The sequence below is a fragment of the Arachis ipaensis genome, chromosome B2 (genome assembly GCF_059453495.1).
Source record: "Arachis ipaensis isolate K30076 ecotype BB chromosome B2, ASM5945349v1, whole genome shotgun sequence".
NCBI lineage: Eukaryota > Viridiplantae > Streptophyta > Magnoliopsida > Fabales > Fabaceae > Arachis > Arachis ipaensis.
Window position 1 is genome coordinate 22,878,906 of NC_142437.1, and position 281,894 is coordinate 23,160,799.

The following is a 281,894-nucleotide window of genomic DNA, read 5'->3' on the forward strand; positions in this document are numbered from 1 at the left end:
TAAGGATCAATCCCATTAAATCATCCTCTAACTAGTAAAGGAAAGTCAAATGAGCTATATCAATCCAAGTCCATAAGTCCTAGCTATCCACTAAATCAATTAGTGATGGCTAGAGTCAATGGCTCCCAATCATCAATTACTTGGACATTAGTGACTCAAGAATTCCTAAGTTACCTTCCCAAGCCAAGAACACAAAAATCTACTCTAACATCCTTCCAAGCATTTCATCAAACACTTGGAAGGCATAAAAGGAAAGTAAAATCAAATTGCAAGAAAAATAAATCTACACTACTCAATTGCAAGGAATTAAACAACAACAACTCAAATCAACAATAAAGGAACATGAAACATGAATTGCATTGAAAGAGAAATAGAAGAACAAAAGTGCATCAACATAAAAGTAGAGAATTACAAGAATTAAATGCTAAACTAGAGAGAGCAAGGGTAGAAGAAGAAGAAATTGCAAAGGAAAAGTAGATCAAACGATGAATTAAACCTAGATCTAAGAGATTCTAATCTAGATCTAACCTAATCCTAATTCTAGAGAGAAGAGAGAGCTTCTCACTCTAGAAACTAACTTTCTCTCCAAAACTAAACTAAAACTAAAATATGAAGTAGTGTCTTGATTCCCCTTCAATCATTGGGTTAAATAGCATCAGAGATGAGTTGGATTTGGGCCTGGGAATCCCAGAATTCGCCCCCAGCGTTTTACCTTTAAGTGAGTCACGTGCGAGCATCGACGCGTACGCGCCATGTACGCATACGCGTCGCTTGGCATTTTGCTATCCACGCGTACCCGTCATGTGCGCGTACGCGTCGCCATGCGACTCCACAATCCATGCGTGCGCGTCTGCTGCGCGTGCGCGTCGATCTCAGCATCCCAAATTCTTGTTTCTTCATGAGTTCTCCACTTGCATGCTTTTCCTCTCCATCCCTTTGATCCATTCCTAGCCTTTCCAATCTGAATTCACTAACAAACATATCAAGGCATCTAGTGGAATCAAAGGTGAATCAAAACTAGCAATTAAGGGCTTGAAAAACATGTTTTCACACTTAAGCACAAATTAGGAGACAATCATGAAACCATGCTATTTCCTTGGCTAAATGTGGGTGAAAGGTCATGAAATCCCCTAAATTAAGCACAAGATAAACCCTGAAAATGGGGTTTATCACTTCTCTCTCCTCTCTCTTTGCTTTTCGGTCATATCAATCAACAGAGAAGAAGATAGAAGTTATCAGAAGAAAAGTAAAATTACAGAGAAGCCTAATGGAAGAAAAGGCTAGGATGAAGAAAGGCTATAAAGAAGGGCTAGGATGAAGAAAGGCTATGAAGAAGGAAGATCTGAAGTAAGGCATAGCAAGATCTTTGCCATTGAAAGCAAGATTTGAAGAAGAGCTTCAAGATTTTCCTTACCAAGAAAAGAAAGGATCCGCCTCTGCCAGAGAAGAAGATCTCAGTTGCAAAAGTTTATTTCCTTTTTTGTTCATCAAAGAAAGAAGATAATCTCTGGAGCTACGCATAGGAAGAAGCAAAAATGGAAAGCAAGGAGCTGTCCTGGGTTAGAAGATCATCAAGGGTCCGAAACTTTTCTTGGAGCCAAAGTCAAGATCAAGGGCTCAGATGGAAGGAACTTGATGAAAAGGGTTGAGAGAGGTACATGCATGTTGGTTTTTGTTTTTCCCTCTCTTTTCTCTCTGTCCGAATCGCGGCTGTTTGTTAGAGAAGATGTTGCTGGGTTGGTTGAACCGGTTTTAACCTTGGAAGCTTCCCCTTCTATATTAAGGGTGAACGGCCAAGGGTTGAGATCAAGGAGAGTAAGTGAAAGCACAGAGTTCTCATAGCTACCCAAGCTTCTTGAGTTCTTCTCCTTTAAAGATATTCATTTTGTTTTCTTTTTCTTAGTATTGTCTGTCTGAGTCTCATGGTAAAAGGCAAACATTGTGAGGTTTGTAAGAAAAAGCCAGTGAGAGGAAAAAAGCAGTGATCAATATTAGAGAAAAAGTCATAGATGTCTCAGAGTTTTTTTGTACATCTGTATGTTGTATTTCATGATCATGTGGGAATTCCCTTACAAGTTGGGGTAGCACTTTGCAGTTAAAAGCTAGGTTTTGAGTCCTAGTCAAATTCAGATTGGGTGTAGGATCTGGGTTTGTCCCAGATAGGAATGGGTAGTTTCTAGAGAGAAATTAGTGTTTGTAATGTTGTAAAAACATAGTGAAATTCCATCGTTGTGGTGATGGAGACTGGATGTAGGCCACATTGCACCTAATGGCTGAACTAGAATATATTTTATGTTAATTCTTCTTTCCTACTCTTTTCTCTGTTTATGTTCATCAGGAGACAAAAACAAAAATATCTCTCAACTCAGCATGAGACAAAACAAAAGTGTCTCTTAACTCAACACGAGACAACAAATAAAAATATCTCCTTAAGTTCATCTAAAAGTAAAAAATTAATATTCAGCAAAAAGGGGTTAAGATTCAACCCTTCTCTTAGCCACTAATTACCATCAGTATTTTAAAGAGATACATAATATATTATAATCTAAAATTTGTTATTTTAGAAATACAAAAATTGGCCAATTAAAAATTCTTTATTTATTTTTCTAGAGAGTATGTATTCACTTTCTATTCTTAATATAGAAAAAATATTTGTATTTAAATTGTATAAAATATTTTACAAAGTATAAGTTATTTATAAGTAATGAATAAATTAAAATAATAAATGCATGATATTCTATATTAATTAATAATAGTATACTAATAAATATATGGATATACTAATTTTTTTTTGTGACTATATGAATATACTAATTAATCTTATGGTATCATTATTTGAGTTAAAACAAAACTCTTTTTCTATCAAAAATGCAATTAGCCTTGTGTGTACATTATTGGTTATATAAAAAACTCTGCCTTGCTCCCACTGATTCTCTCTCGCTTTGAATCCGCCGCTGCTTCCTTACTCCTTCCGGTCTCCATCCTTGAGCTGTCACGCCTTCATCAGCCTCCCACCCTCCGCCGTGGCATTTCTTCTGCTCCACTGCCCATCGTCTCTTCTCATCTTCTCCACCGCCCTCGCTCCTGGTGCGCTCCGCTACTGGCGCATCACGCGTCCTCTGCCTCCCTCGCTTCCATCTTGTGTGTGAAGCTGCTCTGCCGATCTTTGCGAGTCTAGGTATTTTCCCACTTCTCTCATCTATTTCTGATTTGTTGTTACGCTATTTCATAGATAGTTTAATTTGCTGTATATATGTTTCCAATCTTGCAAAATGGTTTTTCTAATATTTTTGTTAGGTAAGATTGTGATGGTCTTAATGAATCTGTTTGTGCCTTGCTTATTTGATTGTGATGAATGACTTGATAATGCTGTATGTTAATTAATTCTTGAATTCAGGAATTGAAATGATGAGATTGTAGATTTAGATTATGAAATTGGTGTGCAAAGTTAGGCGTAGATTTTCTAAACTCAACATTGGGGTTTAATTCTTTGATTGGCTTTGCAAATTGCAAGTGACATACTCCCGTAACAAAGATTAAGTAATGTTCTCTCCTAAAGTTTCTTTATAGTTATGTTATGTGTCATGAGCCTTTGAAACGAAAGCTTCTGAAAAAGAGGAATAGATTAAGAGTGGGGAGAGAGTTGTGTAAGCGTATCTTTGTTTGATGAAGGCCATGGAGAGGGATGGCATGCATCACCTTTACCAGTGGGCTTCAACTGAATGTTGCACTTCAAGGTGTAAAGTCACTGCCAAAAATGCCTCCGGCAACTTCTTAAATTGGGAAGTGATGGTGACAACTCAGAAGGACCTCCTGGGATGAGTTATTGGCGGCACCATACAGTGGCAATGCCCTTGGATAATGTGGGAAAATGACACCCAAGTATACTTATACTCAGTTATTTACATTTAGCTCCCAAACTTTTTTGGTATTAGGAGATGGTATACTCAAACACATATTGTGCTATATTTTTAGACATTTTCTAATTTTATAGTAAGATTAATTTTTTTTTAAGTAAAAAGAATAAATAGGAGACGGAAGAAATGAAGATTGAAGAATATAATTAAATTACATTACATTGTGTTGAATTCAAATGTTAAGGGTAAGAAAAAAGGGTTAGGAATCTAGATTGATTTGTATGGTTTTTGGAATTTTGACAATAGAGGGCCTCTAGTTTGATTTTAAATTTTGTGGACCAGGCTAATAAATATCAAATTGATTCAGTCCATAACCAATTAATGTAAGCAGGTTCATCGGTTGCTGGAAGCAGGAGAAGGAGGGGGGATGACTGGAAAGCTGCAACTATGGCGATGCATATGGCAACAAGTTGCTGTAAATCGCACATCTTTGTTCCGCACGGAGCGATTCTTGCACGATGGGCCTGACAATGTAGAGGAGCTTCTAGATAGGCATCTAGTGAAGAAGGAGAAGTCCCTTGACGACGATGAACAGGAGCTCTTGAATCGGAGGAAACTCACCTCCACCCGCCGGGAAGCCCTCAGCCTCTACAGGGACATCCTCCGCGCCAGCCGGTTTTTCATGTGGCCTGATTCCAGGGGCGTCTTGTGGCGTGACGTGCTCAGAGACAACGCACGAAAGGAGTTTGAAGAGGCAAAATTTGAGACCGATCCGGAAATAGTTATCAAATTGATTGTTGGAGGCCGTGAGGCTGTTCAGTCTGCCCTGGATAAGCTTGCTAATAAGCAAAGGGAGCAGATTGACAAGGAACGCGGCGGCGGTGGTTGAGCAACTGCTCCTTTATGTGTTTGTTCGACCATTCTTGTATTGTAGTTGCTTTCCATATAGTGTATTTATTCCTCTGTTTTCTTCCTTGGGTGTTTATATCAGTTGTTACAGATCATTTATAGTTCCAAGATATGTTTATTTAAAACTAATTAATAATTGAACAGCAACTGGAGCAACGGCACTGGCTTATGCTAATATTGTTTTATAAGAAAACTTCCATCTGATCACTCATTCAATTCTATTGGCCAATAATACTAATATATTGTTGCTTACTTCTATTTCTTTGCAAGTATTGAAATATTAACAACATTTGTTTAAATATTTGCAATAGGGATACTTCGTAAATTCTTACAGTATTTTTGTCTCTTGTAAAGTTTAGGCCTCAGTTAACCTTGATTATTTATGCTGAAAACATCTCATTAATACTCCTAACTTTAATGTTTCCTTCATTGAATTTAATTGTAAAATTTGGAGATTATATAAACATTTTTTAATTGTTTTTAGCTTATCTTGCATGCAAGATCTTGAAAATCGTGAAAGATTTAAGAATTTAGCAGTGAAATTTTTTAAGAAATTACACCAATTTTTTAAGATTAATTATACTAGTTGCAGAATTTCAGCAATTTGAAATGAAAATAGTCTCGAGTAGAAATGTAGGTATGGTATTATCATTGTCAGCGAGTAAACTCTAAACCACAAAATTCAAAACATGTCAAACTAAATTCCAATTTCCAAATAGTTTGTCCAATTTTTTGTCCTAAATACCATAATAATGATCATCATAAGATACTTTCTTTACATCATTGTTTCACCATAAAAGATGATAATATTACTTGATATATAACAGCCAATTCATTTTAAAACAAATTAATGCTTCATTTTTTTTGGTACTTATGAATGTTTCATGTTTGGGGAAATGGATTATCTCCAGTTTTTTTAACACTTGACAGAATCCAGTGTGATCACCTTTGATTCTATAAGTGGGACCAGAAATAAATAAGAGAGAGAGAGAATAATGAATGATTAGATTAAACACTGCACACCATCCAGTTTTTTTTTTCACTGGAGAGGATCCACTCGCGTATGGCACCTCTACTTTCTTCTGCTGCACTTTCTTTTTCTTTCCTTAGCTTCCCCAAAAAAAATATAATAATAATAATTCCTCAAACTCAAGTGCTAATAATATGAATCCAATGCAAAAGCATAAACCAAAAACACAAAGGGTAAACAAAAGTGGCACCGCTCAAACTTTAAAGTGGTCAAGTGTTAAAGTGACAGAAACTTGGTTTGTTTGCAGCAGAACTTTTTTTGGAGGAGAGGTTAGGCAAAATTAAAAAGTTTAGCACTTCTTTATTCCAGGTTGTATAGTTAGAAATTGACCCAACATTATAATTTCCTCATGAATCTAAGTCATGATCTTTTATAGAATTCTTAATTTGACTATTGCAAGTAGTTGTAGTTTTATATTAAACTAGCTTAAGTGAGTTTTTATTAGTTCTCCTTGCCAAATTCAATTCTATACTTTTATGTGATTTAAGGTAGTGTTTATTGAACTGGGACTAGGAGATTCCGACTTAGTATTCCGACTTAGTATTGTATTTGATAGCCAGAAACTGAAACTAAAATTTTAATTCTGGACACTTTACATGAAACACAGTATAGCAACTTAGTTTAGTCTTTGTCTTTCATGCTATGTCTCTCATTCTCTCCCCCAAACGCGGCCAAAGAGTGTGATAGGTGATAACCTAATGATATAAATTTCCTTTGCAAGTATGCTTCTTTACAATTGTTGAGAGACCAAGTTGAACATTTACTTGATTCTATTGCTACCACAAAAACAAACCCAATATACTCCAATTTGGGCACAACACTCTGCATCGAAAATATGATAATTCAGGAAATTCATTAATTTCTGGAATATACTTCTTTTCCTCCCTTTTTAACACAACCTACTCTATCATTGAAAGCACTTCACAATTCACAATCCCTGACATGAAACTACCTTAATGTCAAAAATTTTCCCACTTGAATGACACAAGCAAAAGCATTCAAGGGAATAAAATAACACTAACTCTACACAAGCAAAAGAAGCTAATTCAATTCAATTCATGGCTTCACCTAGCAAATAAAAACACCTGAAACATATTACATAAAATTACTTTGTCAGGCAACAACAGTAAAAATGTTCAGTATTAAATATGCAAAATCAAGATCTAACTTCAGAAAATGTGTAAGCTCCGAAATGAAATCTTCATCTGAGCTTTGATATAGGCTTCCTTTTTTCCTATTGCGATCCACGCTGAGGAAAACCGTTGCTTCTTATTCTGTGGTAGTCAGCACCATCGTGATTACTTCCCCTACCCAAGCCCCTACCACCAAAACGCCCCCTCAAAGCATCGGTTGGATAACTGCTTCTGCCCCTTCCCCTTCCTGATTCAGTACAGAGGAAATAGACAACAGAAAATAAGCCTACTCATTTCTAACCATTGCACAAGAAAAAGCGAAATGATGAAACATTGCACAAGACTAAGGGTGCATTTCCTTTATTCTTTATTTTGGGGCAAAATCTCACAGCTTTAATTTAAATAAAAAACATGTATTCGGTTCTTACATACTTAGACAATTTTTTAAAATAAACAGAACCACCCCCAAATTTGTGTAGTTTGTTAGCAAAAGCTAAAGAGTACCTTCTTAAAAAGATATCTGTTTAAGCAACAGGAGGATAACATAAGAAATTTTCCTTAATGAAAAAGCAATACACAGATCAAAAACAAAACAAACAACCTTACTAGTCCACTATGAAGACAGACATAAACAAAGGAGCCAAAAATCATCCTCTTGCATGACATATTTCATTTTACCATTTTTGTTTTCATCAGATATTAGTAGATCATATAACCATGAACTTTTATATATTTAATGTTAACAGTATTATGCATTACTGGGGTTATCAACCAAGTTCAAACTTAAGTATACAACAACAGATCTTGTTAATGGTTTTGTTTATAGTTTTTCTTGGTCATTGATAGAACTGATTCAGAAATCATAAGAATGATCTATTGCTACGGAATTTTTGGTCAATGTGGCCAAGGATCCAAAATATCTATAGAGATTAGGGATCTTTCAAAAGAATATCCCTCTCAAATACCGAAAAACATGATTGCCTTTTCTCCATCTCTTATTCTTATTCATACCAAACTTGTGCCACACAGAAAAGAAACCAACTGTTCTATACTCCTATCAAAGCCTCCAAAGAATTCATTTCTTCATAAACACAATAGATAAAACACACAAAGCAACAATGCTATTGATGCTTTTTATGCTACATATATTAAGCAATAAGCATGGAGACACAATCTAGCTTGTGTTAGATCTTATATCATACGGTGAATATATAACTACACATTCAATTTAAGAAATTATTTTGACTCAAATAAGCCAACCCCAACTAGTCGGATAAGGCTTTGTTGTTGTTTTATTTTGACTCAAATACTGTTAGGGACAAAAAGACGGACAAATTATCAGTAATGAATATCTTACCGTTAGATCTTGAATTATATTTATATACATTTTGTGCCGTAGTCCTTTAGGCTGCGTTTGTTTATAGACACAGGACACCAAAACAAGGACACAGAGATACAAAATCATGTTTGGTAGATGAGACATGGACACATTGTGTCCAGAGATTCTGAATTAGTGTATTTTGTGTCCTTCTCAACAGGAAGAATGCAAAAACACTAACGAGAGACACAACTTATTTTTTCTATCATTATTCTTATTAATTTTTCATAATTATATTTTTTGTTACTATATTTTTCTTTCTAAATTTTTTGTATGGAAAAAAATTAGAATAAATTAGACTTTTATAATTTGTTTTTTCTTATACTTAGTTTATCATCAAACAAGATACAAAAATACTAATTTTTGTGTCTCTGTCCTTTGTGTCTTGTCTGTGTCCTGTCTTGTCTCATTCTCATAACCAAATGCAGCCTTAATTAATAAAATTTGGTATGTCCCTCACGTATCAATGTCCATGCTCATATATATTTAAATAATGCAAGAGAAACTAAAGAAGTGGGACATTACTTCCACCCCGAGCTGCAATGCCATTGTTTGGTCTCCGCTCCTCGATGTATACTTGCCTGCCAGCCAATTGTATAGGAGAAGCCTACAGTGATAGAGTATTAACAGGTAAGATATTTATAAGGGAAATAAATAAATAAATAAAATAATGTAAAATGTCATCTGGACACAAATTATTGCAACACAAAAAGAAAGTTGATGACAGTTAAAAATAATTGAGTTCACGTGCAGTCCAACTTTAATTCCGGGCTAATACTAATGATAAAAAAAATCCACATATTATTTAGAAGCAAGTAAAAGAGAGAGGGTAATAACTAATAGTAAAGCATCAACGGAAATTAATAACTGCGCCTACTTATATAAATACCATAGCTAATATTCAGATATCAGTGTAAAGCAAACAAACAATAAACAGACATCGATGTTTACTTTATTTACGGAATTCAATAATTAGATCAAAAGATATACATCACATCTCACAACAAAACAAATAATAATAATAATAATAATAATAATAATAATAATAATAATAAAAAATTAACTTCCCAACCTGAAGCGAATTCTGAACCCCGACAATGTCTTCAAATTCCACAAAAGCATAACAAACTCCGATTTCCTGCGCACATCAACTCTATTTAGGCTTGTTCTCTTTTCAAGATTGAATATGTGGTTATTCAGTTAACAGCAATGAAGGAAGCTTACCTTCTTGACCCTAACGAATATACCATTAGGCTTAATCCTGCCAAAACTCTTAAATTCATGATCAATCTCAGCTTCAGTAACTGTAGCAGGCAAGTTCCTCACATAGACAGATGTTACTTCACCTGAAAGATTATATATCAAACATAAAAAATGTGGACATGGACAGAAAATGTTATAATGTAGTTTCCAAAATGGTGTAATAGCAAAGCTAGTAAACTATCATGGAATAGTATAATTTAATTTCTCAAGTTCCTTTGGACCCATGGTCTCTGCCTAAGCAACCTCTTACCTAGCAGCATTGATCTGTTTTAAAATATTAGATTTTTTTTTTTGAAAAAAAAAAAAAGAATTTCAATAAGATGAGAAGGATTTATACAAATTTGGGAAAAGGGATCCCCTATACAAAAGCTAAACAAAACAAAAGATTTATCTATAAAGCATAGCTTTCCAATCTCTGAACACGTCTGAGAGGAAAAGGCTTCTATACAGATTATGAGCTTTACACCGAATAGATGCTAGGCATCTAATCCTATCCTATATAACTTGCTTGTCAAAACATCCGTCACTGGAGGTGTGTGCATTCCTAAACCCTTAAAATATTAGATATTAGATAACAACTGTCACTCAATGTTGGTAACAAGATCGCCAACAAAAAACCTCCACTCAGAGTGTGAACACAAATAATTTCCATCTTATATCAGCAAATGAGCGAATAAATATAAACATATAATTCCACCAAATGTGCCAAAAGGAATATAACAACAGTTACCTAAAGTATCCTTACAGTCAGATGCCAAATTGGTGAAAATAAGAAACAGTAAAGCAAACAAAGATATACAAAATTAAACCTTCTTCCTCTGCCCCATAGACTTCTTCTGCTAACTCAAACCGTGAATCAGGAATGTACGCAAATGCAGAGTTTGACTGTTGAACAGGCTGTGCTACATGATTTGACTCTGAAGGAGTTGGGGTACTTTTGAAAGACTGCTGTACAGCAGCAGATGACACAGATCGACCTTTTGCTACTTGTAACTGCATGATTGTTGTAACATAATCAAATTAAGACAAAATATTGAAGAGGAGGTGAAAGGATTCTAATATTCTACAAATATGGAAAATGTGCTTACTTGTAAGAGAATTTTGCAACCATTTGAGGAAACAGAATAGGGAATTTAAATAAGGATAAATGCACTGATAAACACACACTCACTGCATTAATATGCGAGCCTTCCCCCCCCCCCCCCCCCCAAAAAAAAAAAAGGATTTAATCTATATCCACTGATTAAGTAAAGAAATGACATCACATTTGAAATTCAATTTCCTTTTTCTTTTTAAATTACAAGCGGAAAATTTATGTCACTTCTATAACACAATGTAACACTTTGTTTGCTATTAGTGTGCAGTGCTTTATATTTAACAATCAATGAAGGAAAAAGAAGGGGGAGCTAAACAAGAAACATGCTGAAAGAGAAAGTGATACATACAATGGATGCATAAGTCTTCTTAGTAGACTCCTCCAAAGGTTCCTCCCCATAAGCTATAGGGGATTCGCGGGTAGTATGAGCAAAACTCGGGATTGTAGGGGATGCCTTCTCTGCAGGAGTTTCCTCAACCACAATTTCTGTTTCAAGATCATGATGTAGCTGCTGCGGCTGCTCTGGAAGGCTATACTTGTCAACCAGGTCATCTTCTACATGAACTGAATTGATATATTCAGTAGTTTCTTCCACCGAACCATAGTCAGAAGCTGGTAAAAGCAACAAATTCAGGACTCTGAGGCATGCTGTTTCGAAGTTTAACAAAACAGAGGCTTTGCATACTACTTATTATGAAATGGAGGCCATAGTGCTTAAGTGGACAAAAAGAATGAATACCAAGATTTTTCAGATTTTGTCACAGAAAGCATGCAACTTTTAGAATAACAAAGAAGCATGTTCCCTATTAGGTAGAGTGGGATTCGTACACCAACCAGTGGAATTCATCAGAATTTCACTTTTTTAAAATAAAAAATGCTTACACCAAAATTCAAATAATGAAAAGAAAAAAATTGAAGAAGAACCAAAGCTACCCACCACTTTTCATTATAGTTATTGCCAGCAAAGCAAACGTGTTATTATTAGTGCCTAACTATGTGGGAAAAATTCGGTTCAAAATCAAATGTCTTTGGAAAAGGATTCAGCAGTCAAATTACCAGGAGGCTCTCCAAGAGAAGTAAGTGGCTTTGCGTCTATCTTTTCGGATGCTACAGATACTGGATTTGAGTATGATACTGATATTCCGTCATCAATGAAATGAAAAATGTCATTAAGCACAAAGTAACCCTTCTCCTGGGGAGCAAGAAAGAATGTTTGGACAAACTTTCGCCTTTTCTTGACATCCCTAATCTTGACAAACCCTGAGACCATTACAAGCACACCTCCATCCAAAGAATCAAGAGAATTGATAGTCTTGATCTCTATTGTACCAAAATTCAATGATAAAACAAGTTCATGGATTTGCTGTATAGGAAAAAAGTAACTTGATCAACGTTTTGCTAGATAACTTACACCAAGAATCAATTAAGAAAATGGAAATGGAAATTAAGTTCCACTAAGACAACGACAACAACAACAAAAACAACCACCACCACCGTCAACCTTAATCCAATTAGGCATGGTCAGCTACATTATGCCATAATGCGTTATTTCATATTCATTCATTACTCTTTCTCTGTATATAGCTATTGGCTTACACTGCATTTGATCAACTCTCCAGCCTTACTTGGTTTTACATGTCTTCTCCACAATGATCAATCACTTAACGGAAACCGACACTAAATACCAAAAAAAAAAAAAAAAATAAAAACCTTGCTACACTAAATGATTTTGATCTATGCATGGCCTATTGCAACACCAAAGGCAAACTACCAAAAGAGAAACTATTCATGACTACATTAGGAAAGCTCTTTTTTCTCTAGGAAATGTTGAAGACAAATCAATTAAGACTCGAACAAACATAAGATAAGGAACAATCCCTCCATTTTCTGATATCTTGGGGGCCATTAGGATTCTCATTTTCTATTTTTGAAAAAAACAATACAAAAATATCTAAGATATAAATTGAACATGACCACAAACTGTTACAAACACAGCATACAAACATGAATGCAAAGAAAACATGGATTCTTTATCTTAGAACACTTAGGTACCAGCACATTCGAAGCGGTTTCGGTGGAAACTCCATCAACACGGATCATTGTGCTGTTATCTGAGTAGAATTGATGAATCAGATTGGGATGTTGTGGAAGAACCTGATAATACTGTCCAACAAAGTATGAACCCACCTGCATTCACAATTTCACACCAATGCGGTTTAAAACTAAATATAAAAAGATACAGAATCCTTAGAATCAAAGCTGTTTTCAAAAACACAAACAAAAACAATACTAGTAAGTGAATTTAAATTAAAAATTAATAACAATACAATATAAAATATAGTAATAATACCTGGGCAGCACTAACACCCATTCTCAGCTCCCTTAAGTTCACAGCTTCTTTTTTTAATAAGAAAAAAAAAAGATAATGTCGCTTTCTTCGAACTCTTAAACAACACAGTAAACCTCAAATAGAAAAATTGTTACGGGATTCTGAAGAAGAAGAAGAAGTGGGCGCAGAAAAATACAAAAGAACTAAGGTTAGGGCAGAAAGCGAAACAACGGAATCTTCAAAATCTGAACGCAAGTGAATCTAATTCTAAAATCTGTAATCAGATCAGAAGAGAGAGAAGAAAGTACTGTGAAGAGTGAAAGTGTGAAACAGTGAGAGGAATTGAGCGCGCGAATTCTTCGCCTATGGATTAGATATCTGACGAGGAATTTTGACCGTTGATGATATGAACGGTTTGATCATGGTGCCAAACCTAAGAAATAAACGGCTCAACGGATGGGATTACGTAACGTGCAGAATACTGGACAAGGGAGATTTCAAGAGAGAAGTAGGGAGTATGGACTAGGGCATTCATAAGGGTTTTTTACTTAAATAAATAAAACAAGGAATAAATGATCATTTTTGTATCCATAAAAGATGAAAATACTGACATATGTATCCATATTAGATCAAAACTAAACTTGTACCCATGCAAGATGTCCTTCGTGTGACAAAAGTACCTACGTGGTGCTCCAACCCTCCAAAGACAGGGTACTTTTGTCACACGGAAGGCATCTTGCGTGGGTACAAATTTAGTTTCGATTTAGTGTAGGTACATATGTCAGCATTTTTATCTTTCATGGGTACAAATGGTCATTTATTCATAAAACAAGAGTGGAACCAACTAGGGTCCAGCCAACTTCTGCCAACTCTCTAATAAATTGGATCTCGAAGCCCATCTTAATAAAGATAAGTTGATATATATATAGATGTTTTTTTTTGTTAAGCATTATGATGTTTCTTTTTTATACTAAATAGATATTTTTTAATGTATTTTTCGAATTTTTTGTATTACAGATGTGGAAAGAGAAGGTTTTTATAGTTTTTAATTAGATTTACTTAATCAGTTTCTAATTATTTAAATTTTGAATTTAAAAAATTTAAAATTAATTATTAATAATTATAATTAATTGAGTAGTTTAATTCTTGACTGATTACACACTTGGTTACCTATACTTTTCTATAAAACAAAAACCAAATTTACTGGATTCTCCTGAAACAAATTTCGAAACATAATTTACCTTATTCCTAATATTATATAAATCGTCCTAGGGTGATAAGCGTTATATAATACGTTAAACATGGCATCTTAGAACGATTTATGCATGCATGGCCTAGGGAATTTCACGAGTAAATTATCACAGGACTGGCAAGGTTATATATTACGCATAAATTGTCCCACCTTGCCCGGAGTCACCTGATTTTGGGCTGAAGCATAAAGGTCTGCCACGATTCACATGCAATAGCGAAACCTAGGTAGCATGGGCACGATTTATGGTCTTTTTTGATACCCTCAAAGCCCAGGGACAATTTATGCTTTAAGACTTACCTTAAGGAGGCTGCAACGAGTTATTTCTTGAGTAGAACCTCAACACATTGCGGCGACTAACGTTGGTTTAGGAGGAGCCAGCATCTTTAATGTTTAGTATGCCATTGGCCGGAGCCACCCACCGTCTTCCGCAAGTAGGGCAGCCTTGACGGCATTGTGCCGGTCAGAGATCACTAAGAGTCACATGTTGACGAAGGTGACTTAGAAAAAACTTTCACGAATCTGTGTTTTCGCCTTCGACTAACCCGAATGCTACTGGGAGAATGTTCGAGTTTTCATCTTGGGCAATCGCCATTAGCAGAGTACCTCCATACTTTTCATATAAATGAGTACCATTGATGGATATTAGTGGCTTGCAATACTTGAATGCCTCAACACACAAAGAAAACGTCCAAATAATCGATGAAAGAAAACCTTCGTTCCATCCACCGTATTACCTGTCCTCACTGGAAAAGTACGTAACACCGCTATAGTGCCCGGCATATACAACTGAACTCCGATGATCCACCTAGGTATGTGGTTTTAAGACTCCTTCCAATCTCCATATATCTGAGCAATGACCTTCTACTTGGCCATCCAAACCAATGTTCTGAAAATCGGACCGGATCGGCCGGTCGAACTGATTCAACCAAAAATTGGCATAGAAAACAATCCGGTCCTCCTGTTTAAACCGTCGATTACGAAACCGCTGAAAAACTGCTGAACTGGCCGGTTATTAGCCGGTTGGACTAGACCGGGACCCGACCAGTTCATATGAAATGGCGTCGTTTTGGTTATGTTAGAAAAAAACCCACCCCCACGCGAGTTAACCCCCTCCCACCCCGCCAAACACCCCCTCCTTCAAAAGACAAACACACAGCAAGCCCTAGCTCCTTCCCAAACCAAAAACCCAGCTCCCTGAATGAAACCGCCATCGCCGTCTATGGTTGCCGGTGCCTCCGCGGCCTCCTCCTTTCCCTGTCCTAATCCCATACGGCCGGACATTCCATTCTAGCTCGACACATCGTCCATTCCCCAGGTGAAATCACTGTTCGAGGCCTCCAACTGCTGCGCCGTTGTGTCTTCGTCGTCTCGCCGTCGTCTTCCTACTGTCAGTGGAAGGTTATTGGGACTTTGATTTACTAATTTCTGTTGAGTCTGTTACTCTGTTTTAGGGTTTTGAGGTTGATTTTCTGATTTGTGACTTCCATCATCTTTTGTTATGCTGTTGTTGTTGTTACTTGTTATGCTGTTTGTAAAATCTGAGAGATTAGTAAATAATTAGTGAATAAATTAATTATTACTCAAGAAAAATAGAAAATGAAATTTTGTAGTTTAACATGATAGAGAAAATTAAAATAAGAATTTTGACACTAATTTTAAAGAATTTGGCCTAAGATTGGGCCGAACCGGTCGAACCGGGCTCAAATGGGCCAAAGGCCCAACTCATTGGCCCAGTACTTAATGAAGGGAGAGCCCCTTCTTCCCCATTCAGCAAAGAAGGACGCTGAAATAGCCAAGGGGAAGAGAAGGGTTTCAAACCCTAACCTCCATTTTAAACCACCATATCTCTCCACTCTGAGCTCCGATCGCCGCACCGTTTGCAGCCACGTGACCACCGCGTCGAGCTCTACGAATCTATCGGAATAATTTTATTGGTAAGCCTCACTTTCACTCTAGTTGTTCTACCCCTTTTGATTTTCGAAAATTATTGGAGTGGTGGTGAGATTTTGCTTCTTTGATGTTATAGGACCCGATTAGCTTGAGGAAAACATTTACTCTTGCTTATATGACGCTTGGATAAGGTGAGGATCATAGACTCTAGCTAATTCCTTGAATTTGTGTATTGGGTATTAAGTCTTGGATATATGCATGTGTGGTAATGTGAATTTAGGTATATATATATATATATATATATATATATATATATATATATATATATATATATTGGAGTTTGATTTGTGGGCATTGGAAGCTTGATTGGAAGCTTGGGAAGCTGAATTATGGTGAGGAAGGCTTATGAGCTTGCCTTGAAGGTTGCCTTGGTTAATACATAGAAATTGACTAATGTATGGTTTAGGTTTCACGTATTTAATATGTAATATTCTGTGAAAACTTATGCTAGATGACCATAGGATAGGTTGGAATACAAGAATATGTTTGATGCTTAGCACCCTTAATGATGATTTTGATAAAAATTGAGTATTTGTTGGATGATTGTGGTTTATAGGAGGTTAAGTGATGAGTTAATGATGAACAACATGATGATATGAATATATATTGAGTAAGTGGATGGGAATCTTGTTGGTTTAAAAATGAGATATTTATGCGTGAAATTGTGATATATTGAAGCATAAATGAATGTGGTATGAAGTGGGAGTTTTAGTGCTGTGTGGGTGTGTTATAATATGTTGTTAAGCTGAATATATGTATAAGAAGTGGGATTTGAGTTTGGTTTGTAATGAAAATTGAGTTTTAAGGTGTTTGTGAAAAACTGATTTTTAGCCGAACTTCGGTGATCCATAACTTGGCTTCCGGACCTCCAAATTATTTCAAACTTATTTCAAATGAAAATTGGGTCCGTGAAGTTTACGCCTTCGAAGAACGAACGAAAAATATTTTAAAACAAAAAAGTTATGCGTGTCAGAAGTTTGGAGTGCAAAGCTGAAAATTCTGCAGCATTCAGCATTTTTGCTGTTCTGCATAACTCGCATACGCGATCATCTGCACACGACGCAACCAACCTTTTTGGGTTGGATATCTCGTGTATGCGTGACCTTTCAGAAATGCACTCCCACGCGTACGCGTTATCCATGTTTTCAGCAAATGAGATTTTTGCATTTTAAACATGAATTTAAACTTCTAAACCTCTATTTTCACTCTTTTACCCCTATATCTCAGTATTAGGCCTAGTAATAGGATGAAACTAGGAAATGGTGGTAACTTGGAGGTAAAGTAAACTTGGAAAATGAAAATTAAGAATGAAAAGTGCGAAGATGTGATTGAATTAGGATTTAGGAGTGAATGTTGAGACTAGCGATGACTGGAATGGTCGCTTTGGTCGAGATGGCAAGGTTTGGGTGCGAACCCGCTTGCGCGTTAACTTGAAAATGTTTTCGGATGGCAAGTTAAGGACGGAAGTTCCCTCTCTTGTCTTGATGGGGATGTGGGGAAGGTGGAAAGACACTCTCCTTCGTATTGTTTTCCCCACATTCTTCTCTGGTTGCAAGGTAGAAAGGCACACTCCTTCGATGTGGAAAGGCACTCTCATTCGTGAAACCTCCAGGAGAAGGTGAAAAAGAACTCTCCTTCGTTTATGATCCTCCTGGAGATGCGCAACCTAGAGACCAATGTCTAGGTTAGCTACCAGATGTGTCGGGTTCTGGAAAAATAACCGACACGTGAGCTCACAGCCAGTAGGATAGACATTCATCATATGCATATGTGTGCTTTGTTTGATTGTGCATTAATTGGGATTGCCTGAGTGATTATAATATGCTATTTGTTGTATTTGCTATCTGTATTACTTGTATTCTACATGTGTTTAGTATTATCTGCTTGGTTGTCTTTGTAACTTCACTGGAGATGGAGAAATGGAGGAAAGGCGGAGATATTTAGGGTTCTAGTTAAGTTTTAGTTAGATTTAAGGATATGGTTAAGTTTAGAAAGTCTTAGAGAACTACCCTGATTTATGTTTTCTGTCTTAGTTTCTTTAAGCTTTATAATCTGAGTGTCAGTGATCCAGGATTGCCTCCGGCATTCCCAGGACCTTATATCTTATGCGTGGCACCTTTATCATACTGAGAACCTCCGGTTCTCATTCCATACTATGTTGTTGTTTTTCATATGCAGGTCGAGATGCACCTCGCTAGACGTCTGGAGTTCTACAGCGAAGTGGTTTCATTTTGGGGCTTACTTTTGATATTTTGATATGTATATGTATTAGACTCTCCTCATGTGTATATTACTGCTTTACTTTTGTACCTCTTAGAGGTTTATGGAGAAATAGGATTATATGTACGTATTTTTGGGCTTCGGGCTATGTATCTATGTATGTAATTATCCTCTGGCTAGTCTTAACTTCGCAGGCTGAGGTAGGAGCTTGTTATTTTGTACTTTTGACCTCCTATACCTATTTTCTATTTAGTTATATTGATGATGAGCTTTAGATTTCTTCACACGCAAGTAATCTCATTTTCCGAGCGTTGTGTTTTTTTTTTATTTTGCGTTTTTGCTTTATCCATTTTTCAAGGCTCCTTGTATACTGTATCCTTTTCAATATTATTATGTATATATTTTATTTTAGAGGTCGTAATACCACGCTACCTCTGTTTTATGGCTTAAGCGTAAAGCTCTGTGTGGTAGGGTGTTACACTGTTATTGTCGTTATGCTGCTGTTTTGTTATGGCACTGTGATTTTGTGATTTCTAAATCTGAAATTAAGTAATCTGTGATCAGTGTTTTGTATTTGAAATTTGTGATTAGTGATTTGTTATGCTGCTGTTATTGTTATGCTGTTGTTGTGAATTAATTTAGGGGTGATTATTTGTTATGCTACTGTTTTGAATTAATTTAGGGGTGATTATTTGTTATGCTGCTGTTTTGAATTAATTTAGGAGTGATTATTTCTAGTTGTACTGCTAATATTTTTAATGTTGATTATAATTTATTGATTCCAGTTATGGACAAAAGTATTAATCAAGAAGCAGTTGCTAATAACAATGCATCTGTTAGTAATAATTCACCTGCCAATTCTCCTAATTCGAATGATGCTGCTAATCCTAATCCTCCTAGTTCTAACAATAGTCAGTCGCAAGGTTCTTCTAATTTACAAAGAAAAACAGATTTAGCTTGGAAATATGTTGCTTTACAAGTAGTGAATGGAAGACCACAATATCAATGCTTGTTTTGTCTACAAGTTTTTAATGGAGGTGGAATTCTCAGAGTGAAGAAATATTTGGCAAAGATTACTGGAGACATGAAAAAGTATCTTAAAGTTCCGTATGATGTGGAAAAATAGATGGAAAGCTTATTGAAAGAAATTTAGAGCAACAAAAACAAAAGAAAAGTAAGTTTCAGTGAAGAGGGTAGTGATGAGATAAATGATACAATTTATGAAGCAGTAGGTCAAGAAGAACAGCAGCGCACTTCGAGTCAGCAAGTGGTTGGAGGCGATCCAAAAAAGAAAGCCAAAGTGATTCCTCGTATGTTTGCACCAAGAACAACTCCAGATGCTCAACCAAGCCTTAAAAGTGTTTTGCAAAATAAAGAGGCAATACACGAGGTTGATAAACAGTTTGCAAGGTGGCTTTTGGATTGTAGAATTCCCTTTAATGCAGTGATGTCGCCATGTTTTCAAGATTTGTTAGATGGTGTTGCTGGTATTGGACCTAGTTATAAGGGTCCTTCTTATGATAAATTAAGGATTCACTTGTTGGTTGATCATAAAAGAGAATGTCAAATGCTAGTTGGACAGATCAAAGACAAAGAACATTGATTAATTTCTTGGTGTATTGTTCTAGAAGTTTGTGCTTTGTGAAATCTATAGATGCTTCAAGTATGGTAAAAAAAATGTTTCAATGTTGTGTCACTTGTTTTCTGAGGTGATTGAATGGATTCGCCCTAATGATATTGTGTATGTTGTTACTGATAATGCAGCCAATTATGTTGCTGCTGGTAGGCTTATCAATCAGAAATATGAGAATATCTATTGGTCACCATGTGCTGCTCATTGCCTTAATCTTATTCTGAAAGATATAAGCAGTATGGCGTATATTTCTAATCTTGCATCACGTGCTTCAAAGATTACAGTATTTGTCTATAATCATATAGTTTTTTTTATCTTGGCTTAGAAAAAGACCTACTTGAAAAAAAATTGTACGCCCTGGTGCAACTTGTTTTACAACTGTCTTTATCACATTAAAGAGCATCTTTGATCAGAAATCGGATTTGTAAGCATTGGTTGTAGATTCATTTTTTACTGGTCACAAATTAGGAAGCAGTGCTAATGGTAGGACTATGAGTGCTATTATTTTGGATAGCAAGTTTTGGGATATTGTTTTACTGTATGTAAAATTGTGGGCCCTTTGATTAAATTGCTGAAGATTATTGATGCTGATGATAAGCCATCTTTGGGATGTGTATACGACAGAATGCTAAGGGCAGAAGATGCAATTAAAAATATGTTTAAGCAAAAAAAGATTGCATATAAGCCATACACATATATTATCAACTTAAGATGGGACAAGCATTTAAAAAAAGATATTCATGCTTCAGCTTACTTCCTAAATCCTACTTTCTTTTTTGGTGAAAATTATAAAGAATCACCTGATGTTATGTGAGGTTTACTTGATCTTGTTACCTTGTATTGCAAGTGTAACAATTTGGATTCAGTTGAAGCAATGAAAGAAATACATTTATATAGAGACCGGAAGGAAAGCTTCGATAGACCAGAAGTTATTCGAGCTGCAACAAAACTTAAGTCTGGTAAGAATATTTGTTTAATAGCTATTATTTTATGCTTTCACTCTTTTAATTGATATCTACTAATATGTTATGGTTTTATAATTGGTAGATGAATAGTGGAGGTTGTTCGGTAGTTCTGCTCCATGTTTACAAAAGATAGTTGTTCGCATTCTTAGCCAAGCATCTACTTCTTCTGGGTGTGAGAAAAATTGGAGTCTTTTTGAACAGATTCATACAAAAAGAAGAAATAGGTTGGAGCATGACAGACTAAATGACATTGTTTATGTCACTAATAATTTGTGTCTTAAATCTAGGTAATATATGTTTTGTGCAATATCATATTATTTCATATATAATCTTTATGATAATAAATGTATATCAATTTTTCATATATTGTGTTTAATTTTTTAGGAAGAAAAAAGAAAAAAGAAAGGAAAAGATACAATATGATCCAATTGATTATGAAAGCATCAATTTAGTTGACTTTTGGGTGACGGAAGAGGATGTAGAGAAAGAGGCTGATTTTCCTAGTAATGTGGATGACTTATTGCATGAGTATTATAGTTTATTTTCTTATGATTTATTAGAATGTTGTTAGTTTTTAATATAATGAATTCATGATAACATGCATATTTTATTAGGTGATATTGATGCTGATTTATACGGCGGTGGTAGTAGTGGTTTTATGCTGCATCTCTTGATTCATCTGCTCAAGAGGGTGGAAATGAAGGTGAAGATGGCCCCACCGACGCAAATCTGCAACAAGTTCTTGCAGATTTTGATGATTGATAAATCTTTATGATATTTAGATATTTCTTTTCACTATTTAACTTTTGATATTGTATTTTGATAAGATCATATGGATTTGGTTGATGACATTTCATGTAATGTTTTAAATTTGAAAGATATTTAAGATTTATATTAAACTATAATTATATTTTATGGTATTTATTTATAATTTATTTATTATTTTATTCTAAAATGGTTCTTCTGGTTGAACCACCAGTTGGACCAGTGAACCAGTAGCTAGAGCGGTTTGATGACCGGTCCAGCTTTCCGAAACTTGATCCAAACCTTCCTGTAGTTGGGCTTGAAACCAAACTTTAACAATACCGCATTCTGTAATACCTTAATGGAGACTGATGCATCCGCCATGACCAACGATAGAATTGAAGCACAGATAACATGATAATCGAACTGCCTATGATCCGTCGATATCTTAGTTGCTAGATATGTGTGCAGTCCGTTGTACTTTCTAACTTCCCAATAGCCTTTCCTTTGCCTCGTAGTCACGCGTATCAGCCAGTTACATCCATTCCCAAACTGCACACACTTTCCATAATGGTTCAATTGGTCAGACTCAAACACTTTATATTCTACACCACGACGAATATTATAACTCTTGACTGTCAGTACAGCTTCTTCTTTGGTTTCGAACTGTTGTCCAATTTCAAACTCGTCCATGCCAATCATACTAGGCCTGCCTCCTGAATAGTAGGGTGCTGCTGATCTGAAAATGTAGGCTGGTTCACTGCATCAAGGTCCAAAGTTGAAAAGTGTTGAGGGTACTGCTGTGTCTGAGTGCTTGCATGGGTTTGTGCTCCCCTGGCACGTGTGGTGTCTTCCTCGCCATCACTATCATCACCAATAACTGGTGGCTCTGAATTCGACCCATCGTCGCTATAGCCTTCGCAAATGAATCTCTCTCTCTTACCTCCATGAATGTCGGTGCACCATCTACTACAGGTGCTGCTCCCATTGCAACTGCGAGCTGTCCAAAGATACGCCCATCACCCAAGTCATCTGTCAGAATAGACAAATCAGCCACAAATGATGGGGATGAAATAAAAGGAGTCACTGGTTTCCAGCTGGAACTTCCTTCTATGATGCTAGTTAGCATATTCAGAGCGGATCCACCAGAGCTACCCTCTACATCAACCATTCTGGCAAACAACTCCATAGCGCCCAAGTCAGAAAATCTTGCTTAATTGTGGAATATAACTCACATGTCCTCATCGCCAAGCATCTCGTACTTTCCAAACTTAACAATACCTTGCCTTAGTGATATAGAAATACAAAAAGGTAATTGTTTCACATGTTTTTTGCCACACTTTCCTGCCTTCTGTAATATACTACTATGTAATTCCATCAAAGTCATTAATGGAATTAGAAACACACCTATATGCTTTTTTACTAGAGAACACAACACCTTCACTTGTGTTTTCATCAATCTTTTCTCAGTGATGAACTAACAAAAATATACTCTCAGCCATCTCTCCCTAAACTCACTAAACTTCAAGTGTGATTTGTTGATGACATACTCGTTTATTTATAGATTTTTTATCATCATAAATCGTTCTAGCCTCCTCAGGGTTACTACGTTAAAAGTAAATCGTGGCAGGCCTATTAGGTTTAGTAAAGACAAAGTAAATCACGCGAGGGTTGTTAGGGTTCGAAAAGCACATTAATCTTGGCAGGCCTTTGTGTTTCAACCCAAAATCACGTGAATCCTACTAGAGTGGGATGATTTACACTCAACTAGTAACCATGGGTACCCTGGCACGATTTATGGCTATTTCGCCCTAGGCCATGCATACATAAATCGTCTTAAGTTGTCATATTTAACGTATTATATAATCCTTATCACCCTAAGATGATTTATATAATATTAGGAATAGGGTAAATACGTTTCGAAATTTGTTTTAGGGGAATCTAGTAAATTTGGTTTTTGTTTCATTTATTTAAGTAAAAAACCCTATTCATAATTAGTAAATGAGTAAACTAGATCAACCTTTTATTAAAAGCAAAAATACGTTTAAAACATTTTAAAATGTGGTAAATAAAATAACCCCATCATTAAATATATATTCTAAAAAATTATAAATTGAATTTTGATATAATTATTTTGGATATATGACAAGAAAAAAATATTTTTATTATTAAAATTTAAAATTTTATGCTAAATATATATTTTTGCATTTTATTTATAAGTGACTAAAAATATAGAAAGTTTTCTAAAATAAATTAAAAATAATAATAATTTCCTAAAACAAACTTTTTTATCTTTATTTTTTGAAATTCGTTTCTTTTGGAATTGGAGCGAATTCGCCCATTGCATCAGCGAACTTGTAGATTTTGTTGAAGTTCGCCAACTACATCGGCAAACTTCATTGAAATTAACAAGTTTGTCTATTGGTGCAGTGAACTTGCTCCTATTTTCCTAAGATTTGAATCGTATTGGTATATTTTTTTTATTTAATATCACATATTTTTCCCTAAAAATATTGTTTTAAAAAAATTAAAAATCTAATTTTTGTCTTTTTTACATATACTTTGTAGAAAGTTATTCAAATATTACAATAAAATTTTACATTAAATGCACAAATAACTTACTAAATATAAAAATTACATGTAAAAGTATTTTTATAATCAAATTCAATTAACTTGCATAAACCATGTTGGTATATAGTTATTGTATATAGGTCATATAATTATTGTAATTGCGAAATTCTCCGTTCCAATTATAAGTATTGACCGATGATGAAGTTCATTAGGAATTAAATAGTTATTCTATTTTCTATATATTCCATTAGGGAATTATAATATAAATAGCATAATTGGTCATTTTACGCGTGTGCTTTTCTTCATTAAGTGTAACATTGTTTTCTTTCATCATTACTTTCTCATCTCTCGAATTTTGAATTACTCTCTTCTTTATTCTCAAGAGTTCTGCAATTTAGAACAACAAGTTTAACATGGTGCGGTGAAGCGTGGAGAAATTGCATATTGTTGAATCAACAAGTGAATTCAAGAACTTTACTCCTCTCCTTGCAAGCAACAATGGCGGATAGAGAAGAAGGAGTAATTGATCCGATTGATCCCCCAAATTAAAATTCAAATAAGAATTTTTCAGTTCCAGATCTGCAAACTTTAACAAGATTGATGAACCAGTTAATAATGTTTCAATCCCAAATAGCAAGAAAAGCATTGAGTCCAATTTAAGATCCAGCCAACCGATACTATCTCCAACCAAACAAAACTCCAGGTTTAATTCTCACTCAAACTCCATTGACAACTCACAATTATCACTCTTGGGCAACATTTACTTGGTTATCCATCAAATCAAAGAACAAATTGAGGTTCATTGATGGCACTCTCCTAAGTCAAAAAGAACAAATCCAAATTTTGCAGCTTGGGATAGATGCAATACTTTTGTCGTTTCCTCGATTCATTCATCCTTAAGCATGGAGATCTTGCAGAATGTGCTAAGATGCCCTATAGCTTCAGATCTTTGGAATGACCTCAAACACATATTTTATCAAGGTGATCTATTTCGAATAGCAGATCTCCAAGAAGAGATGTTTGCCTTGAACAAGAAGATCTTTCCATCATAGGCTATTACACCAAGCTTAAAGGAATTTAGGAGGAGATAGATGAGTTCAAACCCATCCCAACTTGTAACTGCCAAGACCCATACTCCTGTGGATTGAAGGTTATGTGTGAATATAGAGAACAAGAGCATGCAATTCAACTTCTCAGGGGCATCAATGATCAATACACTACAGTAACATCCCAAATTATGTTAATGACACCCTTCCCAATGTCAATTCAATTTACTGTTTACTCTTGCAACAAGAACGACAACTACAAGGATTGGACAATCAAGAAGAAAAGATCTTAATTAATGCTATCAATGGCAACAGTTCTACTGGATCAAACAAAGACTCCACTCCGACCTTCAACACATCAACTCACGGAGGAAGAGGCACAAGTGGCCGTGGCAATAGAGGAAGAAATGGAGGAGGCAGAGGACCTGTGAGAAGTAGTTCTCATTGTGGCAAAACTGACCACACTATTGACACTTGCTATCATAAATATGGTTTTTTTCCTCACTAATGCAGATTTGCTTCTGCAAATGTCAACAATTTTATAGCTGATGAAAGACCTTGTGAGGACAACCAGAATCCTGTATTACACTAAAACAACAATCAAGAAACTCAAAGTCTTGTGCTTTATTCACTGAAGATAAAAAAAAAGGCTCTCCTTGCTCTCTTCCATCAGCAAGGCAATGATCTTCCTCATACTTCCCTTCAAACTCAAGCAATCAACACTGTAATTGCACCCTCAGCAGGTATACACTACATTTTGTCCATTTATCATATTTTCTTTAATTCCAATGATTGGATCATGGACACAGGTGCCACTGTCCATGTCACTTTTTTCTTAACTGCCTTTCAGTCACATCAAACAATTGATCCAATTTTGATAAAATGCCCAAATGGGACTGAAACCATAACTTCAATTTGTGGCACCATCATTTTATCCAAAAATTGGACCTTAACTAATGTTCTATATGTACCATTCGTTAAATTCAATCTTATTTCTGTTTCTAAGGCAACTAATTTGCTATCTTGTAAATTTCTGTTCAAAAACACATTGTGAGGTCCAAGACATCCATTTTTTTAAGATGATTGGGCATACTTGATAGTGCTACACCAAATAAAACTACCTCCATTACCAACAATTCTAAGGTTGCAGCTGTCACTACTAATTCTACAGATTCTGAAATCTGGCATTATAGGATAGGTCACATATCCGATAATAAATTACAAGAAATGAAAAAATATTATCCTTTCATTGTCTATCCATCTAATGATATTCCATGTAAACCATATCATTATGCCAAACAAAAATGTTTACCTTTTCTTTTGAGTCATTCTCAATCAAAAAAGGTTTTTGACATTGTTCACATGGATATCTGAGGTCCTATTTCTACCCCATCCTTTGCTGGTCACAAATATTTTTTTATCATTGTTAATGATCTAAGTAGGTTCACATGGATTTTCTTCATGGAAAATAAAAGTGAGACTTCTTTGCTTGTCCAACTTGTTGTGCAATTTATTAAAGTGCAATTTCATACTACTGTCAAATGCATTAGGACTGATAATGGGATTGAATTCAGAATACTCTATTTTCATCAAACACATGGGATCCTCCACCAAACCTCATGTGTTGAGACACTTCAAAAAATGGGATGGTGGAGAGAAAATATTAAGACATTCTGAATATGGCTAGAACACTCCTGTTTAAGGCCAATTTGCCAAAGATTTTTTGGAAACATGCCACAGCCCATGCTGTGCACATCTTAAATAGAGTACCAAGCTCCACTAATCATATAAAATTTTCATATCAAATTCTATATAATAAATTACCTGACATTCAACATTTCAAGATTTTTAGTTGCTTAGTTTTAGCTTCTACTCTAGTTGCACATAGAACAAAATTAGAAAAAAGAGCAAAGAAATGCATATTTCTTGGCTTCCATTGTGGAACCAAAGGCTATTTGCTCATGGATATTGAAAGTAAACAATTCTCTATTTCTAGAAATGTTATTTTTTATGAAAATTTTTTTCCATATTCAACATCACATCATATAACTCTCAATAATAACAAGTATGTGCATACATCTCATCATTCATCTTCCTATGACATACAAGAATTTAATGTGCATAACCCTTACATGCTTGACACTACACTTTCACCTCCTATTCCCCTCTCATCTGATTCCACACACACAATTCATTGCACCAGCACTTTTAGATAATGATGAGCGGATAATTTATACGCTTTTGGCATTGTTTTTAGGTAGTTTTCAATATGTTTTAATTACTTTTTAGTATATTTTTATTAGTTTTTATTCAAAATTCACATTTCTGGACTTTACTATGAGTTTGTGTATTTTTCTGTGATTTCAGATATTTTCTGGCTGAAATTGAGGGACCTGAGCAAAAATCTGATTCAGAGGCTGAAAAAGGACTGCAGATGCTGTTGGATTCTGACATCCCTGCACTCGAAGTGGATTTTCTGGAGCTACAGAACTCTAATTGGTGCACTCTCAATTGCGTTGGAAAGTAGACATCCTGGGCTTTCCAGCAATATATAATAGTCCATACTTTGCTCGAGATTTGATGGCCCAAACCGGCGTTCTAAGTCAGCATAAAAATTCTGGCGTCAAAACGCCAGAACTGGCATAAAAGCTGGAGTTAAATGCCCAAACTGGCACCAAATCTGGCGTTTAACTCCAAGAAAAGTTTCTTCATGTGAAAGCTTCAATGCTCAGCCCAAGCACACACCAAGTGGGCCCCGGAAGTGGATTTCTGCATCATTTACTCATTTCTGTAAACCCTAGGTTACTAGTTCTCTATAAATAGGACCTTTTGCTATTGTATTTTAAGGACACAATATATCTTTGATTAGTCTTATGCTATCTTAGACCTTTATGGGGGCTGGCCATTCGGCCATGCCTGGACCTTCGTTACTTTTGTATTTTCAACGGTGGAGTTTCTACACCCCATAGATTAAGGTGTGGAGCTCTGCTGTTCCTCATGAATTAATGCAAAGTACTATTGTTTTTCTATTCAACTCAAGCCTATTTCTTCTCTAAGATATTCATTCACACACAAGAACATGATGAATATGATGATTATGTGACACTCATCACCATTCTCACCTATGAACGCGTGCTTGACAACCACTTCCGTTCTACATGCAAACAAGCTTGAATGTGTATCTCTTGGGTTTTTAATCTAAGATTAAAACCTTCGTGGTATAGGCTAGAATTATTGGCGGCCATTCCTGAGATCTGGAAAGTCTAAACCTTGTCTGTGGTATTCCGAGTAGGATCTGGAAAGGGATGACTGTGACGAGCTTCAAACTCGCGAGTGTTGGGCGTAGTGACAGACGCAAAAGGATCAATGGATCCTATTTCAATATGATCGAGAACCGACAGATGATTAGCCGTGCGGTGAGAGCACATTTGGACCATTTTCACTGAGAGGACGGATGGTAGCCATTGACAACGGTGATCCCCCAATGAATTACATAAGTATCTCTATCTTATTTTCTGTTTTAATTATATTTTACCACATCAAACTCATGAACATTTGAATCCGCCTGACTGAGATTTACAAGATGACCATAGCTTGCTTCAAGCTGACAATCTCCGTGGGATCGACCCTTACTCACGTAAGGTTTATTACTTGGACGATCCAGTGCACTTGCTGGTTAGTTGTGCGAAGTTGTGACAAAGAGTTGAGATTACATTCGTGCGTACCAAGTTGTTGGCGCCGTTTTAGAGATCACAATTTTGTGCACCAGATAACCAACACAATCTTACTTTTAATAACAATGACACACACACCACTAATACACAATCTATCATCGGTAACACCACTTCTCCAAAAAGATCAACAAGAAAACAACATAGACCTCAATACCTCAATGACTATCATTGTATGCATACCAACTCCTCTGCAACACATGACCAATCCCCCTCCTTCAAGAGATATTCCATCTCAGATTATGTCAATTACAGCTCTATATTTGAGAAGCACAAGGCGTTGTCCATCATAATCTCTACTAATCCATAACCAGTAACTTATGAGCATGCAATTATTCATGATTACTGGAGGGAAGCCATTAAATCTGAATTACAAGCCTTCGAAGACAGCAAAACATGGAAGATTACAACTTTGTCTCAAGGAAAGAAAGCGATCGGGTGCAAATGAGTTTTCAAAATAAAATATAAATCAGACAGGACAATTGAGAGGCATAAGGCAAGGCTTGTAGCAAAAAGTTTCACTCAAACATAAGGGTATGATTATTTTAACACATCCAGTCCTGTGATTAAAATGACAATCTTATGTGTTCTTCTAGCAATTGCAGCCAGCAAGCAATGGTATCTACAAGAGTTAGACATTAATACAACATTTTTACATGACGACTTACCTGAAGAGGTCTATATGAAGTTGCCACCAGGATCAATTTGCAAGCTTCAACATTCTTTATATGGTCTCAAGTAAGCAAGTCACCAATGAAACTCTAAGCTATGCTCAGTCCTCATTAGCTATGGATATATTCAATCTAAAGCAGATCACTCGCTGTTTACCAAGACAACCAAAATGGGATTCACATTAATTTTGGTATATGTTGATGATCTAGTCCTCGTGGGAGATGATTTTGAAGAAATTTAGAATGTCAAGAAGATGCTAGATCACTTGTTCAAGATAAAAGACTTAGGAGAATTAAATTTTTTTCTCGAGATGGAAGTCGCATGAAGTAAGAAAGGCATAAATTTATATCAAAGGAAATACACCATTGATTTATTGAAAGAGTATGAACTTTTGGATGCTAAACGAGCAAGTACTCCTATGAATTACTCTATTCAGCTGTCAAAGTCATCTAGCACACCTTTGGAGGATTCAAAACCATATCGAAGACTTATTGGCAGATTAATTTATCTTACTAATACCAGACTAGACATTAGCTTTGCTATTAGCAAGCTAAGCCAATTCCTGGACTGTACTACAGATGAGCACTTCAAGGCAGCACTTCACATACTTAAGTACTTGAAGCAAGCACCAGTAAAAGGGTTGCTGTTTGAAACTCAATGTGCCTTCACCCTTAGAGGTTTTTCGAACTCCGATTGGGGCACTTGTTCAGATAGACGCTGCTCAGTTTTAGGTTATTGTTTCTTTCTCAAAAACTCCTTTATTTCATGGAAAAGCAAAAAACAACACACAGTTGCACGCTCATCCTTTGAAGCTGAATATAGAGCGATGACGTCAGCAACATGTGAAGGAATCTGGATAACTTATGTCCTGGACAGCTTCGATATCAAACAACAATAGCCTATGACCTTATTTTGTGACAGTCAATCAACTCGGCATATAGCTACTAATCCTGTGTTTCATAAAAGAACAAAACACATAGAGATTGACTATCATAAAGTCAGAGAGAAAGTGCAGGATGGAACCTTGAAGTTGCTATCTATTCCATCAAGAGAACAGATTGCAGATTTGCTAACCAAATCCCTCACTCCAAAACTTTTTGAACAGTTATGTGATAAGCTAGGCATGTATAATATGTACACACCTAGCTTCTTTTTTATTTAAATAAATAAAAAATACATTAATTTTCAGAATACGCAAGGATAGAAAGGAAGACGAAAATACGCAGTGCCACTTCAGGGGAGGCACCCATGAAATGGATTAAGCTTTCATTTTAGGGGGAGTGCCTGCGAATTGGATCTGACATGGCAGAACCACTTCTCACTTGGCGCTATCAAAATGGGCAGGAGTGGCCATTTTGTAGCCGGTGCCCACGAAATGACACATCAGGTGGGGCAAACAAGAAATGGTGACCAACTCATTGGTTGCACTTAATTGTTGCTACAGCCTGGTTGCACTGACCTAAATTAATAACCTCTAAATTGAAAGACTGAGATGCTTTTAAGTTTGCACCGAAAGCTGTGCAGGAATAGTTGCTATTTGTATTGGTCAGCTGTCACTTTTTCCCGTGCTGATTCATACCTCAAACAAAAATAAAACAACATCAATTATCGGTTGTGCTCTTTCCAATGTGTTTGCTTTACAAAGTTTATCCTGGTGTGGAATATACACAAACAGAGATGGGAAAAACTGTGAGGCATTTAGGAAGGAAAAAAGATAGGGCAACAATGCCACCAATATAGAATGCAAACAGAAAGATATATTGAGTAGCAAGTAGTAACAATCAAACAGGAATACATATAAGGATCAAATTAAAAGAACCTTTGCACCCACAAATTTTGGTACAAAAGTCAAAATTCAAGTTAACTAGAACTGGAAGCACAACCATATTTGAACCATATGTGAAGTGCCAAAAAGAAGAAGATACAATGGAAAACAAGGGTAATAAACAGAGTTATGAAGGAGAAGTTTATACAATTATACCTAGAATGATTTAAAATATTTATTTTCTTGTTTACGAGTTGCCCAATTCATGGGCACCGCTAATGAGTTGCTCCATTTTGCTGCTGCTGCATCTGAAATAGGCCACTTTGCAAGCGCCATCCATGACTTCCTCCAATTCGTGGTCGCCAGCAATGGATTGGGTGGTCAATCCTTCAGTCTGCCATGTCAGACGCAATTCGCGGGTGCTTCCCCTGAAGTGGCCCTGCACATTTTTGTCTACCTTTCTATCCCTATGTATTTAGGGAATTAATGTATTTCTTTTATTTATTTAAAATAAAAAATCCTTCCACTAGGGAATTAGAATATAAATAGCATCACTAGTCATTGTACGCATGTGCTTTTTTTCATTAAGTATAACATTATTTTCTTTCATCATTACTTTCTCATCTTTCGAATCTTCAATCACTCTTTTCTTTATTCCCAAGAGTTCTGCAGCTTAGAACAACAAGTTTAACAAATCCAACAAAAAAATCGTGCACATACGTCATTATTTCTCCTTTTCTGCAGCACAAAATTTTTTTTTATGGAGAACATCGAAACTAATGATTCAATGGATTCCTCGGAGTATTTGTGTTGGAATGGTGGTAGTTCTAAGTATAGTTCATATAGCTCATATAGTTGTTCTTGAGGCACATAAGGTTGGTGATATGGTGGTGGATATGGATTAGAATCATATGGAGGTGTTTTGTGGTAAAATGGGGCTTGTGAGTGTTGTGTTTGAGGACAACATTGAGGACAACGTTGAGGAGGTAGTTCATAGGCATATGGTGGTTGAGGTTCATTACCATAAGGAGGTCCACCATATCCATAGGATTGGTATGCATTATGGGGTGAATTGTGTTCATAGAGGAGCGGAGGAAGTTGTTGCCATGAAGGTCGTACATAAGGATGAGACTTCTCCCGCAATTGATCTCTGATAAACCACTATTTTATGGTTTATCTTGTGTTTAATTGAGTGGTTTTATCAAGTCCTTTCCCACTTATTCATATAAATTGCATGGTTTTACTTTTTCCTTCCTGATTTTGTGCTATGATTGAAAACATATTTCTTTGACCTTAATTTTATTAATCTTAATCATCTCTTTGTACCATTTGATGCCGTGATATGTGCGTTAAGTGATTTCAGGGATTACAGGACAGGAATGGCTTAGAGGTGGAAAGGAAGCATACAAAAATGGAAGGAATACAAGAAGTTGAAGAAATTGCTAAGCTGTTAGCCTGACCCTCTCGCACTAAAACGGTCATAACTCGAGCTACAGAGGTCCAAATGAGGCGGTTTTAGTTGCGTTGGAAAACTAACATCCGGGAATTCGATTTGATATATAATTTGCTATAGTGGCCATACATCTAGGTGACGTGAACGCATGCTCCACGCGGACGCGTTGCAGTGACGAAAAACTAGCGTGGCAGATTTCTTCTCCAGCAATTTCTGGGCTGTTTTTTACCCAGTTTTCGCCCCAGAAAACACAGATTAGAGGGTATAAAGCGGGAAAATCCATTCATTCATGAATCATTAACTCATATTCACATAATTTTAGGTTTTAGATGTAGTTTTCTAGAGAGAGAGGCTCTCTCCTCTCTCTTAGATTTTAGGATTAGGATTTCTTCTTCTCAATTTCCAGGTTCAATGTTCTTTTAATTTAAGATTCTTATATTCTACATTTATTCCATAATATTTTTCCATTTAAATCTATTATTTGTTTAATTGTTTCCAATTGAATTTTAATTACCATATTCCCTTTTTACTTCTTTTATGATTTATGAAAATGGCATTCATATTAACTGAGTAGACTCCCAACTTGATTTTGGAGTTGATTATTATTTGGAGACCCTTGAGTTGGAATACTCAATAATTAATTGGTAACTGGAAGTTGTTGGCTAGCACTCTAGTTACTACGCTAATCCTTCCCAAGGGAGAGGATTAGGACTTGTGAACAGAAGTTGGCTCCCAACTTAATTTTCCTTTATTTAGTAAAGGATAACCAAGTAGAAACAACAACCTATTACTGTTAATCTTGAGAAATCCAATGAGGATAGAACTTCCGATTAATCTTCTCCGGGTCAAGGCTTTTAATTTAATTATATAAAATCTCTTATTTATTTTTATTGCTTTAATTTATAATTATATCTGTGCCCATTGCCCAAACTCCAAAACCCCCCAATTTACAAGACGCATAACCAATAATAAGAACACCTCCCTGCAATTCCTTGAAAGACGACCCGAGGTTTAAATACTTTAGTTATAAATTTTATTGGGTTTTGTTACTTATGACAACCAAACTTTTGCATGAAAGGATGATTGCTTAGTTTAGAAACTATACTTGCAACGAGAATTTATTGTAAATTCTAAACCATCAATCTTCAGTTCGTCAAAATGGCGCCGTTGCTGGGAAATTGCAAATGTGTGCCTTATTATTGGTTATTGTAAATATTTACTTTTAAATTGATTTTTTTCGAAGAAAAAAAAATCATATTTTTATTTTTAAATTTTTTTATCTTATCTTTTCTTAGTTTTAAATTTCAAAATTCAAATCTTTTTTCAAAAATCATATCTTTTTCAAAATCTTATCTTATCTTATTTCAAAATCAAATTTCAAATTTCAATATTTAAATTCCAAAATTCAAAATTTAAATTTAAAATTTTAAAAATCAAACCTTTTCAAAATTTAAACATTTTTCAAATTTATATCTTATATTGTTGTTAGTGTTTCTAGTTTTAAGAGTTTATTTTCATTAATTTTTATTAATTTTTGTCTTTAATTACTACTATAAATTCTCACCCATCTGGTTTTAAGTTTGGTTCTAATGTTATTGAAAGGAATGGAAGTTATAACAGGAACATGCATTAAGGTCGGAATAATCAAAGATGGAAGGAGCCACGAGGATCTGATCAACCCTTTAGACAACAACACCCTCCAAGATACCATGGACCATGACCATTTCACAATGCATGTCAAGACAATAGTTATGGTGGACCCTTTCGTGACAACCAACACCCACCAAACTACTATGGTCAGGAGCCATTCTGAGGAGCATACCAAGATGATGGATATGGTGGACCCCTTGTAGTTACCAACAAGGCCCACCATATGATTATGAACCGCCTCCTCAACACAATTCTGGACCACCATACTCACAAGCCCCCTACTACCAAACATCATCACATAATTCTAACCTTTATCCACCATATCAACCACCCTATGAGCCATATGATCCATACATAGATCCACCCCAATTCCAACCCAGTTACTCGCAAGAACCACCACCTCCATATACACCACATCCATATCCATCAATCCAAGATCCTTATGATCCTACCTATGATATCCGAGCAGAACAAGAGTCAAGGGATCGTTTCAAGGAAACAATGGATCGATTTCAAGCAACCCTGCGTCAATTGGACCGAGCGATAAACCAAACAGCACCCGAAGCTTTCATGGCTAAGAAATCTCAATTTGAGAGCAAGGAATTGAAGTGTGCTGTGCAACAAGTGGAAAAGATGGAGAGTGATGAACCACCCTCTTATCATGAACATTTCCTCCCAAATAATGAGCCCTCACATCTACCTCAACCTTCAATGCATGATACTATTGGTGTTCTTCTTCAAGGGCAAAGAGAGATGAAACGGGGAGTACTAGAATTCGCAACTGCCTTTACTGAGGTAATAAATCGATTAGCTTCCCAACATCTGAGCACTCAAAGTACTCCCATGGCTACATGTGGAGAATCAAAAGAAGAGCGTAGCATGAAAGAGACACTAGAAACTCTGGTGGACAACGAGGAACATGGCTTTGTATTGGAACAAGTGAAAGAAGCCATAACAGTTGCAGAGGAAGAAGTGGTTGAAGATTTAGAAGATGCTGAACCTCCATGGGAATCTAGAATTGTAAAGTACCCCTCCAATAAAATTGAAATTGATGTCAAGAAGGCCAGTGCACAACCTCCATGGCATATTCCTTATGAAGACTTGGATGGGATAGATCAAGAAGTAAGTTCCCTTGGTGAAGAGAATCATGCATCAAGTCCTCCTAGTGATAAATCTACATCCGCAAACGAACTCCTTGAGTATGAAGACTCTTCTCTGATTGAGTCTGAAATGATGTGGAAGTAGAAGCCCTTCGAAAAGGATGGACGGGAGTTAAGTACGCTTTGTCAAGAACGTTGGAGACTTCTCCACCTAGGTTGTCATCTACTCCTTCACTTGAGTGGGTAAAACTTATCTCTATTCGTCTTTCTATCCCACTTGAGTACGGTATTCTTGAAACGGACAGCCAACTTAGGAACCTTTGTGGCATAAAGCGTAGGAGGAGACTGTTTAGTGGTTGGAGTTGCAAATCAAGGCTCATCAAAGTTGATATTTCAAGGGCTAGATGTAAGGGCTCAACTGGTGATAATTTGGGTAGATCTAAAAGAAAAGTTTGGTACTCCGTAGAGAATTCAGATTGCTTACCATCCGGTTGGAACAAAGATGGTCAACAAGAAGACGGGTGCAAAGGCAAGGTCTGGGACCCCTGAATTCAGTCTAGAAATCAACACTCTTGGGGCCTTGTCACTTGCTTTAACCTACTTAAAGGATTTCTGCGCCTAGTTTGGGATCCCGGAGGCCATTGGAATTACAAATATTGGTGGAGATTCCTGGATGAGTTCAAGCACAAGCCTCCATGACAAGGAGCTCACCAAATTTCCAACTTAAGGACTCTAACTAAAAGTTCTAGGTGGGAGACAACCCACCATGGTATAATCTTTCCTTTTAATCCTAGTTTATTTTATTTTATTTTTACTAGTGTTCATTCATAATTTCTGCATATTCACCTGCATTCTGCATTTGCATCTACATATTGCATATAAAAAAATTGCACGCGACGCGTCAGCGTCACTGACGCGTCCGCGTCATTCTGAAAAAGAGCCTCCCACGCATGCGCGTCACCCACGCGAACGCGTGGCTCTGTGAATTCGATGTAAATGGGTGTATGGAAGAAAGTTGTGAAGGAGTGGGGCTGGAACCATGCTAGAAGCACAAGCCCTACCACGCGAACGCGTGCCCCACGCGTCCGCGTCATTTTTAAAAGAAAGGCCATTCGCGCGATCGCGTCAACCACGTGAACGCGTCACCCAGATTTTTGGCAATATGCATTTAAAACAGAGAGTTGCGCGAACGCAAGGCTGTTCTCGCGCCACTAGCCCAAATCAAGTCACGCGTACGCGTGATCCACGCGTCCGCGTGATCCACGCGTCCGCGTGATCCACGCGTCCGCGTCACCTGCGTCGCACAACTTATCCAAATCAGCGCCAATTATCTTACCTTTTCTTTTCTAATCCTAATTTCTTCTATCTTTTCTTCTTTCTTCTTTCTTCTTTCTTCTTTCTTACTTCATCTCTTAACTTCTCATTCTTCTTCACTTTCATTCTATTTTACTTAATTTATTTGCATACTTTCATTCATTGTATTTTAATTTTGTGCATATTTTTACTTTTTATTTTTCTTTTCTAAATTTATTATTTTCCATTGGTGCAAATTTTCTTTTTCAACTGTTGTATATTTTCTGGTATTATTTTGGGTGCTTAGTGACTTATTTTACACTGTTGGGTAATATTATTTATCTGTCAATGCCAATCTTTTATGATACATGTATCCCTTTTTGCATTGACATGAACTTACACTATCTCTCATTACCCACACTCTTCCCCCTTGTTGCAAATTCTTGCACCACTGGTATGCCATGTGCTTCTATTATTTTCTCACTTGCATGTTGTAGCTACCATATAATTGAGACCCCATTATTTGGCATTAACCCACCCATACTTTATTTGTTTCCTATCTTTATTTCTGGGTTACTTTTCTTCTTTTCCTCTTCTTTCAGGATGGCCACCAAAGAAGGGAAAGGGAAAGCTTCTAAATAGGGAGACAAACAAGTCTATCTGCACAATCCTTGGAGAAAAACGTCAGTTGGAGCCACCCGTCCACTTGCACATCTCAGCATGCACCGAGGACGGTGCAATCATTAAGTGTGGGGAGGTCGATACCGATCCCCATGGGTTAGTTACTCTTCTATCTCAACATCAATGGTTTATTTTCCTTGTTAGTTGTTGCATTTGCATGTTTGATTGCATATTTATTTGATTTTGTGCATATTCTACCACTGCTTGGTTGAAATAACGAATTTATTTTTCAAGAAACTTTTTATAGCATTTCACTAATTTGAATTAAAATTTTTGTTAAACTTGTTTGAAGAAATTTTATTTTGGAACATGGTTTTAGAGCTCGAACATACAAAACCAGTGAGATTTTGAGCCTATTTGATTGGTTGCATTTTATCAATCAATATTTTATTTTTTGGTGTGTGTTGTTCTCTCTAAAATTGTGATCTTTGTCTTGCTTGATTCTATATTTCCATTGTTTGATGTATGCATGCACTTACATGATTGAGGCCTTATTTCACTGAGCTTACATACCCATATGGCCTTAACCTTTCTTGCAAGTATATTTGTACTTCATTTTTAGGATTTGAATTAGTGAAATCCAGTTCATATTTATTCTTGGAGAATTTATTTACTTTTAAACCAAGTAGGTAAAGACATTTTGCATGTAGTTGCATTCATATAGATAGGTTACATTACATACTTTCTACCATTCTTCTTCACCTTTATAGCTTCTCTTGAGCTTAGCATGAGGACATGCTAATGTTTAAGTGTGAAAAGGTTGATAAACCACTATTTTATGGTTTATCTTGTGTTTAATTGAGTGGTTTTATCAAGTCCTTGCCCACTTATTCATTTAAATTGCATGGTTTTACTTTTTCCTTCCTGATTTTGTGCTATGATTGAAAATATGTTTCTTTGACCTTAATTTTATTAATCTTAATCATCCCTTTGTACCATTTGATGCCGTGATATGTGCGTTAAGTGATTTCAGGGATTACAGGGTAGGAATAGCTTAGAGAATGGAAAGGAAGCATACAAAAATGGAAGGAATACAAGAAGTTGAAGAAATTGTTAAGCTGTCAACCTGACCCTCTCACACTAAAACGGACATAACTCGAGCTACATAGGTCCAAATGAGGCGGTTTCAGTTGCGTTGGAAAGCTAACGTCCAGGGCTTCGATTTGATATATAATTTGCTATAGTAAAAGTACAGATAGGCGACACGAACGTGTGCTCCATGCGGACACGTCGCAGTGACGAAAAATCAGCGTGGCAGATTTCTTCTCCAACGATTTCTGGACTGTTTTCGACCCAATTTTCGGTCCAAAAAATACAGATTAGAGGCTATAAAGTGGAGGAATCCATTCATTCATGAATCATTAACTCATATTCACATAATTTTAGGTTTTAGATATAGCTTTCTAGAGAGAGGGGCTCTCTCCTCTCTCTTAGATTTTAGGATTAGGATTTCTTCTTCTCAATTTCCAGGTTCAATGTTCTTTTAATTTAAGATTCTTATATTCTGAATTTATTCCATAATATTTTTCCATTTAAATCTATTATTTGTTTAATTGTTTCCAATTGAATTTTAATTACCATGTTCCTTTTTTACTTCTTTTATGATTTATGAAAATGGCATTCATATTAACTGAGTAGACTCCCAACTTGATTTTGGAGTTGATTATTATTTGGAGACCCTTGAGTTGGAATACTCAAGAATTAATTGGTAACTGAAAGTTGTTGGCTAGCACTCTAGTTACTATGCTAATCCTTGCCAAGGGAGAGGATTAGGACTTGTGAACAGAAGTTGGCTCCCAACTTAATTTTCCTTTATTTAGTAAAAGATAACCAAGTAGAAACAACAACCTATTACTGTTAATCTTGAGAAATCCAACGAGGATAGAACTTCTGATTAATCTTCTCGGGTCAAGGCTTTTAATTTAATTACATAAAATCTCTTATTTATTTTTATTGCTTTAATTTATAATTATATCTGTGCCCATTGCCCAAACTCTAAAACCCCCAATTTACAAGACGCATAACCAATAATAAGAACACCTCCCTGTAATTTCTTGAGAGATGACCCGAGGTTTAAATACTTCGGTTATAAATTTTATTAGGTTTTGTTACTTGTGACAACCAAACTTTTGTACGAAAGGAATTCTTATCAGTTTAGAAGCTATACTTACAACGCAAATTTATTTGTGAAAATTCTAGATCGTGCGAGAGTTTCGTTCGTCAATCTCTCGTTCCATAATGCGAACCATCATTGAAGTTTCTGGTATTATTTTGGGTGCTTAGTGACTTATTTTACACTGTTGGGTAATATTATTTATCTGTCAATGCCAATCTTTTATGATACATGTATCCCTTTTTGCATTGACATGAACTTACACTATCTCTCATTACCCACACTCTTCCCCCTTGTTGCAAATTCTTGCACCACTGGTATGCCATGTGCTTCTATTATTTTCTCACTTGCATGTTGTAGCTACCATATAATTGAGACCCCATTATTTGGCATTAACCCACCCATACTTTATTTGTTTCCTATCTTTATTTCTGGGTTACTTTTCTTCTTTTCCTCTTCTTTCAGGATGGCCACCAAAGAAGGGAAAGGGAAAGCTTCTAAATGGGGAGACAAACAAGTCTATCTGCACAATCCTTGGAGAAAAACGTCAGTTGGAGCCACCCGTCCACTTGCACATCTCAGCATGCACCGAGGACGGTGCAATCATTAAGTGTGGGGAGGTCGATACCGATCCCCATGGGTTAGTTACTCTTCTATCTCAACATCAATGGTTTATTTTCCTTGTTAGTTGTTGCATTTGCATGTTTGATTGCATATTTATTTGATTTTGTGCATATTCTACCACTGCTTGGTTGAAATAACGAATTTATTTTTCAAGAAACTTTTTATAGCATTTCACTAATTTGAATTAAAATTTTTGTTAAACTTGTTTGAAGAAATTTTATTTTGGAACATGGTTTTAGAGCTCGAACATACAAAACCAATGAGATTTTGAGCCTATTTGATTGGTTGCATTTTATCAATCAATATTTTATTTTTTGGTGTGTGTTGTTCTCTCTAAAATTGTGATCTTTGTCTTGCTTGATTCTATATTTCCATTGTTTGATGTATGCATGCACTTACATGATTGAGGCCTTATTTCACTGAGCTTACATACCCATATGGCCTTAACCTTTCATTATCCTTTGCAAACCAATTTGAGCCTATTTTACCCCTTTTATTCTTTACTTTAGCACATCATTAACTCTAAGCGAAAAATAATAATGTCCTTAATTTGAATCCTTGGTTAGCTTAGACTAGTGAGAGTACTCATGAATTAAGTGTGGAGAAAAGTGGGTTTGGAAATATTTGGTTTGAGAATTGGGTGTTGTGTATTCTTGAGAAAATATGAACAAGAATGTTAAGAACATGTTTATGCATTCAATACCTTAATCATAAGCATTGAAAAAGAAAAGAAAAAAAATAAAATAAAAAAATATAAAAAAAAGAAGAGAAAAAGAAAAAGAAAAGAAAGAGAGCAAATAAGTAAAAGGGGACAAAATGCCCCAAAGTAAATGGTGAAAGCAATGCATATGTACTGTACTCGAAATTAGGATACATGAATATGTGGAAAACATGGTTAATGGATAGTTAGATGTGGTATTATGATTACATGGATTGGCTTAAGTTAGGTGGAAAGTTTAAGTTAATTAAGGATTTAGATTTTAGTCCACTTGGCCAAATACAATCCTACCTTGACTCTAACCCCATTACAACCCTTAAAAGACCTCTTGATATGTGTATTTCACTACAAGAAAAACACCCATTCAGGTACATTTGAAAAGTGTAGCCAAAAGTGAAAAAAAATTATGCCTTAGGCTATGGCTACGCTTTCTGGGCTACGGCTACGCTTTTTGGGGTGATTCCTATTCGGCCGTTGCCTATTCTCAAAGGCTACGCTTTTCTGCACCAAGGGCTACACTTTTGGCGTTTGGGAATAGGGTGCGCTTTTCAAGTGATGCTGTTTATGACCAAAGACTACGCTTTTCAGCTTCCATTTTTACTAGAATAGGCTACGCTTTTCAATGCTACTGCATCACCTTTGAAGCGTAGCCACTTTGTATACCATGGCTACTGTTTATAAGTGTAGCCTTAGGTTTCTCTTTTTTTTTTGTATTCTATAGCTACTGTATATAAGTGTAGTCTTAGGTCTCTTATTGTTTTTTTTATTTTCTATATATATATATATATATATATATATATATATATATATATATTCTAATAATTATTAATACAACATAATATTTAGTAATATAATTATATGTATAATAATTATGCAATTTTAATTAAATGAGTTAAATATTATAAAATAAAAATAAATACATAATTATATTAAATAATTTTTTTAAATAATAAAAATTATCTAACCAAAATATATTTATAATAATGATCCAAAAGTACTAGAATGAAGTTAATTGTGAGTATTCATACATCTCACACTAAAGTAAGCATAGCCATATCAAAATAACCATGATGCTACTTAGAATTTACTAGTAATACTCTACGAGAAACATATCCTACATAAGCATCTTCTAATAAAAGGCATTAGTAGTCAACCATACATGTATCCATTTTCAACACTACTCTATCTTATAGCCAATAAACCACAATAATAATCAGCTTAATCTTCATTATCATCCTCAACATTATCCTGCATAATTATATAGAAAAATAATTATTAAAAAATATTCATAATGACATTTGCAATTATAAAAATTATAAAATCAAACTCAAAACTATCAATGACTGATATCATTAATTCACCTCTGCCTTCTTTATTCTTTACTAAATGCTGGCCACACTTGCAAAGATATATATGAACATGGTAATCAAATCACACAAGTCAGCAAAAATATATATGAACATGGTAATCAAATCACACAAGTCAGAATCGAGAATTGCACTATCCAAACTATCTATGCTAGCCAATGTTCTATATCCACTAATTTTTTGTTTTTCAAAATTTCAATAAATTTCGCTTTGGAGATATGAGAGTTAAGAGTTCACCTTTATAGGAGGGATTTATCAGTGCTTCATATATTAAATTAACAATGTCATCCAAATGAATCCAGGAAAACCTGTACAAAAAAAAAGAAAAATAACTTAATTATATCAAAGTATTATTTATTCGGGAATGGATCTTTTTAATTATGTGGCAAACTATATATGATCGAAATTCGAAACACTTACAATTTTCTAACCACTCGTGATTTTTGCCAAACCACAACTATATCTTCTGAAGTAAAATACAATATATGAGAAAATATACTTAAAACACAAATCTGTTTCTAGACAATGATGTAGCAAGCTAACAGCAATCATAAAATACTAACCCCTCTCAGCCTTCCTACAAATCAAATAACAAGCATAGGCATTATTTACTATTTAGTTCATTTAGTTAAATTTAAAAATACTACAGACTTCATAGTAATAATGCAGAAGCAGAACTGTTTTGCTTTCAAAAGAAACTTTTACATAACACCAGAATAGACTAATAGCTAACGAGTCTCTCGGGATAATTGGTTTAATAATAATGTGAACCTCCTTCAATAATCTCTGTTTATAATTAATAAATAATAAAGTTTAGTGCTTTTAGTAAAGTAAACTCAAGAATTGATGCACAAACCTAAAACTTTTAATATTATCTCCCTAATGTACAATAACCTGTGCTAATATATAGAAAAGGCACTCCTACACTGCTTCCATACTTCTGCTGAATCCAGATTTTTAAGCTATTAAATGGATAGGTCAGAGGAAGAATAAGCAATTTCTTGTAAGTAAAACTTGCTTAACTTGATGCACATATATTTGTCAAGAAAAATATACATATAAAAAGGTTCATTTTCAATTTGTACCATCAGGAATCATATGCTTACTTTTGATGTTACTTTAATCCTGCTCTGCTTGATTTCTGTTTTTATCTGCAGAATTAAAACGAGCGTTGGAAAGATGTCTATTATCTCTTAATAACCAAAACTCTATGAATCTTTAAGTCAATACAATCCAATAATGACAGTGATAGGAACAAGGCAATAACCTCCGAAGACCATCTGGTACTTATGGATATTCCAGCCAAGTTAACCACCCCTGTTGAGCCCTGAATGCTATTCTTCCATTCCGACTCCTCCGCAATCTTAATTCCTGGAAAGTCTTTCACTGGAAGGGCAAGGCAAAGTTAACCAATGAATCCAAAGTGCATGATCTATCTACCTTTTTTATTTATTTAAAAGGAAGATAAATGTAAGACTTTCAATAGTGAATGGATCTAAATTAGGTATGAATTTAAACCAAATGCAGCATAATAAGCTTAAGAATGATTAGGATTTATGAAGTAGCACTTCACATGGCAGAGTTATATAACTTATATCTAATGGGAACTCAACCCCAACCCCAACCCCAACTTGTTATGATACTATTAATCAAATATCAGTAAAGCCCAAATTACTGTCTGCATTCTCACATCAAAACACATGGAATTTACTGTCTGTCACCTCAAGCGTTGGCCACTCAAAAGCTGGATAGAATTTCTTTGTGCATACAAATCCAAAGAGTATTAACAGTAATGAAAGAGGTATAAAGAACGGTGCGTAGTAGAACTTCTGCACCCCAAAGTAACCAAGCATGGTAACTTGGTATAGAATCAAAGATGCTAGTATGCGGTTGTGTATGTGCGGCCACATCCTTCCATAGCTTTCATACGATGGAACATACACTTTTAGAGCCTGTTGATAACAAAAAAACACTACTCATTCATGAGATTTCAAGCTATTAAAATGACACGGATCAATTAATATCCTGGTTGGGTAAATAGAATCATGAGAACTTCACCTGATTTCTTAGTATAAGCCATCCGAGGCCAAAATACAGAGCACCAAATGGGACTATCAGAGGAGCAATCACAGAATAGCAGAAAACGATTGTGACGATGAGCATGTCACCAAGAACTCTAGTCCCATAACCAAGATCTCCAGGAGCCCAAGCCTCTTTCACCTCCGCATCAGTCTTGCAAAGATACTTTTTCTTCAAATGGAATAAAATAAGAGGAACTAACCCGGACAGCTCAAGACCATAGCCAACAAAAAATCTGACAAACAGAATAGAAGTCATTTAATTTGGTTGAACATTAAATCATATGCACAACCCAACTTCATAAGAAGATGATAACTAACAAGATCATGGAAACACCATTTGTAAATCAAGTTTGCATTAATGCACCCTTTAGCATATATAGCAAACAGACTCAATCAGCATTGCCAGAAGAACAATAGTAAATAAATAAATGAAACATGAAATATTATCTTACTTGAGAGCCACATAGGTCAAGAAGAAAGTAGCATTGCATGGAAGGCTTGCAGCTAGCAAAGACACAAGTTATTGTCTGCATTCTCACATCAAACACATCAAAAATGGCTTTACCACTACCAAACCTCTAATCTTCCAATCCAAGCTCCTCTGTTTTTCTCTGTTATACCTCTTCACAACTCTTTTCCTCGCTCTCTACACCATTCTCTCTCAATCCAAATGCTTATTCAGATCTTCCCCTTTGGATCCAATTCAGGATCCTCTCTTCTCTTACCCTTCCTCCTATGGAGAGCACAAGTATGCTGTCTCAACCACACGTTCTACATGCACTTCTCCTATTTTCTTTTCAGGTGCTCTGCGTCGATTCCTCTGTTCTGTGTGATTCTCTCCCAATATAGAAAATGCTGAATTTGTGTTGTTGTTGTGATAAAGCTGAAGAATTTCCACTAATGAATTGTGGTTATCGGATTCAGATTACTTGGATGTTGTGAAGGAGATCAAGAATTTGATCAAGGACTCTTCATCAGCTGAGGAGTCAAGTGCTCTACTCTACATGCTTCTCGGCTACCAGGAAGCCAAAACCATTCATGCAGTAAAACCCCCAATTCCTATCAGTGTCATATCCAGAAGCTACAACCCCTAATTAAAAACCCTAAAATTGGAACCCAAAACCTCCCAAATTTCACAGAACAAACTGAAAATCGATACATACCTTCTCAGGTGAGCGGCGATGACGATGCTGAGCGACGACGACGATGCTGAGCGACGACAGTGAGCACATGCGACGATGATGCTGAGCGGTGACAGTGAGTGCACGAGAAGGCGATGCGAGGCGACGGTCAGCGCACGCAACGACGATGGTCCGCACGGCAGAGCCCTAGCCGGTGTCGTCCTCTCCTTCCTTCCCCTCTCCTCTCTTCTTCTCTTCTTCTTCCCGTTCTCTCTTTTTCTGATTTTTCCCTCTTTTGTGTGTGTGTGAGTGAGGATGAGAGTGTGAGCTTGTGAGTGGTGAGCTGGTGACTGGTGAGTAGCGTAGCCATGTGGTGAGTGGTGACTGGGTGGCGACGGTCAATAGCGACGGTGAGAAGGCGAAGGTGATGAGTGTCGTAGGTGATGTGTGTTAAAGGTGAGAATGGCGAAGGTGAGAATTGTGTGCCAAAGGATTGGCGAAGGTGAGGGTTCCTCCAATTGAAGGTGCTGTGTGCGTGTCTGCTTTTGGAGGGAATTGAAAGAGGAATAAAAATTTCACGAAGTGTTAGGATTTGGTCTTATACATTAGGCATCACTTTTAAAATGCACCCAAAACTTAATAAATAGGCTACTCTCTAAAAGCGTCCTCTTTGATACAAAAAGTGAACCTATAGATATCAAGCTACGGCTACGCTTTATAAGTGATTTCTAAAATACTTAAGGCTATACTTTTTAAATGATGCCACAATTGTGTATCCTTTTCTCATATAAAAAGGCAACACGGAAAAAAGCATAGCCTATTCTATGAATAGGCTACACTTTTCAAATGTAGCTTAAAAGAAGTGTGGCTGAATGGGTATTTTTCTTGTAGTGTTTATGCATTAAATTTTTGTTGATTGTTAGATGAAGAGCAAGCCTTAGAAAGCAAGGTTAGTAGAGAATTGAGAGAATCGAACCTTAAACACTTGAGTGATTAGAGTGTATACACTTCCGGTGAGGGTTCGACGCTCGATTCTTTGTTCCCGGCTTTCATGAGCTATTCTCTTCTTGCAAGTATATTTGTACTTCATTTTTAGGATTTGAATTAGTGAAATCCAGTTCATATTTATTCTTGGAGAATTTATTTACTTTTAAACCAAGTAGGTAAAGACATTTTGCATGTAGTTGCATTCATATAGATAGGTTACATTACATACTTTCTACCATTCTTCTTCACCTTTATAGCTTCTCTTGAGCTTAGCATGAGGACATGCTAATGTTTAAGTGTGAAAAGGTTGATAAACCACTATTTTATGGTTTATCTTGTGTTTAATTGAGTGGTTTTATCAAGTCCTTGCCCACTTATTCATTTAAATTGCATGGTTTTACTTTTTCCTTCCTGATTTTGTGCTATGATTGAAAATATGTTTCTTTGACCTTAATTTTATTAATCTTAATCATCCCTTTGTACCATTTGATGCCGTGATATGTGCGTTAAGTGATTTCAGGGATTACAGGGTAGGAATAGCTTAGAGAATGGAAAGGAAGCATACAAAAATGGAAGGAATACAAGAAGTTGAAGAAATTGTTAAGTTGTCAACCTGACCCTCTCACACTAAAACGGACATAACTCGAGCTACATAGGTCCAAATGAGGCGGTTTCAGTTGCGTTGGAAAGCTAACGTCCAGGGCTTCGATTTGATATATAATTTGCTATGGTAAAAGTACAGATAGGCGACACGAACGTGTGCTCCATGCGGACGCGTCGCATTGACGAAAAACCAGCGTGGCAGATTTCTTCTCCAACGATTTCTGGACTGTTTTCGACCCAATTTTCGGTCCAGAAAATACAGATTAGAGGCTATAAAGCGGGGAAATCCATTCATTCATGAATCATTAACTCATATTCACATAATTTTAGGTTTTAGATATAGTTTTCTAGAGAGAGGGGCTCTCTCCTCTCTCTTAGATTTTAGGATTAGGATTTCTTCTTCTCAATTTCCAGGTTCAATGTTCTTTTAATTTAAGATTCTTATATTCTGAATTTATTCCATAATATTTTTCCATTTAAATCTATTATTTGTTTAATTGTTTCCAATTGAATTTTAATTACCATGTTCCTTTTTTACTTCTTTTATGATTTATGAAAATGGCATTCATATTAACTGAGTAGACTCCCAACTTGATTTTGGAGTTGATTATTATTTGGAGACCCTTGAGTTGGAATACTCAAGAATTAATTGGTAACTGAAAGTTGTTGGCTAGCACTCTAGTTACTATGCTAATCCTTGCCAAGGGAGAGGATTAGGACTTGTGAACAGAAGTTGGCTCCCAACTTAATTTTCCTTTATTTAGTAAAGGATAACCAAGTAGAAACAACAACCTATTACTGTTAATCTTGAGAAATCCAACGAGGATAGAACTTCTGATTAATCTTCTCGGGTCAAGGCTTTTAATTTAATTACATAAAATCTCTTATTTATTTTTATTGCTTTAATTTATAATTATATCTGTGCCCATTGCCCAAACTCTAAAACCCCCAATTTACAAGACGCATAACCAATAATAAGAACACCTCCCTGTAATTTCTTGAGAGATGACCCGAGGTTTAAATACTTCGGTTATAAATTTTATTAGGTTTTGTTACTTGTGACAACCAAACTTTTGTACGAAAGGAATTCTTATCAGTTTAGAAGCTATACTTACAACGCAAATTTATTTGTGAAAATTCTAGATCGTGCGAGAGTTTCGTTCGTCAATCTCTCGTTCCATAATGCGAACCATCATTGAAGTTTCTGGTATTATTTTGGGTGCTTAGTGACTTATTTTACACTGTTGGGTAATATTATTTATCTGTCAATGCCAATCTTTTATGATACATGTATCCCTTTTTGCATTGACATGAACTTACACTATCTCTCATTACCCACACTCTTCCCCCTTGTTGCAAATTCTTGCACCACTGGTATGCCATGTGCTTCTATTATTTTCTCACTTGCATGTTGTAGCTACCATATAATTGAGACCCCATTATTTGGCATTAACCCACCCATACTTTATTTGTTTCCTATCTTTATTTCTGGGTTACTTTTCTTCTTTTCCTCTTCTTTCAGGATGGCCACCAAAGAAGGGAAAGGGAAAGCTTCTAAATGGGGAGACAAACAAGTCTATCTGCACAATCCTTGGAGAAAAACGTCAGTTGGAGCCACCCGTCCACTTGCACATCTCAGCATGCACCGAGGACGGTGCAATCATTAAGTGTGGGGAGGTCGATACCGATCCCCATGGGTTAGTTACTCTTCTATCTCAACATCAATGGTTTATTTTCCTTGTTAGTTGTTGCATTTGCATGTTTGATTGCATATTTATTTGATTTTGTGCATATTCTACCACTGCTTGGTTGAAATAACGAATTTATTTTTCAAGAAACTTTTTATAGCATTTCACTAATTTGAATTAAAATTTTTGTTAAACTTGTTTGAAGAAATTTTATTTTGGAACATGGTTTTAGAGCTCGAACATACAAAACCAATGAGATTTTGAGCCTATTTGATTGGTTGCATTTTATCAATCAATATTTTATTTTTTGGTGTGTGTTGTTCTCTCTAAAATTGTGATCTTTGTCTTGCTTGATTCTATATTTCCATTGTTTGATGTATGCATGCACTTACATGATTGAGGCCTTATTTCACTGAGCTTACATACCCATATGGCCTTAACCTTTCATTATCCTTTGCAAACCAATTTGAGCCTATTTTACCCCTTTTATTCTTTACTTTAGCACATCATTAACTCTAAGCGAAAAATAATAATGTCCTTAATTTGAATCCTTGGTTAGCTTAGACTAGTGAGAGTACTCATGAATTAAGTGTGGAGAAAAGTGGGTTTGGAAATATTTGGTTTGAGAATTGGGTGTTGTGTATTCTTGAGAAAATATGAACAAGAATGTTAAGAACATGTTTATGCATTCAATACCTTAATCATAAGCATTGAAAAAGAAAAGAAAAAAAATAAAATAAAAAAATATAAAAAAAAAGAAGAGAAAAAGAAAAAGAAAAGAAAGAGAGCAAATAAGTAAAAGGGGACAAAATGCCCCAAAGTAAATGGTGAAAGCAATGCATATGTACTGTACTCGAAATTAGGATACATGAATATGTGGAAAACATGGTTAATGGATAGTTAGATGTGGTATTATGATTACATGGATTGGCTTAAGTTAGGTGGAAAGTTTAAGTTAATTAAGGATTTAGATTTTAGTCCACTTGGCCAAATACAATCCTACCTTGACTCTAACCCCATTACAACCCTTAAAAGACCTCTTGATATGTGTATTTCACTACAAGAAAAACACCCATTCAGGTACATTTGAAAAGTGTAGCCAAAAGTGAAAAAAAATTATGCCTTAGGCTATGGCTACGCTTTCTGGGCTACGGCTACGCTTTTTGGGGTGATTCCTATTCGGCCGTTGCCTATTCTCAAAGGCTACGCTTTTCTGCACCAAGGGCTACACTTTTGGCGTTTGGGAATAGGGTGCGCTTTTCAAGTGATGCTGTTTATGACCAAAGACTACGCTTTTCAGCTTCCATTTTTACTAGAATAGGCTACGCTTTTCAATGCTACTGCATCACCTTTGAAGCGTAGCCACTTTGTATACCATGGCTACTGTTTATAAGTGTAGCCTTAGGTTTCTCTTTTTTTTTTGTATTCTATAGCTACTGTATATAAGTGTAGTCTTAGGTCTCTTATTGTTTTTTTTTATTTTCTATATATATATATATATATATTCTAATAATTATTAATACAACATAATATTTAGTAATATAATTATATGTATAATAATTATGCAATTTTAATTAAATGAGTTAAATATTATAAAATAAAAATAAATACATAATTATATTAAATAATTTTTTTAAATAATAAAAATTATCTAACCAAAATATATTTATAATAATGATCCAAAAGTACTAGAATGAAGTTAATTGTGAGTATTCATACATCTCACACTAAAGTAAGCATAGCCATATCAAAATAACCATGATGCTACTTAGAATTTACTAGTAATACTCTACGAGAAACATATCCTACATAAGCATCTTCTAATAAAAGGCATTAGTAGTCAACCATACATGTATCCATTTTCAACACTACTCTATCTTATAGCCAATAAACCACAATAATAATCAGCTTAATCTTCATTATCATCCTCAACATTATCCTGCATAATTATATAGAAAAATAATTATTAAAAAATATTCATAATGACATTTGCAATTATAAAAATTATAAAATCAAACTCAAAACTATCAATGACTGATATCATTAATTCACCTCTGCCTTCTTTATTCTTTACTAAATGCTGGCCACACTTGCAAAGATATATATGAACATGGTAATCAAATCACACAAGTCAGCAAAAATATATATGAACATGGTAATCAAATCACACAAGTCAGAATCGAGAATTGCACTATCCAAACTATCTATGCTAGCCAATGTTCTATATCCACTAATTTTTTGTTTTTCAAAATTTCAATAAATTTCGCTTTGGAGATATGAGAGTTAAGAGTTCACCTTTATAGGAGGGATTTATCAGTGCTTCATATATTAAATTAACAATGTCATCCAAATGAATCCAGGAAAACCTGTACAAAAAAAAAGAAAAATAACTTAATTATATCAAAGTATTATTTATTCGGGAATGGATCTTTTTAATTATGTGGCAAACTATATATGATCGAAATTCGAAACACTTACAATTTTCTAACCACTCGTGATTTTTGCCAAACCACAACTATATCTTCTGAAGTAAAATACAATATATGAGAAAATATACTTAAAACACAAATCTGTTTCTAGACAATGATGTAGCAAGCTAACAGCAATCATAAAATACTAACCCCTCTCAGCCTTCCTACAAATCAAATAACAAGCATAGGCATTATTTACTATTTAGTTCATTTAGTTAAATTTAAAAATACTACAGACTTCATAGTAATAATGCAGAAGCAGAACTGTTTTGCTTTCAAAAGAAACTTTTACATAACACCAGAACAGACTAATAGCTAACGAGTCTCTCGGGATAATTGGTTTAATAATAATGTGAACCTCCTTCAATGATCTCTGTTTATAATTAATAAATAATAAAGTTTAGTGCTTTTAGTAAAGTAAACTCAAGAATTGATGCACAAACCTAAAACTTATAATATTATCTCCCTAATGTACAATAACCTGTGCTAATATATAGAAAAGGCACTCCTACACTGCTTCCATACTTCTGCTGAATCCAGATTTTTAAGCTATTAAATGGATAGGTCAGATGAAGAATAAGCAATTTCTTGTAAGTAAAACTTGCTTAACTTGATGCACATATATTTGTCAAGAAAAATATACATATAAAAAGGTTCATTTTCAATTTGTACCATCAGGAATCATATGCTTACTTTTGATGTTACTTTAATCCTGCTCTGCTTGATTTCTGTTTTTATCTGCAGAATTAAAATGAGCGTTGGAAAGATGTCTATTATCTCTTAATAACCAAAACTCTATGAATCTTTAAGTCAATACAATCCAATAATGACAGTGATAGGAACAAGGCAATAACCTCCGAAGACCATCTGGTACTTATGGGTATTCCAGCCAAGTTAACCACCCCTGTTGAGCCCTGAATGCTATTCTTCTATTCCGACTCCTCCGCAATCTTAATTCCTGGAAAGTTTTTCACTGGAAGGGCAAGGCAAAGTTAACCAATGAATCCAAAGTGCATGATCTATCTACCTTTTTTATTTATTTAAAAGGAAGATAAATGTAAGACTTTCAATAGTGAAGGGATCTAAATTAGGTATGAATTTAAACCAAATGCAGCATAATAAGCTTAAGAATGATTAGGATTTATGAAGTAGCACTTCACATGGCAGAGTTATATAACTTATATCTAATGGGAACTCAACCCCAACCCCAACCCCAACTTGTTATGATACTATTAATCAAATATCAGTAAAGCCCAAATTACTGTCTGCATTCTCACATCAAAACACATGGAATTTACTGTCTGTCACCTCAAGCGTTGGCCACTCAAAAGCTGGATAGAATTTCTTTGTGCATACAAATCCAAAGAGTATTAACAGTAATGAAAGAGGTATAAAGAACGGTGCGTAGTAGAACTTCTGCACCCCAAAGTAACCAAGCATGGTAACTTGGTATAGAATCAAAGATGCTAGTATGCGGTTGTGTATGTGCGGCCACATCCTTCCATAGCTTTCATACGATGGAACATACACTTTTAGAGCCTGTTGATAACAAAAAAACACTACTCATTCATGAGATTTCAAGCTATTAAAATGACACGGATCAATTAATATCCTGGTTGGGTAAATAGAATCATGAGAACTTCACCTGATTTCTTAGTATAAGCCATCCGAGGCCAAAATACAGAGCACCAAATGGGACTATCAGAGGAGCAATCACAGAATAGCAGAAAACGATTGTGACGATGAGCATGTCACCAAGAACTCTAGTCCCATAACCAAGATCTCCAGGAGCCCAAGCCTCTTTCACCTCCGCATCAGTCTTGCAAAGATACTTTTTCTTCAAATGGAATAAAATAAGAGGAACTAACCCGGACAGCTCAAGACCATAGCCAACAAAAAATCTGACAAACAGAATAGAAGTCATTTAATTTGGTTGAACATTAAATCATATGCACAACCCAACTTCATAAGAAGATGATAACTAACAAGATCATGGAAACACCATTTGTAAATCAAGTTTGCATTAATGCACCCTTTAGCGTATATAGCAAACAGACTTAATCAGCATTGCCAGAAGAATAATAGTAAATAAATAAATGAAACATGAGATATTATCTTACTTGAGAGCCACATAGGTCAAGAAGAAAGTAGCATTGCATGGAAGGCTTGCAGCTAGCAAAGACACAAGTTATTGTCTGCATTCTCACATCAAACACATCAAAAATGGCTTTACCACTACCAAACCTCTAATCTTCCAATCCAAGCTCCTCTGTTTTTCTCTGTTATACCTCTTCACAACTCTTTTCCTCGCTCTCTACACCATTCTCTCTCAATCCAAATGCTTATTCAGATCTTCCCCTTTGGATCCAATTCAGGATCCTCTCTTCTCTTACCCTTCCTCCTATGGAGAGCACAAGTATGCTGTCTCAACCACACGTTCTACATGCACTTCTCCTATTTTCTTTTCAGGTGCTCTGCGTCGATTCCTCTGTTCTGTGTGATTCTCTCCCAATATAGAAAATGCTGAATTTGTGTTGTTGTTGTGATAAAGCTGAAGAATTTCCACTAATGAATTGTGGTTATCGGATTCAGATTACTTGGATGTTGTGAAGGAGATCAAGAATTTGATCAAGGACTCTTCATCAGCTGAGGAGTCAAGTGCTCTACGCTACATGCTTCTCGGCTACCAGGAAGCTAAAACCATTCATGCAGTAAAACCCCCAATTCCTATCAGTGTCATATCCAGAAGCTACAACCCCTAATTAAAAACCCTAAAATTGGAACCCAAAACCTCCCAAATTTCACAGAACAAACTGAAAATCGATACATACCTTCTCAGGTGAGCGGCGATGACGATGCTGAGCGACGACGACGATGCTGAGCGACGACGACGATGCTGAGCGACGACAGTGAGCACATGCGACGATGATGCTGAGCGGTGACAGTGAGTGCACGAGAAGGCGATGCGAGGCGACGGTCAGCGCACGCAACGACGATGGTCCGCACGGCAGAGCCCTAGCCGGTGTCGTCCTCTCCTTCCTTCCCCTCTCCTCTCTTCTTCTCTTCTTCTTCCCGTTCTCTCTTTTTCTGATTTTTCCCTCTTTTGTGTGTGTGTGAGTGAGGATGAGAGTGTGAGCTTGTGAGTGGTGAGCTGGTGACTGGTGAGTAGCGCAGCCATGTGGTGAGTGGTGACTGGGTGGCGACGGTGAGAAGGCGAAGGTGATGAGTGTCGTAGGTGATGTGTGTTGAAGGTGAGAATGGCGAAGGTGAGAATTGTGTGCCAAAGGATTGGCGAAGGTGAGGGTTCCTCCAATTGAAGGTGCTGTGTGCGTGTCTGCTTTTGGAGGGAATTGAAAGAGGAATAAAAATTTCACGAAGTGTTAGGATTTGGTCTTATACATTAGGCATCACTTTTAAAATGCACCCAAAACTTAATAAATAGGCTACTCTCTAAAAGCGTCCTCTTTGATACAAAAAGTGAACCTATAGATATCAACCTACGGCTACGCTTTATAAGTGATTTCTAAAATACTTAAGGCTATACTTTTTAAATGATGCCACAATTGTGTATCCTTTTCTCATATAAAAAGGCAACACGGAAAAAAGTGTAGCCTATTCTATGAATAGGCTACACTTTTCAAATGTAGCTTAAAAGAAGTGTGGCTGAATGGGTATTTTTCTTGTAGTGTTTATGCATTAAATTTTTGTTGATTGTTAGATGAAGAGCAAGCCTTAGAAAGCAAGGTTAGTAGAGAATTGAGAGAATCGAACCTTAAACACTTGAGTGATTAGAGTGTATACACTTCCGGTGAGGGTTCGACGCTCGATTCTTTGTTCCCGGCTTTCATGAGCTATTCTCTTCTTGCAAGTATATTTGTACTTCATTTTTAGGATTTGAATTAGTGAAATCCAGTTCATATTTATTCTTGGAGAATTTATTTACTTTTAAACCAAGTAGGTAAAGACATTTTGCATGTAGTTGCATTCATATAGATAGGTTACATTACATACTTTCTACCATTCTTCTTCACCTTTATAGCTTCTCTTGAGCTTAGCATGAGGACATGCTAATGTTTAAGTGTGAAAAGGTTGATAAACCACTATTTTATGGTTTATCTTGTGTTTAATTGAGTGGTTTTATCAAGTCCTTGCCCACTTATTCATTTAAATTGCATGGTTTTACTTTTTCCTTCCTGATTTTGTGCTATGATTGAAAATATGTTTCTTTGACCTTAATTTTATTAATCTTAATCATCCCTTTGTACCATTTGATGCCGTGATATGTGCGTTAAGTGATTTCAGGGATTACAGGGTAGGAATAGCTTAGAGAATGGAAAGGAAGCATACAAAAATGGAAGGAATACAAGAAGTTGAAGAAATTGCTAAGCTGTCAACCTGACCCTCTCACACTAAAACGGACATAACTCGAGCTACATAGGTCCAAATGAGGCGGTTTCAGTTGCGTTGGAAAGCTAACGTCCAGGGCTTCGATTTGATATATAATTTGCTATAGTAAAAGTACAGATAGGCGACACAAACGTATGCTCTATGCGGACGCGTCGCAGTGACGAAAAACCAGCGTGGCAGATTTCTTCTCCAACGATTTCTGGACTGTTTTCGACCTAATTTTCGGTCTAGAAAATACAGATTAGAGGCTATAAAGTGGGGGAATCCATTCATTCATGAATCATTAACTCATATTCACATAATTTTAGGTTTTAGATATAGTTTTCTAGAGAGAGGGGCTCTCTCCTCTCTCTTAGGTTTTAGGATTAGGATTTCTTCTTCTCAATTTCCAAGTTCAATGTTCTTTTAATTTAAGATTCTTATATTCTACATTTATTCCATAATATTTTTCCATTTAAATCTATTATTTGTTTAATTGTTTCCAATTGAATTTTAATTACCATGTTCCTTTTCTACTTCTTTTATGATTTATGAAAATGGCATTCATATTAACTGAGTAGACTCCCAACTTGATTTTGGAGTTGATTATTATTTGGAGACCCTTGAGTTGGAATACTCAAGAATTAATTGGTAACTGAAAGTTGTTGGCTAGCACTCTAGTTACTATGCTAATCCTTGCCAAGGGAGAGGATTAGGACTTGTGAACAGAAGTTGGCTCCCAACTTAATTTTCCTTTATTTAGTAAAGGATAACCAAGTAGAAACAACAACCTATTACTGTTAATCTTGAGAAATCCAACGAGGATAGAACTTCTGATTAATCTTCTCGGGTCAAGGCTTTTAATTTAATTACATAAAATCTCTTATTTATTTTTATTGCTTTAATTTATAATTATATCTGTGCCCATTGCCCAAACTCCAAAACCCCCAATTTACAAGACGCATAACCAATAATAAGAACACCTCCCTGTAATTTCTTGAGAGATGACCCGAGGTTTAAATACTTCGGTTATAAATTTTATTAGGTTTTGTTACTTGTGACAACCAAACTTTTGTACGAAAGGAATTCTTATCAGTTTAGAAGCTATACTTACAACGCGAATTTATTTGTGAAAATTCTAGATCGCGCGAGAGTTTCGTTCGTCAATCTCTCGTTCCATAATGCGAACCATCATTGAAGTTATCATTTTCTACAACATAATTACAACGAAAATCAAAGTCAAAAGGATGAGACTTCATGGAGAAAAAAATAAAAACAAAAGCTATCAAGAACTAAAAAAAAAGTACACTCTTAACTATTAACAAAAACAAGCAAACTATTCACACACGCACATATAAACAATAACCAATAACAAGCACACATATGTAAATTCCCGACAATGGCACCAAAAACTTAATCCGGGCTAAACGTCGGTTTAGAATTTCTCAAAAAGAATCTTGTCGTAAGTATAGTTCTAAACCAACAAATGACCTGTATTAGAGTTGAGTTTGTTTGTCACAAATTCAAATCAATAAAAACCGGGAGTTTTAAATCCCGGGTCGTCTCTCAAAAGAATTGCAGTGAGGTGTGCGTATCATTGGCTATGAGAAAAAGGAGTTTGAAATACAAAAGATAAGAAATTAAATGATAAAAAAGTAAAGAACAAACAAAAAAATTTAAGTACTAATAGGCATCTTGGCAAGGATTGAGAGTTAAGGTTTTCTATCCAAGTCATTGACCATAAACATGGTAATTAAGAAGAGTTAATCCCACTTCGTCATCCCCAACATTGGAAAAAAGTCAAATAGGCATAATTGATCTTAATCCACAAGTTCTAGCCAACTCACAAATTAGACTTAGTGAAAGACTAGCGTCAGTAGAAACAAAACCAACTAACAACCCTAAATTACCAATCAATATTGGACGTCAATGACTCAATGTCACCTAAGTCCTTAATTTCAAGCCAAGAATGCAAAATTCTACTCTAAAACTAGAAAAGGTATTTGTCAAACACTTGGAATGCATCAAAATAAAACATGCTAAATTGCAAGAATTATAAAATCTATAACTACTAAAACAAGAAAGCAATAATGACAAACTAAACAAGCATCACTAAACATATTAAATTGTATTAAAAGTAAACAAAAATTCAAGTGTTAATAATCCAAAATTGACAAAATTAAAGAAACTAATAAGTAAAACTAAAAGGTTTAAGACAATAAAATAAGAAAAATATAAAGAAAATTAAACTAGAACAAAAATTAAAACCTAAATTAAGGATAAATTAACCTAAAATCTAAATTTCTAGAGAGAAGTTCTCTTCTCTCTCTAAAATTTCTATCTAAAACATGATTTTAAACTACTATTATGATTATTTGCTTGTCTTACCTTCAAATGCTTCAACAATGAGTTGGATTAGGCCCAAAATGGACTTGAAATCGCGATCCACGTATTTACTTAAGTAAATCACGTGCCACTACTCGTGTATACGCACAAGCCATGCGTACACACAAGACATGCGTGCGCATAACCATGAAAATCTCCAATCTTCATTTCTTTATGAATTCTTCACTTATGCATGCTTTTTTTTCATTTCTTCAAGTCATTATTGCCTTCTAAACCTTAAATCACTCAAATAAATACATCAAGGCATCGAATGTGATAACAATGAATTAAATTTAGTAATTTTAAAGACTTAAAACGCATGTTTTTAATAATTAAGCATAATTAAGAGAAATTTACAAAAGCATACAATTTCTATGAATAAATGTAGAATAAGTTGATAAATTACATGTTTTTCTATTAAAAAATGATCATAAAATAGAGGTTTATTAATTAACAAACTTTCATTTTTTGTAACTACACACCCTTAATTTCTGCTATATTATTTGAGATTGATTTTGTCTCACATAAAAAAAATCTTAAGAGAGTGGGATCAAATGATCATTGAGGTTGTGGATTATCAGGAGTCTCTACAATCCCTAACAATTCCACATTAGAACTTTTATGTCTTTTTGGGTGCTATTTTACGACTGACACTCCTTCCCTCCTAACCTTAGCATGCAACTCATCTATTAGTCCTTCCAAAAATTTTCTCTTATAGTTCTCCTCATTCTCCCTCCCTCAATTACCCCTTTTTTCTTCAACAATACATTCACCTTCAAAACTACCATGTCTTGCCATTTGCTTTAGTTTCACTCTTTTCTTTTCTTTTTTTTTTTCCAAAACTCTAACCCTTTTAATCTGATATTTAAGGTATCACATTTTATAGATGAGGTGATGTCCACCAAAATCAGAGACATATCCATGGTAGTTTTTATTATTACCATATTAGAATCTTCCATTTCTCGCATTGTTTCTCCTCCATTATAAGATTTATTGATACTGCTTTAAGTGTTTTTCTCTTTAACATTTAGAGTAATAAAATTGTCTAACAACTATGATGGTGAAACCTTATTCTTTGGTTTTAACATTACACTAGGATTGTTCTCCTCTTCTTCCTTCATATTTATCCTTCACCTAACTTAATCCACCCTCAACCACTCTCCAACCTTGTTCTCCTTTAAATTATTTGAATCTGAGTTTTTTAATAATCGGCTGCAAACCTTTGCTCCATGCTCTATATCGATTAATTCATATCTCAATTTCACGTCTATTATTTTCTAGTTCGGTCCCTTTAGTTTTACACTATCTCGCACTACTTTCTCTCAATCCATCATGATTCTGGCTATCATGATTCGAATTTTTTCGTCTTTAATTTCAAAGATCCCTACGTCCGTAACCTCTCCTAGTTTCTCTCCAAACTTCTTTGTGACTTTTATTATTTTGTAACTCTTTGGTAAATTTTAGAGTTGTAACCAAATTAAAAATTTTGATGCAGTATTCTTTTCTGATTTTTTTGTTTCTAACCAACGTTTGACATGAAGAATGTTGTCCTTGAATAGCTATGGGAAACCATTCTCTATTCCCCGAGCCTCTAGATCATCATCAAAGAAAAATTGAAATCGATTATTTTTCTAATATGCTACTCTAAACTTATATGACCTATTCTAGATCGCCTTTAATGCATTTTTCATAGTGCCTGAAGAGAAATTTTTATTGAGATAGAAGACTCTTTCTATTAAAATTTTAGAGCATATTTTCACACTTGATGAAACATCTTTTTATATCTAACTCGACAATCATCTCTTTCTCTTCCTCTCTATCTCTTTTTATATCTAACATCTTTTTAGAGCATATTTTCACACTGGATTAGGATCAGGCTTGAGGCTTGTCTAGAGACGGATCTATGTACATTGTTGTGGGGGCAAGCGGCCCCACTAGAATTTGAAATTTTTTTGAGTAATCTATGATAATAATATTTATTTGTTCCCATTAAATTATTGAATTTGACCCCGTAATAATTTTTTATCCAACTTTTGGTACTTAATAGTCAATTTAAGAATTTCGTTTTAGATATCTATTAGAATGATCAATTTTCAATTTAAATGAGATTTGCGTTCTTTCTTAGAAATCAACTTGAAAGAGTATTATTTATCTTCTTTTAAAATTAGCTTTAGTTTTTTCGTAATAATTGCATTAATTGAAAGAACTTTTTCAATTATGAATATTAGTAAAAATTGACTTCTAATTATATGAGAAGTAAATTTTTAAATAATTATTTAATGATATATATAAAAAAAAGAGACATTTCGATTGTATTTATAAAAAAGATTACTCAATTTTTTTAAAAAAATAAAATTTTAAATTATATATTATTATTCAAATTACTATTTTAGTATTTTAATTTGTAAATTAGATATTTTAAAAATTAATCATATTTTATAATAATAAAATATAATTATAACAATAATTATATTATATGTATATAAAAAAATTTATTTGAATAAAATATATATTAAAATATAAAATATATATTAAAAATAAATTAAATAATATATATTTTTATACATAAATATATAATAATTAATAAATAATTTAATAATTAATTTTTACATATATGATATTATTATTATAAAAATTATTATTATTATATTATATATTTTTATTCTCACTGTCAAAATAGTTTGAATTCATGATTAACTATTGGTCATGATTAGTGATCAAATTGTTGTCTGTTAGTATGAAGCGCAGCCAACTCTGATGAGCATGCATCAAAAGTTTAAAACTCTAAGAGAGCATACGTCAAATCCTAAAGGACACTCCTTTGAGATGAATAGTGCTGGTTATTAATTGTTTTATGAATCTTATATTGGTTCAATATTTTCCTTTTAAATAGCATTGTATAATAATGAACTTGGGTTTGAGGCTTTGAGCACATGGATCTCACAGTGAATTGGATTTAATATTGTGTGTAAAAAAAATTTATACTATCATGAAAATTAAATTTTACTTCGTTAATTATTTAACAGAGATGAGGTTATGCGGAGTTGTACCGCCGTATCATTTGTACATACACAAAATGATATCAAGCTGAAGGTGATCCAATTAAGGGCCGACAACATAATAATCATGGTTGAATATGATTTTAATTAGAGTTTATAATATAATAAACAGAAAACAACAAACTAAATTAAATAACCATTTTTCCTATTCCTTTTAGACAGACACACGAATCATGTCATCATGCTAGGTTGGTAAATGGTATATATAGTCTCTCTCTAGGAGGATCCCAATCCTCTAAAATTATATTGTTATTTTAAAGAAAAATAAGAACGAATACGAATCGGATATAATCGAAATTTCGATTCGATTCGTACTAAAATTATTAGATCGAATTTAATATTCGTAGTTTTTAAGTTTAGATTTGATCTGACTCGATCTGCACATTTTTTAATCGAATATCGGATATATCCGTAAAACATAAAAATATTTTTAAAGTTTATTTTTATTAAAAAATTAATAAAATTAAATTTTCTATTCTTTTAAATATATTTACTCTTAAAATAATATTAAATATATTTTTTCTTAAATAATAAATTAAAATAATACAATATATAATTATTATTAGTTGAAATAAAACATAAAAAGAATATTTACATTTTTATTTTTTTATTTTTGCGGATACATAGATATGCGAATCGGATATGCGGATACCTACACAAAATTCACAATTCGATCCTATTAGTGTACGGATCAGATCGGATCCGATCCATGAACACTCCTAAAGAAAAAAGTACATCATTAATCACCCTTGAATTAAATGTTACAAATTTAAAGATGATTAAAATATCACTTTACTACTTTACTAATATTGTCACTTTAGAGGATCTTTTTCCCTCTAAAATAATTCTTAGATTCAAATTTTTCCGAACTTTCAACTATAAGTTTGTCCATAACTTATTAACCCACTTTCCACTAAGCTAACTTCATTTTTGTTTTGGTGTTAAAAAAATGTTTACTAATTTATACTCTAAAAATATAGATTAAATATATCAAAAAAAATATTTTATAAAAATTAGAATTTATTTAATGTGTGTTTTGAAAACATATGTTAAAATAATAAATTAAAAATACAAAAAATTTAAATTTTTAATATATTCATTTTTATTTATTAGGTTAAAACATTCTATCAATAATAATATTATCATTTATTTTTAGTTAAACCCTTAAAATATCTTTAGAATATTGTTAGCCAAACCCAATACTTAATAATAAATAATCCACATAGCATAGGTCCGATCACCCAAGTAATTTATTGCCACCTTCCAAGTGTGGGATCTACAAAGTCAGTGTTGTCTCCTATGGCAATGACACCACTTAATACCGTCCGCGCAACCAAAAGGTGTTATATATGGTGGACATTAAAGCTTGGTCCACGCCACGGACTAAATATTTATTGATTAAACTTTATTTTTCATAAAAGTTTATCTAATATATCTCCTAAGATTAAATCTTAAATAAGTAAGATTTTTTAAATTTTTTAATTCAATAAATATAAAATGAATATATTAAAAATTTGGACTTTATAGGGTTTTTAATAAAATATTTTTTATTAATAATATTAATATATGACCATAAAATATATGTTAGCTAAATTTGTTTTATAAAAAAATTATTTACTTTAATGAATTAATATAATATTTTTCATTCATATTCCTATATCAATTAATTTGAAAAAATAAATACTAACGAAATAATTACGATGAGTGACTAATGATGTTAAAAATAATTATATAAATTTTAGGACAATTTATTGAAATAAATTATTAGAAAAAAAATTTACTCAAATATAACTTTTGAAATGACAAGATGTAAATACAATTTTTTTTATATTTCTATAAAAATTGCTACTGATAGTAGCAGTTTACAAAAGAACGTAAACTGTTATTGACAGTCGAAGTTTATGTGAGTTAGTGTTTTACACAGAAATTGCTATAGACAGCAGCGGTTTCTGTTGAGTGTGGCATGTGCATAAATCGCTACAGGCAATAGCGGTTTATATGTTGGGTGGCGTGAACGTAAACTGCTAGAAGCAGTAGCGGTTTACATTGAGTGTGCTTATAAAACCGTGAAAGGCAACTACAGATTTCTCATTTGGTGTGGATTTTGAGTTTGACTAGAGAGAGAAAATTCTAGAGAGAAGGAGGAGCACTTTGAGAGCGGATTCGGGGTTTCTCAGTACCGACCTTCAGTTGGATATCATGACAAATGAACAAAGCTTGTACCGACTGAACGACGTTGCCCATATTACCGGTGCCATTGTCGACGAGGTTAGTTTTGTTTTATTTTCTTAGCATTAGCATTTGTTAAATAGAATATGGTACGTAGGATAGAGAAACTAGAATTTATAGTTTAACCCTTATAGTTGAATATTAGACTTTGCATATTAGGATGTAGAATGTAGTAGAGGTGCACATACAAAAATCAAAATATCGATAACCGGTTAAAAAATCATAACCACAATTTGGTTAACTAATTCAACTAAACAAATTCAAAACCATATTTATGCTTTTCAAAATTGGCTAAGGAAAACGAAAATGGTTTGAAAATTGGTTTTTGTGTGGTTAAAAAAATCCAGAACCAAAGTTTAAAAAATTTTATTTGAAAGATTTTATTTTAAAAGTCTAATTTTAAATAATCGATTTTTGTCAAAGGTTTCTTTTTAAGAAACCGGTTTTTTGGTCCAAAAAATTGGTTTTTGTCGAAAACATGTTTATTTTTAATAATCGATTAAAAACCAATTTTTTTATTTTATAATTGGTTTTTAAATATTAAATAAATTAAATATTTAACAATTTGATTTGTTAATTAAATAATAGTTTAATTTTTTAATTGTTTCATTGTTTGGTGATGGTATAATTTATTTATTTAGTGTAATTAGATAGGATTTTTCCTTGTAGAAAGTAGAATTTAACTACTTCGTGTATATCTTTCTTGTTGGGTGCAGCCAAGTAGGTGTATCTGCAGTGTGATGCGGCAACAAAATATGTCTATGCATGACAGGATCTTTCCTTATTTAGAGAGAATTGATTTGTACCACTTGGTCAGGCTAAACAACCACTGGTTTTGGTTGGACGAGCCTTTGTTCAGTGCATTCATTGAGAGGTGGCGCCTCGAGATGCACACTTTTCATATACCTTTTGGAGAGTGCATGGTGACGCTGCAAGATGTGGCATTTCAGCTTGGGAATGGTTTCAGGAGTTATTCGGTAAGCTGCCACTACCGAATAAGATCAAGCAGATGACAGTCCACTTCACATGGTTCCATGAGAGATTTAGGGTGTTACCAGTAGATGCGATCGAGGATACTGCTTGCATATACGCACGTACCTATATCATGATGTTGTTATCCACTCAGTTATTTGGGGACAAGAGTGCGAACCAGGTTCATTTACGGTGATTGCCCTTTGTAGCAAATCTTGATGACATGGGAGTTATAGCTGGGGGTCTGCCGCTTTGGCATGGTTGTATCGATGCATGTGTCGGACGGCGAATAAAAATGTTACCAACTTGGCGGGTCCTCTCCACTTGCTAAAGAGTTGGATATTCTGGTGGTTTTGCTCGTTGAGGTCCTCTGGGTTTAAGAATTTTTCGTTTTCGTTGGCATCCAGGTATTCTTTATTCGTTTGAAGCTTGAAAAATATGATATGTCATGTAATTCCTTCATTTTATAACCAATTACTATCGTTCAGGTAGGCCACATACCTACCACCAAATGATGGCAAGGATCAAAGGGTTATAAACTATCGCCTTGCGTTAGATCGATTGACCGCTCGAGATGTAAGTATCATGTATGTGGTTGGTTTTATTAGTTGGGGTTCATCATTCTGATTATATATATACATTCTGTTATAATGTTCGAGGATGTTAAACTTTTAGATTGTATGGGAGCCTTACTCTGCTCTCGACGTACTTGCTGCGGTCCATCCTGAGATACTTAAGGAGAAACATTGTTGGTTATGGCGAGCGGTTATCAATTTGATATATTTTGCCATCATTAAGTGGCATCAAGTTGATAGGGTGGTCCCACAGTTTGGCGGGGTGCAGCATGTTCCCGAGGGGGATTTGAACATAGACTAGTTGCATGCTAAGGATGGGAGGGGCGGAAATAGGGAGTTCCCCCATTACTATCAGGTCTGGCATTTACACTGGCAGAACAGACTTGATTCAGTCCTTACTATCGATAGAGTGCCTGATCTAAGTCCTTCCGCTGAGTTCTTAGATTGGTAGCACCGCGAGACGCATAGGGTCCTTTCCCCGGAAGTCGCATTCGCGGATCCCAGGCACGTGGAGATACCAATAGAGGCCTTTTAGAGAGGGTCATCACAGGTGCCACGGATATCACAGTTACTCGACATGCTGGACAACAGGCGTGTCGAGAGACGCCGTCGTATTGATACCCGGGACACAGGTCAGGAGTGGCGATGGTTAGATGATATGATGTAGGAGGATGATGCAGGTGGGTATTGGCGAGCACCGTGTTCGTCGGGCCAGTGCTAGACGTAGGGGGGCTGGGGGCATGTTACCCAGATTGGTGGTGGAATTAGTAGGGACACGGCGACTGGGGCTCGGGGAGGGACATTCACGGCTGGATGCATTCTCAACTCGAAATCTAAACTCAAAATCCACACCAAATGAGGAATCTGTGGTTGTCTTTAACGGTTTTATAAGCACACTCAACGTAAACCGCTACTGCCTCCAGCGGTTTAGGTTCACGCCACCCAACACATAAATCGCTACTGCCTGTAGCAGTTTATGCACATGCTACAATCAACAGAAACCGCTGCTGCCTATAGCAGTTTCTGTGTAAAACGCTAACCCACGTAAACCGCGGCTGCTAATAACGGTTTACGTTCTTCTATAAACCGCTATTGCCAGTAGCGATTTCTATATAAATATGAAAAATTGTATTTGCGTCTTGCCATTTCAAAAGTTATATTTAGGTAAAATTCTTCTCCAAATAAATTATTTCAGTAAATTGCCCTAAATTTTAATTATTTATTTAAATCAAATAAATATTTGAGCGGACATTTAATTAAGGAGAGAGGTTAACTCTAAAATTGTGGGTGAACAAATTATTAGTTCATTTTTCTTTACTTAAATGCCTAGAGTTCGATACTCATCTTAGACAAAGCCTTTATGATTTTGGGATGTCTCATCTACAGGAGTCAAGTGAAATTGAGTTCGTTTTTATTTGAATTCGACTTTAAATAATAATTGAGTTTATCTTTGAGACTTTTACTCGATTTTAAATCTAATAAAATCACACTATTTTGGAACTACACTAAAACAAGATTTAAAACCAAATGAAATCTATCTTGATAAACTTTGTGCCAAAAATTATGATGATATTTATTTATAAAGAAAAAAAACTTATTTGTTATTGAGAACTGAAAAGTTGATATCTATATTTAAATTTGAATTTGTCTATAAATTCTAATTTTATAGTTCTTTGATTTATTTCCAATTCAACAAATTTAATTAAAAATAAAATAATAAAATTGAAACTAATTTAAAAGACATATACTTTTTTATAGTGCATCATAACATCACTAAAATTTGGATCCTATATCTTTTGAATTTCTAATTTTTAAAAATAATTATTCCATAATATTGCAACATTCACATCATAATTAGAATCTAATAATAATAATTTAAAATCTCATAATAATAATTAAGTCAATTACACACTAAAATATATATTTAAAGTCTTATGAAAACAAAATATTTTTTTTTTGCGAATTTAATGGGTCGGGTTCGAATGACCCATACCTTGACCCAAATCCAGTTTAATAAATTAGCCAAACTATTTATTAAAATCTCGAATCTAATCAAATCACACTAAAATTCAGCCAAATTAATTTTAAGAGAAAAACCAAAAACAGCCCCTAACAATTACCTCGAAAAACAACGAGGTTTTTGACAAAAAAAAAAAAAACTCAACCCGACCATGATAATTACCTCGAAAGGACAACGAGACCCGTGTGCCAAAAAAAAGTCAATGTTGTTTTTTTTTTGGCACAGAGGCTAATCAGTCCCAAAAAAATCAGGGACCGGATTGAGTATTTTTTTTTTTTTTTGGACCTCGTTGTTCTTTCGAGGTAATTATCAGAAGTCGGATGGGATATTCACTCTAATTTTAAAGTGCTCAAATTTAAACTAGACCTTCGAGCTAGACCAAGTCGGGAGCACCCTGAGTCTTATCTTTATTAAGATGTCTATAAGTCATTGAGATATTATTCACTATGTTGAGTCTGTTCAAATGACAATAAATATCTCGATTGTGAAAAAATTAACAGAGAAAACTATTGTCATACTATACTCACTTAATACTCTTAAATTATCCTTATTAATATTATATTTTTTTAATGATTTGATAAAGATTGTATGCATAAATTTATTGTTGAAATATCAAATGTGTTATGTATAGTCGTGTTTATGTGCTAGGTAAATTCGAATTTGTCCTGATCCAGACTCGACTTTAAATATATATTGGGTATATTTTTTAGACCATAATCTAATTTTAGATCCGATAAAATCTAAACATTTTCGCGTCACAACTATACCGGGTCCAAACCGGATAAAATTGGATTTTTAAAGCTTTAATAATAATTTATAAAAAAACTTATTTATGATGCATTTATTTATAAAGAAAAAACTTGTTACCAAAAAGTTGATATCTATATTCATAAATTCTAATTTGATACTTCTTTGATATATTTTCTAATTCAACATGTGTGATTAAAAATAAAACAATAAATTTATAATTAATATAACATAATATTAGAATTAATTTAAAACATATATACCTTTTTAGTAAATGTTCGTAACCAGATCGACCCATGTGCACCCTTATGTACAGAGAACGTCTAGCTAGTTTGCGTAAAGAGTTTGTACTGTAAAGAAGTTTTCTATTTATTTTAAATTTTAATTGATACTTTGATATTATATTTACTGTAAATATTTATATTTTTAAATAAAAAATATTTAAAAATTATCAAAATTTATTATTTTTTTATCATCATTTTTAGTTATTAGCTCAATTCATATAATTTAGTAAATCAATAACATATTTTTAGTTCATATTTTTAAACATTAATGACTAACTGATGGTTAAAAATAATAAATTTTAATAGTAGTTTAATATTTTTTTGAATTAAATAATATTTTATTTTAACTTCAAATTTTAAAATTTAAAATTTAAATAATATTAAATAATTAATTATTAATATAAGTTACAAACTTTAAAATAATTAAATTAAATTAAACTAATTTTGTTAAATATAATTTGTTAACTGGATAAATTTTTACCATTAAAAATAATATAAATACTTATTAAAATCTAATATCATAAATATAAAAAAGAGTAAATTGAGAATTAGGTTCCTAAAGATTTTGACCTTGAATTAATTAATTTTAAAAAATATTATTTACACACCAAACACTCGTGATACTTGTATAAAAATACAGTTGTTACAAATTAGTTACATATTTAGAATATTTTTTAATTTAAAAAAAATTTTGTGTATGGTTTGTTAAGAAAATACTGGTATCAAAATAATGTTTATTATAAAAGGTGTACACATAGTGGGATTAATTAGTTTTTGAAAAAAAAATACCAATTAAGTTATTGATGATAATAATCAGTAGACAAATTAAGTTCTTCTATCAATTTACCAAGTAAAATTTAATGGCGGTATTTATGTGTACAGTTAGCTAGAGTGACGTATCTGTTTGTGGAAAATCGTTACGTAGAATTGTAGATAATAATTTTTGGAGTGAAACTTCACCTGTTTCATTATGATTTGTGTTAAATAGAAAGCAATTGATAAATGTTATATGAAAACTTGAAAAATAACAAATACTTTATTATTTAAAACGACATTGTTTTTATGCTCACGTAACAACAACGAAATACGTCACTATACTCATACTATTCACTAACAAAAGGAAAAGTATAGGGAAATAATGTATATAGTGAACAACGTGAATAACGGTTTAAAAAGAAAAAGTAATTTGAAATTAAAAATTAGATTCTTAATTAATTAAATAATTATTATCAGATTTTAAAATTTGAAAACATTAGGATTAGCACCTAAACCACTACATACCATTATACCTTCACATATTATACATTTTGCACCACACCACCCCTCAACGACGTCTGTCTCTCCCGCAACTGTCATCGTCGTCGTAAAGGTCTTGACACCGTCACCCCCTCATTGCCGCAGCAGGCTCTCTTCCAACCCGGGGTAGTGACGCTGTTTTGCATCCCTCATTGGCGTTGATTTCTTCCACCTTCGCCGACTATTTCTCAAAATGGACGAGTCCACTAGCTTAGAGCACTTGACGCTGCCACTGAGCGCCATCGAGGAGGAAGTGAAGGACGAATCAACCTTGTCAATGGAATTGGAAAGCATTGCCAGTCCTCCGCTTCCATCCAAGTGCTTCAGCCCCGCCAAAAACGGCGTCGTCGTGTGTTATTTCCCCTTTTGTTATTCCTTTGAGAATTTTGTTTTGTTGGAGCTTATTTATTTTGCGGGAAAGTTTGGCATGTAGTGTGTGTGACACATGAAAAGGAAGGGAGCACCAGAGAGAAAGAGGGAGTTTATGGAGGGAGAGGTTGTTAGTTTGTTATGGTTGTGTGAAACTAAAATGTAAAACCTCCTTATTGGCTTCCTTCCCACTAGGTTGATCTCGAAATTCAGGAACACTATGACGGTGCCACTCTCCCATCAGGGACTCTGATGAGTTTCGTTCTATGATGCACAGTCACTGACACAGATACAGGACACGCCGACACGCGAATTTTAAAATCTTATAAGATACGGGGACACACATACATATAAAATATAAAGTATTTTTAGATAAATCATAATGATATTTTGATATTTTATTGATATTAAAATATAAATTAATTTTTTAAATTATTTTTAATGTCTTATTTTAATTATATCAAGTATTTAAAATATTTTTTATTTTCATAAATAATAATATATACTATATCTAAATCTATTTCAAGAATATACGTTAAGAATAAGACTGGTGGACACACTGACACGTGATGATATTTAGGCGTATCCAAGCGTGTCCGGAGAATAAGTTTTTATTTTTTATTAAGACACGGTTGGACACATCTGACACGTGTGTCGGACGAGTGTCGGTGAGTGTCGTGTCCGAAATGTGTCCGACACGCGGACACAACAACTCAGCAAAGTGTCCATGTTTCATAGTTTCGTCCCTTCGTTCGCCGCCTCCTTGAGTTCAAGTTCTAGTATTTAATCATGGATGGTTTAGGATGGTCATTTTAGTAGGTGTGCGAATGATTATTTTAATTCTTATGTGGATGATTATTTGATTGGATTGAGTTTAGTTATATACAATTAAAATATGTTAGATGTTCAATTTACTAGGTATATAGATGATTATTTTTATCTTTAAGCGGATGGTTGTTTTAACTAAGGGTGAGCGACGTTAGTGAAGAGGATCCCAGCGACAACGTTGGGTGCTGGTTGGAGACCAAGCGACGGCAGCGATGACAGAAGGTTTGGAAAAAAAATTGGTGCTTTGGTAAATTAAGGTATAATAAACAGTTAAAATTTTTGAATTATTGAATGAGATTTTTTGGTTAGATAATTTTGATAGAATATTTTTCTTTTAAAACTTCATTAGGCCAAATTTTCAGTCCATTATTTACATTGTTCAAATTATCCATCGTCTATCTAACGAAATCACAAATAAAATAATATAATCGTTGAGATTTTGATAACCTAATTAATTCTTTTTCAGAAACTAATTAAAGTGAAGTTGAAATTCTCATAAAGCTAATGGTGACTTTATTCTAAAAAAAGATCATTAAGTGGAATCTAACTCGATTTTGGCCGAAACATAAGAAGATCTACCGCTTCAAAAAAAGGAAAAAAATTAATTTTGATATTTAATATCGTGTTAATTTATTTTAGGAAATTTTTTTAATTTATTGAAGAAAAAATCCAACAAAAGAATCATCCAAGTTCCAACAATTTCTCAACACGTTACATAATGAGATGAGATTAGAGGTTAATTGTTCACAAGGATGGAGTGAAGAAGGTGAAATGTCGTGATTGAAATGGGTTTTTGCCGAGCCTTGTGATGCTTGGTCCCACACTCTGTCGGGTTGTCGTTTGGAATGGCATATCCGTTGGTGGTTGGGTCCTACCACACTTGCGATAATAATCACTTTCATTTCATTGATTTTGATTTTGAGGGCTCTCTTTGCCTACGTCTTCTAGATTACTCTTCCTTTTGTTTGCACCACATGATTGTTTTCGGAAAAAAGGAAAATGAGTTCTTTAATTTTTTAAGTACTGATTAAAGGTGGCAACAGATCTAACCGTTTAAGTGTAATTTATTAGTGGTAGGTACTAGGTAAGGTTAGTTTGGGAAAATCTCATTTATGTCTCTTATTTTGTATTTTATAGTAATATTTAATGATAATGTTTCACTTTAATCCCATTTTTTAAAGTGTTTAATCCCACATTTGTTTTTTGTTTTTATTTATAAGTTTTGCTAATAAGTAATCTAAAATTGTTTAAAAAATCTTAATAATTACATTATAAATGTATTAAAAACTTCAACGTTTTGATTGTTTTCATAAAATAATTTTTTAAACATTAGACTTACTATGATATCATTTCAAAATGTTTGTTTATAGAATTTTTTTACTATTTATTTATGAGAATTTACTAATCCACACAATGACAAAAATACTTTTAAAAAATAAATACTTAAGATGAGGCTAATGAAAACTCGTAAATTTGTATGGAAACAGAAATTCGCACCATGAAAATTCACCAAATTTTTGCGAAAGGTAAAGTTATTAAAATGTCTTCACTTATTATGAGGTAATGATGTCAACTATTTTTATAATATTGTTAAACTTGTAGTTTTGTGTGTTTATAATTATTTAAAGTGTGTAGTATTAATATGTTTGAAATGTGTAGTACCAAGAATTATTATATTATTTTATTAAAAGTTATTTTTATTTTATTTCTTTTAACTGAAGTACTGTACATATAAATCATTTTGGTTTATAAGTCATATAAGTTGGATCAAACTCAACAAAAAAGATGCTCACCCATACGAGCATGTTAACACGCGCGCTACTCAACGATTTTCATAACGCGCTTACTCACTATTATGAAAAACGCTTCTTTTTCTTCTTCCTCGATAAAAATCACAACCATCGTTTTTTCTTCGCGTTCCTCCTCCTCCTCCTCCTCCTTTTTCTTCTCCTTCTTTTTTGCGTTTCTCCTCCTTTTTCTTCGCGTGTTTCATCTTCATCGTCGTTTTTTTTATTATTGTTGTTATTGCTGCATTTTTTTCCTCCTTCTCTTTCTATTGATTTTGCAACATTATGTATTTTTTCCTTCTTTGTTTGATTTTTTCTTCTCAAGATGAATTATGAGAATATGAAATAAGAAGATGAAGAAGAAGAAGCAGCAGAAGATGAGGAGGAGGAAGAGGAAGAGTTTTGAATTATGCAGAACTTATCAGCACACATACCCAAAAAATTCTTAAACAATACACCCAAATATCTTCATGTTACACCAAAATTTGGTGCAAATACAAAAAAATGTTTCCTCTAATGCTGTATTTTTCTTCCTTTTTTCCTTATTTTTTTTCTTTCTTTTAGTTGAACGAAAGTAAGTTCATTCTCTTCCAAGTAGTTTTGTATCATTATATGTTTTTTTCTTCTTTGTTTGATTTTTTTTTGTTTTTATTCTTGTTAAAAGAGTAAAACAAGAATAAACTTGAGAAGATAAAATAAGAAAAAAATATGAATAAGAAAAAAAAATGATGATGATGAAAAAGAAGAAGAAGATGCAGCAAAAAATAAAGAGGAGGGAGAAGAAGAGTTTTGAATTATGCAGAATTTATTAGCACACATACACCAAAAATTCTTACAGAATACATCCAAATATCTTTGTGTTACACCTAAATATCTTTGTGTTACATCCAAATACGGAAAAATATTTTCTTTAATGCAGAACTTTTACATTACATTCAATTCAAACCATCAACGATGAACAACAATTTTTACAAACAAAAACATTATTCACCTACATAATTATAAACTACTAACGAAAACATTAACTAGAATCGAATCACACCTTAGCCACTTGATTGGATTCAAAATAATCAATTTCGTTCTAGTTCAATTGATAATCTGAACTTGAATTATTCATTATCTTTAAGAACGAGATAACTGATGATGAAGGAGAAGGAGGAAAAGGAAGGAGGAAAAGAAATTCCAATGAAAAAAGGAGGAGGAAGAAAAGGAGGAGGAGGAGGAAGAGATGGTATTGGTGAGAGAGTAAAACAAGAAAAAACTTGGGAAGGTAAAACAAAAAAGAAAAGATGAATAAGAAAAAAAGAAGAAGAAGACGGTGATGATGATGAAAAAAAGAAACAGCAGCAGAAGATGTGGAGGAGGAAAAGGAAAAGTTTTGAATTATGCAGAACTTATTAGCACATATACACAGAAAATTCTTAAACAATACACCCAAATATTTTCATGTTACACCCAAATTTGCTGCAAATACAGAAAAACTTTTTTCTCTAATACTACATTTTTTTCTCCTTTTTTTTCTTTCTTTCTTTCTTTCTTTCTTTTAGTTAAATAAATGTAAGTTCATCATCTTCCAAGTAATTTTGTACCATTATGTGTTTCTTCTTCTTCTTTATTTGATTTTTTTTGTTTTTATTCTTGTTAAAAGAGTAAAACAAGAAGAAACTTGAGAAGATAAAATAAGAAAAAAAGATGAATAAAAAAAAGAGGATGATGACGATGATGATAATGAAAAAGAAGAAGATGAAGTATCAGAAGATGAGGAGGAGGGAGAAGAAGAGTTTTGAATTATGCAGAATTTATCAGTACACATACACAAAAAATTCTTAAAGAATACACCCAAATATCTTCGTATTACACCCAAATATCTCTGTGTTATACCCAAATTTGCTGCAAATACAAAAAAATATTTTCTTTAATGCAGAACTTTTACATTATATTCAATTCAAACCATCAACGATGAAATATTATTCACCTACAGAATCATAAACTACTAACGAAAAAATTAACTTGAATCGAACCGCACGTCAGCTACTTGATTGGATTCAAAACAATAATTAATTTTGTTTTGGTTCAATTGACAATCTGAACTTGAATTATTCATTATTTTTAACAATGAGATAACTGATGGTGGAGAAGAAAGAGAAAAAGAAAAGAGGAAAAGAAATTCCAATGAAAAAAGAAGGAAAAAGAGAAGGAGGACCAGGAGGAGGAGGAGGTGGTGTTGGTGGTGACAATAACGAGAGAGAAAAATAATGAAGAACGTGCAGTAACGGCACGAAGAAAAACGTGCGCGCGTGAATATACATGACTTGTATGGGAAAAATGCTTGTATGTGGAGAATAATTATTCTTTTAATATGTATGTTAGAGATTTTATGTGTATATAAATTATATTTTTTATTTTTTTTCTAAAGATAAGATATATATGTAGATTATGTTAAATTTGTATTTAGATTGTGTTTTAACTTTTGACATGATAAATTTAGTTTAATTGTATTAGATTATATTATGATTGTGTTAATATTTTTTAAAAAAATTTTAAATATTAATATCTATATACTGACAAATATTTGATCCACCCCTTCTACGAAAAAATTAAACAAAAACAAATAATAGAGATGATATTTGTATTTCTTTGTCTTCATCTTTTCTCTCCTATTAGTGATATTTATCGTTGTCTTTAGTTGTTATTTTACTCTGGATTTGTTGTGTCTATTTCTGCTTATTAATGCTAATGGTGAGAACTTGATATTAGAAGGATAGAGGAATTGGATAGATTAAAAAATATTGAGTAGGGCACCTTTATGATTTTTGTGATAATCTAACAGAAAAAGCAAATATACAATGGTTAGTGAGTTTCGGATAGGATTAACGAGTTTAGTCCAATGACCAAAATAAAAAAGGGTAGTGGAGGCCGGGAGTTGGTGATGAGAAAGAGAAAGAGAGGGGGGAGGGAGGGAATAATTGGTGATGATAATGTAAGGGTTAGCAAATGTTGTCGGAAGTTCGAATCTCGTCTTGTGTATGCAGTAATCTATTGGCTAGCGGCAAACCCTTAAATGAAACTCAGTACCGCTGCGGATTAGCCCTTAACCTATCGGGTTGAGAAATACCGTGAGAAACAAAAAAAAAAGTATTGACAGTAGTAGGAGAGGATTTTTTTAATTTTTGTTTCAGGATAAAATTGTCTAAGAATTATTATTTTTTGTGAAAAGAATAATTTTAAATTGTTTTGTAACGTTGGTTGAAGATGATATTAATAAAAAAAAATTGAGGAGAATTTTAATTTTAACCTAAAATATTAAAAATAAAAAAGTACCTAATCCTATTGAGTTGTAACAAATTTTTTCATTGAATGAACAATACATTAGAAAAAAAAAATTCAAATTAGTACCTTGTTCGTCTCCATAATTATTATTTAGAAAACCACCGAAATACAAACATATGAAATGTAGAGCAAGTCATCCTAGTAGAAAAAGAGATGAATGTAAATTAGTAATAAAACATCACAATGTATATATCATAGGTTTGGTGCTCAGAATTCATTTCGATAAATTGTATTTAAAAAAGAGGGTAAAAAACCCAAATGAGCCAAGAAGAGCTCATTTTTACTCAAATCCGCCAAAATAAATTTTGATACATCAATCCACCAGAACACATTTTTATATAATTCGAATCAATAGGATTCGAATTAGCTTTGCACATAATTCGAATTAAATCAATTCGAATTATGACCAAATACTCTTTCCACGTAGTTCGAATCAATTAGATTCGAATTAAGCATGCAAGGTTCGAATTATATCAATTTGAATTACATAGAGCACGTGGTTTAGGGGAGTTCGAATCGAGTTGATTCGAATTACTTTCATATTGCAATTCAAAATAATTCGAAATGTATCAAAGTCTTTAAAAAATATTTGTATAAAAAAATTTTAAAAATATAAATTAAAAAAATAAGTATTTTTTATTAAAAAATTTAAAATGCAGAATGTAATTACTAAAACATAGTTACGTAAGTCATTATTATTATTTTATATAATAATATAAATATTAAATATGTTAATATTAAAAAATAAATGATTTTTAAAAAATAGATATAGTGGTAATTATATAAAATCTAATTTAAAAGATACAAAGACTCGAGAGTATAATATTAAATTGGTTTAGTAAAAAATATTAGTAAGCTAAATAATTAAGACATAAATTTATTACATAATAAAAAATAGGTGAATTCTACTCTACCATTTCTAAAATAAAGGGTAAATTACCTCTTGTGACATATACCGTGATTATTCATAAATTATTCTTCTACCAGAGTTCCAAGATTTACATTATCTTCTCTTTTTTTTTTTCAATTGATGCGATGTTTCTCTTGAAACTTGATAGTAATGTCATTTTCATAATCTGCACCAAATACACCTCTTCTTCTCCAATTTTAAAACCATAATTCCTCTCAAATCCAATCACCATTTCCAATAAATTAGGTTAGAATTTTGAATTTGTTCGTATGCTTTCAATCTCCCATTTCAACGAGCACATCTATTAATTTTTCAGCTCTCTTCTTCTTAAGATTTTCTTCCTAGTATTTTTCTTAAAATTCAGTCAGATCAACAATGATATTCCTCTTCAGATAACCAACCCTCGTACCCTTTTATAACTATATAACAAAAACAAACTAAAATATTAGTTAATCATAAAAACAATGAGTCAATAATTATCATCTTAGGATTTTTATTATCTGAATAATAATTGAAAAATAATTTAAGAGCAATTAAAGATAAAAAAATAAAATAAAGTACCTTGGTGTCTCTTTTCACACACCAATTACTATCATTTTTAACTAATATATCACAAATTTCTATCAGTTTTTGAGCTCTCTCGTTTTTAGGATTTTCTAGCGACCGTATTAGAGATATCAATTAAATTTGACGATCTCATTCGAACTTTGAAACTCTGGTTGAACGATAATTTATCAATAATCACTGTATATGCCACAAAGGATAATTACTTTGAATTACAATATGAAAGTAATTCGAATCAACTCAACTCAAACTCCCCTAAGCCACGTGCTCTATGTAATTCGAATTGATATAATTCGAACCTTGCATGCCTAATTCGAATCTAATTGATTCGAACTACGTGGGAAGAGTATTTGGTCATAATTCGAATTGAATCAATTCGAATTATGTGCAAAGTTAATTCGAATCCTATTGATTCGAATTATATAAAAATGTGTTCTGGTAGATTGATGTATTAAAATTTGTTTTGGCGGATTTGAGTAAAAATGAGCTCCCCTTGGCTCATTTGGGTTTTTTACCCTAAAAAAGATGAAGATAACAATTCATTTTACCCCAAAGAAATTGTATTTTAAAAAAAAAAAATTATAAATAAAAAGGCAGTTAACCTAGGTGAATAATTCCCGGCGAATTTGCTTTTTGAAATTTCATCTTTTTTAAAAAAAAGGTAATTCTTCTGCGAATTTATCTTTTTGAAAATAAAAGAAAATTAAATTTCACACGAATAAATTTAGCTTTTGCAAATTAAATAAAAAAAATTATAATTCGTCTCTGACAAATTCTATTTATCCCAGTATTTATGTAAATCACAAAAGTTTCCATCTTTGAAGATTTTATCTCCTAATAAATAATATAAATTTTTTTTAACCTACACTTAAATCCTAGTTTAAAATCAATTTCTTTTATATAGTTCTTTGGTTTTGTAAACGAATAGTGTTTTATTGACACAATTTATATTATTTTAGTGGTTCGTCATTTTAAATTATAGATACACTATTTTTATTTTAAGACAATTTCGTGATAACATATATTTTAGGGCAATTTATCTTAATAAATTAAGAGCATTTTAATATTACGCAGATCTCTCAAACGATAAGAGGTTATTTGAATGTCCTAAGTTACATTTTTATATAAATCGAATTTAATAAATTTGATTTATCCAAATACGTACTAAATCGAATTCATGAGATTCGAATTTCATGCAAATAGATTTCATGAATAAATCGAAGCTAATGACTTCGAATTAAACAACTATGCTAAATCAAAACAAAAGGATTTGATTTATATATGCTAGTAAATCGAAACCATTCAATTCGATTTATATTTTTACATAATATTTTAGGTAAAACGAATCCATTCGAATCGATTTAGTATGTATGGCACTACATGATTAAATCGAATGCACTTAATTCGATTTAGTATGTTTGCTTGGTTTGTCCTAGTAGGCAGGGTGAACACCAAAGAACGGCTAAGTCGGATCGAGATTATTAGTCATTAGGATGATAAGAGCCGTGTTCTATGTAACAAGGATGTTGAGCAGGTCCATCACTTGTTTCTTGGCTGTGATTTTTCTTGGCAGGTGTGGAGTGCATGGATATCTATGTTTGACCGGCTCTAGGTCTTCTCGGAGTTAGTGAAGGATCATTTCTTGAGTTGGACAGATGAGCCGCGAAGAAAAGAAGATCGAAAACAGCGTTTAAGGTGTTTTTGTGCGATTATTTGACACATTTGGATGGAGCGAAATAGGAGGATATTTCAGAACCAAAAGAAAGGCGTAGAAGATATCATCACAATGACTATCCTTAGCTGCGACGAGTGGAAACGTGTGCATCCCTAGGGTTGTTGATGGCTATGCCGGAGATGACGCGGGGATTTCGTTTCTTTGTTCAAGGAGTTTATGGGAGTTGCCTGTTTTTGTTTTGTTTGATACTGTTTGCTCCACTCTAATGTGTTGAGCTCTTTTACTTTCAAAAAAAATATTACTGACGTCTTTTTTTATTATTTTATCACCGTTTAGCATACACTTTTTTTTTATCTATTATTTCATCAAATTTCAATAAGTGTCCATCATGTATGTCTTTGTATTTTATATCAATTTTAAATTTATAGATTTTCTACTTTATAAAAAGTAGTGATAATGAGTAGAAATAGTATCATTTATATAAATACTTAAAATAAAAAAATTAGGTTAAAAGTATAATTTAGACTTTAAAATAAGTTAAACAATATTTATACACAATTGCATAACGATTAATTTAGTATTTAATTTTTAATGTATATATAATATTTTTACTATTAAATACTAAATTAATCGTTATGCAATTGTGTATAAATATTGTTTAACTTATTTTAAAGTCTAAATTATACTTTTAACTTAATTTTTTTATTTTAAGTATTTATATAAATGATACTATTTCTATTCATTATCACTATTTTTTATAAAATAGAAAATCTATAAATCTAAAATTGATATTTTTTTGGTGTCTAATCTAAAATTGATATAAAGTAAAAATATTATATATAAAATATCATATAGAAAATACAAAGACATACACGATGGATACTCAATGCAATTTGATGAAATAATAGATAAAAAGAAAAATGTACTTATGAAAATTGTACGTGAAATAGTGATCAAATAGAAAAAAAGACGTCAGTAATATATAATCGAATTAAGTGCATTCGATTTAATAATGGAGTGTCTTACATACTAAATCAATCCTAGTGGTATGGTTTTACCTGAAATGTTACATAAAGGTATAAATCGAATTGAATGGATTCGATTTACTAGTATATATAAATCGAATTTTTTTGTTTCGATTTAGCATGGTTGTTTAATTCAAAGTCATTATTAGCTTCGATTTATTCATAGAATCCATTTGCATGCAATTCAAATTCCATGAGTTCAATTTAGTATGTATTTAGCTAAGTCGAATTTATTAAATTTAATTTATATAAAAATACAACTTGGGATATTCAAGTAGCTTTTTACAATTTAAAAGATTTACGTAATATTAGAATGCTCTTAGTTTATTAAGATAAATTGCCCTATATCTTATTTAAGAATAATATGATAAAATTTATATAATAATAATCAATTTCAGTTAATATTATAACAAGTTATTAAACTTTACTAAAAAAATTTTGTTAAGTTAGAATTTTGAATATTTTTTTAATTGAATTCAAATGCTATTGTTTTTAAAATTTTAGATATTTTTTTAATACTGAATGTTTGACTATAATATTATATTAGTTTTTAAAAGTTTTTTTTTTATTTTTTAGTTTTAGATTTTTTTTTTAATTTTTTTATCATACACTCTAATCTAATATGCAAAAAATTAATTTTTTGTGAATCTAATAGATACCTGCCAATTTTAACTTTTAATACTTATTTAGACCGTGGAAAGAATTAATCACTCCACTAAATAAAGTTGAATATTTTTTTTTTATTTATGAAAAAACATGTCTTTTTTATTCCTATATTTATTACATGATCTATTAAGGTTAATTTTTTTGTATATTAAAAAAAATCTTAGTATAATACTTAATTATTAAATTTTATGATGTTTTTTATAATTATGGAAACAGTACAATACACCTTTTATATAATTAAGTATTACACTAAAATTATACCAATACTTAAAAAAATAAACGATCTATTGACTCTATTTTCAATTGACAATCTCATGAGCAGACAGCAGCGCCTTAATTGACCTAAGACAAACTGAAATATCTTGTGTTTCCACTTCCAATTCCGATTCCACTTCCACAGTATGTGGGTCTCTGTCTCTGTAACACAAAAAAAAAAAAAAAAAAGAATTTAGAAGGCGAAATATGAGAAAACATATATTTAAAAAAAAAAAAAACTACTTTAAGAAAAGTAGTACAAAGAAGTTAAGGCAAAGACATTGATGTTGGCGCACAAACCAGACATGTGGGGTCCACACATTTCTTTCCTCAACCTCTTCAATGTTCCTCTCTCTCTCTCTCTCCCCTTCATCCTCAGTTCCTCACACACCTATGACCTAACCAATTCTCATTTCTCTTCATTCATTCCTACTCAAGCAATCCTCCCCAAAAAAAAAAACACTTTTTTTCCCCTTACACCTTCATATTCTCATCCTCTCTTTTACATACACACCCCATCATCTTCTCCTTCTTCAATCTTGTTATTGAATCCATTAAGTTTCTACTTTTGTAAAATTCTGATGCAGGGTGTTACTATTATTCCTACTGGCGGTAGTGGTGGTGGTTCCACCATGTCTTCTACTTTGTCAAAGGAAGACACGAACTTGGTTCTTTCTTCTGAGGACTCTTCTTGCCCTGAAGATTCTGAGTTGCTTGAACTTGGTCTTGGATTAGGCCTATCTCATCATCATAAACCTGCTCCTAAATCACACAGTCATCATCATCATCATGCTAGAATTTTGACTGCTAAGGATTTTCCTTCTTCAGCTTCAGCTTCTTCATCATCTTCATCTTCACCTCCTTCTTCTTCTTTGAGCAGGGTAAACAACACCACCACCACCTCCACTTCTGGCACCAAGAGAACTGCTGAGTCTGTTGCTGCTGCTAATAATGGACCTAGGTAAATTAATTCAATCTTGGATTTACTTCTAAGGGTATCAGTAATTTTTCTGTGTTCAATGGTCTATGATTTAATCATAGGTCTTGAATATAAACACAATTTTTTTTTGTTGAGAATTTAGAATTTTGAGTTAGTAGGATACATGGCTGGTTTTTATCTATAAATAATAATGTTTTGTATATAATTGTGGTTTGAATTTGGTTTTTGTGATTCTGTCCAAAATTCAGACCTTTTTACTATGGATATTTGAATCATATAATGTTAATTTGTGGCAAGAAATTTAGAATTTTGATTCTTATTACCTGACTTTGTTATGTGAAGAGAGAAATTGGTACATATAATTGAATGATTGAGGATGTGTTAAAATTCTATCAGTTTCAGTTTAACTGTTTGTGTGGATAAGAATCATGATGAGATGATTCCTTTCCAAGAAATTCAATTTGCTTGGATGAGCTCGGAAAGATTCATGTTTTAAGGGGTTAGTTAAGCAAAGAACATAATTTGGGACTTACTAATTGAGTTAAATTCTTATATCTCATTATGAGATTACCAACTAAACATTCATGATCCATGTTATAAAGATCTGATAAATGTTTACATTGGTTGTAGATTCCTAAAACCATTGGTCACTTTTTCTAACTCGAGATTTGCTATGTAAATGATTTATGATAGGACACTATAGTATGACTCAATTCATCCTACGTAGCTGTTCCGGCTAGCGCGACCAGATTTAAGTGTTATTGATGTTTTAGTATTATGAAGTTACCATTTGTAGCAGGTTTTCGCTGTCAATCTTTTGTTTCTCAATTGCTGCAACCCACAAGAGGGTTTAGTAAATAGTGACCCTGAATCTTGATAATAGGTTGATACCTGATCCATTTCAGTTTGTAAAATTATACAATGTGAACATTTTCATCTAATTTGACTTAATAGTTTCTTTAGAATTAGATTCAGGTGTTATCTAACAAAATGGAACATAGCAGACAAAGACTTTCAAGATCCAATCACAAGAGGAACCAATCAGATTTTTATTTATTTATTTGTTTTCAGGGTGATTAAATTCACCTTCACGTGGCACTTCAGACACTGTTTTGTTCTTTATTCAGTCATTTTGTAGATTTATTATTCTTCCTTTCAATGTTTATCCGAAAGAATTGGTTGACATGTTACTATATCTTAACAAGTTTACCATTTACATGAAACTTTGTCATACTTGTCATGTTTGCACTTTAACATTTATTACAAAATTTCGTTATTATTTCTTTGCTGATGCGGTTGTGATCTCTATTGGCATTGAATTTTCACTAAACAGTCCGGTAGTTGGATGGCCTCCCCTCAGAAGACCATACAGAGTGAATAGCTTTAATCATTCAAAATCGCCAGCCACCGAGGTGTTCAACTCGAATTCTGAGAAGAGTAAGAGCAGCGAAACTGATGTGCTAAGGAAGAATGCTGATAATACCAATGGTAATAACAACAACATTGATACCAAAGAAAAAAGAAACTTCCGGAGTTCCTTGTTTGTCAAGGTAAATATGGACGGAATAGCAATTGGAAGGAAGGTCGATTTGAGTGTCCATAGTTCTTATGAAACCTTAGCTCAAACATTGGAGGATATGTTTAGAGAATCAACTACAGCAATCACTTTCAATGGTGAGTTATTTTTTTCTCCTGTTTTTTTTGTTTTACAGATTTTAGTTGTCTTTTATAACTCATAATCACCAAGATTATTTCGTGTTTAATGATCGCCTAGATTTCAGCTGCATGGTGAAGTTATGTTTACTTGGCATCAGATGATAATTACTTCTTGCTGCCTCTATTCTTAACTTCGCAAAATCTAGGGAATATGTTGTGATTACCTCAAAATGATAGTCAGAAAATTAATGTAAAATTTTGGAAACTATAAAATGTGTTCTTCAGACATAACTGTTGCTGTCTTTTTCCTCCCATTCGCATCATATTGAGAACTTGATATGTTCTTTTCGCTCGTATTATTCAACCATATTTCTTTATCATGATGCAACAACACTTGAAAAATCCATGAATGGCAGCTTATATTTCTAAGATTCTCTAAAGAAAAATTGCCATTTCAACAGTTTACATGAACATCTGTGGTACCTTATATTCGAAGCAACTACTTTTTTCTCTTCAAAATGCTTAAAATGTATGACATGTCAGCAAAGCAATTCCTGTGCATTCTTGTATTTTAAGTTTCTACTTTCAAGTTTCGATGTTTTCTATTCCATTTTTCTCCCATGATGGTATTGTTATCATTGTTGATAGGATCAAACGGAGAAGACTTCGGTATTCTTGTTGGAGGAGATCAACACTCAAAATTGCTGGATGGATCTTCGAAGTTTGTGCTAACTTATGAAGACAAGGATGGAGATTGGATGCTTGTTGGAGATGTTCCTTGGGGGTAAGTATTTTTTGTCCATACTACTGGAATTAGATTTTAGTATCAAATCTATTATCTTAACATTGATTCTGTGTTTTCTGTTTCCAAAAGTTTTGTTTTTGTTTTCATTTTCTGATTTTCATATTTTCCTTCACGAAATCCTACCATTACATGTAATGTTTGATTTGGTCAGGCCGTCCCATGATGAGCACTCAGTTTCATTGTTGGGAGATTTTGTCGAATTTCTTTAGTCAATACTTGATAGCTGTTTAGTTCTGTCAATAGGGGACTATCTTGAAATTGAATCAAGGATCTGGTTTATGCTTGAGAATCTCTATATTCTTATACCTCTCAATGTGTAGGCACATTGGTTCCCTTAATTGCATGATGTAAACTTTTATATGCTTTATTAATATAAGTTTTCTCAAATATGTTGTAATCAGGATGTTCCTTAGCTCAGTGAGGAGGCTTAGAATCATGAGAACATCTGAGGCCAATGGAAATGGACTTGGTAAGCAAAAGCATTATTGCTTATAATAACCAAACACAGCAATCATTTAATTTGCTCAAAATATTCTCTCTTTTGCTAAGATAGTTATATATTTTGCAGCACCAATGTTGGAAGAAAAGAACTGCAGACAGAAAAGCAAGCCCATATAGCTATTGCTTAAATGGCTAAAAAGGACACACACCTTAAAAGTAGCACACAACATAGAAGATGAAGAAAACAGAGAGAAAAAAAAAAGTAAAGGGATATTTTACTTTTTTTCCTTTTCCTTTTTTTCTTTTTTTTTTTTAAAGTTTCCATGGTATATTTGTCACTGCCTCGATAGTGTGATCTTCACTAAAAAAAGGGGCACAGAAGGCATAATAGATTTTCATGTAATAGCAAAAAAGATACTGGTCATACAAGTCATATCATATATTGTTTTCTTATTTTGCTGTAAATGTGGATGCTAGCGTTCTGAGCCATCAATTTTGATTGAACTTTTTGTCCTTCACTTGCTATATACTATATAGTAAGTCAAGAATTCCATTTAAGAAAGAGAAAAAGAAAAGCACTTGTTTTTCAGAAGGTCTAATTTTTTTATTGGACCATAACCCAAAAATAAAGTTAAAATGATAATGCAAGAAAGCACCACACAAAAGCATTTTATGGTGGTGTTAGCTTTTAGACAAAGTTAAAATGTGTGTTGAGCATTGCTTGAGATCAAATTGTGGTCAAGAACTTGAGGCACAAGCCATCATGCATGTGGGTCTCTAAGAAGAAAGAAAGATATGATGCATGCTGAGAATTTTTGACTTTCCAACCACTTATGGGTATTGTGTGGCACTAATTTTGATGCAGATACCGTTTCATTAACACAAGAATAAATTTAGGCTAATTTTTTTTATATTGGTTAAATATATGTGTAATACATTGTTATTGGAAGATTTGGTATTTTTTTTTTTGATACGGTGTTTTATTTAAATCGGTATTTTTTTTATTTTTTAAAATAAAATCGGACGGTCCGATTTTAACATTAATTTTTTTTTTATTTTTGAAATCACAAATCGGACCGTCCAATTTGTGATAGTTGGTTTAAAAAATGAAACAAATCGGAGGCACCGAGTTGTTTAAACCATACCAGCGTAAAACTCATGTCTTCTCACATCATTGTGAGATACACTCCTCTCTCTCTCACATGAAAAAAGAAAAAGCGATAAATTTATGGCTCATTTTTTTCATTATGGGTTTGGTATTGGTGTTGTCCAATAAAATGGATGCATGACCAATATTTCCCCTGCTATGGAAGTTACTCAAAACGTGGGTTACGTTTAGCTTTGTTTTTATTTATTTTATTTTTTTTAGAGAAAAAGACGGCTGATTTTTATGGTAATGGAAAGTATGAGTGTGTAGTCATCTATTATGGGGTATGGGTGTGCTTCACCATAATGTGGGGCAGCTTTATGTGATATTAGACAGGAACAATTCGGACCACACGAATTGCTATGAATAAAATATATGGTGCAAATCGGACGGTCCGATTTGCTAGGTGGGAAAATTTGAATTTCGGATGGTGCAATTCAGACCGTCCGTTTTGTTTTGTTTTTTTAATAAATAGGAAAATCAAATCGTAGGGTCCGATTTGATTATTATAAGATTTTTTGAACGAGTTTGAACAACTCGTAAGGTCCGATCTGTGGGGTTATATGTATATAAAAATGTGTAACTCATAGATAAGGCAGAGAGCGTCTTCTTCCCCACACTGTATGTTCTTCTACGTTTTTATACTTCTTCTGGTTCTTTTTTCTTTCTTATGAGGTTAACAAAAATTGATTGTGAGGGTTCTGTTTTTGTTTAGGTTGTTGAGGGAAATGGATGATAGAGTTCTTTTAAAAGTATATTATTTTGGTCAGATTTTGTTAGAAATATCTGAAGGAGTAAAATTTATTTGTGAAAATTGTAAGACCCAGAACCTTTGAAAAGTCTTTTTATGATCAAGTCTCAAATCATATAATTATTTATAGCTTTAATTTCAGAAATTATTTTATTAAAGATAATTAAGACAAGTTTTGATTTATTGAATTTGAGATAAGTTATGATTATTATCCAATTTTATAATTATTGAATTATTTTCTATATTTAAACCACAAAGTTGGTGGTTGTGAAATAATAAGGATTTTTATATGATTTTGGATTAAATAATTAATATTTTAAATATTAATACTGTTACTTTTGGAAAATAAAAGATTTAATTATATTATTTCTAATTATTTTGATTTGGACATTTTATGAAAAATAATTTATAAAATTGGTGAGCAAATAATATTTTCTATATGCAATTAGTGTTGGATTTAATGTGGGCTTCAATTACTATATTATCCACAATTTTATTTAAAATTACAAAAATGTCTCTAACCCTAATTTTTGAAAACGAAACTCTAATTCCTAACTCTCAGCCGCCACACCCCAACCCTTCCTTTGCCCCAACAGAACGCAGCAGCCCTCTTTTCTTCCCAGCAGAACGCAACACAGATTTGTGAACGAAAGAAAGATCCGGAAGGGAGAAGGAGGAAGGGCGGCGCTGGCGGGCGTCACTACCGCCGCGCCGCTTTGTTGCACCGAGGAGGGGGAACCGGAGACGTGGGGCTGTGCGGTGCCGGCAAGGAGTGCTGTCGCCGTTGCTGGCGCCGAGGAGAAGGAGAGACTGCGCGACAATGAAGGAAGGGGACGCGGGCCAGAGACGCGAGGAGCGCGACCCGCTGCGCCGCCGTGGATCCCTTGTCGTCGAGCTCGAAGGAGCAGGGGAGAACGACGTTGGGTTTGAAAGAGACAGAGGTGGTGCGGCGCCAGGGAGGAGGCGAGCTGTTCGCGCCACCCAGTCGCCGGTCCGTTGCCTCCATTTTCCGCCGCTGTACCACGGAGAGGAGAGAGCCGCACCGCACCTCAGTCACTGCTAACCCACCGAAGAAGCCGCCGATGTTCGTGCCTCCCGTCACCGTCAGCTGCGTCATCACCGCGCCTAGCCTCATCGCCGTTGACCTCCTCGCAGTCCACTGCCGCCGATTGAGCACCACGGAGGACAGAGAGCGCGCTCGATAAGTGAGAAGGGATGGAGGCTGGGCTGGGAGTCCAACCACCGTGTCCAGCCGGCGCCGCCGTCAGAAAGGGGTTTCGACCGCTGCAGGTGTCGCTGCCGAAAAAAGGGAGCTGCGTCTCTGTGATTCTGACTGCCGGGAGTGGTTCTGTGACTTCCGGGAGCACCGTCGGAGCTTCTGGCTGCTTTTGCCGTCGCTGGAAAATTCTATCGGTAAGGACTTTAAGTTGGTTCTCCTTTCTGTTGAGTTTCTGGTAACCTCATTGTCACTGCATATGGTTCAGGTCACCGCTGCTGCTTGAGGTAGCTGTCGGGCTGTCGCCGAACCGGTTCGAAGACCGCCGCTGTTTCGGTTTAGCCGTTCCTTCTTCGGTTCGGTAAGCGTTTCGATTTGAAAGCCCTTTTGTTACTGTTTTGTAATCTCACGCTGAGGTTTGTGGCGTTAATCGCTATAAGATTGAGTTTCGGTTGTTGTATGTTACGATTAGAGTTGCTGAGACTGTTGAGAAAACAAGTGGATCCGAGTTGTTGGTTGCCGTCAATTCGGGTTGAGGCGGAAAGGACTCTGTGACGCGTTTGGGTTATAGAATTTGCGTTTTGAGGTAGGGCGCTTTCCAAAAACTATGTTTTAAGTATTGGAATTATTACATATGGATACTGTTGTGAGATATTGTGTATTTGGTGATTGTATCTGCCTTATGTGTTATTTGATTGACTCGAGTGATTATGGACGTTGGTTTGGTTGAATTGTTGTGTGGCTTTGTGAAATGTAATGTTTTGAAGTGATTCTTTAAAGATTTGAAATCTGAGTTTAATCCGTTGAGGATTGATTTGATTTGAGTCAATTATTTGATGATGTGAAAAGTCGAATGCACTTTTGAATTCAGCCTGGTTTACTTTAATTGACTTGATCTTGGACAAATGATTTGTTATTGAACCGTTTCTTTAAAGCTTTGGAAATGAGTTAAATCGGTTGATATTGAGTTGATTTTGAAATGGTTTTCTTGAGATATGCCACTGAGGCGACTGTTGGATTTAGCTTGCTTTGAATTGATTTCTGGTTTTGAGCTGTTGAAAAGGAATGAGAAACGGTTTAGTTGGGACCCGAACTGGGTGGCAAAAGTCCAAGTTTTAGGAGAGGTGCTGCTGAAATTTCTACAAAATCCTAGTCTTGTTTGAAAAGTTATTTAAAAAGGATTGGATTTGAGAAGTTGTATTATTTGATTTGTTAAAAGAATATTTATATTTTCAAGCTTAATTTATTTAGTGAGCTTTATGCCTTGAGTTTGACTTATTTAGAAATGAACTATTTTTACCGTTTGAATCATTGAAGGAAAGAATGATGCTCTAATATTGATTTGAAAATAAAAAGGAGCTTTTAGTGATTTTAAAGGAATCTAGACTTTTGATTGAGTAATTAAGTTTGAGGCATTTTGAAAGAGTTAGAAAAATGGGTTCCAAAAAGAAACCTGAAAGTGGTTTGATTCAAATGAACCGGTTCCTTTTCAAATGAGTTGATTTTTGGACCGGGTTGGAACTTGTGATTTTGTATGGTCGGTTTCATAATAAATTCAGTTTTATTTACTTGAATCGAGAATCCATGATTTTAAGAGTTTCAATAAATTTTAAGGAATTGATATAGGTAGACCTTCCCTAAAGACTTGAGACTCTGCCGAGAAGCTTTTATTATAAAATCCCATTGTGGGACGGGTGGTTTTGAATACTTTGAAATAAATCCTTAACTTGTCATGGTTTTGGAAGTTTTGGAAAGAGAATGCCGAGAGTGGCTTTATTTTAAACAGGAAACTCACTTTGAGTAAATTTGGCTTATGAGCCTGAGATGATTTGAGAAATGAGATCTTTTAAGCCAAGGCTGAAAAGAGTTAAAATTTGATTTCAAAGTGAAATGGCTTGAGAAAAGTGATTTGTGGCTTAAGTGCCGGTTTTATGAATTTAATGATGTTGAATGGTGGAAGTGCTGTTTTGTTATGGGCCGAAATGACTGTGTATGATTATGAATATTGGCTGGTTCTGGATTGAACCGTGAACCGGAATGGCTGTGTATGATATTGATTTATGGCTGATTGCCGAATGAGTTATGGGCCGTATGGCTGACTATGAATTATGAATTTAAGCCGGATGGCTGAGATGGATGTTGATCCATGGCTGGGACTGAATGAATATATACTTGAGATACCTGGGTAGTAGCAAGGGTTGTGGTTCATCCCACTTGCTCCAGGTCAGAGACTGTGACGCCTGGGTAGTAGCGGTAGTAGTGGTGATTCCACTCGCTCCAGGTTGAGCTTTTAAACACCCGCCTGGGTAGTAGCCGCAATAGTGGTTATTCCACTGGCTCTGGGTTGAGCGGGTAGTAGCAATGGGATTGTAGCTCAAACCTACTTGCTTCGCGATGGGTGTTTTTGTCCATGGTTAGCTACCAGGACGTGTCGGGTTGGCTATATAACCGACAGATGATATCATCAGCCACTAGGGACAGGCATGCATCATACGCATCTATGTGACATTGTTTGGGTGTGCATATTATACTTGATTTGCCTATGTGATTAATTGCTAATTGTTCTACTTGCAATAACTGTTTGTTTGTGCTTGCATCTTCCTAATTGTGTTTGCTACTGGGACTCTGTTGGACTGTGATGATTGGTTGATGGTTGGATTGTTTGGGCCTAGGGCCGTGGTTGGAATGAGATGAACCGATGGTTGATTTCGGTTTTGTGTTTCTGGTTTGGAATAAAATATGAAAGGCTATTTTGTTTCAGCATAGATAAACCGTTTTGAAAGGCTTTTGAGTCTTTGAGAATTGAATGGTTCCTCTTTCAGAAAAGATTTAAGACTTTACTTTTATTGTAAACCGTTGTTTTTGAAAAGAGGCATGAGACGGTTATTAATCACTGGTGCGATTATCTTCATGTATCCTATTACAGTAATTCCTAAAAACCCTCTACTGAGAACCCTTTCGAGGATGATGTTCTCACCCCCCTACATTTTTCCCCTTTCAGGATATGGGCGTAGAAGTTACGAAGAGTTTAATTAGTTGTTGAGACGCTTCGTATTGTTTTAATTATTATTTATTGTACCCTCGCCTTTATGTTGAGATATTCTGTAAGAGAGATAGGAATTGTATTGGTTAATGCTTGTAATATTATATATATATATCTGTGTATATATATGGATGTACTCTTTATGAGCTTTTGTAAGTTGTATGGTATTCTGTGAATGTACGTTATCGAACGAAAGTATTTTTGAGAGCAGTTTTGCGGTTTAAAGTTTTAAACAGGCTCATATTTTAGTATTAAATAGTATAAGTGTCGTCGTAATGTCCAAGCTATCAGAGTCGCGCAGCCGGAAGCGTGAGCTTTGGTAGTTAGGGTGTTACAAAAATTCATTAGATATTGTTATTCCCTTCACAATCTCATTTGAAGAGCTGAAAGGTGTCATATATGAGAAGATAGATTCTGCGATGTCAAGGAAAATATCATGTATTTTATACAGATATCCCATCACAGTATTTGGTGGATTCGTTCAATTTCAAACCAAATATATAACCGATGAAGCGAGTATGCAAGAGATGTTTTCAATGTATATTGAAAGTCGTGACCAGATGTTGTTCATCGAGCTGTACATTGAATTCGAACAATCTGAGGCCGACCGAAATATTATACGAGAAGATTACAATAGTGATAGTGAGGAAGAGTTCGAAAGCAATTATGAAGTTGTGGATCCAAATGGAGATGAAGATCAAGGTGATGGCACCACGGCTCCAAATGTGACAGACGTGGCAAATGCACTGGCAAATGAAGTACCGTTCGAGGAGCCATCTTTCATGCGAGTGTTAGATTTGGAAGCCATGCATGCTCCAGAGTTTCCAGATTACATGAGCGCCGGTACGTAATTGCCTATTATTATAAGACGGATTAGAATTCCGTAATAAATTATATTAAGTGATGGAGCAAATAGTTAAGTGACATGTGAAAGTATATTTAATTAGCATTTGTTTATGTGTTGAATAAGTTAAGTGTAGGATAATAATATTGTATGTTAGTTATTAATAGAGCAAATAGTTAAGTGACATGTGAGAATATATTCAATTAGCACTTGTGTAGGTGTTTATGTAGTTAAATGTAGGGCAATAAAAATTTTTGGTTAGTCATTGATGTAGTTAAATATTAATTACTGTTTGTTAAACAATATTTATTTATGTATTTATGTATTTTATTTATTATTTTGTTAAGATTGAGATAATAACCTGATGTAGAATTTAATAATATGACCATAGATGTATTGAGTGTTTGACTTACCTTTAATTTCGGTTATTAAATTTTCGTATGGCTGCCGTCATGGCAGAAGTCCCTCTTGTTGCAGATGGTGAATTTGCTGTGGGGATGGAATTCAGTTCAAGGGAAGCTGTTATTAGGGCGATGAAAGAGTATGCCATCCAGAGAAGTGTAGACTATCGGGTGTATGAGTCAGAGCCGATGACCTTTTATGCCAAGTGTACACAGTATGGGGAGGGGTGTGATTGGCTTATCAGGGTTAGCATGATCAGCAGAAAATACTGTTGGGTTATTAGGAGGTATAATGATAGTCACACCTATACCAGAGCCACCATTTCTCAGGATCATTCGAAGCTGGATTCTAACACAATTGCAGAAGCAATAAAGCCGTTGGTTGAGGCTGACCTCTCCTTAAAGGTAAAATCAGTTATTGCAGAAGTGCAATCGAAGTTCAATTACACTGTCAGTTATCGGAAAGCATGGTTGGCTAAGAAAAAGTCAGTAGAAAAAATATTTGGAGGTTGGGAAGCATCGTACGAAGCTTTGCCGATTTGGTTTGAGGCCATGTGTCATAAGGAGCCATCAACTATCGTTCATTTTGAGACTATGCCTGCATACCAAGGCGATGACTTAGTAAATGATATCCGGGTGTTGCATCGAATCTTTTGGAGTTATTACCCCTGCATTAGAGCATTTAGATATTGTAAGCCAGTTGTCCAAGTGGATGGGACTCACTTGTACGGAAAGTATAAGGGTTGTTTGTTAGTGGCAGTGTCACATGATGGTAACAACAATATCATCCCAATTGCATTTGCTATTGTGGAGGGAGAGACTTCTGATGCGTGGCACTTTTTCCTTAGTAACCTGCGACAACATGTTGTGACTCGGGATGGTGTGGGGCTGATATCTGACCGACACGAATCCATCAATGTAGCTGTGGCTCGCAGTAACGGAGCATGGTCACCTCCCGAGCTTTCCATATGTTTTGCATCAGGCATATAGAGTCAAATTTCCTGAGAAAATTCAAGGCACCATACCTGCAAAAACTTGTCGTTAATATAGGTAAATTGTGTATTTCAAAGTTTGTTATCAACAGGGATACCTTCAATAAGTGTTTCGTAACCCATTTCTTTTTTATTGGTCGCCATTATGCAGGGTATTCGAGGACGGTGCGCGAGTACGAAGTGCGTTATCAGCGGTTACGAGAACGGGGCGAGGCTTACACTAACTGGTTAAATCGAATCTCCCGGGAACAGTATGCATTAGCATTTGATGGTGGCTACCGATGGGGTCACATGACGACGAATTTAGTAGAATGCATCAACTCAGTCTTGAAGGGTGCACGCAATCTCCCCATCACTGCACTTGTCAAAGCAACATTCTACAGGCTTAATGAGTTGTTCACTAGAAAAAGATCTGAGGCGGAGGCTCGGATTAGTGCTGGTCATATTTTTTCTGAACTTGTGACCTCAAAATTGCATGCAAACCAACTTGCATCAGGGAACATCCAGGTTAATTGCTTCGACAGGCAGAATGAGGTCTTTGAAGTGCGTGAGATACCAAGTGGGTTGAAGTATGCCGTTGACCTTCGTCGGCACCGATGTAACTGTGGTGAGTTCCAGGTGGACCGGATTCCGTGTCGGCATGTGTTTGCATGTTGTGCAAATCAAAGACTAGATTGGCAAGTGTACGTTCATGATGTGTATAAGATGGACCAAGTTCGACGGGTTTACCGAGCTATGTTTAGGCCACTGGGGACCCAACTATGTGGCCTGCATACAACGGGCCGCGATTCGTACCGAATCCGTACCTCCGGCGCGTAACGAAAGGTCACCCCAGGATGACGCGCTTCTTGAATGAGATGGACACGCGAATGCTGCGTCGTCCAAGGCGATGTAGGCAATGTGGGGCCGAGAGACACAGCCGTAGTAGATGTCGTCAGTCAGTTGGTGCAAGTGGCGGGGATAATGCTTAGTAGAACTATATATATTAGGATATTTGAAACCTTGTATCTTATATGAATCTACTCTAAGATATGCGTGTATTTAGAATTATATATTATGCTGTTTGAAATGTGAATTTAGATTTATGTATCAATCTATTCAATGGCAAATGTGAGTTTAGCATTGTTATGAAAACCGAACCGGATCGGTCGGTTCAACCAGTTTAACCGAAGACCGGTCATCCGGTCGGTTCGGTTGTGCTGTAAAAGCTGTACCAGCAAAAAACGGTTCTCGCAAAAATAGTAATTTGCTACTATATCTCAATCTACTTTATTTCAATTATAGCCAGTCAGAATCACACTTCAAGCTACTATAAGGCGATTGCAATTTTAGAATTCGTACATAGAAAAGTTAACTGATACATATCCCATGCTAATGTGAACACTACATAAATCGTACTTGATATATAATTAAGTTAATTCATACATAGAAAAGTGAAATGAAATATAAAGTACACAACATCTATTTTCTCATTGCCCACTTTACATCTTTCACGAAACTCTTGCATTTCTTCGCGGCCTTTTTGAATACGGACGGAGTGAATCGATTAGCACTATGACGAGACGGATCAACCCTGAGATTGTACCCTTTTCTTGTGTCATCTGGAGTGCGTCCCTCACCTAGAACCAACATAATTATACAAACCATCTTAACATGATTATATTAACATCAAACACAAACATGTTATAATCCATTGACCTAACAAGTCCTATAATATAATCAACTAAACATAGAGACCACATATGAACATATTATAATCAATTGACCAAACAAGTCCTATAATATAATCCACTCAATCCTTGATATCACATATGAACATATTATAAACAAGTGATTGGCTAGTAAAGCAAAAAAAGAACCTGCATCATCACCATCATCAGGTGAATCATTACGGGATTCGAGGTCCTCGTCCATTTCCTCATCCTCCTCATCATCATCGTCCTCGTCATCTGGTTCATCAACCAGATACTCATCAGTCTCTTTCTCAAGTGTGTTGGTATTTTCTTCAATCAGAGTCATGGAAACACGATTAGGGTTTTGACTATTCAGAACCCCTCGACCACCGTCACTCCTACTAGAGTCACCAGATACCAACCCTCCAGAAGCACATGACGAAGTGTGGTAACCAATACTTGCATCCAACGAATACCTACCCGACATGAAGTCAGCCTGATGGCCATAATGTGACTGCCCTGCATCTGTAGCCATGATATTAGGCTGCTGGCCATATTGTGATTGGTCTGCATCTGCAGCCATGAACCTAAACAACTAGCTAAAAGAACCACCGTCTCCTGAGTCAAACTGTGGCACAGTCCAATACTGCTGATGTATTGGGTATGATGGGGTAAATTGTGTTTGTGGCATATATTGGCTAGACCACTGAGGTTGTTCCTGTGGAGGTGGAGGCGGAGGTGGAGGTGGCGATGAGTTTGGCTCCTGCTTCTCAGCCTCTTCATTCTCTTGATCCACATCATCCATACCCTGGTCACCCTCGTCATTCTCTTGAACCACAAGATCGGACAAGTTCAAATGGTTGCCATATTTTGTTCAGTATCAGTGCATGTAAATATCTAACGGATGCTGTGGACCATCAACCTCATTCAGAACGTGATTATACCTGTTTGTCCACTGCATCACCCAAAATGAATGACTCGTGGCTGTGGCCCAGTTAAGATTCTTAGGGCCAGTCAGGACTTCTTCGTGTGCCTTGTCTAGATTTCGTTCTTGATGAGGAACTCCTTGCACAAAACCAAACTGTCGCCTACACCGATCGGTTGCATGCCACTCAATCCATTCAAAAGATACCAACGGAACCGTAGCACTCCACACAACTGAGTGCATGTAGATGTCTGCAGGAATTATGTCCGGATCCACTCGATCCACAGAATAAGCAACCCACACAAACTGTGAAAAATAAACCAAATTGTGTATTACAATCGGAATAACAATAACACTGCAACCCCCAAACCGAATAATTCTTTAATGAAAATATACCTGGCCTTCCTGAAGATCATCGAATGCCTTCCTAAAGTGAGCAAGTTTCATATACCTAAAGCGTCGGTCGCCACGCTCCCAGTTACGCCACCTAATATCGCTTAATTAATTAACAGGATTGGATTATAAATATGAAGATACGGAGTAAATGTAAGATTTAGTTACCTGTTTGCAAGCGGAAAACTACAAGGTTCCCTAGGAACCGGCGCTAGAAATGGCAACCGAATCCAAGCCCAAATGAGAAGCAGTGTTAGCGAACTGTCGATCTTCTTACAGTCAAAACGAGATGCCCTGCATAATGCCCTGTACAGATGTGTGAGGCAAGCCGATCCCCAAATGAACTGTGCGATACTGCCAAAGTCACGAAGTAAAGGCAGAAATTTCCAGTGCACAGATGATCCCGACTTGTCTCCCAACAATATCGTATTGAGCAACAGCATAATGTGGCACTTTACGTACCTCTGTTTATTTTCTTCGTCAGTCAACTGTAACCGTTCTTTTAGATCACGTAGCCACGTTAGTTTTATACCGCTTCCTCTACATTTTGACCTTCTCGGTGCAGCCCCAAATTGGTGCAAACACTCCGCCTCTAAAGCTTCAACACTACTGATAGTCATCCCTGTGACTGGAAGACCGTCCGTCAGGAAACCAAGAATCATAGCCACATCTTCGAGTGTCACATCACATTCACCAATCGGAATGTGAAAGGTATGTGTGTCTGGATGCCACCGTTCGACTAAAGCATTTACGAGTGCTTTCTGACACTAGACTATTCCAATTTGAGATGCATGATAAACCAGTAAAACGTAAATGCTCCTCCACCCTATCATCGTACCGATCCGAAGGGACAGGGTGATCACATGTCAACATCCGTAAACTCTACAAAAACATAAATTATAATAAAAAAAACTAGAACAACCAATATTATCAACAAATCATTACTACTAAATACAACAACATACTTAACTCAATTAAAAACGTAACGGTAAACAAATAATTACTATAAAAAAGTAAACACATTACATTATTATATTTTACAAAACTTAATTATCGATCAAAATCAGCAACATTACTCCAAAAATGTATTTTTTAAACATATATTTTTTACTAAAAATATTACACAAAATTCTCAACATGTTCCTTTTACTAATCTAATCATATTACTCTAACTCAAACACTACCATCGAATTGAATTTTCTCTAACTATATTCATATTTATATTTTTTAACTATCATTTAATTATATATTCGTAAATTTCAAACACTCATAATAATAATAATAATAATAATAATAATAATAATAATAATAATAATATCACCGTCACTGACACTGAAGTTAAACTACTAACAACCTATGATTAAATTAATAATAATAATAACTATAATTCTGAATTACTAATAATAATAACAATAATAATAATAATAATAATAATAATAATATCGTCATTGACCCTAAATTTAAACCACTAACAACCTATGATTAAATTAATAATAATAATAACTATAATTCTGAATTAATAATAATAATAATAATAATAATAATAATAATAATAATAATAATAATATCACCGTCACTGACTCTAAATTTAAACTACTAACAACCTATGATTAAATTTTTAATACTAATAATAACTATAATTCTAAATTACTAATAATAATAATAATAATAATAATAATAATAATAATATTATTATTATTATTATTATTATTATTATTATTATTATTATTATTAACATTACCGTCATTGACCCTAAATTTAAACTACTAACAACCTATAATTAAATTTTTAATAACAATAATTATAATTCTGAATTAATAATAATAATAATAATAATAATAATAATAATAATAATAATAATAATAATAATGTTATCACTGAGATATGTTTTTCAAATTGACCTAACAAGAACAATTATAATATAACTAAATTAACAACAATAATTATAATTCTAATTAATAATAACAATAAAATTAATTAATCATCATAATAATAATAGTAATAACATTCTCATAGGAACGTAACAGCAACAACAACTATTATAACTCTCAAACAATAATAATAATAATAAAAATAAAAATAATAACAATAGAAATATTAAGGTTTGATTACTCTGTTAATCTCTATAGTTTCATGAAATTTTTAATTAGGTCCCTATACTTTTTTTCTTTTTAATTGAGTCCCTACACTAAATTTTTTTTTCCAATTAAGTCCTTCTTAGTAATAATTGGCTTAATTTTATAGGGACCCAACTAAAAAAAAAAAAAGAATTGGTATAGGGACCTAAATAAAAGGAAAAAAAAGTGTAGGGACCCAATTAAAAAAAATTTGGTGCAAGGACTCAATTAAAAGGAAAAAAAGTATAGAGACCTAATTGAAAATTTTGTGAAACTATAGGGACCAATAGAGTAATTAAACCAAATATTAATATGTTCTTAACTTGAGCTACTAACAACAACACCTATAATTAAATTTCTGATAATATTATTTATATTTTTTAAAAAACTAAAAAATAAATTAATTAACAAACTTACGTAATTGGAATGGCTGAGATATTTTATAATATGGAGCTAAGAACGATCAGCATCTTTAGATTTTAGTTTTTTTGACATTATAATTTTTTTTTACTCACTTTGGGAAGAAGAAGAAGATCTGGAGGAGGAAGGGAATGGGAGAAAGGTTGCTGCTGGGAGGAAGAATGAGCTCAACTCGGATGGCTCGAATACATGCAGTGAAGGAAAGCTGGGGTTAGTGGGGCACCGTTATAGGGAACAACGGCTATTCGACACATGGCGTGGGAGGAAGAGATCGGACCCACCGATCTGTTGAAGCAATGCGCACCCTCCGATTTGTCAAGAAGATTTCGGACCGTGCGATTTGTTCACATCTGATCCCACACCATGGTAAAGCACACACACTATCCATATACCGGTCCTACCCCAAGGCCCTCTCCATAATAAAAATAAAACGCGGAAAAAGACAAACTTAACATGCGTTTTGGTTTTTCAAAATGTTTTAATTTTTTTTAAAATTCCCTTTTAACACAATCGTAGGCTACGTTTTGATGGGGGGCATAATTTTTTTTTGAATAAACAAAACGCATCTTGCATTTTATTTTTTGGTGTCAGCTTTTTCATAAACGCATGGTGCGTTTTATGGGCTGTCAGCCTTTTTTTGGAGAAACTAAAAACGCATGTTCCGTTTTGTTTTAAAAAAAATATTTTAAACACGGGTCCGCCCTATAAATACGAAGCAACACTCTCATTCAGCTTGCCTTACTCCATTTCTACTCATTGTATTCTTCTTTCTTACACATATGTCGTAGTGCTGAGTTTTTTTTTGGCAGTCAGGTGTGTCAAAAAATCGGATTAGGTGAGGTTGCAGTTATGGAAAATATTGCAAATTTGCGAGTATATTATAACGGTGAGGTTATACAAAACACACATGAGGGAGTAACTTTTGTTTGTGAATGTCTGTTGTCATTTGCTATTCCATGTACCATGAGTTTTGTAGAGTTGCAAAATGGACTTTGTAATAACATTCAAAGCCACATTTCAAAAAGGGTGAGCAATATTTTATACAGGAATCTTGTACAAGTATTTGGTGGGCTGATACAGTTTCAAATGATGCCCATCACTGACGATGCCAATATGCAGTAGATGTTATGTATTTATCAACAAACCCAATTTTATGTGCCGATGATAGAGCTATACGTTGAGTTCGAACAGCAGTCAGAGTTGGGCCCGGTCGGGGAGGAGGTCAATATTGATGAGGTCAGGGATATAGATTGGGAAGAAGATAATAATAATGACAGTGAAGAGGAATTCGAAGCTAACTATGAAGTCGATGACGAAAACGATGATGGAGACTTGGCAGGCAATCCGGCGGTGCAAAATGAAGCAAATGCGATTGTAAGCCAGCACCCGTTTGGTGTTTCGTCTTTTATGCGGACTCTAGATCTCGAAACCATGCATGCCCCGGAATTTCCTGAGTATGCGAATACGGGTATGTTATGATTATTAACTCAAGTTTTCTATAGTGCTTATTTTATTTTCCTTGTCTGACTGATGGTGGTGTGCATGTCGTAGGTGAAGGCAACACTGAGGCGGAAGATGGCGAGTTTAGGGTCGGAATGGAATTTGGTTCGAGAGAGTCGGTGATATCTGCAATCAAAAGCTACACCGTCTCTAGAGGAGTTGATTACACTATGTATGAGTTTGAGCCGCAGACATTCTATGCGAAATGCAAGGGGTATGGTGCAGGGTGCGACTGGCTTATCCGAGCTAGCTTGATTCGAAAAAAAGCTTGTTGGGAGATCAGCAGATACAATGGCAAGCACACGTGCACCGTGGGCACGATTTCACAAGATCATGCCAAGTTGGACTCGGACACAATTGCAGATGGCATTAGGCCGTTGGTCGAAGCAGACACCGCGATAAAGGTGAAGTCTGTTATTGCAGAAGTCCAAGGTAGGTTCAACTACACTGTGAGTTACCGCAAGGATTGGTTGGCAAAGCAAAAAGTTGTCGCAAAAGTTTTCGGTGATTGGGAAGTTTCTTACCAGACTTTGCCAGTATGGTTGAAAGCAATGACAGTGAAGATGCCAAGGTCTCGTGTTCAAATTAAAATACTTCCCGTTTACCGTGAGAGTGAGGAGATTCAGGGTGTAAGAGTTCTGCACCGCATTTTTTGGAGTTTCTATCCGTGTATTGTAGCATTTAGACACTGCAAGCCACTGGTGTAGGTTGATGGCACGCACCTGTACGGAAAATATAAAGGAGCACTTCTGGTAACGGTTGCACAAGATGAGAATCAAAACATTGTGCATATTGCATTTGCAATTATCGAGGGCGAGATAGCAGACGCATGGGAGTTTTTCCTAACCAATTTGCGGAGATATGTTGTTACCATTGATGGTGTGGGTATTATTTCTGACCGCCATACCTCCATCAACGCTGCAATAGCTCGCAGTAACGGTGCATGGTCACCACCAAGGGCGTGGCACATGTATTGCATCAGGCACATCGGGTCCAACTTCTTAAGGAGGTTCAAGGCTCCATATTTGCATAAACTCGTGGTGAATATAGGTATTTCAAATTGCTGTTATGGTTCTATTCATAGTAAATTTGTGGCATCTGCTTATGATTAAATGGTTTGTTCAACAGGCTATTCTAGGACGGAGCAGGAGTACAACAAAAACTACCAAAGGCTTAAAGAGCGAGGTGAGGCATATACTCAATAGTGCGATGAGATCGGTGTTGAGAGATGGTTGTTGGCATTCGATGGTGGTCATTGTTGGAGACATATGACGACAAACTTGGTAGAGTGCATAAATTCTGTCCTGAAGGGTGCACGCAACCTTCCTGTGACTGCCCTTGTCCGGTCAAGTTTTTATCGGCTGAATGAATTGTTCACTCGGAAGAGCACCGAGGCTCATGAGCGTCGCCGCAACGGATTCACGTATTCAGAATTTGCAATGAAGAGAGTTGAAGAAAGCTTCCGACGTGCAGGAAACATTGTGGTCAACCGGTTCGATAGGCGCAACGAGATGTTTGAGGTTCGCGAAATGCAAGATGGTACCATTTACACTGTTAACCTTGTGCAACGGCATTACAACTGTAGCCATTTCCAGGTCGAGTGACTCCCATGTCGCCACGTGCTTGCATGTTGCGCCAACCAGCGCCTCGATTGGCAAGTGTACGTGCACGATGTGTACAAGATGTCTGAAATTTACAAGGTGTACAGAGGTGAGTTTGTTCCGATGGGTGACCCGTCTACGTGGGATAGATACGAAAGAGTGAAGGTGATCGCCAACTGGACATTGAGGCGTGCGACGAAAGGAAGACCGAAGTCAACCCGCTACTTGAATGAGATGGACTCGCGTGATATGCGTGGTCCTCGCCGGTGCACTTTATGTGGACACGAGGGACATAGCCGCAGCCGATGTCCTCAGCGCGCAGGGCCAAGCTCCCCTGGAGGTCATTAGTGGTTAAGCTTTTCAATGTAACTTTGTTATGACCTAGTTCACAATTATATGTTACTTTTTTTTGTAATCTCGTCATTTACTTTTACCTAGTTAACAATTTATGATAAATAAAGTTTTCAAACACGTTATGATAAATAAAGTTTTCAACCGAGTTCACATGTTTTAGAGTTACACGGGAACAAAGTTAAATATGTCATAATAAAAACTATTGAACAGAATCATCTAAATATGTAACAATACCTGTTCCTGTTGCTCATGAGGCGAGACTTCCTGGTGAGGGCCAGCTGGTTCTTCCTGTTGCTGCTGTGGTTCATCGGCGCCAACCTCTTCGCCTGGAACTCTATCTGACAGTCGCAGGTGAATCCCATACTGCTGCGTGTACCAGTTGTAGTACGTTGGGAGAGGATGGAAGTCAATAATCTCCTCGCCTAGCTGCAATGTGTTATAGCGGTCAAATGTCCATCTGTTAACCCATTGACTGTAAATCTGTCCCCAGTCATGATTCTGTGCTCCTGTCAACCGCTTGCAATGATCACGACCAAGGTTTAACGCGAGGCCTGGTGGTAGCTGCTGCATCCCGAACTGTCGTCTGACCCGGTCTGTCGCGTGCCATTCTATGCACTCGAATGACAGTAGAGGCGACTGGGTGGAGCACATAATCATATGGGGAGCGAGGCCATCCGGAATCCCAACTCCCATATATGGCCGCCATATAAACTGCACAATAGTTACCAAGAGGCCGATTAGAAAAACTATTCTTTTGAATAAAAACATTGGACATTAATGGTACAACTTACGTCGTCAACTCCCATGTCGTCGAGTCCTCGCCTAAAATGCGCAGTAGGTCGCCGTATATATCTCGTATGTCAGCACCAATGACTCCACCTAACAAAGAACAGAATAATAACATTAACAAGACTAACAAATTAATAATAATAGTAATAATAATAACAGTAATAATAATAATTATTATTATAATAGCAATAACAATAAAAGCCACAACCGTTGCGCAAGTGGAACACCAACATCGCCGAGCTGATCGCGGGATATAGGTGCCAGGAGCGGCATACGCTCCCACGCCCAAACAAAAAGCAGTATCAGTGGGCCATCCATCTCTTTGTAGTTGTATCGTGGTGCACGACACAACGATCTGTATAGGTGTACCAGACTGGATGCCCCCAACTGTATGATGAAACCCGGTGAAAATCCCGAAGTAGCGGTAGAAACTTCGAGTTCAACGAAGTGGTCGACTTATCCAGAAATACAACTGTTCCAAGCAGGCAGAAAATGTGCACCCGAACGTACCGCTCAACAAACTCCTGAGTGTCACAAGGCTCGGTGTCTCTGCACTGCCGAACCCATGCAATATTAACCTTCCCCAACACATGATCTTGCGGACCGGGCTCCCGTCCAAAACACGCGATGCAGTTGTCCACCAAAAACTGGTGACTGCTGTCTGATCTACCCGTAACGGCCTCCCCATTAATTGGGAGACCAAGAATATAGCTCACATCTTCCAGCGTCACCGTCACTTCACCGACCGGAAGATGAAATGTGTGAGTCTCCGGCCTCCAGCGTTCGACCAAGGCACTCAGCAGTGAAGAATGACCTCTTATTTCGCCTACTTGCGAAACATGTTCAAACCCAGTCAATGCCAGTGCCGCTGCCGCTATCTTGTTAAAGGTATCTGGCGAGTCGAGTTTTCTGGACAACAAATTTCTAATAGCCTGCAAAACGAAAAATGATAATTATTAAATTCTAATTTATATCAGTTAATACTTTATTCAAAAAATATATTAACTATTAATTTTGTATTAATAGAAAATAAATAATAATTTATTATTATCATTATTATTATTATTTTTGTCATTATCTTAAACGCTATTTTATTATTATCTTACTAGAAAAATATTAATAAATTATTAAAAATGATAAATATTTATTTAATTAACAGCATTATTTATTTATTATTATAAAATATTAGTCAACTATTAAAATTAATAAATTTTTTACTAAACAGTGTTAAAAAATACCGTTTATTAAACCATATTACTATCATTATCATAAATAAAAAATAATAATAAATCACTAAAAATTAATAATAAATTATTAAACAGTGTTATTAATTATTAAAAATTAATAACAACTTATTATCACTATCATAACCAGTATTATAAACAAATAATAATATACTATTCATAATAATAATTACTCAAATATAACAATAATAACAATAATAATAACCATTTATTATATTATCATTATCCTAAACGATTTTCTATATTATATACACTAACCATCGTAACAAATTTTTTGAATTTTTGCCGAGACTTGAGCATAATAATAGCTAAGAACAACGACACTAACACTAACAAACCCAATAGTAATAATAATAACAATAACCGCAATAATAATAATAATAATAATAATAATAAAAAAAAAATTAAACAGTATTATAATAATGACTAACAATAAAAACGTCACTAACAATAATAATAATAATAATAATAATAATAATAATAATAATAATAATATACAAATAAATATATTTATCCATTGATCATAAAATAAAAAAAAAATTTACCCATTCAGGATGATTCAAATATTCAATGATGTGATCTTCAGGTCTAGTAAAATTACGCACCATATTTTTTCAACGTCCCTTAGTTGAACCTAAACCTCTTCCTAGTCTTCTTCTTCCTCAAAGAGCACAATCTTGTAACCCCTAATCCTCTCTTTCAATATTCACCACTGTGAAAACATTTCCCTCTCTTTCACTATCACAGCACAATGTTTCACTCTTTCTCAACACATTGTTTTCTTTCTTGCGTTTTGGTTTTAAAAACACCGGTTTCACCTCCCATTGAATCCACGTGTCATGCATGCAAGGCTCCAGGCTGCCAAACGCAACTTGCGACTTGCTTTCACGCTGGCCAAACGCAATCTGCGTTTTGTGATACTCCAGATTGGTCAAAGGCTGCAGCTGTCTGCATGCAGGGAGCCACAGGGGACACGTTTCGTTTTTGGACTCCCTTTCCTACCAAACGCATCCTGCGTTTTGCAGCAGGTGACTGATGTTGTCATTTTCAAGTGGACTCAAAACGTAACCTGCGTTTTGTAGGTTACTGAGTTTTATAGATCCACATTTTTGAATTATACTCCATGCAATAATATATGAGAACAACACCATTCTTATTTCCATTCTTTAATTAATTTCTGTAAATTTACATGTATAATATCATCTGTTTTTTAAATTAGTCTTCGAAAATCTTTTTTAACCAAATTTATCTTTTAAAAATTTTAACTAATCACAATAATTTTTTTGTTATATTTTTTTGTTAATAGCATCAAAGTTTACTAATATAGTATATTAAGTGATACAATAGTATATACTTTACAGTTCTAATTGACTGTTAACATAATAAGTTTATGAAATTAGATCAAACAATTTTAAATTGAGTCATTTTAAAATTGATTTGATCTAATTTTATAAATTTATTATGTTAATAACTAATTAAAACTGTTAGGTATATGCTATTATTTAACATGCCATATTAAAGTTTGACGTCATTAGTTAATTTGAAGTGACAGAAAAATTAATATAATTAACTTAAAATATTTGAAGGACGAATTTAATTAAAAAATTTTCAAAAACTAATTTAAAAAATAAATAATCTTTTAAAGATGAATTTAACTATTTACTAAAATTTATATGCATAATAATAATGAATAAAGGAACCAATGCTAAAATATCCCTTTACTATTTACTAAAATTTATATGCATAATAATAATGAATAAAGGAACCATGATATTTTATTAGACTTTGTTATCTTGTATTTTATGATCAAATTTTAAGAGTACTATGAAAAGAAATATTTTACTAGAAATGATTAAAAAATAATTTTTTATATTTTAATATATTAAATATATAAAAAAAGTTTAGAAAAATTATTATTATACTCTTAAAATATATATTTTAGATTCAAAATATTTAAATTTTATTTTATTTTATTTCATTATAATTTAATACTGTATAATTCGCTTAATGAACAATTTTTTTTTGCATGGTTAAAGTGGTGTGTCTTTATTTTATGTATTTTTATTCTTGATGAACAAATAATGGCTCATTTTTTATATATGAAAAAAAAAATATTAGTATTACATAATGAAATGAATGTTTATAAAGTATTTACATTGTTATGATACTAGTGCAAAACGCAACCTGCGATTTGCTTTTTTATTTTTATTTTTGTTTTTGAACAACACAAATTAAAATGCAGGTTACGTTTTGTTTATTTTTTTATTTTCAAACGTGTAAAACACTATAATAAACATAATAGTGAATAATAATAATAATAATATTAACAACAAAAATAAAAATAATAATGACAATATTACCGTTGTCAAATTAGAACACCAACTACTTGAAGCTCATTGCGAGGAATAGGTGCTATAAACAGCATATGTTCTCATGCTCAAACAAAATGTAAAATAAGGGGGCCGTCCATTTCGTAGCAGTTATATCGCGATGCACGACATAATGACTTGTACAGATGTGCTAGACTAGCTGCAACCAACTGTAGCTACGAATGCGGTAGAAATCTCGAAGAAGAGGTAAACACTTTGAGTTTAGAGAATTCATCAACTTGTCTGGAAACACAACAGTTCCAAGCATTTAAAATATGTGAGCCTGGACATACCGCTCAATTGAATCCTGAGTGCCTAACGGTTCAGTGTCTCGGCATCGTCGAACTCATGCCAGGTTTACCTTTCCCAATGTGTGATCGACCGGACCGAGAACCCTACAAAAAACTGCTAAGCAATTCTCCACCAAGAACCCTTGACTACTGTGTTGGATGATAAGGCTATGCAGCTCATATAGCTAATTAGTTGTATCTTCAAATTAGTAGAATTGTTACGTAAGTTTGTTAGAGTTTGAAGTTTATTAGAGGCTGCCAACTCATAGCATTAAGTTAGTTAGAAGAGTGCTAAATTAGTGTGGTTTAGTTTTTCTAGTATCTACAAATACAGAACTAGTCATTTGCAAGTAAATGAGATTAACTATAATCACAATTCCATTTTTGAATCTCTCTCAAGTTCACTCTACACTTTCACTCTTTTCTTATTCGCCGATTCAAATTCTGTAGCATTATAGCAGATTTTATCATGGTGCGGTGAGCGTGGATGTACAAACAGTGACATCTTGGTAGATCTCCTTCATTGCAAGGTAGAGAGTTCATGGAATTGAGAATCTGCAATTGTGTTCAACCTTGACAACAGAAAGTATGGTTGATCTAGAGCAAGGCCTATGTCAAAACATGGAAACTCAAATTTTCTCAACCTCGGATCTTCAAAATTTGGCTCAATTGATGAACCAGCTAGTGATGATGCAAGGACAGATCGCTCAATCTGCGAAACCAAGCACGAATTTGATGCAAGATCGTGCATCTCCGTACTACCTTCATCTGAGTGAAAATCCAGGTATTTCACTCACTCCAAATCCTCTAACTACACTAAATTACCACTCATAATCCTGATCGGTTTGGATATCACTGAAGATGAAGAACAAGCTCAGTTTCATAGACAAATCTTTACCAAAACCCGAGAAATCTGATTTCACGTTTGAAACTTGGGGTAGATGCAACACCTTTGTTCTGTCTTGGTTGCATGCTTCCCTAAATATTGAGATTTTACAAAGTGTGATGTGGTGTAATTGGCATCAGAGTTGTGGAAAGATCTTAAGCACAGATTTTACGAAGGAGATTTGCTCAGAATCGTTGAATTGGAAGAAGAAATGTACTCAGCAAGACAAGAAGATTTGTCAATCACTTCATTTTTTACAAAGATGAAGGGACTATGGGAAGAATTAGAAGAGCTTCAACCGATTCCATCATGCAATTGTGTAGGATCATGCACGTGTGGATTAGAGATTGTTAGAGGATACAGAAAGCAGTCACAAGTGGTTAGGTTTTTGAGAGGCTTGAATGACGAGTTCGAAAATGTGAGATCACAAATAATCTTAATGAATCTCCTTCCTGATGTCAATACTGTTTTTCACTATTATTGCAACAAGAAAGGCAAATGTCAAGTTCAGATCATGCAGAAAGCAAGATGTTGGTAAATGCTGCAATTGACAGCAACTTCAACACTAACAGAGACAACATGAGCGTTCGAGGAAGAGGGAGAGGGCATGGAGGTAGAGGCGGTGGCTTAGGGGGAAGAAGAATGATCAAGAAGTGCTCTCATTGTGGCAAAACTGGCCACTTGGTTGACACATGCTATCACAAGTATGGTTTTCCTCCACACTACTAGCAAGATTCAAGCTCAAGAACCATAAATCATGTCACTATTGATGATGAAATTGAGAAAATCAGTAACTCTACTTCAGAAAAGAATAGTAACAGTTTAAGTTCTTTATTTTCCAAAGAGCAAAAACAAGCTCTCATTGCTTTATTCTAGGATTGTGAAGAGGACCTTGTTCATAAATCAGAACGGGCAATTGAGGCACAAGCCCCATCCCAAGGTATATACCACATTCTTTCCTTAGCCAAACATAAATTAAAACCAAATGATTGGATTTTGGATAGTGGTGCTACTGCACATGTCTCTTTTTCATTAAAATTCTTCAAAAATTATTATAAGATAAATCCAATTATGCTTCAATTACCAGATGGTTCAAAGATTGTTTCCACCATTTGTGGAACAGTCTCTTTTCCAAACAATATAAACCTCACAAATATCTTTTACGCTCCATCCTTTTCTTTTAACATAATTTCAATTTCCAAATCCACAAAACACTTACCATATAAATTCTTGTTTGACGAGTTGCATTGTGAGATACAGGATCAGAAGAGCTTGAAGATGATTGGCATTGCTGAAGCCAAGGCTGAATTGTATACATTGGAATTCAAAACTCATACTGATTTGGATTTGCATTCCTTCACCAATAAATCTGTACCTGCACTCACAACAGATTCTGCTTTTAGAGATATTTGGCACAGTAGGTTAGGACACATCTCTTCTGAGAGATTAGACATAATAAAGAAAGCTTATAATATTTTCATTTTTGATAATAAAAGCATTCCTTGTGCACCTTGTCATTTTGCAAAACAGAAACGTATTCCTTTTCCTACAAGCATTAATAAATCTGAAAATTATTTTGATTTGATGCATGTTGACATTTGGGGACCTTTAGCAATTTAATCTATCAAAGGTCATAAATATTTTCTCACTATAGTAGATGATTATAGTAGATTTACTTGGGCTTATTTTATGAAAACCAAAGAAGAAACCTCTGATTTGCTTCGAAACTTCATCACAATGATTGAAACTCAATTTCAAAAGAAAGTGAAATGCATAAGATCAGATAATAATAAGGAGTTTATCATGCATGATTTTTATAACCCAAAAAGTATTTTACATCAAACCACCTGTGTGTAATCCCCACAACAAAATCGTATAATATAGAGAAAGCACCAGGATATCTTAAATATGACAAGAGCTTTTCTATTTGAAAGTAACGTTCCTAAAAAATTTTGGCATTTAACTACTACTCATACCATTCATGTCATTAATAGAATTCCTAGTTCCTCTCGGAATTTAAAAAGCCCCTATCAAGTCATGTTTAATAAACTCCCTTGCATCAAACATTTTAAAATTTTTGGTTGTTTGGCATTTGCCTTGACTTTAGCTGCTCACAGAACCAAATTAGAAAAAGAGCCAAATAAACTGTATTTTTGGGTTTTAAGTCTGGCACTAAAGGGTATCTCCTTATGGATTTGCAAACTAATGAACTTTTTTTTTTATCACGATATGTCATTTTTTATGAAAGAAATTTTTCTTTTCACACTAAAGATGCCCCTGACTCTTCATTCACTAACAATTCATCTACTAATAATGCTCAAATTTCAAATAATCGTGCTTTACTTTTTGACGGCACATTCATATCAGCACATACACCCATTATGCCTATTACGAATAATACACCACCTCATGTTACAGGATCTGCTATTAGCACACCAAATCATGTTTCACATACACCTCACTCACAATCACATTTCACCACCTCATACACACTTCATGATGCACACACTAATCATACTTAAACTCTCGTTCATCTCTCTTCTCATACATCCACTGTCTCACTAACTTCAACTCCTAGGAGATCATGTAGGATTAGAAAACCACCAACATATTTGTCTAATTTCCAATGTTTTCAAACCAGTACAGCAACTTAGAATGAATCCCAATCATCTTTCAAGGCAAGATATCCACTCTCTTAATACATGTCCTATAATAATTTCTTACCTGCACACAAAATTCTTTTTTTAGCTATTGATTCTATCATTGAACCTCAAAGTTATGAACAAGCAATTTAACATTATTGTTGAAAAGAGGCAATTAGATCAGAACTCAATGCTCTTGAAGCAAATAAAACTTGGACTGTTACATCCTTACCTAAAGGAAAGAGAGCAGTAGGGTGCAAATGGGTTTTTAAAACCAAACTCAAAGCAGATGGAATAGTGGAAAGACACAAAGCAAGGCTCGTTACAAAAGGTTATACTCAAATCCCTGGATTTGATTTCTTTGACACATTCAGTCCTGTGGTAAAAATGTCTACTTTTCAAGTTTTGTTGGCACTTACAGCGTCTAAGGGTTGGTTTCTCCACCAATTTGATGTCAACACTGCCTTTTTACATGGTGATCTTCCTGAGACAGTTTATATGAAGGTTCTTTCAGGTTTATCAGCTCTCCCAAATAGTGTTTGTAAGCTTGAAAGATCTCTTTATGGGCTCAAACAAGCTAGTCATCAATGGAACCAAAAATTATGCTCAATTCTCAAAGCTTTAGGGTACATTCAATCCATACATCCCTCTTTACCAAAGGCACTAGAGATGATTTCACTTGTATTTTTGGGTTTTGAAATTGCACAGAGCAAAGAGAGAATTTTCATGAATCAGCGAAAATATGCTACCGATCTCCTCCATGAATTTGGAATGACAAATGCCAAGCCTGCGACTATGCCAATGAACTACACAACTCCACTGTCCAAATCTTCAGGCACATCATTAACTGACTTGACTCCTTATTGCAGGCTTGTTGGGAGGCTATTGTACCTCACAAATACAAGACCAGACATTTCATTCGCCGTCAACAAGTTGAGCCAATACTTAGACTGCGCTACAATAGATCATTTCAAAGCAGCCCTGCACATCTTAAGATATATAAAGCGTGCACCAGCCAGTGGAATAAAGTTCTCTGCCGCTTCATCAGATTTGTCGCTCACAGGATACTCAGATTAAGATTGGGGGACATGTCCAGACACAAGGAGATCCCTCTCTGGATTTTGTTTCTTTTTGGGTTCATCTCTTGTGTCATGGAAAAGTAGGAAGCAAACTACAGTTGCTAGATCATCAGCGAAAGCGGAGTAATGAGCTATGGATTTGGCAACATGTGAGGGAAGGTGACTAAGCTACATACTTTGAGACTTTCATACCCCACTGAGCAACCGATCACTCTTTACTGCGACAACCAGTCCGCAATGCATATAGCCGCCAATCCTGTATTTCACGAAAGAACGAAGCATATCGAGATAGATTGTCATATGGTGAGAGATAGAGTATAAGATGGTTCACTAAAGTTACTGCCAATCTCCAGCGGAGAGCAGATAACAGATGTGCTCACAAAGAGCTTAGCTCCAGGACCATTTGCATCGTTCTATCACAAGTTTGGATTGGTTGATATATGCACTCCAAGCTTGAGGGAGGCTGTTGGATGATAAGGCTATGCAGCTCATATAGCTAATTAGTTGTATCTTTAAATTAGTAGAATTGTTACGTAAATTTGTTAAAGTCTGAAGTTTGTTAGAGACTGCCAACTCATAGCATTAAGTTAGTTAGAAGAGTGCTAAATTAGTGTGATTTAGTTTTTCTAGTATATACAAATACAGAACTAGTCATTTGTAAGTAAATGAGATTAACCATAATCACAATTCTATTTTTGAATTTCTCTCAAATTCACTCTACACTTTCACCCTTTTTCTCATTTTCCGATTCAAATTCTGCAGCATTATAGCAGATTTTATCATACTGTCTATTCTGCTGTCACGGGCTCTCCATTAAGGCCAAGCCAAGAATATGTGTGACGTCTTCTAAGGTGACAGTCACTTCGTCGAATGGGAGATAGAAAGTGTGGGTCTCAGATCTCCATCGCTCCACCAAAGCACTCAATAGTATAGAGTGTCCCTTCAATTTGCCTATTCGTGAAACATGATGAAACTGATTAATGTGAGGACAACTGCAATTATTTTATTATAGTTTTTGGACAGATAAAATTTTATGGGTAATAAATTCCTAATATCTTACAGAAAAAAATTAATAACACTTTAACAAAAATAACAAAATAATAATAATATAAACAAAATAGTAAATAATAATAATAATAATAATAATAATAATAATAATAATAATAATAATAATAAATAAACAATCCCGTACGTATAATAATAATAATAATAATAATAATAATAATAATAATAATAATAACAACGAGAATGCAGACAACAATAATAATAATAACAGTAGTATTTAATAATAGTAACTACACCTACTACTACTACTACTACTAATAATAATAATAATAATAATAATAATAATAATAATAATAATAATATAATTCCTAATATTAACTAACAGTGACAATAATATAACCAAATAATAATAATAAATAAGCAGCAGTGTATTAATAATAAAAACAGTAATAATAACAACAGTAATAATAATAATATTATTAACAATAATATTATAATAATAATAATAATATTAACAATAGTATTATAATATACTAATAAAAAAATAAAAAATTTACATATTGAAGATTATTCAGATGTTAAATAACATGCTCTGTAATTAATGTAAAATTACAAATTATTTTACTTAAATTAAATTAAAAACAAAAAAAAATTTGCGCAACTTAATTCTTCACCCTCTCTGCACAAGCAATTGTGAAATGTAGATGATGAATGATGGAGAGGAAGCCACTAAGGATGATCATGAACCGGATCCGATCCGTATATCCGCGGTATTTATTTGAATTCGATTCGAAAATTGCGGATATGGATCCGATCCGCAAGGCTATCGGATCGGATCGGATCTGATCCACACACTTATAGAATCGAATTGTGGATTTTATGTATCTTATGTTTTATTTTAACTAATAGTTATCATATATGTTGTATTATTTTAATTTTATTATTTAAGAAAAGTATGTTTAATATTATTTTAAGAATAAACATATTTAAAAGAATAGAAAAAGGAAATTTTATTAATATTTTTTTAATAAAAATAAGCTTTTAAAAATATTTTTATATTTTTCGGATATATCCGATATCCGATTCGATCCGTAAATTTGCGGATTGCGGATCGGATCGGATCCAAACTTAAAAACTGCGGATATTAGATCCGATCCAATGATTTTAGTGTGAATTGAATCGAGATTTTGGTCATATCCAATTCGTGTTCATCCCTAAAAACAACGGATATATAAAGAAGAAGAAGGAGAAAAACAATTAACATGTGACACGTGTCGCACATACATAAGGTTGAAGGGTGGTGCACCTGCAAAAGCAGATTACACTTGGGTCGCAAAATGCAGGTGCTGTTTTGCATAGTCTTGATCAAAGGATGGACATGTTTCGTGCATGCAATCTTCCTAGGCAAAACGCAGGATGATGTTTTCGTTCTTTCTTTTTTTTAGTTTAGGGTAAAACGCGTCTTGCATTTTTTTTCATTCTTCGCAAACGCATATTGTATTTTGCAGGACTTTAAATCTGCAGGTCCATAATTCTGCATAACACACCATGATATAATGTGTGAATAACATTACTTTTTCTTCCATTCTTAAATTATTTTCTGACAAATAACAGAAGCAGAGCTTGAAATAGGTTTTATTTTATTTTATTTACTACTATCTTTTAAAAAAGAAAGGGAACTTTAGAGTAATACTTGAGAATTTATATATAGGCCAATGCTATGGTGCTGAAATGAAAATTTTTCAGCACCTACTGAAATGACGAGGACACATGTTACAAATGACGCGTGTTAATATGGATGTGATGGGATAAAAGATGAACTCAGTGGAAGCAGCAGTTGATAGGAATTTGTTGGAGACACATGAGGTAATTATGTGAGTGATTAATTGAGTGAATTGGGTGATTAATTATTTTTTAATTTTTAAAAAAATTGGTCCTTTTTTTTTTGTGAAGGTTGTGGGTGGACTTTCTTTGAAAGAAAAATCTCTATATAAAGACCTCTATATAGTTCGAGCATAGCCTAACTTATATATAGGTGCTGTCCCAAGACAATCTCTCATAATACGTTAGTCACGTGACACATAAATAACCAAGTCTAATTTAACATCTAATTACAAATTAATTATTTGATTACCACAAAATTCACAAAAAATCCCACTAAACAGAATAAATTTAACATAATCTATTTTTTAATATGTTACCACAATAATTCAAACATTATTTAATCCAAATTACTTAATTAACATTTCTGAATGTACTGAAAGAATATATTTTTTCAATTATAATGCCTTCAGATCATATCAATCTTATAATTGATTATAGAGAGGGATAGATCTAAAAATTTTAATATGGAGGGGCTAAATTTTAGATTAAGTATTTTATTATTTTTTATTTCATAAAAATAATTAACATATAATTATTGAGTTAATTTTTTAAAAGATTTATCAATATATACATATAAAAAAGTTATAAATTCTTTTTCACATCAACAGTATAAATATAATAACTTCAATAGTATATTAGAAAATTATAAAATACAATAATTGATAGTGTGTTTAGTTAAAAAATTATCACGTATCTTATTAATTAAAATTAATTTTTTTCAAAAATTTTGAAAAATTTGAAAATAAATTATAAATTATAAATTATTTGAAAGACACGATACGTTTATAGAATACAAGATATATTTTTTTTAACAACGTAAATTTAGAAAAAAAATGAGTATTTTTTTTATAAGAAAAGATTATCTAAAATATACAATATGATTATCAAAACATAACTACATAAGTCATTATTAATATTCTATATAATAATATAAATGTTAAACATGTTAATATAAAAAAATAAAAAAAAATAGATATAAAAATTATTATATAAAAACTAATTTGAAAAGTACAAAAACTTGAAGGTATGATATTAAATTATTTAAATAAAAAATATTAGTGACAGACATAAATCCATCACATAATAAAAAATTATATATATATATATATATATATATATATATATTATACAATATTTTTATTTCTTTAAATATATATCTTATATATAAATATAATTTTTTAAAATTTTAGAAAAAAACCCTCTAAGTCAGTTCCTAGTTATAGTACTTATTTAAGTATTATTAAGTTATTAAAGAATTATTTTTTATTAAATTTTTTTATTTTTTTAGTGTGTTTGATAAAATTTAAACAATAAAAATACTAAAAAAATTCAAAGAAAAGCCTTTTTTTTCCTAAAAAATATTTTAAACATAATAAATAAATAATCTTAAATGACTCTTGGGGAAACAACTACATATTAATTAATGGAGAGGATTTCATGGGCTATGCTCAAACCATATAAAGGTCTTTTTCGAGATTTCCTTTAAAGAAAGTCCACACACAACCTTAAAAAAAAAAAAAACAACCCAATTCTTTTAAAAATTAAAAGATAATTAATCACCTAATTCACTCAATTAATTATTCTCGTAACGAAAATATTTGGTAACCAAAGAAAATCAGCAAAAAACAGATATAATTTGTCTTATTTAGCATTCATTAATTGTTGCGATAATTAATTAATGCTAAATAAGACAAATTCTGGCTGTATTTTTTGTCTACTTAACATTAGCCTTCACGTAATTACTTCATGTGTTTTCGACAAATTCTTACTAACGCTGTTGTCACTCAGTTCATTTCTCTTCTTATCACATCAACACTAACACGTGTCATTTGTAATATGTGTCCACATCGTTTCAGCATGTGTGAAAAATTTTCATTTCAGCACCATAGCATGACCCTTTTATATCTATACCAATATATAAAGGCAATATTAGAGTTTGGTGTCCAATTTTGGTAGACATCATTGCCCTCAAATAATTTATTTTACAAACTAAAATTATGGACAAAATAGTAAAAATATATTTTTGTTTTTAATTAAAAATTATTAACCCACAAAAAAGTCAAATAACTACCCACTAAAATGAAAACAGTTTTGTTACTTCTATTAACTTCCTACTAAAATGAAAACAGTTTTGTTACTTCTATAAATATAACAACACATCTTCCATTGCCTCCATCCACTGCAGTTTGGATTTTACTTTTCTATATTTTTCTTGTTGTTTGGTTCTTCTCCTTCCTTCAACACTCTCGCCTCCATCCTCTTCCATTGCATTCATCCACTGCAGTTACAAATTTTATTCAGTTACTACTTTTACGCATAACATTCACTTATATCTCTTCTTCTCTTTAGTTTACTTATCTAATCTATATTTTTAGTCATTTCTCTGCTTTTTTAATTTATTCCCAACTTTTGACGTATGAAAATAGTACTGTATCTCTTTTTGTTTTTATCAATTAATTAGATTGATATATAATATTTAAATGTGGCAAGATAAGAACTATGTTATACATTTTTTATTGTTTTAATCTTTATGATTATTTTCTTCTCTTTATTTTTCTATCTCATGAGCCATGTAAGTTTTAATTTATTATTTTTCATATATATTATACGTCTAACAACAATATATAGAGTTAATACAGAGAATTGACTATGACTTTGGTGTCTAATTTTTTGGACTATATTAATCCTACAATAAACTATTTTGAAAACTAAATTATAAGGACAAAATAGACATAAAATTTGTTTTGAAAAATCCAATAACTTCCTACTAAAATGACAGTTTTAAAAAATGTAAGACAGTCTGCAAATTGCTAATAAATAAAAAGAAAATGAACTGGTATGAATATCAATATCTTCACATTCTTCATCATCTTCATGCTTTGTTAATTCTATGTTAGTTTTAGTTTATATCGTTTGTTCTATCAATATCTTCATGCTTTGTTTAATTCTATGTTAGTTTTAGTTTATATAGTTTGTTCTGTCAATGTCTTCGCATTCTTTATCATGTTCATATTTTGTTTAATTTTATATTAATTTTAATTTATATCCTTTTGTTTTGAGTACGTGATCCTTTCAATAGTTTAGTTTTTACTTTTTTGTATTTTTCTTGCTGTTCTGTTATTCTCCTTTCTTCAACACTCTCACCTTCGTCTTCTTCCATTGCCTTCATCAACTACAGTTGTTAATTTCATTCAGTTTTCAGCGATTACTACTTTCACATATAACATCCACTTATGTCTTTTCTTCTCTTTAGTTTACTTATCTAATCTATATTTTCAATCATTCATCTGCCTTTTTAATTTATTCTCAACTTTTGACATATGAAAATACTACTATGTCTTTTTTTTTTTATTTGATATGTGTTTTATGTTTTTTATATGTCCTTACCTATCACTAATTGAATGAAAGAGTTCCATAAATATTTTGTTAACTTATTTTTTTTAAATTACTTTGTAATAATATTTTTTAAATTTTTAAAATATTAATTATGTAGAGTATTATGTTCAAAATTTGAATACATAAATATTTACTTTGAAAATAAATTAAATTATTAATTTTATCTATCACAATATTATTTATTTTGCATATTGGCTAAGTTATATGATTGGCATGTATATATAGGACGCAAGAAAATTCGCACCCATCAAAGATTCGTTAAAAATATTAATATGTTAATTTTCTAAACTATCTAAGCTATTAATTATGTAGAGTACTGGATTTGATATTTAATTATATAGAGTACTATGGTTGACATTTATTAATTTTCTAAATTGTATTGCAAAAAAATTAGTTAATTTTATATTATTTATTTGTCACATAATTAACATATAACAGATAAAAAAAAGCCTACACCTATCAGTAGAATGAAAAATTCTCACACATATTTTGTTTACTTCTTTTTTTTATTTGTAATCTATTTTACATTGGATAATATTATTTTTATTAATTATTAGTTCGACATATAACACAACAAATGTAGCAATATAAAAACTTTGTTAATTGATTTTTTAAATGATCTGATGACCTAAGATAAGAATTTTGTTAATTGATTTTGTTAATCTCTTTTTTATTTTTAATCTATTTTATATTAGATAATATTATTTTTTATTAATTATTAGATTTACATATAACATTTAAATGTGGCAAAATAAAAACTATGTTATACATTTTTTATTGTTTCAACCTTTATAATTATTTTCTTCTCTTTATGTTGCTAACTCATGAGCCATGTAAGTTTTAATTATATATATATATATATTCTATTTTTTAAACCATTTTATTTTAATAGATTTTTTAATTAATTTATTTTATTGTATTTTTCTTTTACTTTAAAAACTTTAGGGGTCTAATGATCTTCCGTTTAAACCATTCCAATTATACAATCAAAAAGTAGTTCAAGAGAATAGGTTTGAATTTTGGTAATTTATTAAGTCTAATTTTTATACAAAAGGTTAAAAATATTCTGAATTTAAAAAACTATTTAATAATAAAATTGAGTTTGTTCAAAATCGTAGATAGAGAAAAAAAAGTTAAAATTTTTTAACTAATTACAAAAATTCACCACCATCAAAGTCATTAAATTTGAGTATATTAAGTGAGGATTAATAAGAAGCAAACTAGAACGATAAATCTAAAATTTTTCAAAACTATTTTATGAACAAACAAAATAATAAAAAGATTCGCATTAGATTATGAAAGTTAATCTCATCCTTATAATAATACAATGGCATTATTTCAAAACATGTAAAATAAAATAATAAAATGCACTTAAATTAATGTGCACAATAAAATAAATATAAAACTTAGATAGTAGCAGTCAAATATGAATAGAAATGGTTGCCTTTTGTCCCAATGTACTATATTAAATTGCGACTTAAATTTATAATTATTAGTTTAAAAACTTACAATTATGTATTTTTTTATTATTTTAGTTAAAAGTAATATATGTTGATATTGTTTTTTAGGATTATTGACATCAAATTTTGATAATTTGAAAAAAAAATAAATGCTTTATATCTTACTTCTTTTAACAAAACTTCAACAACTTATAAAAGTTAACAGAACAGATAGTTATAAATCAAAGTGATAGACAAGATTGAAAGTTGCGATAATAATACTTGGTGATAATTAATTACGGTCGGGTGAAGAGAAGGTGGAAGGAGAAGAAAAAAATGAGAAAGGAGAACAAGGTAATATAATAATGGCGATGAGACCATGACAAGTATGTGTATAAAGAATAATAATAAGAAAAAAAAAGTGTTAGATATAATAAAGGGATATAATAAAATATAAATTAATAATTTTGAAAAAATAACAAAATCAAAAATAATTTAAAAAAATTAAATATAAAATTAAAAAGAAAATTAAAATATTTTTTATCAATTAGAATTATTCATGAAGATAAATAATAATGTTTTAAATACAAATTTTTATCTCGACTTCAAATTAAATACTATTAAAAATAAATAACTAAACTTAATAACGTTTATAAATAGTTAATTTGTAAATAATGTTTTTAAATTTTTATTTTGATTTTGTTACCGATAATAACAACATACTAAATTTGTTTAATATCTTATTTAATTTAAATTTATAAATTTTATACGTTCTAAAAGTTAATTTGATAATTTGGATAAAAATTTTAAATGCTTTATGTCTTACTTCTTTTAGCGAAACTTCAACAACTCATAAAAGTTAATATAATAGATGGTTATAAATCAAAGCGATAGACGAGATTAAAAATTGCGATAATAATACTTGGTAATAATTAATTACGGTCGGGTGAAGAGAAGGTGGAAGAATAAGGAAAAAATGAGAAAGGAAAACAAGAAAATATAATAATGGCGATCAGATAATGATAAGTATGTGTTTAGAGAAAGATAGTAAGAGAAAGAATAATGTTTAATATAGTAAGGGAATATAATAAAAATATAAATTAAAAATTTTAAAAATAATGAGATTAAAAAAATTTAAAAATTAAATATAAAATTTAAAAAAATAAAATATTTTTTAACAATTAGAATTATGCACGAAGATAAAGAGTCTTTTGAATATAAATTTTTATGTCGGTCTCAAATTAAATACTATTAAAAATAAATAATTAAACTACTTAATAACGTTTATAAATATTAAATTTGTAAATAATATTTTTAAATTTATATTTTGATTTTGTTACACATAATTTTTAATTGAATAATATTGGAGTGTTTAAATAATTATTTTTATGGTCAATAAATTGACAGTTTTTCAAAACTCGAAAAGTTATTGATAAAGAGATGTATGATGAATTATGAATGATTTTTTCTAAATACATAATTTTTATACTCTCCTATTTTTTTATTAATTATTCTTACAGTTTGATATTTAAAACAAAAAAAAAAAATAAGCACTCACATTTATTCTATCTTTCACTATTTATAAAAAAATGAAGGCCTCTTTATATTCAGATTCATATTTTGACCTACCACTTAAAATATATGAAGACAAATATGAATATTCATGACATTTAAGTAAAAATTATTTTTTGTAAATAACTAACATATATCTTGGTTTATGTATACTCTTTTTGAATTAGAACAATGTTATTATCATTTTTTAAACTATATTTTTTCTGATAATATATATACCTCTCTATTGCGAGCTTTTATAATTTAATATTTTAAAAAAATTATAGTAATTTTAATTTTAATAAAATATGATATAAGTAAAGTCACGTCAATATTAAAATAAAAAATACTTATCTAATAAATTTAAAGAGGGAATAATATATTAACAAAAAAATAAAATTAATTTTTTAAAAATAATAGAAAAGCGGCTGAATAAGCACGATAGTGCCTGTTGAGCCGCTAGCAATTATCTATAACAATATATAATGGCAATACATGAGTTTGGTGTCCAAAATTTTTTTCCAGTATTACCCTTTATAATCAACTTCTCCACTTAATGTCAGTTATCTCTGAAAAACTCCCATCACTCCACTTGGCCACTTGACGTAATTTTCACCTGTCACTTCTTACCCATTTTTCTCTCCCATTTTTTTCAATTTTTTTTATTCAGTGAGTTCTGCTTGACAGTTGTTATATAAAATATTTATTTAAAAATATTGGTAATTTTTTATTTAATTTATACTGTAAATAATAATGTTTTATGTAATTTTATTTTATTTAATATCAAATAAATTTATATTTGAATTTTTTTTTATTCTTTTCGAATTGAAATAGTCCCATTGCATGATTGACAACTTTGATTTCTATTATAATAACTATTTTTTCTATTATTTTTTATTTACTATTTTTTTATTTTTGTCATAATAATTATTTTTTTATCTATACCAATATATAATGGGATAGAAAAGTTTGGTATCCAATTTCTTCTCCCTATTTTACCACGTCCTCAATTTTTTATTTTTTTATAAAAAAAGAATTTATCTCACGACAGAGTATTAAACTGATTCATTTTCAACCCACGACATATTTTAAAACTGATTTACTTCCAATAAAAAAACTGCTCCCACTACGTACTCAATTTAAAAACTGAAATCCCAACAGAATTAAATACTTTTTCACTTTCAATTTTGGTCTCGCAAACATTTTTCTTCTCTGCATCTTGCTATCTTTCTGACAAATAGAAATGGAAACTTCACAAAATCAACAATCACGTTAACGTCCAATTTTGGTCTCGCAAACCTTTTTCTTCTCTGCATCTTGATATCTTTTTGACAAATAGAAATGGAAACTTCACAAAATCAACAATCATGTCAACGTCGATCCACTTGAACAAAATATGTTAGGCGGAAACTTCACAAAATCAACAATCACATCAACGTCGACCTACTTGAACAGAATATACTAGGCGAAGAAGACAACGTGATCGAAGAACAAAGACAGCAACTTATCGGGAGATGATTCGACAAGAAAAATAAGTTGTCATATCAACTGACTCCAATTCCAACTCCAATGCCAAACGCAGGTAGAGGTACTCGATTAACTACAAACATAGGAGTAGCTCGATTGACTATAATTAGACAAATGAGCAGAGTTACCACCCATCATCAATTTGATACCGGTAATACGATAACTAATTTTCTTTGTTATGAATTCAATTAGTTTTTAATAATTATATTTTACTTTTGAAACATACAGGAATGGAAGCGTATGACAATGGAACAGGCACAAGTAACAGAAATCTATAACAATATATAATGTGGATACGGAGTTTTCGTATCCAAATTTACTTTCTAATGTTGCCCTTAATGATAGAGATTCTCCCGTACATGCGCCAGTTACTTTAGATAAAAGAACTTTCACCGTTAACAGCAACACGTGTTCTTCTATCTTATTTTCATTCTATATTTCACTAATAGTTGTAGAAATCGTAACATCTTCTTCAATTTTTTATTCCCATAATTTATCCATTTAATTAATTTTATCCGTTTTCAATTTTTTTACTTCTCTTTCCAAGTCTGAATGTGCTTGTCTGTATGTAACAATTATTTGGATGAATTTTTGTAATTTTCTGAACTAAATAATGACTATGCCAAATATTGATTTTCGACGCCATGTATGAAAGGAGGAAAAAAATAATTAGGGGTGATAAATAATTTTTTATGGATCTTATCGTTTTATTTTGGGTATATTCTTTATGTGAGTACTTTATACCAAGTTTGATCTCATTATTCAATTTTTAGTGCTTTTCCTCTCACCATTAGGTGCACTCTTCTATATTATTACTGTTGCCATCATTATCCTTCCTTGAATATCGTAATTGTATTGTCTTCATCTTTTCCTCACTTTCATTCACTACAATTGCAAATTTTATACCATTTTACTGCATATATTAATTTCACGCATAACTTTCACCTTCATTTTTCTTTCTCTTCAGTTTACTTACCAAACTGTATTCATTCTTATATATTTTTAATCTGTCTTTCACATACAAAGTTTTCTCTCATCAATTTAATTTTTAAAAAAATATTTATTTTTTTATCTGATATTTATTTTTTAATTTTTTTTGACATGTGTATACCTATCAATAATGAACCGAAGAACTCTCATAAATTATTTTGTTAACTCATTCTTATATATTTTTAATTTGTCTTTCACATATAAAGTGATGAACAAAAATGAGAGCTGCCATAATGGTATTATGGTAATTGATTGCAGTTGTGGTTAATAGAAGAAGAAAACAAGAAAAAAATAAAACAAGACAACATAATAGTGACGATGAGACGATAATACTAATAGTTATCCATGTAAAAAGAATGATAAGAAAAAATGATAGTATATAATATGATGCGATGATATAATCAAAACAAAAATTAATAATTTTAAAATAATAATAAAATTAAAAATAATTAAAGATGTTTAATATAAAATTAAAAAAAATATTTTTTTATCTATTCGAATTATACATAAAAATAAAGAATATTTTGAATATAAATTTTTAAATTTGCTTCAAATTAAATAAGATTGAGAAAATAAATAAATTTAATATATAAATAACTAATTTGTAAATCATGTTAGTAAATCTTTACCTTAATTTTAGTATACATAATAATAATATAACTTTTTACCCTTTTTAATTTAAATTTAATTATTTTATATTTTTTACATATCTTAAATAATTTAAAATATTTTATTTTTTATAATTAATTTTTATTTATTGATATCAAATTTATAATTTTAAGAATAAAAAAATAAAAATATTTTTTTAACTCAATAAAAAAGCAGCTGCTTTTCTATTGTTTTTAAGAAATTAATTTTATTTTTTTGTTAATATATCATTCACTCTTCAAATTTATTAAATAAATATTTTTTATTTTAATGTTGATGTGACTTTATTTATATTATATTTTATTAAAATTAAAATTACTATAAACCAAAATATAATTCAAAAAATAATGATAATAACATTATTCTGATGCAAAAAGAGTATATATAAACTAAAATACATGTTACTATGTTAGTTATTTACAAAAGATAATTTTTATTTAAATGTGAGATAAAAATACTATTATTTTAATATTAAATTAAAAAAAATATTTTTTTATCTATTAGAATTATAGATAGAGATAAAAAATGTTTTGGATATAAATTTTTAAATTTGTTTCTAACTAAATAGGTTAAAAAATAAATAAATTTAATAATATTTATAAATAACTAATCTTTAAATAATATCAATAAATTTTTATATTAATTTTATTACACATAATAGTAAATTAATATTTTTTTAATCTTACTTTTTAATTTAAATTTATTTTTTTAATATTTTACATGTTAAATAATTTAAGATATTTTATTTTTTTATAATTTTTTTTTAATTATTATTAAATTTATAATTTTAAAATAAAAATATAAAATTAATTTCTTAAACTCAATAGAAAAGCAGTGCCGGTGAGCCGCTAGTATATATAGAGAGAGAGGGGGTCAGGTTGCTTATACGGTTATATTCCTTCTTTGGGCTGCAATCCTTCTCAAGATCTTGAATAATGCAAGATGCTTTGTACGGGAGCTGCCATGTTTACTTTTTTTAATGGGGTTGAAATTGTAAATTTGATAACTTGAGAAATCAAGCCAGTCAGATTCAGTGAACTGATAACCGGAGCTACATGAATTTCAATTCCTTTGGAACAGTCTAGTGAATTGATCACAATAAAAATAAGGGGAAAATGTGAACACAAGTCACACGAATCGAGAAATGAGACAAAATTTATCAGTTGTATTCCTCAGTTGCTTTGTCTGTTTTTCTGGCAGAATTACATTAACATGCCACTTTATCAGAAACAGGATACATGAGAAATTACAAGTTTTATCTGCAAAAAATTAATCATTTTGACATACCCCGAGATATCTTAACCAATAGATTCATTTACTAGATTACATGAAACTAACAAAACTATATAGATCTAAGTACACTGAGAAAAAAAGAAAAAGAAAAAAGAATCTGGTTTTGCTGCTGGTAAGGGAATCAACTCGTAAACTCACGAGGATTTACTCCTAAAGTTCTAAGCTCTTTGTGGAGACCTAAACTTGTAAACTTCTAATAATAATTTACGAGTTAACACGAGAATTTGATAATCTAATTTGGTTCCTCAAATAAGGCCACTAACTGGTGAAGTGCTAATATTTTGCATTTCCTTGTTAGCTTCAAAAGTTTCACTGCTCATAGCACTCTTCCTCCTTGGCCTTGCTTCTCCGAGCATCATTATCACATCTCTCATGGAGGGTCGATCTTTTGGTAGTTTTGCAGTGCAAAGAAGTGCTATTCTGAGAACCAAAAGCATCTCTTCTTGAACATGCTTGGAGCTTCCTACACTAGGGTCTAATGCTTCTTCTAAGGATTTATTCTCTATTTTCCTTCTAATCCACCCTACTATATCTATTGATTCTCCAAATTCTGGATCCAAGGGCCTCTTTCCTGTTAGAAGCTCCAGTAATACTACTCCATAACTGTAGATATCTATCTTTTCATCCACATTCAATGAGTATCCATATTCTGCAAAATAATGAAGCACTTAGATAGTTGGCAACGTGAATCTTATGCATCTGAGAAAGAGAAAAGTTATTTTGACTAATCTTCATATAAATCATATGAGGAAAGGTCGATTTTGTCCTTCAAGTTGCACTGGTGTTAGTTCTTGCAATTTATGGAAAAAGAAACAGCCTAATGTAGAATTTAGAGAAGGACTGCATCCAAAGAGTGTCATATAGACAATCTAACATAATTACATATTAGTGGCTGCTCTCACGGCTTGAATCCGTGCCCTTGAGGTCACACGGACAACTATTGCTCCAAGGTATGGAAACGTGTTTAAAAATAAAAGGCATATGAAATAAGTGGGATACTAACAAAATGGTTATCTTGGTGGACTAATTTGAATATATATTCTTGATTGATGTTACCCTAGACGTCAAGTGGAATGTTATGACATAGTGATGTATAAGTGTTTAAGGACTAACATGATTCACATTTGCAATTTTATCAGAGACTAAAGTTAACCCCTACTCTAAATAACATGATGCTTTTATTCAATCCTAATAACTATGCTGTCATTGCTATGATCTTTTTGTCCATCGTACTTGTTAAGCTTTCTAAAAACAAAGTAAATATTAATCCTACATAAAGTGAAAGTAAATTCTCACCTGGGGCAATGTATCCGTAGGATCCAGCAATCATGGAGACAGTTTCATTCTTATGCATCATCATCTTGGCTAACCCGAAATCAGCTATTCTTGCCTCGAGATTCATGTCGAGCAGTATGTTACTCGACTTGATGTCTCGATGGATAACGGCCGGATGACAATCATGGTGAAGATAAGCGAGCCCCTGCGCGACTCCCAGAGCAATGTTATACCTCGAAACCCAATCCACAAGCAATCTTCCAGCTTGCTTGCCATGCAAGGCATCCCCAAGGTTTCCATTGTGCATAAACTCATAAATGATCATCAAATCAGTGTCATTATAAAGAAATCCTAATAGCCTAACAATGTTCCTATGCCTTAGCCTCCCTAGAAGATTCACCTCGCCGACAAGATCATCGCTGCTTCCCACTTCAATATCAGATCCTGATCTCCACAATTTCTTGACTGCAACAACGGTACTTGATTGTGCTATCTCGGCCTTGTAGACAACGCCGGTTGCCCCCATTCCAATCACATTTGTTTCCTTGACGCAGGACAGAATATCAGTACTTGTAAAATCAACCCTCTGAAATGCCATCAATCGCCACGGCCACCGTTTGTTACCCTTATAAAATCCATTTGGGAAGAAGCACAATCCATTGGTGTACCATCTCATGTATAATGATCTTGCAGCTAAAATCGCAATGGCAACAGCAAAGATTGTTGATACTCCAATGATCCATCCTAGAACAATATGCTTTGTATATGAATTTCCATGGCTTGACGAATATGAAGAGGATTTGGCACATGGAGGGAGAACACCACCACAGAGGCCGGCATTGCCAGCGAGATCATTCGGATTAATCGCTCTTAGCACACCATTTGCAGGGACAGGGCCTTCTAGCTTATTGTACGAAACATTGAATGTTTCCAACGCCGGCGACATACCAAAGTTTTCAGGTATTTTACCAGTCAGAGAATTGTTAGCAAGATCAAGAATGGACAATGTAGGCATGCTCGCTATTGCTTTCGGAATTTCTCCAGTCAATTGGTTGTTCTGCATGTTTAATCTCACCAATTTCTTACACGAACCAATGCTACCCGGAATTCTTCCAGATAAGCAATTGGAAGAGAGATCAAGGACACCAAGCAAGGGACAGTCCTGCAACTGATCTGGTATTTTTCCTTCCAAGTTGTTGTTGGAAACAATGAAGGTCTGAAGATTTGTAATGGAGAAAATCATCGAAGGAAGCGAATAACAGAGCTTGTTTCTTGAGAAATCAATGAAAGAAAGCGACGTTGAAGAAGCAATGTCATCCGGAATTCCACCGGTGAGAGTATTGTTAGCCAGTTCCAATCTCTGAATCTTCTTAAGCTTGCCAAAACCAATAGGAATCGTCCCTGAAAGAAAATTGTTGTGAATCCGAACGCGAACGAGGGAAGAACACGAGGATAAACTTGCTGGAATTGGACCAAAGAAACCGTTATTAAAGAGTATAAGCTTGGTAAGATTCCCCATGGTGCAAAGATTCTCTGGAATCTCACCAGAGAATGAGTTGGATGATACATCTAACCACTGCAATGGTGAATTCTTTCCAAGGTTTCTAGGCAATGTCCCTGTCAATGAATTGTTCCAAAGCTCAAGAACCTGCAAATGATTCAAATCTCCGATGCCGGCCGGAACCGGACCGGTTAACCGGTTTCGCATCAGATTCAGTAGCTGAAGATTCTTGAGCTGACTAATTTCATCTGGAATCTTTCCAGATAAAATGTTATCCGAAAGATCCAAGAACATTAACGAACTCATGTTTCCGATTTCCGGCGGAATTTTCCCGCCAAAACTGTTCTTGTACAAGAAAACCGTCTCCAAAAACTTGAGTTTCCCCAACTCTTTTGGAATTTCACCGCCAAGATTCCCTTCTGCTATATCAAGATACTTCAGATTCGTGAGGTTACCGAATTCCGACGGAACTCCACCGTCGAATTCGTTGTATCCGATTATCATAAACTCCAGGGAAGACAATTTTCCGATCTCCGCCGGAATTTCGCCGGTGAGATTGTTCCCGGAGAGTCCGAGATACTTCAAATTTCGCAGTTCACCAAACGATTTAGGAATGGAACCTTCGAAGAAGCTTCCTCTAAGATCAAGTGTTTCCAACAAAGAAAGATTTCCAATCTCCTCTGGAATCAAACCTGAGAAATTGTTGCTTGACGCATTCAGAGTCACAAGCTGCGAAGAAACCGTTGGAATTGGAAACTCGCCGGTGAAGAAATTCTGACTCACGTCAAGAACCTTCAGTGTGGTGACGCTAACTACGGATTTGAAGAGTGATGAGTTGAATCCATTGCAGCAGAAGTTGAGAGAAGTGAGGCTCTTGAGTTTTGTTACGTCGTTGGAAACAGTGCCAGTGAGATTCATGTGAGAGAGATCAAGCTTTTGAACGGATCCATTTGAGTTGCACCATACACCAGTCCAGTTACAGTGATGAACTGGAACTGCACCGTGCAGTTTCCAATCCTTGAGGCTGTTGAATGGATCAATGAGACCTTGTTTTATGGAAAGCAATGCAGATGTTTCATCGTTATGAGCAAAACAAGAAGAGAATGAACCAATGGTATAGCATATGAGTATGATGATGAGAAGGAATGAAAACTGTGTTTTCAGTTGCATGTTAGTTATTGTATGTGTTTGAATTATTCTTGTGGTTTTTGAGAAATCTATCTCTCAATTTTTTTTTGCACCATCTGTGAAGACAGTGTGTGTGTGTCAGTAGTGAAGGAGAATGGTGGTGGTGGTGTGTGATGTGGGGATGAACACAACAATGACACAGATAGTGATGTGTCTAGTTTTGGTAATATTATGCTTATGAGTTATGATTTGGCATATGAGTAAATATGATCATGATATTATATTATGTTATTATGACAAGGCCAATAATATAAATAGGCTTGTTCAATTATTTTTTGACGTCTGACGATATATATTATTTGCATTTATTTTTATCTTGTACTAACATATCTATTAATATAATTTTACATATTAATTCGTCCATCATGTATAATTAAAAATTCACAAACAAAAACATCAAAGATCAACGAATATAGTTATTTTGTTTAGTTGTACTCTGTTAACAATTTCAATTTCAACTCCAAGAAAATAATTACCAATAAGCCTTTGTCAGGATGCTTAAAAGATAAAAAGAAAAGAAATAATCTGTTCCACTCAAGAAAAGTAAGTATTGTAAATCAGCTCTATTTTTTTCTTTAAGCTTTACCTCATCCTGCAAGTAAATAAGGAACTTAAACTCTTTTCGAGTTATCAGACAAACATTTAGAAGATGATTGATTGTCCATAGCAATAAAAGCATTGTGAACGTGCATACAAAATATACAAATATATTTTACATCAGTGTCATAGTGTTAATGTTCAGGTGTGAGGAATGTATAAAGTTAGTCCTATATCAAAAAAAATAAGAAAAAGTGAAGAATTTATAAAATAAGAGATCCATTAATTTATTATTTAACATTTACTGGTTATTATCTAACATTTACTAATCCTATATTTATGTCTAAAATTATATTGTTTTTATATTTATGTGGCAGCAATTCTATTTTATTTCGCTATATATCTATTATTTACTGTGGTAAAGAATCTAATTAATAATTTTTTTAAAGTTAATTAATTTAAAATCAAAATCTTTGAGAATGTAATTGTCATTTTGCTCGTAAAATATTTTTAAGTCCCTGACCTTCATAAAACTTGGACAAATCAGTCCCTGACGGAGGCATTTGGACGGATCAGTCCCTGATGGAGGCATTTGGACGGAGAGACTGATCCATTCAAGTTTTGTGAAGATCAGGGACTTAAAAGTATTTTTCAATGGTAAGGGACGAAAATGTCTGCAGGACAAAAGGCCAGGACCTATTTGTCATTTTTTCTAAAATAAAAAACCATTATAAAATTTATAGTTAATATAAAAATAGAAAGAATATGCCAATTGAATATGAAAGAAAAGTATATTTCTCTCTTCTTTTTTTGTCACCAGAAAAGTATATTTCTCTTTGTCGTTTGTATTTCAGAATCAGATGGCAGTGTTTTATACTTTACATAGTTACAGACTACAGTGAAGCATTTGGACTTATTGGAAGTTTCTCCGACATAAAACATGGGAGAGAATAAATGAGAAGTATTCTGACTTTTTTTATCCCCGGTTTGGTTTGTTCTTTTCTTCTTTCTTTCTTTTTAGTTAGGACTTAGGACTTAGGAGGCAAGATCGCTTTGGTAATTTTATCCAAAGAATTATAAAATGTATTTTATGTTAAAATTTTTAATATATAAAAATATTGGATTTGAATCCTCTAATATTTGAATTTCACTTTAAAGAGTAAAGTGTGATCTCTCATCATTGATTTTATAAGTGAGATTAATAATAAATATGAAAGAGAAATTATTTAAAAGTAGAAGATCACACTTTACTCTTTAAAGTAAAATTTAAATTTTAGAGGATCCAAATCCAAAAATATTCACATGCATGCAATGGTCTTATTTTCGTTCTCTTGCGTTCATCGTTTTTGTTCCAAACAATTTAACTATTATTTTTCATGTTTCTTTTTCTGAACATTTGATCTACCCCACCTTTCTAGTTTCTATTTTGAAGCCTCAAATGGAATGCTTTTAAATATTTTCCTTAAGTAAACCAATTATTATATAACGATAATATATTAGGAAGACAAAAAAAAAAACCGCAAGAACTTGTTAAAATTTAACCAAATGACATGCAACTGAAGGCTTGATATTTCGTTTGACCAACGAGTTTAAAACAAAAATTAAAAATAAAATATATATGGGAACACTTTTATAGTATTAGAATCTTTAAAGTGAGATACATTTCATAATTATTTTTGGTAAAATTATCGGTGGCCTTTCTGTTAAAGAGAACTACCAAATTTTAAGCCTACGAATCAATATCTTACATTTAAAGTCAATGCCAAATTTCTTGATGCATTGTTGCATTAAGTTTAATTAGTGTATCGTAAGTTCGTAACATTGTTTAAGATATTAATTTCAAACTTAATGGAGGAAGTGAGGAACAATAATATGGCAGATATTGTAGTTTCTTCCTTTTCAAAAATTGATCATGAAGATTGTTTCTATTCTATTATTTCTTTATTGTGAATCCATTTTGTATGGCATAACCTTCTAGCTAAGAAGATTGAGAATAAAGGAATGAAATAACTTATACGTTTTTTATCCTGCAATTTAACTAGTATGGTTTGGATATATTTAAAAAAAAAAATTACCAAATGTATAACTAAGTATGCCGATGAGATAGTTAACTAAGGAAACGTTATAATAACCTGTTTGAGCTTTCATTTAGCAGCTTTCTAGACTTTTCCGTTTGAGTTTCATATTTCCATTCAGGATAAATAATGATATTTGAGTAAAGTTTCTCTTTTTTTTTCAAATAAATAAAACCCATCATCAATGAACTGCGCATCATGTTTGATGATCAAGAGAAATGTATATAAATAAAAAAATATATAATCATGGTATGCATATATAAAAAATAAATCACCAAATTAAATCAGTCAGTTATATATATAAAATATATATTAAAATATAAAATATTAGTTTTATTATACATCTAACTTTTTTTAGCAATTAAATTTAATTAAATTGATTTAAATTCAACAAAAACTAATTTTATTAGTGTGGCCTATTTATACGCTCTAACTCTCCAACTAATAACGTAAATGGTCATATCTTATGTTCCTCTTTTTTTTTTTTAACGTATTTTTTTTCATCATCGTTCTTTTATTGCTGCTGTTGTTGTTATATTTTTTTTGTTTTTTTCCCTCTTTCTTCGGATTTTGCAGTTTTATGTGTTTTTTTTTTTTTGATTTTTTATTATTATTTTTTATAAGAGAGTAAAATAAGAAGAAATATGAGAAGGTAAAATAAAAAGGAGAAGATAAACAAGAAAAGAAGAAGATGATGATGATGAAGAGGAGGAGGAGGAGGAGTTTTGAATTATGCAGAATTTATAAGAAAATAACACCGAAATTTTTTAACCGTGACACATAAATTTTTTAATTTTGATGCCGAAATTTCTTAACCGTGACACAAGTTTTTGTTAAGAGGATGAAACAAGAATTATGAGAATGTGAAAATATAAGAATGTGGGAAAAATTTTTGAATTGTGTTGAATTTATCAGAAAAAATAATACCGAAATTTTTTAACTGTGACGTAAAAATTTCTTATTGACATCGAAATTTCGCTAAAAAATACAGAAATGTCTTCTTTAATGCCGTATTTTTTCTTCATATTCTTCTTTTTTTCTTTCTTTTATGCTGTTATTACTTCCTCTTTTAAGAGCATTGCTTCTTATATTAGACTTGAATGAATATGTTTGTACTGTATGTATTACAATCTTATTTAGTTGAATGAGTGCATGTTCACACTTATTGGATTGAACTCTTACTAAAAACAAAAATAGCACTGAAATTTGTTTAAATTGACACCAAAATTTAAATACAATGATACAGAATCTTATTGAATTGAATTCTTAACAAAAACAAAAATAGCATTGAAATTTGTCTAAATTGACACCAGAATTTAAATACAATAATACATAATGTAAAAAGTAAATTGCCTACTAAAAAATCACATTGACTTTATAGAATGAAACAAGATAGCACCGAAATTACTTAAAATTGACACCAAAAGTTCAGTAACATGACGTAAAAAATTATTAAATCTTTCTAAAAAATATTACACATTTTATGAATTGAATGTTTATCGCATATATAAAATAACACATAAAAACTAAAAAATAATATCGAAATGTCTTCACTTTAATACCAAATTTTTTAACTAAATAATATGACAGAACTAAGAATTTATTTCATGAAAACTTGAATTGCAGATTCACAAATTTTAATAGAAAAAGAGAATAAATGAAAAATCTGTAGATAATATATACAGCAAAATTAAGCAGAATAAGCGCAACAATTTGAAAGAGAATTAATAGTAGCATTTACGTATAAGAAGAAGACGACGTATTTGATATATAAAACAACACATAAATTTCTAAAGAATAACACTGAAATATCTTCACTCTAATACTGAAATGTCTTCACTCTAACACCGAAATATCCAACTAAATGATGTGATGAAACTAAAAAATTATTTCATGAAGATTTGAGTTGCAGATTTACAAATTTTGATTGAAACAAATAAGTGGACAAAACTATGGATAACATAGCGAAATTAACCAAAATAAGTGCGAAAATTCGAAAGAGATTTACGTATAAAAAGAAGACGACGATAACAAGGACGACGACGACGACGACGATGATGATGATGATAGAGGAGGAGAGAAAAAATTCAACTGAAAAAAAAAAGAAAGAGGAGGAGAAAATTCAATTGAAAAAAAAAAGGAGGAAGATGAGGAAGAAGAGTTGGTACTAGTGGTGGTGATACCAAAGATAACGAAAGAGAAATAGGAGGAAAAAAGAGGAGAAAAAAAAATAAGTATTAACAGCACGAGTGTAAAGAAGAAGAAAACAACAATGATAAGAGCGTGCAATATAATACATTATTATAATAATTTAATTAGACTTGATTAAATTTAATTAAATATTTTACTTAATTATAAAATTTTATGATAATTTTAATCAATTATAAATGATGTAATTCCACACTAGTGTTTTTAACAAACCATGATTTTACCTTTTTTTTCCCCTAGCAGCTTATTTTGCCTATATTTTTATGAAATCCTGCTGGTTTCAAAACAAAATAATATATCGTTGTAATATAATGCTGCGAGCCATTATCGTCCATCATCAGCCACTTATACATAGTTTAAGCTTGGTTTAGTAAAATTAAAAAATATATATTTGTATTATTTTTAAAATACATATATTTTATTTTGTATTTGATAAATAAAAAAATTACATATTTATGTTTATATATTTTAAAAATTAAAAATATTTTTGAAAATATTTTTAAAAATATTTAATTTTTAAAATTATTTTATATTTATTAAAATTAAAAAATTTAATATAATAATAATTATTTAAGTTATTTTTATATTTATATCAAACATAAATTACATAAGTACTATATATTTTAAAAAATTCTCTTTCAAAAGTCAATTTTAAAGGGCCATCTAGGACTATAGCCATGAGTGGCATAAACGCATACACATTTATCATTGGCCACATAATAAAAGCAAATTCAATTGAACCAGCCAAAAGAGGAACCTACATTAAGCAATGTTACAAAAAGAGTAATTTACATAAATAAATAGTTTGAGATTAAAAATGATGTAAATATTCTAAACTAATTTTTATTATACATTCTGTTCTGAACATCTTTTTACGTTGTTTCAATATGATGTCAGATTTGATGATTAACTATTAAAAATTTACATTCATACCAATTAATGTTTAAGAGGATGAAACAACCTCTTTAAAAAAGAGTTAAATTGTTCAATAGAAAATTTACTCATTACTTATCTGAATATACCGTTGAGGGCTAATTTCAAGAGGATTGAAATTCGGAAGCCAGTGGTGGAGAAATTAGAAAACAAACTTTACAAGTGGAAGGCGGGAGTGCTATCAAAGGCGGGGACGCTTGACTATTATTAGGGTTATGCTTAATAATTTCCCTTCGTATTACTTGAGCATCTTCAAGTTACCGAAGACGGTAACAAAGAAGATCATATCCATTCAGTCAAAGTTTTTTTAGATGAGAAAGATGGTAAATCAAAACTTTCTACAGTAAACTAGAGTACAATACAAAAATCCAAGGAGTATGGAGACATAACAATAAAAAATGGGCTCTCTTGTTTAAGTGGTGGTGGAGGTATTCTTCTGAAGACAAGCCGATGTGGAAGAGAATAGTTGTTTCTTGTAATGGAGTATCTCTCTCGGAATCAGTTTAAGGGGAAAGACAATGCCGGTGGGACTGAGAGCTGCTGTCGCCGTCGCATACGAGGAGCAGAGAGTGAGAGAGAGGCGCGCAGAGTTCAAGGAGAGAGAAGCCGTTGTCGTTGTTATGCATATCCTTGTTTGGTTATGTACCTAAATATCCTCCAAGATTCTTGAAGAAAAATTTTTGTCCTTGTCGCTTGTTATTCCTTTCTAAAATCTTGTATCCTATTGAGTAAACTCGAGATTTGTTTTAATGTCACGTACGATCATTAGATATAACAAGCGATACGTTAGTTCTTAGGACATGGTTGGTGGATGCACTACAAGAAAACCGGTAGATAGCGGCGATAAACCGCTGCTAAATACAATATGCCAGTAGTTCTTGTAGCGGTTTTACGAGACGCTACCAAATGATCATATTTTGCAGCGATTTTTCGATAACCGCTGCAAAATGTACCTGTTTTGTAACGGTTTGCGGAGACGCTGCTAAATGTCTAGTTGTTGACTACATTGTTACTCGTTTTGCAGTGGTTTTTTTCCAATAGCTGCAATATTCTTTGTAACTTGAATTTTTTTTGTATAAACATTATTGCCTTCTTATAACTGTTCTAATCCTCGCTATTTTTTTTAATGAAAAAATAAGGTTCAAATACTGCAACTTAATTAATGCGTTAAATAAATTTTCAATTTTGTGTTACATAAAAAATAATTCATTAATTAAAAAAAATTATACATGAATAACTAAAAACGAATTTACGAACCAGATTTTCTCTTGTAGTATCAGCCATTTTGAGTTTTTATTTAACCATAACTGGTAACATAAAAATCAAGTGAACGTCCGATTTCATATACTCAAAACAAAGTTCAATGGAGCATAAAAATCTGAATTACTAAAGTAGACAAACAAGTTGTGAGTCAAAATTTCTCATCAACATCGTATTGACCTGGCCAGAAATACTCTGTCAAAAAAGCGCTGCAGTGACGTGATAACGGATCTGATAAGTCATCTCCAAACCATGGCATCTTGTTCAGATCGAAACCCTTTTTGCAGCATGTATGGCATCTTCTCTGTGTTGGGTGTTTAAAGTTTCATTGTCTTCTTCTGGAACCCTATTAAGCTCAACATCCATGGAGATGTCATATCCACCGGAGGAGATAGCATCTAAATCGTCTTCTGAATCAGTGTCTGCTCCATCTAGAGTGTCAGTAACTATTTCCCCCGAATATTCAACTGACACTGAATATATTAACATGCAACCAATAACATATTAATCTACTTAAAAGATAACGATAACTTCCAAGTCATTCTAGTTATTAAGGAAAAAAATTTCGGAATTATGGAAAGAGGACTTTCAAAATTAACAAATACAAAATTAACTATTACCGTCTCCTTCGTCAGTAGTTTGGACAGATTTATTGGAAAGAAGCTCTCTAATAGCACGTTCTATATACTTCAATTCCTCTTTAGAAGCAATCTCCAACTCAACACCATGCGAGTTATTAAAGTGCATCTGCACCATAATATAATGTATAGTTGATGGTGTATTTTGTAAAGCATATTGTGTCTCTGTAATTCACTTTCTGTGCTAGAAATTTATTTCCAACCTTTAATTCAGCAAGTATCTCTGCAGATATCCTACCAGCTACAAATGTCACAAAAACATAGCCAAATTTCTCCTCGTACCTTGATCCCCATTCATGAAGTTCCTACAAATTTTAGCATGAACGGAACAACTACTTCTGGTTAAATGTCATAAGCATAAAGCAACTTAAAATACTTATTTTTCAAATAATGTTTAACTCAAGTGTTTAAGGGTACGGCTAATGAACATACCTGCACAGTAGCTTCGTTTGCCGTTTCCAAGTATTCATTAGAGCAAGATCGACCTGATAAAGCCTCCAACCAAGACCTAACATTCAACTTACGGGACCATATGTCTCTGGCAACCATAATTGCATGTTCCAATGAAGAAAATGGAGAGGCCAAAGCCATTTTGTTAGCGAATGTTGTGCCTGCACAGCATGATGAAAAATCCTCCGTTTTCATTTCTCCTGTTACAAAACCATTTTATATTAAAATAATTTGTCAATGATAACAATATTGTAATTCAGGATAATTTACTCGATGTCATAATTTTCTTTATTGGAGGTTAAGAACAATAACAAAGATGATGAGAACAACAAAGCCTTGACAACTAACTTTTAGAAGCAAAAATCGTTGGAAGAAATGAGGAATTGGTGTCATTCATGAAAATCAACTTGAAATGAAAACTTAAGTCAAATACGAAAACACAGATAGTAATGTAACCAGCAAACTTCGCACATCATAAACACTGTTAAACTTATCAAACACACACAGATACTCTGAAAATGCTGCACATGTTTTGCCATATTTTCACTATGGCACATAATCTATGTTATCAGAACCATCTGCTACTGGGTCTTCTATATCATCATCCCTTGTCAACTGTAAATCACTGATGTCACCTGCTGCTGACATGTTCAACCCGGGTTGAGGAGAAAAAGCAGCTTCAACATCCTCATTCTCTCTTCCCATGTCATACAAGTCTCGTGGTTTTACATGAACCACTACATTCCATTCTTGATCTACTTCATCACGTACATAGTACACGAGTTGAGCTTCTGATGCCAATATGTACGGTTCATCTTCTTCTCGATCACCGGTGTGAATTGGACGAGCGAAATAATGCTAGTAAGGTCCAGATGGTCTTCTTTGAGTCCTCTGCTCGTAGTTGTATCAGCCCAAATACATTTGAACAAAACCACTGTGAAATGGCAGCTGTAGTTCAGTTCGATTATGTCCACAATTTTTTCATAATATGGAACACTACCAACAGCCACTCTGTTGTCACGCATGCTGGCATAACTTCTTGTATTTGATGAGACATAAACTCCACTATTTTGTGTTTTCAGCCTGTCTTCCTTTGTGATAGTTCTAAACTTGTACTCATTGACGTTGTATGCCCCAAACCGTCTTGCCTGAAGCATGGGACCACATGCCAGCAACTTCATTTCTTTCGAATGACAGTACTGTCCATTGGAACCTAGCATCATAAATTATAGTTTGTTCGTATAAAAAAATTAGAATTTATAATTTATAATTCTAGGACACAAATAAGTTGGTCAGGTTAAATTTCTACGAACCTCACGCTTGAACCGGCGAGAAAATTCTGCATGCACAACACAGTCTATCTTAGAGTGCGACCTTGTTTGATCTCGTAATTTTCGCTTGGTTTCTGACCTAAATTTACTTTACGACATAACAAGAAATTAGTGCAACGACTGAGTGTTTGAAATTGGTTATAATCGTGCTTAATGATTACATGTACATACTTACTCAATAAATGGAGCGACGGCCTCGCAATTGACTAGCACATGACGATGTGCCTGATCTCTTTCCATTGGGGTCAGTACAAAATGTGATACAGCCCTAGAAGCTTTTCCAATTTCAGGGAACATAGTACATCCTGTATTGTTTGTAGTATCAACAGGTCGATCGTCAACTCGCGCTGGTCGGTTGATTCTAGTCTCAGTATTATCCAAATATCTGGAGCAGAATGTCAAAATCTCCTCGGATAAATAGCCCTCCGCAATTGAGCCTTCAGCTTGTGCCCTGTTACGCACATATTGCTTTAATCGTCCCAAGTACCTTTTATAGAAATACGACATAACGCTTAGTATATACTTAACGAAATCGGAAAAAGGTGTCTTAAATGCGTTTAGTAGCACGCTAACCTTTCTATTGGATACATCCACCAATAATGTACCGGGCCACCAAGTTTTAGCTCATCAACGAGGTGCACCGTAAGGTGAACCATGACAGTGAAGAAGGACGGAGGAAATATCATTTCCATCTGACACAGAGTTTGCACAACATGATTTTGAAGGTCACCAAGATTCATAGGATTTACAGCTTTTCCACAGAGTTCTCGAAAAAATGAGGACAGATTCGCAATCACATTCGATACTGGACTTGGCAGTGCATTCTTCACCAAAATTGGAAGTAATTGTTCCATTAGAATGTGGCAGTCGTGACTCTTCAACCCATACAACTTGCGCTGTCGGATGTCAACACAACGAGCAATGTTGCTCGAGTAACCATCTGGAAAGACCATGTTCTGTAGAGTCTTCAGAAATACATCCTTCTGTGGATTCGACATTGTGAAGATTGCTGCAGGATATTTACCACCTTCGTCCGGCCACAATTCAGACCTTATGCCCATGCTTTGTAAATCTTTGCGAGCCTTAAGATTGTCCTTTGATTTGATGCTATCGTTTAAGATAGTGAAGACCACATTGTCACAAATGTTCTTCTCTATATGCATCACGTCAAGGTTATGACGCAACATGTGATCCTTCCAGTACAGGAGTTCAAAGAACACACTCCTCTTTTTCCAATACGAGTCATCTTAATCTGCATCTTCACCAATGCGTCTTCTTTTGGCTGTCAGAGTTGAGCTCTTCCCAAATGATACTTGCATGTTACACTGCTGCCTTAAGACATCTGCTCCAGAATACTTCTTCGGTGGATCTCTGCTTTCAACTTATCCGTCAAATCTAATCCGGTCTACTCTATATTTATGGCCCTGATTCAAGAAGCGGCGATGGCCCGTGTAACACCATTTTCGACTGAATGTTAGTCGCTGAGCTTTAGCATCCACGTTACACGTGGGACAAGCTAACCCACTGTACGTGTTCCACCCAGATAAATTTTCCAACCCTGGAAAATCGCTAATAGTCCACATTAGTGCCGCACGCATCTTGAAAGTGGCCCCCTTATTAGCATCATAAGTTTCAACGCCATCCCAGAGTTGCTTCAACTCATCCACCAGGGCTCCAAATAAACATCGATGTCGTTACCCGGCATTTTAAGATCGGGAATAATCATAGATAGTATAAAAGATGCCTGTTTCATGCATAGCCAGGGAGGAAAATTGTACGGAATAAGAATCACAGGTCAAATGGAATACGTGGTACTCATATTTCTAAAAGGATTAAAACCGTCACTTGCTAAAGCTAAGCGAACACTGCGAGCATCGTTAGAAAAAGAAGGATACTTTGCATCAAAGTTTTTCCATGCTTTAGCGTCCCTTGGATGCCTCAAGTACCCATCATTATTATCTGCCTCCTTATGCCATAACATGTCAGATGAAGTTTTGCTACACATGAATAACCGTTGCAGTCGTGTTATTAGAGGAAAGTACCGGAGAGTCTTTGCTGGGAGAGGCTTTCCATTTTTCCTGACAGGTATTTTGAGTTTCGTAATGGAACCTTTTCGCGTCTTCTGCTTCCATCGTGAAGTCCCACACTGCTTGCATTTCGTCGCGCTCTCATCCTCACCCCGATACAACATGCAATCATTCGGGCATGCATCTACCTTTTTGTACTCAATCCCCAACTTTCGAATAGTTTTCTTGGCTTCATACAAAGTGAACGGAAACTTGGCTTGCTCAAATGCATCCCGCAATAAGTCCAAAATCATCGACATAGCCTTGTCACTCACACCACACATATACTTAATGTGATAAAGCTTCACTAAGAAAGACAATTTTGAGTATTTCGAACAGCCAGGATATAATTCCTCCGCTCCATCTGCAAGAAGATCGACAAAATCCTGTGCCTCGCGACTTGGACCATTGTACAAGTACGGCAACTCTACATCATCGGCTTCTACAGGATCTGCTGTTGTGGTCTCCTCACTTTCAGGAGGCATTGTGAAGTTAAATGCCTCGTGCACCATTTGAAGATATGGATTCACCTCGGGTGTAGGTTTCTCAACTATTGGTGTGCAAGTAGAACTCTCCCCAGCTGGTTTCTCACCATGACGCAACCACAAAGTATAGCCAGCGGGAAAGGGCTTTATCAACAGGTGGTCGTACGCATCCTCTCTTGTTTGCATAAATCGAAACCCACATTGAGGGCATGGACACTTTATCATGTTATTCGACGATGCATTCGCAAATGCAAAGTCTAAGAACATATTAAGTCCTCGTCTATATTCTATGCTATCTCGTGGCTTAAGAATCCAGGTTTTGTCCATATCTATTATACACCAAATATATGATTTAATAATTAATGTGAAACAACTTTTTCAAAGCTAAAATAATGTTAAGTATCGTACTGTATTCATTCCGCATGATATGTATTCAAAGCTAAAATAATGTTATCTATAAACCTTTTTATAAGAGGGAATTCAAAATTTCTATACTCTTATTTGTATTCAAAGTTTATTTTCATGTTTTATTATAGTTATGTAAATGAAAAATCTTAGCATTAGTTTTAATTTTTTCATATTTTATATGGATATTTTTTCCTAGCTTTCTTAAGGGGGCGAGTAGTGAACTCGGGCCCTCCATCGAAATTTAAGAAACTATACTTATATTTGAGATATGAATTTTTAGAATAAAAAAATATTAAATAATTTAATAGTTTCATACGTAATTTTACTATCTTAATAGTTTAATTCACTAATATTTTTTACTTAATTAATTTACTATCATACTCTCAACTCTTTGTACCTTTCAATTTAGTTTTTATATAATAATCTATATTTATTTCCGAAAACATCATTTATTTTTTTTATAATATTATGTTTAATATTTATATTATTATGTTCGAAATGACTTACGTTATTATATGTTGGTAATCACATTATGTACTGTAGATATTTAGTTTATTGTATCAAATAATCATTTTTACTCTCAGTGTGCGTTGGTTAAAGAAAAAATAATATAAATATATCTTGTATCTTGTATCTATAAGCAGTGACGGACCCAGAAAATTTATGTTGGGGGGCAAAAATAATATACATTACTATCAAAAGATATATTAATTTAAATTTAAAAAAAATAGAATTGCACATTAATTGTTCGAATATTATTATAAAAAATTATATATTATAAAATAGAACGAAAGATATTTTTTAAAATATTTTTTCATTATTATTTATATAAATAATAAATATATATTCTAAATTAGTAAATTGATCAATTGATTTTAGAAATTAGAAATGCATCATAAGAGTACTTATAATAAAATAGAACGGAAGATAAATAAATAATTAAATAATAAAGATTACTAAATTGAGAATAAAATAAAATATATAACATTATAAAGAGAATAAAAAATTAGATTAATACCTACACTATAATTGATTGAATTATAGTTTGTTATTGAAAAAAAAAACGAGATCGAAAGATACATAGAGTCATACAGAGTTACATTAAATAAACAGAGAATTTAAAATTTACCTTTTGATGAGAAAAAAATGACCACTAGAAAAGGAATTAAAAAAGAAGGTTGAATCTAAGAAGGGGATTTAAGAGAATAAAAAAGTGATGACGACTGGGATTTGAGAATGAAAAAAGACTAAATTTAATTAGGTTTATTAATAGTCAAAATAATAGAAAGATAGAGTGAATTTGAAATTTTAACTAATTAGGCTAAATTTATTTATAATGGGGTTAATTAAAATTTAAAATGAGGATATATTATATATGTATGTATTTAAAAAAAAAGTGGGGTCCGTCCCTGTCTATAAGAGTACTATGTCTTTCAAATAATTATTAATTTATTTTTTATTTAATAATAAATTTTTTTTATAATTTAATAGTTTTTTATGTAATTTTAATATCTTAATAATTTTATTCACAAACATAATTACTTAAATAATTTCTAATCATAACTTTAAGTCTTTATACCTCGAAATTATTTTTAATATAATCATCTATATTTATTTATAAAACCATCACATATTTTTGTACAATACAATATTTAACGTTTATATTATTATATTCGAAATGACTTACGTTCACATTATGTATTTTAGATATTATTTTGCTTGTATCAAATAATCATTTTTATTCTAAATTTGCGTGATTGAAAGAAAAAATAATATAAATATATTTTATATCTTGTATTCATAAGAGTACTGTGTCTTTCAAATAATTATTAACTTATAATTTATTTTCAAATTTTTTTCGTTCATTATGAAAGAATTAATTTTTGAATAATACCATTTGTCATAATTTTTAGAAGAAACCCGTTAAAAATTTCTGGTGAGTTACAATATTTTAAAGATATTTTTTTATTATACATATTATTAACGAATTTATACTTTATAGAAGTTACTTTATATTTTTAATCTCTTATTATGTTCTCCTTAAGCAGTCATTAGCTATCGTATAGTTAACATTCCATAAAAATAGTTAACATGTAGTTATTAGAGTTGGTTTCTGAAAAGATTTATTAAAATATCAATAGAGTAACTAATAATTAGTACTCAACGAACACATCAAAGTAACAAAAAAATAAGTCAAACTATTTTAATTAAGTCTTACAATTTTAATAATCTAGGATTAACATTTATAATTATAATATAAATAAATCCAAATAACTTCAAATAGTATAACATATGCACATAACTCATTACGCACCTTCAAGGCCTGTATGTATGTCAAAGATGCCAAATAAAAATAGTCTGAACTGTGTATCAAATAGAAGACAAAAGTTAGTAAACGAAAAATTAAGTCCAAAAAATTATTCTCTTCATCCAGACATTTTCAAAAAATTTTGGCATAAAAAAAATTATAAGATGATTATTTTCATAACCAATAATTAAGAAATAAATTATCTTAAATAACATATTTGATGTACAACACACTTAAAAATAGGAAAAAAAAAAGATCAACAATATAAAAGATACACAAAACCAACTTATTGTTTTTCATTATATAAAACATGATTAATCGAAATAACATATATTGAAACCATAATTAAAAAATTTTAGGTATTAATTGTTTACAAACAGTAGATAATTAACCAACGATTACTTTGGGCATATTCAAAAAAGACGTATTTTCTTTTTTATTGTTTTACCAAATGTACGCGGTAAATTAAAGAAAAAAATTGGACTGTTTAAAAACTGAAATTAAACTATTTAACCGGCCGAGATCTGGTTCGGGCAAACCGAACCGTGACTTGGCCGTCTCAATTGAAGCAAGGCCTTTCTGTATCTGTTTAGCCCACATGTAACCCTAATTAGAGCCCACTCCAAGAGCAATGAGAAAAACCAAAGTGCAGAGTGACGCCGTCACGTGAAGGTCTCCGCCAAATCTCCTCCAGCGCATCGCAATTCACCTGCGGCCAGCCATATCCGCGTGCCACCGCCGTTGGTCCTCAAGTCGCTACCTTTCCCTCCGTCGCACCCCTCCTTTCTTTCCATTAAGCCGCCGTTGTTGTCACCGTGAAGCATCCCTCACGCACCCGAGCTATCGCAAGCTCTGTTCGTTCCTCGGTGTGAAGGTGCTCTAGTACGTCTACTTCCCTTGGTCACTCGGTGGCTCTGTCTCCCCTCCATCAACGTTGACATTTGTTCGAGCTTCCAAGTATTTTTCTCTATTTATTTAACTGTATCTGCATGCTTTTGTTTAATTGATTTTTGAAGTTGTTTATTTAACCCGGTCACTCATGCTTTTTTAGTTTTAGATTTGATGTTTATGTAACTCTATTTTAGTGATACCCTAAGTCTGGTTCCTTGATAAAACATGTATGTAATTTGGTTTCAATTGAACAAAAGGAATAAACATGTTAGGCTTGTGCAGTAAACGAAAAGATTTAGTTTGGAGCATAGCAAATATTTAAAAAAAAACGGAGCTAATAGGATAAAACAACCAATATGTTCATACGAATGAGTAAAATATGTTTAAAAAAGTATATTACTGGGATTTTTACTTAAAAGAAAAGTTAAGAAAATTGAAAATTTGAGTTTAAAAATTGGAGAAGAGAATATGATGTAACACTGAAAATGGTGGTTACCTGGATGAATGTGTAGTTGGAAATTGATGATCCTCACATAAGACTGGTGTTGGCTCCTAATTTTTCAAAAGAAGAAGAGTGGAGATTTATGAGTTTACAATTATATGGGATGAAATAGGTTAGTATATATTTTACCCAACACCTTAAAAATATAACTAATCTTCAAATTTGTTTTGAAGATAACAACAAAAAAATCGAATTTGAAATCATTGACCGGATTTACAGTCACTTATTTAACAGAAGGCATTTGTTCAGATACAAATAATTAGTTAGAAGGATAAATTAATTATTTAAAAGGTTAAATTTATTAGAAGTAGGAACGGCCTGCTCAAATCCCATAAATTAAAATTTTAAATTTGAAATCAAATAAGGTAGTTAAGTAAACGGCAGAAATCTGTTTGAAACTAAAGTTGTTAGGATTTTAAAATTAAACCCAATATTTTAGCAGTCACTCTCTCCCGTCTTGTTAACATACTCTGCGCCTCCTTTACCCCGAGCCACTTTATAATTCTTATCTCGTATAATTTTTTCATCAATACTGAGCTTACTCCTCTGCACAGTAATTATGTGTTCTTAATCATTGAGAAGAAGGCTCTTAAACTTAGTTAAAGGGTTGAAGCTAATCTTGAATAGTGGTTTTTGGCTCCTCATTTTCTGATCAGTCACCTAAGATCAATGTAGTTTACTTCGTTCTTCTTCTTGTTCATTCTTATGTTATTAATTCCTGGTGTGTCTATATTTCTGCATTTCATGCTTAGGTTGATGATGATTTCTCCTATGTAATAGATTTTCTTTTAATTTTGCATTTGTTTTTTTGATTTTGTTTTTTTTGTTCCTGCAACATAGTTCCAAATAACAAAGATAAGCATGTAACTTGGACTTGAATCTGAGAAAATAACATAGTTCTTAATAGTTTAAAAGGATAGTTTGTTTTTGTTTACTTGTGTTGAGTCAGGTATTAGGTAGAGAAACTGAGTCATAGTGATAAATTGGTAAAAAACTTACAACTTTATTAAGAAATTGCTGAAATTCTTGTGTGAAAATTTACTACTTTATTGAAAAATTGATGAATCTGTTGCTGGAACTATGGAGATTGGTTACATGCATATATATTCCAGGCTTAATTTTTTAGATATTTTATGTATGTATAGTACCTTGAGAGTGTGGATCATGCATCTTATTAGGTTATTATTCTAGCGAAAGATCATTAGGATATTTGTGTACAGATGTTAAGAAACATATTGTGCCTTCCTAGAAGGATCACACCAACGTGTCCCATGCGTATTCATGTTCATCCAAAGTCAATCTCAAGGAGGTAGTATTCATATTCATGTTTGCCACCTGAAGTAGCTGCAGATTTGGATTCTTTGAGAAGTGCACCAACCTCATCCCATGCAAGATGATGTGCGGGCAGCTAATGATTTGAATTATGAATGTTGGAATCTGAATACTCTTTAATTTTTCACTGTCATAATGACTTTTGAGATATTTATTTGTAGCTTTTTATTTTGGTGACTTTATCAGTAGTTTACAGTCATCGATGCACTGAATTCAAATAATTATTATAATGATTCACTTTTGCATATATTTCTGTTTTGTTTCGTGTGTTGTAGTTTGATTGACTGTTAGTTATTTTAATAAGGTAACATAATTGAGTGGAAGAATGTATAAAGTATAAAAGAATGGGCATATATTAGTGTAAGTTTGGGTTTTTTTTATAAAAAAAAGTGTAACTCTACATTTGGCAGCGATTTTAAATCCGCTGCTAGATCTTAACAGAATATTTCAACGAATAGCATTTTGCAACGGTTAACAACCGCTGCCATCTTCAAGCATACAGATTCTTACGATTTTGTAGCGGAAAGAACCGCTGCAAAATTATACTGCTGCAAAATACCATTTAGCAGCGGTTGTTCCAGCGGGTATATCAACCGCTGCTATCCGTTTGGCAGCGGTTAAAAGCCGCTGCTAATCCTATGCATAACCGTTGCTATTTGCCGGATATGGTGTAGTGATGCAGAAGGTAAAGCTATAAGTGTGCAATGCCACAAGATGTTGTGGAGCCTTATTTTATGTGAAAGAGTTTTGTTGATATTAGGCTCGTGACCGGTAGTGAGGTTGCGAAATGATTGATGAGGTTGAATGAATGATGAGGTTGAGAACTTTTGGATAGAACGTTCGATAAAGTACAGTTGGGAGTAGTGATGATGAGCTGTGTTAAAGCATGGGAAAGTTGAAACCTTAAGGTTTGATGTGAAAACTAGTTATTATTACGGATGTAATCGGATGTGAGCAATAGAATGGAACCACGAAATTATGGAGTAAGAATGTTCTTGGGGAGTTATGAGCAAGTTGGAAAGCGCCTAGTGATTGATTAGTTAAGGGAACAAGAGTATTGGCCTGTCGATCACATTGTTTTTGCAAACACCTATTTTAAAATTTTGCACCCTATTGTGTTTTTTCAAATTTCGGTAAAGTGTTGACACCATCTAACCTCTTTGTTTTGAGGGTAACTTATAACTTCTACTTTACACCATACTCTTCCCTTCTAATATTCTATTTAAGTCTTATGGCTTATCGGGTATTTAAAAATTTATATATATGTCAAAACTCCTTATTTTTCTAAAGTATTCAAAAGAAAAGTATTAAAACTATGTAATATCTTATGTATTACTTTAATTTTCGAGGACAAAAATTTTTATAAGGTGGGTAGAATGTAAAATCCAGAAATTTCAAAAAAAAATTTATTATGAACTAATTTTAATTTATTTATTTATTAAAAACTTTATTTTCATAAACTATTTTATTAAAAGTAATTAAATCAAGTTCTAATAATTAAAATAGAAATTTTACTTAATTTTTTAATTATTGAATAATTTTTTATATTTAAACCATAAAGCTTAGTAGTTATAAAAGAATAAGAATTTTATATGACTTAGTTTAAATAATTGAGATTTTAGAATTTAATACTTTAATTTTTATAAGCAGAAAAAATTAATTATATTATCTCTAATTTTAAATTAAAATACTTGATTAAAAGTCAATTAGCAAATTGATAATCAAATAATATTTTCAAAGTAATTTTGAGGGATTAAATTAGATTTTTAACTAATACTCTATACCCTAATCTAATTAAAATTACCAAACCCCAATTTACCCAAAAATCCCTAATTTCACATTTCTCCCAAAAGCAAACCTTAATTCCCTAATTGAAAATCCTAACCCTTTTACCCCACCGCCTTACCCCCACTCATCTCTCTCACCCACCACACCCCACACACAGACACACACACACTTTTAACACAAGAACACACACATCACAGAGAAGAGAAAGAAGAAAAGGAGGGAAGGGGAATTAACGAAGAGAGAGAGAGAGAGAGAGAGAGAGAGAGAGAGAGAGAGAGAGAGAGAGAGAGAGAGCTATGGGAATGAGGAGAAATGGAGCAGAGAGCGGAGGGGAAGGACGGCGTCGGCGGGGCTAAGAGCCGTTGTCGCTGTTGCACACGAAGAGCAGAGAGTGTAAGAGAGAGAGGCGCGCAGAGTTCAAGGAGAGAGAAGTTGTTGTCATTGTTGTTCCGTCGCGTCCTGGCGCCGCTGCTGCCGTTGAACTCACTATCGCCGCCATCCAATGTCGCCATTGAAGAAGAGAGGGAGATTTGCGACGGGAAGGGAGGAGAAGAGAGAAGAAGTCGTTGCCTAGCTGTCTCGCGTCGCCGTCGCACTGCCGTTGTTGAGCAGCCGCCACCGTGGAATCGCGAATGGAGGATGCGCGTCTGGTCGTCACCGCCACATTCTGTTCCATCGCCGTCACTGCCAGCTTCCTCCACCGTCGAGGTTGGTCGCGAATGGGAGAGGAAGAAGCTGCCTCTGTCACCAAAAAATAGCGCTGCCTCATCGGGATACATTGCCGTTGCTGCTATGATTTTCTGTTATCACCAGAATCGTTACAGATATTACTGCCACTCTGTTCCATGTTTTCCTTTTATTACAGTAAGCATATGTGTTCTGAAACCCTCACAGCTAGTGTATATGTGTTATATTATGAGTTTGGTGAAAATTCTGAGATTTTGGTAATGTAGGATCGAATTCTGGTTGTTGCTTGTCGCTTTTAGAGTTGCCGTGGTTGTTGTGAAAGTGGTTTGGGGTTGTGGTTGCGGCTATCACTAATTGCGGACCGAGAGAAAAGCGTTTCTTTGACGCGTTTGATTCTGGGTTTGACTATTCGAAGTAGGGGCGCTTTCCTTAAACTCATTTTATTTTCGAGAATTGTTATAAATCGATATTGATGCAAAACTATATTTTTGTGATTATGAGAGTCTTATGGAGTGAATTGAGTTGCTCTGGATAATTGTGATTATTTGTCTGGTGGAATTATTGACTGTTTGAGAAGGTTGAATATTCTGAGTTATTGAAAATGAGTTGACTTTTGAAAATATTTAATATTAGAATTTAGTTTAATTCTGAAAATAATTTGGTATTAGAAAATATTTTATATTGAAATTTAGTTTAAAACAAATTTGAAAAGGATTTGATATTGGAAACAGTTTGGTTGTTAGAAATGAGTTACTGTTTGGAAATGGTTGAAAAGGGTTTGAGGAATGTTTGGATCTTGGGTGGCAGAGTCCGAGCTTTAGAGGAGATGCTACTGAAATTTTTATAAAAATCGAAAAGCTTCGTTTGAAATGATTATTTAGAAAGATTTGGTTTTAAAGATTATATGTTTTAAGTTTGATTTATTTAGAAAAGAATGAATTATGTTTTGCATTTAAATTATTAATGAATCGAATGGTAGGTGTGATAATGAGGAATGATGAATTTGAGGTGTTTCAATGAGATATGAACTAATATGAATTGATGATGAAAATGAACTAAAAGTAAATGAGACTTGCAAAAATGAGACAAATTGTTGACCCTCTGTACGTAAGATGTGACCAGACACTTTAACTCCCCAGGTTCTCGCATGGGCATGCATATATATATGAATTTGAGCTTGGGGCTTTATCTCTCCCCATGGATGAGCTTGGAATTTTTTCCATGGATATTATTGAGCTTGAGGATGCACGTACAGAGATACTGTCTAATGGTTAACTACCAGGACATATCGAGTTGGCTGTATAACTGACAAATGAGCTCATTAGCCATAGGACATGCATACATCATATGTATTTGTATGTTTTACTTGGGTATGCATTGTTTTGGTTTGTCTATCTGTTTAACTATGCTTATCTGCTATTTGGCCTACTTGCTATATTTGCATCCTATCAGTGTTTTTCTTGTTTGTATTGTATGTGTGTGCAACTGAGAGATCCCTCATGCTAGTGGTGGTGAAGCTGAGCGTTGTTTTCCTGATGTGATGGTTTGATTGCTGATTTGGTTGAGTTGCTTGAGTTGGGGGTTGTGATTGGTTTCTGATTGAGGTATTAGTAAAGTATGAAAAATCAAGCTGGTTCAACATAGACTTAATGAACCTATGGTTGGAATAAGTTGGTCATTCATACAATTTAGGAAACTGATTAAGATTTTTCTTATAAGAAAAGAAAGGTTTTAGATTTCTAAAAAAATTAAATATTGTTTCTTTAAAAAGATTCATAGGATGAATAATAATTACTGCCTTGGAATTAATTCTTCTCTTTAAACGTATCTTCTTATAACAATTCTTAACCTCTATTGAGAACTTTTTCGAGGACGATGTTGTCATTCCTCTACAGAATTTCTTTTTAGTGACATTCAGGAAGCTTTGGCACGAAGTTGCGATCGAACTACGAAGCTTTATGTATATATATGTTTTCATTCTCTGTATTTGAATAAGTCTATATATTTATTATTATGTGGATATAATATGTGATTATGAGATTTTAAAATAAAGACTTTTCGCTTTCATAATTAAAGATTCGGCTCATATTCGCGAAGTCTCAATATTAAATAAATATAGTATCAAATTAAAGGATTAGAGATAAGTAACACCTGAACTTTTAGTACGATAATGAAATGTTAAAAGTAAGGGTGTTACAGGGATCATTTGTTTTTACATTGTGATTATGTTTTTAACTTGTGATTTAAAGTTTTTTTTTGGTGGGGGGAATTAAATGGGTGAAACCGAAAGAGTGCGAGCGTTCTTTGAATCTTGGTGTGACCAAGAGAATGTCAAACGTGGTAAAAGAAAATGGTTCAATTTATGGTTTGCAATCATTTGGATAATTTAGAAGGATTTGGCTCCTCTAAAGTTGTTTACTTACTTTAGAGAAAAAAGTAACGTAATCTGAACCCTTGATAATATAAATGGTTCTGATCATCTTAAATAAATAAATAATAAATAAATGCATTAAAAGAGAATCAAAACGTCAACTATTAAAAAATTAAAAAGAAAAAATGTGCCATTTTACAAAGATTGCGTGCAGAGTTGAATTTTTGTAACTCTGAATGCGTACAACAATAAAATTTGTATTGAGTAAAAAATAATGAAGATGACCATACAAATATTGAAGACGGCAGTGTTACTGAACCAAAAAAATGGTAGTCACAAAGATGACGGAATTACCAAGTGAAACAAGTATGCTGCTGGTTCCATCTATAGACACTACGATGATGGTGTTCCCAATGAAGATGAGCATTGTGTTGTCCCCTACTAGAGTTACGATGATAGGATTGCCTAACAAGCCAAACATGGAGGTGTTGCTTCCTAAAACTAAAATGGTAGATTTATCAGAAGAAATAAATAAGTTGATGGTCACAATGATACCACTATGAAAAGGTAATTTTTTTATTGAATAATTTCAAATTTCACTGCAATATATTTGATAAAATTTTACTCAATATATATTTTTAGAAGATTGTCAAATGATTTCTCAAAACATGAAAAAAACTCAAATTGCATAACACAATTCTACATTAATTACTTTTTCCATTATAACGATTATATTTAGTACTGTTATTTTAGTATTCTTATTTTTGTATGTTTATAACAATTATATTTAGAATTTTATTACTTATTTTGTTCAGGCCAATTATAGCAAAAAAATACCAAAATTAGGCATGAAATTTGACACGATACTAGAAGCTAAAGACTTCTGAAAAAATTATGGTGGAATAATGGGTTTTGATGTTCGACAATTGTATGCAGATAAATGCAAGGTTGATAATTCTGTACGTAGTTTTAGACTTGTTTGTGCAAAGGAAGGCCAACGAAGACAAGATAAACAAGATCATTTAACAAAGCAACCTCACGCCGAGACTAGAACAAGTTGTCAAGTAAGAATGTCACTTAAGTTTGCTCGAGATATAAAAAAATATGTGATTTGTGACCTTGAGTTAAATCACAATCATACTTTGCAAATTCCAGAAACCGTCATATGATGCCATTACAAAGAAAGATTTCAGAAGTACAAGCATTGCAAATAGATTTGGTAGATAAAGCTGGCATAAGACCAAAGGAAACACATGAACTAACAAGTTTACAAGCTAATGGTAAAGATGTTCTTGGATATACCAAACAAGAACAAAAAAACTATCTTCGAAGCAAACGAAAGCGAGACTTGGCCTATGGTAAAGCAGGTAGTTTATTAAAGTATTTTCATCGACAACTACTTGATAATCCCTTGTTTCAATATACTATACAGTTAGATAATGAAGAGAAAATAACAAATATTTTTTTGGGCTGATGCAAGAATGGTTATTGATTATGCTATCTTTGGTGATGTAATCACATTTGACTACATGCTGCACAAACAAAGAAAATAGACCATTGGGTATTTTTTGTGGATTCAATCACCATTCAGAAATAGTAATATTTGGTGCTGCTCTTTTGTATGACGAATCAAAAGAATCTTTTATGTGGTTATTTGAATCATTTTTGGAAGCTCACATGTAAAAAAAAGACTAAAACTATTTTTATTGATCAAGATCCTGCTATCTGCTATGGCAAGTGCTTTGGTAGAAAAAATGGCTGAAACATATCATGAATTATGTGTCTAGCATATTATGCAAAATGCTATTAGACATTTAGGGAATAAGTTGAAAGATGGTTCTTTTATCTCGAAAGATTTCAAAGCTTGTATATATATAATTCTGAAGATCAGTTTCAATTTCAAGAAGTATAGGATGCATTGTTTCAAAGATACAAAGTGGAAGACAATCCTTGGTTGAAGAGTATTTATAAAGTGAAGGAAAAATGGGTTCATTGCTATATGAAGAAGGTGTATACTATTGGAATGCGAAGTACTCAACTTAGTGAAAGTTTTAATAGTGATTTGAAAGATTTTATGTGGTCAAGTTTAGACATAATACATTTTCTCAAATAATTTGAGCGAGTTGTTGGTGGCACGCGACATAAGGAGCTACAAACTAAATACAATGCAAGACAAAAGCTTCCTAGACTTACGATGATTCACTCGCCATTATTAAAGTATGTTGCACAGGTATATACTCCTAGTTCATTTGATTTATTTCAAACTGAGTTTGATTGGAGTTCTGCTGCTTATATTGTTTCTCGTAAAGAGAACAATCAAATGTCTGAATATCAAGTTGCCATTTTTGAAAAAGATGGACAATACACCATATCTGGCAACTGGCAATGTGAAAGATATGTGATGAAGGATAAATGTCGGTCTAGAAATTTTCACAAAAATAATTCCATTGCAAGTATAGTTTTGAATCGACAAATTATCCTCAATCAAAGTTTAATTTGTTTGTCACAATGCAAACCCAATAAAAATCGAAAGTATTTAAACCTTGGGTCGTCTCTCAAGGAATTGTAGGGAAGTGTGCATATTATTAGTTATGGGTGTATATTTTTGGAGTTTTGGGTTTGATAGACAAGAAAGTAAAGGAAACTCAAATGGTAAAAAGGTCTTGACAATGGTTGATGGTTAAGGATCACTCCCACTTTGTCATCCCCAAAATTAGAGAAAAGTCTAGTGAGCTTAATTAATCCTAACCCATAAGTTCTAGCTAACTCACTAATTAATTTAGTGAGAGACTAGAGTCAATGGACACAAATTATCAATCACTTGGACATTAGTAACTCAAGGTAACTCAAGTTATCAACCCAAGCCAAGAACACAAAAAATCTACTCTAAAATTCAACCAAGTATTTTGTCAAACACTTAGAAGGCATAAAAGAAAAGTATAGTAAATTGGCAAGAAATATAAAATCTACAACTACCAAAGGCAAGAAAGCAATAATAACAAGTTAAATAAACATCAATAACATAAAAACATCAAATTGCATTAAATGGAAATCGAAATCAACAAAGGTTCATAAACATAAAAGTGACTAAAATAAGAAATTAACAAGAAGAATTAAAAGAGCGAAAACGTAGCAACAAGAAATTAAAAGGAAAAATAAATGAAAACAAAAATTAAACCTAAATCTAAGAAGAATATACCCTAAATCTAACCATAATTCTAGAGAGAAGAGAGAGCTTCTCTCTCTAGAATATGACCTAAAGCATGTTTCTAATCTATCCTAATTGCTCTCCCCTTGTTCCCTCTTGAATTCTGCATCAAATAGCTCCAGAAATGAGTTGGATTGGGCTTCTGCAGCCCCAGAAATCGCCCCCAGCGTGTTTTATTAAGTTGGTCACGTGCTGCTTGTCACGCGTACGTCTCGCATTACAGATTTCCAAAACTTCATTTCATGAATTTTCCAATTTGACATGCTTTTTCTTCATTCCTTCAATCCAATCTTTGTCTTCTAAACCTGAAATCACTCAACAAACATATAAAGGCATCGAATGGAATTAAAGTGAATTATATTTATCAAATTAAGGGCCTAAAAAGCATGTTTTCACTCTTAAGCACAAATTAGGGAGAATTTACAAAACCATGCTATTTCATTAAATAAATGTAGGAAAAGTTGATAAAATCCACCAAATTCAATACAAGATAAACCATAAAATTGTGGTTTATCAATATGATAATTATTTGTAGTTGTGGAATGTTTGAAACAATGGGATTCTTATATTGTCATAGTTTGAATGTTTTAAATGTTTGGGATGTGAAGCGAATTTTGGATCAATACATTATGAAGAGATGGACTAGAGAAGCAAGAGAGATAATTGTTCATGACTCAGATGAAAAAGTTGTTCAAAGTGATACAAGAGTGGATGCTACAGCACGGTATAAGAATATATGTTTTAAAGCAATCAAATTAGCTGCTCAATCATCAGATTTTGAAGTAACATCTAATTTTGTTGAACAAGTTATAGACGAGGCATATAAGAAGGTAGATTCTTTTTGTAGACACAATCAAGATGATGATGTTTCAAATATTTTGAATGCAAAAGAAATCGTTAATAGCTGTTCAGATGGAGATGCGTTAAAAAGATTACTTGAAAATGTGAAAGGGTTGAAAGAAAAGGAAGGACGAAAAGGCAGAAAAAAGACCAAGAGTTGGGTTAAAAAACAATCAAACAAGAGAATGGCCTTAACAAGAAAACATTCCATCCAAAATTGTCAGGTTGTAATATATTTTATTCCTTACTATCATTTTTTTAACATTTTTAAAACTTATTGCAGTTCTTCTGTATTATTATTTTTCTTTTAATAGTTTTATATTGCAGGTTGAAATTTTTACTTTAAATCCTGAAAATCAAAAGCTGTTTTGCCACTTTATTCATGCCAACACATTACTGATCAATTATGAAATTAAGTTACAACATCAAATGGAGTCAAGCTACAACACCAAATATAAATAACTAAATGATAGAATGAAAAGTTATTTATTTGAACTTTGCAATTTTTCTCTTTGAATTTATAATGAATGACTTTAAGGAATTTGAGATGATTGTTTTGTTTATATTTTTTATTATTTGTCTATTCTAACTTTATCATGTTTATCGTTTTACATCAATACAATGAGAATGATAAGTATAGGCTACTTAAATTAGGATTAACAAGTCACACGTTCAAACTTAAACTACAACATTAAACATGAAACAAGCATCGTAAACACATAAAATCACATAAAAATATAAATAAATTAATTTAATTTATATCAATATAAATTTATTAGAGATCTATTAAACCAACATCACATCATTAGTTACTCTAAACACCCTTTAATTTGTTCTCGGTTACATTCTTATTTCAAGTATAAACAAAAAAAAAATTGAATACATTTATTTAAAAGAGTTTGAGTACATTTACATGAGTATTTTTTCATATTAAAATAAAAATAAAAAAAAAACATTTCTTGACCCATTTTAAATTAATTTATTTTGTTTTTTTACCAGACTTTTCAAAAAAATGTTAAGGATTAAAAAAAGATGAAAAATCACTGTTGGTCACTATTAATCTCTTTCGTGACAAAACTTTAAATGTGAGTTATAGAAGACAAAAATAAAAAAAAAAAGAAGATAATAAAGATAACAACAATATCATAGAAGAACATGACAATAAAACATAAAAAGAGAATTAAATGTTGTGAAAAAATAAAATTAAAAATAAAATTTCTCTTTTTTTTTTGAAGAAAAAGAAAGAAAAAACAAAATAAAAGAGAAAGAAAATGAAATAAAAAGAAAAAATCATGCGATCTTGGAAGCTACTGCAGTTGTTGCATGATTTCCGAAAAATCCTATTAAAAAGTCTTCTTTTAACTTCTTTTAATATATTTATTTATTATTTATTTATTTAAAATGATCATAATCATTTATATTATCAAAAATTCAAATTATATTAGTTTTTTTTAAAGTAAATGAACAACTTCAGAAGAGTCAAATTCAATTTAAAAAGATAAAAATCAAAAGATTTTTTGAAATAAGATAATCTTAGTGAATGAGGCTTGAAAGGAGATCCTCTTTTACTGAAAAGAGTGAGAGTGTCTCAACAACAAAGGATTGAAATTGAAGCTACCTCATGTGCATGACGGTTCTATGAATTCCCAGGAGGATTTGGTCCAGTTTAATCTGATGGCGGCTTGGCTTTGTGTGGGATTTCTGCCGCAGAAAAAGTGTATGGTAGTTGGGGGATATATTTTAAATGAATAAAGTTTTATATTTTTTTTCTTCTTCTTCTTTTAAATTCACGCAGGCAGGTTCTTTTTCTTCTTCCCTAATGCTGCGTCTTCTTCTTCTTCTTTTTCTTTTTCTTTTTCGTTATCGTCATCACCAATAACACCAACATTTTGCTAACATCTTTATTGGTTCTGAATTTCTCTGGTGTCATCATAAAATAATTTCGGTTCATTTCTTAGTTTATTTGAGGTTCATTTGGATCCAGAAATAAATTCGATGTGTTTTTGTTGATGATTGAATCTTTTTAAGTGCTTGTTCAAATCTGAACTAATTTCGGTTCATTTGTGAGTTAATTGAGGTTTACTTGATACTACTGATAAGTATTAACCAAATTTTTTATTCCTTAAGTAATTTCAGTTCATTTCTTAGTTTAATTGAGGTTCATTTGGATCCAAAAATGAATTCGATGTGTTTTTGTTGATAATTGAGTCTTTTTGACTGCTTATTCAAATTTGAACTAATTTCGATTTATTTGTGTGTTAATTGAGGTTCACTTGATGCTGCTAATAGGTATTGATCAAATTTTTTATTTCTTAAGTAATTGATCGGTTCATTTCTTAGTTTAATTGAGGTTTATTTGGATCCAGAAATGAATTCGATGCATTTTTGTTGATAATTGAGTCTTTTTGACTGCTTGTTCAAATCTAAACGTTTATTTGTGTGTTAATTGAGGTTTACTTGATATTGCTGATAAGTATTGACTAAAAATTTTATTCCTTAAGTAATTTTGGTTTATTTCTTAGTTTAATTGAGGTTCATTTGGATCCAAAAATGAATTCAATGTGTTTTTGTTGATGATTGAGTCTTTTTTTACTGCTTTTTCAAATTTGAACTAATTTCAGTTTATTTGTGTATTAATTGAGGTTCACTTTATGCTGTTGATAAGTATACCAAATTTTTTAGCAAAGAATAATGAAATTATTCATTATCACTTTATTCAATTGCATTAGATTCCATTCCATTCCATTCAATTTGTCTTAAAAGTCATCCAAATCTTTGGGACAAATTGTTTATCGACAACACACTTGAACTAGAAATGAACCGAAATATTATTATAATAATACCATTGTGTAATAATAAATGAACCGAAAATTGTGCATCTATAAACTCAGAAACTCCTATAATTTCAATGCATTTCTAAGTTAATTGTGTTGCAATCACTATGTAATTTCGGTGTATTTGGTCTCGTTATCTTGCACAATTCAAAATTCTTCTTCCTTCTCCTCCTCATCTTCCACTTCGTCTTCTTTTTCATATTTTTTTCTTCATCGTTTACTTCTTATTTTATTTTCTCAAAATTCTTTTTGATTTATTCTCTTGAGAGAAATAAAATCAACAAAAAGAGAAGAAAATGTCAAATAAAAAAGAAGAATAAATGACTACAATAACATGAAAAAAATAAGGAGAAAAAGAAACAAAAACAAAATGCAGCAACAATATCACCAATAGAAGAAGGAAGAGGAGGCGCATGAAAAACAAAGCAAAGTGAAGCGGAATTTTGTTTGTATTAGTGAAGCGTGTGTATATACGCTATGTATAATAAAAATAGTTTTTGTTAGATTTATGCCAATTTAATTAGACTTAATTGTCGAAAATATTTGAATGTATAATAGCTCTCTATTTTAAATCCTAAAAATATTCTATTGGCAATGCTTTGTGAATTTCATGATACAGGTTTAAGAGTTGATGGTCTTGTTGATGGTCTGGAGATATTTATACAATTTGTGCTTGAAGAATCTTTGACATTTTTAAACCATCTTATGATTAAAACTAATGAAGTATGCCAGATAAATTAGTATAAAGAGTGTGGGAACAACTTATGGAGATTGAAATTCCAAAAAAATAAACTGAAAAATTTGCTTCAGCAGGTGGGTCTTATAAGACTTCAACTAGTGACACAAAGTAAGTTTTGCTACCTTGACAGATAGAAACTTTTGATGCTGACTTGAATTATAATATGGTACAGTGGTGTTAATTTCTCTTTTGTGGCCCTTTTTTTCTTGCACCCCGATGACAATGCCGTAGGGGTGTGATTAATGTAGTTTTATGCTTGTTTTTTGGTTCTATTTAGTTGGTACTTTTAGAGTTATAATCATCTTAAGTGTTTTGTTTTGTTTTAGTTGAAATGTTGTAAACTGTTTTTCTCCCACTTTTTTCAAGTGGTCGAGAGTATTATAAATAATAAAATAAAAAAGTAAACTATTAAAAATGCACGCGAATAATTTAAAAATGCGATAAAATTATTTAACATTAAATATGTATTTTTTTAAAAAATATTTTAGAGATTAAATTTTGATGCGATTTTTTGCAAGTATGATTAGAAAAATGAGATATTATTATTTTTAAAATTTAGTCATTTTTTCTAAGTATATATTTTTTTGTGATTTTTTAAAAGTATTATTGATTGTTGACAAAAAAAATCACACAAAAATAATATTTAACGAAAAATCATCAAATTGTAAGAATAAAAATATCTCATTTTTCTAATCATGTTTACAAAAAATCGCATCAAAATTCAATTCCTAAGACATTTTTTGAAAATACATATTTATTGTTGTACATTTTTTTCGCGTTTTTAAATTATTTCAGGGTATTTTGTCGATAACAAAATTCGAGTATATTTTTGTCAGTAACAAAATTATTCGGGTATATTTTTTGTGGTTTACCCTAAAAAACATCTTTTTACATTATTTAAATATAAATCGAATCAAATGAATTCGAATTAGCATGTTGAGTAGTAAATCGAATTAACATGATTTGATTTATTACTAATATAATATATATGACTTGATTCGATTTACTACCTGCACAGATTATTGACATTTTCTATTTTAAAATTATAAAACATAAATGTCAATAAGAAAATATCTCCATTTGGATTCAAATAAAATATAAAAAAACAAAAACGAATAAGAATAGAAATTTAAATTTTATATTTTAGTTCAAATTCCAGTAAATCTACATTTTCACAAACTTATAAATTCAAAATAGAACAATAAGCAATTTCTAAAAATTCATTAAAAATTATTCTTTGACTCATTAACATCTAAAGAATCATTATTGAGACTTTTGATGTTAAAAAGTTTATATAAAGTATAACCTTCTAAATTATCATAAGAATTAAAATTTGATTTTTTTTAAGAATTAGAAATAACAAATAATTATACAATATAAAACGACCAACTATATTTATACAATATGTAATTTGAATTATAATTAAAATATTTTTAATTACAATATTTTTACACTTTATACAATATTATACAAATAGTTATGTGTTACTTCTAACTTTGGATTTCTGTTCTACATACACTTGGAATTTTTCCGAGTGAGAAGTAACGCTTGACGTCATCAAAGGTTTGTTCTATACTTAATTTCACAAAGTAAATGATAATTTAACTGATAGAATATTTTAATTATTTATCAAATTACATATTATATAAATATAGTTGATCTTTTTATATTGTATAACTATTTGTTACTTCTTACTCTGAAAAATGATAAGCTTACTTTTTCAACATCAAAAGTTCCGATAATAATTTTTTATATGCTAAAGAATTAAATGATGATTTTTAAAGAATTTTTTGAAATCGTTTATTGTTCCGTTTTAAATTCATAAGTTTGTAAACATATAAATTTTTTGGAATTTGAACTAAAACACAACATTTGAATTTCTATTCTTATTCAATTTGATTTTTTTGATATTTTATTTGAATTCAAATGAGAATATTTATGTTTTAAAGTTAATAAACAAATGAACTTAAAGTTAGAAATGTTAATAATCGGTGTGTTTTGTCGATTTTTAGCAAATCGATGGTGGTTCAATTCTAATGGTCTGGGAGCGAAACCAACTCCTGGTACCAATTTTTTATAAGTGCATTAAAGCGTCTTCGATTAGACGGGTATCGGAATGAAATATAAATCGAAATTTGTAAAAGAATAAAAGAAATAAAAAAAATGAAATTTTCGAAAAGTAATTTAATTGAATTCGAAAAGATTGCGCTGAAATTAAAAGAAAACAGTAAAGATGCTTTCGACTTGGTCAAAGGGCTTTTGACATGAAAATTAAAAGTGGTGGAATGTAAATTGCATTTGAAACTTAAATCATTGCTTGAAACATAACTTTGACAAGAAAAGTAAAGTTTACAGGAAATATAAATGGAAATTAAAGACAATGGAAGGAATCCTACAGAAATTAAACTCGAATGCAGACTCAGAAATTCGCTGGAGATGTGAGTGTACTTGAGTGTATTTCTGAAGAAAAGTTTCAACCTCTATTCCCTAAAACTTTCTAATATTTATAATCTACTCATTGTAACCGTTTATTGATTACAGGGTGTTGTCTTTGAATGCGCACTACTTAGTAACCGTTCCCACTTTTTTGCTAATGAAACGTTATCCATCGATTCCTCACGTAGTGAAAGCCTCCAACTTCTCCATTGGCGCTCGATCTGCTATTTGAACCACTACTCGATTTGTAGAACATTTATATAATTCAAGCACAAACTATTTATTCATATAAATTACCCTTACAAAAATAATTCTAAGTTCTACAATTTGATAGTACCCAAAAAAAAGAAAAACTCAAATGAATCTTGAAATTAAATTAGACGTATTCTTAATTATTTTGTAAATGAGGGAGCGTTCTAATAAACATTCATAAAGACAAACATATATGTCCTTTTGGAATTCAGATGATTTAGAAGCAAGCTATACTAAAATGGATGGAATTAAATTTAGGGCATTCCCTTAATAATATAGAGATCATCAATAAATTAGAATCAGAAGAATTATTAAGCAAATGGGAGGAAAGTGCTGATGCACTTAAAAATCAATCATGGCCACCATCAGAAATCCCCCACCAACAGCCACTTATTCTCTTAGATCAAAATTATTCTTTATTTTTTTAATGTTTTTTTTATTGCCCTTTTAACTCTTTCAACATTCACATGCACACATGTGACATGTGGAGTGTTGGTTTTAAGGAGGTGGCAATATTAATGGAACCTTGTATATTTCTTAGAACAAAATTAGGTACCTATATCTATCTATGAATGTAGTAATTAGGTGGAAAGCATGTGAAAATGGCAGCTTCCTAGTGAAGTACGTTCTTTACTTATTATTGGCGAGAGAAAGTGATAGATTCAAATTAATAATAATGCATTAGCCATACTGAATTGTTTGGTTGGGGCTAGTTGTTCTCTCTCATCCCTTTTGATTTCATTGTGGAAATAGAAATATACAAAAGAGTATCCTATATATGTGGTAGAATGATGAATGCTACTTGAATTTTGATAATATTAAAAAACATAGAGTTAAAATTAAGATTATATATTATTTTAATATTTGACAATTTTTTATTTAAAATCAATAAAATAAAATAAAACATGAAATAAATTTAAAAAATGTTATTAATTAATAAAGTAATAATGTGACTTTAATTATAATTATATTTTTTAAGTTGTTATTTGTCAAAATTTTATGATAGCTAAGGTAGATATTGAAAACTTTAGGGATGCATTTGGTTTTAGACATTAGACATTAAGACACAAAATTGTATTTAGTAGATAAGACATGAATAAAAATATTGTGTTTATTAGAGATATTAATAAGAGATACAATTTATTTTTATTATTATTATTTTTTTTGTTAATCTTTTATAATTATATTTAAAAAATAAGAATAAATAAAAATTTTATAATTTATTCTAATTTATCACTAAATAAAATATAAAAATCTTAATTTTTATGTCTTTATTTTTTGTATTTTATTCTCAATATTTATCTTATGATGTTCTTAAAATCAAATACAGTCTAATTTACGTGCGTCCACATGCCATTTATGCGACGGTAAACCATAACCAGCCTTTTATCATTAAAAATGTGAAGATTAAAAAAAAAGAGAGAGACATACTAATTTAATTTTAAGAAGATGCACATAGAAGGCAAAGTTATTTTTATAAATTTAAAAATAATAAATCTATTCATTATTATTAAGAAGCAAACAATAAAAATTAACACTTTATAAAAGAAAAAGTGAGGAATGATATTGGATAAAAGTAAGGGACTGTAAGAAATAACTAATTTATTTGATAAAAAATAAAATTGTTATTCTGAGAATTTGAATAACTATTTTATTCCCTTATATTTTTATTCAAAGTGAACTTGGTAGTTACATCATTTTTTATAAATTAAAAAAAAAAAAAGAAGAAGATGAAAACGGTGAAGTCATTACACATATATTATAAGCACACAGCAAAATATGCTAAAACGGGATCATAGTGCTCTGAATTGCACATTGTAGCACATGCATATGTTGCTGGGGACTCATGTTGATTTAGAAAAATCTTTTCCTTCACATTGGATATCATCACAATGAATTCACGTATGTAATTAAGCCAGCTAGGACATTCCATATGAAATTCCTAGCAGCCATGTTTCATGTAGATCTAAACCTTATGATATTAAGATGACGTTGTAATAAACAAGATTATCATTATCATATCATATGCTTCCTAGCATATATGCCACTTCTTGCTTATGGTTTATTATATTTGGATTATATATGCATTCGCTTTTGGTTTATTTCATTCCATTAAATATTTATCATTGAATAATTTTTGTTTGTGTAATTTTTTTGGTATTAATTTTTTTAAAAGAAGGTCTGTCGCTTTTTAGATGTATAATTGTCAAAATTGGATCGATAATTGATCCAATCAAATTATTAGTTTACTAATTTATTGGTTTAATCAATAAATTACTGGGTGAATCAGTTAATATAGTTATTATTAAATAATTATAAAAAATTTTAATATTCTTTTCACAATAAATATTTTTTATTTTATTTTTATATCAAAGTAACTATTATTTTTTAAATTTTAATAACTAATTAATTATTCTATACTTATGATATTGTTATATACTATATGTAATTATTAAAAAAATAATATTAATAAATATCGTATAATTGTAAAAAAATTATGTTATGTAATTAATAAAAATATTTCTTATTTATTGGTAGATGTTTAACAAAATTTATATTTATAATAATAATTATTCATAATTAAAAAGAATAAATGACCATTTGTACCCATGACAGATGAAAACGCTGACATTTGTACTCATGATAGCCTGAAACTAAAGTTATACCCATGATAGATGTTTTTCGTATGACAAAAGTGCCCTGACTTAGATTTGAGCTTGGTTTGTGGAAATCCGATCCTACGTGGCACTCCCTACCTTATCTTCAACCCCTCTCTCTCTTACTCACTCTCTTTCTCTCTTCAACCCCCACTCTTTCTTCCTCAACACTCGCTCCCTCACCTTCCTCGTCGTCATCAATGGCGCAAAATGATAACACCAATACACCAGTAACCAACAACACCAATACATAAAGTGGCACAACTCTTCCCACTACTAAGTACTAACCTTCTGAAACTTCAACCCTCTCGCATTGTTTTTTCAAACATCCACATGGGTTGCTGCATCAGCAAATCCCAGACCCAAAACCAAAATTCATATCACCAAAATAATCAAACTTCCAACAATACCTTACACCCTCTCTCCCCAACTCAAACCTTAACCAACAAATACCACAGCGGCAACCACCACCATTGTTAGAGGAAGAGTCTGTGAAAGAGGTCCTCTCAAAAACACCCATTGCCAAACGAAATCAAGTTCCAATTTTGAAGTCAGAATCGGACACCCTTCTGCCTCCTCTTTAAAATCCTGATGACAAAATCGAATCAAAGAACCCACATCCCATTCCCAATCCCATTATCGTCAACAAAAAAGAAGGTGAAGTCTCAGAGGTAGTGTCTCAGCTCTCAGAAGAACCATGTAGCATCAGCGGAAGCTTCTCCACTGCTACCACAGTTACGGAGAAGAGAGAAGAAGAAGTAACCAGCAAAAGAAGCATCAGGGAGGGAACAACAGCAATGATGAAGAATCATAAGTGGAACAGCAACAGATCCCTGTCGAGGAAGCGCCCTCACGGCGAAGTTCTGGAATTGGTTCGACTCGGAGAGCTGGTATCCACTTGGACGCATCATCGGCGGAACCCTCTATCCCGGTCTCATGCTCACTGCCGCTGCGCTCTACTGGGTCGTTAGCTTGGGCTCTGGCTTCGATGTTTGGATATTTCTACATGGTTTCGACTTGGGGTGGTTATGTGTTTATCATCAATTTGGTGCCACTTTATGTATTGGTGTTGTTGGTTACTGGTGTATTATGAAGGCTAGGATGTAGATGAGTGTGAGGACAGTGACGCGGATCAGAAGCTCTTGCTGCTTGGTCTTGAGCTTCAGGGTTTTGGAGAACGAGAAATTGTTAAAGAGATCTTGCACCATTGATGACGACGAGGAAGGTGAGGGAGCGAGTGTTGAGGAAGAAGGGCCAGAGTGGGGGTTGAAGAGAGAGAGAGAGAGAGTGAGTAAGAGAGAGAGGGGTTGAAGATAAGGTAGGGAGTGCCACGTAGGATCAGATTCCCACGAACCAAGCTCAGATCCAAGTCAGGGCACTTTTGTCACACGAAAGGCATCTATCATGGGTATAACTTTAGTTTCAGGCTATCATGAGTACAAATGTCAGCGTTTTCATCTGTCATGGATACAAATAGTCATTTATTCTAATTAAAAATATAATTGATTTAAAAATAAATAAATATAAAATTAAAATAATATAAAACAATTTAACTGTGTTTTTACTATATATCAATTTTTTTTTTACCAAAAATAGGAGACTCGAACCCGCAACCTCTTAATTGAGTATGAAGAGACTATGCCATTTGAACTATTACTCATTGGCTTTTACTATATATCAATTGAATAGCATATTTATTGTTAAGGAATATCATAGCTTAATTGCAAGTTAAACATTTACATCTTGGAGATCTTGAGTTTTTTTTTTTTTTTTTTTTTGGTCATTGGAGATCTTGAGTTCAAACCATACTTTTTCTCTCCCTCCTATTTTCTTGTTTTTTTGTCACCATATCCTTCTTTACAAAAAAAAAAAAATTATACTATTTTACCATTAAAAAATAACACATTTACTAAAATCCACACCAGAATCACAATCTTCTCTTTTTCTCTAGGACTTTCAAACGGGACAGACCAACTTATTTAGATCCGGTTTCACATATTATATGAACTAGTCTCTTTATTTTTCGTTTGTTTATAGATTTCAGTTTTTAAATTTGAATCTTTTATAACTAGTCTCACGTATTAAATGGGCTTCGGTTTTTTTTATTTTAAAATAGACAAAAACGTTCAGGCTAAAATATGTTTTTGGGACAAAAAATATAACTTGGCCAAAAACCTTAATGAAACAAAGTTTTTTAATGGTTCAGATCAGGTTTTGGGTGGGTTGTCTTGTTGGGCTCATAGTCCATGACAAAAAAAAGATCAGGTTTTCAGATCAAATTAAAAAATATATTTAAAAATATTTTTTTTTGAAAATAAAAAAAAAAAATTTAACGGACAGTATATTTTGTAGACTAAGGCTAAGCATTTAACCTATATTTTTTCGGGTTACTCAGACCAGTCCTGAGCAAGATAGGGGTGAAAATGAGTAAGGTATGGTAGGGTTTGGAGTCAACCCTAACCCTACTTGCGGGTTGAGATTTTTATATAAACTCAATCCTATCTTACTCGCGAATTGAGAATATCCCAATCCTAATTCTACCCGTTCTTAATCCGGATACTCAATCCTATCCGCGAGTTACAAAAAAGATGGAACATTAGACCATCTCCAGTAGAGAACTCATCCCAATCCTTATTTATGGCCCATCTGTCATAAAAAGTAACTCCACATCAGCTTTTGCATCATAAACAGATTAAGAGTTAACTATAGTCCCTATTGTGGTACCACTTAATTAATTAATTAAAATAATTAAAATTAATGTAGTTATTATTTTGTTTACAATAATATTATTAAAATTTATAATTCAAAAATAATTCACTATTAAAAATATTAAGATTAAAAAATTAATAATTTCATATATAATAATAATACAACAACTATTTAATCGCTAGTATTGCAACATCTAATTTTGTAATGTAGTTAGTATTTTAAATTTTATAAATAAAAACAAATAATCTAACCAAAAATTATTTTATAATGGGTAAAAATTAAATTTATTTTTTCATGTAAATAAATTTAATTAATTATAATTTAATATAAAAATATAAATAATATTTAATATTAATTTTTTATAATTATTTATATTAATTATAATTTAAATAACAAATATAAATAATTAATATGTTTAATTAATATAAATTATTAATTAAATAAAAATATAATAATTTAATATAATTAATTACTATAATTATTAATAAATTAATTATAATTTAATTATTTAATATAATTATTTAATTAATTATCATTTAATTATTTAACAAATTGTCATATGTGAAATTACAAAATTATTTAATATAAACATATATGTAATGTAATATATATATTTTTTAAAAAATTTTTAGTAATTTGCCACATGGCAAAAAATTATTGGCTAGTGAAAGTCCCTCTTTAGAGGGACTCTTGACCTCGGTCCTACTGAAGGGACTCTCTCCACTTTTTATTCTAATGGCTTTTTTCTTCCCATGTGTAAACCCCGCAAAAATTAGTAAATTATTAGTGGATAAATTAAATTTTAATTAGGAAAGCTAAAAATGCAAAACTAATATCAAAATAGGATAGAGCTCGTCGAAACGAAAATTTTGATACTAATTTCGAAAATTTGTCCCAAAATCGGATCAGAAAGGCCGAACCGGTTGAGTCGGGACCCAAACCAGACCCGTGGGTCCAACCGGACCCAAACACTTAAATGAAACAGCAGCTTTTTTCTTCCTCATTAGCTGCTGGACGCCGTAACAACAAGGGAGAGGGAAGAAGAGCCCTAACCCTCACCATTCCTTCCAACTACCATAACTTCCTCATCTGGGCTCCGATCGCCGCACCGTTCGCGGCCACGCGCTCAGTGCGTCGAGCTCTACCTTTCTATCCGAACAATTTCACTGGTAATTCTCCTATTAATTTCAGAATATCTATCCGTCTTTCTTTGGTAAACTTGGAAACCTATGGTAAATCTTGTCCAATTTTTGTGTTCTAGGTTCAAGTTAGCTTCCGGAACTTGTGGGCTCAAGCTATTGAGCATATGCGTATGGTAAGAATACCCTAACCCTAGATTCTTGTATTTATGATGAAAAAACTGAAATTAGAGCATGTATATGTATTAGGTGTAGATTAAGTGGGTATATAAGCATTGGAATTGGCTTGGGAGTAAATGGAGGCTTGTTGGTGATCAAGCTTGGTTTGGGGCTATTTTAATTGAGCTTGGAGGGGCTATAATTTTGAGTTGTGAGGCTGCCTTGGGTGAACTAAGTGATCGGCCAAGGTATGGTTTAAGTTTCGCACGTTTAATATTTACGGTGTTGCGAAAACTTAGGTTAAAAGAACCATAGGATAAGTTGAATTTGTTAATGGCATTTAATAAGTAGCTTTGTGTTGTTGTTGGTATAAATGTTGATGAACATAAATTGGGATGATGAGGTTATTGATTTCATATTGTTGGACTTGTGTATAATGGGTTGTGTTGATGTTAAAATTGATGAATTATGGTTGGTAATTGTTAATAAATAGTTATTATGTTAAGTTGATGGATTAATATGTATGAAGGGTTGATTTGTGTTAATGGCATTTAATTAGTATATGTTGATGGAAGGTTGACAAATATATGATGAAAGTTGGTGTAGGTGAAGAATTGATATGAATAAATGAAGGGTGAATGATGTATGAGGTAAATGTGGATAATTGTTGATGATCAAGGTTGGTTAAATTGATTATAGGTTATATTGGCAATGGTTGTTGATGAATTGGGTTGATATGGTATCGTAAGGCAAGTTTTATGATAAGAAACTTAAATGGGTGAAAGTGAGGTTTTGTTGTAAATTGGTTAAAACCAAATTTTGATGAACTTTGGATGTCCATAATATTCTCCTCAAATTTTGGATTGAATTGTGGTTTGTTGCAAATAAAAGATGGTTTTAAGAGCTTTTGATTGATATCAACTTTGTAGAAAACGGAATTTTGTGGAGAAAGTTATAGATGTTGCAAGTTTAGTGTTTAAATCTGAATTCTGGATGACCAAACAGGTTGTTGCAAGCTTTCTAGGCATTCTGCCCAGTTTTTTTTGAAGAACGCCCACCCACGCGTACGCTGTGCGCATTCACGCGTACACATGACTCACGCGTACGCGTGACTTCATGTACACTCCACGCGTGCGCATGACCTACGCGTACGCGTGGATGCTGCTTGCTGCAAAAACCGGTTTTGGCCATTTTTAAACCAATTTTTCACTTCTAAACCTCCATTTTCTTCTCTTTAAGGCTTTAGTATGGTTCTAGGTCCAGTAGACAAAAGAAGCTAGGAAAACAAGATAACTTGAGGGTGAAGAAAGTTGTAAATGGTGGCTTTATGAGGAAGATAAGAATGTTAATGAGGTTTAAAGTTAAGGCTTGCCATTTGATGATGAATTGATGATAATTTCTCTGGCTTATGAATAAAGATATCTGAGACACGAGTTTTCCTGGGTAAGAACCTTGGCTCGCCACCACGTGTTTCAGGTTGATTCTCGATACTCTGTTGACCCTACGTCATAAGGGTGACCGGGCACGTATAAATTTTCGGGTATGGATAGCCCCCATTGAGTGATTATATGATAAATGAATGTGAATTCTATGCATAGACTCTTGGGGATGTGCGACGGGGAACAGTCTAAGGTTTTCGAACTTGTCGGGTTGGCTGGATAACCGACAGATCGGCCCCATCAGCTATAGGACAGGCATGCATCATATGCATTTGTTTGTTTGACTGCTATGCATTTCCTGGGTTTGCCTAATTGATATATGTCACCTACTATCTGTTATACTTGCTATTTGTACTATCTGCTCATTACTTGTGCGTGAACTTGTTTGGTTGCCTGTTTCTGTTGCATTCTAAATGATGGAAGGATGGAGAAAACAGAGGAAATGGTTTGGTGTTAGGTTAAGTTTGAACTTGAGTAAGTTAGATAGAATTAGAACACCTACCTCTATTTATGGCTTCTGGTTAGTACTTAAGTTGGATAACTGAATAATAGAGTTCTGGGATTGCCTATGGCATTCTCAGGACCTTATTTATTATACGCGTGGCACTTTTACCATGCTGAGAACCTCCGGTTCTCATTCCATATTGTATTGTTGTTTTTCAGATGCAGGTCAAGAGGCTCCTCGCTAGGCGTCTGGATCCTGGAAAGCGAAGTAGTCCTTGGGTGTATTTTGGTTTCTATTTGTATATATGTATATATATGTGTAGCTTACTCTCTAAGTAACTTATGTATGCTGCTCCTCTTAGAGGTTGAGGGAGAGTTAGGGGTTTACTTTGATATTTTGATGTATTTTGGAGACACTTATGTATGTTTATATATATATATATATATATATGTCCTCCGGACAGCCTTAGCTTCGCAGGCTGAGTCAGGGGCTAGTTATGCTGTTCCTTGGCTTTCCTTTATCCTTTTGTTTATTGTTTTATCTTGTTCCTATTAGGTTCCTTAGCGCACAAGTAATCCCTTCCTTTGAGCGTTGCGCTTTTCATTTTGCAATCTTTGCTTACCCGTTTTGTTTCAAAGCTCCTAGTATATTATCTTATTCTCTATTATGTATTTATTTTGCGGTCTAGAGGTCCGTAACACCACATTACCTCTGTTCTACGACTTAAGTGTAAAACTCTGTGTAATAGGGTGTTACATTATGGTATCAGAGCAGTTCGTTCCTATAGAACCTGAGGACGGACTGATTGTGCTTTTGTGCATTCTCTGTGTATGTGTTTATGTGCTATTAGGATATCTAACTGATATATGTGGCATAATCGTTCATGAGCATGCATTTGGGACTTAAAGCACTGAACTTGAGATATTGAGACTGATCAACTTGATATCACTTATTTGGTGTGTATAGGGACCAGATGTCTACTCGCGGACGCAGACGCGGGCAAGGTAGAGGCCGAATAGGCAATGCCATGCCTAAAGCATCAGGAAACACTCCTAATCCTGTAGACTTCATGGCTGCATTAGGTAATATGGCAGCAGCTATGCAAGCGACAGCTGAAGCCCTGGGAAACCAAATTAATAATGGGAACAATGGCAATAATGGTGATAATGGTCCAATGTCGCTCTCTTCCTTTTTGAAGGTTCACCCTCCAACTTTCAGAGGAACCTCGAATCTGACCGATGTTGATAATTGGATACAGGCCATTGAGCGAGCATTACAAGCTCAGCAGGTTTCGGATGAGCAGTGAGTTGAGTTTGGAACCTACCAGTTGCATGGTGAAGCTCAGCACTGGTGGTAGGGCATAAGGTGCATTCTGCAGCCTGATGGGATTGTGATTTCTTGGGAGTTGTTCCAAGATGAATTCTATAAGAAATATTTTCCCATCTCAGTCAGAAATGCCAAAGACTGCTTCAACTTAAACAGGGTCAAATGACTATTACTGAGTACACCAGTAAGTTTGAGAAATTATGCCACTTCTCACGCATCTGTCAGAGAGCTCCTGAGGACTTTGCTGAGTGGAAATGTATAAAGTATGAAGGGAGCCTTAGGAGTGACATTTAGAGCTTTGTGGCGCCTATATAGATTCGGGTGTTTTCTGAGCTGGTGAATAGGAGCACGGTGGCGAAGGATTGTGTCAGAAGGACCGCAGTAGAAAAAGGGAGTCTGAGGATGCCATTCCAGAGGACCACAAGGAGGAACTTTGCACCCAGAGGTAGACAGTTCAAGCGTGGTGGCTTTGTCCCTCAGAACAATCAAGGGCAAGGCAGCTCCAGGAGGCCTAATACCAGTGCTAATCAAGGAAGGAGACAGGGAAAGCAGCCACAGTAGGATATGAGTTGCCACAGATGTGGAAAGTATCACTCAGGACCATGTAGGTTTGGGACTGGAGTCTGTTACTCCTGTGGGCAGCCGGGACACTTGGCTAGTAGTTGCCCAGAGAAGAAGGGGTATGAGACAGGCAGGGTGCAGCAACCAGGAAGGGTATACACTACTTCTTCAATAGGTGCTGAGGGGTCAGAGACATTGATCAGAGGTAAATGTGAGATGGCGGGTAAAATTTTGAATGCTTTGTTTGATTCTGGAGCTTCACATACTTTTATTGCATTTGAGAAGCCTGATGAGCTAGGATTGAAAATAGTAGTACTGGGGTATGATTTAAAAGTATATAATGCTACCCACGAGGATATGGGGACTAGGTTAGGGTGCCCCCAAGTTCCTTTTCGAGTACAAGGGCGTGATTTCGTGCATAACTTAATCTGTTTACCGATGACTGGTCTTGATCTCATTCTGGGATTGGACTGGTTATACAAGAACCGCGTTCTACTAGATTGCTCGGCGAAAACAGTGTATTTCATGCCTGAAGGCATTGAAGGGCCGGTTGTAGTGAATAACTACTACTTGAATTCCATGATGGTGAACTGTTCTGGGGCTGAATGTTAGGGGATATTGTTGTTAGCTGCGGGTGTTTTGGGTGATGATCAGAACTTGGAACAAATCCTGGTTGTGTGTGAGTTTTCGGAGGTGTTCCCTAATGATATTGATGAATTTTCACCAAAACGGGAAGTTGAGTTTCTGATGACTTAGTACCTGGGGTCGGACCAATCTCGAGTGCTTCTTACAGGATGTCGCCTCTAGAAATAGATGAATTGAAGTCTCAACTGGAGGATCTGTTGGGTAAGAATTTTATCCGACCAAGTGTATCTCTGTGGGGTGCGCCAGTATTATTGGTTAAAAAGAAAGATGGCAGCATGCGCTTATGTGTTGACTATAGGCAACTAAATAAGGTTACAGTGAAGAATAAATACCCGTTGCCAAGGATTGATGACCTGATGGATCAATTACAGGGAGCTGGTGTGTTCTCTAAGATTGATCTGCGATCCGGATACCACCAGATAAGGGTCAGAGATGAGGATATCCCCAAAACTGCCTTCAGAACGCGCTATGGTCACTATGAATATACCGTGATGTCCTTCGGACTAACTAATGCTCCAGCAATATTCATGGATTACATGAACAGAATTTTCCATCCATATCTGGATAAGTTTGTTGTTGTGTTTATTGACGACATTCTTATCTATTCTAAGACCGAGGATGAGCATGCAGAACACTTGCAAACAGTGCTATAAATTTTGAAGGATAGGAAGTTGTATGCCAAGCTATCTAAGTGTGAGTTTTGGAAGTCTGAGGTAAAATTTCTTGGTCATGTGGTGAGTAAGCAAGGAATAGCAGTGGATCCTGCTAAGGTTGAGGCGGTGATGAATTGGGAGCGGCCAACTTCAGTGACAGAAATCAGGAGTTTCTTAGGCTTGGCGGGTTATTACCGAAGGTTCATCAAAGGGTTTTCACAGCTCGCTTTGCCCTTGACCAAGCTTACCAGGAAGGGTGTTCCTATTGAATGGACTCTCGAGTGTGAGGAGAGTTTCCTTGCTTAAAGCAGAGATTGACTACCGCCCCTGTCCTAGTGTTGCCTGAGCCGAGAGAACTATTCGAAGTATACTGTGATGCGTCCTTGAAAGGTTTAGGATGCGTGTTGATGTAGCATCATAAGGTTGTAACTTATGCCTCACGTCAGTTAAGACCTCATGAAAGGAACTATCCAACTCATGACTTGGAACTTGCAGCCATTGTCTTTGCCTTGAAGATTTAGAGGCATTATCTCTATGGAGTGAAATTCCAAGTCTTCTCGGACCATAAGAGTCTAAAGTACCTATTTGAGCAAAAAAAATTGAATATGCGTTAGAGGAGGTGGATGGAACTCCTGAAGGATTATGACTTCGAGCTAAACTATCATCCGAGAAAGGCGAATGTAGTGGCGGATACCCTAAGTAGGAAATCCCTATGTGTGGCTTGGATGATGCTAAGAGAGGAAGAATTGTTGAGAGCCTTCCAAGGATTGAAACTGGGAATCAGAGAAGAGTTTGGGACTTTATGCCTAAGCCAGCTACAGATCTCAAGTGACTTCAAGGCTGAACTGATAAAGGCTCATCAGAATGACCAAGAATTGTATAAGATTTTACCGGTGATTGAGAAAGGCAAGCAATGGAGAGTGTCAGAAGATAAAGATGGGTTGTGGAGGTTCAAGGGCCGGATAATTGTGCCAGATGTCGGGGATTTGCGACAGAGCATATTGGAGGAAGCTCACAAGAGCGGGTTCTCCATTCATCCTGGAAGCACCAAGATGTACCAAGATTTAAAGGCGATGTTCTGGTAGCCAGGAATGAAAAATAATGTGGCGTTACATGTTTCTAAATGCCTAACTTGTCAGAAAGTCAAGATTGAACACCAAAGGCCAGCAGGAACCCTTCAACCTTTGGAGATTCCACAGTGGAAATGGGAGAGCATTGCTATGGATTTTGTATTGGGCTTACCAAGGACTCGGATAGGTTGTGATTCCATTTGGGTAGTTGTAGACCGACTGACCAAGTCAGCTCATTTTCTGCCTATCCGGATAAGTTGTTCAATGGAGGAGTTGGCGCGCTTATATATAAAGGAGATTGTGAGGTTACATGGCGTACCTTCCACCATTGTATCGGATAGAGATCCTCGCTTCACATCACGGTTCTGGGGTGCTTTTCAGCGAGCTTTTGGCACTTAATTAAGTCTAAGCACTGCCTATCATCCTCAAACGGATGGCCAATCAGAGAGAACAATCCAAACCTTGGAAGACATGTTAAGAGCTTGTGTTTTGGATCAACCGGCAAGCTGGAATCAATATATGCCTCTGGTAGAATTTGCTTATAACAATAGCTATCATCCAAGTATTGTAATGGCTCCATATGAGACTTTGTATGGAAGAAAATGTCAGTCTCCATTATGTTGGTATGAGGCAAGAGAAAGGAGTTTGATAGGACCTGAAATGGTAAGTGAAACCACTGAGCAAATAAAGAGAATCAGGAGTCGAATGCTCGAAGCTCAAAGCCGTCAGAAGAGCTATGCAGACCGAAGACGGAAGCCTTTAGAATTTGGGAAAGGAGAGCACGTCTTCTTGAAGGTTACTCCAACCACTGGAATAGGGGGGTCCAACAAAACCAATAAGTTAAATCCCCGTTATATTGGGCCGTTTGAGATCCTGAAGAGGATTGGACCAGTGGCGTATAGGATTGCGTTACCACCACATCTTTCGAACCTGCATGACGTGTTCCACGTATCGCAGTGATAAACCACTATTTTTATGGTTTATCTTGTGTTTAATTGAGTGGTTTCATCAAGTCTTCACCTACTTATTCATACTAATTGCATGATTTTATAATCCTTTCCTAGTTTTGTTCTATGGTTGAAAACTTGCTTCCTAGAGATCTTTAATCTGTATATTTTAATCCTTCTTTATACCATTCGATGCCGTGATCCGTGTGTTAAGTGTTTCAGGCTTTATAGGGCAGGAATGGCTTAGAGAATGGAGATGAAGCTTGCAAAAATGGAAGGAACACAAGAAACTAAGGAGATGACCAGCGAACATCGACGCGCGCGCATAGCTCACGCGCGGAAATGAGGAAATTACAGCGACGCGTGCGCGTGCCTGACGTGTACGCGCGGATTGGAGTCTGCACGAATGACGCGCACGCGTGGACGACGCGCACGCGTGGACGACGCGTACACGTGACAAGGAAAATTGCTAAATGACGCGCACGCGTGACTGACGCGTACGCGTGACCTGCGCGATCTGCAGAATTAACAGAAAACGCTGGGGGCGATTTTGGGCCGCGTTTTGACCCAGTTTTTGGCCCAGAAACACAGAATAAAGTCAGGGAACATGAAGAGACTCAATATATAGCGAGATACACATTGACATATTCTCATTAGGATAGTTTTTTAGATTTTTAGATATGAATTTAGAGAGGATTACTTTCCCTCTAGGTTTTCTTTTACATTCATAGTTTATTAGTTTTGCTTTTGAATATTGAAGAGTCATTACCTCCGTTGAAGACACTATTCTAGTTTGTTTCCTTACTTACTCTTTTATTTATTCCATATTCTTAATTCTTGTTTAGAGTAGTAATTGGATTATTTTCATGGATTATTGATGCAAAGGATTACTTTTATTTTTAATTAATTTTGAATTCCTATTTTATCATGTCTTCTTCTTATATTTTTAAGAGCGCTATATTCATGTCAATGGAGTAGATTCCATACTTGACATGGGGGTTAATTAAAAGGAGATACTTGAGTTGGAAGGCTTAAGTGCTGATTAAACTAGAAGTTGTTGGCTAGTTCTGTATTTACTAACGCTAGACCTTCCTAAGGGAGAGGACTAGGATTTGCGAATAAGAGTTAGCTCAATCACTTGACTTTCCTTTATTTAGTAAGGGTTAACTAAGTGAAAATAACAACCTTTTTGATACTACACTTAAGAGATCCCAACAAGGATAGAACTTCCAATTAATCATTCCCCCAGTCAAGGCTTTTTATCTAGAATATTAATAATCATTCTTAGTTTTTATTGCTTTAATTTACAATTATTTAATTACTCGTTATTCAACTCTCAAACTCTCTTGGAAACTCCTAATTAATAAATTAGCATCCTTCCTTGCAAACTCGTTGGGAGACGACCTGGGACTCATACTCCCAGTATTTTTATTCTAATTTTTGTGACACCTTTCTAAATTGGTGAGGTAGATTTTAGCTGGTTAAGGGCTATACTCACAACGCTGTTCTTACATTACAATCTCTTAATTGGTCTAACTTCTGCCGTGCACCAGTTTTTGGCGTCGTTGCCGGGGAGTTGCAATTGTGTGCTAAATTATTAATTAGTGTACATATTTTTATTTTTATTTGCATATTTTATTATTTTTATTTTATTACCATGAGCTATATGTTTCTTTCATTGAATGACGCGTTCACTGCCTGATCCGAGCTTAGCCGCATTTGATCCTGAAATTGAAAGAACTATTTCACGTATTAGGCGAGCTCGATGTGGTTAGCCTCTGAGGGTGGTGAAGTGATTGTTATGAATTCACCAGTCTCATCTGAGGGCGAATCTGAACCTCCATCTGAGAGCGAAAAACAAGCTCCTTACTACTGATTCAGTTAATTCACGTGTAGAAGAATAGCAGCACCTAGGAGGATTACTCTCCAGGAAGCTAGAGCCCCAGATTTTACAATGCAGCCGTATCAAGTGCATCATCCAACTCTGGCTGCAGATTTTAAACTGAAGACTGCACTAATCAACTTGATGCCCAATTTTCATGGCTTACCTGCTCAGGAGCCCATCAAGCACCTCAGGGATTTTTCAGACAGCCTGTTCTACTGTTAGGCATCAGGGTACGAATGAAACTTCTATTTTGTTAACTGCCTTCCCGTTTTCTCTTGAGGGAAAGGTGAGGGAGTGGTACTACTCCCAACCTGAAGCGACTGTTATAACTGGGATACGCTCAGGAGAGAATTTCTGGAAAAATACTTTCCAGTTGAAGTTACGGATAGATTGAGAAAAGAGATCTCATGCATTGTTCAAGGTGAATCAGAAACTCTTTATGAGTACTGGGAGTGTTTTAAGAACCCTGGACGCATGTCTCCTTCACATGATTGACAGGCTAGTGTTGATTAGCTATTTTACTCAAGGCATGAAGCCTCGGGATAAGACTACACTAGATGGTGCTAGTAATGGTTCTCTGAAGAAGTACAAAACCGCAGATGAAGCATGGCAACTAATCAGTGACTTAGCTGAGTCCACCAGGAATCACAGGCACATGAATAGCCACTCAAAAGCCATTGCAGAAGTTTCCTCTAGCACTGAGACTTCTGCTCTTACACAGAGTATATATGAAATGACCAACCTACTGAAGCAATTACAGTTGAATCAACAACAACAAGCTCAGCCTTTCCCACCACAGCAAAGCCAACAGTTAGTTCCCCAAAGAGTATGCGACGTATGTGCTGATTATAGTCATTATACTGATGAATGCCCGTAACTCCAACAAGAAGACAACACTGTGGCAGCTACCCATAACTTTTATGACCGCCCGAATCAAGGATACAACCAACAAGGCGGCAACTACAACCAAGGTGGAAACTATAACCAAGGATGGCAGGACAACTCCAACCAAAGTTGGAGGGATAATTCCAACCATGGCTGGAGGGACAACTACAACAGAGGAGGCAGAGACAACCAAGAAAATCAGAGGTAGAATAATAACAACAGACAGTAGAATCAGAACCAGTCTTACAGAGCTCCTCACTTAAGGCAATCACAAGGACCCCAGCATAACCAACAACAGGTCCCTCAGATCACTTATCCCACTTCCTCATCAAATGACGAGATGCTTCGTTCCCTTGCACAAGGACAACAAGACATGCAGACTACACTGAAGTCTACTTTAAATGGTCTGAATGCCACTTTACAAGCTCTCGCCGCTCGAATAGATTCATTACCTACTTCCACTAACCAACCTTTAAGCTCCAGTGGAATTCCTTCTCAACCCTTACCCAACCCCAAGGGTAGCATCAATGCCATCACTTTAAGGTCCGGAACCACACTGCCAGAGAGGAATCAGGAGGAGCCAAGCCCAATAGAACACACCCAAATTGAAGACTCAGTGGAAGTGGAAGATGCTGAAATGGATGATGCTGAAGAGGAAGATGAAGTACAAGACAAGGTTGAAGAAGAAGTTGTAACACCCTACCATACAGAGACTTATGCTTAAGTCATAATTCAGAGATGGCAAGGTATTACGACCTCTAAAACAAAAATTTAGTACGTATAGTAGTATGAATGATTGATTATAACTAGGAGCCTTGTAGAAAAAGGGGTAGACAAAAACCGCAACTCGAAAGCGCAACACTCCGATCACTAACACAACGAGAAAAGGATAAGCTAACGCAAGATCATATATATAAAGAGTATCAAAAACAGGAATATCAAGACTCAAAATCCGGCGGCGAAGATAACCGGTTCGAGCATAGCAATATATACATATAATAAAATAAGGGAAACCCCAAAGGAAACCCAAAGGGACACAAATACAGAAATCTAATCTCCAAAATCCCCCTCTAGAAGGAGTCATCACAGTTTGTATTATTTAGTGGAGATAAAAGTATCTAAACAAAATATATATCCCAAAATAGAGTCCCGAGAACAAAGGATCTTCGCTAATCCAGAAGTCTCCAGCATGCCTCAACGAGAAGCCTCGCGTCCTGCATCTGAAAACCACAAAATCCGCATGGGTGAGAACCAGAGGTCCCCAGCACGGTAACAGCTTCCACATATATAATACATAATAATAGAGGAAAGCCGAAGGCAATCCTAGAACTTCTTCAAGATAATATCAAAGCTTATAAATAAGCTAAACCGTAAGTGGCAACTGACTAAAGATTCTTCAGTCTAACTAATACTTCCCTTTCCAATTCCTTCAGACCTCCCAACCACCAGCAGGAGTATAATATAGCAAACACAGTTATATCAGACAAGAGATTTACAAATAAGAACAATTAAGACATTTAGACAAATAGCAAGTAATATGCAGTCAAATAGGTAATCTCAAACAATTCATGTAGTATGCTTATGATGCATGCCTGTCCCTAGTGGCTGATGATATCATCTGTCGGTTATAGAGCCAACCCGACAAGTCCCGGTAGCTAACCATTGGACTGACCCTCTGTCGCGCATCCCCAACTCGAGTTATACTCGTCATAAACTTGATCATAATCATGATCCATATCCATCACCCTCACTGGTGAATATTTATCCATCACCATCATTGGTGAATATTTATGGGGGCGAGCTCATCCGGGCCTTTCACAGTGCCCGGCCACACTTACGACATTGGGTTAACAGAGCTTCGAGTCTCAACCTGGAGCACGTGGTGGCTAGCCACTGCTACTACCCAGGGAAACCCTCATCTCCGATGGTGGAAGTGCAAACATTCACAATTCATTCAACAGCATATATGCATTTATACTTAGCCATAATCATGACTCCGCCGTAACACGGCAATAATCTAGCCATCCGGCTCACGGTTAAATCCATAACCAGCCAATTCATTAACAATTACGGCCCTTCGGCCCATGGCATAACAAGCACTTCCACCGCCATCCTCCGCATCTCACAAAATCATCTTTGATCCTCAATGATCATTCATTTTTCCCCTTGCTTCACTCGCAAGTTACCACATTCACTAGCCCTTTTTCTCATGCTAGGCATATCATAATGACTTAAGACATACGTGGTGAGATCGGAGGCTTAGAAGTATGAAATTTGGCTTTTAAAACTCAAAAATCAACTTTGGGATGAAAACAGGTCCACGCGTACGCGCACTCCACGCGCATGCGTGGATGGCCTTAAAACTCATCGACGCGCAAGCGTCATATGCGCGAACCCGCGGATTGAAAATTAGCCAAACGACGCGCACGCGTCAGCCACGCATACGCGTGGGTACTCTTGCGCCCCAGGCACAAAACTGGCACAACTTTGGCACAACTCTCGGAAAAATGGCTGGGCATTGGGTGCAGCACATTCGGCGCGCCCGCGCACATCACGCGCACGCGTGGATGGCGCTTCCTGGAAGAACGGCGCTTACGCGCCAAGTGCGCCTACGTGCGGGGGGTCATTCTGCTAAAAATTTTCTAAGTTAAAAACTGCAGAATTCACAAATTCAACCCCCAATCTTCCGACGGACATAACTTACTCATTTTAAATCGTTTTTCACCCGTTCTTCGAACGGCATGGACATCCCGGATCCAATTTCATTTCTAAACAGATTTGGCACAAATCAAAGATCCGTAGTCCAAGTTATGTCCCGTCAAAGTATGCCCAAAAACCATGTTTTCATACAAAACCACAAAGTGCCATTTTCAAAACAAGCCACTTTCAACTCTTTTCAAAATCAATCAAAACATGCCAATTTCAACCCTTCTCTTTGAAATCATTCAAAATGTACCAAAATCAACAACAAGCCATCCCCAACTCACATATTGACCCTTTACCAAAATTCCCAAAACCACATCCAACCATTTTAACACTTCTTAACCAAATGGCTAAAGGACAAACACAATATCATGTCATACATCCTTCCTCATCCCAATTTCCAATAATACCATTTCCAATCAACCATCATTATACATGATCAACAGCATACTCACCATCAACATGGTACCACCCATCAATTTAACCTCAATCATTCATCAAGCATATATCACAACATGCATTTCTCATATATCACACAATCAAGGCATCAATATTCATAATCACATATATGAACACATCATATATCTCAACCATTCAACAACATCAACAATCCAATGCCTATCTTAGGGCCTCTAGCCTAAGTATTTCCTACCACATTACATATTAGATACGGGAAACCGAAACCATACCTTAGCCGATTTCCCACGCTTAACCGGAGCACTTCCAAACCACTTCTCCTTAAGCTCTCAAGGTCTCAACACCTCCAAGAACAGATTTTATCACACAAAACCCCCTTCCAAGCTTTCCAAAATCACCAATCAAGCTCCAATATTCACATATACACAACCTAAGCCACAATCATCATATCCATACACAACATCTCAATACCCAAACCTCATAGAACAACAAATTACACTAGGGTTGAGAATCTTACCACACCCAAGGTCCAAGGAGACAAGATTAACCTTCTCATTCAAGAGAGTTGGGTCCTATAACATCAAAGAACCCAAAATCTCAACATTTTTGCTCATGAAACTCGAAATCAAGGGCTGGAATTTCGAATAGTAAAACGTGGCTTACCTCAAGATTGATTGTATGGGTTTTGTAGAGCTCTCCACGGTGAACGCGTGGCCGCAAACGGAGCGGCAATCGGAGCTCTAGATCAAAAGTTATGGTAGTTTGAAGATCAAGTGAGAGAAGGAAGTTGAGAGAGTGTTCTTCCCCCTTCCATCTCAATTTTCAGCGTGTTTTGGTGTTGTGTGAGGAGAGAGAGTGCTGAAAACTAGGGTTTTGGTTTAGTTATGTTGGGCCAAGGGCCCACTTTGGGTCCGGTCGGTCCGGTTTGGCCCGTTCGGTCCAATCTTGGTCCGATTTCTATAAAATTAGTACCGAAATTCTCGTCTCAATCTCCTCTATCATATTAAGCCATAAAAATAACATTTTTGGCTTTCTAGAATAAATTCTCATTTATGGGTTAATTAGCCGTTAATTAACCGGGTCTTACATTCTACCCACCTAATTGGGAATTTTGCCCACAAAATTCAAATCAAATTACCTGAGAATAAGTGCGGATAATCCGTACGCATCTCCGACTCAAGTTCCCAAGTGTGTTCCTCAACACCGCCTCGACTCCAAGCCACTTTGACTAATGAAACCTCTTTTCCACGCAATCGTTTAATACTAGTATCATCAATTCTGACTGGAGCCACTGGAAGCGTCAAATCTTCCCTTAACTGAACCGATTCGGGTTCTAACACATGGCTAGCATCAGGAGTGTACTTCTGAAGCTGCGACACGTGAAACACATCGTGCAGGTTCGAAAGATGAGGTGGTAGAGCCACCCGATACGCCACCGGCCCAATCCTCTCCAGGATCTGAAATGGACCAATGTATCGAGGATTCAACTTCTTTGCTTTAATCGCTCTACCTACTCCTGTGGTCGGAGTAACCTTCAGGAAAACATGATCTCCTTCCTCAAATTCCAAGGGCTTCTGCCTCTGATCGGCGTAACTCTTTTGGCGACTCTGCGCCGTAAGCATCCTGTCTCGGATTTTCTTGACTTGTTCAGTGGTCTCAGCTATCATTTCCGGCCCCAACAAGCCTTTCTCTCCAGCTTCATACCAACATAGCAGAGATTGACATTTCCTCCCATACAATGCCTCATACGGAGCCATTCCGATGCTCGCATGGTAACTATTATTGTATGCAAACTCTACTAACGGCATATACCGATCCCAACTCGCTGGTTGGTCCAAAACACAAGCTCTCAACATATCCTCTAGTGTTTGGATCGTCCTCTCAGATTGACCATCTGTTTGAGGATGGTAAGCTGTACTCAAGCTTAATCGGGTTCCAAAAGCTTTCTGAAATGCACCCCAGAACCTCGAAGTGAAACGAGGATCTCTATCAGAGATTATAGTAGAAGGTACACCATGGAGTCTCACAATCTCCTTTATGTATAACCGAGCTAGCTCCTCAAGGGTGTAAGTCATCCGAATGGGCAAAAAGTGAGCTGACTTCGTCAGTCGGTCCACAATCACCCATATAGCATCAAAACCAGTCCTAGTCCTTGGCAATCCCAACACAAAGTCCATTGCAATACTTTCCCATTTCCATTGCGGAACCTCTAAAGGTTGCAACATCCCGGAAGGTCTTTGATGTTCAATCTTTACCTTTTGAAAAGTTAAGCACTTTGAAACATATTCTGCCACATCATTCTTCATACCCGGCCACCAAAACATCGCCTTTAAATCATGGTACATCTTAGTACTCCCCGGGTGAATGGAGAATCCGCTTTTGTGTGCCTCCTTTAAGATATCTTGCCTCAAAGTGCCAACATCCGGCACAATGATCCTACCCTTGAATCTCCATAACCCATCTTTTTCTTCCGACACTCTCCACTGTTTTTCTTGCTCGATAGCCGGTAAAACCTTCCATAACGCTTCATCGTTTTCATGAGCCTTTAGGAGTTCGGACTTAAAGTCACTTGAGATTTCTAATCGGCTCAAACACAAGGTTCCAGATACTTCTCGAGCACCAATTTTTAGACTCTCGAATTCCTTGAGCAACTTTTCCTCTTGAAGCATCATCCAAGACGCATACAACGACTTCCGACTTAACGCATCCGCCACTATATTCGCCTTTCCAGGATGGTAATTTAACTCAAAGTCATAGTCTTTCAACAATTCCATCCACCTCCTTTGCCTCATATTAAGCTCTTTCTGATCAAAGAGGTATTTCAAGCTCTTGTGATCGGAGAAGACTTGGAACTTAACGCCATAGAGATAATGCCTCCACACCTTCAAGGCAAACACGACCGCAGCGAGTTCCAGATCACGCGTAGGGTAAATAACTTCATGAGGTCTCAACTGTCGTGAGGCATACGCCACCACATTATGATGCTGCATCAGCACGCATCCTAGGCCCTTTAACGATGCATCACAGTACACCTCAAAAGGCTCGTTCGGCTCAGGTAACACTAACACAGGTGCAGTGGTCAACTTTTTCTTCAATGTCTGAAAGCTCTCCTCGCACTCAGGAGTCCAAACAAACGGAGTGTCTTTGCGAGTTAACTTTGTCAACGGCAAAGCTAATTGCGAAAAGCCTTTGATGAACCTTCGATAGTAGCCAGCTAAACCCAGAAAACTCCTTATCTTAGTTACTGTGGTTGGTTGCTTCCAATCCATCACAGCTTCTACCTTAGTTGGATCTACGGCTATTCCCTTCTTACTCACCACGTGACCCAAAAACTTCACCTCATCCTTCCAAAACTCACACTTAGACAGTTTCGCATAGAGTTTCTTCTCCTTTAGAATCTGCAACACGGTCCTCAGGTGTTCCGCATGCTCTTCTTCAGTCTTGGAGTAAATCAGTATGTCGTCAATGAAGACAACAACGAATTTATCCAAAAACGGACGGAATACTCTATTCATGTAATCCATGAATACTACAGGAGCGTTCGTCAACCCAAAGGACATTACAGTGTACTCGTAATGACCATAATGAGTCCTGAAAGCGGTCTTAGGGATATCCTCACCCCTCACCCTTATCTGGTGATAACCGAATCGCAAATCGATCTTAGAGAAAACCCCAGCTCCTTGTAACTGATCCATGAGATCATCAATCCTCGGCAATGGGTACTTATTCTTTATTGTAACCTTGTTCAGCTGCCTGTAATCCACACAGAGCCGCATACTTCCATCTTTCTTCTTCACCAGTAACACTGGAGCACCCCACGGGGAAACACTTGGTCGAATAAAGTTCTTACCCAACAATTCCTCTAACTGAGACTTTAGCTCGGCCATCTCTAATGGTGACATTCTATAAGGAGCACTTGAGATTGGTCCCGCCCCAGGCACCAACTCAATAGCAAACTCGACCTCTCGGTTAGGTGGAAATTCCCCAATATCATCGGGAAACACTTCTGGAAACTCACACACTACCGGAATCTGATCCAACCTTTGATCATCACCCGAAACACCCGCAGTTAACAACAGGATACCCTGACATTCGATTCCAGAACAGTTCACCATCATCGAATTCAAGTAATAATTATTCACCACAACCGGCCCTTCTGTATCCTCCGACATAAAGTACACCGACTTTGTAGAACAATCAAGCAGGACATGGTTCTCAGATAACCAGTCCAATCCCAAGATAAGATCAAGACCGATCATCGGTAAGCAGATTAAATTATGGACAAAATCACGCTGCTTGAACCTGAACGAAACTTTCGGGCATCCTAGCCTAGTTACCATGGCTTCATGGGTAGCATTATGTACCTTTAGGTCATAACCTAAGGTTACGATCTTCAATCCTAACTCATGGGCTTTCTCAAATGCAATAAATGAATGCGATGCTCCCGAATCAAATAAAGCATTTAAAGTTTGACCAGCCATTTCACAGTTACCTCGAATGAGTGTCTCGGATCCCTCTGCACCCACAGCTGAGGTGGTGAACACCCGACCAGTCTGTTGTGCTTTCCCAGCACCTTGCTTTTGCTTCCCCGGACAACTTGCGGCTTTATGCCCCGCCTTTCCACAATTGTAGCACAAACCCCATCCGGCCTTGCATGGTACTCCCGGATGGTGACTTCCACACCTAGTACAAGCTTGATCATTCTGAGGCTGCTTCCCAAACCTTTTCCCTTGGGAGTTGTTGTTGTTGGGCCTCCTAAAAGAACCTCCCCTCTTGAAGGGCGGACCTCTAGGTGCAAAGCTCTTCCCTCGATTTTGTGGAAATGATCCCTTGTGATTTCCTTTCTCAGTGGCTGCCCTCTTCACACATTCTTCAGTAACCCTACACTTGTTCACCAATTCGGAGAAAGTCCTAATCTCCATTGGTCCCACTGAACTGAAAATATCGCTCCGGAGTCCTCCTTTGTACTTAACACACTTCCATTCCTCATATTCCACCGGAGTCCCTTGACACATACGAGAGAATCTGAACAGCTACTCAAACTTGTCAGTATACTCAGATACGGACATAGTACCCTGCTTCAGCTGCAACAATTCAAGCTCCTTGGCCGTCCTAGCAGAAGTCGGAAAGTACTTCTTATAGAACTCCTCTTGGAAGACATCCCAGATGATATAATCATCACCCTGCTGCAGAAGGCGTCGGATACCCTGCCACCAATGCGACGCTTCACCAGTGAGCAAATAGGTAGCGAACTCCACACGCTGCCCTTCAGGTACCACCTGTGCTTGCAGTGCTCGTTCCATAGCCTGAAACCACGTATCGGCTTCAGTCGGGCTAGTAGTTCCCTTGAACTTAGGTGGATTAACCTTCAAAAAGTTTGCCAGTGTCATCGGGCCCTGAACTCCACCTCCATCATTACCATGGTTATTCATCTGTTGACCAAGAGCCTCAGCAGTGGCTTGCATAGCAGCAGCCATGTTCTCCAACGCAGTCATAAAGTTCACCGAATCATTAGGGTTAGTCTCCGGCGCACGAGTATTATTACGACTCCTCCCACGACCTCTACCGCGTCCACGAGGCGCCATCTGGTTCCTATACACACCAAAAAATCGATATTAAGTTGATCAGTCTCAATATCCGAAGTTTAGTGCTTCAAAGTCCCAAATGCATGCTCATGAACGTTTATGCCAACTATATCAAGTAGATATACTAACAGCACATAACACACATACAGAGAATGCACAGAAGCATAGTCAATCCATTCATCAGGCTCTACAGGAACGAACTGCTCTGATACCATAATGTAACACCCTACCATACAGAGACTTATGCTTAAGTCATAATTCAGAGATGGCAAGGTATTACGACCTCTAAAACAAAAATTTAGTACGTATAGTAGTATGAATGATTGATTATAACTAGGAGCCTTGTAGAAAAAGGGGTAGACAAAAACCGCAACTCGAAAGCGCAACACTCCGATCACTAACACAACGAGAAAAGGATAAGCTAACGCAAGATCATATATATAAAGAGTATCAAAAACAGGAATATCAAGACTCAAAATCCGGCGGCGAAGATAACCGGTTCGAGCATAGCAATATATACATATAATAAAATAAGGGAAACCCCAAAGGAAACCCAAAGGGACACAAATACAGAAATCTAATCTCCAAAATCCCCCTCTAGAAGGAGTCATCACAGTTTGTATTATTTAGTGGAGATAAAAGTATCTAAACAAAATATATATCCCAAAACAGAGTCCCGAGAACAAAGGATCTTCGCTAATCCAGAAGTCTCCAGCATGCCTCAACGAGAAGCCTCGCGTCCTGCATCTGAAGACCACAAAATCCGCATGGGTGAGAACCAGAGGTCCCCAGCACGGTAACAACTTCTACATATATAATACATAATAATAGAGGAAAGCCGAAGGCAATCCTAGAACTTCCTCCAGATAATATCAAAGCTTATAAACAAGCTAAACCGTAAGTGGCAACTGACTAAAGATTCTTCAGTCTAACTAATACTTCCCTTTCCAATTCCTTCAGACCTCCCAACCACCAGCAGGAGTATAATATAGCAAACACAGTTATATCAGACAAGAGATTTACAAATAAGAACAATTAAGACATTTAGACAAATAGCAAGTAATATGCAGTCAAATAGGCAATCTCAAACAATTCATGTAGTATGCTTATGATGCATGCCTGTCCCTAGTGGCTGATGATATCATCTGTCGGTTATAGAGCCAACCCGACAAGTCCTGGTAGCTAACCATTGGACTGACCCTCTGTCGCGTATCCCCAACTCGAGTTATACTCGTCATAAACTTGATCATAATCATGATCCATATCCATCACTCTCACTGGTGAATATTTATCCATCACCATCACTGGTGAATATTTATGGGGGCGAGCTCATCCGGGCCTTTCACAGTGCCCGGCCACACTTACGACATTGGGTTAACAGAGCTTCGAGTCTCAACCTGGAGCACGTGGTGGCTAGCCACTGCTACTACCCAGGGAAACCCTCATCTCCGATGGTGGAAGTGCAAACATTCACAATTCATTCAACAGCATATATGCATTTATACTTAGCCATAATCATGGCTCCGCCGTAACACGGCAATAATCTAGCCATCCGGCTCACGGTTAAATCCATAACCAGCCAATTCATTAACAATTACGGCCCTTCGGCCCATGGCACAACAAGCACTTCCACCGCCATCCTCCGCATCTCACATAATCATCTTTGATCCTCAATGATCATTCATTTTTCCCCTTGCTTCACTCGCAAGTTACCACATTCACTAGCCCTTTTTCTCATGCTAGGCATATCATAATGACTTAAGACATACGTGGTGAGATCGGAGGCTTAGAAGTATGAAATTTGGCTTTTAAAACTCAAAAATCAACTTTGGGATGAAAACAGGTCCACGCGTACGCGCACTCCACGCGCATGCGTGGATGGCCTTAAAATTCATCGACGCGCAAGCGTCATACGCGCGAACGCGCGGATTGAAAATTAGCCAAACGACGCGCACGCGTCAGCCACGCATACGCGTGGGTACTCTTGCTCCCCAGGCACAAAACTGGCACAACTTTGGCACAACTCTCGGGAAAATGGCTGGGCATTGGGTGCAACACATTCGGCGCGCCCGCGCACATCACGCGCACGTGTGGATGGCGCTTCCTGGAAGAACGGCGCTTACGCGCCAAGTGCGCCTACGTGCGGGGGGTCATTCTGCTAAAAATTTTCTAAGTTAAAAACTGCAGAATTCACAGATTCAACCTCCAATCGTCCGACGGACATAACTTACTCATTTTAAATCGTTTTTCACCCGTTCTTCGAACGGCATGGACATCCCGGATCCAATTTCATTTCTAAATAGATTTGGCACAAATCAAAGATCCGTAGTCCAAGTTATGTCCCGTCAAAGTATGCCCAAAAACCATGTTTTCATACAAAACCACAAAGTGCCATTTTCAAAACAAGCCACTTTCAACTCTTTTCAAAATCAATCAAAACATGCCAATTTCAACCCTTCTCTTTGAAATCATTCAAAATGTACCAAAATTAACAACAAGCCATCCTCAACTCACATATTGACCCTTTACCAAAATTCCCAAAACCACATCCAACCATTTTAACACTTCTCAACCAAATGGCTAAAGGACAAACACAATATCATGTCATACATCCTTCCTCATCCCAATTTCCAATAATACCATTTCCAATCAACCATCATTATACATGATCAACATCATACTCACCATCAACATGGTACCACCCATCAATTCAACCTCAATCATTCATCAAGCATATATCACAACATGCATTTCTCATATATCACACAATCAAGGCATCAATATTCATAATCACATATATGAACACATCATATATCTCAACCATTCAACAACATCAACAATCCAATGCCTATCTTAGGGCCTCTAGCCTAAGTATTTCCTACCACATTACATATTAGATACGGGAAATCGAAACCATACCTTAGCCGATTTCCCACGCTTAACCGGAGCACTTCCAAACCACTTCTCCTTAAGCTCTCAAGGTCTCAACACCTCCAAGAACAGATTTTATCACACAAAACCCCCTTCCAAGCTTTCCAAAATCACCAATCAAGCTCCAATATTCACATATACACAACCTAAGCCACAATCATCATATCCATACACAACATCTCAATACCCAAACCTCATAGAACAACAAATTACACTAGGGTTGAGAATCTTACCACACCCAAGGTCCAAGGAGACAAGATTAACCTTCTCCTTCAAGAGAATTGGGTCCTATAACATCAAAGAACCCAAAATCTCAACATTTTTGCTCATGAAACTCGAAATCAAGGGCTGGAATTTCGAACAGTAAAACGTGGCTTACCTCAAGATTGATTGTATGGGTTTTGTAGAGCTCTCCGCGGTGAACGCGTGGCCGCAAACGGAGCGGCAATCGGAGCTCTAGATCAAAAGTTATGGTAGTTTGAAGATCAAATGAGAGAAGGAAGTTGAGAGAGTGTTCTTCCCCCTTCCATCTCAATTTTCAGCGTGTTTTGGTGTTGTGTGAGGAGAGAGAGTGCTGAAAACTAGGGTTTTGGTTTAGTTATGTTGGGCCAAGGGCCTACTTTGGGTCCGGTCGGTCCGGTTTGGCCCGTTCGGTCCAATCTTGGTCCGATTTCTATAAAATTGGTACCGAAATTCTCGTCTCAATCTCCTCTATCATATTAAGCCATAAAAATAACATTTTTGGCTTTCTAGAATAAATTCTCATTTATGGATTAATTAGCCGTTAATTAACCGGGTCTTACAGAAGTAGCTCAGCCAAGGAATGGAGCACCAAAAGATGCAGAGGCTGCAAGTGGCGCCATCCCTATCTCATTCCCACACCTTGCAAGGAAGTCCAGAAAGCAGATAGAACTTGATCCCAAAATGGTAGAAATTTTCAAAAAAGTTGAGGTAACTGTTCCCCTTTTTTATGTTATTCAGCAAGTACCTAAATATGCAAAATTTCTGAAAGATGTATGCATTCATAAAGAGAAAATTAATGAATTAGAAACTATCCCTTTAGGTAGTTCTATATCTGCTTTAATGGGAGGTATACCTGAAAAATGTAGTGATCCAGGTCCATGCATGGTTAACTGTACCATTGGAGGTGTAATATTTTTTGATTGCATGTGTGACTTAGGAGCGTGTGTTAGTATAATGCCATTGTCTATATATGATACTCTAAGGCTCCCTCCTTAAAAAGGTCGGCAGCTCGTTTTGTGTTAGCAGATAAAAGCATTATTACAGTAGTTGGAATTGCTGAAGATGTGTTAGTGAGCATTAAGGGGCTCACATTCTCCATTGACTTCTATATCCTAGAAATGCCCCCTAATGACTCAGGAAGACCATCATCAATCCTGCTTGGAAGACCATTCCTGAAAACCTCGAAGTTCAAGCTGGATGCATTCTCAGGAACTTACTCCTTTGAGATAGATGGCAGAACAGTAAGTTTCAGTTTAAATGAAGCTATGAAGCACCCTCTGAAAGATCATTCTATCTTCCAGTGTGACATCATTGATGAAACTGTGGTTGAAGTTCACCAAGAAGAAGCAGAAGAGAAGCACATGGAGCAAGGTCCAAGTGTGGGGACACCATCTGAACATAATGAAGACACTTTACCATTACCACTAGCCCCGAATGATCCAGAGCCCAGCCAAGAGCAGAAATTGGAATTGAAGCCCCTTCCTCCACACCTCAAGTATGCTTACCTTGAGGATAATCAGAAGTTCTCAGTTATCATTGCAAGGGAACTCACTTCTCAACAAGAGGAACAACTGCTTAGTGTGCTGAGAAAACATAAGAAAGCAATTGGATGGAGCTTGGCGGATATAGTAGGCATCAGCCCTCAAGTTTGTGAGCAAAGAATATATTTAGAAGAGGAATCAAAACCTGTCCGTCAACCCCAAAAAAGATTGAATCCCACCATCTTAGAAGTTGTCAAGAAAGAAGTGACCAGGCTACTTGAAGCAGGTATCATTTATCCCATCTCAGACAGTGAATGGGTCAGTCCTGTATAAGTGGTGCCCAAGAAATCTGGAGTCACAACAGTAAAGAATGAGCATGGAGAGCTCCTGACAACTTGAGTGCAGAATTCATGGAGAGTTTGTATTAACTATAGGCGTCTCAACCAAGCTACTCGCAAGGATCACTACCCCTTGCCATTCATTGATCAGATGCTTGACCACCTGTCAGGTAAATCCCATTATTGCTTTTTAGATGGCTATACAGGCTACTTTCAAATTCATATAGCTCCTGAAGATCAGGAGAAAACTACTTTTACATGTCCCTTTGGAACGTTTGCATACAAAAGGATGCCTTTTGGCTTATGTAATGCACCAGCTACTTTCTAAAGATGCATGATAAGTATCTTTTCAGATCTTATTGAGAACTGTATGGAAGTATTTATGGATGATTTTAGCGTTTATGGTGATTCATTTGACCTTTGCTTGGATAGTTTACCTAGAGTATTAGACAGGTGTGTTAGTTCAAACCTTGTATTGAATTTTGAAAAATGTCACTTTATGGTAAAACAAAGGATTGTTCTAGGACATGTTGTTTCTAATACGGGTATTTCTGTAGATCCAGCAAAGGTGGATGTCATTTCTAGTTTACCTTACCCCTCCTCTGTGAGGGAAGTCTGTTCGTTCCTTAGCCATGCAGGTTTTTACAGGAGATTCATTAAGGACTTCATTAAGGTAGCATTACCTTTATCCAAACTGTTGTAAAAAGATATTGAGTTCGAGTTCAGTGAGGATTGCATGCAAGCATTTGATAAGTTGAAGATCGTCCTGACTCAAGCTCCGATTATGAGAGGACCAGACTGGAGCCAGCAATTCAAAATTATGTGTGATGCCTCCAACCATGCAGTAGGAGCGGCACTAGCTCAGCGCGACGGTAAGGATCCCTTCGTAATTGCTTATGCGTCTAAGACCTTAGACGCTGCTCAGTCTAATTACACTACTACTGAAAAAGAGCTTCTTGCTATTATTTTTGCTCTGGATAAATTCCGAGCCTATTTACTTGGTACTAAGGTAGTAGTGTACTCAGACCATGCAGCTCTAAAATATTTGTTAGCTAAGAAAGAGTCCAAACCAAGGTTGATATGTTGGATACTGCTGCTGCAAGAATTTGATTTAGAAATTAAGGATAGAAGTGGTAACCAGAATTTAGTGGCAGACCACTTGAGTCACCTTGAGCACATTAAGGATGAATCCACTCCTATAAATGATGATTTTTCATTTGATAGCTTGTATGTAGTATCTGAAGTAGTTCCTTGGTATGCACATGTAGCTAATTATCTAGTTAGCCATACTTTCCCTCCCAATTTCACTAAACATCAAAGGGACAAGCTGAAAAGCGAGTCTAAATATTATATATGGGATGACTCGTATTTATGGAGGTGTGGTGCTGACCAGATAATTAAAAGGTGTGTGCCTCAAACAGAATTCTAGTCCATTTTAGAGGCTTGCCACTCTTTTGAGAGTGGAGGACATTTTGCCCCTTAAAGAACAGCTAGAAAAATCTTAGATTGTGGACTCTGGTGGCCTACTCTTTTTAAAGATGCTGTTGAATTTTGTAAATCTTGTTCTCCATGCCAAAGATTTGGTAATATACCCTAGAGGGATGAGATGCCTCAACAGATTATGCTTTTCTGTGAAATTTTTAATGTTTGGGGAATTGACTTCATGGGTCCATTTCCAAACTCTAATGGTTACCTGTATATATTGTTAGCTGTAGATTATGTTTCTAAATGGGTGGAAGCAATTTCTACCCGTACTGATGACGCTAACACTGTTGTTTCCTTTGTTAGAAACCATATTATCTGTCGCTTTGGATCACCACGAGCAATCGTGAGCGATCAAGGCACTCACTTCTGTAACAGGAGACTAACAGGATTACTGAAGAAGCATGGGATCATTCACAAAGTAGCAACAGCTTATCATCCCCAGACCAATGGACAAGCAGAAGTGTCTAACAGAGAAATCAAATGCATTCTGGAGAAGATATTAAAGCCTCATAGGAAAGACTGGAGTGCCAAGCTACAAGATGCACTCTGGGCATATAGAACAGCGTATAAGACACCCATTGGGATGAGCCCCTTCCGCTTGCTATACGGAAAGGCTTGCCACCTCCCAGTAGAGATAGAACACAAGGCTTTCTGGGTTGTGAAGGAATGCAATATGAATTTTGAAGAAGCTGGTGCTGAAAGAAAGCTGCAACTAGCAGAATTGGAGAATCTTCGCCTAGAAGCATATGACAACTCCAGGCGATACAAAGAGAAGATGAAGGCCAAGCACATAAAAAGGAGAGAATTCAGACCAGGGGAGTTAGTTCTTCTTTATAACGCCAGACTGAGGCTTATGCTAGGTAAACTGAGATCAAGATGGGAAGGTCCCTATAGAGTAGAAAAGGCGAAGCCATACGGAGTTTTTCACCTGTGTCATCCTTCTAGTTCCAAATTCATTAAGGTCAATGGACATCGCCTAAAGTTTTATCATGGTGAAAAGATGAAGGATCACAAAGAGCTCGAGGTTTTCCTCTTGGAAGACCCACCAACAGAAGCAGAATGAGCCTGAAGACCGTCCAACTTAAGGACGTAAAAGCAAAGTGCTAGGTGGGAGACAACCCACCATGGTATGATCGTTTCATTTCCATCTTAGTTTTATTTTACTTTATTCTATTTTTGTTTTTGTTAATGACTCTTCTCATAATTTCTGCATATAGCTGCATATAGCCTGCATTTGCATTTGCATTCTGCATATATATATATAAAAAAAAGAGGGGCACACGATGCGCAATCGTCGCTGACGCGTCCGCGTCATAGGTGCTTTCGCAACAAGAAGAAAAGAAGCAGAGAGTTATGCAGGAGCGTGGCTGAAGGCATGCCTAAGGCACAAAACACGCCCACGCGTACGCATCCCTGACGCGTCCGCATCAAATTGCAAAATAGCCTTTCACGCGAGCGCATCACCCACGCGCACGCGTGACCCTGCAAACTCGACGTAACTAGGTATATGGCAGAAAGTTATGATGGAGTGGGGCTGGAATGGTGCTGGAAGCACAAGCCCTACCACGCGAAGTCACGAACGCGTGCCCCACGCGGCCGTGTCGTTTTTCAAAATATGGCCATTCACGCGTGCACGTCACCCATGCGCACGCGTCACTCAAAATTTTGGCAATGTGCATATAAAACAGAGAGTTGTGCGTACGTGAGGCTGCACTCGCGCCAATAGCATAAATAAGGTCACGCGTGTGCGTGACCCACGCGTCCGCGTCACCTGAAATTATCACAAACCACGCGAACACATGCCCCATGCGTCCGCGTCACATGCGACGCACAGCTTATCCAGATCAGCGCCAGATATCTTATCTTTTCTTCCCCAAATCCAAATCTTTTCTTTTCCCTTCTTATTTCTTTCTTCTCCCTTCTCCCTTCTTTATTCCTTCTTACTTTTTTTTTACCTTTCCCCCTTATTTTTCACATCCATTATCAAGGTTCTTTTCTTTCTTTCTTCACTTTTCACTTTTCCATTATTTTTATTTATATTCTTTTTCTTTTCTTTTTTTTACTTTCATTATCTATATTTTCTTTTTTTTCTCTTTTTCTTTTTATTCCTTTAATTGGTGTTAGAAATTTAATTGGATGATTGTTTTCTTCTATATTTTGCTTGTGAGTATATTAAGGAATTGTTTGAAAATTAATATTAGTTATTAAAGGGTTATTTGTATGTTCAATTTAATACTTTCCTTAACATCTTTATCATGCATGCTATGTGTTTGTAAAAAAGTCCGTATGGCATTCCACATTATTTTAAATTATTCTATTCTACTACTCTAAATGCCTATTATTTTTTACAAAACTCATTTTATATTTTATTGATTAAATATAATTGTCAATACAAACAGATTGTTAGTTTGAAAGAGTTGATAATCAAACTTGGACATTTAATGCTTGATCTATGCTACTCATGCCTTTGCCGGCATGACAATAAACATCTTGCATCTACTTGCCATCACATGCACTTGCTATATTTCCATTGATGAACTTTTCACATGTAGTCATGACCATGTGTTAACGACATCCTTCTTTACCGTGCATTGATTATCACCTATACCATCCTCTTCCTTGCTCAAACCCTTACCTTTCCATGCACTTATTTTTTTCCTTTTCAGGATGGCCACCAAGAAGGGTAAAGAGAAAGCTACTTCCAAACAACCGGTGAGGAAAGGAACAAAAAGAGCACTAGTGGCAGAGCCATCTTCAACAGCAGTAAAGCCCTCAACAAAGCGAATCAAGAGGATCATCAAGTTCGATGAAAAAGAGAAAGCTTTTCCAGTAAACGACACTGCGCGGTTCACTAACCGCTACTGTGAGCAGATGTTCCCCATCCTAGCTGAGAGGAACTATAACAATGAGCACCTTCTCATTCTTCCGACACACATTATTGAATTTGTTGAGCCCCGCATTAAATAAAGACAATGGAGATTCCTACGGAGACAGTCACGACAGGTTAATCTCTCATAGGTAGTTGAATTCTACTCTAATTTTTACATGCCAACCATGCCGTCTGTCTATGTCCGTCAGAAGCAAGTTCCCATAACTGAAGAGGTAATTCAAAGAGCTCTAGATCTTTCCCCTGCACCAGAAGGATTGGACGCATTCCAAAAAGCCTCATTCAAGTGCCAGACATACCAATTTGACTAGGACGCCGTTCTCAGAGTTATAGCACAACCTGGCAGCAGATGGATCTATGGATACCATCGTTCTCGACCAAAGAGCATATTGGCTTCAGCACTCACCTTGGAGGCTCGAGTATGGGCACAGATTATGTCCCATTACGTCTTTTCGAGCACCCACGAGTCTTCCTTCACCGCAGACATGGCTGTTCTACTCTGGTGTATCCTTACAGACCAGCACCTCAATTTACCAAGACACATTCGGCATGCTATGGGACACATACAGATTGCGGGCAACCTACCTTTTCCCACCTTGGCTTCAGATCTAGTCTCAGCAGCCGGAGTCTCCTACAGAGCTGGGGACACCAAGGCCATGATTCCACGGGATGATCAGATAGTCCCTAACGGGAAATATATCAGACCTCCAGTAGCCATTACTAGCCGGCCTGCAGAACCGGCCGAAGATATTCCTTCTGCCTCCACATCACAAGCACCTTCAATAAACCAACTGCTCCATCAGATACTTGAGAGGCTAGACCGACTTGACCGGAAAGGAAAGCAAAGGGAGCGCCGTAACAAGTGCCGATTTACATACCTCAAGGAGCTGCTTGTTGGTAACCACCCAACTGAAGAAGAACTAAACACCCCGGACTCCACTTCATTTACCAGCACAGGGAGCCATGACGGTCCTGATTGTGGAGATGCTGCTACCAGCCCCCCTCTGTTCCTGACTGATGGCACCGAGGACAGTGCCAAGCTTTAAGTGTGGGGAGGTCGGTCAGTACCTGACTTCCGGAGGTAATTTCTCTTTATTAACACCAATAGAATATGAGTTATTTAATTTTTCTTTTGTTTAGGATAGGATAAATTGCATAGTAATAGGTTATTTGCATGCATGCAGGGGCGGAGCTAGATGAAATATTAGAGGGGGGCCAAAAATATTTACACAATAAAATAAAATTAAAATAAAATTTTAAGAGGGGCTAAACTGAAATTTACATATAATTTACATGTAAAAAATTAAAATTAGGGGGGCGATTGCCCCCTTTTAATGTATGTAGCTTCGCCCCTGCATGCATGCTCTAATTGGTTGAAAATCAATAAGTTTCTTTTTAAGACCCTATTTTTGAAAAATTTTACTAATTTAAATCAAAACTTTTGTGTTAAACTTGTTTGGAAGTTGTATTTGGAACATAGTTAAAAGCTAGAACACACAACCTGTGAGATTTGAGCTTAATTACATGGTTACATTATTTAACCATAAAAATTTTATTCTTGTGTGTTTGCTTCTCTATGATTGTAATCTATATTTTGTTCCATCCTATATGTCCAATATTTAATATGTTATATACATGCATATGATTGAGGCCATTATTTTATTAACTCACTTATCCCAAATAGCCTACCCTTTCAATCACCTTTGTTAGCCAATTTGAGTCTTTTAATCCCATTTGTTCTATATTTTACCACATCACTAGCCTTAAGCGGAAAAACAAGTAATACCCCGAATTGAATCTTTGGTTAGCTTAAGATAGAGATTGTGTATCAATTAAGTGTGGGGAAACTATGGGAACATGGGTTAACAAGGGAATGTGTTAGGTTCTTACATTGACGAATATTGGGAATTTGGGTACCTACTCATGTGAAACTAGAAAAATTATAAATCCATGTGCATTGATAAGCTATGATTATTTTTCTAAAAAAAATCCCAAAATATTCAAATAAATAAGTAATTAGATAAATGAATGAGGGGACAAAATTACCCCAAAGTTAAGTTCAATAAAAATCAATGCATATGTGATACAAGTTAAGAGAAAAGTTGATGCGTGAGTATGTAATACAAAAGTAGGAAAATTTTGGGTAGCTATGCATGATTTAAGAAGAATATAGAGTATGTATAGGTAAGAGTTTAGGTTAATCAAGGATTCAATTTATAGCTCACTTAGTCATATATATACCCTCACCTTTACCTTGGTCCCATTACAACCTTGAAAAGACCTCATGATGTTTGCACTAGTACATTAAATACTTGTTGATTGGTTAGGTGAAGAACAAGATTTAGAAAGCATGATTAGAGAAGAGTAGAGTGAATTACCCTATACACTAGAGTGACTAGAGTGCATATACACCATCAGTGAGGGTTCAATGCTTAATTCTATGATTCCCTGCTTTCATGATGAGCTGTCTTCCTACAAGTTTACTTGTTTTTACTGTATAATTTGAATTAGTGGAATTTGATTTATTTTTGTCTTGAAGAACTTATTTATTTTTAACCAAGTAGGCAAGAATCATTTTATCATATAGTCGCATTCATAGGTTGCATTGCATTGCATGAGTCTTACTTTTTTCTACTCATTTATTTTATCTCCTTAAGCTAAGCATGAGGACATGCTAATGTTTAAGTGTGGGGAGGTTAACAAACCACTATTTTTATGATTTATCTTGTGTTTAATTGAGTGGTTTCATCAAGTCTTCACCCACTTATTCATACTAATTGCATGATTTTATAATCCCTTCCTAGTTTTGTTCTATGGTTGAAAACTTACTTCCTAGAGATCTTTAATCTGTGTATTTTAATCCTCTTTTATATTATTCGATGCCGTGATCTGTGTGTTAAGTGTTTTAGGCTTTATAGGGCAGAAATGGCTTAGAGAATGGAGAGGAAGCTTGCAAAAATGGAAGGAACACAAGAAACTAAGGAGATGACCAGCGAACATCGACGCGCGTGCATGGCTCACGCGAGCGCGCGGAAATGAGGAAATTGTAGCAATGTGTGCACGTTCCTGACGCGTACGCGCGGATTGGAGTATGCACAAATGACGCGCACGCGTGGACGACGCGTACGCGTGACAAGGAAAATCGCTGAATGACGCGCACGCGTGACTGACGCGTACGCGTGACTTGCGCGATCTGCAGAATTAACAGAAAATGCTGGGGGCGATTTTGGTCCGTGTTTTGACCCAGTTTTCGGCCCAGAAACACAAAATAAAGCCAGGGAACATGCAGAAACTCAACATACAGCGAGATACACATTGAGATATTCTCATTAGGATAGTTTTTTAGGTTTTTAGATCTGAATTTAGAGAGGATTACTTTCCCTCTAGGTTCTCTTTTACATTCATAGTTTATTAGTTTTGCTTTTGAATATTGAAGAGTCATTACCTCCGTTGAAGACACTATTCTAGTTAGCTCAATTACTTGACTTTCCTTTATTTAGTAAGGGTTAAGTAAGTGAAAACAACAACCTTTTTTATACTACACTTAAGAGATCTCAACAAGGATAGAACTTCCAATTAATCATTCCCCCAGTCAAGGCTTTTTATCTAGAATATTAATAATCATTCTTAGTTTTTATTGCTTTAATTTATAATTATTTAATTACTCGTTATTCAACTCTTAAACTCTCTTGAAAACTCCTAATTAATAAATTAGCATCCTTCCTTGCAACTCATTGGGAGACGACCTAGGACTCATACTCCCAGTATTTTTATTCTAATTTTTGTGACACCTTTCTAAATTGGTGAGGCGGATTTTAGCTGGTTAAGAGCTATACTTGCAACGCTGTTCTTATATTAAAATCTCTTAATTGGCCTAACTTTTTCCACGTACTACGCAGCTTTGTAAATACACTCTTGACCCTAGTCATGTCCTTGAACCGGAATCAGTCCAAGTAAGAGAAGATCTGACGCTTCCAGTAACTCCGGTTAGGATTGATGATACCAGCATTAAGCGTCTACGTGGAAAGGAGGTTTCCTTAGTAAAAGTAGCTTAGAGTCGGGCTGGTATTGAAGAACATACCTGGGAGCTTGAATCAGAGATGCGGAAGGACTACCCACACCTCTTTTCAGGTAACTCCCTCTGAATTTTGAGGACAAAATTCCTAATTAGGTGGGTAGGATGTAAACCCCGAAAAATCGGTAAATTATTAGTGAATAAATTGAATTTTAATTAGAAAAGCTAAAAATGAAAAACTAATATCAAAATAGGATAGAGCTCGTCGAAACGAGAATTTTGATACTAATTTCGAAAATTTGGCCCAAAATCGGACCGAAAGGGCCGAACCGGTTGAGACGGAGCCCAAACCAGGCCCGTGGGTCCAACTGGACCCAAACACTTAAATGAAACAGCAGCTTTCTTCTTCCTCATTAGCTGCTGGATGCCATAACAGCAAGGGAGACGGAAGAAGAACCCTAACCCTCACCATTCCTTCCAACTACCATAACTTCCTCATCCGGGCTCCGATCGCCGCACCGTTCACGGCCACGCACTCAGCGCGTCGAGCTCTACCTTTCTATCTAAACAATTTCACTGGTAAGTCTCCTATTAAGTTCAGAATCTCTATCCCTCTTTCTTTGGTAAACTTAGAAACCTATGGTGAATCTTGTCCAATTTTTGTATTCTAGGTTCAAGTTAGCTTTTGTAACTTGTGGGCTCAAGCTATTGAGCATATGGGTATGGTAAGAACACCCTAACCCTAGTTCAATCTTGTATTTATGATGGAAAAACTGAAATTGGAGCATGTATATGTATTAGGTGTAGATTAAGTGGGTATATAAGCATTGGAATTGGCTTGGGAGTAAATGGAGGCTTGTTGGTGATCAAGCTTGGTTTGGGGGCTGTTTTAATTGAACTTGGAGGGGCTGTAATTTTGAGTTGTGAGGCTGCCTTGGGTGAACTAAGTGATCGGCCAAGGTATGGTTTAAGGTTCGCACGTTTAATATTTATGGTGTTGCGAAAACTTAGGTTAGAAGAACCATAGGATAAGTTGAATTTGTTAATGGCATTTAATAAGTAGCTTTGTGTTGTTGGTATAAATGTTGATGAACATAAATTGGGATGATGAGGTTATTGATTTCATGTTGTTGGACTTGTGTATAATGGGTTGTGTTGATGTTGAAATTGATGAATTACGGTTGGTAATTGTTAATAAATAGTTATTATGTTAAGTTGATGGATTAATATGTATGAAGGGTTGATTTGTGTTAATAGCATTTAATTGGTATATGTTGATGGAAGGTTGACAAATATATGATGAAAGTTGGTATAGGTGAAGAATTGATATGAATAAATGAAGGGTTAATGATGTATGAGGTAAATGTGGATAATTGTTAATGATTAAGGTTGGTTAAATTGATTATAGGTTATATTGGATTTGGTTGTTGATGAATTGGGTTGATATGGTATTGTAAGGCAAGTTTTATGATAAGAAACTTAAATTGGTGAAAGTGAGGTTTTGTTGGAAATTGGTTAAAACCAAATTTTGATGAACTTTGGATGTCCATAATATTCTCCTCAAATTTTGGATTGAATTGTGGTTTGTTGCAAATAAAAGATGGTTTTAAGAGCTTTTGATTGATATCAACTTTGTGAAAAACAGAATTTTGTGGAGAAAGTTATAGACGTTGCAATTTTAGTGTTTAAATCTGAATTCAGGATGACCAAACAGGTTGTTGCAAGCTTGCTGGGCATTCTGCCCAGTTTTTTTTGAAGAACGCCCACCCACGCGTGCGCGTGGTGCACGCGTGCGCGTGGCGTGGAATTTTGGCGATGCATGCGCAAGAGGCATGCGTACGCGTGTGTGCATATTCACGCGTACGCATGACTCACGCGTACGCGTGACTTGATGTACACTCCACGCGTGCGCGTGGCCTACGCATACGCGTGGATGCTGCCTGCTGCAAAAATCAGTTTTGGCCATTTTTAAACCAATTTTCCACTTCTAAACCTCCATTTTCTTCCCTTTAAGGCTTTAAGTATGGTTCTAGGTCCAGTAGACAAAAGAAGCTAGGAAAACAAGATAACTTGAGGGTGAAGAAAGTTGTAAATGGTGGCTTTTATGAGGAAGATAAGAATGTTAATGAGGTTTAAAGTTAAGGCTTGCCATTTGATGATGAATTGATGATAATTGCCCTGACTTATGAATAAAGATATCTGAGACATGAGTTTCCCTGGGTAAGAACCGTGGCTCGCCACCACGTGTTCCAGGTTGATTCTCGATACTCTGTTGACTCTACGTCGTAAGGGTGACCGGGCACGTATAAATTCCCGGGTATGGATAGCCCCCATTGAGTGACTATATGATAAATGAATGTGAACTCTATGCATAGACTCTTGGGGATACACGACGGGGGACAGTCTAAGGTTTTCGAACTTGTCGGTTGGCTGGATAACCGACAAATGGGCTCCATCAGCCATAGGACAGGCATGCATCATATGCATTTGTTTGTTTGACTGCTATGCATTTCCTGGGTTTGCCTAATTGATATATGTCACATACTATCTGTTATACTTGCTATTTGTACTATCTGCTTACTACTTGTGCGTGAACTTGTTTGGTTGCGTGTTTTTGTTGCATTCTGAATGATGGAAGGATGGAGGAAATGGAGGAAATGGTTTGGTGTTAGGTTAAGTTTGAACTTGAGTAAGTTAGATAGAATTAGAACACCTACCTCTATTTATGGCTTCTGGTTAGTACTTATGTTGGATAACTGAATAACAGAGTTCTAGGATTGCCTATGGCATTCTCAGGACCTTATTTATTATACGCGTGGCACTTTTACCATGCTGAAAACCTCCGGTTCTCATTCCACATTGTATTGTTATTTTTCAGATGCAGGTCGAGAGGCTCCTCGCTAGGCGTCTGGTCCTGGAAAGTGAAGTAGTCCTTGGGTGTATTTTGGTTTCTATTTGTATATATGTATATATATGTGTAGCTTACTCTCCAAGTAACTTATGTATGCTGCTCCTCTTAGAGGTTGAGGGAGAGTTAGGGGTTTACTTTGATATTTTGATGTATTTTGGGGACACTTATGTATATATATATATATATATATATATATATATATATATATATATATATATATATATCCTCCGGCCAGCCTTAGCTTCGCAGGCTGAGTCAGGGGCTAGTTATGCTGTTCCTTGGCTTTCCTTTATCCTTTTGTTTATTGTTTTATCTTGTTCCCATTAGGTTCCTTAGCGCACAAGTAATCCCTTCCTTTGAGCGTTGCGCTTTTCATTTTGCGATCTTTGCTTACCCGTTTTGTTTCAAAGCTCCTAGTATATTATCTTATTCTCTATTATGTATTTATTTTGCGGTCTAGAGGTCCGTAACACCACATTACCTCTGTTCTACGACTTAAGCGTAAAACTCTGTGTAATAGGGTGTTACACCATATGTCAGGATAGAGCTTCCCTTTACTACCATTGGAGTTGCTCTTATTATATAATTTGATGATAATTTAAAATAGAATTAACTTTTATGTAAAAAAAATATTAAATTATCAATTAATGATCTTTTAGTGGCTAAAGATCCTTTGCATTTAGTGAGAGGTATTTGGTTCAACATCCACTTAAAATATATTTTTATATAAGTATATAACATATACATATATAAGGTGTGCGGATTGGTCAAGTAGAGTTGAGACTCAACCCGTACCCTATCCGATACGTACAAAAATCCTACCTATTGCGGATCGAATTGACAATCATACCTGATCGAGTAAAATCGGATTGAGTATCTGTAGATAGGGTGCATGTTGCCACCCCTAATCACACACTCTCTGCGTTCTTTCTCTTATGCTAGAAAATTGTTTCTCTTTTAGAATAGTTATCTGTAATCTTGGACAATTCCTTGTACATAAAAAAAAAAATCCAAATTTCCAACTAAAGTTGAGTGCTCCTACAAATTAAATAACATGTTGTAAACTCATTAGATTTTGTGATTTTCATCGCAACAAAATTTGTAATCAAACTTGTAATGTAATCTAGTAGTAATTATTGCTTAGAATGAGAAGGTTTGAAAAAAAATATATCTAAGTTTCTTATGTAATGTCTAATTTAATTTAGTGCTTAGTGTAAAAAGGTTTTAAAAAAGATATTTAAAAATTTTAAATAACTGGATATATGAGTTCTTTAGCTTGAAAAGACTAATCAGTATATCTTGTATCTGTTAAAGATATAATGAAAATTTCAATATTTGTTGGAAATTAATTATAGGTAAATCTCAACCGAATTAATAGATATTGTACTATTGTAGTTAGGGCTGGCAATGGGTAGGGTAGGGTAGGGTTTGGACCCTACCTTACGGGTTGAAAATTCTATTAAAACTCTACTCTATCCTACCCGCGGGTTGAGAATCTCTCAACCCTAACCCTACCCGCACCCTAAAGTTCTAAACCCTACCCTACCCTATCCTACCTGCAGAAATATCAAATTTTTTTAAATTAAATATAAAATTCAATCATTTCAAATTTTATACATATTAATAACATAAAAAATAACAAACTAATGCTCTAAATTACTAAATTAACTAATTAGTTTAGTGGTTGTTCACTTATTGTAAGTCATTACATAAAAAAGGTTGTAGGTTTAACTCTCACTTCCTTCATTATATACCTAATTTTTATAAAATATGTGTTATATTTGAGGTGCGGGTAGAGTAGGGTAGGGTACACCCTAAACCCGTACCCTACCCTACCCGCAGGCATACTCGGACCGTATCCTACTCTACCCGCAGCGGGTAGAGTATCCTACCCTATTCGAACGGATTGGACCAGATTGGGTACCCGCGGGTAGGATATGAATTACCAGCACTAATTGTAGTGTATCTTTTCTGAATTCTTATTTCATTTTTATAGCACTATTTAGTATTCTTTCCCGTGCATACCTGAGTCATTTCAAACAATATATACTTAACTAATTATGTAAAATGTTACTAAAGGTATTAAGTATTTTTTCGGATGTAATGGAGGGATAATATTTAGTTTATTTGAAACCTTTTGAAACAAAAATAAAATCATCTAAACGTTAAGACAAAATTAAAATTTGATTCAAAACTAACATTAGAAGCTAAAATAATATTTTAATATCTTTTAACTTAATCCAAGCAATTTTGTTCTTTGTATTGTGTATCTAAATTTTCATTGTTTTATTTATTTATTTATATATTTATCTTTCCTTCTCTCTGCGTGTCTTTTTTATTTGCTACTTCTTTATTTCTATTTATATTATACAGCAACAAATGTTTATCCCAAAACCAAAGAGAAGAAAAAGTCATGGTGGACAACGATTATTATGACCCCACGGTGAATGTGAGGGGTAAGTTGAATAAACAAGTATTGTCTAAAGTCTAAAAATAGAAATAGATTCTCTCAATTTTTTTTAATAATTGAGAGAATAAAATATAATTTTTTATTATTAATTTTATAAGTAGAACCTAAAATAAATACGAGAGAAAATAATAAAAAGTTAAAAATTACATTTTATAGTTTATACTCTCAATTTTTTTTTTAACAATGGAGAGAATTTATTTTCAATAAAAAATATACAGTAACATAGTAATAGTTACAATAGAATAAAGATAAAAGAAGAAGATATAAAAAAGAGTATAATAAGAATAACAATTATTAATTTGAATAAAATAGTAAAATTAATTATTTTTTAAAATATAAAATTAATATAAATTAAACGTTAAAAATAATTTTAAAATTTTTGGCAAAGATTAAGACCAAGAAACACAATTTACTCCTGTACAAAAACACTCTTTTGGATTTCACTATTTTCATAAGCAACAAACTTAATAAATTTATAAATTAGTCCCAAGCAACACTTTGTTATAACGAGAAGTTCATTTTTTATCTTTTAAATTAATGAGTAATGCTAGGTAATTCATAATTTTTTTGAACAACATGAACAACCACCAATCAAATTAAAACACACTATACTTTTAAATTACCCACTTAAATCTTAATATTAGAATAACCATCCGCACACCTAATGAAATAAACATTCGATATATTCATTATTCACATTATTTAATATTTTCATTGTCTACCTATATTTTTCCTAAATTTTTATATTGCCGCTCTTAGTTTAGAGGCGTGTGTATATATATATATTAAGTGAGGGAATATCTTAGTTCTAGAATGATAAGGAAGATTCTCATCCTATATATTAAACAAGGTTTATTGTAAGCTTGTTATTGCAATTCAGAAGAGAAAAGAGAATGGTTAGGAACGAGGTAACAACATATGCTATTGCAATAATGTTGTTGTTTGGTGTGCTTATTCATTCTGCTGTTACTATTCCTGAAGGACCTTTGAATAATCCATCTAATTATATTGAATCTGATCAGAAAATGTGTATCAAAAAATGCCAGAAACGGTATTTTAAGAAACCCAAAGTGTTGAGGGTATGCTCTTGGAAATGCGATGGTAAGTACATTTAAGTTGTCGTAAATCTTTTTGAGGTTTTATAAACATTTTTAATAAATTATTATAAAATATCTAAATTATTCAACTGTATGAAATACACATACAAGAAGTTTTAAAGGAATATTTAGGAATGCAAATTGTGGTAATTAGGCTCAGGCCTAATAACAAACAAATATTTTAAGAATAAATAGATAAAAAAACATACGAAATAGTATAAAAGAGATAAAATTATACCTCAGTGATTAGAAAATAAGAGTGTTTTCTCAAGAGAAAACTTTTTTCAAGATAATAGCAAGTCAGTTTTATTTTGGGTTAACTTTTCATTTTTGTAATTTATTTTTGCTTATTTCGTATTCTTTCGTGTGTACTTTTACTTAGTTACTCAAATTTTAATCGTTCAATCTAGTTTTGATTTATTTTTCATTTTAATAAATGTTCTATTTGGTTTCTGTATTTTTATAATTTAAGTTTGATCTGTGCTATATTAATTTTAGTATGAGGCGAATAAAGGCATGCATTGTTAAAAAGACAAAAAAAAAAGAGTTAAAATTGATTTTATTTAATATTTATTAATTATTGTAATAATTAATAAATACTAAATAAAATCAATTCTGATTATTTTTGGCTATTTTTTTTTGTTACAAAATATTTCGATAACTCTAAATGGTTGTGTTTTTAAGAATGATCATAAATTTTCCTTTTTGCTGCAGGTTTATTGGGGTTAGAAACTTAGAATTTAAATAAATCCTCTGATGTATTGAAGAAGATTTGAATACTCTGATTCACATGGCTGATGGGTGACGATTCAGGGTGTTTGAATACTTTTTTTTTCTTCGATTCAGGTTGTTTAATTTTCTAATTTCAATAGTTTGATGTACTTTCCATAAGACAACAGTAACCCCTTAGGGCAAGGAAATGTAGTAAAAAATATTGGGAAATAAATATTTGGATAAAAGTATTATTTTGATTTTAATATTTGTGTTAAATTCTTTTTAATATTTCAAATGTCTTATTTTAATTTTAAAAATTTTAAAAGAATTTAATATTGTCTTACTGCGTTAAATTTGGCTTGAATCATTAAAAATTTTTTATATTAGTAATTATTGGTAGATCAATTTTACATATATACTAAAATCGAACGTTATTTTACTTTTAAATATACTAATTTTGTTTGTATTAAATTTAACTATGAAACAATATTAAACCTATTTAAAATTTTTTAGGACTAAAATAAAAAATTTAAAATATTAAAACCAAATTAAAATTTAATTCTATTATAACTAAAATATTACTTTATTCTAAATATTTATTGCACTTGATAATTGCAATTTTTAGCCAATTTTCGTTTTTTTTTAGCTAAATTTAATTTGAATTACTTAATTAGTTGGCACAAATCTATGTTTATCCAACTGTTTAATGAGCAATTAATAAGTAAAAACTGGAAGTAGTTTTTTTTTTGTCTTTCAAGAATAAAATTTTACATTCAAACAAAATATTTAATTAAGTTTAACCAAATTATTATAACAATTTTTTAAATCACGCTTTTCCTTCTCCTTCTCCTTTTTCTTTTTTAATGTTGCTTCTTCTTCTTATTCTTTAAGTAATATTTTAACTGTTTGTTTAAATCTGAATCGAATTACTAAAATAAGCAGAAACAGAACCAGAAATTTAAGACAGATCACAGCGTTCAAAACAATAAATGATTCAAGTTCAAATCAATTGAATGAGAGCGATTTGAATTTTTTTTCTCAATCGAATCAAGTGGACGAGATTTGGATTATTCAATTTTTAATTGAATGGAATGAAATGCAATCGCTAAATCTAGTTGTTTGTGAACGCCATTTTTGGTTCATTTGATATTATACAACAATTTCATTTTGATAATATTTTTGGTTCATTCGAGGCGGAGGTGTTTCTGAATTCAAATTTATATAATGGACAATTTTTGGTTTATTTGGTATTATACAACGGTTTCATTTTGATAATATTTTCAGTTTATTCGAGACGTAGGTGTTTATGAATTCGAATTTATATAATGGACAATTTTTTATTCATTTGATATTATACAATGGTTTCGTTTTGATAACATTTTCGGTTTTGAAATTATTTAATAACGTCACTATAGAGAATCATAATAAATAAAGATGTTAGGTGATGAAAATAATGAAAAAGAAAGATAATAAAAAAAGAAAAGAAGAAAAAAGAAGAAGACACAGTAATCTACGTGCGCGAATTTAAAAGAAGAACGAGGAGGAGGAGGAGAAGGAGGACGACGAAGAAGTGGTTTTTGTTGAGTTTGAGCCAACTTGATTAAATTTGGTTGCCAAAAATACTTGAATGTGTAGCTGAACTGTTTCACAATATGTTCGATAGGCTAAGGCAATCTTTGAATTTTCGATACTTTCTTAAACAGATTAGTGAATTGAGTACTCAACTAACCCAAATTAATAGAAATAATTAAAGTAATTTAAATCATTGAATGGTCTTGTATATGAAAATCATGTTTAATATGTCATGTGCTATTATTTATTTGTTTTTCAAGAATAAAAAGGCTTAGATTTATATTTGGAAATAAAAAGAATTTTTTTTTAAAATTTAAATCAAATTATTAGAACAAAAGAAAAAGGATTTTTTTAAATAAATTAATTAAATTTCATATTTACTTCTATATGTATTTTTAAAATTATTTGTTTTTGTACTCTATTATTGATTTTGTCTTTTGTTATACTTTACTCAAATGAGATATCACGTAAGATTTATAATGCACGGATATTGACATGGATACGAAATACGATATAACACGGGATATAAGGACATGCAAATTTTAAAATTTATAAGATATGGAGACACGCGCATACATATAAAATATAAAGTATTTTTCAGATAAATTGTAATAAAGATATTAAAACCTAAATTAATTTTTTAATTATTTTTAATATTTTATTTTAATTATATAAAGTATTTAAAATTTTTTGTTTTAATAAATAATAATATATACTATTTCTAAATTTATTTTAGAAACACATGTTAAGAATAAGATTATATATGCTGACATATGATAGTATTTAAATATGTACAAACATATCCGAAAATTTTTTTTATTTTTTATTAAGACACAGTTGAACATAACAGACACACTTATCAATAAATATCATGTTCAACACGTAGACACAATAACTTAACTTTGTGTCTGTACTTCATCGCACAAGATAAATACCACAATTTTTTTATTTATCTCATTTGTGGCCAAGATACGTAATAAAATCATGTAAATAAAATATATGTATAAATTCAATCAAAATTACAATAGTTTAAATTGGATTAATTTGAAGAATAAATCTAAATCGATACAATATAAATTACAATAATTTAAATTAAATTAGATTAAATTGAAAAAAAAAATCAAATCAATACTATCTAAATTTTAACAAATCATAGTGAAATGATAATATAACTTTACATATGACTTTTTTCTATTTTATATTGTTCTTTACAGCCACGAATTCAAAAAATTTAAGTGGTATGGATAAATATATAGCACATAGAAAAACAAAAAAAATCTTATAATTTATAAACATATCAAAGCACGCATATAGAAATAAATAATATAAAAATATTAAATATTAAATAATTATTTATTTATTTATTATTAATATTGATCTATTAATAAATAATAATATAATTATTAATTAAATAATAATAATAATAATTAATAATACTAATAATAAAAAAGTTGGATAAAAAATTCAAGAATATAAACTTCAACTAAATAAATTTATTAGTTTATAATGCTAAAGTAATGTTTTATTAAATTAATTTATATATTTTTATCTTATATTTCTAGATATAAATTAGAGTTTAATTTTGATGTACTAATAGTATAAAATATTTTATACAATTTTTTAATTATGTCTGTTTTTTTAAATAATTATTCATATAATCAATATAAAAAATAGCTATTTATTATGACATTATATGACATTATATTACATAATTAGATGCACGTATAAATTTATTTTACAATGTATTAAAATTTAATTCTATATTACATAATTAGATGCACGTATAAAATAAAAGAGTTAGCTAACTTGTATGTTCACTACAAGAAAACCGGCAGATAGCGGCGGTTATTTAGCAGCAGTTTTATAAAATCGCTGCTAAATAGATTCTGCCAACGGTTCTTGTAGCGGTTTCAGAGGACGCTACCAAATGAGCTTATTTTGCAGCGGTTCTTGTGGCGGTTTTAGGGGACGCTGCTAAATAATCTCATTTTGTAGCGGTTTTTCTGTAACCCCTGCTAAATGTCCAGTTGTTGAATACATTGATACTCGTTTTGCAGCGGTTTTTTTCCAACCGCTGCAATATTTTTTAATACTTGAATTTTTTTTGTATAAACATTATTGCCTTCTTATAACTATTCTAATTCTCGTTATTTTTTTTTAATGAAAAGATAAGGTTCAAATACTGCAACTTAATTAATGCATTAAATAGATTTTCAATCTTGTGTTACATAAAAAATAATTCATTACTTAAAAAAAATTATACATGAATAACTAAAACCGAATTTACGAATCATATTTTCTCTTGTAGTATCAGCCATTTTGAGTTTGTATTTAACCATAACTGGTAACATAAAAATCAAGTAAACGTCCGAATTCACTAAGTCAAGACAAAGTTTAGTGGAAAAAAAAATCAGAATTACTAAAATAGACAAACAAGTTTTGAGTCAAAATTTCTCATCAACATCGTATTGACCTGGCTAGAAATACTCTGTCAAAAAAGCACTGCAGTGACGTGATAACGGATCTGATAAGTCATCTCCAAACCATGGCATCTTGTTCAGATCGAAACCCCTTTTTGCAGCATGTACTGCATCTTCTCTGTGTTGGGTGTTTAAAGTTTCATTGTCTTCTTCTGGAATCCTATTGAGCTCAACATCCCTGGAGATGTCATATCCACCGGAGGAGATAGCATCTAAATCATCTTCTGAATCAGTGCCTGCTCCATCTAGAGTGTCAGCAACTATTTCGCCTGAATATTCCGCTGACACTGAATATATGAACATGCAACCAACAACATATAAATCTAGTTAAAAGATAATGATAACTTCCAAGTCATTCTAGTTATTAAGGAAAGAAATTTTCGGAAATATGGGAAGAGGACTTTCAAAATTAACAAATGCAAAATTAAATATTACCGTCTCCTTCTTCAATAGTTTGGACAGATTTCTTGGAAAGAAGCTCTTTAATAGCACGTTCTATATACTTGAATTCCTCTTTTGAAGCAATCTCCAACTCAACACTATGCGAGTTATTAAAGCGCATCTGCACCATAATAAAATGTATAGTTGATGGTCTATTCTGTAAAACATATCGTGTCTCTGTAATTCACTTACTGTGCTAGAAATTTATTACCAACCTTTAATTCAGCAAGTATGTCTTCAGATGTCCTACCAGCTACAAATGTCACAAAAACATAGCCAAATTTCTCCTCGTACCTTGATCCCCATTCATGAAGTTCCTACAAATTTTAGCATTAATGGAACAACTATCACTGGTTAAATGTCATAAGCATATAGCAACTTAATATTCTTATTTTTCAAATAATATTGAACGCAAGTGTTTAAGAGTACGGCTAATGAACATACCTGCACAGTTGCTTCGTTTCCCGTTTCCAAGTATTCATTAGAACAAGATCGACCTGATAAAGCCTCCAACCAAGACCTAACATTCAACTTACGGGACCATATGTCTCTGGCAACCATAATTGCATGTTCCAATGAAGAGAATGGAGAGGCCATAGCCATTTTGTTAGCGAATGTTGTGCCTGCACAGCATGATGAGAAATCCTCCGTTTTTATTTCTCCTGTTACAACACCTTTTTATATTAATTATACTTGTCAATGATAACAATATTGTAATTCAAGATAATTTACTCGATGTCATAATTTTCTTTATTGGATGTTAAGAACAATAACAATGATGATGAGGAACTGGTGGCATTCATGAAAATCAACTTGAAATGAAAACTTAATTCAAATACGAAAACACAGATAGTAATGTAACCAGCAAACTGCGCACATCATAAACATTGTTAAACTTATCAAACACACAGATACTATGAAAATGCTGCACATGTTTTGCCTTATTTTCACTATGGCACATAATCTATGTTATCAGAACCATCTGCTACTAGGTCTTCTATATCATCATCTCTTGTCAACTATAAATCACTGATGTCACCTGCTGCTGACATGTTCAACCCGGGCTGAGGAGAAAAAGCAGCTTCAACATCCTCATTCTCTCCTCCCATGTCATACAAGTCTCGTGGTTTTACATGAACCACTACACTCCATTCTTGATCTACTTCATCACGTACATAGTACACGAGCTGAGCTTCTGATGCCAATATGTACGGTTCATCCTCTTCTCGATCACCGGTGTGAATTGGACGAGCGAAATTAACGCTGATAAGGCCCAGATGGTCTTCTTTGATTCCTCTGCTCGTAGTTGTATCAGCCCAAATACATTTGAACAAAACCACTGTGAAATGGCTGCTGTAGTTCAGTTCGATGATGTCCACAATTTTTTCATAATATGGAACACTACCAACAGCCACTCTGTTGTCACGCATGCTGGCATAACTTCTTGTATTGGATGAGACATAAACTCCACTATTTTGTGTTTTCAGCCCATCTTCCCTTGTGATAGTTCTAAACTTGTACCCATTGACGTTGTATGACCCAAACCGTCTTGCCTGAAGCATGGGACCACATGCCAGCAACTTCATTTCTTTCGAATGTACGGTACTATCCATTGGAACCTAGCACCATAAATTAGAGTTTGTTCGTATTAAAAATTGAAATTTACAAGAAATAATTCTAGGACAGAAATAAGTTGGTCAGCTTAAATTTCAGCGAACCTCACACTTGAACCGGCTTGGAAATTCTGCATGCACGACACGGTCTATCTTAGAGTGCGACCTTGTTTGATCCCGTAACTTTCGCTTGGTTTCTGACCTAAATTTACTTTATGACATAACAAGAAATTAGTCCAACGACTGAGTGTTTGAAATTGGTTATAATCGTGCTTAATGATTACATGTGCATACTTACTCAATAAATGGAGCGACGGCCTCGCAATTGACTAGCACATGACGATGTGCCTGATCTCTTTCCATTGGGGTTAGTGCAAAATGTGATACAGCCCCCGAAGCTTTTCCAATTTCAGGGAACATAGTACTTCCTGCATTGTTTGTTATCTCAACAGGTCGATCGTCAACTCGTGATGGACGGTTGATTCTAGTCTCAGTATTATCCAAATATCTGGAGCAGAATGTCAAAATCTCCTTGGATAAATAGCCCTCCACAATTGAGCCTTCAGCTTGTGCCCTGTTACGCACGTATTGCTTCAATTGTCTCAAGTACCTTTTACATGAATACGACATAACGTTTAGTATACACGTAAGAAAATTGGAAAAAGGATTCTTAAATGAGTTTATTAGCACGCTAACCTTTCTACTGGATACATCCACCGATAATGTACCGGGCCACCAAGTTTTAGTTCATCAACGAGGTGCACCGTAAGGTGAACCATGACAGTGAAGAAGGATGGAGGAAATATCATTTCCATCTGACACAGAGTTTACACAACATGATTCTGAAGGGCACCAAGCTGCATAGGATTTATAGCTTTTCCACAGAGTTCTCGGAAAAATGAGGACAGATTCGCAATCACATTCGATACCGGACTTGGCAATGCATTCTTCACCAAAATTGGAAGTAATTTTTCCATTAGAATGTGGCAGTCCTGACTCTTAAACCCATACAACTTGCGCTGCCGGATGTCAACACAACGAGCAATATTGCTCGAGTAACCATCTGGAAAGACCACGTTCTGTAGAGTCTTCAGAAATACATCCTTCTGTGGATTCGACATAGTGAAGATTGCTGAATGATATTTACCACCTTCGTCCGGCCACAATTCAGACCTTATGCCCATGCTTTGTAAATCTTTGCGAGCTTTAAGATTATCTTTTGATTTGACGCTATCGTTTAAAATAGTGAAGACCACATTGTCACAAATGTTTTTCTCTATGTGCATCATGTCAAGGTTATGACGCAACATGTGATCCTTCCAGTACGGGAGATCAAAGAACACACTCCTCTTTTTCCAATACGAGTCATCTTGATCTGCATCTTCACTAATGCGTCTTATTTTGACTGTCAGAGTTGAGTTCTTCCCAAACGTTACTTGCATGTTACACTGCTGTCTTAAGACATCTGTTCCAGAATACTTCTTCGGTGGATCCCTGCTCTCAACTTGTCCGTCAAATCAACTACGGTCTAGTCTATACTTATGGCTCTGAGGCAAGAAGCGGCGATGTCCCATGTAACACCATTTTCGACTGAATGTTAGTCGCTGAGGCTTAGCGTCCATATTACAGTTCGGACATGCTAACCCATTGTACGTGTTCCATCCAGATAAATTTTCCAACCCCGGAAAATCGCTAATAGTCCACATTAACGCCGCACGCATCTTGAAAGTGGTCCTCTTATTAGCATCATAAGTTTCAACACCATCCCACAATTGCTTCAACTCATCCACCAAGGGCTCCAAATATACATCTATGTCATTACCCGACATTTTAAGACCGGGAATAATCATAGATAGGATAAAAGATGTTTGTTTCATGCAAAGCCATGGAGGAAGATTGTACGGAATAAAAATCACTGGCCAAATGGAATACTTCGTACTCATATTGCCAAAAGGATTAAATCCGTCACTAGCTAAAGCTAAACGAACATTGCGCGGATCGTTGGAAAAACATAGATACTTTGCATCAAATTCTTTCCATGCTTCAGCGTCCCTTGGATGCCTCAAGTACCCATCATTATTGTCAGACTCTTTATGCCATACCATGTCAGTTGAAGTCTTGCTACACATGAATAACCGTTGCAGTCGTGGTATAAGAGGAAAGTAATGGAGAGTTTTTGCTGGGAGAGGCTTTCTGTTCTTCCTGACCGGTATTTTGAGTTTCGTAACGGAACCCTTTTGCGTTTTTTGCTTCCATCGTGAAGTCCCACACTGTTTGCATTTGGTCGCGTCTTCATCATCACCCCGATACAACATGCAATCATTCGGGCATGCATCAATGTTTTTATATTCAATCCCCAACTTTCGTATAGTTTTCTTCGCTTCATAGAAAGTGGATGGGAGTTTGGCTTGCTCGAATGCATCCCGCAATAAGTCCAAGATCATCGACATAGCCTTGTCACTCACCCCGCACATACACTTAATGTGATAAAGTTTCACCAGAAAAGACAACTTTGAGTATTTCGAGCAGCCGGGATATAATTCCTCCGCTCCATCCGCAAGAAGATCGTGAAAATCCTGTGCCTCGCGACTTTGACCATCGTACAAGTATGGCAACTCCAGATCATCGTCTTCTACAGGATCCCCTGTTGTGGTCTCCTCACCTCTAGGAGGCATTGTGAAGTTAAATGCCTCTTGCACCATTTGAAGATATGGATTTTCCTCGGTTGTAACTTTCTCAAGTATCGGTGTGCAAGTAGATCTCTCATCAGCTGGTTTTTCACCATGACGCAACCACAAAGTATATCCAGGGGAAAAAGGCTTTATCAACAGGTGGTCGTATGCATCCTCTCTTGTTTGCATAAATTGAAACCCACATTGAGGGCATGGACATTTTATCATGTTATCCGACGATGCATTCGCAAATACAAAGTCTAGGAACTTATTAAGTCCTCGTTTATATTCTATGCTATCTCATGGCTTAAGAATCCAGGTTTTGTCCATATCTATTGTACACCAAAAAACGCACATAATTACATGTATACAACGACGATGAAATGTACGCCAATTTAGATATATTTTGTAGTACATTTTGAACTTATTCAAAAGATAAGAATGACATAATTTTAAACAATTTGGATAATATTGATTTGGTTTAAATTTTTTCACGTAATTTAATTTTATGCAAATGCTTGATTTGTAACGTGCTATTTTAAATTTAGTTTTCAAATTATTTTGATCAAATAAAATATAATTTGAATTAAATAGAATTTATATTCTAGTTAAACTTTAATTTTTTACTTTAAAGTTGTCATTCGAATATTTAGTTCATATATTTAAATAATATTTTAAATTGCTAATACGTATATGTATATATATATATATATATTTATTTAAATTAGTCTCTCAAATTTTTATTAATAATAACATATTTTACTCAAGTTATGTAACATATAAATAGTTATTATTTAAATATTTTGAAAATGGTGGTACCTGGATGAACGTGTAGTTGGAAATTGAAAAAACCCACAGACGACTGTTGTTGGCACCCAAAATTTAAAAAGAAGTAGAGTAGAGATAATGAGTTTACAATTATACTTAAGTGAAATCTGTTATTATATAGTCGACCAAACTCATTTAAAATATAAGATATTATCAAGTCTGTTTTGAGGATAAGTAATAGAAAAAATGAATTTGCCTATATGCTCCGGATTTACAGGCTATTTTTGAACAGAAACCTTTTTTTCAGTTACAAATAATTAAATAGAAGGCTAAATTAATTAAATAAAAAGGTTAAATTAAGTAGTAGGAGAAACGGGCTACTCAACTCAAATAACAAATAAATTTAAATTTGAATTCAAATAAGCTAGTTAAGTAAAAGCCTATAAATCTGATTGAGATGAAGTTGTTAGGATTTCAAAAAACCACCCAACGTTTTAGCAAAATTTGAAATCAAAAAAGCTAGTTAAGTAAAAGCCTAAAAATCTGATTGAGATGAAGTTGTTAGGATTTCAAAAAAACCACCCAACGTTTTAGCAAAATTTGAAATAAAAAAAGCTAGTTAGGTAAAAGCCTATGAATCTGATTGAGATGAAGCCCAATATTATAGCAGTGTCTCCCCTCTTCATAACCTACTATGCGCCTCTTTCACCCCGAACCAGTTTATACTTCTTATTTCAGATTGATTTTGTACGAACTCTTCTTTTATTCCTCTGCACATTAATCATGTCCTTCTAATCATTGAGAAGAAAGCTCTTAAATTTAACCAAAGGGTTAAAGTGCTTCTGAAACCGTGATTTTTGGTTGTATAATTTCTGCCCAGTCACTTAAGGTGAATAAATTTGTCCATCATTGTTCCTTTTTCACTCTTATGTGATTAATTTATATTGTTTATATCTTTCTGCAATTTATGAATAGTTTGATGATGAATTTCTCCTATGTAACAGATTTTCGTCTTTTGCATTAGCTCTTTTTCGTAATGTTTTTCTGTTGTTACTGCAACATTTAGTTTGAAACAACAAAGATAAGCACTGGGTCACGTTGTTATCATTTTTTATTCTCCAAATTGTGCCTTCAAAAATTATTTTATCTTCTTTTCACGGAGTTCGAGCACAAGCAGTCCAAGCAGTTATAGCACAAGAACTACAAGCAGGAGCCCTTGATTCTCTTCTTTCCACGGAGGTCCGACACAGTTCCAGCACACTGGCGCCTGCTGCCTGTATCAGCGTCCTCCATCCACCGCCGCTGTAGCACCCCGTCCCTTTTCTTTTTGCCCTGTTCTAGTTCTATTCTTCCAGATTCTGGTCCATTTTCCTGTTTAATTTTACTAAGTTTTATTAATTTGGTTAATTATTTGATTTTGGAGCGAACACACTTGGGCCCAACTTCTCAAAGTTCTTCATTCATCTTCGAATTAACTTGAGGCAAATACTTTTGTGGCCCAATTTCTCCTTCCCCATTTATTTATTTATTTATTTTTTTATTTTTATCTATTAATGTCTTTTATCTATTTGTCTCTCTCTAACTTTTTTTTCGTCTTACAGAACATACACACTCTCCCTCAGTCTAACCCAGAATTGAAACCCTTTTCAATTTTATTTTGTGTTGTTTGAACTCAATAAATGAGACCCCAAAAAAAATCTTATTATAAATGGAACAGTACTTTTCTATCTCTACTGAATAGGTTACATGAGAAGTTCATATTTTGGACCTATATATTGAAAATGGACTTATGGTTGTTGCTGTAACTATTGAGATTGTGTGATCCTTTTTATCCACTATAACGTGTCTGATTTTGCTGCCATATGCTTACCGATTCAATTGGATTGTGTGTAAACATTGCTGTTTAGATTTATGTTCATCATACTATCATGCTATTCTTGAGTTTGAATTGTAGTTTGTTCGCTTATCTGATATATTGTTCACATATTGCTGCTGGGATTTCTGAGGTTGAGCTGCATTTTGATTAACTAATTTTGAAACTTAGTTCTTTCTCCAACCATTAATCTGCGTTGACTGTGATTGTGTTTTTACCTGTAGGAACAAGATATGATTTTGTTGTTATTCATTCATCCATTGACTCGAAGATTCTATTGTTCTTTGTGTTTCGGTTCTGGTCATTTTTTTGTTTACGTCCTTTGATGCTTTTTGTTTACCTCGATATCTGAAATGTTGCTGTCTCTTTTTGTTTATGTTGATCTGTTTTTTTTTTAATTCTGTCCACATGAAAATTATAAGCTAAGTAGAAGCTTTGTTGTGCTTTTGTTGGTTCTGGTTGTTCCTTTGGTTTGGACAGGAGGGATAAATAAATCAGACTTTGATTAAAAATGGAGTTTTTTTTTAAATTCTGGTTTTAAAATTAGATGTTAAAAATAAAACCAGATTTTAAATTTGGATATTTTAAAACCAGATGTAAAATCGGATTTTTAATTTGGATATTAAAAAATTGGATTTAACATCAGGTTAATAAATGACACCAGATTTAAATATTAAACCCGACATGAAACAGATTTTTGTTTCTTCAAACCCGTTTTAAACCGGTGTCTCTTTTTAATCCGGTTCCAGTTTGGTATCATGAACCATAAAATTGGTTCTAAAGTGGATCTTGTTTGGAGTTTTGAAAATCCAAACCATGGTGACCCCTACCTAAATGTTATGAAACTGAATTTTTCTCCCTTTGGTTATTGATGATCTGCTTCTTTATATGCAAGATAGACCTGTTACGTACCATTCAGACGTTTACAACATTTACAAAATTAATTAGAGATACCTGAAAAAGTTGTTGCTATAGATAGGTTGAATAAGTATCAATTTTTAATGAGTCTTACCCCCAATCTTTGGTTTACGGCCTCAACACTGGGCAATGACTGGTTTAGAGAAAATTTAATACGATAGATATTTACACCTCAAATATTTCTATTTAACAACTTCTCTAATGCTCGATTTGCTAAGGTTACATTAATTTCTCATCTTACTTAGACAATTGTTTGTTGGGGATGAAAAGTTGTTGCCATTTCATTTTTAACACCACGGAGTTTGTCTACTTTATTAGCACCTTTGAAAGTTGATAACAGACTTGTAATGATTATTTAATTTCATTTATTTATTATTATTCAGCAACAAAATTGCTATATAATGTCTTAAATGTTGTTTAAAACTTGATTGATATAATTGGTATAGTCATTGTGCACTATTTGGTTTTCCATTGTCGTTCTATTGCTGGTTCTCTAATGACCTTTTGTTGTGTTAAGGAATAATCAAATGCCAAGGAAACCTCAGTACACCGTTAGTAATGCAACCAGAGTTGTAGCTGGCCCTAATAGTCAAACCCACGCTACTCCGGTGAGTTATTTAATGCACCAGTTTTTTAGAATGTTCATTAGCCTTTTAGTGTATACACTTCTTCAATAGAATTTGTGGGAAAATCGAATGAAATGAATTGATGTTCTAACTACTTTGTTTTTAGCAAACGGATGGAACGCATGATACGGGGGAAGAAACTTCGAGTGCACAACGACGTGTAAGAGCCCCTCCACCTCTGCGTTCCGGCAACGGTGCTCGACAATCCCGTGTTAACGCTGTACCCTTTCGACCACCTCGCAATGAAACACGGATGGCTTCGTCAAGTGACGTTGGGGACGCTCGAGCTCCTGCGACAAATAGAAAGCATCCACCGGATTCACATGAAGGTGTAGATGACCATTCAGAAGATGAAGACTATAACCCGGAGGCGGATGAGATCGAGTCATTCGATGACCATCTAGACAACATATTTGCCGCACATGAAGTTGAACATCAAGTCAATGTAAACCGCAAAAAAAAGGACACTGATTATTGGGTTGTTGATGTCATAGGTATTCTTCTGATGCTTGCTTCTTAGTAAATGTAATGATTCTTCTCTGTGCATTATATTCTCTTAGTAAACTAACATTTGTATTTTGTTCATTGCTATTAGAAAATGGTGTGATCTCTTCTATGGAGCTGACTGTTAAGGAGGCATTAGCACTTCCTCCTGGAAAGAAGATTGTTCTACACCATAACAGAGAGTTACAACAAGTTGGTCAGGCAGCGGGCTTATTGAGCGGGTTCTTGGGGACATTGGGGTCTGATTTTCAACAATTACCAATTTGTGCAAAGAGTTGGAAGACAATGAGCAAGGCTTCCAAGGAGCATGCGTATGACTAGGTTAAGGTAATGTTTACTCTTTTGTTTGATAAAGTAAGGCGCTACCAATGCTCGGTTTAAATTGCTGTTTTTTTACATATTAAATGAACAATAGAAGGAAAGGTTAAGACGCACACACATGATATCGACCATACGAATTTTCGTAGAATATTCGATAAATTTCTAAGGAATTTTTTGTATAGTTTAAATTGCACTATATAATTATACAGCTTAATCCCCAATTAATCTGATCCTTCGTGTATAGCAATGTAACTAATAATTGTAGTAATAATAATAACAACAATAATGAAGAAACTTATAAACCTCATGAGAATGTTAAAGCTGCTCCTATTGCTATTAATTAGAGAGTGACTAGCTATTATTTATGATTTTCGGTTAGATGAAAATGCCTTTCAAAATTAAAATTGGAACACATCTGCACAAGTTGATTATGTTACTGTTCTAACTTTGAAATTTTGAATGATTATGTGGTTTTAATTTTTTCTTGAGAGATTATTTCATTGTTTCCTTTCTATGGGGATGCTGTTTTTTATGCAGCAACTCTCCGTTAGTAGGTGGATACACAATTGATTTTCTATTTTATTTGTTTTAGTCTGGTAAAATAGAGAAGGATAGTGCATGTTGGGTTTCTTGTAGTTGACTTCTGTGAATTTTGTTGTCGAGAATTGTTGATGTCATAAAGTATGTATTTTGATAATACATAAGTCTTTTTGAGGTGGTTAATTATTATATGTTGTCTTTGATTTGAACTACTTGTAGCGAGTCTTCCACTATGAGGATGATAAAAGAGGGTGGATAAAGCGGGGAATTTTACAAAGAATCGGAAACTGCTGGAGGAATTCAAGAAATCATTTGTTCCATAAGGTTTATGACAAAGAACTAACTTTTGAGGAAAATATCAAGCGTAAGCCAGTAGGAATAGAGACAAATCACTGGAAAAAGTTTCTTCAATATCGATTGGACGATGACACGAAGGTAACAAATATGTAGTTGAAATTTCAATGTATGCGATTTTAAATGGTAATGATCTACTACTAAATATGCCGAATTTATTGTGATAGTGGAAAAACTACTACCCAAAAGTTCATCACTTTATCATTTTTTTGTTTCCTGAAGTTGTACGCTCAAGGCTGATTTATAGAATCATTAACAGTGTAGTAATTTATTCCGATAACATTTATTTTTTTTCGTTTTGTGTGCAGGAGAAGTGTAGAAAAAATGTTGTTAATCGTTCAAAGAAACAATACACACATACCGGAGGTTCTAAAACGATGGCAAGAAAGAGACACGAAGAAGTAATTAATTTAACTTCAGTTCAACAATATTGACGTGTTTCTGGTAATACAGTATTGTGTTTAATACAAATATGTGTTGATGATTGTTATAGGAGCAACGACTGGGAAGGCCTATTGGGAGAGGAGAGGGATGGACCATGAGTCATAAAAAAAAGAATGGAAAGTATATGAATGAAGAAGCGCGTTTGGTTGGGGTAAATCATGTTCATTATTTTTTCAAATTTCCTTTTGCAATTACTATCATTGAATTTAGATTAGTGTAAATTCGGACCTCACATGTTTGCAGGAAGCAATTGAATTTGTTGAGAGCCAAGACCCCTCTAGCAAGGAATTTTCACAGAATGATTCTCTTGCACAAGTGCTTGGAAAGGAGCACCCAGGAAGAGTTCGTGGACTCGGTATTGGTACATGTCCGAGTCGGTGTTTTCGTAACATTCCAGAGCAGTCGGACTACGTTGTACAGATTGAGGAGTATCAAATGGAGATTGTGAAACTCAAGGCAGAAGCAGCAGAACTCAAGGCAGAGGCAGCAGAACTCAAGGCAGCAGCAGTAGTGGAAAAGACAAAGAGACAGAGAATGGAGACAGAGGCAGCAGAGGAAAAGGCAAAGAGACAGATAATGGAGACAGAGGCAGCTGAAGGGAAGGCAAAAATACAGACAATGGGAGATTTGTTGACATACGTAATCCAGCAACAAGGAGGTAATTTGCCACCTGAAATAGCTACGGGTTTGGATTCTTTGAGAAGTGCACCAACCTCATCCCATGCAAGATGGTGTGTGGACACTAATGATTTGACTTATCAGTGTTGGAATCGGAATACTCTTTTATTATTTACTTTCGTAATGACTTTTGAGATATTTATTTGTAGTTTTTTATTTTGTTTACTTTATTTGTAGTTTATAGTAATGGATGCAAATTATCGTTATAATGATTCACCTTTGCATTTATTAATTATGTTTTGTTTCGTGTGTTGTTTTTGGATTGGTTGTTGGTTATTTTAATAAATTAATACAGTTGAGTGGATGAACATATAAAAAATAAAAGAGTTGTCATTTTCTATTATAAATTCTGGTATTTTTTTAAAAAAAGTGTTACTCGACATTTGGCAGCGGTTTTAATTCCGCTGCTATATTCATAACAGGATTAGTAAACGTATGGCATTTTGCAGCGGTTGACAACCGCTTCAATCTTCCTTAAATCATATTTTGACGATTTAGTAGCGGATGAAACCGCTGCAAAATACCATTTAGTAGCGGTTGTTCCAGCGGTTACTAATAACCGCTGCTAAGGGTTTAGCCGCACACTATCTTTCAGCGGATTTATCAACCGCTGCTATCCGTTTGGCAGCGGTTAAAAATCGTTGCTAATCCTATACATAACCGCTGCTATCTGCTGGATGTGGTGTAGTGGTTAAAAGAATATGTTAAGAATATAATAATAATAAAATTTTAAATTTGTAATATATTTAATACATTGAAAATGTAAAAAAAAATATTTAATAATTTTTTGTCAAACTATTTTTTATGATATTTTTAAAATATGCGTGCTCTTATGAATAGGTGAGCAAAATTTTTAAAATATTTTAACACAAAATTTAATAAATATATTTTTTAAAGACAATCACAATTTTTTAATAAGAGTATATATATTTGTGCATATATTTTTATATATTTTTTTAAAATATTAGTGAAAATCTTTGTTCCAAAAAGGGATAAGTATTGTTTTGGTCCCTGACGTTTAGGGTCAGAATCAAATTCGTCCCAAACATTATTTTGGATTTAAAATCGTCCCCAACATTTTATTTAGAGGTAAAATCGTCCTTTTAGACGATTTTGCCCTTATATCACAGGACAGAGAGAGAAGCAAGTCAAGCAACCTTACTTCTTCGTTCTTCATTTCTTCTCAGTCTCATTCTTCACAGAAGAGAGAGAGAAGCGAGTAGAGACTCAGAGAGAGAGAAGGAGAGAAAAAAAGTCTCTCCGTCACCGACGCTGACGCCCTCTTCCTCGACCTCGCCTCGCTGCGCCTCGACTTTCCCCTCGCCCTTGCTTCACCGCGCCTTGCCCTTGCCTCGCCTTGCGTTGCGTCACCACACCTGGACCTCGCCCTCGCCTCTTGTTTCTCGTCGTCATCGGGGAGGTGGTGGTGGTGGTCGTCGTGTTGCTCGCGTTTCCAGCATCACCGCCACGCCTCCCTTTCTCTTCCCTCCCTAATCTCCGCTATCCAGATTTACTACCACCACAACCACGCAACTCCACTGTCACTGCCATCATAGGTAAATTAAGATTCAAGTTCCTAATTCCTATTCTTATTTATCAGAATCCCTAATTTTCAAATTCATCACAAAACCTAATTTTCAAATTCATCACAAATCTTGCAGTGGTTTCCGTCGAGGCTGAAGGAGGTTGACGCTGAGCTGCTCCTCTCCCTTCATCGCTGCTGCTACTGCAACCACCTTTTCTAATCTTTATTCTTGTTTTTGTATGTTCTTGTTTCTGGATTGCTGTTACCTTTTTAATTTTTTTGTTTTTTTTTAATATGAATCTATTGTTGTTCTTGTTGGATTTGAAGAATAATTTTTGCTTTTATTTTCTTCTAATGTTGTTTCTGAATTGCTTGATGCTGTTGCTTTTTTCATTCTTTTTGTTTTTTTTTAATTCTGAATCTGTGGTTGTTGTTGTTGGATTTGAAGAATTGGAACCAGAAGAAGAAGAAGATCTGAATTGCTTGTTGCTGTTACTTTTTTCATTTTTTTTTTGTTTTTTTTTTTAATTCTGAATCTGTGGTTGTTGTTGTTAGATTTGAAGAATTTGAAGAAGAAGAAGAAGAAGAAGAAGAAGAAGAAGAAGATCTGAATTGCTTGATGCTGTTACTTTTTTCATTCTTTTTGTTTTTTTTTTAATTCTGAATCTGTAGTTGTTGTTGTTGATTTGAAGAATTTGAAAAAGAAGATCTGAATTGCTTGATGTTGTTTTTTTTTTTCATTCTTTTTGTTTTTGTTTTTTAATTCTGAATCTGTGGTTATTGTTGTTGGATTTGAAGAATTTGATGATTATCAAACCCTTAATTTTGTTAATGGAAAAAGAAGGTAGAAGAAGGATTTATAGTTTTGAATTTTGTTAACGATAGAAGAAGAAGAAGAAGAAGTGAACTGGTGAAAAAGGGATATTTTTGTCATTTAGAAAAAAAATTTATTAAAAAGGACGATTTTAATTAGGGGTGCATATGACCCAGCTTGGTCCGAAGGCCCGGCCCGGTCCCGAACACTTTAGGAGCTAATTTAGTTTGATTTAATCGGGTTTATGGTCGAGTAAGGGTCTCAAAAATAGACTCGGTCATTATTTCGGGTCGGCTCCGAACTATAGCTCGGGTCAGCCGAAGTCGGTCCGGTGGCCCGGTCATCATACACAATTAATATTTTGTGTTATTAGTGATGGACCATAACTATTCTTGTGTGGAATTTAAGTATTGTAAACCTTAATATTTTGTGTTATTAGTCATTATAAGACTATAAGTTAATGTTTTATGTTTAGAATGCATACGACTTTAGACTAATGCATAATATTGTATTATTTGTATTGATTTAAATATTTGATATTATTAGATAATATTAGTATTGATTGTGGTTATGCTTTAATTTTAGAGAAGAGTTGGTTCTTGTTATATTTTTCTAAGTGAATTTTACCATGTCAAATAATGGTTGGAGTCTTGGAAATTTGGATATTTTTACATGCTAACTTATAAGAAGGTATCAAGGTAATGTAATGTTAACGGCCCGATTTTTACCCGATATAATCATGGCCCGAAAGTGCATAGGTTTCATCGGGTCTAGGGCCGGGTTCGGGTCTAATAAATAGGCCCGGTATATATTTCGGGCCGAATCTGGGTCACATCAAACCCGGCCCATGCACACCCCTAGAAGCAACCTTGCTTCTTCGTTCTTCATTTATTCTCAGTCTCATTATTCAGAGAAGAGAGAGAGAAGCGAGTAGAGACTCAGAGAGAGAGAAGGAGAGAAAAAAGTCTCTCCGTCGCCGACGCCGACGCCCTCTTCCTCGACCTCACCTCGCCGCGCCTCGACTTTCCCGTCGCCCTTGCTTCACCGCGCCTTGCCCTTGCCTCGCCTTGCGTTGCCTCACCGCACCTGGACCTCGCCATCGCCTCTTGTTTCTCGTCGTCGTCAGGGAGGTGGTGGTGATGGTGGTGGTCGTGTTGCTCGCATTTCCAGCATCACTGCCACGCCTCCCTTTCTCTTCCCTCCCTAATCTCTGCTATCCAGATTTACTACCACCACCACCACGTAACTCTACCGTCACTGCCATCATAGGTAAGTTAAGATTCAAGTTTCTAATTTCTATTCTTATTTATCAGAATCCCTAATTTTCAAATTCATCACAAAACCTAATTTTCAAATTCATCACAAATCTTGCAGTGGTTTCCGTCGAGGCTGAAGGAGGTTGACGCTGAGCTGCTCCTCTCCCTTCGTCGCTGCTGCTACTTCAACCACCTTCTCTAATCTTTGTTCTTGTTTTTGTTATGTTCTTGTTTCTGGATTGCTGTTACCTTTTTAATTTTTTTTAATCTGAATCTATTGTTGTTCTTGTTGGATTTGAATAATAATTTTTGCTTTTGTTTTCTTCTAATGTTGTTTCTGAATTGCTTGATGCTGTTGCTTTTTTCATTCTTTTTGTTTTTTTTTTTTAATTCTGAATATGTGGTTGTTGTTGTTGGATTTGAAGAATTTGAAGAAGAAGAAGAAGAAGAAGAAGAAGAAGAAGAAGAAGAAGAAGAAGAAGAAGAAGATCTGAATTGCTTGTTGCTGTTACTTTTTTTCATTCTTTTTGTTTTTTTTTTTAATTCTGAATCTGTGGTTGTTGTTGTTGGATTTGAAAAATTTGAAGAAGAAGAAGAAAAAGATCTGAATTGCTTGATGCTATTGCTTTTTTCATTCTTTTTGTTTTTTTTTTTAATTCTGAATCTGTGGTTGTTGTTGTTGATTTGAAGAATTTGAAAAAGAAGAAGATCTGAATTGCTTGATGCTGTTTCTTTTTTCATTCTTTTTGTTTTTTTTTTTTTAATTCTGAATCTGTGGTTGTTGTTATTGAATTTGAAGAATTTGATGATTATCACAACCCTTAATTTTGTTAATGGAAAAAGAAGGAAGAAGAAGGATTTGTAGTTTTGAATTTTGTTAACGATAGAAGAAGAAGAAGGAGAAGAAGTGAACTGGTGAAAAAGGGGTATTTTTGTCATTTAGAAAAAAATTTATTAAAAATGACGATTTTAATTAGGGGTGCATATGACCCGGTCCGGTCCCGAACACTTTAGGAGCTAATTTGGTTTGATTTCATCGGGTTTAGGGTAGAGTAACGGTCTCAAAAATAGACTCGGTCATTATTTCGGGTCGGGTCCGGGCCATAGCTCGGGTCACCCGAAGTCGGCCCGGTGGCCCGGTCATCATACACAATTAATATTTTGTGTTATTAGTGATGGATCATAACTATTCTTATGTGGAATTTAAGTATTGTAAACCTTAATATTTTGTGTTATTAGTCACTATAAGACTATAATGTTTTATGTTTAGAATGCATACGACTTTAGACTAATGCATAATATTGTGTTATTTGTATTGATTTAAATATTTGGTATTATTAGATAATATTAGTATTGATTGTGGTTATGCTTTAGTATTGATTGTGGTTATGCTTTAATTTTGAAGAAGGGTTGGTTCTTGTTATATTTTTCTAAATGAATTTTACCTTGTTAAATAATGGTTGGAGTCTTGGAAATTTGGATATTTTTACATGCTAGCTTACAAGAAGGTATCAACGTAATGTAATGTTAACGGCCCGGTTTTCACCCGATTTTTATCCGGTATAATTGTGGCCCGAAAGTGTATTGGTTTCATCGGGTCTAGGGTCGGGTTCGGGTCTAATAAATAGACCCGGTGTATATTTCGGACCGGATCTGAATCACATCAAATCCGGCTTCACCCGACCCATGTACACCCCTAATTTTAATATCGTTTTAAAATGTTAGGGACGATTTTAAATCCAAAATAATGTTTCCAAAATAATACTTATCCCTTCCAAAAACTATAAGATACATCCGTCTCTGATTCTGGCTGAGTTTTTTAAATATTGTGAAAAGGTGTGTGTTTCTCTTTAATATTTTTCTTTAGGTGAGTTTAACACTGCTATGGGAGAGAAAAAAATTTGTCAGAAGATACAAAACATTGGAGACGTTTTGTACATGATTTAAAATTTTTTAATAAATAAAACCAAAACGGCACTACCGTTTTGTTAGAAATAAATAATTAAAAAAATAAGCATAGCTGAAAACGGCATTACCGTTTTGTCTAGGAGGCAAAAAATTTTTAATTTAAAAATAGAAAACAGCGGTGTCATTTTGTGTTGAAACAAATTTTACCATTGAAAATGGTCAAAACGGTGGTGACGTTTAGTACAAGTATGAATAAAAAAATTTAAAATTAGCTATATAAGGTATGCTAGTGTTATGCGAGAAACACCTTGAGTAGAGTAGAAAGTGAACAACACAAAGTTATTTGCCTTCAAATTTCCAGAGAGCTTAGAGCTCTTTCTTCTTTAGCAGTTGAATTTGTTCTTACTTCTTTAGCTGCTGAAATTGTTCTTCATTCTTTAGCAGTTGAAGTTGTTCTGCATCTGTTGAGTGAAATAAGTTGTGGGTAAATGTAATAAGTGTATAAAATGGAGAGTTATGTTAGTTTAAAAATATATTTCAATGGTCAGATTTTGTATGATACACATGAGGGTGTGAGTTTTTTGTGTGAGAATCCATGTGTTATTATTGTTCCTCTTTCAATAACATATGAAGGACTTAAGAGTGTACTCTGTCAGAGTGTAGGTTAGCAAAGCCGGAAGAGAGTGACCAATATTTTATATAGGCAGCCTGTGTTAGTAACTGGCAATAGCTGCTTTAGGGTGCGGAACCATGCTAGCTTGACTCTGCTTCCTCTATGGTCGTTCGGGCCAGGAGCAATACCAAATTGGGTCATGCACTCATTCTCTAACCCACTTGTGCTGTGGTCAGTTGATCCAGTAACTGGCAAGCCGTGAGTTCGGAGTCTAAAAATCATGGCAACGTCCTCCAACGTAATCGTGCACTCACCGTGTGGAAGATGAAATGTGTACGTCTCAGGCCGCCACCTTTCAACTAGTGCGTCTATAGTTGGACCGTGAGACATGATCCTTCCAATCTGAGATATATGATAGAATCCACTCTCTCTGAGTTGTTCTTCCACCCTAGCATCATATGAGTCTATTTGGTGTAAGTGTCTAGTGTGCAAATTTCTTGAACCCTGATAACAAAAATAATAACTAACCGTCAATAACCAGAACTAGTCAATATTACTAAACTAATACTCGGTTTAGTAACAAATATAATTAATAATTACTAAAAATCCAAATAATTTATAATTACTAATTGAATTATTAATTATTAAGCATAACAGTAAACACAAAAATTACTTACATATATAGGATTGTTGAAGATATTCTAATATATGCTCGTCAGCATGTGTGGTGTCACGTTTTTTCATTTTTGTCTTTAACGCTACATTAAAATAATATAGAAAAAAATTACTTATATTTTTTCTTTTTTCTTTTTTACTGAAAACAATAATAATAATAACTCTTAATCTATTTACTAAATACATATCCTAAAAATTACTAATTATCCGATCTAAATATGTTACCATTATTTTTCAATATATATTGCAAAAATGTCTAAAATTACTAAACATACTAAAATTTAATAACAATGATTTTGTTTTCCAATAATTAAATAAAATAAAAAAAACGTAATGGTATATATATATAATTAATAATAATTCAATTTTATTATTAAAAACTTCACGCACTACATATATAAATTAACTAAAAATTTAAACTAATAAAAACTGAAACACCTAATATTTTATATAAAAAAATTTAAAAAATATCCCATGCTCATTAGATAATAATTAAGGCTATATATTTTAGTTAAATTTTAACCTAAAAACCTAAATCACTAAAAAATTATATCCGAATTAAATAAATAATTCTATTTTGAAATCAATTATTTTAAATAAAACTAAAATTATTAAATTTTTTTCGAATAAATTATTTAAAATATAATTAAAATTACTAAGAACGTCTGTTTCTCAAAAAAGTAAAAATTAAAATAAAACTAAACAAAAATTCTAAAGCGACCTTTTTCTCACATAAATTATATAAAATCAAACTAAAATTAATAAAAATTCTGTTTTTTAAAAAAATTAATTAAACAAAATTAAAATTAAAAAAATATATACTAACATTCAACGAATAATATACACTAACGATACGGTAACAATTAATACTATTATTATAACTATAACAAAGATAATATATTTTTTACTACTCTTAATCAAGAACTAATAATTAATTTATTCATCTACGTAATCAAAAAATTATTTCAAAAATATTATATACTATTTTTTTTTAACTTTTACTTCAAAATAATAAAATTAACACTAACTAACTACTAATAATACGTTTAAAATACTAACATTTTTCTATCTTTGACTGTTGTCATTTTTCTTGTTGCGGAAATGTGGGACTGTCGTTTTTTTGTTGTGGGGATGTGGAGTAAACAAAATGAAGAAAAAAGAATGAAGACTATGGATAAGAATAATGGAGACTATGGACTGAAGAAGAAAGAATGAAAGAAGAAAAAAGTTGGCGTTTTCATCAATGTGTGGGAAGAGAGAGGAACCTACCACGTGTTGATCATGCACAACAAAACGTGGTAACGTTTTGATCAAAACGTCACTGACGTTTTCCATATAACGGCGTTGATGTTTTTCTTGCGGCATTTGACGACTCCTATAGCGACGTTAAACTCTCCTGTTTGGTCATTTTGGTGGGTAACACCACCTTTGGCCCAATATTAAAAAAAAATTCCTGTGTTCCTTCCTTATATATTTGAATGAATTTGTAAAAAAAAAAAAAGTTCGACGTTATTAAAAAATTGCACTATCTATTTTTTAAATCATATTAAGTTTACCTTTTAATTGACCTAAACCTTACGACAAAAAAGGTCTAAGCTTGTTGTAACGACATGTCTCATTTGCATATGAAGTAAGTGACAAAATTGTATTATATATTTATGTCATCTATATGTATACCTATTTATTTATAGTGAAAAATACGATAAGTAATAAAATGCAAACATAAGTTAATTTTAAAAATACATATAAATTAAAAATTTAATTTATTTATTTAAAAAAATCCAAGCATCAATTGATCATGTATTTACAAACAATAAAGACATAATTAACCGAAACATTTATCAATGTTTTTAGTTTTTTTTTTTTTACTTTTTATTTTATTTTTATTTATTTTTGTTAAGATCAATGTTTCCGTTCACAGACAGAGTCCAAGCATACAAAATCCTTTGTGAAAACTGAAAAGCCAAGAATTATTTTCAAGTGAATGGCTGTCTTTGTTACACGCCACTTGCCACATATATCCTTTATTCCTTTAGACCACAATCTTTCACTATTTATTTAGACACAAACTACTCTCTCTCTCTCTCTCTCTCTCTCTCTCTCTCCCCAAATTGCAATGGCAACTCTGCACTCTCTTGCATTGTCATCTCCACTCTCCAACTCTCTACACAATTCACGCTCAAGCACAGGTATAGTTACTTCATCCATTAAGCTTCACTGTGATTTTATTTTATTCTTGTACTGTTCCTTTTATTTCATATCCATCAAGTGTGCAAATTATTAGGACTACCCTTTTACAATTAAGAGTTATTAACTGAATTTGGACACTAATAATATCTGTGCTTGTATCATTTTATGAAATTTCACTAAATTATGCATGCCTCGGGACTTCAATTGATGGGTAGTAAGTACTAAGTAATGGTAGGTTCATCTAAAGTTGTACTCCTGAAATTCCATAGTTTCATTCAGATTAATTTTGTGGGGTTAAATGCTTATCGAATATGGATTCATTGGTTCATTTATTTATTTATAATAAATAGTTGACAAGTTACATTCAATAAGTAGGAGATGCATTTTCTTTTTTCTGCTTTAGAACAACAAAACAATTTCTTAACAGGGAAAAAGAGGGGGGGGGGGGGGTTGAATGTTTAATCTCATTTGTGGTGGTTAGTTTTTTTACCTTTTTCCATCATCTCATTCTAGTAAGGGAATGAATGTATATCAATTCCTGCATTGAAAGGGATACGAAAGTTAATAGACATTGTATAAAACTGGATTAACTAAACTGAATTGAAACTGAACTAACCTATTTTTAGATAAACCAATTTTTTTAAATAAAATATCTAATCTAAAATTATAGTTTTTGTAAAAAAAAATCAGTTTTTTATGGTTTGGTTTGGTTTAAAACCAAAATAAACTGGTTTATAATTTGAACGATATACTCCAAAGGCCCAAGCAACGCACTCCTAAACGGCTAATGGACACAAAACTGCTCTGTCCTCTCCCACACTGCCGTCGCTCGCAGGCCAACCACTACGGCCGTCACTTAATCTATCATTTACTGCACATGTCTATTTTAATATCAATAATTGCTCATGGTAAATTGAATGTACTTTCATGAATGCACATACATTATTCATTGTTTCATTTATATTAGATGGTATCTGGATGGATTCTAAAGTTACAGATGGATGAAAAATAAGATAATTATATAAAGTTTTATCCGTGATTAAAGTGATGAAAAATTTGGTAATTAATCCCCCTTCCTAACCATACGTCAAGAGGGAGGTTGGCTTACATAGCTCGAATCCTTTTGCCTTTCTCAAGTAAGTTCAGTTAGGAATGCTGAGTGTTATGTTTGGCTAGTTAGCCGAAGGATGTTGTCCTGTTGTTAAGGTATCTCCCAAACAAGAAATTGTTATCGAATGGTTAGTTCATTCGTCTCCTTAAACAAGTGCCAGGGATTCGAATCCTGTCTTATGCATAAAACAACCTATTAGTCAGCGGCAAAACTTTAAATGGAGCTCAAATCTTAGGCATTAGTCCTCAGCCGGTCGAGTCGGGAGATACCCTGGGAAACAATAAAAAAATAGAAATCATGGTGGTAAGTGTTCTTGAAACAGTATTAAATGTGCTTCCCCCAAAACACATTATTTTCGTAAAATATGTGATCTTCTTGAAGTCATGCTCAGGAGTGATGTATGTATTTTCCAAATTTTATAAGAAAAGGATGGTAAGTTTTGAATGATGATGCACTTCATGAGCACAAGTTAGAAAGTATTCAAATACTTAGAAGTGAGAATTTAACTATAATTACCAAACTAAGTAATCTAAGAAGTAATTGATGACAGAACTTGCAGTGTTTTAATTTGATCAAATATACAAAGTAATCTTAGAAGGTCCTCTGTCTTTGTTTATGCAGCTCCAACTTCAGCTGTTCATCGAAGCGTGCATTCGTCATTCAATGGTCAATCCTTAAACTTGCCACGGTTGAGGTTACCTAAGCTAACTACGAGTTCTCCGATGCGCATTCCGGTTGTCATGATGGTGAAACCTGCAATACAGTTCATCCAAGGAACTGATGAATTAACAATACCAGATGTAAGGCTCACCAAATCAAGGGATGGAACAAATGGCATGGCCATCTTCAAGTTTGATCAACCCTCAGTTTTCGATTCCTCCGGCGAAGTAGGTGACATCACCGGGTTATACCTGATCGATGAGGAAGGGGTCCTTCAGTCAGTCGATGTGAGTGCTAAATTTGTCAATGGAAAGCCTTCTGGAATCGAAGCGAAGTATGTAATGCGGACTCCAAGGGAATGGGACAGATTCATGAGATTCATGGAGAGATACTCTAATGCAAACGGCTTGCAATTCATCAAAAAATGAGCTATTGTGCTAACTACTTTTTTCCCATTCTTATTCTTTTGCCCTTTTGTCATGAAGTTTGATTTTCTGTAATAATATATATAGTATGATAAATATGAGTGAATGCTGAATTGGCATGCATGTAACTTCTTTTGACCACCATGTTCTTGTAAAATTTTGCTTGTCCTGCTGCTTTTTTATGCTTCCCATGTACCCGTTTCTTATTGGCGATTTGGAAATCTCATTACTAACTTTGCATCTCATTATGTTTTTGAAGGTCAAGAAACATTGTCAAGTGATATAGTTAGTGCATGTTTGGGCGCCATTATTTTATTAAAAAAATATCTTTTTTTCAATGAAAAAAAGATCTTTTTTTATTTTTTAACGTGTTTGGCAAATTTCTAGTAGTAAAAATAAAAGCACTAGTAAAATCAAAAAAAGATTTTTTTTGAGAAGTTGTAATTTACATCTTTTTTTTAAAAGATCTTTTTTCCTTAAAAAAAATATGTTTTTCATGTAATAAATGAACAAAAAAGTACTTTTATACTGTTATACCCAAACATAATTGATAGATAAAAAGACATTTTTACATGAGATATCCAAACATAAAATTACTTTTACTTCTCTATAAGATCTTTTAAAAAAAGATAACTCAGAAAAAAGATCTTTTTTTAGAAGCTCACCCAAACAAACCCTTAGTATATACACATAACACATTAATGCATCTTGGTTATTTTCTCAACAGGGTAATTATATTATATATGTGATAGCTTTTTTCTTTTCCTTTTTTTTTTTTGTGGACAGTATGTGATATCTTTTTTATTTGTTCTACACTTCTACTGCTAACTTTTTTTTTGGTAATGGGTGACAGAGGTGTGTTATCCCATAATGCAAGCTTTGATGTTTTTCTCTAATAACTAACTAACTAACTAATCAAATTACAGAAAATGCATAATCTAGTTTCCATTACCAACACTGAGTAATATACATTAAATTACAGAAAATGCATAATCTAGTTTCCATTACCAACACTGAGTAATATACATTGAGTAATATACATTGGAAAATACTATTCGTACAATAAAATTCAGTTTTTATTCGGCCTTTAAATTTAATATTTTATTATTTTAATTTTTTAATTAATCATATTTCCTATTTGTAAGGAATCACTTTTATTTTGAATACTTATCACTGTAAAATTTGTAAATCACTTGCAATACATTAATTTTTTGCAAATTAAACCATAAAATTCATAACAACTTTTCGTGTACTAATTTTTAAAAAATCAGTGAAGTTTCAAAATCAATTAAACTCACTTCAATATTTTTTTATTCAAAACATTCAAAACTCATGTCAAAAACACATCTAAAATTAAATAAACAACATAAATACATTCAAAATTATGTATTAACACATCTAAATTATTGTCATTGTAGTTCTAAATTACATATTGAATACAGAAAAAATTAAACTCAAATACACATCCAAAATTATAAGAATACACTCTAAATATTTTATTAACACATTCAAAACTCATGTAAAAAAACTTATATATGTACATAAGAACATAATGAACAACATAAATACATCCAAAATTAAGTATTGACACATCTAAATTAGGTTAACATTACAACTTCCAAATCAAACATACGCGTGCAAAAAAAAAATTATAATCACAAATACATTAAAAAAAAAGAAAAAAAAATACTGACACTTCCAATATTATACATAAATTTTAAAAAATAGAACTTTTTATTAAGCGAAAAAAAGGGATGACATATCTTCATAGATGAACTCAACCAAATTTTTTTTAGAATTTGCAAATAGAAATACCAGAGACAGAAGAAGTGCGACGTGGGGGAGGAGACAGGGGGAGGCGCGGGAGAAGGGGGAGATTGCGCGTGGCGCGAGGAAGGAGACCAGGGACGGAGAGGAGCCCATGGATGGAGGAGGCGCGGGGTGTGCGCAGGGGAAGCGCGTCGCGGGGAGGAGCGCGTCGACGAAGGAGGAGATCGTCGCAGAGGAGTGCGCAACGTGGGAGAAGACGAAAGCGGCCACGAGGGGGAGGCGCTGCAGCTCTGGATCTTTACGGAGCGAAGATTTTACTAGTGATCTAAGATGGTTTAAGATTTATTTTAGAATTTTAAATTCGAAATTTTGAATTCTAACTAATTTGATTTTTGGATGTGTATTTAAATTGTAATATATTAATAATTAAATATATTAAATCTGAAACAGAAATTTAAAATTGAAATTGAAATTTTAAATTTTAGTTTTATTTAGTTTGTATTTTGATTGTGTATTTAATTTTAAAAAGACACTAAATCTATTTATAATTTTTAGATGTGTTTATTTTACTTTTTTTTAATTTTTTTTTAACCAAAGATAGGAGACTCGAACCCGTAACCTCTTAATTGAGTATGGGGAGACTATGCCATTTGAGCTATTACTCATTGACTACTTTTTTTTAATTATTGTAATAAAAGGCTGAATATTGTATAACTTTTAAAGGATATCTAGTTGAATTGACATACATTTTCTAGACACACTTAGGGATATTTAAGACTCGGTCTGGCTCGGTTCTAAGGTTTATTTTGCCGGGTTTGGATTTATCATTTGTATTCGGTGTTATTTTCGGATTGGGTTTGAGTTATATTTCGAGTTACCTGGCCGGTCCGAAATTATTTTTTACAATTAAAATATATATTTTAGAGTGAAATTAATAATATCATATTACATTTTTATACTTCAATTAATATTTTTTATATTATATTTTATTATTTTTATTTTAAAATAATTTTTTATATAATATAATATAACATTTATTAAATTTAATTTTTAAAAGTAAAATTTTATTATTTTAATATATAAAATCTACAAATGTGTATATACTAATTTTATATTGGGTCGACTTAATTTAACCCGATTTATTTCGGGTAACTTTAGAGTCGGGTCAAAATGGATTCGGTGGCCTTTTAAGGCTAGAACTGGGTCTACTCAAATCCGACCCGACCCATGAACACCCCCTAGACACAGTAACTAATCCGACATAAATATTATTAATCTATAATATTATTACTTTTATTGTTACTAAAATATTAAATTACAAAATAAATATTTACATAATTAGAATCACTAAGATAATTAACAAGGTGATCTCCGGGATAATTCGCATTCTGTTGTAAAACAACTAAATAAATAAGGAAGATGTAAATATAAAATAAAGATATATAAATAGAAGACTCTAGCATTAATATAATTAGCTCAATAATGATTTATATATATACATTAATATTATATGTTGTAATATGTATATATATATATAAAGATAGAAAGAAGTATTAAAAGTAAAGAGAGAGAGAATTGCATTTGTATAAGAAGAAAGGAGAGAGGAAGTATTTGCTTTATTGCTTATGTTTTTCTCTGAGGCAAAAGCCTCTATTTATAAGCGTATGTGATAGTAGTTTGTCAAACTACATTAAATAAGATTCTTCTTCAAAACCTGAGCCTTGTGGGAAAATGGTCATCCACCTAGGCTTCCTTATCGTAACACTCCCCCTTGGATGACCATTTAGGATTATGCCTCGTTAAAACCTTACTAAAGAAAACCCAGTGGGAAAAAAACTTTAGTGAAGGAAAAAGAGTACAATATCCTTTAGTGATGGAGACTGCCTCATTAAAAACCTTGTCAAGAAAAATCCAATGGGAAAAAAACCTGACCAAGGGAAAAAGAGTACAGTCTCCCCTTCTTGCCGACATCATTTAATGTCTCGAAATCGGCGCATTCCAATCTCATGTACCAATCTTTTAAAGGAGGATTTTGGGAGTGACTTTGTGAATAAATCTGCCAGATTGTCACTTGAGCGAATCTGTTGGACATCAATTGTCCCTTGATTTTGAAGATCATGAGTGAAGAAGAATTTGGGAGAAATATGCTTTGTTCTATCACCTTTGATGTATCCACCCTTAAGTTGAGCAATGCATGCTGTATTATCTTCAAACAGGACAGTTGGAGCTATCTTATGATCAATCAATCCACATGACGACAGAATATATTGAATCAGGCTCCTTAGCCAAAAACACTCGCGACTAACTTCATGAATCGCTAGTATTTCAGCATGATTAAAGGAGGTTGCTGCTATCGTCTGTTTTGTGGACCTCCATGATATAGCTGTACCACCATATGTGAACAGATATCCTGTTTGAGATCTCCCTTTGTGTGGATCAGACAAGTATCCAGCATCCGCATAGCCAACTAGTGGTGACTTGGATCCATAGGGATAAAACAATCCCATATCAATCGTTCCATGAAGATATCGAAAAATTTGTTTGATTCCACTCCAATGTCTTCTGGTTGGAGAGGAACTATACCTTGCTAGTAAATTCACCGCGAATGATATGTCAGGTCGCGTATTATTAGCAAGATACATTAGTGCTCCAATGGCACTAAGATATGGTACTTCAGGACCAAGGATATCTTCATTTTCTTCTTTAGGACAGAATAGATCCTTTTTCACATCCAAAGATCTTACGATCATTGGGGTACTTAATGGATGTGACTTATCCATATAAAATCTTTTCAAGATCTTTTCTGTGTATGTTGTTTGATGAATAAAGATTCCACCTTTTATATGCTCGATCTGCAGGCCGAGACAAAATTTAGTCTTTCCAAGATCTTTCATCTCAAACTCTTCTTTTAGAGTTTTTATAATTGTTGGAATCTCTTCAGGAGTCCCAATGATATTTAAATTATCAACGTACACAGCAATTATAATGAACCCAGATGTAGTTTTCTTTATGAAAACACATGGGCAGATATCATCATTTTTGAATCCGTTTTTGGCCAGATACTCAGTAAGACGATTATACCACATTCGTCCAGATTGCTTTAGACCATATAAAGATCTTTGCAATTTGACTGAGTATAACCCTTGCGAATATTCATTGGATGGTTTAGATATCTTTAGTCCTTCAGGAACTTTCATATAGATATCCCGATCTAATGAGCCGTACAAATAGGCTGTTACCACATCCATTAAATGCATATGCAGTTTATGATATGCAGATAAACTGACCAAATAACGCAATGTTATCGCATCCACTACAGGGGAATACGTTTCCTCATAATCTATACCGGGCCTTTGTGAAAAACCTTGTGCCACAAGTCGGGCTTTACAGCGCACAACTTCATTTTTCTCATTTCGTTTTCTCACAAATACCCACTTATATCCAACAGGTTTTACATCTTCAGGTGTACGAACTACAGGTCCAAAGACTTCACGTTTTGCAAGTGAGTCTAATTCAGCCTTCATGGCTTCTTTCCATTTTGGCCAATCATTCCTTTGTCGACATTCTTCGACTGATCTTGGCTCAAGATCCTTACTTTCATGCATGATATCTAATGCCACATTATATGCAAATATTTTATTGACAATTGTCTTATTTCGGTTCCATTTCGCTCCTGTAAAGACATAATTTATCGAGATCTCGTTATTTTCACAATTTTCAGGTACCTGAACGTCTTCTGGCGTTATATCAGAATTTTGGACAACTGCAGGTGTCTCTACTATGTCTTTTTCAACAGGAATATTATTTACCTCTTTTCTCTTTCGAGGATTTTTGTCTTTGGAACCGACAGGCCTGCCACGCTTCTGGCGTGAATTTGCTTCAGTGGCTACTTGTCCTACTGGGACATCAATTTGAATTGGGACATTTTTCGCTGGTATATAAGATTTAGTTATCCTCTTTGTATCGGAAAATGCATCAGGCAATTCATTTACTATTCTTTGCAAATGTATAATCTTTTGAACTTCCAGTTCACATTGCCCTGATCGAGGATCTAAATGTATCAACGATGATGCATTCCAATTAAGTTCCTTTTCAGGAAGCTTATTCTCTCCCCCTAATGTTGGAAATTTTGATTCATCAAAATGACAATCCACAAACCGGGCTTTAAATACATCTCCTGTTTGTATCTCAAGATACCTTACTATAGAGGGAGAATCATATCCAACATATATCCCCAATTTTCTTTAGGGTCCCATTTTGGTGCGATTAGGTGGTGCAATGGGAACATATATCGCACACCTAAATATTCTTAAATGGGAGACATTTGGCTGCTGGCCAAAAGCTAATTGCATAGGAGAGAACTGATGGTAACTCGTTGGCCTCAAACGAATAAGTGCTGCGGCATGTAAAATAGCATGCCCCCAAACCGAGGTTGGAAGATTTGTTCTCATAAGCAAGGGTCTAGCAATTAATTGGAGGCATTTAATAAGTGATTATGCTAACCCATTTTGTGTGTGAACATAAGCTACTGGATGTTCAACACTTATTCCATTAGCCATACAATAAGCATCAAAAGCTTGGGAAGTAAATTCACCAGCATTATCAAGACAAATTGCTTTGATTGGATTTTCTGGAAATTGTACTTTTAATCGAATAATTTGAGCCAATAATCTCGCAAACGCCAGGTTGCGAGAAGATAATAAGCACACATGTGACCATCTCGAAGATGCGTCTATCAGGACCATAAAATATCTAAAAGATCCACATGGTGGATGAATAGGTCCACATATATCACCTTGAATCCTTTCTAGGAATTCAGGGGACTCAAATCCAATCTTTACTGGTGATGGCCTTAAAATTAACTTTCCTTGAGAATATGCAGCACAACAAAATTCACTAGTTTTAAGAATCTTCTGGTTCTTTAGTGAATGTCCATGAGAGTTTTCAATAATTCTCCTCATCATGGTTTTTCCCGGATGACCCAATCTATCATGCCAAGTTATGAATTCATTTGGGCTAGCAAACTTCTGGTTTACAATGGCATGTGATTCAATTGCACTAATCTTGGTATAATACAACCCAGATGAAAGTGAGGGTAATTTTTCTAATATAACTTTCTTATTTGAATCATGAGTTGTGATACATAAGTACTCATGATTTTCCTCATTCATAGTCTCAATATGATATCCATTTCGGCGAATATCTTTAAATCTCAACAAGTTTCTTCGAGACTTGGTAGACAATAGTGCATTATTTATTATAAATTTTGTTCCTCCAGGAAACAAAATTATAGCTCTTCCGGAGCCTTCTATCACATTGCCTGAGCCAATAATAGTATTAACATATTCCTCTTTTGGCACAAGATGGGTAAAATATATATCACTTTTGAGAATAGTGTGCGAGCTTGCACTATCCGCAAGGCATACATCTTCATTACATATCCTTGTCATTCTCTTCAAAAACAAATAATAATAAAATGAGTAGTATGCACAGTTAAATTGAATACTTGATCAGAATTATTTTTCTAAGAAACACTGTACATAAAATAATGTCATATACTAAAATTTTATTTTAAAATTTGACACATTTAATAATTTCAAAATTTATAAACATTAATATTTCATTATTTATGTACATCACATTTGAAACTTAAATACATAGAAAATAAAACTTAACAATAAGTTCTTTACATTATTTATTTACATATATAATTCACAGTCCCACATATTAAACTATTCCATCATTGATCAAATGACCAATATTTCCTTCAGGATCCTCAAAGAAATCAGATACATCATAATGAGTGGTGGAGTTCTCAGCATCATTTGAAACAAAATTTGTTTCCTTTTCTTTGTCGTCCTTTTTCAAAGATGCCTGGTAAAGATCAACTAGGTGCCTTGGGGTACGACAGGTACGAGACCAATGGCCCTTTCCACCACAACAGAAATACTTATCCTCTGTTGATTTACTCTACCCGATATTTCTTTCTCTATCCCACTTCTGGTGAGATCCTCTCTTTTGAACATAATTCTTTTTCTTTCCATAATTTTTCTTGTTATTAAAAGCTTGCCATTTACCTCTTCTGGGGTAATGATTTGCCGCATTTACTTCAGGAAATGGGGCGGCGCCAGCTGGGCGCGCTTCATGATTTTTCAATAACAACTCATTGTTGCGTTCAGCAACAAGAAGGCAAGAAATTAACTCAGAATATTTTTTAAACCCTTTCTCTCGATACTGCTGCTGCAGGAGCACATTCGAGGCATGAAAGGTTGAGAAAGTTTTCTCCAACATATCATGATCAGTTATTTTTTCCCCACACAATTTCATTCGTGAGGTGATTCGAAACATTGTAGAATTATATTCATTTATAGATTTAAAATCTTGTAAACGCAAATGCGTCCATTCATATCGGGCTTGAGGAAGTATCACCGTTTTCTGATGATTATACCTTTCTTCAAGGTCTTTCCAAAGATCTGCAGGATCTTTTAATGTAAGATATTCATTTTTCAATCCTTCGTCAAGATGACGACGAAGAAAAATCATGGCTTTAGCTTTATCCTTCTGAGATGCATTATTTTCAGCCTTAATGGTATCTTCAAGATCCATTGAATCAAGATGGATTTCAGCATCTAATATCCATGATAAATAATTGTTTCCAGATATATCAAGAGCATTGAATTCAAGATGAGAGAGTTTCAACATAATGAAAAATTTGTTACTTGAGTCTTCCTAAAAATTTGATCAGAGTCTCGTGCTGATAACGTGTTGTAAAACAACTAAATAAATAAGGAAGATGTAAATATAAAATAAAGATATATAAATAGAAGACTCTAGCATTAATATAATTAGCTCAATAATGATTTATATATATACATTAATATTATATGTTATAATATGTATATATATGTAAATATAGAAAGAAGTATTAAAAGTAAAGAGAGAGAGAATTGCATTTGTATAAGAAGAAAGGAGAGAGGAAGTATTTGCTTTATTGCTTATGTTTTTCTCTGAGGCAAAAGCCTCTATTTATAAGCGTATGTAATAGTATTTTGTCAAACTACATTAAATAATATTCTTCTTCAAAACCTGAGTCTGTGGGAAAATGGTCATCCACCTAGGCTTCCTTATCGTAACACATTCTTAGTGACTTGGGAATATTTTCTCTTTTTGGTAGCAAATCTCTCTCAAATACAATTTTTTTCACCTGAATTTAGCTTTTGAAAGTGATATGAGATATCAGATTTTGAGTTTTAAAACGTTTATAGATAATAACTCACTTTTGGGCTTGGATTTAAAAGAATCAATATTTGTAAGCCCTAACCCTAATTAAACTCCAGAAAAAAAATTTAAACAGGGCTGGCCCTACAAGCCCTAAAAGCTCTAGACTCGGCCTCTTCCTCCCTGAGACCTGCGCTGAACGTCCTGACCCGGTGAAGACAAATTCGTGCGCTGAACGTGAATGCGGTGCTTCTCCTCCTCCCTGAAGCGGTGCTCCTCTTCCTCCCTGACCCCGTGACGCGGTTCTCTTCCTCCTATCAGCTATTCAGCTTGTTTCTGCTTTAGAGAGAGTGTGTTTCTGCTTCAGAGCTTCAAAGGTGACTTTCTTCTTCTTCTCTCCCTCTCTTAGAGTTTCTGCCTTTCTAGTTTGCTTATTTCTGCTTGATTTCAAAATGAGATTTTTCAAATTAGTTCAAATTAGTGTGTTTCTTCTTGATTCAGGGTACCCTATTCATAATGTCATAATGAAACCATTAAAGAAGAAAATGAATGCTTGTTTTCATTTACATTGCTTTTATTCTGAAGAAACCAATATGCTAACTGAATTCGGAATATTTAGTTTGCAAGTAGTAATGGAACCGAGTATTGTTGAACCTCCGTGGCATCTTGTAATTATGAAATTGCTTATCCATTTCTCTAGGTTTGTGCCTTCTTTTGATTGTAGGGAAAATGTTTTATTTTGAGAATCAAAAGAGATATAGGATTCTTTGATCAGTGGAAATTATTAAGTTAACTTTGGATTTTGAAGTCTTTTATGCAGATGGAAAAATTTATGTGTTGATATTTTGGATCTATAAGGTTTGATTTATTCATTCTTTGTACAATTATATTCTCTTGAATGTCAAATTGGAGTTCCTTTGTTGTTTCTTGACTTCTTGGGATGGAAAAGGCTTGTTCAGCAAGAGATTAAGGGGCAAAGACTAAGGACGAAAAGAAATTAAGGATGGTGTAACATTTAATATTTAGGAACATATTTTGTTCTTATTTAGATCAGTTGATTATAAAGTGCAGTTTTGTGCAAAAGATTATAAAGTGGGTTCTTTTTTTCTCTTGTTCCTGCAATGAAGTTCTGAAATAGTGCTCTAAATAGTGGTTTGGGATTCACAAACAAGAAAATTGCATTTATGCCCTTTTCTCCGTCTCCTGAGTCTCAGTCTCTAGGGTTGCTCTTCCAACTGCAAAAGCGACATCCTGCAATGGAACCAGATGGTGTCGTTTCGAAGCCCTTCGCTGTTGTCGCTTGCGTTTCGATGGCGCTGCTCTACGTGGCGGTTCTCTACGCTCCGACGTTGCTCCTCCGCCTCCCTCCGCCTTCCTCATTCGAAGCCTACATGATCCGACGCTTCCTATGCGCCGTCGTTTCGACCGTTCTCTCTCTTTCGCTTTCTGCTCTCATTATCCCTGTAAGTACGCACTTCTTTCAGTTTTCCCTTTTTTGTGGTAATGTACTGTGGCTGCTAGCAACGGTGAACATTAGCTTGTTCTAATTTAAATTCAAATGTAACTTATAACTAAGTATTTTTTATTTGAAACAATCGAACAAGTGAGAAAAGTTAACTTTTTTAAGTAAAATTGCATTTTGGTCTAGCTATATTAGTTATCCAAGGATAATCGCTGCTTCACTAGAGTCTAGAGAGAAGTGAGCCAAGCAGAATTTTTTAATTGTTTTGGAGGTTTTTGAGGATTTATGTGGCAATAACAATCTTGGAGGACTAAATGTGCTTTTTTTTTCCAGTTGATTTAATAAAACTAAGTGATAAATGTAATTTAGTTAAAGATAACTTTAGTTTTGGGCTATGATTTATTTAGTTTTGGTGCTATATATTCTGTAATAATGGAGCTGTTTTACTGTGTGAGCAGGTGCAAAGTAAGGAACTGCTATACCTTTTTGGTGTTTATGGCATCAGAATGGATCATATTGTGAGTATAATGAATCACATTAAAACAAGTTCAATTCAATGCATTTTTTTTTTAAATTTTGGTAATGTTTTGGTGAAGTAGAATGGATAAAATAAAGATTAAAGAGAGTGATTTTTGTGAATTGAATGTCAGCCGGTAGAAATTAAGAAACTACCAAGTCATGTTACATAAACTAAATGAAATATAGATTGCTTTTCCATGTCAGCTTCCTGAATTTCTATTGGCTAACCTTCAATGCGTAGAAATTATTCTCTAAAATGAAAGTGTATTTTCTTGTTACAATATGCAGATTGGAAATCTGGGTCACCCTCATTCCTAAAATTTCCTTTCTGAAATACGGTTTTCTGTCTGGAACAGTGGCAAGCAGTGGTCTTTCCTCTTACCCTGACCTCTCTAATGTATGCTGGCTCGTTGTTCCTCAAGTTTCTTTTACTACTCGGCTCTTGGAGGGAACACACAAATTCAGGCGGTGGCCTTTCCTTTGATTCATGTAAATATGCGACACAGAAGTTTGTTGCATGGTTTTCTGCAGTGTCAACAAATGTTATGGCGTGGCGAAACTATATTGTGGTTGGTACTAATTTTATAGTCATGTAACATCTTGAACCTTTTCCATTAGATTGCGCTGAGCTTATGCCTTTTTTTTGTCCTCTCATGTCAATGATGAGAGTTGAAAGCACAGCAACAAATAATAGTTCATAATTTGTGAGTACAGCTTAAGTAATGTGTCTTTTGTGGTTCATTTTCATATCATTCATGCAATTTGGGAATTTTTATGTATGATTCATTGAACAGGCACCCCTTACCGAGGAGTTGGTGTTTAGGGCATGCATGATACCTATACTACTGTGTGGAGGATTTAAGCCATATGGTGTCATACTTCTTTGCCCTATTTTCTTCAGCCTGGGTAAGTTCTTAGATGTCAGTTCTACAAAAATGGATTTGGTTTGTAGCTATGTTATAGAGCTGAATTTTGTGTTTATATACAAATGCTAATCTGGCACTTAATAATTAAGCATGTTTAACAGTTTAAGAGAAGTCATCAAGCATTCATTAGTGTAAGTTAGGTTTTATATCATTGACATTAGACCATGTTTGTTCTCAAGTTCATCATGGTTTTTGGATGCTACTTTAGGGATCAATATTTATTCGCAAGTCTTATTTGATTAAAATAAAAATAAGTACCTAAGTTTTCATTTCAGTCATCTGAATGAATACTAACTGCTAATTTTAAGGGTACGTGTAGCACAGCCCATGCACTTGCACTCAGACTTGCTAGGCCATAAAACATTCAATAACTTCCATCTAGATGTAAAATGAAGAAAGTAATTAGTAAAACTATTTCCTTTTCAACCATAATGCTTAACGAGAAGTTTATATTGTCTTATTCAACTAAATGGTTAAGGAGAAGTTTAGCTGCATGATTGGTCAAACTCGCAAGAATTATTGTCCTTTACAAATGCAGTGCCTAATTGGAAGTTTTACTGCATCATTGGTTTGCAGCACATTTAAATCATTTCATGGAGATTTATGCCAAGCAAAACTACAGAATAAAGAAGGCTGTTATGGTTATAGGTACGCCCAATGTGTACTTTATTTATCAGGTTCCTCAATTGTTATCTAAATCCCCCTATCCGATTTGTTTTCTCTTATCTTGAGATTTTGGCTCATTTCTAGAATATAAATAGTTTCCTGCAATGATATTCTTACTGAAAACTAAATTATGGCTGCAGGTCTCCAACTTGGTTACACTGTTGTCTTTGGGTCATATGCATCTTTTCTTTTCATTCGAACTGGTATGCGATGTTTGTCCAATTTACTAAGTTCTAACATTTTACATCTGTTAAGTTCTCATGACAAGTCAACATGGTTCTTTTGCGTTTTGTTGGTTTTATTGTCCTTTCCCCTGCTCATATTTTTGTTTTCTCCTTTTGCCTGAGCAGGACATCTTATTGCTCCTCTGGTTGCACATATATGTTGTAATTTTATGGGACTGCCGGTACTATTTTCGAAGAGAAGTGGTATGTGTATAATAAATTTCACATGGATCAATCAATTTCAAAATACATGATATATATTAAACGAATTTTATCCCTCTTTTCTAATTTTTTCAATCCGTGGCTACATTCCTTTCTTTGCATGAAATAGGTCTTACAAGCTTATGATTCTTATGATTCCCTTTTGGTTAACAAATATTACTCTTAAGAATGAATCAAAATTAACTACTTGTCTTTATAAGTTTGAATACACTGTTAGTTAGTATGATTGACTGGTATTTCTGATTTTTCTTCCATAGTTATGTCATTTTTTTCTGTTTCAGCGGCAGCGAGTATAGCATTCATATTAGGACTTTTGGGCTTCTTGTGGCTTCTTTTCCCAATAACAACCCCAGATTTGTATAATGATAGAGTAGATAATTGCAGTTGTTGGCAAGGTTATTGCTCATGGAGAGTAAGAAATTCTTCATCGATGTAAAATATAAAAGCTGGGTGAGAGAACAAAGAATGAATTGTATAAGAACAAGGTTTTCCTTACTAGTTATTCTCTTTTATATTTGTGTTATTTTTCTTATTCAAGCTTAAGAAATTATTTATGTTTTTTCTTTGTGTTTTGGAATAAACTACTATTTGTACCCATGAATTTTGTGAACGCTGACAAAAGTACCCATCAAATAAGAAAACTAACGTTGTACCCATGAAAGATGGGTTCCGTGTGACAATAGTACCCAAATCCTGATTTTTTGTTGACTTTTTAATAAAATTTCCAAATTACGCTTTTTATCTTCCTCTTCAAATTTCAAATGTTCACCACCTTCACCCTTTGACTTCTTCTGCCACCACCAGCCACCAAAAAATTAAAAAGATTAAAAACTATGAATTATTATCTGAGGCTATTGTTTAAATATTATGAATTTGTAGATCTGATGCAGAAAAAGAAAAAGAAATTTGAAATTAACCAAAAAAAACGTATATTTTAGTTTCTTGGTGTCACTGTGGGAACAAGGGGGCAGAACCAAGAACCTTTGAGAACTGAGAGAAGAATAGGTTGGAGACAAAAGATGTGGCAGCCTCGGTTGCATTTGTTGCAGAGGAGAAGCTTCGTCGAGGACTCGCCGGAGGAGCAATGCTTGCAGATGAGTCGTCGTCGAAGGCGGGCTTGAGAGCGTGGGTCCTTCTTCGCCTTGCATTCCCCTAGCCATGTCTTCGATCACACTCCGCATGTTCAAAGGCTCATCCTCATCAATGTAATCTGCCACCACCATCCCTCTTTGTTCTCCAGTACTCAAATAGGAGTAAGACCCTTCAACAATAACGTTACCATCACCACAACCTTTTAGAGGGTTCTGCGGTGGCCTCGGAAGCCTAGCCTGAGTGGCGGCGGCGGCTGCGGTGCGAATATCAATCCATCAAATGGCACGAAGATACTCCAACAGCAACCCCTTACCCTATAGATCGACAGCGTTGAGCAGTGTTTGGAGTCACCGTTGGAAAGAGACCGTGGCCGCCGACCTCTTGTTGGCTTTGGTTGCTGAACTTTGCTACTTGTTGCTTTGGAAGAAGAAGAACAACAATACTTAGATTGAAGAGCTTGAAAAGGGTGTGATTTATGGTGTGTGTTGCAGCAACAACAATTCTCTAGGTGTTGTTGCATATGAAGAAGCAAAGAACAATAAGGGTAATGATGTTGAAGTTGATTTGGATTTTGAGTTGGAGAATAAATTGAGATTGGAAAAAAGAGAGATAGAGATTGGGGATAAAGATTGGAGGAAGACATCAGTTGTTAGGGTCTCGAATGGGGCTGGTGGCTGGCGGGGAGGAGGAAGACCAAGGTGAGGGTGGTAAAAGATTGGAATTTGAGGAGAAAGATAAAAGGAATTTGAAAATTTTATTAAAAAGTCAACAAAAAATCAGAGTTTGGGTACTATTGTCATATGAAACCCATCTTTCATGGGTACAACATTAGTTTTCTTGTTTAATGGATACTTTTGTCAGCGTTCACAAAATTCATGGATACAAATAATAAGTTATTTGTGTTTTGTCGCACACAATAACCTAGTAAAAAAAGGCTTTACTTACTTAACAAAGCCTTTTTTAATCAAGTGGAGTTAGCTATACGGATTAAAATGTCATTGTGTTGGGTTCATGTTTTGAGATGCGACCTTGTTTTACGTTAAGTGTGGCACACGGGACAACCCTCCTTTTATAGCAATTGAAATTGTCAAGTTTCTTTAGTCTCTCATTCTCTAAATTTCTCAAATTTTCCCAAATTTCCACCAAGGCTCTTCATTTGTCAACTACCACAAGTCCACAGCCACTTCATTCTCTCCATCTCCCATACTATTATTGTGTAGATATAAAAACACTAATAAGAAATATAATTTTTTTAATTTTTATTAATTTTTTTATAAATATATTTTTTATCATTATATTTTTTTCTTAAATTTTTTATATAAAAAGTTAAATTTTTATAATTTTTTATATTTAATTTATTATCAAATAAAATATAAATATATTAATTGTGTCCCTATTTTTTTGTGTCCAGTCTTTAATCCTGTCTTGTTTATAGAATCAAAAGCCTTTAAGAATCTACTTTCCACTCCTACAGTCCCTTGGAACAGATAATTGGACGAGGCAATTATTTAAAAACATAGAGACATGCATATGTAATGTATGTTTATGTTCTTAATTATATATTTTTATATATTTTTTTAATTTTGCATAGCTGTTAAAGTTGTTTAGCATGTTTCATAACACATAAAAAGGCACATAGAATACGTTTATATTGTATCTCTCCAAAACGATGAAATACAGATTTTTGACCTACTAATAACTAAGCTGCGCATTTTGCTTCCTTGCTGAGGCAAAGCAACAAATTTGTGGAATTCGCATTACCAATAGTGAACTAATTAGATGCATGACCTTTTGCATAACTTACACAATTAATAAAATGAAACAGTAGTGTTACGTTACCAACTTGGTATCTGCCAAGATTTGCCAATTTGAGTTGGGCTGGACCCTAAAGCCCAATAAAATTTAGAAAACCACAGTAAAATCAACTTAGGTCAATTCTATTGTCCCTCATTTACTATTGTAAACCTAAATTGACCACCTCTTTCTACTGTGTAGCCACATCCAAAACTCTCCACCTTCAGCGCCGCGCAACCTCTTCTTCGTGCAGTCTTCGACGGTCGCCGCCATCAATAGTAGTCAATGTTGCCGGACCGTCAGACAGCAACCATCTCGATTTGCTCCGCTCAGTCGCCCAAGCGCCGCCGCCTCTGTTGCATGTTGCCATCGCGCCCCGTTGAAGACGCATCCTCCTGTCAAGCCTACACCACTCCTCCGACTGCGCCTCAACACACGCCGCAGCTGAAGTTTACCTGCGCCCCATTGCTGTTCGACTTGTGAGTCCCCAGCAAACGCCGATCCCTGCCTCGCGTCCTAGCCCCGTAGCGCACCGTCGTTTCCTGCTTCGCGGTGGAGCCCCTTCATGCAACCTGTCTTTCCTTAGGCGCCAGTGTTGCAATAAGAGATAAGTGCTACTTTACGATTTTTAGAAACCTAGAATTTTACAGGTTTTATATGTGAGCATGTCATTGGGTATTACATTCATATAACATGATTCATTGAAATTTTGGCTACTGTTAGACAAGGAAGAATGGAAAACTAATTCCCTTGTGTTTATATGTCTTGGATAAAACTTATTTTGAATGTGATAAAGGTATATTTGGTATTGAAAATATCAATTGTATACTTGGAACGATGTTTTGCAATGCTAATTTAAAAGGAGAAGGAAAAGGGAGAAAAAGTTTTTTTTTTTTTTGTAATTGTAGCAATTGAATATTACTACATATGTGTCTTTAGAGTGATTGTGTGTGCTAAATTGTCTATTAGTTTTGGTTTTGTACTGCTGAATTGTTAATTGGTTGTAACCCTTGGACCTTTGATTGTTGTCATTAAGCAAAAAGAAGTAGTTTGATTTTCTGAAAGCATATGCTAAATCAAAATTTACTCTTAAGATTCACATATTTCTTTTTTCACAATTTTATATTGTATGTAAGATTTGTTGAGGAATAATAAGAGAAGAAGTAAAGCATAGAAAAAGCAAAATAATAGGTTGTATTAGTATGTGTCTTTTACTACAAAGTACTGACATATATATATGTTCCTTTGTTGTCATTAAGCAAAAAGAGATGTTTGAGTTTTTTATTTGAACCTATTTTTCTATGTTATTGTTCTGAATGTTTGTTAATTTTTTCTTGCATAAGGTAGTGTACATGTATTAAGATATATTTGAAATTGGGTTTAATTTTGTTCATATAAAATTGTAGCATTAAGAGATATTTTTGGAGAGTTTTTTTGGTTTTTTCTCTTGATATTTTTGGTTTTTTAGCTATATGCTATGATGAGTTTATTGACTTTTAATTGATTATATGCTATAATGGAAACACCATAGAATTGAATTTACTAAAAATCTATCATTACTAAACACCAATTCACTATGATGAGATGTTGAATTAATCATGAATGACTAGTCTTTGTTTATAACTATGGTGAATTTCTTCTGTTGTTGATTTAGGAGCAAAGTAGGAGCTTGTAAGTGGTTGATCACATGGTGTTTGACATGAATTTCTGAGAGAAGGATTGTTCCAATTTTCTGGGAGATGCATAGATGGAGAAGAAACAAAAGATTGTGCAGTATAGAGAAAAATTTGATAAGACCCTTTCCTCACCTGATCTTACAAATGATGAGATGCTCCAAAAACTTGTCGAAAGCCAACTTGTATGTTCTTCAGAATAAGAAGTAGAATGTCATAACATTCTCTTGTGTCCTTTGAATTCATTTAGGCAGAAATGGTACTAGCTTGGTGGAGCCATTATTTTTCGTTAAATTATTCTTTTATAGGTTCTTAAGATGCTTTGTTTGATTAATTATCATACAAGCAGAAGTTGTTAGAAATGAAGAGAGTAGATTTATCTAATTTTCATGATATGTTAAGGAGTGCTTCTTCAGAAGATATCATTTTACTTTTGTTAAACACTTGTTTTGTTTTAACCAATTAATACTTGGATATGTCTTTCATGGATGTGTCTTCTGATAGATGTGTCTTTTGTTTAAAACTTATTTGGATGTGTCTTTAATTAATGTGTCTTCTATTGGAAGTGTTTTTAATAGATGTGTCTTCTGATTAAATGATTTTCATAAACAGGGATGTGTCTTTAATAGATGTGTCTGCTGTTCGATGTGCCTTTAATAGATGTGTTTTTAATAAATGTATCTTTTGTTTAAAACTTACTTGGATATGTCATTAATTTCATAACTATTTTAAATCAGGTAAGGTTTAGATTTTCTCCGGCGCACCCTAACCTAAACTTTGAATACAATTCCAAACCTTTAGTAAAGAAGACTAACTTTATTTTAATCAAGACTACAGAAATAAAAATGAAATAAATAATTATTTGTCATATTATCTGAAGATAATTGAGTACAACCCAAAGTTCACCGTTCATGAAACCAAACAAAACAATAAACTTGAAGGTTATAAATTTGAAGTGATGAAGTAATCTGTCAATAAACTTGAAGGTTATATGATTCGGACCACCCATGTTGTTTGATGACAATGGAGTATTCTTCATATACACCTGTAAATGATAAATGTTACTCAGTGCTAGAATGGTAAAATCAAAAGATGAGTTCAAAGTGACTAACTGTTGTTAAATGATTGTGCATCCTCTTTGGGAGTAAATGCTTCTGCCAAATGCATTGGAAACGCCGAAGTAATCTGTCTCTGATCTGGAGGTATCCATAATCCTGCATGAAAAACCATTCCATCCAAATGATCGCTTTTGAATTTACATATGGAACCAGCGAAGGTGTAGTGCGCTGATATGGGGGAGGGGAGTGCTATACAGAATGGTGGTGTCAGGGGGAACAACTCGGACCCTCCGAGTGCGAGTCACAAGACGCACGGTCCGAGTTCGTTGTAATCCGTTGAGGCCAGTCCCCAACTCGGACCGTCCGAGTTGCATAGCGTTACGGACCGTCCGATTTCTGATCAAACCAATCGCACGGTCCGAGTTCCTTCATGCACTGAACACGCGTCGCTCTCTGCTTTATCCCCGAACGGTGCCCCTTTTTGAAGAAAGAAACAACTTTAACCCTCTCTCACCATCCGAAAACCAAAGGCATCACTCACACCTTCTTCTTCCTTTCTGAAGCTGAGCTTTGCATGGTGGAGGAGAGGAAATAATGCCCAAAAAATATAAAGTGAAAGATGTTGATCGATCTGAGCTTCATATTATTCATTATCTCAGTGATCCTGATTATGTAAGTTTTTTTTAATTATTTTTAAATTTTATAAATTTTTTTATATTTATAATTATTAATATTAAGAATTTAATTTTTATGGTTGTTGTTAGAAATGCAGTTGAAAAATATAAAAATAGATGGATTATGACTAACTTTTCAATATTTGTTAGATTTTTCTAAATTTTTTTTTACAGATTTTTAATAAGAAATATTATTATTAATAAGAAAACATTATCATTATTATTGATGGAAAGCTCTCGTAGTAATAAAAGAAGAGAAGAAGTAAATAGATCTCTTATTCAGTAGAGAAATGTTATTTTTTTTAATTTTTTATAAATTTTGAGTATAATTATTTGTTAGTTAATGATATTTAAATGTTTATTTAAAAAAGTAACTATAACTGTTATCGAAGAATTTAAGTGTTAATGTTATTGTTATTGTTATTGTGAGTGAAAAAGTGTTAATGTTGAATGATTAATAGGATTATTTTAATTAAGCCATGCTAGATCTTTTATTATGACAATGTTTATAGTTTTTAGAATATGAATGTTAATATTTTGTAGAATACGAATGATGGCATATACTGATTGTTAATATTTTTTAATATTGAGGATAAAATGTTTAACAAATGTGTAATTAGTATTAGATACTATTTAAGATGTTGTAATATTGTTGAGAATTTTTATTAAGAATAAATGTATTGGTAATGAAATTTATTTGTAATTATGAATAATTTTAAGGATTAATTAAATAATTTTAGAAGTTAAAAGAATTAGTTATATAAGGAATTAGTGAAATGATTGATGATGGGAAGTTAGTAATTGATAATTATATGACTAGTAATTTGTTATGTTTTTTTGTAGAAGTTAAGAATGTTGACATGTAACCACCCAATGCCTCCGGATCGGTATAACGATAGGGTGGAGGACCATTTATGCTTTACCGGGTTCTATCATGTGTCTCAGATTGGGATAGTTCAGTGTCAGAAAGCATTGGTAAATGCTCTAATCGAACGTTGGCACCCAGACACACACACGTTTCACTTTCCCATTGGTGAATGTTCCGTGACTCTTGAAGATGTGGCTCTAATACTTGGTCTTCCCACAGATGGTCTTCCAGTCACAGGGATGACAATGAGTAGTTTTGAAGCTATGGAGGCGGAGTGTTTCCTTCAATTTGGGGTTGCACCTCGTAAGGAGGACTGTAGATCAAGTTGCATAAAACTGACATGGCTGCGAAATCTAAAAGAGAATTTAGAATTGACTGACGAAATCAGTATACAGAGGTATGTGACGTGTCATATTATGTTGCTGAACTTATTGATGTACTAGCCATCCGGATTATGTAATATTGTCTCATAATAGCCTAATATGCTAGATTAGATATTTTTCTATTAATGTATTAACCATCGTATTGTATAATGCTACAGATATGTTATAATACTAGTTTGTCATTAATTACTAGGTATGTGAGGTGTCACATTATGTTGCTGATTGGGACGATACTGTTTGGGGATAAGTCTGGGATAGGTGTGCACTGGAAATTTCTATCCTTGCTTCGTGATTTTGTCAATATTGGACAGTTTAGTTGGGGTTCGGCATGCCTAGCACACCTTTACAGGGCGCTGTGCAGGGCATCTCGTTATAACTGTAAGGAAATAGATGGTCCCCTAACACTTCTGCTCGGTTGGGCTTGGATCCGATTGCCCTATCTATCGCCGGTTCCTAGAGAACCCCGCAGTTTCCCACTGGCAAACAGGTAATATTATGTTACAATGTATCCCTTTCTTGATATTTAAGATTCAGTTGAGCTAATTTAGAACATCGTATTAGGTGGCGTAACTGGGAGCGTGGTGACCGACGATATAGATTTCTGAAGCTAGATCACTTTAGGAAAGCCTTTGATGAACTTCAGGAAAGCCAGGTGTGTTTTAATTAAAGAAGTATTAGTTTTGGGAATATTGGGCTTCAGGAATATTAGTTTTAATTAAAGAAGTATCAGTCATTGTTATTGTTATTTGAATTGTGTGTTGTAATCATGAGTTTCCTTTATTTGTCCAGTTTGTCTCGGTTGCCTATGATGTGGATCGTGTGGATCCGAACATAATTCCTGCTGAAATCTACATGCAATCGTTTGTCTGAAGCGCTACAGTACCATTGGTGTCGTTTGAATGTATCGAGTGGCATGGCACCGATAGGGTCAGGCGACAGTTCAGCTTCGTTCAGGGAGTACCTACTCAGGAACAGAGTTTGGATAAGGTGCATGGAGAGGTTCTGACTGGACCTAAAAATCTTAACTGGGCCACGACACCGACTCATTCAATTTGGGTGATGCATTGGACAAACAGGTATCACTACGTTCTTTCTGAGCTTCTCATGCCTTCACAGCATCCATTGGATACTTACATGAACTGGTACCGATCAAAATATGGGAATCGCTTAGCCTTGTCGAATCTTGTGGGTGAAGAGAATGATGAAGGTAACCAAGATATGGATGTGGGGAATGAGGATATGGATGAGGGTAATCAAGATACCGATGAGGGTAGTCAGGATATGGATGAGGACAATGAAGAGCAGGAGCAACATATATCACCTCCAATGCCGCCTCCACAAGAACAACCCCAGTCCTCAACCCAGTACCTACCTCAGACACAGTTCACCCCATCAGTTCCAGTACAGCAACAATATTGGGGTATGTCACAGTTTGAAATAGGTGATGGAACTTCTTTTAGCCAGTTGCTTGGGTTCATGTCTGCAGATGCAGCACTACCACAATATGGCCATCAGCCTGAGTTCATGCCTGGCAGGTATTCGTTGGATGCCAGGTATCCAGGCCATACCTCATCAGTTGCTTCTGGAGGGTTCGTATCTGTCGACTCTAGTAGGAGTGAGGGTGGACGTGGTGTTCTGAACAGTCAAAATCCTAACCGGCTTAACATGGGACTCGTTGAGGAAGATACAAACACACTCGAACAAGAAACCGATGCGTATCTAGTTGATGAACCGGATGGCGAGGGCGAAGACGACGAGGATGAAATTGAAGAGTTCGATGAGGATGAAGAATCTCGTAACGATGGTATTATGTTAACTATTTTGCTTTACATATTCGATTACTTATTTACTTTCTTTGCATAAATGGCATCTCTTATTGGATTTTGCTTCTTCCTTTGTCGTATTTATGTTGGTACTTGAATATGTAATGTGCTGCACATACTTGTTTATTCAAAATTGTTTACAGGTCAGGCACGCAGTCCAGATGACAACGTCAAAGGTTACAATCTAAGGATTGATCCGCCACGTCAGAGTGCTAATCGTTTCACCCCTTCTGTTATTAAAAAAGCGGCCAAGCAATGCAAGAAGTTTGTGAAGGATGTAAAGTGGAAAATGAGAAAGTAGTTGTTTCCTTAGGTTTAGAGTTATTTGTTTCTGTTAGACATTATGTACTCATGACTTTATGTATTGGCTAGAGTTGTTTGTATTTGTTACACATTATGTACTGATGACTTTATGGAATGCTTAGAGTTTTTTGTATTGGTTAGACTAATATGTACTGATGACTTTATGTAATGTTTAGACTAATTTGTATGTGTTGAACTTTGTATAGAGTACTTTATATGTGTTGGACATTATTGATGTGTTAGCCATCTGGAATATGTAATAATGTCTCATAAAAGCTTAATATGCTGCTACAGATATTTATCAATTGATGTACTAACCATCAATTATATAATGCTACAGATATGTTATAATACTAAATTGTCATTAATTATAAGGTTACATATAGCAGGTCATGTTACCTCAATTTGCTCATTCAGGTTATATCATACAATATCATCTTAAAGCTGTGAACCTAGGGGGCATCTCTGTTGGTATTTGAACTAACTGACCGACGGCATCTGCTTCGACTATGTCCCTCAGCACCACATAGAGTACATCGCCTTGGACGATGTAACATCCTCGTGTCCATCTCATTCAGAAAGCGCGTCATCCTTGGGCGACCTTTTGTCACCCGTCGCAAGTACGGATTCGGTATGAACCGAGGTCCGTTGTAAGGAGGCCATGTAGTGGGATTACCTAGTGGCCTAAACCATGCTCGGTACACCCGCCGCACTTGATCCATCTTATACACATCATGAACATAGTGTCGCCAATCCAGTCGCTGGTTGGCACAACATGCGAACACATGTCTGCAGGGAATCCGGTCCACCTGAAACTCACCACAGTCACATTGAAGGCTACATAGATCAACTGCAAACTCCAGTCCACTTGGCATCTCACGAACCTCAAAGACCTCATTCTGGCGGTCAAAACAACTAACCTGGATGTTTCCTGATGCAAGTTGGTTTGCATGCAACTTCGATGTCACTATCTCAGAAAACACATGGCCAGCATTGATCCGGGCTTCCGCCTCAGCTCTTTTACGGGTGAACAACTCATTTAGCCTGTAGAATGTTGCCTTCACAAGAGCAGTAATAGGAAGATTGCGTGCACCCTTCAAAACTGAGTTGATGCACTCCACTAGATTCGTCGTCATGTGACCCCATCGGTACCCGCCATCAAAGGCCAATGCGTACTGTTCGCGAGGAATTCGGTTTAACCAGTTTGTGTACGCCTCGCCGCGGTCCCTTAACCGCTGGTAACGCACTTCGTACTCACGCACCGTCCTGGAATATCCTAGCAGATCAAAGCATATAGAAAGCAAAGTAATTGAGTTCAATATATTTATTTAAGGCAATTCTATTAATAATTTGATTAAATTTACTAAAGGTTTACCGATGTTAACGACCAATTTTTGGAGGTGCGGTGCCTTGAACTTTCTCAGAAAATTAGACTCTATATGCCTGATGCAAAACGTATGAAAAGCTCTAGGAGGTGACCAAGCTCTGTTACTACGTTCCACAGCTGCATTGATGGACTCGTGCCTGTCAGATATTAGACCCACTCCATCCCGAGTAACAACATGTTGACGGAGGTTACTAAGAAAAAAATGCCATGCCTCAGAAGTCTCTCCCTCAACAATAGCAAACGCAATCGGGACGATATTGTTGTTGCCATCCTGTGAAACAGCCACAAGCAGACAACCCTTATACTTTCCGTACAAGTGAGTCCCATCCACCTGGACAATTGGCTTACAATGTCTGAATGCCCTAATACAAGGGTAATAACTCCAAAATACACGATGCAGTACCCGAATGTCACCCACCAAGTCATCGCCTTGATATGCAGGCATAGTCTCAAAATGGACAACAGCTGATGGCTCCTTGTGACACATGGCCTCAAACCATATAGGCAACGCTTCATACGATGCTTTCCAACCACCAAATATTTTTTCTACTGCCCTCTGCTTAGCCAACCATGCTTTCCGGTAACAAACGGTGTAGTTGAATTTTGATTGCACTTCTGCTATAACCGATTTTACCTTTAAGGAGGGGTCAGCTTCAACCAGGGGCTTTATTGCTTCTGCAATTGTGATAGAGTCCAGCTTTGAATGATCCTGTGAAATGGTGGCTGTGGTACAGGTGTGGCTACCATTATACCTCCTTATAACCCAACAGTACTTCCTGCTGATCAAGCTAACCCTGATAAGCCAATCACACCCTGACCCATACTGTGTACACTTGGCATAAAATGTCAATGGCTCAGACTCATATACACGGTAGTCTATGCTTCGTCGTATGGTATACTCCTTTACCGCCTTAATAACAGCTTCTCTGGAACTGAACTCCATCCCAACGGCAAATTCACCATCTGCGACGATAGGAATTTCTGCTGGGACATACGCCATAAGATAAATTTCATTAATACGCAGATATTTCAAAACCGATTCTAAAGGTAAATCAAATTTCACTGCATCCAGTATGCTATAAATCAAAACCTTCAACATGTTATGATGTCACCCTAAATAAAATAAGCACATCAGCAGCAAATATAAAAAACCAGACCGGACCGGCTGGATCGACCGGGAAACCAACCGAACCGCACCGGTCCTATCCGGTTCATGGCATTTGAACCGTACAATAGATCGAACCTGTGCACATAATAATTAAAAAGGCATGCAATTTGCTACAACCATATCGTAGCCAACTTAAATTTTATTTCCTATTAAACACTTTAAGCATATAAAAGAAAAAAAAATTTTCCTTAACGGGTCGAGGACCGGTTGGATCCTGACAACTACGACACATAACGCATGATTAAATAATGCTAAAAAAGGGTAAATTAGTAATAACTCAATCAATATCTAACTAAAAAAACACTTCTACCACGATTACGTACCTGCAGTCATATATTCCGGAAATTCCGGAACGTGCATGGCTTCCAAGTCTAAAACTCGCATGAATGATGGCTCCTCAAACGGCACTTCGTTTGCGAGTGCATTTGCCACTTGTGTCACATCTGGCTCCATGGTTCTGTCACCTAGATCTTCATCACCATCTGGAATAACAAATTCATAGTTGCTTTCGAACTCTTCTTCACTGTCACTATAATAATCTTCCTGTAGAATATTCCGGTCAGTCTCAGATTGTTCAAACTCAACATACAACTCGATGAACGAGATTTGAGACCGATTTTCAATATACATTGAAAACATCTCCTGCATGCTCGCTTCGTCCGTCACATATTTGATTTGATACTGTACGAATCCACCAAACACCAGTATGGGATATCTGTATAGAATACATGATATCTTTTTTGCCCTCTCAGAACCAATTTTTTCACAGATTACTCCTTTGAGCTCCTCAAATGAGATAATAAAAGGAATAACAACATCTACTGGGTTTTCACAAATAAATTTTACTCCTTCAACCGTTTCTAACAAAATCTGACCAAAATAAAATATTTTTAGCAATATTCTGTCACTCATTTTTTTCACTCACCACAAAATAAGCATAACCTTAGTCTTAGATACTACATTATCAAAATCAAAACTGAAAAAAAGAGAGAGTTTTTTAAGAAGAAGGAAGACGCAGCCGCTCAAGAAGAAGAAGGAAGACGCAATTAATGTCCCACCACTTCACTTCACCCTTTTATATCACCAACTTGAAGGAACTCGAACCCTACGACTAGGTTAACGTGAAGCAAAAAAAAAAGATTGAATTCGGAGCATCCGATTTCTACCGAACCGTTTCACAAAACGGAGGGTCCGAGTTCAATGATCTCCAATTCAATCTCTCAGCTACGAACTCGGACCGTGAGATTTGCATTCGCATTCCTTACTATTGAATTCGTTGGGTCCGAATTGTTCTACTCGAATTTCTCTCTCATTACCAAACAATTCGGACCGTCCGAATTGTTAATAGAAAATATCAATCCAAAGAACACGCACCGTCCGAGTTCCTTCAGCTCAAACTGACAAAAATCTGTCCCACATATACGTGTAGTCCCCCTAACTCCATATCCAAGCATAGCACACACATGCCCTCCATAACCATAACATTCTCTTGTGTCCTTTGAATTCATTTAGGTAGAAATGGTACTAGCTTGGTGGAGCCATTATTTTTCGTTAAATTATTCTTTTATAGGTTCTTAAGATGCTTTGTTTGATTAATTATCATACAAGCAGAAGTTGTTAGAAATGAAGAGAGTAGATTTATCTAATTTTCATGATATGTTAAGGAGTGCTTCTTCAGAAGATATCATTTTACTTTTGTTAAATTTTACTTTTGTTAAACACTTGTTTTGTTTTAACCAATTAATACTTGGATATGTCTTTCATGGATGTGTCTTCTGATAGATGTGTCTTTTGTTTAAAACTTATTTGGATGTATCTTTAATTAATGTGTCTTCTGTTGGAAGTGTTTTTAATAGATGTGTCTTCTGATTAAATGATTTTCATAAACAGGGATGTGTCTTTAATAGATGTGTCTGCTGTTCGATGTGCCTTTAATAGATGTGTTTTTAATAAATATGTCTTTTGTTTAAAACTTACTTGGATATGTCATTAATTTCATAACTACTTTAAATCAGGTAAGGTTTAGATTTGCTCCGGCGCACCCTAACCTAAACTTTGAATACAATTCCAAACCTTTAGTAAAGAAGACTAACTTTATTTTAATCAAGACTACAGAAATAAAAATGAAATAAATAATTATTTGTCATATGATCTGAAGATAATTGAGTACAACCCAAAGTTCACCGTTCATGAAACCAAACAAAACAATAAACTTGAAGGTTATAAATTTGAAGTGATGAAGTAATCTGTCAATAAACTTGAAGGTTATATGATTCGGACCACCCATGTTGTTTGATGACAATGGAGTATTCTTCATATACATACCTGTAAATGATAAATGTTACTCAGTGCTAGAATGGTAAAATCAAAAGATGAGTTCAAAGTGATTAACTGTTGTTAAATGATTGTGCATCCTCTTTGGGAGTAAATGCTTCTGCCAAATGCATTGGAAACGCCGAAGTAATCTGTCTCTGATCTGGAGGTATCCATAATCCTGCATGAAAAACCATTCCATCCAAATGATCATCGTGAAATTAAAGAACATGCATATGAGAAGAATCTTTAATATGAGCACCAAGTATAATCAAGAACTAGTTTAAAAAATTGTTATATCATTAATATACAACTAGCTAAACAAAAAATAACTTTCTATCTGCTACACTTGGATCACGTCTTTAGGAGCTCCCCCCAAGTGTGTAACCTTGTAATTTGTCACATTATCAAAAATGTCCTTAGGCCTTACCTTCCTAAGACAAATATTGGTTTCGAATTGCACTGCCATGCCCCAAGGAAGGCACCATCCATTGCAATGAAACATAGGACCTGTCCATAGATACATCGGGAAGAGATCCATTCGAAATAGTAGAACTGTCACGAGCGAGTTCAAATACGCGCCTCTATGGCTATAAACTACTCCTTTAGGCCTTGTGTGGTTCCAGAGGTGTAATTAACACTTATAGGATCCATTTCACTCTTTGACCTAACTATTTCAAACCCTTTGTCACCATTTGCTAGTAGCATCTTATACTCATAACTAATTGAAGAAGTGTCAATTGTTGAATCAGAATCAGAGTCAGCAATTAGGACTAGAATTGGCAATTTTGATGATGTTCTTTTGCATAGCAGGTCCAATGCGCTGTGCGCGACTTCGAGCAGTTGGTAGTCTACAAAGAGGATCTTAGCTTGTGAATGCTCCAGCGGGACTGAAACCATGGATGCATTGAGGCGCGAATTCAAGGTGAAGATAATGGATCCAGCCATTAGGATTGCAAAATGCAGCTCATACTTCTGCTAGAACATTAGGTGATAATGTTGCAACCTATTTCAAAACAACATTGAATATATAATAGCATCAATGATTGAATCTATTCACCTTAAAGAATTTAAGGATGCTTCCTAATATTTTTCTTAGTACAAGTTTCAAACACTTTTGATGTGTCTCACCCCATTTATACTCCAAAAGAACCATAAACAAGTGATGTTCTCTCCCTGCAAAAACTTGCTACTCTCTCCAAGAACCTTATTGGAGTCAGAGGAACAAGATTTGCATAACAGTAGAATAGACCCTCCATTGATTCCCATGATCCTTGATCCTTACGATCTTTGGAAAAGTTGCAAAATTTAAGTGATCTAAGAAGTTAATATGGGCATACTGTCTTAGAAATTAGCTTACACAAATCATATTAAAATATGGAACTGCAAACAAATAATTTGTTTTAATTTATAGCAAAGCTAATAAGAAGAAAATTGAAATTTCAAAACATACAAAGATCGCAAAGCCAACTTAAAAAAATCCAATAACGTAAAAAGAACACCTGAAGGCTAGTAAATGAAATAACTATTTACTCTGAACTGAAAAAAAATAGAATTGGAAAATTACTGACATGAGGAACATAAAAATTGAAAGTTGAAACAGCACTGCAAAGAGGAAGTAGTTACCATGTTGGTGGGCGTGCGTTGTGGCGAGCAGGGTCGCAAGTGCGGTGGCAAGCGGGGAGGAGGCCATCGGGCAGCTGGGGTGGCGAGCGTGCCTTCGATGAAAGGGCGGCGCGACGATGCTGCGGCAGTTGGGCCGCGGCGGGTGGAGGACTACATGAGGAAGGACGCGCCCACTGAGGCACGGTTGAGGAGAGCGACGTGAGGGCGGGTGGTGCGGCGTGATGGAGGACACCGAGGTGAGGGAGAAAGAGGCGACGCCGGCGCTGAGTAAAGTGGCGTTCTCAACGAGACAACGTCGGCGCTGAGGAGGGAAGAAGAAAAGAAGAAGAAAAAGAAAAAGAAGGAGGCACAACGCAGAGAGGATAAGGTTTAGGAATGGGTGAAAGCAAAATAGAATTAGGGTAAATTTTGAACAGAATTATTCAAATTCAGATTTTTTTATTTTTTAATTATTTATTCAATAGTGTTATTTTTTTAATTATTAATGATTGTTGGTAATAATTGGCAGACTTAAGTGTTGGTAACGTATACTTTTCATTTTTTTAATTATTAATAATTGTTGGTAATAGTTGGCAGACTTAAGTGTTGGTACTTTCCCAAAATGAAATTTTTTTGTTGACTAATTAACATGAATCTTCTAAAACAAAAGATTAACCACTATTGGCCAAAAGATTTATCACTATTAAACAAATTATGGTTCAGTGTTTTTTTTGTCAGTATGCCAACGATTTTTATTATGCCAAACTAAGTGACCTACACCATAAGTTATATCTTCATAATTATTCAATCTGTGAAACAAAATAGCTTGTGTTAAGTACTAATTTAATACTTGATCAAAAAAGTATTTATTGGATATCTTTTAAATTCTTCAAATATTTTTAATATTTTTTCTATATAGTAAGATTGAAATAATCTTAAATTATGACTATCTCTAACAATTTTAATTCTTGAAATTATATTTATAACTTCTGTGTTTATCATATGAAAAATTATTAGATAAAAAATATTTATTTTTTCTATTTCTTTCAAATCAATACAAAGAATAAACATGTCATCAACATAAAAAAAAACTAAACATGCTGAGAAAGTTTGTTTTCTATTATTATAGTCTTAGCTTGTGTACTCTATCCATTGAACTTAATTGTTTACTTCTTTAACTTTATGTACAAATTTCTTTCTAATTAAGTTTCAGTTTGGTCCTATATTTCTGTCTATCCAAGATATCAAATGGCTTACATTATTATTATTATTATTATTATTATTATTATTATTATTATCAGTTTGGTCCTATATTTCTGTCTATCCAAGATATCAAATGGCTTACATTATTATTATTATTATTATTATTATTATTATTATTATTATTATTATTATCTTTTGGATAAAAAATATATTATATAAAAAAAAGTTGTGTTTAGAGGTAGCTCAAAAAATGATAGATGGGAAGACAATCACCTAATTTTTTTCCAATCGTTACTAGCCGCTAGATATTTTTCACGTTTTATTTTTGGGTAAAAGATTCATGGTCCCAAAATATTTGGACCATTAAATAATCTCATAATAAAATATGTTTTTTAAATTTTTTAATAATTGTTTTTATTTAATTTTAATTATAAATTAATTTTTTATATATTATTTAATTATAAAATTTATTTTTTATTTTATAAATTATTCTTTTATTATTTATGTAACACCTTAACTTTTAACACGTCATGATAATATATATGTATATAAGCATTGCAAGCCACGTTGCCAATTCTTTCTTTTCTTTTGCCTTAATGACTTTGGCCAGGTAAATGAATCCAAGTTAAAAAAAAAATATGATTATATATATGTATAAGGCATATGAGCCATGTTTCAAATTTTCTTTCTTTACTCCCTTAAAGGCTTCGGCCAAATTTCTTTCTTTTTTTTTAACTTTATTAATAATAATAATAATAATAATAATAATAATAATAATAATAATAATAGTTTAATATTATTAATAATAAAAAATTACGTCTCAATATAATATATTTGGTCATAAATAGTTAATTATTTAATTTTCAAAAAATCAGGGGTTTTATAATTCATCTATCATGTTTATTAATAATAAAAAGAGTAAAATATCGTTTTTGTCCCCAACGTTTCGGGTAAGTTCTAAAATTGTCCCTAACGTTTCAATCGTCCTATTTAAGTCCCTAACGTTTCAAAATTGACTCAATGTTGTCCTGCCGTTAGGGATCCATTAACAGAATTGACGGCGGGACAAAATTGAGACGATTTTGAAACGTTAAGGACTTAAATAGGACGAAAACGTTAGGGACAAAAACGATATATACAAATAAATTTTAATTTAATTTTATCTTTCAATAATATTAATTTTTTACTGTACATAGTATTCAATTATTTTTTAATTACATCTAAATAAATTATACTTAATCACATTACTTTTATTTTAAATAAATTTATTTTTTATAATTTTAAATAATTTTGATACATTAGAGAAAAAATGTATAATTTATATTTTATTGTATATATATTATTTGTTTCTTTTCTACAAGTTTATATACTAGTCATTTTACAAACATTTCATGATAACTAAAAATCTTTAAGAGTAAAATTATAAAAAAAATTAATTTATTTAAAATGACAGTAATATGATTAAATGTAATTTACTTAGATGTGATTAAAAAATAATTGAATACTATGTATAGTAAAAAATTCATATAATTGAAGGATAAAATTAAAATTTATTTTTATGTATCATTTTTGTCCCCAACATTTTTGTCCTATTTAAATCCCTAACGTTTCAAAATCGTCTCAATTTTATCCCGCCGTCAATTCTATTAATGGATCCCTAACGGCAGGACAACATTGAGTCAGTTTTGAAACATTAGAGACTTAAATAGGACAATTGAAACGTTAGGGACAACTTTTGAACTTACTCCAAACGTTGGGACAAAAATTGTAACACCCTACCACACAAAGCTTTACGCTTAAGTCGTAAAACAGAGGTGATGTGGTATTACGACTTCTAAAATAAAATAAGTACATATAATAGCAGAAGAGTTATAATATGCTAGGAGCCTTGAAGGATAGGGAAAATAAAAATCGCGAGATAAAAGCGCAACGCTCAAGGAACGAGTTAACTTGCATGCTAAGAAAACCGTAACTGTCAAACATAAGATAACAGAAGTAGGAATAGAGTGCCAAAGATACAAAATAACAAGCTTCTAACTCAGCCTGCGAAGTCAAGACTGGCCGGAGAATATTTACACATATATACATACATATCCAAAACCCAAAAGTACATACACACAATCCTGCCTCTCCATAAACCTTTAAGAGGATAAAAAAGGACAAGTTATAAGGAGAGAAAGCTAAGTACATATATATACATCACTGTACAACAAAACTATACAACAACACTATCCAGTAACCCCTCCGCTTTAAGAGTCCAGATGCCTAACGAGATGGCTCCCGACCTGCATCTGGAAAACAACAACATAGTATGGAATGAGAACCGGAGGTTCTCAGTATGGTAAAGGTGCCACACACATAATATATAAGGTCCTGGGAATGCCAGAGGCAATCCTAGAACGCCGACACTCAGATTGTAGAGCTTAAAGTATTAAACAGAAGCCATAAAAGGTGGTTTCCTAAAAATATTTAATTATAACTTAACTTAACCTTAAATCTAAGTCCTATGCTGCCATTCCTCCATACCTCCAACTCCATCTTGCATTTTCACAGGCAAATAGACAGGTAAAGGCAAACACAAGAAAGTTACAACTACTGCAGGTAACAAATACACATTTAGCTTGGCAAATACAGGTAGGCACACCCAATTAGAGCACAAGCAAGTAATTCAAGTAATATGCATATCATGCATGCCTGTCCTATGGCTGATGAGGCTCATCTGTCGGTTATCCAGCCAACCCGACAAGTCTGAATTGTCCTTAGACTGTCCCCCGACGTGCATCCCCAAGAGTCTATGCATAGATTTTTCTCAAATAATCAATATTGCTCAATGGGGGTAACATTCCCGGGAATTTATATAGTGCCCGGTCACACTTACGTCGTAGGGTCAACAGAGTATCGAGTTTTCAACCTGGTACACGTGGTGGCAAGCCACGGCACTTAATCCAGGGAATCTCGTATCTCAGATTATTCAAATTCATAAGCCATATAAATAATTCAATTATAATTCCTCAACATCCACATCATTCTCAATTGCATCTCATTCATCATCATACATTAAACATATTCAATCCTTATCCTTCATTATCACACCTCCCATTCCGTCCATAAATAGTTTCAATTCAAAACATAATTCATTCTTTTCTAAGAATCAAACTTCAAACTTAAAACATACTCACTTTCTTAATAACTCAAAATCAAACTATATAACATTTAAATCTAAATCTCTTTTAAATAATCATCTAAATAAAATCTCTAATTTTTTTTTTATAAAATTTCGGCAGCATCTCCTCTAAAACTCGGACTTTGCCACCCTTTTCGGGTCCAAACCTGCTTTCTTTTCAATTCAACATACCCTTCCTCATCATCATAACAATCACCACAATAAATCTACTTCAATTCAACAATTAAACTCATACAATATTCAATTCCAACAACCAAAATTCAACTAAGAATCATAGTTCACAAATCCTAGGCTTTTAACACAAATACCTCAAATCAATAATTCACCAAATCGTTAGTTAATAACTAATTATCCAATAAACTTCAACCAAATATATATATTCATCGACAAATTACTAAACATTAAGCATACACCTGCATTCCAACTTATCCTATGGTCATCTAGCCTAAGTTTTCACAGAACATTATATATTAAATGCAAGAAACCTAAACCATACCTTAGCCGATTTCCACGTAACGACCAAAGCTATTTATTCAAAACCAAGACAGCCCCTCAAAACTCAACTAATCCGCTTCCTCCAAGTTCCAGTATTCACAATTTCAAGCTCCAATTATTTATTTACAACCTAATACACATTTATAACACATATATACCCAATTTAATACTCAAAGCTCAAATTAAATGAAATTAAAATGGAATTATGATTTTCTCACCTTACCCAAGCTTCACATAAGCAAGAGTGAACATTTTTCTCAAGCTAATTGGATCCTAAAACATCAAAGAGTAAAGAAATTTAATACCTCCACTTAATTTCCCAAAAATTGGGGAAGAAGAGGCTGAGAATAAAAGAATGATTTACCTATGAAATTGTTCCGGTAGAAATGTAGAGCTCAACACGGTGGACGCGTGGCCACAAACGGTGCGGCGATCGGAGCTCGGACGGAGGAGTTACGGCAAATTGAATTTACCGTAAGGGTTGGAAACGTTCTTCGTTTCTCTCTTCCCCTAAATGTGTTTCACGCTGCCTCTGCTGAATGGGGAAGAAGAGAGGCTTGGATTCATTAAATGCTGGGCCGGTTGGGCCCACGGGCCCGGTTCAACCGGTTCGGCCCATTCGGTCTAATTTTGGACCGATTTTTTTGAAATTGGTGTCAAAATTCTCGTTTCGACGAGCTCTATCCTAATTTAATATAATATTCACATTTCTAATCCTCCTTATTAAAAACTAATTTATTGACTAATTATTTACTAATTTAACCGGGGTTTACATTCTACCCACCTAATAAAGAATTTTGCCCTCAAAATTCAAATCTAATTACCTGAAAAGAGATGTGGGTAGTTCTTTCGCATATCTGATTCGAGTTCCCAAGTATGTTCCTCGATACCAGCTCGACTCCAAGCTACTTTTACCAATGATACTTCCTTTCCGCGTAATCATTTAATATTAGTATCATCAATTCTCACTGGAATTACTGGAAGTGTTAGATCTTCTCTCACTTGGATTGGTTCTGGTTCTAGAACATGACTTGCATCAGGAGTATACTTCCGAAGCTGTGATACATGAAATACATCGTGCAAATTCGAAAGGTATGGCGGTAAGGCAATTCTATAAGCCACTGGTCTAATTCTCTTCAAAATCTCAAACGGTCCAATATAACGGGGATTCAGTTGCTTAGTCTTAAAAGCTCTTCCCACTCCAGTGGTTGGTGTTACTTTCAGAAAAACATGTTCTCCTTCCTCAAATTCCAAAGGCTTTCGCCTCTGATCAGCATAACTTTTCTGGCGGCTCTGGGCTATAAGCATTCGATTACGAATCTTCTTTATCTGCTCAGTCGTTTCAGCTATCATCTCAGGCCCTAATAAACTCTTTTCTCCAGTTTCATACCAACACAACGGAGACTGACATTTCCTGCCATACAGAGCCTCATATGGAGCCATTCCGATGCTCGCATGATAGCTATTATTATAAGCAAACTCTACTAATGGCATATACCGGTCCCAACTTACCGGCTGGTCCAAAACACAAGCCCTTAGCATATCCTCCAAGGTCTGAATAGTTCTTTCTGACTGACCATCTGTCTGAGGGTGATACGCAGTACTCAAGCTTAACTGAGTCCCAAATGCACGCTGAAAAGCTCCCCAGAACCTTGATGTGAAACGAGGATCTCTATCAGATATGATAGTAGAAGGCACGCCATGCAACCTGACAATCTCTTTAATATACATTCGAGCCAATTCCTCCATTGTGCAGCTTATTCGGATAGGAAGAAAGTGAGCTGTTTTGTTAGTCGATCTACAACCACCCAAATAGCGTCATAACCTGATCGGGTTCTAGGCAACCCTATCACAAAATCCATTGCGATACTCTCCCATTTCCATTGTGGAATCTCTAAAGGCTGAAGGGTCCCTGATGGTCTCTGATGCTCAATCTTAACCTTCTGACACGTTAAACATTTAGATACATGCAATGCCACATCATTCTTCATACCTGGCCACCAGAACATCGCTTTCAGATCCTGATACATTTTAGTGCTCCCTGGGTGAATTGAAAACCCGCTCTTGTGAGCTTCCTTCAAGATACTTTGTCGTAGGTCTCCAACATCAGGCACAATAATCCGGTTCTTGAACCTCCATAAACCATCATGACCTTCTGACATTCTCCACTGTTTTCCCTGTTCAACTGCTGGTAATACCTTACGTAACGCTTCACTATCTTGATGAGCCTTCAGAAGTTCTGATTTAAAATCACTAGAAATTTGCAACTGACTCAAACACAGGATTCCAGATTCTTCTCTAACTCCCAAATTCAAACCTTGGAATGCCTTCAGTAACTCTTCCTCCCGTAGCATCATCCAAGCTGCATATAAAGACTTCCGACTCAAAGCGTCCGCTACAACATTCGCTTTTCCTGGATGATAATTCAATTCAAAATCATAATCTTTCAGAAGTTCCATCCATCTCCTCTGACGCATATTCAATTCTTTCTGCTCAAAAAGATACTTCAAACTCTTATGGTCTGAGAAAACATGAAACTTAACACCATAGAGATAGTGCCTCCAAATCTTTAAAGCAAACACAACAGCAGCAAGTTCTAAATCATGTGTCGAGTAGTTCATCTCATGCGGCCTTAACTGCCGTGAGGCGTATGCTACAACATTCTGGTGCTGCATCAAAACACACCCCAACCCTTTCAGAGATGCATCACAATACACTTCAAACGATTCACTTGGTTCAGGTAATACCAATACAGGTGCAGTAGTCAACCTGTGCTTCAATGCCTGGAAACTCTCTTCACATTCCGGAGTCCAGATAAAAGGTGTATCCTTCCTAGTCAACTTAGTTAAAGGTAAGGCGAGCTGTGAAAATCCCTTAATGAATCTGCGATAATACCCCGCCAAACCTAAGAAACTCCTGATCTCTGTCACTGAAGTTGGTCGCTCCCAATTCATCACTGCTTCCACCTTAGCAGGATCCACAGCTATCCCCTGCTTACTCACCACGTGGCCGAGAAACTTCACTTCACTCTTCCAGAACTCACATTTAGATAGCTTAGCATATAACTTCATACCTCTCAGAATTTGCAGCACAGTTCGCAAATGATCAGCATGTTCCTCTTCAGTCTTAGAATAAACAAGAATGTCATCAATGAAAACAATAACAAACTTGTCCAGATACGGTCGGAAAATCCTGTTCATATAATCCATAAATACTGCCGGGGCATTAGTTAACCCAAAAGACATCACTGTATACTCATAATGACCATAACGCGTCCTGAAAGCAGTTTTCAGAATATCCTCGTCTCTAATCCTTATTTGATGATACCCGGATCGCAGGTCAATCTTAGAAAACACACCGGCACCCTGTAGCTGATCTATTAGATCATCAATTCTAAGCAACGGATATTTATTCTTCACAGTGATCTTATTCAATTGCCGATAATCGACACACAGCCGCATACTCCCATCCTTCTTCTTTACCAGTAACACTGGCGCTCCCCACGGAGAAACACTTGGTCGGATAAAATGCTTACCCAACAGATCTTCCAGCTGAGCTTTCAGTTCAGCCATTTCTAAAGGCGACATCCTATAAGGAGTAATTGAAATTGGACCGGATCCAGGTACCAACTCAATTGCAAATTCAACCTCTCGGTTAGGTGGGAATTCATTAATATCATCCGGAAACACATCTGGAAATTCACATACAACCGGAATTTGCTCTAAACTCTGATCATCACCTGATACTCCCGCAGTTAATAACATAATACCCTGACATTCGGTTCCAGAACAGTTTACTATCATAGAGTTCAAATAGTAACTATTCACCACAACCGGTGCTTCTGAACCTTCTGGCATAAACTGTACTGACTTCTCAGAACAATCAAGCAAAACATGATTCTTAGATAACCAATCCAATCCCAAAATGAGATCAAGACCAGTCATAGGCAAACAAATCAAATCATGCACAAATTCACGCTGTTGTATTCGAAAGGGAACTTGTGGACATTCTATCCTAGTCACCATAGCTTCATGAGTAGCATTATATACTTTCAAATCATAACCTAAGACCACCATTCTTAATCTTAATCCATGGGCCTTTTCAAATGCAATAAATGAATGACTTGCTCCTAAATCAAATAAAGCATTTAAGATTTTACCAGCCATTTCACAATTACCTCTAATAAGTGTCTCAGATCCCTCAGCATCAATGGTAGAAGTAGTGTATACTCTCCCCGGCTGTTGCACCCTACCAGTCTCATACTTCTTCTTCTCAGGGCAATTACTGGCTATATGCCCGGGCTGTCCACAGGAATAGCACACTCCAAGTCCTAATCTACACGGAACTCCAGGATGATATTTTCCACACTTCTGACAATTCAGATCCTGCTGTGGCTGCTTCCCAAACCTTTTTCCTTGATTAGCAGTAATATTCGGCCTTCTATAATTACCCTGACCCTGAGTCTGCTGCGGAACAAAGCCTCCACGCTTGAAATTCCTACCTCTCGGAGCAAAGTTCCTCCCTGAAGGCCTCTGAAAAGGCATCCTCAAACTCCCTTTCTCTGCTGCCGCCTTCCTCACACAATCCTCAACCACCCTACTCTTATTCACTAATTCAGAAAACACCCTGATCTCCATTGGGGCAACGAAGCTCAGAATATCGCTCCGAAGACCTCCCTCATATTTAATACACTTCCATTCAGCAAAATCTTCAGGCGCACCTTGACAGTTACGAGAAAAGCGACATAACTCCTCAAATTTGCTGGTATACTCAGCAACAGTCATCTGTCCCTGCTTTAACTGCATTAATTCAAGTTCCTTGGCATTTCTAGCTGAATTAGGAAAGTACTTCTTATAGAACTCTGTCCGGAAAACCTCCCAAGGAATCGCAGCACCATCAGGCTGCAGGATACGTCGTGTTCCCTGCCACCAATACTGAGCCTCACCTTGCAGTTGATAAGTTCCAAATTCAACCCATTGCTCCTCAGGAACCTGTTGGGCCTGCAACAACCGTTCCATAGCTTGAATCCAATTATCTGCGTTAGTGGGATTTGAAGTTCTCCTGAAAGTCGGAGGGTGAACTTTCAGAAATATAGCAAGTGTCATAGGACCATCCTCATCATTATTATTCCCGTAATTACCCTGATTTATCTTATTATCCAGTGCCTCGGCTATTGCCTGCATAGCTACAACCATATTTCCCAGAGTAGCCATAAAGTCTACTGGATCATTCCCTACCGGGCTAGGAGTAACGATGCCTATCCTACCTCTACCTCGCCCGCGACCGCGTCTGCGAGTCGACATCTGGTCCTTATACACACTAAACAAGTGATATTAAGTTGATCAGTCTTAATATCACAGGTCTAATGCTTTAAGTTCCAAATGCATGCTCACAAACGTTTATGCCATATATATCAATCAGATATCCTAATAGCACATAAACACATATACAGAGAATGCACAGAAGCACAATCAGTCCGTCTTTCAGGCTCTATAGGAACGAACTGCTCTGATACCATTAATGTAACACCCTACCACACAAAGCTTTACGCTTAAGTCGTAAAACAGAGGTGATGTGGTATTACGACCTCTAAAATAAAATAAGTACATATAATAGCAGAAGAGTTATAATATGCTAGGAGCCTTGAAGGATAGGGAAAATAAAAATCGCGAGATAAAAGCGCAACGCTCAAGGAACGAGTTAACTTGCATGCTAAGAAAACCGTAACTGTCAAACATAAGATAACAGAAGTAGGAATAGAGTGCCAAAGATACAAAATAACAAGCTTCTAACTCAGCCTGCGAAGTCAAGACTGGCTGGAGAATATTTACACATATATACATACATATCCAAAACCCAAAAGTACATACACACAATCCTGCCTCTCCATAAACCTTTAAGAGGATAAAAAAGGACAAGTTATAAGGAGAGAAAGCTAAGTACATATATATACATCACTGTACAACAAAACTATACAACAACACTATCCAGTAACCCCTCCGCTTTAAGAGTCCAGATGCCTAACGAGATGGCTCCCGACCTGCATCTGGAAAACAACAACATAGTATGGAATGAGAACCGGAGGTTCTCAGTATGGTAAAGGTGCCACACACATAATATATAAGGTCCTGGGAATGCCAGAGGCAATCCTAGAACGCCGACACTCAGATTGTAGAGCTTAAAGTATTAAACAGAAGCCATAAAAGGTGGTTTCCTAAAAATATTTAATTATAACTTAACTTAACCTTAAATCTAAGTCCTATGCTGCCATTCCTCCATACCTCCAACTCCATCTTGCATTTTCACAGGCAAATAGACAGGTAAAGGCAAACACAAGAAAGTTACAACTACTGCAGGTAACAAATACACATTTAGCTTGGCAAATACAGGTAGGCACACCCAATTAGAGCACAAGCAAGTAATTCAAGTAATATGCATATCATGCATGCCTGTCCTATGGCTGATGAGGCTCATCTGTCGGTTATCCAGCCAACCCGACAAGTCTGAATTGTCCTTAGACTGTCCCCCGACGTGCATCCCCAAGAGTCTATGCATAGATTTTTCTCAAATAATCAATATTGCTCAATGGGGGTAACATTCCCGGGAATTTATATAGTGCCCGGTCACACTTACGTCGTAGGGTCAACAGAGTATCGAGTTTTCAACCTGGTACACGTGGTGGCAAGCCACGGCACTTAATCCAGGGAATCTCGTATCTCAGATTATTCAAATTCATAAGCCATATAAATAATTCAATTATAATTCCTCAACATCCACATCATTCTCAATTGCATCTCATTCATCATCATACATTAAACATATTCAATCCTTATCCTTCATTATCACACCTCCCATTCCGTCCATAAATAGTTTCAATTCAAAACATAATTCATTCTTTTCTAAGAATCAAACTTCAAACTTAAAACATACTCACTTTCTTAATAACTCAAAATCAAACTATATAACATTTAAATCTAAATCTCTTTTAAATAATCATCTAAATAAAATCTCTAATTTTTTTTTTATAAAATTTCGGCAGCATCTCCTCTAAAACTCGGACTTTGCCACCCTTTTCGGGTCCAAACCTGCTTTCTTTTCAATTCAACATACCCTTCCTCATCATCATAACAATCACCACAATAAATCTACTTCAATTCAACAATTAAACTCATACAATATTCAATTCCAACAACCAAAATTCAACTAAGAATCATAGTTCACAAATCCTAGGCTTTTAACACAAATACCTCAAATCAATAATTCACCAAATCGTTAGTTAATAACTAATTATCCAATAAACTTCAACCAAATATATATATTCATCGACAAATTACTAAACATTAAGCATACACCTGCATTCCAACTTATCCTATGGTCATCTAGCCTAAGTTTTCACAGAACATTATATATTAAATGCAAGAAACCTAAACCATACCTTAGCCGATTTCCACGTAACGACCAAAGCTATTTATTCAAAACCAAGACAGCCCCTCAAAACTCAACTAATCCGCTTCCTCCAAGTTCCAGTATTCACAATTTCAAGCTCCAATTATTTATTTACAACCTAATACACATTTATAACACATATATACCCAATTTAATACTCAAAGCTCAAATTAAATGAAATTAAAATGGAATTATGATTTTCTCACCTTACCCAAGCTTCACATAAGCAAGAGTGAACATTTTTCTCAAGCTAATTGGATCCTAAAACATCAAAGAGTAAAGAAATTTAATACCTCCACTTAATTTCCCAAAAATTGGGGAAGAAGAGGCTGAGAATAAAAGAATGATTTACCTATGAAATTGTTCCGGTAGAAATGTAGAGCTCAACACGGTGGACGCGTGGCCACAAACGGTGCGGCGATCGGAGCTCGGACGGAGGAGTTACGGCAAATTGAATTTACCGTAAGGGTTGGAAACGTTCTTTGTTTCTCTCTTCCCCTAAATGTGTTTCACGCTGCCTCTGCTGAATGGGGAAGAAGAGAGGCTTGGATTCATTAAATGCTGGGCCGGTTGGGCCCACGGGCCCGGTTCAACCGGTTCGGCCCATTCGGTCTAATTTTGGACCGATTTTTTTGAAATTGGTGTCAAAATTCTCGTTTCGACGAGCTCTATCCTAATTTAATATAATATTCACATTTCTAATCCTCCTTATTAAAAACTAATTTATTGACTAATTATTTACTAATTTAACCGGGGTTTACAAAAATGATACTTTACTCTAATAAAAAATTAAAACAATAACAAATTAGATCTTCTATTAATCGTAATAAATATTTTGCAATCTTAATCGATCATAATTTTATCATTGATCCGTTGCATACGTATTGAATTAAAAAAATCGTGTTTGTTAGAAATTCAATCGATTGGATGCATAAATCAATTAATTGAAATTCAAGTTTTCCAAACTTCAATCGATTGGAATTTATACACAATCGATTGAATTTTGCAAGGCATGTGGGGTTTTTCTTATTCAATTGATTGGTCATGTTACCTAATCGATTTAAGTCTTCAAAGCAATATAGATTTTCACAATTCAATCGATTGGTTGTGTCACACAATTGATTGAATTGTGCAATCCGTTATATATTACGCTTCTCTAAATTTGTATGCTCGTGATTATAAATTATTATTTTACGAAAATATTTGGTAACCAAAGAAAATCAGTCAAAAACAGCTATAATTTACCTTATTTAGCATTCATTTCTTGTGTATTTATGTATTTCTCAAATTGCTTTGATGATTTGAATCGAGAAGCCTGAATTTTGATCGATTGGTTGGTGCATCCGATCGATTGAATTTCTAACAAACACGATTTTCCCAATCCAATATATATGTAAACCGATCAATAATAAAATTATGATCGATTAAGATTGCAAAATATTTATTACCATTAATGGAAGATCTAATTTATTATTGTTTTAGTTTTTGATTATTAATAAACATGATAAATGAATAATAAAATAATAATTTATAAAATAAAAAATAGATTTTATAATTAAATAATATATAAAAAATTAATTTGTAATTAAAATTAAATAAAGACTATTCAATAGTTATTAAAAAATTTAAAAAAATATATTTTATTATGTAACTATTTAATGGTCCAAACGTTCTGTGACTATTGAATCTGGTGCCTTATTTCTTATCCTTTGTTCACTCTTAAACCAATCTTCATATCAATTTATAAAGTTACCTACCTTAGTTAAAGAAGCACTCCTAATCATAGTTGTAAAAACCGGACCGGACCGGTCGGTTCGACCGGAAAACCGATGAACCGAATCCTATACCGGTCCGATCCAGTGTTTGAATCGCACAAAGAATTGAACCGGTCAAACTCGGTGTGAACCGGTACGAACCGGTCAAAACCGGTGAGGTGGTCTGACCGAACCGTTTGGAAGAAAATATTTCCAAAATGCTTGAGGTAGGGTTCAAACCCTTGTCCTCAAGGAAACCAAAATGCTCCACAAGCACCAGACCATTATATTTTCTATTAAAACATATGCAAATTATAATACATATAGATATCTTCTATCAAATAGTTTGCTTTTATTTAATTTATTTTAATTTTAATTATAAATTCACTCCTTCTTAAATTAATTATATTTTTATTTAACAATAATGATAAACTCACTTATTTTTTTATAATTATATAATATCTATTAATATTATTTTTTAATAAATACTTGTAGTATATAATAGTATAAAAGATATAAACTAATTAATAAATTATTAAAATTTAAAAATAATAGTTATTTTAATATAAAAACAAAATAAAAATATTTATGATAGAGTAAAAATAATAAAATATTTATTGTTCATGTTCCATATTGTTTTAAAATAACTTGATATTTTAAAATGTTAGTAAAAATATGTATTTTAAATTTTAATTTTAAACTTTTAACTATTTTTTATTTTTTATTTACATAGGACCGAGTCAACCGGTTCAACCAATAACCCAGCGGTTGAACCAGTGACCCAGTGACCCAATGATCTGACCAGTTCGATTACCGGGTCGGTTCTGACAACTATGCTCCTAATTATTCAAACATGCTCTTAGCTGTTAGAGTACATAGAGTACACAGAGACAGAGTACTCTTGAACTATTTGCGGAACCATAACAAATGAGTAGTGTTATTAACTTATTATTACGTGATTAGAAGTCTTATCTAAATAAAATTATACGTATTTTGGAGAGAGAGTATTTTGGAGAGAGATACAGAACATGAACATGCTATAATCTAAAATTTATCATTTTATAAATACAAGGAGGGGATGTATCTAATCTAAAATTTATCTATTAAAAATAAATTATTTATTTTTCTAGAGGGTCTATATTCATTTTTTATTTTTAATATAAAAAATATATGTATTTTAAATTGTATAAAATATAATACAAAGTATAATTTATTTATAAATAATAAAAAGATTAAAATAATAAATACATGATAAAGCATAAATTATTAATAATATTATACTAATAAATATATAAATATATAATTAATCTATTGATATTATTATGTGAAATTGTGACTTGACTAAAAATATGTTTGATATATATTTTAGAAATTTTCACTCATGTAAATAAAAAAAATTAACTAAAAAATTCTCTCCATATCCGTAATCCAATGGAAAAACTTTTCCGTCCATTATCATCTCTAAAAGTGTTTATGATTTAATTTTTTCATAAATAGAACTGAAACTTTACCAAATTATTTTAAATAGTTTAAAAATTAAACTAAACTACTCTTTTATATAGAAAATTGGTGCAAGGGCCAAATATACTATATTACCAAATTTTCCATCACTTTAATCACGGGGCGACACCATATTGCAACAGCGACAAGTTGGTGACAGCGATGACACTAATGGAAGTTGGCTGACGAAGACCGTGTGGAAAAGGACAAAATAATCTTGTATTAGACTTGGTCAATTAGTTGTTTAGGAAGGTGTTGTTTGGACTTTTCAATTAGCCAATTTATTTTGGTTTTAAACCAAACCTAACGGTAAAAAATTAGTTTACATCAAACTGATTTTTATAAAAGCAATATTTTTAGATTAGTTATCATATTTAAAAAAAATTGTTTATCTAAAATAGCTTAGTTCAATTTTAAAATAGAACTTACCAATTTTTCGTACTTCTTCAAATAATAAACTTTAATTAAATTCTGTTGGTGGAATTTTTTTATATTTACCTCTTAGTGCATGTAAGTCTTTCTAGTAATGAAATTACTGTCTTAGACACGAAAAAAAATTCAATTTAATTAAACCAATTTTTTAACACTTTTAGTCATTTTTATATAATATTTTTATCTTGACTTTCTTAATCATAGTCTTTTACCTTTCCTACTACCCAATGATCATGTATGCAAATGTGTAATTACATTTCTAATTATTACAAGCAAAATATTAGAAGCAATATTTTTTAAGGATACCATTAGATTAATTAGTATATTTATATATTTAATAGTATAATATTATTAAGAATTATAAAATATCATGCATTTATTATTTTAATTTATTTATTATTTATAAATAAATTATACTTTGTATTATATTTTATACAATTTAAATATAAATATTTTTTTTATATTAAGAATAAGATGTGAGTACGTACTTTCTAAAAAAAAAAAATAATTTCTAACGCTTATATTTTTTAAATAATAAATTTTAGATTATAACATATTCTGCACCTCTCCAAAATACTTGTAATGATTATGTAAATAAAATTTTATTTAAATGAAACTTTTAGTTACATAATAATATAAAAAAATTATCAGATGTTTTCCCACAAAAAGTGGAACATAATATTCCATAGTACTATTAAATTGTTCAGAATACTTTTGTTTTATAGTGAAAGAAAAAATGATAAAAGTGTCCATCATTATACAAGTGTATTGGCCTTATTAATCCTACTAAACTTCATTGGATATTGGCTTAAAAGTGAAGCAGCCAAAGTCAACAATAATTGGACTCTTGTGTCCAAGAATTATTCACACAAATCTACTCAAATATTTTCACATATATTTTTAAAAATTTACATTCAAATATTAATATTATATTTCTTCCAAACCAATAATATTCACGTACATACGGATAGAGAAACCTAAACCCAAGCTATTCATAAACACAATTTAACATAATTTCTATTATTAATTTCTTATTTATTAACCAACTTCAATAGAAAAACACAACTTTTATATTTTATTAATGTTTCTTTTAAATATTACTAATACTATTTAATAACAAATGTACTTAATAATAAGTATATTTTTATCTTTAATATTTGTGTCATATTTGGTTTAGTTTTAATAGTATTTTTAAAGTTTTAAATATATTTTTTAACAATTATTTTAATTATATTTTTAGAGATTAATATCATATAATTAGTAACACATTAGCATAATTAAACAGTTAACTTATCCATTATTAATAATCTCAATTTGTAGAGATGTAACCAAACAGTTAACTTAATTATCCATTATTAATAATCTCAATTTCCAAAGATGTAACCAAAACTCCAAAAGTTTGAAACATAAATTAATAGTTAAATAAAAATTTAACAAAAAAATGATATTAGAATAATTTGTGACTAAACAAAAATATTGAGAAAAAAATACACTTACGTACCTTTTAAATATAATAATTGTACAAATAAACAAAAAAAAATTATTTCTTAAAGTGTACTTCCATATGTTACAAGTTCTGTATTCATAATTTAGTTGATTTTGGAACATTTGATGATTAATTGCTAGAGTTTGAGGTTTTGTATGAAAAAAAGAAAAAAAAAGTATTACAAAAAAGTTTTAGTTATACTTTTCTGATCTCTAATACATGGAAATAAGTATATATGATCCAATTAACAATGTTAATATCAACGTCACTCACTCCATTTACTATTTGTATCAAATTTAAGAACGAAATAATATTAAACTTATTTAAAAAAAAATTTTGGACCAAAATAAAATACTTAAAATATTAGAAGTTAAATTAAAAATTTAGTCTAAATATTGAGACCAAAATAATAATAAAAAAGATAGAAAATGGGAGGGACCTAAAAAAATAATACATATAACCTGGACAACAATTTTTCAATAATTATAATTGATGATATTTTGTCTTAATGGGTAATTATTAAATTATTTTTAATAATTTTTTACATGTTAAATTATTAAATTAAATTAAAAAGGTATATTGTTTAATAAGACCACTCTTATTTTTTACAAATTATGCAAACATATCATAGAAAAATTCATATATGACATTATAAAAAATTACTACTAATATATATTATTTAAATATAGATTTTAGAAACTATAAAAATAAAATAAAATTGTATGAATAGAGTCTAATTCAGATTAAAATCAAATTTGGATTAGCTCTACCTGATTTTTCTTTTTATAAAAAAAATAATTATTTTTATTAATAAAATT

At 34.1% G+C, this 281,894-nt stretch overlaps 13 protein-coding genes, 2 long non-coding RNA genes and 2 pseudogenes across 17 annotated transcripts; 9 read left to right on the forward strand and 8 right to left on the reverse strand.

Annotated features, from left to right (window-relative positions):
* The first annotated feature begins 2,872 nt into the window (after positions 1-2,872).
* Positions 2,873-5,018, forward strand: EMB1793 (LYR family of Fe/S cluster biogenesis protein). Its single transcript, XM_016327656.3, has 2 exons — positions 2,873-3,178; positions 4,249-5,018. The coding sequence occupies exon 2, from the start codon at positions 4,285-4,287 to the stop codon at positions 4,744-4,746; it is 462 nt and encodes a 153-aa protein (XP_016183142.1). The 5' UTR covers positions 2,873-3,178; positions 4,249-4,284; the 3' UTR covers positions 4,747-5,018.
* Positions 5,019-6,632: 1,614 nt separating this feature from the next.
* LOC107625087 (nuclear transport factor 2) lies at positions 6,633-13,385 on the reverse strand. Its single transcript, XM_088505477.1, has 9 exons — positions 13,017-13,385; positions 12,719-12,853; positions 11,723-12,029; positions 11,016-11,278; positions 10,380-10,563; positions 9,532-9,653; positions 9,380-9,445; positions 8,833-8,914; positions 6,633-7,176 (listed from the first exon to the last, which is right to left on the reverse strand). Exons 1-9 carry the CDS (start codon positions 13,035-13,037, stop codon positions 7,031-7,033), a joined length of 1,326 nt encoding a protein of 441 aa, XP_088361603.1. The 5' UTR covers positions 13,038-13,385; the 3' UTR covers positions 6,633-7,030.
* A 28,747-nt stretch (positions 13,386-42,132) lies between these two features.
* On the reverse strand, positions 42,133-43,247 carry LOC148573296 (uncharacterized). Its single transcript, XR_015905274.1, has 2 exons — positions 42,538-43,247; positions 42,133-42,424 (listed from the first exon to the last, which is right to left on the reverse strand). It is a non-coding gene; the product is annotated as an uncharacterized LOC148573296 (long non-coding RNA).
* A 7,423-nt stretch (positions 43,248-50,670) lies between these two features.
* LOC107625089 (uncharacterized) lies at positions 50,671-54,830 on the reverse strand. Of its 2 annotated transcripts, none has more exons than XR_015905453.1 (9): positions 54,326-54,830; positions 53,615-54,188; positions 53,140-53,395; positions 52,772-53,033; positions 52,349-52,467; positions 52,188-52,232; positions 51,319-51,389; positions 51,076-51,112; positions 50,671-50,962 (listed from the first exon to the last, which is right to left on the reverse strand). It is a non-coding gene; the product is annotated as an uncharacterized LOC107625089 (long non-coding RNA). The 2 variants fall into 2 exon arrangements; XR_015905454.1 differs by lacking the exon at positions 51,076-51,112 and adding an exon at positions 51,502-51,547 and having other exon boundaries at positions 54,326-54,805.
* Positions 54,831-81,058: 26,228 nt separating this feature from the next.
* On the forward strand, positions 81,059-85,216 carry LOC107625090 (auxin-responsive protein IAA10). Its single transcript, XM_016327659.3, has 5 exons — positions 81,059-81,817; positions 83,130-83,470; positions 84,101-84,236; positions 84,659-84,726; positions 84,826-85,216. The coding sequence occupies exons 1-5, from the start codon at positions 81,141-81,143 to the stop codon at positions 84,873-84,875; spliced, it is 1,272 nt and encodes a 423-aa protein (XP_016183145.2). The 5' UTR covers positions 81,059-81,140; the 3' UTR covers positions 84,876-85,216.
* Positions 85,217-91,274: 6,058 nt separating this feature from the next.
* Positions 91,275-93,911, forward strand: LOC107627005 (uncharacterized). The gene is made up of 3 exons (XM_016329888.2): positions 91,275-91,698; positions 92,159-93,082; positions 93,244-93,911. The coding sequence occupies exons 1-3, from the start codon at positions 91,275-91,277 to the stop codon at positions 93,909-93,911; spliced, it is 2,016 nt and encodes a 671-aa protein (XP_016185374.2).
* A 5,870-nt stretch (positions 93,912-99,781) lies between these two features.
* On the forward strand, positions 99,782-101,325 carry LOC107627006 (uncharacterized). Its single transcript, XM_088505721.1, has 4 exons — positions 99,782-100,088; positions 100,172-100,749; positions 100,828-101,170; positions 101,249-101,325. Exons 1-4 carry the CDS (start codon positions 99,782-99,784, stop codon positions 101,323-101,325), a joined length of 1,305 nt encoding a protein of 434 aa, XP_088361847.1.
* Positions 101,326-124,962: 23,637 nt separating this feature from the next.
* LOC107625091 (uncharacterized) lies at positions 124,963-129,238 on the reverse strand. Its single transcript, XM_016327661.3, has 2 exons — positions 126,404-129,238; positions 124,963-125,756 (listed from the first exon to the last, which is right to left on the reverse strand). The coding sequence occupies exons 1-2, from the start codon at positions 129,051-129,053 to the stop codon at positions 125,353-125,355; spliced, it is 3,054 nt and encodes a 1,017-aa protein (XP_016183147.1). The 5' UTR covers positions 129,054-129,238; the 3' UTR covers positions 124,963-125,352.
* Positions 129,239-140,298: 11,060 nt separating this feature from the next.
* LOC148573297 (uncharacterized) lies at positions 140,299-141,381 on the reverse strand. The gene has a single exon (XM_088505722.1). It carries the CDS (start codon positions 141,379-141,381, stop codon positions 140,299-140,301), a length of 1,083 nt encoding a protein of 360 aa, XP_088361848.1.
* Positions 141,382-153,535: 12,154 nt separating this feature from the next.
* On the forward strand, positions 153,536-155,721 carry LOC148573298 (protein FAR1-RELATED SEQUENCE 1-like). The gene is made up of 3 exons (XM_088505723.1): positions 153,536-153,723; positions 155,085-155,379; positions 155,704-155,721. Exons 1-3 carry the CDS (start codon positions 153,536-153,538, stop codon positions 155,719-155,721), a joined length of 501 nt encoding a protein of 166 aa, XP_088361849.1.
* Positions 155,722-164,640: 8,919 nt separating this feature from the next.
* On the forward strand, positions 164,641-165,278 carry LOC148573299 (uncharacterized; annotated as a pseudogene).
* Positions 165,279-215,070: 49,792 nt separating this feature from the next.
* Positions 215,071-216,453, reverse strand: LOC107627009 (uncharacterized). Its single transcript, XM_016329893.1, has one exon. The coding sequence runs from the start codon at positions 216,451-216,453 to the stop codon at positions 215,071-215,073; it is 1,383 nt and encodes a 460-aa protein (XP_016185379.1).
* A 15,623-nt stretch (positions 216,454-232,076) lies between these two features.
* PSB28 (photosystem II reaction center PSB28 protein) lies at positions 232,077-234,605 on the forward strand. The gene is made up of 2 exons (XM_016327662.3): positions 232,077-232,231; positions 233,965-234,605. Exons 1-2 carry the CDS (start codon positions 232,159-232,161, stop codon positions 234,429-234,431), a joined length of 540 nt encoding a protein of 179 aa, XP_016183148.1. The 5' UTR covers positions 232,077-232,158; the 3' UTR covers positions 234,432-234,605.
* An 8,996-nt stretch (positions 234,606-243,601) lies between these two features.
* FACE2 (farnesylated protein-converting enzyme 2) lies at positions 243,602-247,972 on the forward strand. Of its 2 annotated transcripts, XM_016327664.3 has the most exons (9): positions 243,602-243,793; positions 244,631-244,879; positions 245,337-245,396; positions 245,754-245,966; positions 246,192-246,303; positions 246,900-246,971; positions 247,130-247,192; positions 247,340-247,417; positions 247,717-247,972. In XM_016327664.3, the coding sequence occupies exons 2-9, from the start codon at positions 244,673-244,675 to the stop codon at positions 247,869-247,871; spliced, it is 960 nt and encodes a 319-aa protein (XP_016183150.1). In that variant the 5' UTR covers positions 243,602-243,793; positions 244,631-244,672; the 3' UTR covers positions 247,872-247,972. The 2 variants fall into 2 exon arrangements, with proteins under 2 accessions (XP_016183150.1, XP_016183149.1); XM_016327663.3 differs by lacking the exon at positions 243,602-243,793 and having other exon boundaries at positions 244,453-244,879.
* An 8,064-nt stretch (positions 247,973-256,036) lies between these two features.
* LOC148573300 (uncharacterized) lies at positions 256,037-260,160 on the forward strand. Its single transcript, XM_088504503.1, has 3 exons — positions 256,037-256,781; positions 256,944-257,032; positions 260,029-260,160. The coding sequence occupies exons 1-3, from the start codon at positions 256,037-256,039 to the stop codon at positions 260,158-260,160; spliced, it is 966 nt and encodes a 321-aa protein (XP_088360629.1).
* On the reverse strand, positions 257,556-259,589 carry LOC110267550 (uncharacterized). The gene is made up of 2 exons (XM_021113233.2): positions 258,479-259,589; positions 257,556-258,379 (listed from the first exon to the last, which is right to left on the reverse strand). Exons 1-2 carry the CDS (start codon positions 259,587-259,589, stop codon positions 257,556-257,558), a joined length of 1,935 nt encoding a protein of 644 aa, XP_020968892.2.
* A 2,154-nt stretch (positions 260,161-262,314) lies between the features above and the next one.
* LOC148573301 (isovalerate--CoA ligase AAE2 pseudogene) lies at positions 262,315-263,269 on the reverse strand (annotated as a pseudogene).
* Positions 263,270-281,894: the final 18,625 nt, after the last annotated feature.

Excerpts from the sequence above, each read along its gene's own strand:
- FACE2 (XM_016327663.3), top strand. The coding sequence starts at position 244,601 with ATGCCCTTTTCTCCGTCTCCTGAGTCTCAGTCTCTAGGGTTGCTCTTC. Across the intron at positions 245,397-245,753 it reads GCATCAGAATGGATCATATT|TGGCAAGCAGTGGTCTTTCC; the intron begins GTGAGTATAATG and ends TGTCTGGAACAG. Across the intron at positions 246,972-247,129 it reads GAAGGCTGTTATGGTTATAG|GTCTCCAACTTGGTTACACT; the intron begins GTACGCCCAATG and ends TTATGGCTGCAG.
- LOC110267550 (XM_021113233.2), bottom strand. The coding sequence starts at position 259,589 with ATGTTGAAGGTTTTGATTTATAGCATACTGGATGCAGTGAAATTTGAT. Across the intron at positions 258,380-258,478 it reads AAAATTGGTCGTTAACATCG|GATATTCCAGGACGGTGCGT; the intron begins GTAAACCTTTAG and ends TTGATCTGCTAG.
- LOC148573298 (XM_088505723.1), top strand. The coding sequence starts at position 153,536 with ATGATTCACTCGCCATTATTAAAGTATGTTGCACAGGTATATACTCCT. Across the intron at positions 153,724-155,084 it reads TACACCATATCTGGCAACTG|TTGTGGAATGTTTGAAACAA; the intron begins GCAATGTGAAAG and ends AATTATTTGTAG.
- LOC107625087 (XM_088505477.1), bottom strand. The coding sequence starts at position 13,037 with ATGGGTGTTAGTGCTGCCCAG. Across the intron at positions 12,854-13,016 it reads TGGGTGTTAGTGCTGCCCAG|GTGGGTTCATACTTTGTTGG; the intron begins GTATTATTACTA and ends TTGTGAATGCAG. Across the intron at positions 7,177-8,832 it reads CATTGCAGCTCGGGGTGGAA|GAAGGGGAAGGGGCAGAAGC; the intron begins GTAATGTCCCAC and ends GTACTGAATCAG.
- LOC107627005 (XM_016329888.2), top strand. The coding sequence starts at position 91,275 with ATGTCAAGGAAAATATCATGTATTTTATACAGATATCCCATCACAGTA. Across the intron at positions 91,699-92,158 it reads TCCAGATTACATGAGCGCCG|AAGTCCCTCTTGTTGCAGAT; the intron begins GTACGTAATTGC and ends CCGTCATGGCAG. Across the intron at positions 93,083-93,243 it reads TTCCATATGTTTTGCATCAG|GGTATTCGAGGACGGTGCGC; the intron begins GCATATAGAGTC and ends GCCATTATGCAG.
- EMB1793 (XM_016327656.3), top strand. The coding sequence starts at position 4,285 with ATGACTGGAAAGCTGCAACTATGGCGATGCATATGGCAACAAGTTGCT.
- LOC148573300 (XM_088504503.1), top strand. The coding sequence starts at position 256,037 with ATGCATTGGACAAACAGGTATCACTACGTTCTTTCTGAGCTTCTCATG. Across the intron at positions 256,782-256,943 it reads TGAAGAATCTCGTAACGATG|GTCAGGCACGCAGTCCAGAT; the intron begins GTATTATGTTAA and ends AATTGTTTACAG. Across the intron at positions 257,033-260,028 it reads CTAATCGTTTCACCCCTTCT|TCTAAAACTCGCATGAATGA; the intron begins GTTATTAAAAAA and ends ATGGCTTCCAAG.
- LOC107627009 (XM_016329893.1), bottom strand. The coding sequence starts at position 216,453 with ATGATAAAATGTCCATGCCCTCAATGTGGGTTTCAATTTATGCAAACA.
- LOC107627006 (XM_088505721.1), top strand. The coding sequence starts at position 99,782 with ATGATAGAGCTATACGTTGAGTTCGAACAGCAGTCAGAGTTGGGCCCG. Across the intron at positions 100,750-100,827 it reads AGAGTGAGGAGATTCAGGGT|GTTGATGGCACGCACCTGTA; the intron begins GTAAGAGTTCTG and ends CCACTGGTGTAG. Across the intron at positions 101,171-101,248 it reads TAAACTCGTGGTGAATATAG|GCTATTCTAGGACGGAGCAG; the intron begins GTATTTCAAATT and ends TTTGTTCAACAG.
- LOC148573297 (XM_088505722.1), bottom strand. The coding sequence starts at position 141,381 with ATGGACAAAACCTGGATTCTTAAGCCACGAGATAGCATAGAATATAGA.
- LOC107625090 (XM_016327659.3), top strand. The coding sequence starts at position 81,141 with ATGTTGGCGCACAAACCAGACATGTGGGGTCCACACATTTCTTTCCTC. Across the intron at positions 81,818-83,129 it reads GCTGCTAATAATGGACCTAG|TCCGGTAGTTGGATGGCCTC; the intron begins GTAAATTAATTC and ends TTCACTAAACAG. Across the intron at positions 83,471-84,100 it reads TACAGCAATCACTTTCAATG|GATCAAACGGAGAAGACTTC; the intron begins GTGAGTTATTTT and ends CATTGTTGATAG.
- PSB28 (XM_016327662.3), top strand. The coding sequence starts at position 232,159 with ATGGCAACTCTGCACTCTCTTGCATTGTCATCTCCACTCTCCAACTCT. Across the intron at positions 232,232-233,964 it reads CAATTCACGCTCAAGCACAG|CTCCAACTTCAGCTGTTCAT; the intron begins GTATAGTTACTT and ends TTGTTTATGCAG.
- LOC107625091 (XM_016327661.3), bottom strand. The coding sequence starts at position 129,053 with ATGCAACTGAAAACACAGTTTTCATTCCTTCTCATCATCATACTCATA. Across the intron at positions 125,757-126,403 it reads CTACGGATACATTGCCCCAG|AATATGGATACTCATTGAAT; the intron begins GTGAGAATTTAC and ends ATTATTTTGCAG.